General features: G+C 41.2%; 4 protein-coding genes and 1 long non-coding RNA gene across 50 annotated transcripts in view; 4 read left to right on the plus strand and 1 right to left on the minus strand.

Moving 5' to 3' along the window:
* LOC149127793 (uncharacterized) overlaps nt 1–1,422 on the plus strand; it is a 2,359-nt gene extending 937 nt beyond the window's left edge. Inside the window, exon 2 of the long non-coding RNA XR_016229596.1 lies at nt 1,095–1,422. This is a non-coding gene — a long non-coding RNA (uncharacterized LOC149127793). The remainder of the gene's footprint in view (nt 1–1,094) is intronic.
* Nucleotides 1,423–63,776: 62,354 nt separating this feature from the next.
* On the plus strand, nt 63,777–91,641 carry LOC149127794 (DNA-directed primase/polymerase protein-like). The gene is made up of 5 exons (XM_089327006.1): nt 63,777–63,791; nt 64,509–64,656; nt 76,222–76,509; nt 86,944–87,032; nt 91,554–91,641. Exons 1-4 carry the CDS (start codon nt 63,777–63,779, stop codon nt 86,967–86,969), a joined length of 477 nt encoding a protein of 158 aa, XP_089183132.1. The 3' UTR covers nt 86,970–87,032; nt 91,554–91,641.
* LOC149127795 (DNA-directed primase/polymerase protein-like) lies at nt 87,002–95,835 on the plus strand. Its single transcript, XM_089327007.1, has 5 exons — nt 87,002–87,032; nt 87,368–87,495; nt 91,716–91,824; nt 93,802–93,848; nt 95,564–95,835. The coding sequence occupies exons 1-5, from the start codon at nt 87,002–87,004 to the stop codon at nt 95,795–95,797; spliced, it is 549 nt and encodes a 182-aa protein (XP_089183133.1). The 3' UTR covers nt 95,798–95,835.
* On the minus strand, nt 94,930–228,122 carry LOC149127796 (centromere protein U-like). Of its 13 annotated transcripts, none has more exons than XR_016228980.1 (13): nt 227,910–228,122; nt 225,348–225,391; nt 224,100–224,211; nt 126,435–126,540; nt 124,278–124,338; nt 123,649–123,869; nt 113,853–113,922; nt 108,164–108,272; nt 100,672–100,750; nt 100,411–100,458; nt 99,151–99,212; nt 97,565–97,721; nt 94,930–96,257 (listed from the first exon to the last, which is right to left on the minus strand). XR_016228980.1 is itself a non-coding variant. In XM_089325599.1 (13 exons), the coding sequence occupies exons 1-13, from the start codon at nt 227,948–227,950 to the stop codon at nt 96,144–96,146; spliced, it is 1,233 nt and encodes a 410-aa protein (XP_089181725.1). In that variant the 5' UTR covers nt 227,951–228,067; the 3' UTR covers nt 94,930–96,143. The 13 variants fall into 13 exon arrangements, 10 of the variants coding, with proteins under 10 accessions (XP_089181725.1, XP_089181720.1, XP_089181721.1 ...); XM_089325599.1 differs by having other exon boundaries at nt 123,649–123,873; nt 225,348–225,396; nt 227,910–228,067; XM_089325594.1 differs by having other exon boundaries at nt 123,622–123,873; nt 227,910–228,047.
* On the plus strand, nt 155,034–240,680 carry LOC149127797 (anoctamin-5-like). 34 transcript variants are annotated; one of them, XR_016228987.1, is made up of 8 exons: nt 155,034–155,460; nt 175,014–175,060; nt 181,071–181,119; nt 187,825–187,939; nt 196,467–196,535; nt 204,660–204,944; nt 236,280–236,457; nt 240,455–240,680. XR_016228987.1 is itself a non-coding variant. In XM_089325614.1 (8 exons), exons 5-7 carry the CDS (start codon nt 203,039–203,041, stop codon nt 236,436–236,438), a joined length of 507 nt encoding a protein of 168 aa, XP_089181740.1. In that variant the 5' UTR covers nt 158,449–159,818; nt 175,014–175,060; nt 181,071–181,119; nt 196,467–196,535; nt 202,971–203,038; the 3' UTR covers nt 236,439–236,457; nt 240,455–240,680. The 34 variants fall into 34 exon arrangements, 14 of the variants coding, with proteins under 14 accessions (XP_089181731.1, XP_089181732.1, XP_089181735.1 ...); XR_016228990.1 differs by lacking the exons at nt 236,280–236,457; nt 240,455–240,680 and adding exons at nt 202,971–203,101; nt 222,394–222,968; XM_089325614.1 differs by lacking the exons at nt 155,034–155,460; nt 187,825–187,939 and adding exons at nt 158,449–159,818; nt 202,971–203,101.
* Nucleotides 240,681–257,988: the final 17,308 nt, after the last annotated feature.

Genomic DNA, 257,988 nt, shown 5'->3' on the forward strand with positions numbered 1-257,988 from the left:
AGGCAGTATCAGAGTGAAGTTATGTGAAAAAAATTCAGCTTGACACAGTTAGCTTTGAAGATGAAGGGGCTGCAGACCAAGGAATGTGGGCAGGCTTTATGAACTAGAAAGAGCAAGGAAATAATCCCCTCCTGCATCTCCAGAAAAGAGTGCTGCCACGCTGAGAATTTATTTTAGTCATATGAGATTCATGTCAGCCTCTTGACATATAGGATGTAAAGAGAATAAATTTTTATTGTTTATGTTCCTAAGTTTGTAGTAACATTTTACAGCTGAAATAGGAAAACAGTACATATCCACATGCTTTCTCTGTTCAGAGCTGGAACAGCATGGAATTGATGCATTTTATCCTTTCTACTTGTATTTCATACATTAAAGGAAATTGAGATGAAAAACCTTGATTTTCATGTCCTGGACATCTATGTTTAAAGTATCTACTCAAGAACTTTTATTTTGCACTTCTGAAATTTCCACTTCACTCTAGAACCTAATTGTCCGTGTTATTTGTATATGATCAACAAAAACAGTCCTGTTTGCTTTTGTCCAGTAAAATGTAAACAACTCAATTTTCTGGATGATAACACCTTTCCTCCACCCCTCAGTGATAGCTGCTCCTGGTGTTATTACCAGAGGAATAGCTTTACACCATTCTAAGTGTGGGCACCATGTCTTCCCAACAAGACAAAGAGAATTTGACATAAGATTAAAGAAACATATCCAGGTACCAGAGTGCTTTGTAAGATTTACAGTACTTCTGTGACTTCCTGATGTTTATTGCTTGCTTGTCACTTGTTTTTTACTTGTTTCTCTCACAGGGATTAGCAAGAAAGTATTTGTAATGAAAAGCAACTTTAGGATTATTTTAAGTTCAGTCAGTAGATTGACAAGTTTTTTCCTGGCTTAAAATCCTTTTCCATAAACTCCTTATATCAGTGCACAATGTCCTGCTGGATCTGGATGGATCCTGCCTACTTCTTAATCCTCATCTCTATCCTATTTGTCCATGCTGCTATTTGACATTTTGACAAATGGAATGTAGTTGTCATTTCTAGAATGCCTCATGTTGTTCAACATCTTCATATTTTTTTTGACAGGTAGTTATAGACAGTGAGAGAGACAGAGGGAAAGATCTTCCTTCCATTGGTTCACCCCTCAAATGGCCACTACAGCCGGAGCTACACCAATCTGAAGCCAGGAGACAGGTGTTTCTTCCTGGTCTCCCGTGTGGGTGCAGGGGTCCAAGCACCTGGGCCATCCTCCACTGCCTTCCTGAGCCACAGCAGAGAGCTGGACTGGAAGAGGAGCAACTGGGACTAGAATCCTGCACCCATATGGTATGCCGGCACTGCAGGCAGAGGATTAACCAAGTAGCCACGGTGCCGGCCCCCTCAACATCTTCATATTAAAATGATTTTTCTCCTATTCTTTGCCTTTTTATTCACTTAGCTCTCATGAATCTTTCAAAATCCACCTCCCGTGTGTCTCCTTTGAGCTTTCTTCTGATCAGCTTGTCTAAAATTGGTTTCTCTTGGCTCTCCAGTTTCCATCCTAGATCTTTCTGTACCATAGCACTTAGTATAATGCACTGGGGTCTGCCATCTATTCATGGGCCTTTTTCTGTAAAGTATGACTCCTTTTGGGCAAGATAGGACTAAAATTTTTAACCATCTACCCTAGATTCTAATACCATGCCAGTCACATATACAGTAAGTGCTTGCTGAATGGGTGAATGGATGACATGGTAGGGGAACAGACTATATGGCATTGCTGACAATTGTGTCTACTTTGCTGATGGCTAAAGGTAAACTATTATCAAGACATATGTCAATCATAAGTGCAATGTCATCATCCAAGCTGCAAAAGTGAAGAGGCATTTGCTTTTTCATTTGGTACGTGCTTATCTGAATGAAGTTTTCCACCACATTATGTTCACCACATCCTTAGTCCTATAATCACTATAGCTGAGACTTGCTTTCTAATAGAATGAGATAAGTGATTGGAAGGAGTAAGACAGGGATGTATTTTACAGTACAAAATACAATTGCCATATGTAGTCTAGGCGGTAGGTTTGTCAGTGGAAGCAGTAGGGGCATTCTAAGCAAAAGTTCATTGGGGAGGGTTAGGCATTTTTTGGCCTACAGTTAAGATGTGAATTAAGACACCAGCATCCCACATCAAGGCTCCTGAGTTCAATGCCCAGCCTCAGATCCTGACTTCAGTTTCTTTCTAATGCACACCATGGAATGGGAATTTCCCATCTGCAATTTACTCCCCCAAATCCCACTACAACTGAGGCTGGACCAGTCTGAAGCCAGGAGCTAGAAACTCACTCTCTTCTACCCTTTGGGTGGCAGCGACTTGGCTTCTTAGGCCATTACCTGCCACATCCCAAGATGCACCATTAGCAGAAAGCTGAATAGGGAGCAGAGCCAAGATTCAAACTTCTCCTAGACTGACATATTTTAAATGAAAGAGATCATGTGCAATTTAGGGCAGTGATTTTCAAACTGAGCATCATGATCTGTGAATTAATGGTTGCATTCATTTAAGGAGTTTTATGTGAAGTTCCCATTGTTTTGTGAAGATTTTATACCTTTTTACGGATGTCTACCTCTTATATGTATGTAGTTGATTCCTATCTACAAAGAATTTCTTACCATATGTTACACTGAAAAGACTTGAACACTTCTGTAGTTTAAAACATCATGTGAAAAATCTGTATATCCTAGGCAATTTATGAGTAACCTATTTATTGTTATATGATATTTGGTACAGTTTAATGTAATTTTAATATGCATACAAAGTCATATGAATTGTAAATTGCATTTTTGTTGTCATTTAAAATTTTACTTCAGAGCCTGAAGTTTCATCATAATTGAAAAAGAAATCAGATAACTCAAGGAATAAGAGTTACTCACATTCTCAATAACCACTTCAGGAAGTCTACTGTAAATACAGTTTCTCATCTTGAGATATTCTGAATTTACAATTAATTCTCTAGATTTCAATTTTCTAGAATTAGGTGCAATTGTGATGAGGATTCTCGTGCTTCACTTAAATCCTCTGATAGACTTTGATTTATTTCAATCAGAGAAATGGCAACAGACCTTTTCTTGGAGAACTTAATGTGACTTCTTAAAGTCATATAGACATTAAGATGTAGGACACATTTAAGCTGTCTAATTGTAGTGCCGGTCTAATGCCTAAGTATTATACTGCCACAATGTCAAATTACATACATTTGGGCTTTTTCTTTAGTAAAATGTGTCTTGCTTAACAAACTCATAGTGTAAAAAATTCAGGAGTGCAATTAGACTGTCATCTCTCCCACAGATGATTTAAGAAAAGCATGAATCAGAGCTTAACAGTCAACATAATTTCACAGATAATCATGGAGAAATTATGGTACTGCAACAATTCGAAGTCAGTACAGTCAGACTAGCAGACAGTGACGATCAACTATTCATCTCCACCATCTGCCATACATGCTCTTTATTTAAGTCTTTGTGTGTGTGTTTTTGTTTTTGCCAATGTTTTCAGTTTTGACTGTGCCATCATCGGGCATCACATAGGAAAACAGGTTTCATGGTGTAAACAGATTTTCCCTTGTGTGCAATGAATTAGCTTCATTGGCTATTCTGCAGCTCTTAGGCAAAGAAGACTGGTTGGAAAGGATTTTTACAAGTCTTTGTGTATTGGTCAGTTTTTTATAATTCAAATGAATAAATTTTATCACAAGCAAAAAAAGAGATAAAACTGCAAATATTGTAACAATGGGAATCATCTCCAAACATATATTCTGGGAGTTTTCCTATAAATGACACACTTAAAATGTATGTGAACTGCAATAACCATCATATTGTACTGAATACCTCAGCAACTCTTCAGGTGGAAAAAGCTGGCAATTTCTGCTTTATACTTTGTCAGCCTTCTCTATTTTGCAAATAAGTAAAAAACTAGTGGCATTGGGATTTGTTGTGGCAGGACATAGGAAACTCAGTAAAATTTAAATGCGGAGAGAAAAATGAGAGATTTGCTGCATAAAACAGGCATGAAGTTTCCAAAATCTCTAAAATCATGTTCCTTCGTTCAATAGATTTTGAATTCAAGATGCATTCAGGAATATTTCAGGTACTAGTGTAAGATATTTATATATAAATTCTATAAAAGTATGTTCCTTTGTACTTTCAAGAACTGTTGAATTCAAGACTATCTCAGGTACTAGTCTTAGGTCTTTATATATACCTCCAATTTATATTGTCCCCATTTTCCATATGAGGAAACTAAGACACAAAGAAGTTAACTGAGTTCCCCAAGAGTCTACGTCTACTGTGCTCTTGATGACTATAATGTACATCTTCTCAAACAGTAGCACATCCATGTATTATGAACTCATGTTGTAAGTTTGAAGAAAATCATCTTTAAGCTGAATTGAAGCAGCAAAACATGCGTGTATACATTGACGACAGTTGGAAAGATGTCAGATATAGTGGGAACTGCTGAAGTCTTAGCCTGACATAAGGGAAATGATTTTAGCTTGGACAGATTAAAAAGGTGAAAACTTAAAAAGCATGTTGAGGGCACCAGGGGAGAGGTCCTAGAGCCAGAACAACACTGAGATGTGACTTGGTACTCAGACTGCTTTTCCTTGGTGTTTTCTCTTACAGCTGTACCTCAGTTGGTCCTTGATTTTTTTGTGGCCAAGTCAAAACAGACTAAATTACTGTGTTCTTAAAAAGCCTCAAACTTCTACCATTACTAAAGCCAAATACAGCTACAGAAAAGTTTTGTCTTCATGGTGATAGGTTTATTTTATTTTATTTTATTTTAACTTTTATTTAATGAATATAAATTTCCAAAGTACAGCTTATGGATTACAATGGCTTCCCCCCCGATAACGTCCCTCCCACCCACAACCCTCCCCTCTCCCACTCCCTCTCCCCTTCCATTCACATCAAGATTCATTTTCGATTCTCTTTATATCCAGAAGATCAGTTTAGCATACATTAAGTAAAGATTTCAACAGTTTGCTCCCACACAGAAACATAAAGTGAAAAATAATAGATGATTTTTTAAATGATGATGAAATCAGATCAGACCTATTGTCATGTTTAATCCCAGTGAGAGTCAAGTTGGAAATTGATAATTTCTTCTTCTTCTTTATTTATTTATTTTTTTTTACAGAAGATCAGTTTAGTATACATTAAGTAAAGCTTTCAACAGTTTGCACCCCCTTAGAAACACAGAGTGAAATATACTGTTTGAGTACTCGTTATAGCATTAAGTCTCAATGTACAGCACGCTAAGGACAGAGATCCTACATGAGGAGAAAATGCACAGTGACTCCTGTTGTTGACTTAACAAGTTGACACTCTTGTTTATGGCCTCAGTAATCTCCCCATGCTCCAGTCATGAGTTTCCAAGGCTATGGAAGCCCCTTGAGTTCTCCGACTCTTATCTTGTTTAGATAAGGTCATAGTCAAAGTGGAGGTTCTCTCCTCCCTTCAGAGAAAGGTACCTCCTTGTTTGAAGACCTGTTCTTTCCACTGGGATCTCACTCACAGAGATCTTTCATTTAGGGTTGTTTTTTTTTTTTTTTTTTTTTTTTGCCTGAGTGTTTTGGCTTTCCATGCCTGAAATACTCTCATGGGCTTTTCAGCCAGATCCGAGTGCCTTTAGGGCTGATTCTGAGGCCAGAGTGCTGTTTAGGACATCCGCTGAGTATCTCACTTCCCATGTTGGATCACTCTCCCCTTTATTTATTCTATCGGTTAGTATTAGCAGGTACTAGACTTGTTTATGTGCTCCCTTTGACTCTTAGTCCTTTCATTATGATCAATTGTGAACTGAAATTGATCACTTGGAATAGTGAGATGGCATTGGTACATGCCACCTTGATGGGATTGAATTGGAATCCCCTGGTATGTTTCTAACTCTACCATTTGGGGCAAGTCAGCCTGAGCATGTCCCAAATTGTACATCTCTTCCCTCTCTTATTCCCACTCTTATGTTTAACAGGGATCACATTTCAGTTAAATTTCAACACTTAAGAATAACTGTGTATTAATTACAGAATTAAACCAGTCATATTAAGTAGAGCAGACAAAAAAAACTACTAAGAGGGATAATGTATTAAGTTGTTCATTAACAGTCAGGGCTATGCTGATCAAGTCACCGTTTCTCATAGTGTCCATTTCACTTCAACAGGTTTCCTTTTTGGTGTTCAGTCAGTTGTCACCGATCAGGGAGAACATATGGTATTTGTCCCTTTGGGACTGGCTTACTTCACTCAGCATGATGTGTTCCAGATTCCTCCATTTTGTTGCAAATGACTGGATTTCGTTGTTTCTTACTGCGGTATAGTATTCTAAAGAGTACATATCCCATAATTTCTTTATCCAGTCTACCGTTGATGGGCATTTAGGTTGGTTCCAGGTCTTGGCTATTGTGAATTGTGCTGCACTAAACATTAGGGTGCAGACTGCTTTTTTGTTTGCCAAATTAAATTCCTTTGGGTAAATCCCAAGGAGTGGGATGGCTGGGTCGAACGGTAGGGTTATCTTCAGGTTTCTGAGGAATCTCCAGACTGACTTCCATAGTGGCTTGACCAGTTTGCATTCCCACCAACAGTGGGTTAGTGTCCCTTTTTCCCCACATCCTCGCCAGCATCTGTTGTTGGTAGATTTCTGCATGTGAGCCATTCTAACCGGGGTGAGGTGAAACCTCATTGTGGTTTTGATTTGCATTTCTCTGATTGCTAGCGACCTTGAACATTTTTTCATGTGCCTGTTGGCCATTTGGATTTCCTCTTTTGAAAAATGTCTATTGAGGTCCTTGGCCCATCTCTTAAGTGGGTTGTTTGTTTTGTTTTTGTGGAGTTTCTTGATCTCTTTGTAGATTCTGGTTATTAACCCTTTATCTGTTGCACAGTTTGCAAATATTTTTTCCCATTCTCTCGGTTGTCTCTTCACTCTCCTGACTGTTTCTTTTGCAGTACAGAAACTTCTCAATTTGATGCAATCCCAATAGTTGATTTTGGCTTTGACTGCCTGTGCCTCCCGGGTCTTTTCAGGAAATTCTTTGCCTGTGCCAATATCTTGAAGGGTTTCTCCAATGTTCTCTAATAACTTCATGGTGTCAGGACGTAGAGTTAGGTCTTTAATCCACGTTGAGTGGATTTTTGTGTAAGGTGTAAGGTAGGGGTCTTGCTTCATGCTTCTGCACGTGGAAATCCAGTTTTCCCAGCACCATTTATTGAATAGACTGTCCTTGCTCCAGGAATTGGTTTTGATCCTTGATCAAATATAAGTTGGCTGTAGATGTTTGGGTTGATTTCTGGTGTTTCAATTCTGTTCCATTGGTCTATCCATCTGTTTCTGTACCAGTACCATGCTGTTTTGATTACAACTGCCCTGTAGTATGTCCTGAAATCTGGTATTGTGATGCCTCCAGCTTTGTTTTTGTTGTACAAGATTGCTTTAGCTATTCGAGGTCTCTTGTGCCTCCATACGAATTTCAGCATCATTTTTTCTAGATCTGAGAAGAATGTCTTTGGTATCTTGATTGGGATTGCATTGAATCTATAAATTGCTTTTGGGAGAATGGACATTTTGATGATGTTGATTCTTCCAATCCATGAGCATGGAAGATTTTTCCATTTCTTGGTATCCTCTTCTATTTCTTTCTTTAAGATTTTGTAATTCTCATCGTAGAGATCTTTAACGTCCTTGGTTAAGTTTATTCCAAGGTATTTGATTGTTTTTGTAGCTATTGTGAATGGGATTGATCTTAGCAGTTCTTTCTCAGCCATGGCATTGCTTGTGTATACAAAAGCTGTTGATTTTTGTGCATTGATTTTATATCGTGCTACTTTGCCAAAATCTTCTATGAGTTTCAATAGTCTCTTAGTAGAGTTCTTTGGATCCCCTAAGTAAAGAATCATATTGTCTGCAAAGAGGGATAGTTTGACTTCTTCCTTCTCAATTTGTATTCCTTTAATTTCTTTTTCTTGTCTGATGGCTCTGGCTAAAACTTCCAGAACTATGTTAAATAGAAGTGGTGAGAGTGGGCATCCCTGTCTGGTACCAGATCTCAGTGGAAATGCTTCCAACTTTTCCCCATTCAATAGGATGCTGGCTGTGGGCTTTTCATAAATTGCTTTGATTATATTGAGGAATGTTCCTTCTATACCCAATTTGCTTAGAGTTTTCATCATGAAAGGGTGTTGAATCTTATCGAATGCTTTCTCTGCATCTATTGAGATAATCATATGGTTTTTCTTCTGCAGTCTGTTAATGTGGTGAATCACATTGATTGATTTGTGAATGTTGAACCATCCCTGCATACCAGGGATAAATCCCACTTGGTCTGGGTGGATGATTTTCCTGATGTGTTGTTGTATTCTATTGGCGAGAATTTTATTGAGGATTTTTGTGTCTATGTTCATCAGGGTTATTGGTCTATAATTTTCATTCAGTGCTGCATCTTTCTCTGGCTTAGGGATTAAAGTGATGCTGGCTTCATAGAAAGAATTTGGGAGGATTCCATCTTTTTCGATTGTTCTGAATAGTTTGAGAAGAAATGGAATTAGTTTTTCTTTAAATGTCTGGTAGAATTCAGCAGTGAATCCATCTGGTCCTGGGCTTTTGTTTGTTGGGAGGGCCTTTATTACTGTTTCAATTTCTGTTTCAGTTATGGGTCTATATAGGTTTTCTATGTCTTCATGGTTTAATTTAGATAGATTGCATGGGTCCAGGAATCTATCCATTTCTGATAGATTTTCTTGTTTGTTGGCATACAAGTCCTTGTAGTAATTTCTGATGATTCTTTTTATTTCTGTGGTGTCTGTTGTTATGTTTCCTTTTTCATCTCTGATTTTATTGATTTGGGTCTTTTCTCTTCTTTTTTTAGTTAGTTGGGCCAATGGGGTGTCAATTTTGTTTATTTTTTCAAAAAACCAGCTCTTTGCTTGGCTGATTTTTTGTAATGTTTTTTTGGATTCAATCCTGTTAATTTCTTCTCTGATTTTAATTATTTCTCTTCTCCTACTAGATTTGGGTCTGGTTTGCTGCAAATTTTCTAGGTCCTTGAGATGCGCTGAAAGCTCATTTATTTGGTACCTTTCCAATTTCTTGATATAGGCACCTATTGCTATAAACTTGCCTCTCAATACTGCTTTTGCCGTATCCCATAAGTTTTGATATGTTGTGTTGTTATCCTCATTTACTTCCAGAAAGTTTCTGATTTCTCTTTTGATTTCTTGAATGACCCAGTGTTCATTCAGGAGCATGTTGTTCAGTCTCCATGTGTTTGCATACTTTCTGAGGTTTCCTGAGTTGCTAATTTCCAGCATCATTCCACTGTGGTCTGAGAAGCTGCATGGTATGATTCGAATTCTTTTAAATTTGCTGAGACTTGCTTTATGACCTAGTATATGATCAATCCTAGAGAAGGTTCCATGCACTGCTGAGAAGAATGTAAAGTCTTTAGATGTAGGATTGAAAGTTCTGTAGATATCTGTTAGATCCATTTGGGCAATAGTGTCGATTAAATCTGCTGTTTCCTTGTTGATCTTCTGTCTGGATGATCTATCTATTTCTGAGAGTGGAGTATTGAAGTCCCCCAGTACTATTGTATTGGAACCTAAGTCTCCCTTTAAGTCCCTTAACATATCTTTTAAATAGACCGGTGCCCTGTAATTAGGTGCATATACATTGATAATTGTTATATCTTCCTGTTGAATTGAACCCTTAATCATTATATAGTGCCCCTCTTTGTCTCTCTTAACAGTTTTTGTATTAAAGTTTATTTTGTCTGATATTAATATGGCTACACCTGCTTTTTTTTTTGGTTTTTGTTGGCATGGAATATCTTTTTCCAACCTTTCACTTTCAGACTGCATGCATCTTTGTTAGAGAGATGTGTTTCTTGTAGGCAACAAATAGTTGGGTGTTGTTCCTTAATCCATTCAGCCAGTCTGTGCCTTTTAACTGGACAGTTCAGGCCATTCACGTTCAATGTTACTATTGATAAGTAGTGACTTTGCCCTGCCATTTTCCAGGAGATATTTTCTAGTATATGCTTTGAGCTTCCCATGCTCTTTTACTGGTAGGTGTTCTTCCTTTCCCTTCTTTCATATTGATGGTCGTGTTTCTGTGTTTCTGAGTGTAGCACATCTTTAAGTATCTTTTGCAGGGCGGGACGAGTGGCCACAAAGTCTTTCAATTTCTGTTTGCTATGAAAGGTCTTTATTTCACCTTCATTCACAAATGAGAGCTTGGCAGGATATAATATTCTGGCTGGCAATTTTTCTCTCTTAGCACCTGTGCTATGTCTCGCCATTCCCTCCTAGCCTGTAGTGTTTCTGATGAGAAGTCAGCTGTGAGTCTGATTGGAGATCCTCTGAGAGTAATCTGACGTTTCTCTCTTGCACATTTTAGGATCTTTTCTTTATGTTTCACTGTGGTGAGTTTAATTACAACGTATCGTGGTGAGGATCTCTTTTGGTCATGTTTATTGGGGGTTCTATGAGCTTCCTGTACTAGGATGTCTCTGTCCTTCTCTAAACCTGGAAAGTTCTCTGCTAGTATCTCACTAAAAAGGCCTTCTAATCCTTTCTCTCTCTCCATGCCTTCAGGAACTCCTAGAACCCGAATGTTGGTTTTTTTAATAGTATCCTGTAGATTCCCAACAATATTTCTTAGATTTCTAATTTCCTCTTCTTTTCTTTGGTTTGACTGTATCCTTTCCTGTTCTCTGTCTTCTAAGTCTGATATTCTCTCTTCTGCTTCACCCATTCTGTTTTTAAGGCTCTCTAATGTGTTTGTCATTTGATCTATTGAGCTCTTCATTTCATTTTGATTTCTCTTCACTATCACACTTTCCTGCTCTACTAGTTTCTGCGTTTCATTTTGATTCTTCCTTAAAATTTCATTTTCATGAGAGAGATTCTCAATCCTGTCCAATAAGGATTTCTGTAGTTCAAGGATTTGCTTTTGAAAACTTCTAAATGTTCTTATCATAAATTTTTTGAAATCCGTATCTTGCATTTCTTCTATCTCATCACCTTCATAATCTTGGCTTGGGTGTTTTGTTTATTTGGAGGCATCATAATGTCATCGTTGATCTTGTTCCCTCGATTTCTGTGTTTATTGCTTGGCATGGTTAATTCTGTTTCCCTCACTGTGAGTTTTTTTTTTTTTTTATACTATGTCCGTGTTATGTGTACTGCCTGCTGATGGAGGAGCCTTGGAGGCTTGAGATGGGTGTGGCCTGAGAGCTCTGCTTGGTTCTTCAGGGTTACAGGTGTGCAAAGGTGACACCCTCAGGTTATGCGTGGTAAATCTCTATTTATTTATTTATTCATTTATTTATTTTATTTTATTTTATTTTTTGTTCAGGAGGTAAGTAATACTGCAATGCTGAGCAGAATGGATGGTATTTAGCTTCACTGGCTTCTACCCAAAGAGTCCTGCGGACTCCCACTGGGTTGCCTAGGCTACTGAATTGTAGTCTTAACTCTCCCCTTTTATTATGTATATCCCAGCTCTTTGTCTCTTGCTAGCCTTTGCAAGGTTGGCAGAGAGTGGAACGTGTCTGTACCAGTATGCCCCCACCTTTTTATTTATTTATTTATTTATTTATTTATTTATTTTTCCTTCTCTCCTGTAGTCTGTTGGACTTTCCTGCTTCAAAACCCGCATCCCTCTAAAATTCTGTACGCCGTTTCCCCACCAATGTCTCCGGTTACTAAGCTCACCTCTGCTTCCAGTGCTGATGTGTGGACTCGGAGCCCTGGGCATCTCTCCTCTCCCCGCTGGTTTCTTTGTCACATAGACTCCCCTTCCCACACTGGCGCTCAGACTCTGCGGCTCCCGCGGTTCGGCTTCCGCGTGGTGGGCAACCCTGCTCTCCCAGTAGGTCCTTTGAGTCACAGCAAATAGCTCCAGAAGAGTTTCCTCTGCAATTTTTTGCTGATCCTTTTTCTGAGGCTGCCGTAACTCCGCTTTTATTAAACTAAATTTTCCCGGACTATTGGTGCGCGCCCTCACTATTCCGCCATCTTGGCTCCGCCCAATAGGTTTATTTTAAATTCCACATGGTAGGAAGAGTGCTCAATTATCAGGCTTTGGATCATTGTCATTCCACAGAAAGAAAAGCCATCTTTGGAAACCACACAGGGCTGGGTTGAAGCGAGAACAGGAGATGCTAAAACACTCCTTAGTGAATTGGATACGAGAAGTGGAAATAAACATTCTAAGAACAACAAAATGGAGTAGGATTTGGATATTTTTTCTGGTAAACGGCGCATCCAAAAGATTACATAAGCCATATTAATCACAATTTGGAAGGAAAGCAGACTACATATTTCTTAAAAGAAAATCAACACAAATGAAATTTAGACTATACTTCCAATTTAACTCCCTAAGTTAAACAAGTAATTGAATAATATGTAGATTTTTAGTTTATTTGAGGATATATGGTTGCAACCAATGAAACTGAGGTATAACCAGTGGGAATGGGGAAAAGCTATGTATATTAAATGACAGTAAAGTAAAGGTAGTGCTGCCTTTCAGTACGTTTATATTCTTTTCATACTTGTATCTTGGAACACAAAAATCAAGTAACCATGTACTGTACACATCTTTACATTCACCTTGTGGTTGTTCAAAAGAATTGATGAATCAAGAGTGGTAAACACACTGGGATCTGAGCAACAGAAGTCTGATGTAAGTTTATGCTATGTTATTTGCCAACTGGCTGTATAACAGTGGATTGTTCTGAGGATTAATTAAGAAAATGCAAGTAAGTGCTTTAGCATAACATTATCTACACAGAAATCTTTTATATTTGAGCAGACTTTTAAAAGTTCAGTGATAATGGAAATAAAATGTTTGTTTTGGAGTAAAATATATTTGAATCTATGCATACAGGGTGCTTACAAAAATTCATGAATATGAAAAAACAATGGGCAGATTAGGCAGAGGTACAGAGAGACAGAGAAAGAGAGAGATAGAGAGAGAGAGTGAGAGAGAGAGAGAGAGAGAGAATCTTCTATTCACTGGTTCACTCCCAAAATGCCCTCAATGGCTGGAGCTGTACCAGGCCAAAACTGGGAGCCAGGAGATTTTTCCTGGTCTCTCATGTGGGTACAGTGGCCTGAAGATTTGGGTCATTTTCAGCTGCTTTTCCAGGTACATTAGCAGGGAGCTGGATTTGAAGATGGAAACTGGTGCCCATATGGGATGCCAGCATTGCAGGCAGTGGCTTAACCCAGTGTGCCACAACACTGGCCCCATACTTATCTTTTAATTCCATTTTTCCATGGACTTTTGGAATACCCTCACATTTTTCTGCTGTTATCACTATTATTGCTCTACTATCCTGTGTATTCTTTCCCTACATATATTTGAATGATAGAATACTGATTCTAAACCATCAAAAATCACACTTTTTTTTGCTCAATGTCTGCTTTTTCTTGGCATTGATTAAAAGTGTAAAAATCTTTAATTTTTAGCATGTTTACCAATAAGTTACAGTTAAATAGCACTGGTACCGTAAAAGAGATTATAGTTATATATTTGTATTATAAACTCCAAGTCATTTGTTTTAAATAAACACTTAGAAAAGAAGATGAAAAAGGAAACTTTCAATGGTTAGTATTTTATTTAATACTTTTAAAATGCATATAGCAAGAAGCATAGAAGAATTGTAATACTGTAATTCAATTTCAAAGATTAGGTGTATGTAAGTTAATGGTTTTTCTGACAGTTGGCATTATATTTTATAATTACTAGCTGTTCAAAGTTAAATGAAACTTAATCTTTTGTCACTTGCAGGCATATAACAATAAAGGCTATAAATAATAATTAGTACTCTGTATCTACTTAACTAGGTATAATTTCTCCCCAAAAAACTGTTGTTACATAATTACTATATTGTACATATTTAAATCACCTTTTTTTTACTAGTTAATTTCCAATTCACTTTGCTTAATCTAGGGAAATAAAAAGAAGGGAAAATTGAGAAAATGAAAAAGGATGTATATCCTCATCACTATGTAATCTCTTCCATATTAGTATGATGGACTTTACAAGAATATCAGCTTTAAAAACATTTAAAGAATTTTTAAACAGATCAGAAAGAGTAACAAGTGCAGAATCCCAGTTAATATATATCAAATTACCTTCGAAAAAGAGGGACAAAAGTTAAGAAACAGCTTCCTGCTCTACATGTTAACTAAGCTGAATAATGCAGAGCTTAAGTGCAAAAGCAAGAAAAGTTAAGAGGGAAGCAAATATCTAGAGATGATTTGCCTGGTAAAGTGACTGTGGAGGGGAACTCGTTTCTCTGAGCAGAACTATCAACACTTAAAGCATTTATTTATTCTTTAAGAAGTGTCATTTAGCTGTTAAAAAGGTTGTTTGGTCAAAATGAGGACTAATTATTTGCACGTATCTACACAGCTTCCAGGAGCACATGGGCATTCCTCTCTGCAATAAAATGCTAAAAAAGGAAAAGAGAAAATACTTTTCAAATGGTAGTCAGGTTCCAAATTCAGAATGGGAATGATGTAGGAAGTGCAACTAATACTACATTATTCATGGATTTGGGAATAGAGTAAAATAAAATATCTTGCCTGTGGTGTGTCCAGGTAGTCACAGCTAAATTCTCTAATCAGCATCTAATTGCTTTTCTTCTTTGAGATATAAAACTTCTGGCTAAATAATGATTCAGATTTGATAATGATTCTATTGAGTATTTAACCCCAGAGCTATAAGCCAAGAAGAAGTACCATGAACTTTTCCCTGCTGGGCAATGGTATAATTAAATGTGCTATCTTGTAGATAACTAAAGAGATCCACAGATTCTTTTTTTTCTGCTCCAAAATGGTAGTCCATACAGATGAATCACCAAGCTACTATGTTAAGTTAGGATATGTTAAACAAATTTGGAGTAACTCAAAATCAATGAATTTTTATGAGAAATATGTCTTTTCATACCTGACAGTTATTTTTTTTTCTTAATGTCCAATGTTGTTCTCATTTGGAATTTGGGAGTATTTATTTATATACATGTATAGCTAACAATAACTAGAAATTTTGAATTGATTATCACATTTTCTTGACTGTACTTAAAACAGATGCAGGGGCACAAAAGATCCATAAGAATAAAATATCAAGGGATGGCACTGTGGTATAGCAGATTGAGCCGCTATCTGCAGTGCTGGCATCCCATCAGTTTGAGTCCTGGATGCTCCATTTCCAATCTAGCTCCTTGCTAATGAATCTGGGAAGGCAGCAGGGAATGGCCCAAGTGCTTGGACCCCTGAACCCATGTGGGAGACCCAGAAGCAGCTCTTTGCTCTTGGCTTCAGAGGCCCAGTGCAGGCCACTGTGGCCATTTGGGGAGTGAATTAGCAAATGAAAGATCTCTCTCTCTCTCTCTCTCTCTCTCTCTCTCAGTCTCTCCTGTCTCTATAACTTTGCCTTTCGAATATATAAATAAATTTTAAAAAATAACATGAAAAAACAAAATATCAAACGGCCAATCATCCAAAAATTATCACACTGCTATGTGAAGCAAAGTATATGATACTAATCTTTAAGAAATAAATTATTCTTAAATGGCCTTGAATTTTTAACAAATCATGTACAGATGATAACCCTTCTAATTTGGTCATTTAAAAAGAAAGCAAGGCATAGGCATATATTTGTTTCACTTTTCCTTCCTTCCTAAAGCTATTCTGTTATTCAAAAAATAACATATTAGCTGGTTAGTTTATATATTCTGCATTATCACCTCAAAATATGTCTTACTTGAAGATTTTATTCAATTTCACTTGAATTGGTTGAAAATGTGTAGCACCTGGTCATGAAAATGAAGGCCATTTGCAAAGACATTCCAGCTTCAAAACATCTTTGTCTTAACAGGAACCTGTGACTAGTGGCCATGTGCTGATTATGCTCAGCACTCCACCTTTAATTAAGATAAACAGCTAAGCTCTCATTATGAATGGTATACATTTATCCATGTAAAATGGTGAAGATAGCTTTGGGCCCACAGATGGCAACAGAAGTGTATGCTACCATCATTATCATAATCATCATCATGGAAACTGACTATTCAGTGCCTGGCACAAGTTAGTGCATTTTTTTATTGAGTGAAGAAGAAAAAGTGCCAAGTGTCGTTTGTGTATGTTTTCCACAGAGTCAAAAAGAAGAAACAGGTGGCAAGTGATTGGCTGACAAATAAAATCTAGGCAGCAAAAGAGTTATAAAGTGTCGACGTCACTAGGGGCCCTGGAATAGACATACCTGGTTTCTAATCCTACCACTCTGTGAGTTTATGAAAGTTAATTAACCTTGCTTAGTCACCATGTCCCTACTCACTTACAAAAATATTGTGAAGAATGAGATTGTGTGATTGTGCACCTTAAAGTCTTAGATATATGCACATAAAAACTTCTCAATATTTATATGTTTTTGAAGATTATTTATTTGAAATGCAGAGTTACAGAGAGGCAGAAAGAGAGAGAGAGTAAGAGAGAGAGAGAGAGGTCTTCCATCTGCTAGTTCATTCCCCAGATAGTTGCAATGGCCAGAGCCTCCCGCAGATACCCCACATGGATACAGGTGCCCAATGACCTGGGCCATCCTCCACTGCCCTCTCAGGCCACAGTAGAGAGCTGGTTTGGAAGTGGAGCAGCCAGGACTCAAACTGGCGCCCACACAGGATGCCAGCAGTGCAGGCGGCAGCTATATTTTCTCTTACACCTACCTAATTTTCAGTGAACAAGTGACAACAAATAGACTGAAAAATAAATATAATGAAAGACCAAATAGGATGAAAAAGATGGAAAAAAAAAGAAAATGGCAGGGATGTTATTGAAGGAAATTAGGAAAAGAAAATAATTGAAAGCAAGATAAGAAAGGAATTTAAAAAAGAATGAAAACATAAGGAAGGAATGCAGGAGAGAAAGAAAAACAGGACGAAGGAAGAGGGAAATGGAAAAAAAAAAGATAAGAAAAAAAAAAAAGAATGAATCTCAACTTGTGTGGCCTGTAGAAGATTTTAGATTTGCTGTTGACTTTATACAGATCTTTAGCTCTGCTTTAAGGTATGTGTGTGGACTGTTTATGAGCCTGGACTCAATGGTTATACACTTATGACAGATTAATATAGATTAATCCATCAGAAGTTGTGTTAGAGCTAGTAGTCTCCCCCTTTTCCACATATATGGGTTGGCTGTAACATAAGGCAAACATAATTTTATAGATAACTCTATAGGATATTACCGCATTGACATAAAAATAACAGAATGAGTAAGCTGATCAAACACTTCCTAATGGAAAAAAGGACCAACATATAAAATCTTAGAAAATTAATCTGAAACTGGAACATGGCATACAGCCTAAATGTACTCTATAGGTTCAGCAGGATGTGAAAACCACATTAAGGAAAGAAAATGTAGATCAGTGAAACACAACACTTGAGCAATTTCTGTTATCTACCCTTAATCGCAAATGGTTTTCAAAAGCACTGTAGCAAAAGTAAGACAACAGGTCTATTAAATATATATCAAGATTTCTAGCTTTTATTTTTGCTTTTATCTTTTTTAAAATTTTGCTTCTAAATCTAGCCATAAAATTTTCTAAATGTTTTAATTGGTTACTACTATGTTAAAAACATACACTTTAAGCTCTTTCTAATTTTAGTATTTTAAGCATTATCCCTATTGGTTAAAAAGGTCCTGATTTGGGCCCTGTGACTTTATCTTTAGTTCTTGTTGTCATTTGTTCCATCAGTACCCAAGTTGTGGCTTTAAATTGAGGACAGCACATCCAAAACCAGATTTTAAATTAGATAGTACTCGGGTTGACATCTGTCCTTTTTTATGCTTTTTTTTCTCTTAATGGTTACCAGCAACCAAACATGTTTCCAACTGAAACTCTTTTTAAATTAGAAAGATGATGGATTAGCTTCCCAGGAAGAAAAAGACTTCCAAATGACTTCGCTAGGCAGAGGTATATATTTTAGAACATTAATAAAATGTTATTTGAGATGGTTAATGCTCCAAAAGAAGAACATCTAATGATCAAAAATTAGTAGATGTTGAGTGTTCCCAGGGATTGATTTTGGTTCTCTCTTAAAGTAAATCTGAGAGCAGAGCTGAACATTTTACACATGTTCAGCTACTTTCTTGCAATGTTGGACATAGGTTTACAAAAGAATGATTAGAACTTATTTTTTTTTAATTATTTATTTGAAAGGCAGAGTGACAGAAAAGGGGAGAGAGAGAGAGAGAGAGAGAGAAAGTGCTGGTTCATTCCCAAAATAAGCACAATAGCTAGGTCTGGGCCAGCCCTAAGCCAGTAGCTAGGAACTGCATTCTGGTCTCTCATAGGCATGGCCTGGGCCTAAGCACTTGAGCCATCTCTTGCTGCCTTCCCCAGTGCAGTAGCAGGAAGTTGGATCCAAAGTGAAGTAACTGGGACTCAAACCCTCACCCCAATGTAGACTGCAAGTGCAAGTGATGGCTTAACTCACTGTGCCACAATAAACAGAATATTTACTCAAGAATTTCACACCTAGTGATTTATTCAACAAATAGGAGCAACTTCAATAAGTTCATGGAAAATTGAATTAAAAGGAAAAATTGATTATGAATTAGAAGTTCATTTTGGTGCAAAGAAGTTTTGAAATCTACACTTAAGATATTCAAAAAGAACATATACATTTCAAAAAAAGTGCATGGATTTCATAATCCATCTCCCCACCTTGTCTACTAGCACTGATCTCTACCACAATCAAGCCAAATATCATTACTCAGTATTTCATGAAAGACAAAACTGTTTTCTGGGAGAGGACGTTTGCCCTATCTGTTGTATGGACAAGCAGTTAAGATATCTGTTTGGATGTCAGCATCTTACATGAGTGCCTGGGTTCAAAGCCCAGCTCTGGCTCTGTATTCCAGCTTTCTGCCAGTGTAGAACCTGGGGAACAGTGGTAATGGCACAAATAATTGAGTCGTTGCCATCCACGTCGGATCCCTGGATTGTATTTTCAGCTCTGGCCCTGGCCCCCGTCCAACCCTGGCTTTTGTGGGCATTTGGGGAGTGAACCAATAGATGGGAGCTGTCTGTTTCTTTCTCTGTCTACCTTTCAAATAAATAAAATTAAAATTGTTTTTCACCCTTGAACATTGTGAAGGGATTTTTTTTCTTTCTAAATTTCAAGAATTACTTTTGTCAGTCTATTCTATTGAGAAACAAATATAGCTCAATTCAAACTGGGAAGTTCATGTTTTTAGCAATATTCCAACAATTTGCAATATACTTAAAGACAAAAAAAAACAAAAACAAAAACAAACATATTAGCTTGGTAAACATCCTGCCAAGAAAATTGCTAGGCACATTTTAGGTACATAAGGAATAATTATGAAATAAATGAAGTAATGAATATTAACTGTGTCTCAACATTGTAATACTTCTTATTATCCTGCCAAATCTTTAAATATATATGAAGCTACATGATACTCTGTGAAAGGCTCAGTGACTTAGTGGAAATAGAGGAAATAAACTACTCTAATGTATGCGCCAGTTGTTGAATTGAATTCAAACTTTTAGCAGCATGTGAGAATTCAAACCCCAAATTAGGTCATTAACATTTTATTCAAGAAAGGTTGCACAACATTTTTAACTTTTCCCTAGTTTTTTTTTTTTTTTTTTTTTTTTTTACAATTTTAAAGCACAGTCTGGCAAATAATGTATAGAAGTCACAGATTTTTCCGTCAAGATGCTATATATATGTATAATATACTATGTGAAAATATATAATACGTAATATAGTGCTTCATGTATACACTTACTACTGCATTCATATTCACTTTGGCTCACGTGTTTTGCAATTGAAATTGCAAAAGAATCAAGGGTAAGACTTTTCCAGGGATAATAATCAAGTCATCATGACCTGAGTGGAGTGCCTCAAGCAGCCCGATCAACTACTGTGGAAATGCCACTGAAAAAAATCACACAAGTGATCGACACAAACTTTGCTTCCTCAGTTCTCTCACAGGTAAAGGGATGACATCAAGGTAGCACACTTAAAGCTTTCGATGTGGAGATAGGCTTTCATTTTATGTTACAAGTTTCTATGAACACAGTGCTCATAAAACCAGCATTTTAGTTACTGCCAGTAACAACAGAAAAGTTTTTGAACAGTGTTTACAGACTTTTTTATGACTAAATATATAAGATGCCTCATCCTTTTCCAGTGTTTTCACTGTAAGGAAGTCAGATACCATGATGCCTGCGGGGACTCAACAAAGATCGAGAGATGCTTCGAGATATTTTGAGCACAACACAGACTTTTCTGGTGTCAGAGGCACTTCTTTAGAGGGCTTCTATCTCTGGTTCTTTTCTCCCCCTTCCATTGATCAGTCTTGGTTCTTGTTGAAATCTCATTAAACTGCAGCTAGAGGAGATTTTATGCATTCTGTAGCTTCCAGGAAAACAGAATGAATTATCACATTTTTTTTCTGGATTCTTTATAAGTGATAATATTCAGAAGAGGATGGGAGAGCATTAAGCCACACCCAAGGCATTTGGATACAATGGAGGTTTTCCTTATCTATTTTGTCAGAAAAAGAATAAATGTGAATTCAATAGTGATTATGGAAGTGAATTCTCTAAGCTGGAAAAGTGTATATTTTAAACTGGTTTTCTGCTGTTTGAGAACTAATTACTTTTCTTAAATTCCTTTAAAATTCAACATCACTTTTCCATCCATGATTATTATTAGGAAAGTGTAGATTTTCAAGAATTCTTTTCCAAGTTATATAAGTCATAGTAAAGAATTAACTATATTAATACTATTACATATTGTAAAATTTAAGAAAAAAAAGGAGTCCAGCAATTTCCCATGCTACTGAAGAATATAGCTTACCTAATACACATGAAAGTATATGAGAAACTTTACAAATAAAACAAGTAAGATGATTAAGGAAGCTATGCAAAATTAAGGAGCGAGCTGAAAATAGAGTTCACACTAACTAACTGCACAGATTTTACAATAAAATTCTGAAATTATCACATCAATCATGTAACCAAGCTACTTTTTCTTCCTTAGTTGAATATCTTACAGGGAATAAAACTTATCCATTATAATAATATAATATACATTCAGAGGACTGATATAACAGTACATTTTTAAAAAGCATTACATACAGAATATCAACAAAATATAGTACTTGTTTATAAGGCTCTTTCTGTTATTCATTCAATACATGCAATTCTATTAAATTCAAACTAAACATGACAATTTAATTTGTGATGTGCTGCTTATTTTGTACTGCATTGTACGGTGTATGTTGTTCCTCCAATCTGTAGATTTTCAGTAAGTGTAAGTGAAGAGAAATGGAAAAGGGTCAGAAGTGACAGCAAAACTGAATCAGTGCGTCCCATGCCAATGAAGTAATGAAAAACCGCACTGTTCTTACTGCGCAATAATGAATATAAATAGACGAAGAAGGTTGAACAGCTTTCAAGAAAGAACCCTTTTCTGCCATCACAGATAGCTTTGTGGACTGGCTAAATTAGGATGCCATATAACAATTTCATGCTCTAAGAGAAGTCTTTGAAAGAGCTCTGAAATATTTGTATTTAGGGGGTCTGACTTAATAATAGGTATTTTGCTTATTGTGTAAGTTGTACAAACTCACCTCTTTCTTTTTTTCTCTCTCTCTCTTTCTCTCTCAATAACTTTCCCTCTCACTTTCTAGTGTGTGTGTGTATTGGAGGTGGTAGATTTTGAGGCATTATGAAAATAGGTCCAATGAACTTTATGCTTTAATGATATAAATTTCATCAAATACTTAAAAAACAAGCTCAATTTTGTGCTACCAGTATTTTGAATACATATTTGTGGTGATTTCTAGGTTAATATGTGGATTATGATCAATTAGCACAAGAAACAGCATTTATAACTGGTAACCATATATCAGTTTATTCTAAAATATATACTGGATTCATACTTTGCCAAAATAGTTGCAGAATAATGGATTCAGGATATCTTAAATGATACACATATAACTATTTATTATTTATCTCCAAATGCCACGCAGATTTGTAATAACTCATCAATTAAGTGTCAGAAGTATTATACTCATATATAATTATGCTAGGTATTTTCTATTATTTAGAAAAATCATTACAAATAATATAAAAGTGATTTTATGAATGGTTTAAGACAAAAAGACTAACATAAACCACATAGGAAGCTTAGTTTTTGGTTTTCTCATAAGAAGTAAAAAATGGTAATATATTTATATAGAAGAATATGAGACAATACCCATCATGTTCTAAATGAAGACCTATAGTATTCTACTTAAGTAAAACTTTTAAGATGTAATATGTAGCTATAACCATAGTTAAAATACAACCACATATGTTTGATTTTAATCATTCAATTATTCTATGGTTTTCTGTTAAAAACAAAGTCAAATAGAGGAATCTCAACTTGCCATTTGACTTTGCTCTTTAGTATGTTATTCACTCTGAAGAGAGAATTAGTAAAGGTATTAGTGGGTACCAAAGAGTCTACATGAAAAAAGTAAAATTTATGGAGCTCATTTATTTTATAAATAGTATAAACAACAGATATACTAAAGAAACATTGCCCACAAAGGGCAGTCATAATTCCAGCAAAATTTTGATCAATAGCAACTCAAGTTTTCCAGCAAACACTTTTAAATGCAGATGAAATGTTAATTTCATATTAAATAGCATTTTTGCTTCCAATGCTAGACTGGCTTGCTTAAGGAAATAACAATAAAAATAAAAGAGAGTGTAAAGAAAGACCTGAAAAAAAATGAATCAGCTTTCATCTAAACAGGATCTGAGCAATTATACTGAAATGCATGTAGTGTTTAGAGAATAGCAGTCCTAGACAGTAAATCTGACTATTATCCCAAATAACATAATTGCCTCCTCTCTACTAAATACTCTATGCTCTTTTCAAAATGATGGGCAGAAGGACTAATTCTCTGTAGTTATGCAAATCCCGCCTAGAAAGAACACTATTGGTAATAACCACAGGTCAGTTTATTTCAAGATAATATACCAGGTGCCCACATTGTCAAAATACCTGCATTATAATTCTATTCCAGTTGCTGTTTTTAATTATGAGGTTCTTCTCAACAGGAAACAATCCCATGGAGAACTGAAACAATTTATTTTAAATTCTGTAAACAACAGAGACTCTGCTTTATGTAGTTGAGAGTCCTGTTTGTCCTGAGAGCTCACAGCATGTTATGTCAATTGAACACAGAGTATTGATAAAGATAGATTCTCATTTCAAAATGTTTTGCCTCATAAAAGACTCTGAGTAGTCATTAAAATGACTGATTCTTAGGGCTAAGTGCTAGATACTACATTTTGGCTGTCCTAATAATAGCATTTATGGAAATAAAAATAATTTGTATGAATCAAATATCCCAGTCCCATCTCTACTGAACATGAAATCCAAGGAAAGAATTTAGATAAGACAGCTCTGAACATATGCCTTCAAATCTATGAATAAGTAATTTTTAGAATAAGGGCATATTTACAAGATCTGTATTAACACCTGAAGTTTACCTACTTAAGAAAAGACACAGAAAATCACCAAACCTAATCAGTTTAGTCAAGTAAGGGAAGGTGTGTATTGCTGCTGGCAGATAAGTATACAGAAAAGCACCCAAACACAGATGACAGAAAGTTGAAGAACAATAACCATCTCAGTTAACTAGCATCTGTCTCCATTTTGCACTTCCAGAATATACAATAACAGCCTTTCTAGAAGGCTTATGTGCCAGTCCTGATTTCAATGCCTAATTATTAACTCAATTAACTTTGGATTCTCATTAAAAATGGGTCACAAACATTAAGCAATTAATCCAAATAACAGTGCTAGCAAGTGCTGTAAACTGGACTTAAGTTTGGTGTATTCTATATTTGGAATCTATGACACACTAGTGGAATGGTAAAAATGACGCCAGTAGCTAGAGCATTACAGAAAGCCACAAAGAAACTATAATTCTATTTAGCAATGATTTGGGATAAGAGAGATCGTGAGTAAATTATAACAAGGCGTGTCTTCTTCCACGTCTTGCTCTTAGTATGTCAATAATAGGAACTCACTTATTATACTAAGATACATCCTGTCTCACACTTCAGTACCTCTGAGTATTACTGTTGTTATTCTTGTTTGCTTTATCATGGTGGAGACTGCAAGTGAACTTCAAAAAAGTTTGTGAAAAAGATGAAATTAAAAGGCAAGTTTATTTTAGTTCAACAAATTGTGGAAATAAGTACAGTTTTGTTTCATAATGTATATTTCTCCATGAAGGTTTTGAAGGCCCCTCATATGTCCACATACAAAAATTAAGAATATCCATATTGTTTATGATAATAGATAAAAATATTGAGCTTCTGCTTAAATCTATTTTAAATTTCCAACTATAAAATATGCATTAGGTCATCAAGAATACTTGTAACTTAGAAGTTAATTTTCTAGAAAAAGATGAACAATATATTTAGGACTGAAACTTTATGAAATCACAAGTATGATAAAATCTAACCTCAAACACAGAATACCCCATGGAGTTTCTAGATATTTAAAATTTGAGTCCCTCAACAAAATAATAAAATTATTTTGAGAAATAGACTTAAATTTTTCTTGCTATACTTAGCTCTGTGTTCTTTTCTTTTCTTTTCTTTTCTTTTTGAATTGTGTATTTCAAAATAACCTTAAGTAGGATTTTGAACATTCCCAACACAAAGTAACAATAAATACTTAAGGCACTGGATATATCAATTACCCTTATCTGATCATTACATGTTGTATACAGTTACTGAAATGTCACACTGTATACAGGTACTGAAATGTTACTATGTGTCAATTAAGATAAAAATAAGTGTATTTTATATGAGTTAATTATTTTATTTATTTATTTTAAATTTTTTTTAAGTTGTACAAGTTTCATGTATTTTATATGTACAGATTTAGGAACATAGTGATACTTCCCACACTACTTTCCTCCTACCCATGCTCCAATCCTTCTTTTACTTCCCTCTCCTACTCACATTTTTTATTTTTACAAAGATCTATTATCACTTTACTTAATGATCGAAAGCATAACTACACTAAGTAAAGAGTTTAGCAAATAGTATGAAGGAAAAAACACTGTTCCTGAACAGAAGAGATAAGGGATGTAAACAATTCAGCAAATCTCAAAATGTCTGAGAAATAAGATTTAAATTCAAAAATGAATTTCAATGTATAATAGCAACATTTTCTATATTAATGTAAATTTGATTTTTAGATGATGTAAATAATCTTTTGGTTGTTCTATATTTTAAGTTTTATTTTCTGATATCCAAAGTCATGTACTATTCAATCAGAATGACTGATTTCCTTCTTCAAAATCCTTTGTGGTATATGTGAGATGACAAACTATCCTAAATCTCTCAGCTTAATTACCAGAACTCATTTGATATCTAATAGGACATCTCTTAGTTCCCGTTGTTGAGCAAATAAAACCTTTGCATATGTTTTTCAGGAAAAGATGACTAAATATTCAGGTTGCCAGCAAGTCATGAACAAATTCCAAAGCTAGTAAGAAGGTATTGGATATGTGATTAACTGTTTCTTCTCTTTCCACTAAGAAGCTTTGTTGAATAAACATATGCTAAATTCCACATTTCTTGTTAATTTCCAAGGCATGGTAAACTTCAGTGACAGTACATACCTGCTAATTGAACTTAATCTTGGCCAGTTGTGAATATGTGGCATTAGTTTTGCTCACAGTGAAACACTAAATAATCAATAATATAAATCAGGTTTATATAAATGGGTGCTTTCATGGGAAAGTAGTATATGTTAGATGTTAAGGGTCTTTATCTCTGTGGAATCATACTGTTTTTATTTTGTCATATATTCTCCATAAGATATGTGGCCTTGGAGATTTTTTATACTTTTTATCTCAATTTCTTCATCTGCAACCTGGGCTAAAAATAATACCCAGCTCCATGGTTGTTGTGAGTATTAATTGAAATAAGTACTATGTAGAATGTACTTGGAATTGGCCTATGTACTCACACATGCTGTGAGTTTTGAAAAAATGTTATTCTTAAATGTTGAAATTTAAGAATATAAATATAAGAGTGGGAATAAGAGAGGCAAGAGATGTGCAATTTGGGAAATGCTCAAGCTGACTTGCCCCAAACGGTAGAGTTAGAAACACACCAGGGGATTCCAATTCAATCCCATCAAGGTGGCATGTACCAATGCCATCTCACTATTCCAAGTGATCAATTTCAGTTCACAGTTGATCATAATGATAGGACTAAGAGCCAAAGGGATCACATAAACAAGACTAGTGTCTGCAAATACTAACTGATAGAATAAAAAAGGGAGAGAACAATCCAACATGGGAAGCGAGATACACAGCAGACTCATAGAATGGCAGATGTCCTACAGATGTCCTAAACAGCACTCTGGCCTCAGAATCAGCCCTTAAGGCATGTGGATCCAGCTGAAAAGCCCATGAGAGTATTTCAGGCATGGAAAGCCAAGACACTCTGGCAAAAAAAAAAAAAAAAAAATGACCTAAATGAAAGATCTCCGCGAGTGAGATCCCAATGGAAAGAACAGGTCATCAAAGAAGGAGGTACCTTTCTCTGAAGGGAGGAGAGAACTTCCACTCTGACTATGACCTTGTCTAAATAGGATCAGAGTCGGTGACCTCAAAAGGCTTCCATAGCCTTGGCAACTCATGACAAGAGCCTATGGTAATTACTGATGCCATAAACAAGAGTGTCAATTTGTTAAGTCAACAACAGGAGTCACTGTGCACTTACTCCTCATGTAGGATCTCTGTCCTTAATGTGCTGTACATTGTGATTTAACGGTATAACTAGTACTCAAACAGTATTTTACACTTTGTGTTTCTATGTGGGTGCAAACTGTTGAAACCTTTACTTAATAAATGCTAAACTGATCTTCTGTATATAAAGAGAATTGAAAATGAATCTTGATGTGAATGGAAGGGGAGAGGGAGAGGGAAAGGGGAGGGTTGCGGGTGGGAGGGAAGTTATGGGGGGAAGCCATTGTAATCCATAAGCTGTACTTTGGAAATTTATATTCATTAAATAAAAGTTAAAAAAAAAAGAAAAAATGTTATTCTGTTAATGCCCTATGATACAAGTACTTTGAATTTCTGATGAAATCATCCTTCAGATGAACCACACAGCTTCTTTGGCACCAGCTAGTTGGTATTGAGCTAAAAATTTAAGGATGGACCTTCACTGAGTCCAAGGTGAGACTATAATGGAATCTCTCTGGTTATAGAGATATAGAATACAATTTATGAATCCATCATACCAGCTGAAGCACTGAACATATCAATAAGAACATTCATAGGATATGGCAGAGTTTAATATTTGGTATTAAGAACAAGTATTTGGGAAAGCAAACCATGTCTTTCACTATTTCAACTAGAGAACAATTGATTTGGTTGGACTGCCAGAAACAGGCCCTTGAAATTTTTATGATTGTGGAAAACACATGACAATAAAAACAGTACTGTCTTCCAATGTATTTAAAAGTAGTTTTAAATCAAGAAGTAGGACTCATGAACACATAGCTAAACTCATATTTGTAACAGTAATTTTACCATTGAATAAATAAATTTCATTATGTAATATTCAATCAAAAATTAACCCTATCTTATTATATGTCTGGATAATTGATGATTTCATGACTTCATTCTTTTGTACTATTTTGGTCTGTGTAAGAAAGGTTGAGGCTGACAATCTAAACACACCTGAACAAATGTAGTTAAAGATATTTTGAAAACTAGATAAGAATTATTCTTTCAGCATGATCATCATGGTAGAATTGCTAAAATGCCTGTAATTCTCCATCCTTTCCTGTATCAGTGCATATTTTGCAATGTGATTTGCAGCTTCTCTCATTGAATGCTGGCATCTATTTCCCCACATTTTAAACCAAAACCTTTGAAATTTGCTTTGACCAATGGAACAGGATGCAAACAATACAGCAACTCTCCTAACTTGTTTCCTTTTTGTCATGCAATGAGAACAAGCCTGAGTAAACCTGTTGGAACAAAGTCACCCTGTTGTCCCAGAAGAAGATTCCAAATTCAGCAAAGCAACACCCAGACAATTGCCAACACACCACACAAGCAGGGTGTGTACCACCAAGAACAGCTCAACATAGCCCAGGTGGGAAGAATCACCCGCCTGCTAATTTGCTAGTTTGAATAAATGCTTATTGTTTAAGCCACGGAGTCTTTTGGGTGGCTTGTTGCACAGCAAGGGCTGACAGATGTCTCTCTCGGTACAAGGCATCTTTTCTCTTTATATGACTAAGGATCTTCAACATGGGATTGAGAGAAAAACATATGACTCAACAGGTATTTACTAGTAGATTAAACCTACAACCTATTGCTTTGTGCCAGGCATATTCTATACATTTTACATAAATTATCTCAGGTAATAGTTTCCTCAAAAATAGCAGCTGTGAATCTTAACATTTTCCAGCTGTGAGACAGGTGCCCACGGAAACAGAAAACAGGATTTGTCTCTTATGGAATTTTCAGAGGGTGGTAGAAATCCACAAGGCACCGAATTAGCAGGTAACTTAGTTAGGAAGATTATTCAGTAACTTGACACTCTGCAATATAATTAGAAAGTGTATTTTTTGCTATATGTTTTATGTTACAGTCTACGATAGTTGTAGCTCTATTTTTAGTCTGTCAGTACATTCAGCTGAATTCTACATTTTTCTCATTAGTGACTTTCAGAAATTTTTACTACTCTAAATTTAAAAAGAAAAAAAAACACCTAAATTTTAAGTCATGTAAGACGTGGGGATTAGTGATCTCACACCACAACCATTACCATGATTTATTTTAGGCTTGAAGATCAAAATAATTTTAAAATAAGCTTTTATTTTGGATGAAATCAATGGCATACATATTTCTTTTCTGTGGTTTTCACTGGAAATATAGAGAAACATAAAATGGTACTATGTAAGCTAAGAGTTTAACACATGTTAGCCTTTTTTTGTTAGCATCAAAAGTATTGATATTTTTGACTGTTCCTTAAGTAAACTTAATAACACTAGCAAAAATCCTTTGTTAGCTCAACCCCTCTTTGTCAAGATATTTTTATATATATTTAATTAAAAATATCTACAAAATTCCTATGAGAAAGGTAATTCCATACCCATTTTAAGGACTATAAATTATTCACAGTACTACAGGAAAAAAAAATGAAAGTCTTTAGTTTAACTGACTTCAAAGACTGAATTCTTCCCAGTAGATTATAAACTACTCTTATTTCTCCCAACTAAGAACTGTTAACTTTTTCTAGAAATATATTGATATGGAATCTATTATCCCAAAGACCAATGTAACACTGATGTAAAGAAAAAGATTGGGAACCCTCATCCCTGAAGCCTCACTCAGTGGTACCTGACTCAGAGGATTCTTATGCTGGCATCTCTTATCATTTTGACTGATGTCCTGTTTCTGTCTCAGAAGGAAAGAACATTTTCCTTCTCCTGTCATCTGTGCAAGCTAAAGCAGGCAAGAGATTGCTTTTGACTCATTCTAATCATCAAAACTGCTTTCTCACTCGCATTACACATCTTTGGTCTCTCTGCTGAACCACACTGCTTCAACGATTTTGTATGCCAGATAATGGGCCTTCTATCATATATATTTGTATCATCCTTTCTTGCTTCATTGTGAAAAAGAAAAAGATGCAAATGTAAAATGCATTTCTGTCACCATTTAGCCTTCAATTCACATTCTATTCCCCACGTATTCATGTCATTACTTGTGTATTTTAGTGCTTGGTTATTTTTTTTAAAAAAGCTCCTGAGTCATTTTATCAGATATGCACTGCTTTGAGTGAAGATGAAGACTGTAGATAGGTTACACTTTCAAACAGGAAATTATAGAAAAACACTTTGAACATGGAAATAAAAGGAAATATCAAAAATAGCTAAAGCATATTAGCTTCCTATACAATGAATAGCTATCTTCAGCACATAAGATCAAGTGGTAGTCAGTGTTGCAAATAAAACTACAATGAAAGAGTTAAAACAGTAATAGTTAGAAAATCATAATGTATTACTGGGAAAGGCTGAGATGATCATCCCTAATTAAACATCTTAATGTATTGACTAATATCAAGGATGAAATCCATGTTATTTCATCAATCACACTGGGTGCCACTTCCAGAATTAGAATACTACAATAAGTGGACTGAATTTCTGAACCAGTAGGACACATCTAAATGAGATCACTTTAACATAAATATAGCCATTTTATCCACTTGTTTCATTTTGTTCCAAATAACACTGAGATAATGAATATGAAATAGTTAAAATCTGTCCTCATGGATTCAGGAAGTATGGCTAATAATGTTAAGTAGGAAGTATCCTGACATTTATATTTCTGCCCAAAGACAGTTCTACTCTTAGCCCTGAACCTCATCAGGATGTGGCTCTTCCGGATAAAGGAAAAACTGCCTTTTCATCACAAGAAGACAGAGGGAAATCTCATTTCATCATACTCAGAAAGAGTCATGCATACCAAAGAGTAGCTGTATTCTATAGGTGAGTTGTAGCTGAAAGCAGATGCTCCATGGTAGCACATATCAAGATTCTGTATTTTTTGTGGAATTTTTGCATAGTTGCTGATATAAAATTTGTACAGCTTGTGAAAATTTTTTTAAGTGTTTAACTCTAGAAATCCACTTCTAACCAGGAAGATCAACAGGAAGATTAGACAAAAAGGGCAATGGCAAGAAGGACTTGGCATGGATTTTGGCTCAGGGGTCAAGATATTTGCATCCTGTATTAGAGTCTCTAAGTTCAAGTCCCTGCTTTGCTTCCAACACAACTTCTTGCTCATGCACACACTTGGAGGCAAAAGGTAATGGCTCAAGTACGTAGGTCCCTACCACACACATGATAGACACATTGAGTTCTGGGCTGCTGGTTCCAGTATGGACCAGTTCTGACTGTTTCAGGCATTTGGGAGTGAACCAGTCGATGGAAGGTCTAAAAGAAAACCTCTCTCTCTTTCTCTCTCAGAGTCACTCTGCCTTTCAAATAAAATAATGCACTGAGACATAGACAACTGTCATACACATACTTCAAGTTTTTTTTTGTTTTGGTACTCTGTTTTAAAGAATATAAAATTAATAAACTTGTAATATAGCAACTTTAAAAATACACGTTCTATACTTGTATGTAAATCCAGAGTGAGTTCTGAAACAGCCAATATTCACAACTCTAAGTTTCACACACACACAGTCGCATCCATGCTAGTGTTAACAAAAAGAATTCTGGATTGGTGAGCCTCAATGCTTTACTTGTTGCTGCAGGGATGTTTCTGCTCCCCAGGGCCAGCACAGCGAGCCTCCAGAGCAAGCATGTGGACAGAATGCAGTCTTCACCGGGCTACGCCAAGCAGGGAGCTCTCACTTCTCTCCCCAACTGCTTTGAAACATACTGCTTTCTAGATGGTTCTCCGGGTATTTCCCCGCCTTTTATACAGGCAGAATTTAACACAAACCACCTTGATTTTGTGACTCATCTGCATGCATTATTTGAAATGTAATACTGTCGTTACAATCATTCATATGAGTTAGATTTAAGAAATAGTCATGAGTCTCTCAAGTGGGTACATGTTCTGAGATGTGAATCCTTAGGCAATATGTGGCTGTGAAAACAACACAGAATGTACTAACAAACTAAATTAGCTACGACATCACAAAGCACTATAAATCTTATTTTGATCCCTGGTTCTATGAGTGGCCTATCATTGAGTAAAACCTCATTATTGACATGTGACTGTATAAACTTAGTGTTACAATGATCATAAAGTTACTTTACATAACTGGATAACAATATATATTTAAAAGGTCCTTATACACAAACAAGTAAATGAAGCATGACAATTGTTAAGTGAGAGCAAATTCTTCAGTTCAAAGCTAGATTTTGCATTGGATATTTTCAACAAGTAATTTCATTCCCCATCCTATTTCATATATAAGGTAGGCACCATTCTTTAAGCCAAAATGAAACCCTTTTTTGTTTTATTAAGTTCAAATACTAATTGCTATGTGTTTCTTAAGGTATAACTGGTGCCTTCATGTTAGCCACCCTTTCATCATGTATCTCAGCCAGTTTCCCTATCCAGCTTCACATATAAGTCTGACTTTCTTTTAGGGTTGGCATATTCCTTGTTTGAACTGGCACTAATCAATCAATACGCTCATACTTCAGCTGTTCAAGCAGTATCTAACCAGGCAGCCATAACAAACACAATCCTGGCAGCTCCTAATGTGTGTCCCTGCCTGTAATTCAGATGCTGTTTGCAATGCGTTTACATGTAGACCACGTCACTCTTAGAAAGCTCAGCGTCAGGGTTTTAAACAGAAAGCTTATTAGGCACGCAGTCCTGCAAGTTAAATCATTGTAAGTCATTGCTAAAAAAAAGTTTGGGAAGACAGAGGGCATCATAATAGATTTTTTTTTTTTTTGACAGGCAGAGTGGACAGTGAGAGAAAGAGACAGAGAGAAAGGTCTTCCTTTGCCATTGGTTCATCCTCCAATGGCCACCGTGGCATGCATGCTGTGGCCGGCGCACCACGCTGATCTGATGGCAGGAGCCAGGTGCTTATCCTGGTCTCCCATGGGATGTAGGGTCCAAGCACTTGGGCCATCCTCCACTGCACTCCCTGGCCACAGCAGAGAGCTGGCCTGGAAGAGGGGCAACCAGGACAGAATCCGGCGCCCCGACCGGGACTAGAACCCGGTGTGCCGGCACTGCAAGGCGGAGGATTAGGCTAGTGAGCCGCGGCGCCGGCCCCTAATAGATTTTTTATACAAAAAAACTAATATTAGACAAAAATGCTGCTACAGAAAATGATAGCATTATGTCAAAAAGTAGTAAGCCTTAGTGCTAGATCATTTACCTATAAGAATAAACTAATTTCTTCCCAACATAAATCCAGAGGTTGGGGAAAGAAGGGATGTGTATGATATAACCAGATACTTTTTTTTCACTTGCTTTAAAGTATATTTGACAGAAAATATAATTTAGTGTGATTAGGGTAGAACACATCTATTCAAAATCTCACACACAGTTCATTTCATTGTTTACTCTGAGTAGATTTGACATTGTACTCACCATTCTAGGTGCTTTGGTAGAATAAAAATAAGCAGAACTTTGTGCTTGTACTGCAGGAGCTCACGGTATACAAGAAAACACAAATGTTTGGAAACTTAATGCACAAAGAGCTGTGTTATAGAATCCTATGTGTGAGGCGCTGACATACAGTCAAGATTTGGAAAGGAGTGGAAGTTGTCTACCAGAGAAATGGAGAATGAGAGGCTACAGTATACCAGTGAAAGAAGTAGTACAAATAAGTACATGGAAGCATGAAACAATATCATGTATTTAGAATCCTTAAACTGGTCCAGAATGCATACTCCAAATTATACAGGGGGAATGAGGTTACAGAAGAAAAGAAAATAGTTAATGGCCTTGGGTGCTATGATTAGAAATTTGAAATCCTTTGAGTGAAACGCTAAAACATCAATGCATGTAAACAGGCATGTGGTATGATGAAATTTATTTTGGGAGGACCACTCTTAATGCATAGAGAAGAATGGACTGGAGCAGACAAGAGGCAACTCCAGGAACTGAGGTGAGAGAACTGGCAGCTCGGCTAGAGAGAAGCAGGGGAATCAGAGAGACATTTTTAAAGACAGAAATTGGGAATACAGAGTATGAAATAGAATGAAGAGCCAAAGAAGATTCTAAACAGTTTTTAATTGAGATATGAAACTTCATTTGTAATTGATATTTACTTCATATAGAATCAAAAAGAACTATATAACGTTTTCCAAATGCTGTGTGCATTGCAAATACATATCCTACATTATCTAAACTTTCTAACTATAGAAAGATTGTAAGGAAATATAAGAAAATATTATAAAGTTATTTAATATCTTTCAAGCAATATAATCATCAAAATATAGAGGACACTGATATAGCAGTTAGATAGTTTTGTAAGGAAACTTACATTATACTTATTGTTGAATATTTGACTAGAATATAGTATTATGGCAATTTTGCTTCTCCTCCTCCTGCCACAGGAGGATACTGATGTAAATATCAAATTGAACATTGAGCCCAGCACATGGTGGCTCATATTCTTGAGGCCAGCATTGTGGCGCAGCAGGTTAAAGTCCCGGTCTGCAGCACTGGCATCCCATATGGATCCAGTTTGAGTCCCAGCTGCTCCACTTCCAATTCAGCTCCCTGTTAATGGCCGGGAAGGCAGTAGAGGATGGCCCAAGTCCTTGGATCCATGTGCACACGTGAGAGACCTGGAGAAAGTTCCTGGCTCCTGGCTTTGAATCAGCTCAGCTTTGGCTAGTGCAGCCATTTGGGGAGTGAACCAGCAGATGGAAGACCTCTTTCTCTCTCTGTCTCTACCTCTCTCTGCAACTGTGTTTCAAATAAATGAAATAAATCTTTAAAAAACTGAAATAAAGCTTGTCACCAAATATTAACAGTCACATTAACAATTATGCATGATTATGCATTATGCAAACTAAGTTTTATTTTTACCAGATAGTTCAATGTAACATATAATGGACAAAAGTTATGTACTACTGAATGTGAATAATTTATATGTCACAACGAAACTATTTTATATCTCTAAAAGGTAGATAATTGTTGTTACTTCTAATATATAAATTTCAAAGGTGGCCCAGAAATTGAAAATTACATGTACTGTTTATGTATGCAGATTCACATCCATGCATCTTGTCCTGTGGTACTAGACTATCATCCCAATTGGCTTTGGTTTTGATTACAAGTGCTTTTCCTTATTGTTTCACTTTCACAGTGAATCTGTAGCATTATAAATGCTTATGTTCCTAAGAATTCTACCTCTTAGTGTTAATCTCAATAGCATCACAAAGTTTACACAAAATAAATCATTTCATTTCTCAATTTTATACTAGACTTGGTTTATCCTGAGCTAATATTACTTTGGGTTTAGGATACTGTTTGGGGTAGAAAAAGGAAAATATTATTTCAACAGTGTCTACATATTTGGGCTACCAGACATACCAGTTTTCATTTAAAATGATAATTCTAAGAATGGTGCCTATTGCTGGAATTCTCAGTATCTTATTCCATTTTAAATAATTCTCTGTTACTAACAGATATGAAAACATTAAAAAGGTTTGAGAAATGCTACACATGGGTAATATTTAAGTCATTAGGGCTGGAGCCATGTGAAGTTTTTCATGCATAAAGAGATGAGTTTGTTAAGGCAAAATATTCCTAACATGTCCTGTGATTTGTAATATAGAATTTTGCTTAGTTCATCCATATTTGACCATGAGAGTGTACAAATGCAACATACACACATGGGGACCATCTCCTATATCTTTGAATTGCTCAATATGCTTTGCAGTGCTTTGCATTTAAAAAAAATATGCTCAATGCATTTCTGTAATATGCTCGGTTTTGAAAGATTTCAGTTGAAAGGGAGATTTAAAGGTCAATTCTTATTCTGCTAAGATATGACTTTTCATACTTAGAAATAACAGTCCAGTATGCAGGAAGTCAACATTCACATATTGTTAAAAATATAATTGATGATGAGTAGCTTTTCCAGAACACTGGACTATCTAATGTTTAAGACATTTACACTTAGGTAGACCTGACATTGTTACTTGTTTTCTTTACCAAAGATTGCTTATATCAAAGAGTAAAGAAAAATTCATTGTCTTTTCTGTTTTTCCCTTTCTCTGTTTCTCTCTCTCTCTCTCTCTCTCACACACACACACACACACACATCTCCTCCACATCTCAATAAAATATGTGATTATCTGAATTATACTTGCAGGTGTAATTGAAAGTGATATGTAGAAAAAAAATCACTAAAAATCTTTTTATAAAAATATCATTTTAGATACAGCAGTTCAAAACCCAGTACATAATTAAATACATATGATGGATTTTACTGAATGCTTAATGCGTGTAAAATTTCCTTTGACAATTCAAATTTAAACTCACTTTAGTTCTTATAAATCTTGCAAGAGTATAATTGACTTAACATTTTTTTCTAAAACAGCTAATACATTACTTTCATTTCTATCTCCAGATAGAATACAAATGACATAAAGCAATGAAACAAAAATGCTACCTGGTAAAAATCAATGGAGAAGCAGCTTAGGAGAACCAAACACATTTTTTTCTGTCCTGCACAGTCTTTTGTATAACTTTTTTGGTGATTTGAATATGATTCATTACAACCAACACAGCAAATAAGGTAAAATTAATTTTAGAGTTGCAAATATTCTGATAGGAATCAGCAGAGAATGCTTTAGGCAGAAATTAACAATATTTCTCTGGAGATTATGAAACCAATTTTCTACATGCCAAAGATGTAAGTAAGTGCATATGCAGAATGATTTAGATAAAATAGCATTTTTCTATAACTTCAAGTACAAATCATTCATATCACACCATAGTTTTATTTCCCTGACTCATCTATTTATGATTTGTCCAGAAAATTGGAATTGAGTAGAATGATCTCACATAGGGAGTCAGGAGATCTGGAATCCAATTTTGTCCTCACTCCATAAACTTGGATTAGTTCCTATTAATTTCTCTGCAACTTGGTTTTCTCCAAAATAAGAGGACAAAAGTACTTCATCCTTTTTTTTAAGGATTTATTTATTTATTTGAATGTCAGAGTTATACAAAGGACAAGAGAGAGAGAGAGGGAGGGAGGGAGGGAGAGAAAGAGAGGGGGAAAAGGAGGAAGGGAGGGAGGGAGGGAAAGGAAAAGAGAGAGGGAGAGAATGAATCTTCTATGTATTCACCCCACAAATGACTACAATTCCAAGGGCTGGGCACACTGAAGCCAAGAGTCAGAAACTTCTTCCAGATGTCCCATGTGGGTGTACGGGTCCAAGCACTTGGGCATTTTTCTGATGCTTTTCCAGGCACATTAGCAGGGAGCTGAATTGGAAGCCGAGCAGCTGGGTCCTGAACCATCACTCATACAGAATGCTGGCATTGCAGCCAGCAGCTTCACTCGCTATGCCAGTGTCGGCCATCAAGCTACTTTATCCTTAAGACACTGGGAGCCCTAAAATTTTGCTTCTGGCTTCAAATGCTAACTATGTGAGAAAGGATGAACGTCTCACTTAAAAGCTACCCCCATTCTATCTGGATTTCTCCCTTAATTAAATTTCGGAAACCATGAGAAACTTATAAACCCAAGTAATGTAAGTTTGTATAGAAGCACATTTCCATGAGAAGTGATTGTCTCATCTAGGTCTTACTGAAAAGCTTTGCCTACAGAAATACTTAGCCTTGCATTTACACTTTGATTTCACAGTGACTTGATCACCTTCCACTATTTTCCTCTGAACCTCTTTGAACCATGCTTCTGTCTTTACTGCACCCCTGTAACCCAGATAAATGGCTCTTGTTTAACACATGAATCTACTGAACCCCATTTTTTCAACCTTCAACTTTGTATCTTTTCCTTAGGGCCTTTCCTGAGCTAAAGAAATTAGAACTATTACTTAGGCTCAAGTTATATCCTGTGCACAATTGCATGCATTAGTGTGTGGTGCCCCTGGCAGTTTACAGGACACATCCACGGCAGAGAACTCAGAGTGAAAGCCAAAGCGCCCCCTCCCTCTCTTCCTCCTCTACCCAACCCAGCTTCCTGCTAATGTGCAATTTGGGAGGCAACAAGTGATGGCTCACGTAGTTGAGTCAATTAAGTTCTCACCTCCAGGTTTCACCCTGGCCTGGCCTCAGCTGTGGCAGGGATGTGGAGACTGACCCTACAGAGAGGAGATTTCTGTCTCTCTGCTTTTCAAATAAATAAAATCAGTCTCATTCTGTCTTCCTGCCTTTCAAATAAAATAAATAAATGACAAAAGTGAATCATCATATTACCTTCCTATGATAAATGATAAGTACGTGTAAATACATGCTATAATCCCAATGCATGCCTACAAACGCTAATGGCAAACTGTATGAAGTCACTGTCTTCACATTTCATGTTGTCACTTGGTATAGAGAAGAAGAGTAGGGCTTAGGAATGGAAGGATTTACCTGCTCCATTTTCAAGCTGTTTAGCTGTGAAGAAGGTTCATGGCTTCTCAGGGACTCAACTTCCCCACATGACAAATGGAGAAAATAGTGGTTTTTTCCCTCAACTATTAGTAAGAATTAAACAGATATTGTATCAGAGTGCCCAACACAGTAAGCAATAAATAAGTTGCATATGATACGTTTTATAGATGTCTGTAAGCGTGTAAAGACAGCTTTCCATTTTTCAGTCTCTTATTACTTTCCTGCCATGCATTTTACATGAAGTATATTTAATAAATATTTTCAAATTTACTACTATGATAAATACATGTCTACCTAGGTTTCCCTGACATTTTTCTGAGTGTATGATCTAACTAGCCAGAGCACACACATGTAGGTGGCTCTGTCTGTAGACACATGTTGCTTACGAAAAGGGAATCTACTTTACTCCACCAGCAGATTAAACCAAATTCAAACCCACAAAAGTAAACTAACAGTGCCTTAACCTTTGCCCCCTTTCAGGCTATTTAATCAAGGCAACATTTATGCCCTTTAGTTGAGTGCTTTGGTGTTTTCCAGATTATATCGACAGTGAATGAAATCATCTCTGCCTCTGTGTTATGGAATGAAATGTGTCACCTTAAAATTCATAGTTTGTAGCCTTAGCCTCCCTCCCCTTCTGATTATATTTGGAATCAGAGCCTCTAAAGAGGTATTTGAAGTGATATTAGTTCGTAATGATTTGCACCCTAATCCAGTAAGATTGGCGTCTTTAAGAGAAGAGGAAGACTCCCCAGGAGAACACAAGCCTAGGTAAAAGGTCATGTGAGAACAAAGCAAGAAAGTCACCATGTTCAAGCCAGAGAAAAGAGCCTCAGGAGAAATCAAACCTGCTGAAATCTTTTTAAGAATATTTTTTTATTTTTCATCCACCATCTCTCTATCATGTATCTATATCTTTCTATGATAGAAATAGGTCACTATGTCATGGTCTAAAAAAGAGGCAGACAGGCTCATATTTTGTACTTGCTATGGTTTAGTGGATGCTAGCATTAGACAAATTGGGGAAAATTTACTTTATCTAAAATAAAAGTTGTATAATAGTGATATAAAACTCCTCTCCCTCTTTCGCACGCACACACATACAGATCTGAACATGACTGAAAAGAATGTACACACATACACACATTGAAAGAGAAACTGTTGACAGACAAAGAAATTTGTCAATAGTCTCACAAAGATTAATTATGGATTTTACAGAAATTATACCTAAAATTGGCTTAGTTTTTACTTACTTTTCTTTCTAAGGGCACAATAAACAATATCAAATTTTAACAGAAAGACTCATAGAATCAACACACTTGGATTGCTCTTTTCTCACACTGACAAATGAGTAAGGTTTGAAGCAAGCAATGTGTTCCCAGTTACATGTCTCTCTGGGAAATGGCTTCCTCTGTCTATATTTCAATCTATGCCTGAAAGCATGAAATTTGATTACTCCTACACCATCTTCTAAAATTTTGCAGCCATAAATTATTTATTTGTTTCTAAACTCCAGACATAGATTTAACATAACCTTCTGAGACCATAAACCCCACAGGTTGATTATACGCTACGAAAAGAAATTCTAAATTTGCCACCCTTTAATTTAAATAAGAGTGTCTACTTTTACCTTGTATTTTGGGACAAGGTGAAAAGAAAGTTCTTTTTTAGTTTCTTTTTAAATCTCTCAATTGCTTGCTAATTTTTCTCCCTTCAGAGCCAGTGACCCAACTTTCTATTTTCATATAAACTTGATCGCAACCTTTGCTGTACTTAGAAAGGTGATTAAAAACCTGGAAAAAAGGTAAATATATGTATTCAACAGAATGCCTAAGCTAAATTCATTCTAAAAAAAATCATTCTGACTTCCCCAACCTTGTCATGACAGGAGAACAATTTTGTGTAATGAAAATAATTGAGAATACTTTGGGGCCTACAGGATACCTTTAAGACATGTGATTTGCTTGTGTTGCATGGTAGGGTCTACATTGTTAGTGAAATTATGTTACACAATATTTTAGCACTTTCTAGTGGATTTTTATGTTGGGCAGATTCTGTCCATATAGAAGTTTTCTTATTTTTTATTTAATATTTTTTTTGCATGGGAGTGAATGAGAGTGCATGAGACAGTGGGGGAAAGAAAGAAAGACACACACACACACACACACACACATACAAACACAGAAAAAATAAAGATGTTCCATTTCTGGTTGAATGCTCACATAAGCCATGGCTGTGCTAGGCCAAAGTCAGAAGCCAGGAACTCAATCCACTCACATCCCCCATATGAGTGGCAGGGACCTAACTACTGGAGTCATCACTTACTTGTTCCCTTCTAGTGTATGCATTAGCAGGACGCTAAAACTGGGATTAGAACTGGGATTGAACACAAGCATTCTGATACGCCCCCAAATTTAGATTAACTGCTATGCTAAATGCCTTCCAAGAGCTTTTTACTTACCTAGATAAATAAAATATAATAAAAAGCATTTGGGGATGGTGAGAAAATGGTAAGAGTACTTCATGCTTGTATAGGCAGGGATTTATATTATCTTTCTCAAACTTTCTGTAATTACTTATTGGTATAACAGAGCAACTATATATTGATAACAGACAAGTATGAATCAACCATTCTGTAATTACTACCAGCAGAAGAAACACTAAAACTAAGCAAAGTTACATATTACCAAAACATTTAGTAAACTTCATAGTAATCTGCAGGAATTCATTTGTTTTTCAATGTTTTTTCCACTTGGTTCTTCCATTCACAAGCCTAATCTTTTTTTTTTTTTTTTTTTTGACAGGCAGAGTTAGTGAGAGAGAGAGAGAGAGACAGAGAGAAGGGTCTTCCTTTTTCTGTTGGTTCAACCCCCAAATGGCCACTACAGCCAGCGCGCTGCACCTATCCAAAGCCAGGAGCCAGGTGCTTCCTCCTGGTCTCTCATGTGGGTGCAGGGCCCATGCACTTGGGCCATCTTCCACTGCCTTCCCGGGCCATAGCAGAGAGCTGGACTGGAAGAGGAGCAACCGGGACAGAATCCAGCGCCCCAACTGGGACTAGAACCTGAGGTGCTGGTGCCGCAAGTGAAGGATTAGCTTAGTGAGCCGTGGCGCCAACCCACAAGCCTAACCTTAAGAGTATTTGTTCCTCTACTAGGATTTGGCTTTTGTTCACACTCAGAGGCATCTGTTTTTTATTTTTTAATAAATACTACTAGGATTTGAATGTGTCTCCCAACGTTGATGTGTTGCAAATGTAATCCCTTGTGCAGTAGTGTGAACAAGTGGGACCTTTAAGAGACTGATTTTCTTTGAGGGCTCCATCCTGAATGAATCAATGACATTATCACAGGACTGGTTTCGTGTAAAAAGATGAGTTCAGCTCTCTCTCTCTCTCTCTCTCTGTCTGTCTCCTCTCTCTCTCCCTCCTTTCACCACGAGAAGACACCCCATGAGGACTTTTGACAGATGCCCTACCCTTAATCTCGGATCTCTCATCCTACAGAACCATGAAACAATAATTGTTTGTCCAGTGTCACTTACTCAGTCTCAGGTACTTTGTTATAACAACTACCGAAGCTAAAAATCATTTTAAAAAATCAAAATGAGTGACTTCTTAAAATGCTCCACCACAAGAAAAGAGACTTAGTCAGTAGACTGTAATAGAAGGTATTCTGGAAGGGAGAACAAGTGAGATATCCAATAAGAAACTGAAGGGCCTGTAGAGAATGTTCTGGGGGTGGTGAGCTGATTCTCAGAAAAAATAGAGAAGTGATAAAAAAAAAAAAAAAAACCTGCAGGTGCCTCTCTTGAGTGAGCTACCCCTACTACCCTAGGTTCCTGCCTTAATCATATTCTTGATTCAATACTCCATGGTAAAAGTGAGGGTAGCAGAGAGAGGAATCACTAAACTAAAATACATAATTTAAGCTAAGTATAGGACCTACCATGGGACCAATCTCTATAACCACAATTAATAGCCTAAAATAAAGGGAAAGAAAATGGCACCAGAGATATTTAAAGCTACAGCCTCAGCCATAAAAAACACCCTAATAGATCTATATTTCAATTCTCTATTATATATTCAACTTTCATAGAGGTTAAGGTCTTTTTGCTTCTGAAAATATAAACTCAACTACTGCATTTGAGTTTGTACCTTACGGCTACACCTTTACTAAAAAGATTATTAGTTTGATTATCAATATTTAAACCCAAGTATCTTTTCAAAAAACAGAGCTGTATAGCAAATTGACATTTGATACTAACTCCAAATTTCTAAATGATATATCCCTAAAGCATAATGTTTTTGGTAATGTAGAGCATAAAACTTATCCCGAATGTTCTTAAGGATTTAAAAGAAATGTGGACTAGCTGCAGGCAACGCTTTGGAGGAGCAGCCTTCAGCTGAACTATCTTTTTGTTTATGTGTTCCCTATCAGCGGTATCTGGACGAAGGGCAGGATTTTTGCTAAAGCTCTCCCCAGTTCCATTTGCTTCTAACAGATGCTGTGAAACTGCTCCCAGTCCCACAGCTGGATGTGCCTTGCTGATTTGATTCTGTTTATCAGAAATGCTTTCTGTTATCTCACTATGACTTGTCTGTGATTCTGCAGTATAAACTAAAACATTTCTTACCAAGAAAAATACACAATTCTCACAATGCACTGTGAAAACTCTTCAGTGTTCAGGTCATGCGTTGTCCATTGTGTAGCCTTCCAATGATACATTTTAACATGTCCTAATTGCCTGTCAAGTGATGGTCATACAGCTATCTGTCTTTTTAACACAGTTTAAATAGATTGGTTCAGCCTTATATCATCAGGATGCCTGGAATGATTTTTTTTCTAGAAATTGCTGTGGATATCTGCACAAATTCTAATATCAGCTTCTGCAGATTGAATTGTTTTTGATGACTTTTTATTGAGAGGTTTTTGAGAGAGTGGAGCTATCACCTCACTTTCATCTTAGTAATGGTAATTTACAAATATTTTTCACATACATTATTTTACTCTCCCCTTAGGACATGGAAGAGATGGGTACTATGATAACCCTTTTGAGAATGTGGAAATTGAACGGATGAGAAAGTTACAGGACAAATGAAAGCCTTGAATTAATATCTTTCAACAACATAAGTACCATAAACTGGAACAGAGAATACAGATGAGAACATTCAAGCTTTCTGGTTATGGGGTGATGACAGACTCAAATGACATTAATAAAGATTTATAAACTGCATTATTTGATCTTGGTCTATTTTCATTTGTTTACAAAAGGCTTTCTCATGTATTATTCCATTTTATCCTCACAATACCCATAGAAAGAAATGACTCTCTGTTGTTGCCTTTCAAAGTCTCAAAAGTGTAACTTCCCTAAGAGCACAGAGTCTTAAATTGGTTACAGAGGAACCAAAGATGACATAAAACACACAATATATTTGCAGTAATGATTTCAACAAAAGCTTATGTCTGAGTTTTAAGTTGGAAGATTTCTCTTCCAACTAATTTATATATAAAATGGGAGAGAGAGATGGAGAGAGAGAGAGGGAACTTTTATCATACCTTGAAATTTCATTTCTACATCTTCCCAAGAAACCTAGAGAAGGTAAATATGTCCCTTGTGTTGCTTCAGGAAAATTGTAGCTCTATACAGTAGTCCACCACTTGAGAAATGCACTCAGTGATGTCTAGTTTTAAGAAGTACAAAGAAGCGGAAAGATGCCTCTAAGTTTTTTCCCTATCAAATTTCACTGTACATCTTTTTTAAACTATGTGATTTAAAAAATAGAATTTAACTATTACTCAGGGCAAGAGGGAAGCAAGCACTGTCTGTAATACTCCCCTTAAATTAGAATGCAATGAATGTAGTAAAAATGAAAGCTGCTGCCCTCTGTTTGTCAGAAAGCTTTAATTATTGTAATTCAACATAATTTCTGTACTTTACCACAAAGACTATCTTATCCTGTTTGAAAACAGGGTGAGATCTGTAGGAAATAAGAATATAGGTTCCAAGTGCCTGTCACTGGGACAACAGATGTGCTATGGGACAGACTGATTCAGAAGCAGCTTTATCACAGTCAGTGTCTCTCTCTCTCTCTCTCTCTCTCTCTCTCACACACACACACACACACACACACACAAACTCAGAAAGAGAGAGATTCCCCCATATGACAACATTGGTTAATGGAACTGGACTAGTCTCTGGTAGAGAGTGCAAGTTTCTCCTATGTTTTCTCCTTCACTCCCAGAAAAAAAAAAAAATCAAGTGATCAAGTGGAGACCTACTTGATGTATTATCAGTACAAATCACCAGATAACTGGGAAACGTAGAAAAGGTCAATGGAATTGGAATTGAGTAGTCTTGTTCCTTTCTGGGTCACCAGTCTATCCAATCCATTTATAAAATGAACATTCAGTTATTACAGGATCTTTAATGCATGTAGTGCATTGCCTGAATTAAAATTTAATTCTAGGAAAAATATGCAGAATTGTGTGCAAAATTGTGATTCTGGGAAAATGGATAATTTTCCAATGAGAGTGTCTTTAACATGTATTATATTAATCAAATATCTCACAGCCTTAAATCAGTTAAGAACCACTAGACTAGATGGTTGCTAAAGGCCCTTTCAGTGGTAATGTTCTATAGCTTTACTACAACAAATACTTTCAGGAAAATATGACTGATTTTTTTCTGGAGAATAGAATGGGAATAGGACAGGGAAAAGGAAGAAGGGGGGAGTGTGAGTGGGAGGGTAAGTAGAGTAGGAAGAATCACTGTTCCTAAATTTGTATTTATGAAGTGATTGAAGTTTGTATACCTTAAATAAAAGGTTAAAAAGTAAAAAAAAAAAAAGAAATGCTATCATTGTTGATAGATTGTAACCTGATCTAATTATTCATTTTCCTTTCCCAATGTTTACCTCTACCTGAGTGTTCATATTTATTATTTCATTTTATAAGCTAACAATAAAAAATTTCATATTTATCCATCATAATTTATACAGAAAAGGCTAATCTCACTTCTTAGATACACAGAAATGTATTTAAGGATATGTATATATAGATTAATTTCTTTATTCGCAAGGAAACCTTATTGCACATCAACATTGTACCAGGCACTTCTCAGAACATGGAATTAGGCAATTTCTTATAATGTAAAGTATGCAGAAAATGTGAACATGTGCATGGGAAAGAATAGTAACTCTATCAGGCAAGAGATCACTAAACAACCACAGGGATGGAAATCACAGCATTTCAGATTGGGCCTGATTATAATTTCACAATACACCTATTATAAATACTTCTAACTTTTCATTTCCTTTAATCATGCATGCATTTATCTCCACTCTTTAATTATATACACCTAGAATCTTGTTCAAATGTGTTTCTGAGTTCTGAAATTCTTAAGTGGAAACTTTATTCACAAATTTGTAAGTGGGATAAGAATTATATATTATAGTGCAGTTGAGTAAATCTTCCTCACAGTAACTAAAAGATTAAATGGGAGTTAAACTGGGATATAGATTATCTTTTCATCCAACTCATTTTTACTCGATCTTTTGCATTGCAGTATTATATAATTGTGTGCTTCAGTCAAAATTCAGACCATAAACCAAATACTGACTAATAAGCATTTGAAAAATCACTGTGAAGCCAAATGCTAAGTAGGATAATATAAATAATTAACTTTTCCTCCCTCCTCTGTTTTCATTTTCTAAATATCATAAGGAGTTCAAGCTTCTTTTTGAATTAAAAATGTTGACTTAATTTTTTATATTTTAATGTTTGTGTGTAAATATTCACAAATAACTGAAATCCAGAGGCATTTAAAAAAGCTCTGTAGAAATTAAAAAAAATTTTTTTCAGGTAAGAAATATATGAGTCCTAAAAAATGTGCACTTTAAATCTAGTTCAAGTTAGGCATTTGATAGTCTCCATTGATATTCCTAATATGTTTGGATGCCTCCAGCAGCCAGTGAAGACATTTTATTATTTCCCACAGTGGGTCACACCCCAACTGCAGGCTCAAGAAGTTTCCCTCAGGCTTTGAAAACAGGATTTGATATGGAATGTCCAGAATATTTTTCCAGAGAATGGAAATCTAAAAAGTGAACATAGCTAGAAATGAACTTTAAAAAATGCTAATAATTATCCCATTCCAAATATTCATTATATTAAAATATAAACTGCAGTAATGGAATGTATCAAGAGCATTCTATAGAAATATTTAACTACAAAATTTTGTTATCTTTAAACATTTGAAATATCATGAGTTTTGGGGAAGCATAAAAATAGACCTAGCTAATGCTTGTAATAAATATTCTAGAAGACAAAGAGTTAAAATAAGCAACAGTTCTTGAAGAAAGAACAGGAGAAAATGCTTAAAAATGAATACCATAACAGTATGCTTCTCATCAATTTGCAAGCTTGGAAGAATGAAAACAATAATCATTTTCCAAAGCTGGTGTTGAGTTCTACAGGAAGAAAAATGTTTTCAACACCCTTAGATTATATGTCCGCTGTACATACTCATACTGCTTGAATTACCTTTTTAAAGTATTTGGTACCATTTATAAAAGTGCTTCAAAAGGTTCACGGAAAGTGGAATTAAATAACATGTTTATTTTAGTACAAAAGAAATTGCAATCCATGAATAGTTTTTCTATAACATGTTATCTTCTATGAACTTTTTGAAGACACTCATATATTAAAGACAGCTCTAAGGATGTTGGTAGGAAAATAACTTATTTTTTTTCCAAAGTCTTGTAAGAGCAGTGTATACATTTCATGCTGGCACACATCAAGGACTCCTTCTTGTTAGGCCTATTCGGCACAAGTGCGATGACCTGAATAAACGGTAAACTGGCAAGTGACTCCTGAAGGCTGATTCTCACAGCCTGCTGACTTGGCACTCAGCCACTGAAGTCAAAGGAGAGGAAGGGGTGACGGCTTTGCTTTGCATATGTACACGACATGAGTCAGGTGTTTCTTAATCACATCCTTAGGGGTAATTATTAGGTCATATTACATTTGACAAGCAGCTCTAAAATCTTACTAAGTTCTCTGGGGCCTGCAAAAGAAAATTAGCTCACTTTACTCGACAGAAATGGATGAAAGCTAAAATGCTGAGCTCATTAACATAACCGTGTCAGGATCTTTCCTTATTGTAAGACTAAGACATGATGGTTCTCTGAATATAATGTTACTTCTCCATTAGGTAAAATTACTATTCAAAGAGGATCATTAAGTAGAATTATGGAGGAAAATGAAAATTGTTATAGGGAGTTCTTATAAATGACTTTAGAAATTCTAAGCAAGAAAACATATCTAAATGTCACTATTCTAAATTTAGCTTTAATATTTCCATACCAAGAAGTCAATAATGTAAAAACAAAATTATAATTGAAGTCATTTTTGATACTTTATACACAGTATTCAATATAGTACCTATAGTACAGAGATTACTTTATGATCATACTTTATATGCAAGGATGCCAAGAATATTAAAGAGAAAAAATATTCTTGGCATTGTATGTTTTGCTAAGGTATAAAAAAAAATCCTTATACTGTTAAAAAATACGAGTGGTGGTCTTTAAAAGACATATATGTTTTCTCTGCATTTATTGCAAATTATTTTTATGCTCCTAAAATACATTATATTATGTTCCCTATAAACCATGGTATTTTTATGGCTTATAATATAAAAATATGCTTTGAACGTATAGTCCAAGTATAACTACTGGTATAATTTTGCCAACAACACAATGTTCCCGAGCTGTGGTCACTTTCAGCATGAGAGGTGACGAATGAGTAGGATATCCTTTATCTAAAGCAAACAAGTTGCTCATAGCTGTTTTCTGACTGAGTCATAATTACAAGATAACATGTTCAAAATAGTTCAAAAATGTAGTGTAAACAAACTGTATAAGGAAGTAATATAGAATACTTAAAGTGTAAGATATTTTGGTATGTGACACATTATAAACTGTATCTCATAACTAAAATAAATAGTGGGGCATAAACCCATATTTTAATATTGTCATTGAAAACATTTAAGCTTATGAAACTCATTATCCTCTACTAGGTAAGTGAAAAAAATTATAATTATTTATTTTAAAAGTCTGACTTGCAATAAGTTGAGTATATAAAAAAGATGGCAGGTATGTGTACAGAAAATCTAAGAAGTAAATACACCATTTTATATTTTTATTTCAAATATGTATTTTAAAGTTTCCAGAAACAATGTTTTAAGTCAAATCATTTGTGAGATGTTCCTTTCATTGCTAATCTTGGTAGTTATTACCAATACCTATGACTTTTTTTTTCATTAGTAGTGGTTGAAATTAAAAATACCCTTAGATAATGACTGTTGCCTTCATGAAACCCATGAAGAGAGAGGCATATACAAATATAACACACAAAGAAAAATTTATGGTATGTATGATAGATAATAAACGGCTCAGAGAAAATTAAGTAACTAAGCTCTAATTAAGTGATTGTTTTATAAATCTGATTTCATCCAAGTAACTATGCTACTATTAATATTGCTTGTAATCTGTTGAGAGAAGTATCAACAAGAACTCTTAAAGTCCTTCACATCTCTCAAAATTCCCAGAAGCAAATGGCTTCCTGGGTCCCTCCAAATGAACAATAACAGGGAACTATCATCCCCAGTGGATGCTCTGTCCCATCATGAGAGACAAATAGTGCCCACTAGGGCTCTGAAAACGTATGTTACAAGTTCACCGTGACCTTTTTCGTATATAACAGAGTAGTAGCTAGAAGCACAGAATCTGGAGAAAGAGAATTGTTTTCCAACCAATTTAAAGAGTGACCTCTGGCATTTCCCTAAAATTTCTACCTTAGTTTTCTCACAAAAGCAATTATAGACTTTAATAGCATCTACTCCTCATGATCTTTATAAGAATTAAATGAGGGGTCGGCACTGTGGCACAGTAGGTTAATCATCTGCCTGCGGCACCAGCATCCCATGTGGGCACCAGTTCTAGTCCCATCTGCTCATCTTCTGATCCCATTCTGCTATGGCCTGGGAAAGCAGTAGAAGATAGCCCAACATTTGGGTCCCTACACAAGGTGGAAGACCCGGAAGAAACTACTGGTTCCTGGCTTCAGATCGGGTCAGCTCCAGCTGTTGTGGCTATTTGGGGAGTGAACCACTGGATGGAAGACCTTTCTGTCTGTCTCTCCCTCTCACTGTCTGTAACTCTACCTCTCAAATAATTAAATAAAATCTTAAAAAAAAATTAAATGAGTTAATACAAGTCAAGTACGTAAGAGCATTTTTATCGTATGATCCTCTTGGATCTTCCATTAATAAATTATTCAGCAATTCCTATGTGTTAACAAATACTGACTGTGTGATGCTCTCGGAAAGTAACAGGAAGTACAGAAATTTCCAAGGTAAAAGTTTAAAAAATTATTTTTATTTAAGAAAGAAAAATGTGACAATTAAGATGCGATCCTGAAATAAACAATGTTTTAGTCCCTTTCATATTGGTTTCTAACTTTCCACAATATGTGCCATAAGGGAATCAGGGTGCTTTCCCTAACATCTGTATATCCACTGATATTTCTCTTGTTGTGTGTGTCACTATTCCTACCTGCCGTTCTCTGACATTCCCCATTAGCACAGGTCATTTCCATGTCAAGAACTGTCTATCCCTAGATATCAACTGCCACTCCCAAGAAGATGCAGGTTCATTGTACTAAGAGCATATACTGAAAATATTGCTTTTCTAAGAATGCCAGGACCAATTGCAAACATGAAGAATTGCACTTGAGTTTTACCTTAGGGACAAGTGTTATGTATCAGCCTCTTTATATAAACCTTCCCACAGAGGATCACACAGCTACCATTCTATTATCTTTATAAAACATAATGAGCGACGTGGAGCACAACGTATTCTGAGGGAGACTAAGGTGTGGATACCATCCAGGGTAAAAAGATTTTGAACTACTCATGGCTACTCATGACATACTGATTTTGACATTATTCGAACATGGTTACTACCTGCTGTACGTTTATTTACTATCACCATCACGAACCATGCCACATATTTAATCACACTCTGCACTAGCAGTAAGGAAGTCTGATCCCCACAATGCAGTGAACAGTTATTTGCTTCTTTCTCACTTGGCATTTCTGCAACCCTGTTGTGATTTTGTTTCCAGAACGACTTCTGTCCCTGCTGTTTGGGGAAATGTATCTATAATGTCTTGATCCAAGAATTTCATATTCAACAGATGGCATTCTTGGCTATGCACTCACTATGCTTTCTCTGAGCAGAGCTTAGTGCTTAATATTGCTTGTTCTCTGCCAATCATTTCTTAGCCTACAAGTAAATTTTGATCAAATATGTATTATTCCATGTGCTTTCACTCTGACCCTTTTGAAATTCTGATCTTTATCTAGCACAAGCTGCGAAGGCACCAGTATGCTATTGTTTGGTTCTGTCTTTAAGAGAGATGTCCAAGGTTACATATTTGTATGCACAGAAAAATATAAAATACATCTATACCTACAGAGTAAAAAATATACACATATATATTTAAGTGGAAATTAAGTAACAGTACATATGAAATACCATAATCCTTTATTAAATATAATGTGTTCTGGGCCAATAATTTTCTTATTTAGCTTATTTGTTATAGTTAATATATTTGAAGAATATATATATACATATACATGTATATATACTCACAGAAACATTGTTTCTGAAGGCGGAAGGAAGTTTCTCTGTGTACACCATATAATATACATCTGTCCCTCAATCCTATATCACCAAAATGAAATATGTATGATGCATCATAACGTATTTACAGTTAAAAACCTTTCCATACTTCTATGTCTATAGATAACCTGTCAGCATGTAATAGGATAAGGTGATGCTGTGCATGTGTGCAGAGAGACACACATACACACTGCATGCAAAACCAACTCTTAAAAATACCTGTGGGATCTTTACTTAATATATACTAAATGGATATGTATATAAAGATAATTGAAAATGAATATTGATGTGAATGGGAGAGGGAGCGGGAGATGGGAGGGTTGCAGGTGGGAGGGAAGTTATGGGGGGGGGAAGCCATTGCAATCCAAAAGCTGTACTTTGGAAATTTATATTTATTAAATAAAAGTTTAAAAAATGCCAAAAAAATACCTGTGAGAGATCATCTGAAAAGGCCTTCAAAACACTACAGGTCAAAAATTAGGCTTTTTGCAAAAACTTTAATACTCAAAAGCAATAAAAGCAACTTTTCCCCAGCTTGCTAGCCACACAAGTCTGGACATCAAAAAGACAAATGGTGGAGAAAAATGGTAGGGACAGTGTAGGCTTCTCATAAAGCAGGAACTCAAATCTCATTCATTTTTCTGCCTCACCTAACAAGCTTCTACAAAGCCACAATGGAAAGATTCGATTTTTCGCAAACAAAGCCAAGCCAAGAGTGAACTGGATTAACTGATTCAATGCTTTCAGTTTCCTAATGCTTTGCTAGCTGGCAAAATACTCTATTTTTCTTTTTCAACTTACTTCATTACTTCCTGGCTTTCTTTAAAGAGTGTCTTCCTGTTAGCCACTAAATCTGCCATCAACAGATTTGACATGGTCATTTGTAGAGAAAGCTCAAGATTTCTTTTGGTTAAAAGGAAAAGGAGAAAAAAAAAAAGCATTTGATGCATAGTTGTCACAATATAGCTTTGACTTTATGATGAATTTCAGCAGTTGTGAAGTCAAAGGAAAGTTTAACACTTGTTAATCAATAGTTGAATTAGATAGCTGATGAAAATCCCCTACATTAGTATTTCAACTACAATTTTAACTTCTCTATAATAAAACACAAAAGTCATAATATTAAGTAATTTCACATCTCGGCCCATCAATGCAGGGAAATTAAATTCCTGTCCCTGTAAAGGAACCTATCATATATTTTTCCAACCTTAAATATTTCCCTTCAATCTGTCTATATATTCATTTTTGGAATTCCAATTAGCATTTCATATCCTATAATTTGGTCAGCTCAGCCTCATCCTAATATAGTCAAGTCAGAAAGTATAATAGGATTTCTTACTAACCTACATTAAAAGTGTACATATAATCTCTATGTGTAATTCCTAGATAATATATATTCTTTGAATATATTAAGTATAACAAATAGGCTAAATAGCAAAAGTATTAGAATACATGATAAGTGATCATGGTTTTTTTACATGTACTGTTACTTAATTTCTACTTACAATTTGTAAAGAAAAATATTTATGACTTTATACATTTCATATTTCCATTTCAGCATCACTGAGAGTTCTGGGGAAGAATGTGTTACAAGCAAAAAAGAAAAATGCAGCAATTGTTCCCTGTTACTTAATAAATTAAATGTAAGCACACTTTGGCATATCTGATTTCTTTGGTGAGGTCAAGGGCTTGGAGACTATAGCCCGCCCTGCCCCACCACTGAGAAATGAGCATATTGAAGACAGGTTGGGGAGCTCTTAGAGACACTGCAGTCTCCCTCCTTAATCCTGCTGGAACATTTACAACATAGCAGGATGTTTCCTTTGAATGTCAAGATTAAGAACATAATCCTTTAAAGTTTGGCTCAGACACAAATAAAAGTAAAGTTAGATTATTCACTTTTTGAAAGTATAGCAAAAGACATGCTCTGAATTACTCGTAAGTTCCAAGGAAGAGATAATTTTCAAACTCATTTGGGTGGTATGTAATAATGTAAAGAGAGAGTGATATAAAAAGTCTCTTCATCAAATTGGTAATACTCAAACTACATAGTTTTCATTTTCATAATATGAAAAACAGATTAAAATAATTTGTCAATATCAAAATCACTTGTTATTTGTTTTATTGAAAACTAAAATAACATAAAGTCAAATTCTGATGTCATGATTCACTGACTTTCTTGTTTTAAAATTTTTAATTGAAACATAATAATTAACTATATTTACAGAGTACATTGCCATAATTTGATAGATACAAATATATAATGGTTAAATCGGGGTAAATAATATTTCTGGATCATCAAACTTTTATCACTTCTATGCTTTAGGAAACTCAAGGCTTTTCTAGTTAATTTGAAAGTGTATGAATAAATATTTAATACTATAATATTCCTTTTAGGTTTTTCTACTTTATTCCAAAATACTGCCTGTTAAATATGCCTTGTAATATTCAGCTTTGTACTACTACTTGAGACTAGTGGTAAGTTTATTCTTTCTCTTACAATCATCTGTAGTTGAGCTTCTGCAAACAAACTTTGCTACAGGTGTGTATTAAAAGGATCAATGTAATGGAAAAGAATTTTCCTTTTCTCTAAGGAACAACCTTGTTCTGTTTTCTATAGCTAGTCATTCATTTACCTTTTCATTGCTTTCTAATAAATAGAAGGATTAAATATTATAGGTTTTAACAGTACCTTGTCAACTCACTAATAACTTCTTACCTTGATTTATTTCTACTTAATCATTTAATTAATTTATAATACTGGGAGACAGAGAAAGAACTCCATTCTTCCAGTTCATTCCTCAAATGTGCAGTACTTCTGAGGTTGTGCCAAGGCTGAAGCTTGGAGCCAAGAACTCAATCCAGGTCTCCTTTATGGGGATGGAAACCAAATACTTGACCCATCACCACTACATGTTAAGGTCTACATTAGCAGGAAGCTAGATTCAGGAACCAAAGCCTGGTAGAGGACCCAGGAATTCTCATATGGGATTCAGGTATCTTAATCCATATCTTAAATGTAGGCCACTCCTGATTTTGTTTTTATATTGCAGACAAAAATATAATTAGTTCAGTCTGTTTTCAGGTAATCAAGAAACTATCATTTTCTATCCTATTAGTTGGATATAGTATTGTTTAAAAACAATTAACCATGACTGATTAATAATAACTGAACCAAAGAATTAATACCCTAATTGAACCCAATTTTCTTAAAAAAATAAAAGAATATGTACAGACTTGTGGAACAGAAAAGTAAAATCAGGTGACATCTTATAACTCCAGCATTTCTTAAAATAGTAAAGAAGTCTTGACCTAGACTTATTTAAATATTTCAGACTAACTTTGGGATTATGTAAGATATTCTGAAAGACCTAGGAGCTAAATTAAATACATTTAAGAGCTATGCTTTTATGATGTTACAAAGAAGACTTAGGTGGGAATGGGCAGTCAGAGAATTGATTATGTAATGCACAAGTGAGAACATAGTACTTTTTATTGTGTTTACTCTTATTGCTAATATTTTCAATATTGTTCTATATTGTTTTCCTTGATTATTCTGCATTCCTTTTAAAATAATTCCACTTTCTTCCATTCTGCATCATACTGTCTTCTATTTCCAGGTTCATTCATTTTGTTTAACTTAGTAGAATAATATATTTATGAATCCAACCAAATGTGTTGATCTAGACGTCTGACAGCTGTTTCTAAAGCCACAATTAACATTCTTACGCATGTCTTATTGTGTTCATGTATTAGTTTTTCTAGGACCTATTAAGGAGAATAGTTGTGTTGTAGAGTATAACATCTTGAACTTTACCAGTTGTTGAGAAGTTTCTCCAAATATTTTCTGATTCTACAAACTTGTACTTCCAACCAATAGTATATAAGATTTTCTATGTCTCCACATCCTTACCCACATTGATATTACTAGATGTTAGCATTCCTTGGGATCCAGCAGTTGTCAAATAGTATTTAAATGTAGCTCCAGTCAACACATTTTTTTCATGTGTTTGCTGGCCATTCAGCTATCTTCTCACATCAACTGCTATTTTTTCTAGTTTAAAAGCTGGTCTATAGATCCCAGTATTGTACATATCTTTTCATACTCTACAGCATTTCCCCCCTCTTTGTTTATGCAGTCATCTGTTGTGTTGGGATTTGTAATGTTAACAAAATCAAAATTTACTCAATATTTTCTTTTTAGTGCATTCTTCTGTTATCTTTTTCAAGAGAAAAAATTGTCTTCACTCTTAGTTAATAATATTTTCCTATTCGATTTTCAATAAGTTTTATATTTCTATCCTGAAATCACTGTTTTTAATTCACCAGGAATTTATTTTATGCATTATGTGAGGTGAATGAGGCTCTACATCCCCTATTCCCAGTTATTCTAGGATAATTTATTAACTGGAGTCAATAGACCATTGTTTTCCTTTGATTTCTAACATAGCTTTTGTAAATGTATTATCCATGGACTTCAAAAAGGTCATAGATATTGAACATAAAACATGTTTCTTCTGTTGCAAAATAAAATTTAAAATCAATACACACGAGGGGCTCACAAAAAAAATTAATGAAAAATGTGTGTCTTGAAAAGCTATGCATGGATTTCAAAATATTTTTGTACAAAATAAATTTATCTTTAACTCCAATTTCATCTTAAGTTTTTGAAGGATCCTCATACATGGATGAATTATGTGACCTCTTTCTTATACTTATTTATTTGATCTTACTTGCAGGGCAGAAAGACAGGGCAAGAGAAAGGGAGAAAGAGTGTGCCAGATAGAGTTCTCTGATCTGCAGGTCCACACCCCAAATGCCCATAACATGTGAAGCTGCAGCCAGCCCAAACTGGGAACCTGGAACTCAACCCAGGTATCCCATGTAGGTCGAAGGGAACCAAGGCTTGGGTCATTATCCACTGTCTCTCAGGGAATCTGCAGTGGAGCAGCCAGAACTCAAAGAGCACTCTTACATGGAACAGAAACAACCCATGACATCTTAATCACTGTGCCAAATGCCCATCCCTGCTATGTCTTTAAAATAAGTTTTGACATCAGGTGTGGAAATTTCCTATCACGAAATCTGTTCTTAAAATTTATCTTGCCAATTTTTTAAATTAAAAAAAAAACGATTATTTGTTCAATTACTTGAAAGAAAATTTAAGGTGTCTGAGTGCTTTAACTTAAAACAAATTTTATGTTTGGCTTTATTCAGCTTGAGCCTGGCAGATGTTTAAAGTCACTGTAATGTGCTTTCACAAGTTCCACAGAAGCCCCTTCTGGTTCCCCTCTTACTAAAATTATCAGAAACTTCTATTTCTGTACTAGGCTTTAGTCTCTAAGTATTCAGAGTGGCATAGCCTTACTTAAACATCACCACTTGATCATTTTAGACAGGGGTCAAAACAGCTGTAAGCCAGATCTTTCTTCTCCAAGGCTCATATCTCATTCTTGGAAAGCACTAATCCCCCTGAAAACGGAGCAAACTCTGGGACACAGGCTGACTTTAAATAAGTCACCTAATTTTCATTCCTCACTCAAGCAGCTTGTCACCTCTCCTCTTATGTTTTCTAGATTTCTATCCAGTAGACAGCCAGTGGACCATGTGTGTTCTAAATTTCAGGGTCATATATCAAATTCTTCAAGTAGTGACATTGAGGGCCTTCTTCTTTTGGCATCTTGGCATATAGGATGCACTCTCCTTATCAATTTCATTGTAGAGCTTGGGTGAAATGCACATATATTATCCACTCTCATCAAAGCAAGCTATTAACCAGTCTCTACAATCTCATAATTCTTTGTCATTTCCTTTTTATAATCATAAGTTGTGGAGGGATAGTATGAGAAAACAGATAAATCAATTTCAATTTTTTTTTAAATTTCAATTTATTTCTTTGGTTTTTGAAATTAATTCTGAATTTCTCATTTAGCATGCTTTTGCAGAAAGCTTGCATATATTTGAACATATCATGAGATTTGTGTATGTATAGATATGTATAAGATAGCATTTCAAATCAATAGGTTTTCTTTTTTGTATTTTTTGCATTGAAGACCTCAAATAAGATAATTCACATTTTTACCTAGTTTCAAAATTTAAAGGAATTTTTCAGTGTTTCATCATGAAATGTATGTTTTCGTAAGTATCAAGGAAATTCCCATTTATTCTAAATGTGTTAAGATTTTGTTTGACTTGAAAAGAGCTGTTTTATCTGTTAATATGGTCACTCTTTTCTCTTTCCTTAATCTCTTAAAGTGGTGCATTACATTAAAAGATAATCTGTGTTACAATATTGCATGCAAAATCTGTATGGTTTAGAGTTTCATAAAATAATAGCTAAAATAATACTAATTGTGTTGAAACTCTGAAAAATGCAATACTGACATAGGAAGTGTATAAGTAAGAATAAAATCTACCTTAATCAGTTGGTTTGTTTGAGTAAACTATTTGGAAACCCTTGTAAGTATAAAGATATATACAACAATTTGATGATTAAATGTGAAAACCAATGATGTATTTTAGACAGCACCATGGTTTAACATTGGCACATAGGGCAGCGCCGTGGCTCAATAGGCTAATCCTCCGCCTTGCGGCGCCGGCACACCGGGTTCTTGTCCCGGTCGGGGTGCCGGATTCTGTCCTGGTTAGCCCCTCTTCCAGGCCATCTCTCTGCTGTGGCCTGGGAGTGCAGTGGAGGATGGCCCAATTCCTTGGGCCCTGCACCCGCATGGGAGACCAGGAGAAGCACCTGGCTCCTGGCTTCAGATCAGCTCGGCACGCCGGCCGCAGTGCACCAGAGGCGGCAGCCATTGGAGGGTGAACCAACGGCAAAAGGAAGACCTTTCTCTCTGTCTCTCTCTCACTGTCCACTCTGCCTGTCAAAAAACAAACAAACAAACAAACAAACCTCCATCCAAAGAATAAAATATAAAGCCCACAAGAAAATAAGTGCCAGGAAATGAGTTTTGAAATCTAATCAAACAAAAATTCTAAATAAAGAAACTAATAGTCTTTTTGCTTTTAGCAGTAATCGATAGAAAGATCACATGGCGTAGGAATTGTTCTTGCCTTCTGAACCAATGAACAGAAAGTGGGAAGAAAAACTGAAGCAGATTGAGGAGCGAGCATCTCATTACAAGAGGAAACCACTGTGCTCAGTGTATAGACCAAGCCTGTCCAGGCCAGAGCAACCACCCTCCATTTGGAAGCTATTTCGTCGTCAAACTGAAGCTTTTAATTTCATTAAAAGCTGTAAACAGGTAATTGCCTCATGTTAAATTTTTTATAGATCTTTAAGATTTCTTAAACTTGAGTTTGCAGGCATTTGGGGAATGAACCAGTGGATGGAAGATCTCGGTCTATAACTCTGCCTTTCAAATAAATCAATTTTGAACTTCTGTTTCAGAACCTGGTATTTTAAAAAATCTGAAAATTGAATAAAATTCTTTATGAACATTAAGTAGCTACAGTTGAATTTAGATTTTTTTTTTACTTTTTTGAATATTTTTTATTTTATATAGGATGTTCATGTATTTGCTTTGGAATACAAAATGGGAGATGGACAACGTATTTATCTTGTAACAACCTATGCTCAGCTTTGGTTTTACTATAAATCCCGGTAAGTTGTTTGTAACAGAACAACACATTAGTTATATTTACTAAATCTAGAAATTTTTGTGAAATTGAGTCTGGATTAGCTTTCACAGTTCTTGACTACATGGTTAGTTATTTCTTTCCAGATTAATTCTCTGCAGTTCTCCTCATGGCATCACGCAGTTGTCTCACCAAGTGTTGAAGAAAATCGTACAAACACCTGTTCATGTATAAAGGAAATCCTTTTTCAGATACATATTAAATTGTACTATTAATCATAAATGAATACTCACATTATGTAATATCTGCTTTATATGAGTGGCCTATTCAACTATGCTTCAGACTTGTGTATGGAAAAGAGTCAATATGGATGCCTTGTATTGACTTAAAAGTACTTTTATTACAAACTTGCTTGAGTAGTTTTGTGTTTGTAAACATGCAACACCATGTAGATTTACTTACGTCTACATACATGCAGTGCCAGGTGGAGTTGAATTAAAGTCATTAAGATAACATGAAAGATATTTTGCTGAAACTAAATCTCTTCGTGCAACATAAAGATGATGCTGACTGCTTCAGAGTATGTGTTGAGATCCAATCCTACCCATGCCATGTGATGATACAATTCTTTCACTTTTCTTCAAATTACTGCAAACCTTTTATTTGTAAAGGAGGCCAGCTGAACTTGACTTAGCCCACATATCATTTATTTACTAGGCTAGTGTCTATTCTTAATAAGCCATGTGAAAGTCATCCTCTGTACACCAACAAGAATATAACTAGAAATATGAGCACTGGAAGTTTATTGAAATCAGCTAATTTAGAATTTTTTACCACTTTAAAAATATTATCTTCCTAACATAAAATTTTACAGTTCTTATGGAGAATTCGTGGAATCCCAAGAGTATGTCTTTCTGGGATCCCAGCTTGAGAAAGAACATTGTTTTCTCAATTTATTTCATAGTGACACCAAAACAAAATACAGAAATATTATACATGATCAAAATCATCTGTGTAATGAATAACACTATAGGATTGACTGTTTTCCAGTTAAGTAATGTTAACTGAGTATGACTGTTAAATCTTATTTAATAGAAATTGTTGACGCTATGAGCCGGAAACCTGTTGTGAACAGGTTCATGTTATCTTGTCATTATTTCCTAGTTACCTGTACTTAAGCATAGTTAACACAGTACTTGATCAGATCAACTTCCATCATTTAAAAGGTACAAATATAAATAATACTTTTGAATTATTCAATTTAGAAAAAATCTCTTGCACTGCTATGAAGTTATTCCTGAAAGTGCTGTGTGCAAGCTTTATTTTGATTTGGAATTTAACAAACCTGCCAATCCAGGAGCTGACGGGAAAAAGATGGTTGCATTACTCATTGTGGTAAATGGGAGACTCAAATTTTTTTTCTTTGTAGCTGTCCATTCATCTCTTCATTCAGTTACTCAGTCCTATCTACGTAACGTTTCTCCTCCTTTTCTTGTGACTTTTCCTTGTGACTTTGATTTTTAAATATCACTTCTGTGGTAAACTGTGAAAAGTCCAACTTATGTCCACATATTTTGTACTATTACTATACCTGGATTTAAAAAAAAAAAAAAAAGCCTTGAGGGGCTGGCGCTGTGGTGTAGTAGTTTAAGCATCTGCCTGTGGCACCAGCATCTCATATGGTCGCTGGTTCAAGTCCCGGCTGCTCTGCTTCTGATCCAGCTCCCTGCTGATAGCCTGGGAAAGCAGTAAAAGATGGCCCAAGTGTGTGGGCCCTGCACTGTGTGAGAGACACGGAAGAAGCTCCTGGCTTCAGATCAGCCCAGCTCCAGCCATTTCGGCCATTTGGGGAGTGAACCAGTAGATGAAAGACCTCTCTCTGTCCCTCTCTCTTTAACTCTGCCTCTCAAGTGAATTTTTTTCTTTTAGCCTTCATAAAGATAGAAATGTTGGGATTATCTGCGGTTTGCAGTAACATGTTAATTCTCTAAACTCCATCACATATAGCCAATGCTGGTAAAGACCAGGCAAAGTAATTGTACTATAAAAATTGATACAGAAATGAACTTAAAGGAAGCTTGGACTAAAAGTAGTATCAGAATGTTTGAACTGGCAGGAATTCTGGAAAGCATTTTTTTCTTGTAGCTTCATGAAAGAGGAAAGACCTAGAAGAGACTCCTACCCAGTGCTCTGCAGCTAGTTGTTTACAAAACCTTGTCTAGAAATACCATTGTCACTGTTAGCAACTTTCAGAAAAAGAATGTAGTTCTAGTATTTTTAGTTTAGCTGCGTCAAACAGGAAGTTACTAAAAAGGATAATGTGGGTTTGAACAGCTAAGTTCTATTAGGATTATTTTTTAAAAATTTAAAGATTATATTCTATGAAGTTTATTAAAAATGTGTAGATGGGGCAGGCGCTGTGGCGTAGCAGGTAAAGCTGCCACCTGCAGTGTTGGCATCCCATGTGGGTGCTGGTTCGGGTCCCGGCTGCTCCACTTTTATAAAGCTTTTCAACAGGTAGCATTCCTCAACAATCACACATTTTTAACTTCTGGATTCTATAAATTATTTAAATAAAATTTTCTTTATAAAGTTTTTTTAAAAAGAACTTAAAGGCATAGACATGTGTACATGTTTATGGGGTACCGTGTGTGTTCCGTGATGTATATGGTGTATAATGTCCAGTCAGGGGAGTTATCTTTTCCAGCATTAACATTTCTTTCCCATGAAAACATGGAAAAATCCCATCTTCTGCTTTTTAAATAGAGAAGTATACAGTCAAATAATGTTATCTTCAGCCCACTGTGTAATAGAACCCCAGAATTTCTTATTCCTATCTAGCTATAGCCTGGTACCCATCAATCAACCTTTGGCCATCCCTCCCTTGTCACTTCCTACTCTAGCCTCTGTAACCACAATTATATTTTTAACTTCTGTGAGATCACCTAATTTTTTTAGAGTCCACATATGATCTCATTCATATGATACTTGTTTTTCTGTGCTTGGCTTATTTCACTTACCATACTGACCTCCACTTGCGTCCACATTGTTGGAAATGACAAGACTTTTTTTTTTTTTATAGCTGAGTAATAGTGATATATACCCCACATCTTTATCCATGCATTCGCTGATGGACACCTGGCTATTGTGAGTAGTGCTGCAATAAACACGGGCATGCAGTTAGCTCTTTGGCAGATCGATTTCATTTCTCTTAGATATATGCCCAGAAGAGGGATGCCTGGGTCATATGGTAGTTCTATTTTTAGTTTTTTTGAGGAACCTCCATACTATTTTCCACAATGATTTTATGTTTACATTTAAAGAACTTAAATGTTTATTTAGGGGTCAGCACTGTGACACAACAGGTTAAAGCCCTGGCCCAAAGTGCCAGCATCCCATGTGGGTGCTGGTTCGAGTCCAGGCTGCTGCAAGTCCAATCCGGCTCTCTGCTATGGCCTGGAAAAGCAGTAGAGATGGCCCAAGTCCTTGCCCCTTGCATCCGCATCGGAGACCCAGAAGCAGCTCCTGGCTCTCTGGATTCAGATCAGTTCAGCTCTGGCTGCTGTGGTCGTCTGGGGAGTGAACCAGCAGATGGAAGTCTTCTCTCAATCTGGCTCTACCTCTCTGTAACTCTGAAAAAATGTTTACTTAAAGTTTCACTTGGGAAAGAGAATCTAATAGAGTGATTATTTATATTACCTTGGGTACCTAAATTTATTCTCTGTAGTTTCAAAGCTAACAACTCAGCTTTATTCATTTAGTAAAATATTTTCAAGTTTTGCTAAGCATCAGACACAGTGCCTTGCCTTGGGAATAAAATAGTGAGCTCAAAGTTTGAGTTCAAGGAATTTATAATCTAATCTAGGGTAGATGTAATTTAAACAAGATACAACCTTATTTCTGTCTCATGTAACATCCAGTGTGGCTCCACTGTTAGGGACTAGTCTTTTGCTTTGCTGTTCCTAAGATGTTGCCTTATTGATACCGTCCAAGGTGGCTCACCCCAAGTTGTCTGCCTTCTAGTCAGTTGAATGGAGAAGAGCCGCGCCTACTTCTCCCCTTTAAGAATGAAGCCTAAAGTGGCAAACCACCTTCTTCTGACCCCCTACTGGCAAGACTTGGACACATGCCTGTGCCCTATTATAACAGAGTGGGGGAAGTATCTTTGTTCTAGCTGGCCTCCATTTAGCTAAAAATTGTGGTTCTGTTTCTAGGGAAGAGGGAGAAATTAGATGTTGGGGGATAACCTCTGTGATACAGAGGAAACATCAAGACAATCAAGTAAATGAACAAGTAAAATTGTAACTAAGTACTAGAAAGTGAGTTGGACTACATGGGGGAATTTGATGCAGACTGGGACACTGAGGCCACCTTTTGAGAAAATGAGAATTGAAAAGTGTGAAGGGGAGTGTGGTGCTAGAATAATGCCAAAGTGATGCTAATTTTTTTTAAAAAGATTTGTTTATTTGAAAGAGTTACACAGAGGAGAGGCAGAGAGAGGTCTTCTACCCGTTGGTTCACTCCCCATTGGGCCACAATGGCCGGAGCTGTGCCAGTCAGGAGCCAGGAGCTTCTTCCAGGTCTCCCACGTGGGTGCAGGGGCCCAAGGTCTTGGGCCATCTTCTACTGCTTTCCCAGGTCATAATAGACAGAGAGCTGGATTGGAAGTGGAGCAGCTGAGTCTCAAACCTCTGCCCCGTATGGGATGCCGGCGCTTCAGGCCAGGGCGTTAACCTGCTCTGCCACAGTGCCGGCCCCAGCTAATAATTCTAGTTTATTGCATAACTGTTGGGTATCTAAGTATTTGGTGGTACTAAACCTTTTGGCTAATCTCCAAATAACCCTATCTGGAGGTTCTTAGTGGTTTCATTTTGCAAATGAGAAGACTGAAGCCTAGGGAGAAGTGCCTTGTCTTAAGGTTGCATAGCCAATACTTCTAGGCACTTACATGTGCCAGGCACTGTGCTAACTCTTTAATCTCGTTTTCTTATTTTACTCCTTTCATGATTCCAAAGTTAGCTGCTATTTTTCCTGCTTAGCAGTTGATGAATGTATGTAGGTTTGATTAAAGTTAGAGGTGGTAAACGTCAAAACCAGAACTCAAACTTAGACCTCTGACTTCAAATCTTTTGTTCCAAGTATGTGCTTGCTGCCTTTCCACAATGCATGACTGCTTTCCGTGTCAGTGTCTTCTAGCACCAAAGGTGGTTTCTTGGAAGTGGTTTTGGGTTCAGTATGAATGAGAAATTTTCTGAGAATTGGAACTATAAAAATAACTTTTAAACTCAGAGGTGACATTTAAAGAGATGCTTAAAATATTTTTAATGTGATTGTAGAGGTTAATGTACAAATTGTTTGGCTGCTAAGAGGCCTCTTCAATCCTGAGAGCCTGATTTTTTAAAAAATATAAACATATAATTTAAAAATTACAGGTCTTCAGTTTATAAATAAATTAGTAAAGTTATATTGTACACAACCTGATAGTAAAGCTAATTATTTTTTTGACAGGCAGAGTTAGAAAGGTCTTCCTTCCGTTGGTTCACCCCCAAAATGGCCGCTACGGCTGGCGTGCTGTGCTGATCAGGAGCCAGGTGCTTCCTCTTGGTCTCCCATGCAGATGCGGGACCCAAGCACTTGGGCCATCCTCCACTGCATTCCCTGGCCACAGCAGAGAGCTGGCCTGGAAGAGGGGCAACCGGGACAGAATCTGGTGCCCCGACCGGGACTAGAACCCCATGTGCCGGCGCCACAAGGTGGAGGATTAGCCTAGTGAGCCGCGGCACTGGCCAGTAAAGCTAATTTTTAATGATTTTGTATTAGTTAAACTTACTGGTACCAAGATACTTGAATTTTGTTCATAGAAAATTAAAAAAAAAAATTTACGCTTTGTGTTTTTAGCCTGTCTGTAGAGCGCTTCAGGACTTATATAGTGTAAGGTGCTCAGCTGAAGATGTTTTCAACTTGGATTCTAGCACTGATGAAAAATTTAGCCGCCATCTGATATTTCAGCTCCATGACGTGGCATTTAAAGATAACATCCATGTTGGTAAGTGCACTGGTTTTTAAAAATTCATGGAGTTATATTAAAAACTCTTAGTTTTCCTATTCCTCTTGAAATTTTTAACAATACTTGCTAGATTTTATGGTAATTAACCTAAAATGAAATGTGATGTTTCGTGTTTTCAGGATTTACTGATACAGACCTGTCATCCAGGCACATCAGCCTACTCAAGATATAGTTGGCATTAGTGGTTCTCATCATAGGTATTTAGGTGGCCATGTATGTCCTGACATGGTCTCTACTGCAGTAGGGTTCATTTTTTGTTTTCTAGGTAATTCTGAGAGGCTTTTCCATTTCAAGCCTTACCTATGATGCTTCGTACCTGGATTTGTGACCTTTGTTTTAGCTATGGGGCTTGGGTCCCAGGTCATGTCAAGGAAGGCTTATTTATTATTCCAGGCAGAATTTAAGGATTCAGATGAAGTCTAGATATATAATCCTGAAAGTATAACCAGAGTATTTTCCCAGGGCTGGGCATTTATATATAACAGGTTCAGGTATAAAACCAAGTCAGTCCCACAGAGAAACAAGTAGGCACAATGAAAACGCCAAAAATCAAGGTCTCAATAAAAGCCAAAATCCTGAGTATTTATCAAAGCAGTGATAGGGCAAGTTTTGGGGTTCAAACCGGTGATTGACTGAAGTTCAGGTAACAGATAATGTATCTCGGAGCTACAAGTGTTTTACAGTTTCATAGCCACATGGGGTAAAGGCATGAACATAGTAGCTAGAGGACTGACATAAACATCAGGAACCTGAAAACTAGTTTAGGATAATGCCAGGTCACAGTGACCTAGTATGCTGTGTACACCGGTTTCCTCATTATCTCTGTTATCTGCCCCCTTGATTGTTCTCTCTCTTTCTCACCCTTAGATCCTAGTAATTGTGGGATCTGTCCTTGTCCCTCTTCCTACTGTTCTCACTTGGATGGTGACCACAATCATTACTTAAATCATCACCTATGTCCTGACTCTCACATCTTTATCTTCAGCCCAAATTGTTCTCCCAGACCCATATAGCCAGCTGACTACTAAATGTCCTTACACACACTTCAAATCAACATGTCCTAGAACAATCTTGGCTCCTCCTTCTGTGTCACTTCTGTGTCCCTGTCCATCTACTTACCCAAGTAGGAATGTTGGTGTCCTCTTATGTGTACCTGCTTCTTGAGTCAGCCAGTGTGAGCTGATGAAGCTCTCAAACCTCTCAAGGGTTATTCGTTACCTTCACAAAGACGTACTGATGTCTTAGTTTGCAAAACGAGGCCTACTGTGCCCTAGCTGGTCTGTCCCTATCTGCCCTTCTTGCTCAGCTCCCACTGTGGCCTGCATTTTCTCTAATCCTTGGGCCTTTGCACTGTTCAATTCTGTCCGAAGAGCCATACCTCCTGTTCTCCCGGTCTGTTAAGACTCAGCATAGATATCAATTCATCGGTTTTTGTCACATCCAAACCCTATGATACAGGTTACTGTTCCGTAGGGTTGTAGAAAGCACCCAGTGCTTATTGTCAGAGCATTTGCTGCTGCTTGTTTTCTTTATCTTTATTCCACTTAATGTTTCTTTAGGGACGTAACTATTGATTTTTCTTTTCCCTTTGTAATTTTTTAGAGCTACATTATATATTATATGTCCTAATATATATTTTATTAAAAATTATTTTAAATGTTTTGATTAACAAGTAATACTAGCACATTTTTATGGGATACAGTGCAAAATTTCAAAAGATATGAAGGTATAAGCTGATCAAAGCAGGCAGCCAACATACCCACCTCCCTACCTTTCCTCCACATTTACAGCCTACTAGTTCCTCTCCTCCAGTTCTTTATGGTACACAACATGTTACTGTGATCTGTAGTTGTCCATCTGTGCTATGAAGCACCTTGTACCCCATATCCAGACTCCTCTATCTCCCACACTTCCCAGTCTCTAGTAATCACTGCTCTAAGTTCTTATTGACTGTCATTTTTAACTTTCATGTAACAAAGAGAACACGTGTTAATTTTCTGTGTGTCACTTCTTTCACTTAATGTAATGACTACCAATTTCAGTTATTTTAACTCTAATGTCAGGATTTCATTCCTTCTGATGGCTGACTAATGTTCCATTGTGTATGTATACCATATTTTCCTTATCCATTATTTATCCATGGACACTTAGGTTTTCTATAGCTTGGCAATTATGAATGGTGTTGCAAAGCACATGAGAATGAAGGTATCTCTTTGATATGCTGATGTCATTTCCATTGGATACTTACCCAGAAGCAGGATAGCTGGGTCATATGCTTGATCTATTTATTGTATTTCCAGATATATTGTATATTACTACATTATAATAATATTGTCCATAATACCATTAGTACAGCAGCAGCAATAATAAATACAAGTAGGCATTTAATATTTGCTGAGTTAGTGCCTACTTAGCATGCCTGCATTATCAGGGTATAGAGGGCAGAGTCCTAGCCAGGATATTTCTTTGATCCCTATGTATACTTCCTCATAGGCTGCTCTTTAAATACTAACCAGGAGGCTAAAAACTGAGAATCTGTTGCTAGGGAAGAAGGGCAGAGAGAAGTATGCCAGGTCCTTCACAGTCTGCTACAGTGTCTCCTGAAAGCAGATGACATTCATTCTAGACTGTGAATGAATTTCCTTCATATAGTCAAAGGTAAGACAGGCTTTATTAGAATAGCACAAGCAAAGGAATAGAGTTTGGAGTTTGTGGTTAACTTGGGGATCAGTCGACAATCTAGTGTAACTAAAGCTAAAGCCATAATCAGACCTGATAAATGGAATGTCTTCTGAGGCTCTTTCCTCTTAAATCGTGTACTTCCAGAATCAGAGAGGCGGAGAATATGAAGCAGTCAAAAATTTCCCTTCAGTTCCCCTCCCTCTTGATAATATTTCTAGTTGTTATTGTTGGCCTTTTGGGAAAGGGAACAAAGTTAAATGTGAGTGATCAGACTTTGATCTTTGCAAACAAGCTCTTATGCCAATTTACTGTAGTACTGCAGATATCTGTGATTGGTTAGTTCTTTTGAGATAGTCCCTGCCACTGAGATAGACCAAAGAGGGGATGGGGTAATAAGACTGAAGCCTGGAAACAGAAGGCAGAGCTATTGGGTGGGGGGACAGTATGTTGGTGTTCACGTCACTGGCTGTCATTGTGCCGTGGACACATTAGCTCCTTGCCAAGGTTCAGAGGCTTAGCCGGCCTCTTCAGTGCTACTGTCAAACATCTGCAACTGTAGACTCACTTCGCTTATTGTCTAGAGTCAAGCAGATAGAATTTTAAATTTCCAGGAAAACTAACTTCGTCAATTTATGTTTATATTGCTTTGTTGTCCTTTGATGTGTCATTGTTTCCTCTCGGTGTTTACCTTCTCTCTAATTCCAGAAGTAATCATGTCTGTGTATCATTGGATCAAATGCTTTTGCTTTCATTTTGATGTTTTACAAGAAATTGTACTTATTTCTTTAAGTAGGAAAGTAATTAATCCTGTGATTTTAAGTACTAAAGCCTTCCTGGTAAATGAAGTGACAAATCCAGACTGTGACACTTCCAGAGATTAAAATTAAGTAATTTCTTATAGTATTGCATTTCACCAGTATTGCTACACACAACAGCAGTGTAAAAGCCAATTGTCACTTGATCTTGTGATATAGGATATATATATATATATATATATTTATATATTTATATTTATATAGAGAGAGAGTTTAAAGAATTCCATGTTGCCCTGCCAACTTCTCATGGTAGTGTGGATCACTGTTTTTTTGTTTGTTTGTTTGTTTGTTTGTTTTAAGTAAGCAAGGCAGGCCATTTAATAATATCTGAATAATCATTTTTTGAGGTTTAAATCTTTAGTCTCCTTTTCCCCTGAGAAACCTTTTATTTAATGAATACAAACGTCATACATTTCATAACTACAACTGTAGGAACATAGTGATTCTTCTCATTGTACCTGCTCTCCCACCCTCTACCCCACCCTCTACCTCTTCCCTCTACAATTCCCACTATTATCCTCCCCCCACCAAAGAAACCTTTTAAGGAATACAGACTTCATGCATTTTATAAGTACAACTTTAGAAATATAGTGATTCTTCTCACCATACCTGCTCTCTCACCCACTCTCCCACCCCTCCTCCTGCTCCCTCTCCCATTCCCAGTCCCATCCTCCACTAAGATCGATTTGCAGTTAACTTTATACACAGAAGACCAACTCTATAAAAGAGTTCAACAATTTGGCCGGCGCTGCAGCTCAATAGGCTAATCCTCTGCCTGCGGCGCCAGCACACCAGGTTCTAGTCCTGGTCGGGGTGCCAGATTCTGTCCCGGTTGCCCCTCTTCCAGTCCAGCTCTCTGCTGTGGCCCGGGAGGGCAGTGGAGGATGGCCCAAGTGCTTGGGCCCTGCACCCCATAGGAGACCAGGAGAAGCACCTGGCTCCTGCCTTTGGATCAGCGCGGTGCGCGCGGCAGCCATAGGAGGGTGAACCAATGGCAAAGGAAGATTTTTCTCTCTGTCTTTCTCACTGTCCACTCTGCCTGTCAAAAAGAAAAAAAATTAAAAGAGTTCAACAATTTGCATGGAAAAAAAAACAAAACTGCTCCTCAACAACTGAGAAAAGGGCTGTTCAAAATCATTGCTTCTTGAAATGTTTCTAAAAAGTGAAATTAAACTTTAAAGAAGCATCTAAAAATGATACATCTTTTGCAAGCACTTAGACATAATTATAATACAACTCTTTGAGGATAGAGATCCTGCATGGAAAGTTAGTACACAGTGATTCCTGTTATTAACTTAACAATTAACGCTCTTAGGTGTGATGTCAGCGACCACCCAAGGCTCTTGACATGAGCTGCCTAGGCTGTGGAAGCCTTTTGAACCCACAGTCTCTGTCAATCTGTAGCCAAGGCCATAAACAAAGTTCAAGTTCTCTCCTCGCTTCAGAGAAAAATTCCTCCTTCTTTGATGACCACTTCTTTCCACTAGGGTCTCACCTGCCAAGGTCCTTCATATAGGACATTTTTTTGTCACAGTGTCTTGGCTTTCCATGCCTAAAATGCTCTCATGGGCTTTTCAACCAGCCCAGAATGCCTTAAGGGTTGATTCTGAGATCAGAATGCTATTTAAAGGGGTTGTCACTCTGAGTCTTCTGTGTGGGCTGAATCCCATGTTGGAGCCTTCCCTCCTTTTTAATTCTATCTGTAGTTACCAGACCATTAATCCTATCCATACAATCACTTTAACACTTAAGATAGTATTTTTACCACCCAGCTTAAGGGGATTTGGGGTCCCCTGGCAAATTTTTAAACTATATCCTTAAAAATAAGTCCATAGGAATGTATGCAGAACTATACAGCTTTACAATTACAAACCTCATTCACTTCATAATTACAACTTTAGAAACATGGTGATTCTTCCCACTAATTCCACCTTCACACCCCTTTTTCCTCCTCCCTCTTTTATTCCCACTCTTTTTACTGAGATCTATTTTAAGTTGATTTGATACACATGTTTAACTCTATTTTAAGCAAAGAGTTTAACAAATAGTACAAAAAAACCTTTTTCTCAACAGTCATGACAAGGGCTGTTCAAGTTACTGCTTCTCAAATTGTCAATTTAACTTGTATAGATTGCTTTTTTGGTGCTCTATTATCACAGATCAGGGAGAATATATGGTATTTGTCCTTTTGGGACTGGCTTATTTCACTAAGTATGATGTGTTCTGGACTCATCCATTTTGTTGTAAATGACCAGATCTCATTTTTTTTATTCCTGCTGTGTAGTATTTCATAGTGTACATGTCCCATGGTTTCTTTATCTGGTCTTCAGTTGATGGACATTTGGGTTTATTCCATGTCTTAGCTATTGTGAATTGAGCTACAGTAAACATGGAGGTGCAGATAGCGCTCTCATGTACTGATTGCATTTCCCTTAGGTAAGTTCCCAGGAGTCCCACTCTTATTTTTCACTAAGATCTATTTTCAGTTAACTTTACACGCATATAACTAACTCTGTTAAGAGTTCAACAAATAGTGTGAAAAAAACCTGTTCCTCAGCAGTCGAGACAAGGGCTGTTAAAAGTCATTGCTTCCTTTTTTTTTATTTTTTTTATTTTTATTTTTTTGACAGGCAGAGTGGACAGTGAGAGAGAGAGACAGAGAGAAAGGTCTTCCTTTGCCGTTGGTTCACCCTCCAATGGCCACTGCGGCCAGCACGCTGCGGCCAGCGCATCACGCTGATCCGATGGCAGGAGCCAGGTGCTTCTTCTGGTCTCCCATGGGGTGCAGGGCCCAAGGACTTGGACCATCCTCCACTGCAACTCCCTGGCCACAGCAGAGAGCTGGCCTGGAAGAGGGCAACCGGGACAGAATCCGGCGCCCCAACCGGGACTAGAACCCGGTGTGCCGGCACTGCAAGGCGGAGGATTAGCCTAGTGAGCCGCGGCGCCGGCCAAAGTCATTGCTTCTTAAAATGTCCATTTTACTTCTACAGATTGCCTTATAGGTGCTCTATTAGTTATCACAGGTCAGGGAGAACATATAGTATTTGTCCCTTTGAGATTGGCTTATTTCACTAACAATGATGTTTTGCGGTTTCATCCATTTTGTGGAAAATGGCTAGGTCTTTCTTTTGTGTGTTTTTTGGTTGTTTTTAGCTTTGTGTAGTACTCCATGGTGTACATATCCCAGTCTTCAGTTGATGGAAACTTGGGTTGATTCCATGACTTAGCCATTGTGACTTGAGCTGCAATAAACAAGGGGGTGCAGATAACTTTAACATGCTGATTTAATTTCTTTGGGTAAATGCCCAGGAGTGGGATGGCTGGGTCATATGGCAGGTCTATATTCAGATTTCTGAGGTATCTCCATATGTCTTCCACAGTGGCTGTACCAGTTTACATTCCCACCAGCAGTGGATTAGGGTACCTTTTTCCCTACATCCTTGCCTGCATTTGTTTGCTGATTTCTGTATGAAAGCCATACTAACGGGAGTGGTTTAGATTTGCGTTTCCCTGATGGCTGGTGGTCCTGAGCATTTTTTTCATGTATCTGTTGGTCATTTGGATTTCCTCTTTTGAAAAATGCCTGTTTGAGTCCTTTGTCCATTTCTTAACTGGGTTGTTTGTTTTGTTGTGGAGTTTCTTGATCTCTTCATATATTCTGGTTATTAATCCTTTATCAGTTGTACAGTTTGCAAATAATTCCTCCCATTCTGTCAGTAGCCTCTTCAGTTTGTTGACTGTTTCTTTTGCAGTACAGAAGCTTCTCAATTTGATGTAATCCCATTTGTCAGTTTTGGTTTTGATTGTCTGTGCCTCTGGGGTCTTTTCCAAGAACTCTTTGCCCATGCCAATGTCTTTCCCTAAGGTTCTCTAATTTGATGGTATCAGATCATAGATTTATGTCTTTAATCCATTTTGAGTGGATCTTTGTGTAAGGTGTAAGGTAGGGGCCTTCGTTCATACTTCTGCGTGTGGAGATCTGGTTTTCCCAGCACCATTTGTTGAAGAGACTGTCCTTGCTCCAGGGGTTGATTATAGCTCCCTTGTCAAAGATAAGTTGGTTGTAGATGTGTGGATTGATTTCTGGCATTTCTATTTTGTTCCATTGGTCTATCCATCTGTTTTTGTATCAGTACCAGGCTGTTTTTATTATAACTGTCCTGTATATCTTGAAATATGGTATTGTGATGTCTCTGGCTTTGTTTTTGTTGTATAAGATTGATTTAGCTGTTTGGGGCCTCCTGTGTTTCCATATGAATTTCAGCATTTGTTAATGTATCTGAGAAGAATGTCCTTGGTATTTTGATTGGTATTGCATTGAATCTGTAAATTGCTTTCAGTAATATGGACATTTTAATTATTCTTCTAATCCATGAACATGGAAGATTTTTTCAGTTTTTGGTGGCTTCTATTTCTTTAATGTTTTGTAATTCTCATTGAAATTTCTCATAGAAATCTTTGACATCTTTGTTTAAATTTATTACAAGGTATTTGATTTTTTTGTGTGTGTGTGTATGGCTATTGTGAATGGGATTCATCTTAGAAGTTCTTTCTTGGAGCTGGTGCTTTGGCATAGCAGGTAAAGCCGCTGCCTGCAGTGCTGGCATCCCATATGGGCACTGGTTTGAGTCCTGGCTGCTTCACTTCCCATCTAGCTCTCTGCTGTGGCCTGGGAATGCAGCAGAAAATGCCCCAAGTCCTTGGACCCCTGCATTTGTGTGGGAGACCCAGAAAAAGCTCCTGGCTTTGGATCGGCGCAGATCCTACCATTGCAGCCAATTGGAGAGTGAACCAGCAGATGGAAGACCGATCTCTCTCTCTCTCTCTCTGCCTCTCCTCTCACTGTGTAACTCTGACTTTCAAATAATGTTTTGCATGTGGAGATCTGGTTTTCCCAGCACCATTTGTTGGAGATGTTCTTTCTCAGCCATGGCATTGTCTGTGTATATAAAAGCTGTTGATTTTTTCGTGTTGATTTTATATCCTGACGCTTTACCAAACTCTTCTATGAGCTCCAATAGTCTCTTAGTGGCATCTTTTGGATCCCATATATATAGAATCATGCCATCTGCAAATAGGGATAGTTTGACTTCCTCTTTCCCAATTTGTATCCTTTTGATTTCTTTTTCTTGCCTAATGGCTCTGGCTATAATGTCCAGGACTATATTGAATAGTAATGGTGAGAGTGGACATCCCTGTCTGGTTCCGGATCTCTGTGGGATACTTCCAGTTTTTCCCCATTCAATGGGATGCTGGCCATGGGTTTGTCATAAATTGCCTTGATTGTGTTGAAGAATGCTTAGAGTTTTCATCATGAAAGGGTGTTGTATTTTACCAAATGCTTTCTCTGCATCTATTGAGATAATCATATGGGTTTTGTTTTTCAGTTTGTTAATGTGGTATATCACATTGATTAGCAAATGTTGAACCATCCTTGCCTACCAGGGAGGGATAAATCCCACTTGGTATAGGTGAATGATCTTTCTGATGTGTTTTTGGATTCAGTTGGCTAGAATTTTGTTGAAGATTTTTGCATCTGTGTTCATCAGGGAAATTGGTCTGTAGTTCTCTTTGTTGTATCTGTGTAGTTCTTTTGTACAGGTTTAGGAATTAAGGTGATGCTGTCTTCATAGAAGGAATTTGGGAGGATTCCCTCCCTTTCAGTTCTTTTGAATAGCTTGAGAAGAATTGGAGTTAGTTCTTTAATGTCTGGTAGAATTCAGCAGTGAAGGTGTCTGGTCCTGGGCTTTTCTTTTTTGGGAGGGTCTTTATTACTGATTCAATTTCTGTCTGGACTGTTGATCTGTTTGGGTTTTCTGTGTCTTCATGGCTCAATTTAGGTAGGTTGTATGTGTCCAGGAATCTATCCATATCTTCTATGTTTCCCAGTTTGTTGGCATACAGCTTTTTGTAGTAATTCCTGATGATTCTTTTTATTTCTGTGGTGTCTGTTGTTAAATTTTCTCTTTCATCTCTAATTTTATTGATTTTGGTCTTCTCCCCTTTTTTTTTAATTGGGCCAATGGTGTATCAATTTTGTTTGTTTGGGGTCGTTCGATAGTATCCCATAGATGTCCAACAGTGTTTTTTAGTTTTCTAATTTTTCTTTTTTTGGTCTGACTATAAAATTTCCAGCAATCTGTCTTTAACTTGGATATTCTTTCTTCTGCTTCACCGAGTCTGTTGCTAAGGATTTCCATTGCATTTTCTACTTGTTCTATTGAATTCTTCATTTCCAAGATTTCATTTTGATTTGGTAAATCTTCTATCTATTTACCTACTTACTTAGCAGAGAGCAGGTTTGTTCTGCTCTATTGGCTTATTCTCTTGCTCACCTCCTCTCCTCAAAGGAGACCAGTGCCTGGGTGCTAGCCCTAGTGGGTACAATATGCATCTGCACTGCCACAAGAAGCACACAGCGAATCTGGGCAGTCCTTGATGTGACCATGGATGCCATAGCAATGACCCTCACCAGGGAATCCAGGAGCATGGGGAGCCTCCCACAGTGACTGTGCAAAGTCCCATGCACACCCTGAGCCCTCCCACACAGCCACAGCATTTCTCACAGTCCGGGCTCACAAGCCTCCCACGGTCACAAGCACTCAGCCCCTTCGGTTCTCCCAGCCAGTCTCGGGTGTCTCAGCTTGGCTAGTCGCTGGGCGCATGGACATGAACTGGGGTAGCTCTTACATAAGTCCAAATAGTGCCCACCCTCCCTCGGCTTGTTACAGGATGCTGGTACAGGGTGGGCGGGGAGAGAGGAACATGCCACCTTATTTTCTCTTCTAGTTTGGCAGGTACGCTGTCCCCAACAGGGCTCCAAGCTGGATTCCTGCTAGGCTCTTACCACAGCTTTATCACCAGTGGCTTGGGCTGCTACAGTCTGGTCTCACTGCACTCTCCACAGCTGGTGCTGAAGTTCTCAGCTGCTGGTCCTGAGTTGGGTGTGTCCACATCCTCCATGTAGGTCCAAATGTCCCTCTAATTTGCATGTCATTTCTTCTGTGGCTTTCTTCCTAATTCTTCGCTAAGATCACACTCTCTCCACTTTTTTTCTGAACCACTGTTATTCAGAACTTTCAGGATAAATGTAGTTGGGAAAAGTATATTTTTATACTTTTATATATACCATACTTTTATACTTTTATATATACCATAGGCCATCCCACAACAAATGTGGGGGAGGGATAGCAGGAGCCACAGCCTTTCAGCTGTGGGAGGCACGGTTCTCCTGGCATGCCGTGGCAGGCAAAGGAGAGAGAATGAGTTCCTAAGAAGTTTGCCACCATCTGGATACCACGAGGGTAAGGCAGAGGTTCTCGCAGTGTTTCTCACCATCGTCTTGGAGCCATTTCCTCATATAAACTGTGTTCTTTATTCATTAATAGCAAAAACAATTCAACTCTGTTCTCATTAATCAAAGTGATGAGGACAGGCGTTTAGCCTAGTGGTTAAGACCCTGCTTGGGAAACACACATCCCATATCAGAGTGCCTCAGCTTGAGTCTGGCTCCACTTTTGATCACAGTTTTCTGCTATTAGCCTGGGAGGCAGCAGGTGATGGTTCAAATAGTGGTCCCTGCCATGCTCCTGTGAGATATACGTTGAGTTCCTAGATCCTGACTTTGATTTGGCCCAGCCGGTCTGTTGTGGGCATTTGGGGAGTGAACCAGTGGAAGGGAATTCTGTTTGTCTCTATGGCTCTCTGCCTCTCAAAATAGAAACTCTAAAAAGAAGTTCTTTAAAAAATGGTGCTTTTTTGATGACATGTTAGGGTTAGATCTATGCTAGCAACATTGACACACCGCAAATTAACTTTCTCTTCTAAAATGGTTTGTTTCCAAATTGCAACAAGCTTCCTGCCAATGGAAATTTAAAAAGTAAAAGATTGCATAGCTTGAAGGAAGAGAGATGTGTTATAGTTTCTACCAAAACAATTTTAAAAGCAGAAATCAAAGGAAATGCCTTTCATGTGCAGATTTGAATCTGAATCTTGAATTCCAGTTCACATGAAAGAATTAATCATAACACCTTTTTTTCCTTAGGTAATTTTGTGAGAACAATTTTGCAGCCTGCTCTTCAGTTGATTGCCAGTGAAGATGATGATAGCATTTCAGAGACAGTGGACCAGGGATTCTCCCACTTTTCTGAAGCACCAACAAAACAAGGGGCTTCGTGTAACAAAATGTCCCCAGATATGGACACAGGAGAGAGCTGGACACTGAATTCAGAGAAGCTGAGGCAGCTGAGATCAGCGAAGCAAAGCGATCCTGATCTTTCATTTTTAGTTGTGAAGAATAATGTGGGAGAAAAGCATCTTTTTGTAGATCTAGGTAAGTAACATTGACAGTTGTTTCTTTCTGACTGTCCTGATGTCCTCTTGTGAGACACCTGTCCATGCTCACTGTCACTGTGCACAGGGTTCTCATTACCATCTCATTATCATCGCGCTCCCCAGCGACAGTGCAGGTCAGGAACAGAATGTGATCAGCCCGCTTAGGCTTGGGGAATCCACAAGGCTTCAGTTCAGAGATCTTGGGGCGATCCCTGTGGAACAGAAGCCCCAGCCTGGCCTGGGCTCTGAACGAGAGTGCCTGTGGCATGCTCTGCTCCAAGTGTCCAGGGAGTTCTGTGAGGGAATGGGGAGACCTGCACCCTCCAGCATGCCAAGAGTTTAAAGCAGATTCAGTCAACTTGAGAAACAATATAAAAATGGTACTCACATCACAAAGCAAGGCTGAGCTTGCTCTTCCCTGAAGAGCTTTGTGGTGGAGGCAGGGCAGGCTTTTGATCCTGGCCGGGACCCTTGAGTTAGCCTTCTTTCACAGACTGGTGACTTCTGCACCCAACCGTGCTCTGTTTGGGTCTCTGAACCTGAGTGTGTAGAAGGCTCTAGTGTGGCAAGACTTAAGCCTGATGTAATATACAACCTAACGAAGTTCTAACTTGTGATTTGGAAAGCTGTAAGAGCATTTTTGCCATTGAGCACTTCAGAGAGCTGCAGTGCACACAGGTTGAGGGCAAGTGGGCTTTAATTTGGGGCAATGCTTTCGGGCTGACGGTGGTACCAAGGTTAGAGAATTGTTCCTGATTATCTTTCCAGTGCCCCTGAATCAAGTGCCAGAATTTGGAAATCTAAGTCGGGTAAGTGCAGTGTGTCAGTTTTGGTAGGCCTAGGATCAAGCAAAGATAATGCATAACAGTAAGAGCAACATTATCCAATAAATATGCTGTGCCTCTAACCCAGTGTTGAAGTCCCTAAACAGAATACCCCCGTTCATGACCGTTCTATCCTTGAAGTCACATTACTGGGAAATAATAGGAATTAGGAAGAAATAACAGGAAAACAGTCAGGAAATTTCTCTGGTATTCTTGAATGACACATTTTAACAATATATATTTACATATTAAAAGAGGATGAGGAAGTATTTTACTTGAACTATCCTTTGAAAGTTTCAGAGATTTAATAGTACATGCAGATTTTTGTTGTTTAAATTTTATCTTATTGTAGTTCTATAGTATGTCTTGAAATCAGGAATTGTGATACCTCCAGCTTTGTTCTTTTTAAAAAAGATTTATTTATTTGAGAGGCAGAGTTATAGACAGAGAGGTCTTCCATCCACTAATTCACTCCTCAGATGGTTGCAACGGTCAGAGGAGAGCCAATCTGAAGCCAGGAGCCAGGAGCTTCCTCTGGGTCTTGTTCTTTAAGACTTCCTATTACTAATTGAATTTCATTGCTGCTGTTGGTCTGTTCAGGTTTTCTATGTCTGCATGGCGCAATTTGAGTAGTTGTGTTGTCCAGAAATTTATTCATTTATTCTAGATTTTCTAATTTTTTTTATTGTATAGTTTCAAATAGTTCCTACTCTGGTATGAGTTATAATGTGTCTTTTACCTCTAGATTTATTTTAGTCTTCTCTCATTTTCTGGTTACTCTTGTTAAATGTTTTTGGATTTTTGTTCATCTCTTCAAAAATCCAAATTATCATTGATCTTTTGTATTTTTATTTTCTCGGATTTACTTCTTTGACTTTTGTAATTTTGTCCTATTGAAGAGTTAAAATTGTATATGTATGGGTGTCAAAAGTTAAGCTTAAGCTTACAGGTTTAAAAACCTTCCTGGTGCAGCTGTGAAAATAAGACGGAGTAAAGTAGCACCTTGACAGTAGGGACTCCATTTTGGAGCACTTGAGACTGCATTCTGGGAAAGCAACCCCCCCACCGTGAGACTCTGGTCTGAAACTATGATCTCAAATAGTCGGACAATAGCAGTGCACTACACCACCCTTGGCAACGCACAAAAACCCCCTAGCATGATTGCTCAAGCTTAAAAGTAGAAAGGTTGCACCTGGGTTACCTGGGCTAATAATGAAGATGTGATTTGTCTATGTCTTAAAATCATAATTGCTGATTGTAAGATTTTAGCAACCGCTTAGCAACCGTGTATTCTCTCCCTCCTCCCGATTTTGCGGTTTTTGCCTTTATAAACCCTATGCTGTAGTTCCTCACTGCTCCTCTGTCCTTGTCAGAGGGCCCCAACATGTTGGATCAATAAATTTAACCCTTTGCTGGTTGCATGAGAGAAAAAGTCTCTTGGAGTCGTTCCTTGGGCGGTGGGCTTTTTTTTAGACCCTAACACTATTAACTTTGGAATTGCTTTTTTTTTCAGTTACCTATGATACATCATTAGGGGTGTTTTGATTTTTTTTTTATGTAACTGCTTATTGCTGTACACTTCTTAGTACTGCTTTTGCTTCATGCCATACATTTTGTTTGTTTGTTTGTTTGTTTGTTTGTTTTGACAGGCAGAGTGGACAGAGAGAGAGGCAGAGAGAAAGGTCTTCCTTTTGCCGTTGGTTCACCCTCTAATGGCCGCCGCGGCTGGGGCGCTGCGGCCGGCGCACCACGCTGATCCGATGGCAGGAGCCAGGAGCCAGGTGCTTTTCCTGGTCTCCCATGGGGTGCAGGGCCCAAGCACCTGGGCCATCCTCCACTGCACTCCCTGGCCACAGCAGAGGGCTGGCCTGGAAGAGGGGCCACCGGGACAGAATCCGGCGCCCCGACCGGGACTAGAACCCGGTGTGCTGGCGCTGCTAGGCGGAGGATTAGCCTAGTGAGCCGCGGCGCCGGCCAACATTTTGTTTTATCCTATAGATTTGTTGTGTTTCTATTTTTGTTTCAAGGAATTTTAATATTTCCCTTTTGATTTCTTTGATTCACTCCCCAAATGACTGCAATGGGCAGAGCTGAGCCTATCTGAAGTCAGGAGCCAGGAGCTTCCTCTGGGTCTCACACGTGGATGCAGGGGCCCAAGGACTTGATTCATCCTCTGCTGCTTTCCCAGGTGCATTAGCAGGGAGCTAGATAGGAAGTGGAGCAGCTGGGACTCGAACTGGCGTCCATATGGGATGCCAATGCTGCAGGACAGGGCTTTAACCCATTGCACCTCAGCACTGGCTTGCCCCATATATTTTTATAATTCCTAAAGTTAATTTTGCTGTTCATTTCTAGTTTTTATTCCATTGTGGTCAGAAAAGACAAATGTTATGATTTTGATTATTTTTTTTCTTGAGACTTGTTTTGTGGCATAGTGTATGGTTTATTCTTGAGATCTTAATATGTTGATGAAAGGAATGTGTACTCTACAGCTGTTGGATGAAATGTTTTATAAATGTCATTAGGTTCACTTAGTTTATTGTACAGTTTAATTATTCTGAAAGGCAGGAAGAGACAAAGAGAGCGCTCTCCTATCTTCTAATTCATTTCCTAAGTGCCCACAGTAGCTGAGCTGGGCCAGGTCCAAGCTGGGATCCAGGAAGCTAATCTGGTCTCTTATTTGGGTACAGGGATCCAACTACTTGAGCCATCACCTGTTGCCTCCCAAGGTACTCAATATCAGGAAGCTGGAGTCAGGGGTGTATGTAGTACTCAGCCCCAGGCACTCTGCTATAGGATGCTGGTGTCCCAAGAGTGTCTTAACTATTGCACCAAATGCTTGCCCCTGTGATATAGTTTAACTATGATATTTCTTTGCTGATTTTTCTTTTGGTCTGGATGATCTTTCTACTGATGGAAACGGTGTTTATGTCCCTCACTATTGTTGTGTTTGGGCTTATCTCTCCCTTTATATCTGATGTTTGCTTTATGAAATTTGGCACTGTAGCCTTGCAAAAACACTTAAAGTCATCTTTTTGATGAATTGATCCTTTGATCATTACATAATGAATTTCTTTGTCTCTTTACAGTTTTTGTCTTAAAGTCATATTGTCTGATGAGTACAGTTATTCCTGCTCATTTCTGGTTCCATTTGCAGGGGATATCTTTTTCCATCCTTTCACTTTCAGCCGGTGTCTTTCTTTATTGGGGATTTAAGTTTCTTGTAGGCAGTATATCACTGAACTTTTTTTGTATTTTTTTTTTTAAGATTTTATCTATTTATTTGAGAGACAGTTACAGTCAGAGAGAGGGAGAGACAAAGAGAAAGATCTTCCATCTGTTGGTTCACTCTCCAAATGGCTGCAATGACCAGAGCTCGGCCGATATGAAGCCAGATGCCTGGAGCTTCTTTCGGGTCCAAGTGCTTGGGCCATCTTCTAATTTTCCAGGCCCTACCAGAGAGCTGGATCGGAAGAGAAGCAGTTGGGACACAAACTAGTGCCCCTGTGGGATGCTGGTGCTGAAGGCAGAGGCGTAGCCTACTGTGCCACAGTACTGGCCCTTGGACTTTTTTTTTTTTTTAACCCATTCAGCCATGTGTATCTTTTATTTAGAGAAGTTAGTTCATTTAAATTTAAAGTTATTTTTTGGTAAGTTATGAATTAGTCCTTTTTTTAAAATTTCTTTTTATTTTGAATGTTCTTTGTTTTTTTTTCCTAGTATTTTTAAACTTTTATACAGTTTTTATGGTGATAATTATCATTTTTTTGCTTTTCTCTGTAGCACTTCCTTAAGCATTTTTTGTAAGGCAATCTGGTGGTGATGAAGTCTGTTTTTCTCATCTTAGTAAATATTTCTTGTTCATTTGTGAAAGAGCTTTTCCAAGTATAGTGTTCTTAATTGACAGTTTTATTTTTTTTTTCAGAACTTGTAATATATCACTTTCCCTCTTGGCTTGTAAGGTTTCTTTTGAGGAATCTGCTGTTGGTCTCGTGGGAACTCCCTTAAGTGTGAGTGTGACTTGAAGCTGTTCTCTTGCAGATTGTAGAATTCTCTCTCCATAGTATATATATTTTTTCTTTTCTTTTCTTTTTTCTTTCTTTCTTTTCTTTTTTTTTTTTTTTTTTTTTTGACAGGCAGAGTAGACAGTGAGAGAGACAGAGAGAAAGGTCTTCCTTTGCCGTTGGTTCACCCTCCAATGGCCACCGTGGCCGGCGCACCATGCTGATCCAATGGCAGGAGCCAGGTACTTCTCCTGGTCTCCCATGGGGTGCAGGGCCCAAGGACTTGGGCCATCCTCCACTGCACTCCCTGGCCACAGCAGAGAGCTGGCCTGGAAGAGGGGCAACTGGGACAGAATCCGGCGCCCCGACCAGGACTAGAACCCGGTGTGCTGGCGCCGCTAGGTGGAGGATTAGCCTATTGAGCCGTGGTGTCTTTGCTGAATCAAAGTTACTACCTTTAAATAATAGTAATAGTCTGATTTATTAGTGTTTTCCTCTGTGGTTATTTATTGGAATTCTGTAAAATATCTTTGCATATCCCAGGGTCTTGAAGATATTCTACTTATCTGTATTAACTTTTTTAAAAAATTAATATTAAAAAATTTTTTTGAAATTTATTTTTTAAGGAATACAAATTTCATAGGTACAACTTTAGGAATATAGTTATTCTTCTCACCATATCAGCCCTTCCACCCACACTCCCAACCCTTCTCTTCCTTCTTCTCTCCTTGCCAGTACCATTCTCCATTAAGATTGATTTTCAATTAACTTTGTACACAGAAGACCAACTCTGTGTTAAGTAGATTTCAACAATTTGTGTGTGCACTTGTGCGTGCACACACACACACACAAACCTGGGAAACTGGTTTTACAATTAATTCTCAATACAACTCATTGAGGACAAAGGTCCTGCATGGGGAGTTAGTGCACAGTGACTCCTGTTGTTAATTTAACAATTAACACTCTTATGTATGACGTTAGTGACCACCCGAGGCTCTTGAAATGAGCTGTCTGGGCTATGGAAGCCTTTTGAGTCCACAAACTCCGTCAGTATTTGGACAAGGCCATAAGCAAAGTAGAAGTTCTGTCCTTCCTTTAGATAAAAGTACATCCTTCTTTGATGGCGACTTCTTTTCACTGGGATCTCTCTCACAGAGATCCTTCATGTAGAACATTTTTTGCCACAGTGTCTTGGCTTTCCATGCTTGAAATGCTCTCATGGGCTTTTCAGCCAGACCAGGAAGCCTTAAGGGCTGATTCTGAGGTCAGAGTGTTATTTAAAGCGATTGTCATTCTATGAGTCTGTTGTGTGGACTGCTTCCCATGTTGGACATCCTCTCCTTTTTAATTCTATTACCAGGCACTTGATCCTGCCTATATGTTCACTTTAACAGTTAATATGATCACTTCAACAATTAAGATGGCATTTTTACCACCAAGTTTAATGGGATTTGGAGTCCCTTGACAAATTTGTAACTGTATCCTTAGAAGTAAGTCTGTAGGAATGTATGCAGAACTATATATATTAATAGTTAAAAACATCCTCCTCCCTCCCTTATTCCCACTCTTATGTTTTACTGATATCTATTTTCAATTGACTTTATATACGTAAGATTAACTCTATGTTAAATAAAGAGTTCAAATAGGATGCAGAAAAAAAACCCAAAGCCAGGAACCAGGTGCTTCCTCCTGGTCTCCCATGCGGGTGCAGGGGCCAAGCACTTGGGCCATCCTCCGCTGCCTTCTGGGCCACAGCAGAGAGCTGGACTGGAAGAGGAGTAACTGGGACTAGAACCTGGCGCCCATATGGATGGTGGCACCGCAGGCGGAAGATTAACCAAGTGAGCCACGGTGCTGCCCCCCCCCCAGGGTTTTTATAGTCCCCAGGCAAACAAGTATTACGTCGTCTGCATTCCTTCTTTCCCCTGGCCCTGCTGGACCAAGGATGGCCCACCTTATTGATTGCCCCCACCTGGTCCTGGCAGACCAAGGACTGCCCAGTGTCAGGTTTCAGCACAGAGAAGCATCCTGGGCCTAGCCACTTCCTTTGTCTTGTGAGAAGCCTGTCGTGGTGTGGCTCTGGCCTCTCACAATATGGGATGCAGACGCCGCAAGCAGACAACTAACTTAGTGTGCCACAGCACGTGCCCCCATTTATTTTCAATTGAAAAGTTGATACAAAACTGTCTAGCTTTTACTTTCTGGAAATAGCATTCTTCCATGTCAATTCTAAATTATCTTCTTTTATATACTGATGTAATTTTGTTACTAGCTATACCAGAGTACCTCAAAAGGCTCATGGAAAATCAGACTAAAAAATAAATTTATTTTGGTGCAAACAATTCTTGAAATCTGTGCTTGCAAGGGTTTTTCAGAATCTTCATGGAAATTGCACAGATTTCATACATACTACTTTACTAATTTTTGATGTAGGAGTTTATACAGAAATAGAAACTTCCGGCTGTATAAGTCATCAAAACCAGGAAAGCATGTGGCTTTGGAGATTGCTGAAGATAACAAATTCTTTCCTAAACAATCAAAAATGATTCCTGAAGAAAACCAGTATTTCCTCTCTTCTTTGGTATGCAATGTCAGGTATGTAGGCAAAAATTAAACTGTTGTATACTCCTGATTGATTATTCAGTCATGAATGCTATTGCATATTGCTAAAAAGTGAATTGTGTAAATTCATCCTATCTCAAGAAAATGACTCTCCATTCTTAAAATACTCTTTTCTGAGATTTTTAACCACTTAGTTTCCTCTCTGTATCTTTTTTTTTTTTTTTTTGACAGGCAGAGTGGACAGTGAGAGAGAGAGAGAGAGAGAAAGGTCTTCCTTTGCCGTTGGCTCACCCTCCAATGGCCGCCGTGGCCGATGCATTACGACCGGCGCACCGTGCTGATCGATGGCAGAAGCCAGGTGCTTCTCCTGGTCTCCTATGGGGTGCAGGGTCCCAGTACTTCGGCCATCCTCCACTGCACTCCCGGGCCACCGCAGAGAGCTGGCCTGGAAGAGGGGCAACCGGGACAGAATCTGGCACCCCGACCGGGACTAGCACCCGGTGTGCCGGCGACGCAAGGCAGAGGATTAGCCTAGTGAGCCGCGGCGCCGGCTCCTCTTTGCATCTTTTAAATGATTATATCACGTATTTTTCAGTTTTTCTAAAATGAATATCACTTTTATAAAGAATGAAAACAACTACCTGAGCTAGACCAGAAGAGAATCAGCTGAGACATGAACCTGGCCCATGTGGGATGCTGGTGCTGCAGGTGGAGGCTTAGTCTGCCACGCCACAGTGCTGGCCCCACTTCCTTTATTTATTTATTTTTTTTACTATTATTATTTTTTTTATTTTTTGACAGGCAGAGTGGACAGTGAGAGAGAGAGACAGAGAGAGAAAAGTCTTCCTTTCCGTTGGTTCACCCTCCAATGGCCGCCGCTGCAGCCGGCGCACCGCGCTGATCCGATGGCAGGAGCCAGGATCCAGGTGCTTTTCCTGGTCTCCCATGGGGTGCAGGGCCCAAGCACCTGGGCCATCCTCCACTGCACTCCCTGGCCATAGCAGAGAGCTGGCCTGGAAGAGGGGCAACCGGGACAGAATCCGGCGCCCCAACCAGGACTAGAACCCGGTGTGCCGGCGCCGCAAGGTGGAGCATTAGCCTATTGAGCCACGGCGCCGGCTTATTTTTTAAAGTGGACATAATACCACCTATTTTCAGAATTTTTAGTAGAATTAAATATGTTAAAACCGTTCACACAAAATACTTAAAACAGTGCCCAGCACATGTTAGCATCTCGGGAGGTGTCAGTTGGCACTAGTGGTGGATCTGAGAGTCTAGGAGTTGTATCAAAATTGTGTATCTCCTGCTGTGTTCCAATATCGATCCTACAGACAATGGAGGGCTCTTCCATCGAATAGGATTACCTCAGGGCCCACGCTGTGGTACAGCTGGTAAAGTTGCTGACTACAGTGCTGGCATCCCAAATGGGTGCCAGTTCAAGTCCCAGCTGCTCCACTTCAGATCCAGCTCCCTGTTCATGTGCCTGGGAAAGCAGGGAATGATGGCCCAAGTCCTTGGGCCCTGCACCCACATGGAAAACCTGGATGAAGCTCCTGTCTCCTGGCTTCAGCCGGGTCCACCCCTGGCTGTTGTGGCTCCTTGGGGAATATACCAACAGATGGAAGACCACTCTCTGTATCTCTCCCTTTCTCTATAATTCTCACTTTCAAAGAAATAGATTTTTTTTCTGGTGCTGTGGTACAGCGGGTTAAAGCCCTGGCCTGAAGCGCCGGCATCCCATATGGACGCCGGTTCTAGTCCCTGCTGCTCCTCTTCTGATCCAGCTCTCTGCTGTGGCCCACAATAGCCGTGAAGATGGCCCAAGTCCTTGGGCCCCTGCACCCACGTGGGAGACCCAGAAGAAGCTCCTGGCTCCTGGCTTTGGATCAGCACAGCTCCAGCCATTGCGGCCACCTGAGGAGTGAACCAGTAGATGGAAGACCTCTCTCTCTCTGTCTCTACCTCTCTGTCTTTCAAATAAATAAAAATAAATCTTTAAAAAAATGTAGGATTACAGGAGCCGGAGCTGTGGCATAGCGGGTAAAGCTGCCACCTGCAGTGCTGGCATCCCATATGGGCACCGGTTCAAATCTCGGCTGCTCCACTTCCAATCCAGCTGTCTGCCATGGCCTGGGAAAGCAGCAGAAGATGGCCCAAGTGCTTGGGCACCTGCACCCGTTGGTAGACCTGCAAGAAACTTCTGGCTCCTGGCTTCAGATCGGCTCAGCTCCAGCTGTTGCAGCCAATTGGGAAGTGAACCAGCAGATGGAAGACCTCTTTCTCTCTCTCTCTGCCTCTCTTCCTCTCCCTGTGTAATTGACTTTCAAATAAATAAATCTTTTTTAAGAAAAATAAAAATTATCTTTTCTTTTGTGTGTCTAAGTATATACCAAATATTTTTATTTCAAGGAGCCAAGGCTAAATTTTTTGATTACAAATGTGCCTTTTCTTTGAGTAAATTTTAATCAGTTTTTCCCTTTAATCTTTTTTTCTTCATATTTTGCTCTTATTCACGGTTTTTTCTTTTTTATTCACGGGTTTATAACAAATTTCAAAGGCTCCATGTGTTTGGGGAATAGTACGGTAGTTCATTCCCCAAATGCCCACAACATCCAGGGTTGGGCCAGGCTGAAGTTGGGAGCCAGGAACTCAGTCTGGGTTTTTCATGTGGGTGGCAGGGACCTAAATAGTTGAACCATCACTGTTGCCTCCCAGGTGCAGGTTAGCAGGAAGCTGGAATCAGAAGCAGGGCTGAGATTCAACCCAGGCTCCTGGATTTGTGATGCAAATGTCGTAAGTGGCATCTTAACTCTCAGGCCAGACTTCCCCCTGAGAAAACTACTGAACAGTGATCATCCTACTCTTTTAAACTGACAAATTTCTTATTGTTTTAACTGACAAATCATACTTTTTTTTAGATGAATAGAATTGGTGTTTTTGTGGAGAAATGTGGCTTAGTTACAGATCTATTTGGAATTTAGTTTTCTTTCTATATATTCCTGCTTGTTTAATTCTAATATAATTTTTAATTATTTTCTTCAGATTCTCAGATACTTTACGAATTCTAACATGTGACACACCTCAGAATAAAAGAAAGCGAATGAAGCACTTTAATAGTACCAGCCCTTCAGGTAATTTTAAAAGTAATTTTCTATCAGAATTTAATGATTAAAAACTCACTTTGCCTTAAAAGGTCATACAACTTAAGTATTCATCTCTGCTGATTACTGGAGATTACTTTGAGGTTGCTATTCAAAGTGAAAAATGGTTTTAAAGATTATTATTAAAGTATTTACTAGTTTTCATTGTATGGAATTTTTCAAAACAGTATAAGGTGATTAGATTTTTTGATAAACACATATGAAAATAAAGTAAAAATTCTCTTTACGCTTTTGTCCGCAGTCCAAGAGGGGGACCCTGCAGTAGTTTGCTACTTGGTCCTGCAGAGCTCCCCCTGTATTTTCAGTACAGGGAGAGCTTCCTCATGCTTGTAGTGACTGCACAGTTTTTGTAGAACGGCCCTATCAGGATTTACCCATGCTCGTCCTGAAGAAGTGCGGATTTTCTCTTAAGATTCCTTACATAAACCCTCCAGTAAATATTTTTATTAATATGTTTCAGTATATTGCTTTATTGTAAGTAGGGAAAAACAAAAATAATTAAAGGTACAACAAAATTGGATTGGTGACATACCAATATTCTGTAGCCATTAAATTTAAATTTATAAAGCCTATATAATATGTAAAATACCCATTTATGATAAGATACAAAAGGCACTAAAATTTCATATGGTATGACCACAAGTTAGTGTAACTTTTTTGGTAGATTTAACAGTTTATTTTGGTTTTGGTCATTGAAAACAACCCATTCAACCATGTGCCACCTGCTTGGTGCAGTAGGAGTCAGATCGTTGCTTGAAACTCTGATAGCCCACGTTGGAATGCCGGGTTTGGGTTCCTGCTACTCCACTCCCGATCCTGCTTCCTGCCAGTAAGCGTCCTCAGAGGCAGCCAGTAACGGCTCCAGTACTTGAGTCCCAGCTGGGAAACCCAGGTGGAGTTCTGGGCTCCTGCCTTCAGCCGGGCTTAGACCTGAGGCATCCGGGGAGTGAACCAGGGAATAGAGGATCTCTCTGTCTGTCTCAGTGCCTTTCAAATAAAGTGGAAATAAATAAAAATCCTTAAGAGTGGTATGCAAAAAGTCTGCAAAATAATCTGTACTTTAAACATGTTTAAATGGTTATCTGAAATTCTGGCTTGTTCAGTAGCTTTGTTATTACGTCACAGCAGCCAATGATCGTTTGCTTCAGTTGGAATATGCCTCCTAAATCCAGCTTCATTGCAGATTCCAGCTTCCCTGTAACTTATGTCATTTGCCCTAGAAAACTTTTCTTTAGGGTTAAAATGGCTGTGTGAAGGGCATCTTCAAGTTTTCTTGAAAAGATATAATGGCAGAGCCGGCGCTGTGGCTCAGCTGGTAAATGCCCTGGCCAGGAGCACAGGCATCCCATATGGGTGCCGGTTCGAGTCCCGGCTGCTCCTTTTCTGATCAGGCTCTCTGCTATGGCCTGGGAAAGCAGTAGAAGATGGCCCAGGTCCTTGGGTCCCTGCACCCTTGTGGGAGACTCGAAGGAGGCTCCTGGCTCCTGGCTCCTGGCTTCGGATCGGCCCAGCTCCAGCCGTTGTGGCCAACTGGGGGAGTGAACCAGTGGATGGAAGACCTCTCTCTCTCTGCCTCTCCTCTCTGTGTAATTCTGACTTTCAAATAAACAAACAAATCTTAAAAAAAAAAAAAAAAAGGCCGGTGCCACGGCTCACTAAGTTAATCCTCCGCCTGCGGCGCCAGTACCCCAGGTTCTAGTCCCGGTTGGGGCACCAGGTTCTGTCCGGGTTGCTCCTCTTCCAATCCAGCTCTCTGCTGTGGCCCGGGAGTACAGTGGAGGATGGCCAAGGTGCTTGGGCCCTGCACCCACAAGGGAGACCAGGAGGAAGCACCCCGCTCCGGCTTCAGATCAGCGCAGCACGCTGGCTGTAGCAGCCATTAGGGGGTGAACCAACGGAAGAAAGACCTTTCTCTCTGTTTCTCTGTCTCTCACTAACTCTGCCTGTCTCAAAAAAAAAAAAAAAAAAAAAGATATAATGGAAATCTGAAAGTTTTCCCATGTGCTTGGTTCTTTCCCATTGTTGTGGCTTTCCAGGCAAAGTAAGCTCCAGATGGTTCTGACTAAAATAAATATGGCTGCCTTTCATCCCAACCAAAATTAAGAAACTCCAGATAGACAGTACCCGGCTGTGACTAAGTCTTGCATCCCAGAGCTCCTGTACCATTTGAGCTGTGGGAGTGGTTTCTTGGAAGACAAGAACATCTCCTCTTGCTAATGCCACAGCATTCACAGCTTTTTAGAATTTTATCAATTTTTATTTATTTGAAAGATTTTCCATCCATTGGTTCACTCCCCAAATGCTTGCGGCAGTTTGGGGTGGGCAGGCTGAAGTGAGAAGCCTGGAACTCCATCTGGGTCTCCCACGTGGTTGGTAGGGACTCTGATTCCTTGACCATCATCTGCTGCTCTCTGGTCTGAGCATTAGCAGGACGCAGGAATCAGGAGTGTGGCGAGGACTTGAATGCAAGCGTTGTATGGGAGGTGAGCATCCCAGGCAGCACTTAACTGGTGCACCAAATGCCCATATGGTTTGCACCTCTAGTTCGCACTGAAGGAGCTCCTGCACCTACTGCAGCCAGAGCACATTCAGTGTGGACAAGTTGACCTGCCAGGCCGAAGGTGGCCAGTGAAGAGCTGCAGCCTGCTCCTCACATCCCTACACGTGGGAACTGCCTGGGTGACATTTTCTTACACATTTGTTTCCCCTGGTTGTTTAACATGTATTTCTTGACATTGATCTGGAACTCACTTCTCTCATTTTTACATTAATATATTTTCTTTATTTTTTTAAAGATTTATTTGAAAGGCAGAGTTAGAGAGGCAAAAACAGGGAGAGGGCCTTCAATTAGAGAGAGAGAGAGAGAGAGAGAGAGAGAGAGAATGAGAGAGAATGAGTCTTTAATCTGCTGGTTCATTGCCCAGATGTCGCAATGGCTGGAGCTGTGCCGATCGAAGCCAGGAGCTTCTTCCAGTCTCTCACAAGGGTATAAGGGCCCAATGATTTGGACCATCCTTCTACTGCTTTTCTAAGCCATAGCAGAGAGCTGGATCAGAAGTGGAGCAGCCAGGACTTGAACCAGTGCCCATATAGGAAGCTGGCACTGCAGGCTGCGGCTTTACCACTATGCCACAGTGCCAGCCCCCACATTAATATATTTTCTAAAATCTCTCCACTTATTTTCATAAGGGAAATATAGACTTCATTTTAAGAAAACTATTTGTCTTCAAAACTTAAATAGGGGGGCCAGTGCTGTGGCATAGTGGGTAAAGCTGCCACCTATAGAGCTGGCATCCCTTATGGGTGCCGGCTCGAGTCTTGGCTGCTCCACTTCCGATCCAGCTCTCTGCTATGGCCTAGGAAAGCAGTGGAAGATGGCTCCAGTCCTTGGACCTCTGAACCCACGTGGGAGATCAAGAAGCTCCTGGCTCCTGGCTTTAGATCGGCCCAGCTCGTCATTGTGGCCACTTGGGGAGTGAACAAGTGGACGGAAGACCCCTCTGTGTCTCTGCCTCTCTGTAACTCTGCCTTTCAAGTAAAATACATCTTACAAAAAAAATAAAAAACCTTAAATAGAATTTTATTTAATTTTGTTTATTTAAAAGGCAGAGCAACAGAGAGGTGGGTGGTGGGTGGGATGAGGGAGAGACAAAATGATCTTGTTTTCATTGGTTCACCCGCACAAATGTCAAGTCTGGGGCAGGCTAAAGCCAGAGGCTAGGACATCCTGGTGTCCCAAATAGGTGCTTAGGCCATATTCTGCATAGGCACGTTAGCAGGAAGCTGGATTGGAGGCAAAGCAGCCCGGACTCACATCAGCACTCTGATACAGGATTCCAGTGTTGACAGTAGCAGCATAGCCCACTGCACTACAACATTAACCCCTCCATGAAGTTTTAAATGCATCATTCTACATTACAATAGAGTTTTAGGTACAAATATAATTGAACTGTTAGTGCCCCCTAAAGACCACAGGGAACACACCCATAGCAAGGAAGTTGAGTCAGTTAGTCCTGGAAACAGTGGGAGGCTGCTTTGTAGGAAGGCTGGGCTTGTTCTGAGTTGGGTGTTGTCAGGGGCAGTTCTGGGTAGCTCTGTAGCCGTTATCTAGAATGCAGGCGGGCTAGAGGGAAACTGAAGCTATGGTGGTACAGCCACAGCAGTTGGCCAGAGTAGGGGGGCAGTTGGTGATTTTTGTGGTTTGCAAAATGCTCATGTTCTGACTGTTCAGACATGATTACAGAGTGCTCTCGTTTTAGTCGTGAGTCCTCATGACCACAGAGTGGCCTTATCAATGTTATCTACTTCCCTGTAGGATAAAAGAACCTGTGAGCTAACTGCAAATTGCCAAACCACCCCCCCGCCCAAAAAAACACCCACCCAAACTGGAAGGGTTGCAAAACCCGTAACTGTTCTAAACAGCAACTTAAAATTTAAGTTCTCAACTTTCAGATGTTACAATTTTTAAATAATTCTTCTCTGTTGCAGTAGGAACCATCGAAGGTTTTCAGTGTTCACCCTACCCTGAAGTCGATCAGTTTGTTCTTTCCTTGGTGACTAAAAATGACATTAAAGGAGGTACAACTCATCTTATTTTTTATTAACTGTTATATGATAGAGTCATGATATCTTTAGAAACATTCTTTATTTTAGGAATTAGGTGTTGGAGCTACTTTTTCCCAGAACAGTTGTTGGTTTATGATATTTTCAAATATCGCTGGTGTGAGAACATTGGAAGAGCCCACAAGAGTAATAACATCATGTAAGTAATCTTGTTTATTAATGCTGAGATGTATTCTGAATGTTTATAACTTTTTTTTTTAAAGATTGTTTTTAAATTTATTTGAGAGGCAGAGTTAGAGAGATGGAGAGACAGAGGTCTTCCATCCACTGGTTCACTCCCCAAAAGGCTGTAATGGCAGGAACAGAGGTGATGAGGAGCCTGGAGCCAGAAGCTTCTTCTGAGTCTCGTACGTAGAAGCAGGGGTCCACCGCTTTCCCAGGCCATAAGCAGGGAGCTGGATCGGAAGAGAAGTAGCCAGGACACAACTGGTGCCCATTTGGGATGCTGATGCTGCAGGTGGAAGCTTAGCCTACTAAGCCACAGCACTGGCCCCATGTTTACAACTTTGAAATAAAGCTGACAATATAAAAATGTAACAAGTTAAACTAATTAGATTATTACATTTGTTGGGGTTTATAATATTCAGAGATCTTATTACATTGCTTCTAACATACGGCAGCTTTATTTGTCCTTTGATAAAATGACATAGTCTATAATCTTGAAGACTGAAGTAGATTAAGGACTAAAAAGCAAGCAGCAGGCAGGGAGTGGATGTGATGAAAAGGGTGTTCTAGATACCTGTGGAAGTGATTGAAACTGGGCCGATTACGGCAAGACGACAACTCCTCAGTGCTACAGAGCTGGAGGTTAAGGCTGTGTTAACTGAATATAGATAAATCACACATTACTGAGCTATTGGATGCTTGTTAGAAATGCCAGGCCCTGTTTTAGGTAATTTTTTAAAATGCTCCTGGCAAAACAAGAGGAAGTAAAAAGATGAAGTAAAACTAGAAATATAATTTAAAATAATAAAGGGATATAGACAGAAGGGGAATAAAACAGAAATCTAGTTACAACATGGGAAATGTTATTTCATATTTAATGTCAAAGCTGATACTCTTACATAGCACATGTGCTAGAAGGGGGAGATGATCCAAGTGTGTGTTGGAAAATGTGTGGCATGATTCAGTGCTATGGTTGATATTCTTAAATTAAAAACAATCTTGAAAAGCTCTATTCTTGGGCCACTGTTGTGGCCTAGCACAGTAAGCTGCAGCTTGCAGTGCTGCTGTTCCATGCCAGAGCACCAGTTCATGTCCTGGCTGCTCTCCTGTCCGTCTAAAGCGCCTGGGAAAGCAGCAGATGCCCCAAGAGCTTGGGTCTGTCACCCGTGAGGGAGATCTGGGTGGAGTTCCAGGCTCCTGGCTTTGGCAGTTTGTAGCCACATTGGGAAAGAGCCAGTGTGGAGAGAAACCTCTGTTGCTTCCATGTGTGTTTCCCTCCCTCCCTCCCTCCCCTTAAAAATAAATAAATCTTAAAAGAGAATTATATGCTCAATACACCAAGCTGTCACCAAAAAAGATCCCCACAGTCCTATAACCCAGTGAAAACTACAGTTAGCACTGATGCATCTTTCTAGTCTTCTGTGCGTGGACATTTACAAAAAAAAATATTATATCCAATTATTTTTAGCTGTGAAATATTACATGTAATAGTATATATATGTGTAAGTAATATGCGCCTCTTAAAGACCAATGCTCAAATTCCATTTTGTGTAATGTGATGGACACAGGGAGAGAGCTGTTCTATCTTTCGGGGAGATCTTCTGTCAGCGTGTGCGTTTTTCTTCTGAAGTCCATTTTGTGTGATATTTTAGGCAACTGGTTTTGTTTGTTGTGTATCTTCTTTCGTTTTTACGTTTTAGTTGAAGATTTAGTCATGTTTCTTTTAGACAGCATTGAGTTGGATTTAATTTTCTATACAGCTTAGGTATTAATACTTTTCTTTTTTTAAACAAAGGATTCTGGTTGATCTGAAAAATGAAGTTTGGTATCAAAAATGTCATGATCCTATATGTAAAGCAGAAAACTTCAAAACTGTTATTAATTTTTACATTTACCATAAAGTAAAAGTTAATGTTTACATAAAAGTAGTTTTACTATCTTTCTGATTCAGGTTTGCCATTACCTGCTGAAGTGTGTCTTTTGTTTCTTTTCAAAGAGGTAAGTGCAGTTTTGTATCATTGTCAGTACTAAGTCTTGGTATTATAGTATAAATGAACCAGGAGCAGTGTCCACTAAGCTTTTTTTTTTTTTGACAGGCAGAGTTAGGGAGAGAGAGAGAAAGGTCTTTCTTCTGTTGGTTCACCCCCCAAATGGCTGCCATGGCCAGAACGCTGTGCCGTGCCAAAGCCAGGTGCTTCTTCCCAGTCTCCCATTGCAGGTGCAGGGGCTCAAGCACCTGGGCCATCCTCCACTGCCTTCCCAGGCCACAGCAGAGAGCTGGAAGAGGAGCAGCCAGGACTAGAACCCAGGGTGCCGGCGCCACAGGCGGAGGATTAGCCTAGTGAGCTGTGGCACCCGCCTCCACTAAGCTTTTTAAGCACAATGTTTGTAACACATTGTTTTCACTTGAAGATCCATCTTGATGATTTTCCTACCTCAGTATATATTTAATAACACATACTTCATTCTTTACTGCATAAGATTTAGTACACTTTAACCAGTCCTAGACATTAAAGAGGTTTCTGGTTGTATAAACCAAAATACCCTTCTTTATTTCTGGCACAGTGCTTGCAGCAGACATATCAGAGTGCCCAGTTCTTGTCTGCCTCCTCTGCTTCCTGCAGCCCACATGGGAGACCTGGATTGCATTCCAGGTTCTTGGCCTAGCCCTGGCTGTTACGGTTATTTGGGGGGAGTGAACTAGTGGATGTGGGATCTTTGTGACTCTGCCTTTCAAATAAAAAAATTGCATATACCCTTTGCTGCCATTTTTTTCCCCTAAAGATTTATTTGAAAGTCAGAGTTACACAGAGAGAGGTCTTCCATCTGCTGGTTCACTCCCCAACTGGCTACAACAGCCAGAACTGCGCCAATACGAAGCCAGGAGCTTCTTCTGGGTCTCCCACGAGGGTGCAGGGGCCCAAGCACTTGGGCCATCTTCCAATGCTTTCCCGGGCCACAGCAGAGAGCTGGATCTCAAACCGGTGTCCGTAGGGGATACTGGCACTGCAGGTAGCAGCTTCACCCACTATGCCAGCAGTTTTAATCGTGGTTTGACAATCTAGTAATACCACCAAAATTTCTTTCAAAGATCTTTATTTGCCCAAATAATTTAAAATCTTCCTCATAATATTACAACATTTTTATCTGGGCTCATATTTTTAAAACCAGTAAGTATACATAATACTCTGTGGGGCCTTTCCTTTTTAAGGTTTATTCTTCCATCCACTCCCCAAATGGCTGCAACAGCTGCTTCTGGGTCTCCCACGTGGTGCAGGGCCCAGCTGGGACTTGAACCAGTGCCCCTACAGGATGCTGGTGCCCCAGGCGGAGGCTCCACACCTAATTTAAGCATGTAGCTGAGGAATAAGGACATTGTTACTTGGCTATGGGACATGAAGTTAAGGAAATTTAACATCAATATTATCTCATGTAAGCCTTAGTGATTAGTCCTTGGCAGTTTGTCTTTAACAGGTACACAGGCCACTTGAACAGTTAAGTCTGTCCTTGCTGTAGCACCTGCTGGGCATGTTGAAACATCTGTGCCACAGAACTGCAGGCAGTTTCAAATGGGGAGTCTAAAGAGTATCTGAGCCAACTCCAGAAACAGTTAATATTCTCATTCCTATCGAACTGGTCTTAAGGTCTTAATATGTGGTGATTTCATTATATATTCAGTCTATGTAGAATTACAACTAGATTTTTTTTTAAAGGAAGAAGAATTTACAACAGACGAAACTAGGAACAATGAAACCACGAGCCCTCATAAACCGTCCCCTGGTGCATCCTCTGACCCTGGCTGGGACAATGGCTTGGATGATGCTTGCTTTTTAGAAGCCACTGAAGATGCTGAATTAGCAGAGGCTGCAGAGAGCAGTCTTCTGCGTCACAGTAGTGGAGTGGATGAGATTCCTGATGACCTCATTATGGAAGTATTACAAGAGTAGCCAACTGTGGACATCACATAAGCAGCTGTAATCTGCGAGATTTGTAACAAAATTATATTCAGTCTGTCAAATGTTACTTGGAAAATAATGTAAGTAAATCAATTTTATTGGAAATTAACTGTAGTATTTAGTCTATGTTCACATTGTCTTAATTTTACAGGTTAAAACATACATGTTTGGGGCTGATTCAGATAGGGTTTCAACATTTTTAAATTACTCAAGACATTATCTTAAAAGGATCATGGCCTCTAAAACTATTAATCAGTACTAAATCCTGGGGACTGGACCCTACTTGTTTTCAGAGGCCGCAGGGGACTAAGTTGGCACATTCAGTACGGCTGTCTTCTCAGTCCTGGTCAAGGAGATTCTCTAATTGGTGGTTGATATTTTGCAAATGATTTTCAGCTCCCAAAAAGGTTCTTGCTTTAAATAACAGAGCTGGAAGGCTGGACGAATCATACTGTTGAAAGAAAATAATTCAGATTAGCTAATATCAAAAACACTTACAATCCTATCTTTACATAGTTCAATCTGAAACAAATGGAAAAGATCTAACTTGTCAACTCCTCTTCCTTTCATTTTTATGATAGAATTCGTAGAACGTTGCAAAGGAGTGGCTCTGTACATCTGAGTGCCTGGGGCAGGTCAAGACTTGGTTTGAGCAAGTCTGTCTGATCTCATGTCTATTTTAAAACACACAACAAAAAACATTAGGCAGGTTTACTTTTACTGGAAGAACCAAAGGATGAGAACACCCAGCTTATAATAGCTCATAAGGGGAAAAAAAACTCTAAATCCACTCTAAGAAAACTTTAATCATGGAACTGATCCTTCCAATAAGACAAAATTACTATGCAAGTCGAACAAAATCAACTCATGAGTTTAAACTAGTAAGCCAACCCAAAATTGATTAAATTCCTCTTTAGTTTTCTGACTACCTAGAAAACAGTGGATTTTTTTCCTGGCATACAATTTACCATATGTTGAGAGAATTCAAGAGCCTAATTAAGACACTAAGCACCTGCTCTCAGGGAGTGGAGGGAGGAGAACTTGCTTGGTGCTACAGGTTTAGTTTAGGAAAAGAGGTGAGGCCGAGAACACAGCTGGGAGTGGTATGGTCTAAAGGCACAGTCGCTGAATTTGTTTTAATGAAAGTGGTTGCTATTTTTCTAAATTTAATAACCAAGTCCACTTAAGCTTTAGACTAGTTAGGTACTTTGGGCTCAGGAAAACTGCATCAGTGTCAAAATTTAAAGCTGAATTTAGAAAACAAATCTGGTAACATTTTATGTAAAATTATACTAGGTGGACAACTTAAAGTGTATATTAAAAAGTCCAGAAATGGGGGCCACTGCTGTGGCCTAACAGCATCCCATATGAGCACCAGTTCATGTCCCGGCTGCTCCCTGCTGATGGCCTGGGAAAAGCAGTGGGAGACCCACGTGAAGGTCCTGGCCCAGCACTGGCTGTTGCAGCCGTCTGGGGGCGTGAACCACTAGAGGGAAGATCTGTCTCTCCTCTACCTGTGACTTTCAAATAAAAAATTTTGTAGTTACTTTTTTTATTAATCCAATAATATTGCTTTTTCTTGCCATTTATAGATAATGGCTTTTTAGATACATGTACCAAGAACATGAGCTAGACATAAAAAATGTGGTTGTGCAAAGCCTACTCTTCCCTTATTGAACTCAGTGAGCCCGGGTTTTCCTGTACTGCTGCAGCTCCCCTCCTGAGGCAGAGTCGAAAGTAAAAAAAACTCCAAGTTACCGTTTCCTTTGTGTCTGGTTCTTTCTCTTGAAGATCTGAGTACTCGTGATAGAGCTGTTTTAAATTAGATAGGAAATCTGCTGCCGTCCTCAGGGATGACTTTCTCTCCTTAAGTTCGTCGTATTTTGTTTGTAGCTGTATCAGCTGGGGCTCTAACCTGGAGCGAAAAGAAGTACACCGGGTGAAGGATGGAACACCAGGGTGGTGGCTGCTCCGTCTACCTTCAGCTCTGACAGCAGGAATGCATGAAAGGCTCCGGGTTTCAATTTGAAATGTAGGAGAAAGGCAGCTTTCAGCCTCGCAGATGAGCCGCTGGGGCCAGCTGCGTCAGCTCTCAGAGAGAACTTGGATCTTATAGACAAAGGGAATAGAAAAGGAGTTTTATTTTGTTAAATAAAAAAATGCTAACTAAACTCTTGTCTACTATGATGTCATAACATAAGTCCTATAAGCTGTCCTTTACAGTGGACAAGTGCAGCGTTTTGTTAGACTCACTACTGAGCTGGCAGAATTGGGGTCTGACAGCGAATCCTAGCTCCCCCACTTCTGTGGGGTTTGACTGTTGGTATGTTACCTCTCCGTGCCTAGTTTTCCCAACGTAAAGTTAAAACAATAATCTACCTCTCCAGTAGAAAAGGAACTAAAGAAGTGTGTTTTTAAAATACGTAATGAAGCCATATCACCAGAGATAATAACCTCCCTCAGTGATGACAGGGACGATCAATGGGTGAAATCAGGAAAGCGCCCCGCACCCAGGGGACTGCTAGATGTAGGCTGTCGTATTACCTTGGCTGTTCTTAGCTGTAGCCTGGGCCAGCACCTGTCTGTAGTCTAAATTTGGAAACCAAAGGACTAGACAACCAATTCTCCCTCTTCAACTCCTGCGACAGTACTTTGTGCTTCACTGTCTTTTCTACCGGCCTTTCTCAGCTGTCGTACACCTTCAGAGCAGACAGCCTCCCTGGTACTGCTTTACTATCACACTCCCAGCTCACGCAACACGTACAGAAGAGCAGGAAGAAACACTTGCAGGCTGCTGTGGGCTCCAGTCTTTGCAACCAGACCCCGGCTGGCCAGTTCTGGGACCGTCTGGTCCAGCCTCTGGGAATGTGGATTCACATGAGTGCCACCCACGGTGTTTGTGTTTCACCAACACAAACTGCCAACATTTATACAGCACTTAACCATGTGCCATCCCCATGAAGCACTTCTCACAACACCCGATGGTCTGTTAGATAGCATTACGCCTTTATACTAAAGAGGGAACGGAGTTATTAACAGGTTAAGTGACTTGGTTAAAGTTGCAGGGGCAGTGAGGGGCCGAGTCTGGATTCAAAGCCAGGCAGTCTAACTGCATTAATTTATGCATGAATTTAATTGGGGTGCCTCTCAGGCCACAGCTGAGAGAAGTCGGGACATCAGCGGCAAATCCTCCCTTGCTAATGGGGGCTACAGCGACGTAGCATAACCTGCCCTCACTGAGCATCCAAATTCAAAGATAACCTGGAGTTTTCGTATGGCACAGCAGCAAGTATTAACTTGGGTTCCTTGAGGTATGTTCTGTCACAGGACTGTTGCTATCTTACCGAAGCAGTTCATCCTGGACTTCAACCAAACGCTGCCTTTTCTTCTTGATATCTGCAATCACCTAAGTAAGAGTAATTTCTTTGTTAATTTTGTGATGTGTACTGCCAGGAAAAGAGGGAACCTTGGAATAGTGTGGGTGGGGGATCTACTTCAGGATGATCTGGAGAAGGTGAGGGGCTAGATCCTCAGTAGATCCCATGAGCTAGACAGATGTGATCTTGCAGGACAGTGTCGTGATCTGTTTTGTATTTTTTCTTCTTTTTTTGACAGGCAGAGTGGACAGTGAGAAAGAGAGACAGAGAGAAAGGTCTTCCTTTGCCACTGGTTCACCCTCCAATGGCCGCTGCGGCTGGCGTACCACGCTGATCCGATGGCAGGAGCCAGGTACTTATCCTGGTCTCCCATGGGGTGCAGGGCCCAAGGGCTTGGGCCATCCTCCACTGCACTCCCGGGCCACAGCAGAGAGCTGGCCTGGAAGAGGGGCAACCGGGACAGAATCCAGCATGCCGGCGCCGCAAGGCGGAGGACTAGCCTAGTGAGCCGCGGTGCCGGCCTCTGTTTTGTATTTTTAAAACTATTTCAATAAGTTTTCTTATCTCAGATGTCTCATTAGTCACTACCTAATACTCTGCTGTTGGACATCCATAAACAATGTAGAAATGACCAAAATGAGATTACAGTTGAAAGAAAAAAAGATGTGTAATTGCCAGAAGACAAATGTATATTTCTCAAGGTCATTTCTGTTACCAATGCAGAGGAACAGTGACTTTGCACTCCTGGATTCGTGGAAGTTTGGTGGTGCAACCTCTGAGGTCATTCGGTCCATTCATTCACAAACAAGCAAAGGGGAATCCCGTGTTCACTGGCTTGTTTCCCACTGCTGCCTACTGAGGGGGCAGAGCCAGGACTACAGGTGAGCTCTTAGGACTCCTAACCTGGTGTTCTTCCCGGCTGCCCTTTTGCCTTAGACAGTGCTCTAAAAAGTTTTGCTTTTTGACACTCACAAAAGCAATAAATGTACATTACTCAACACGTACCCATATAAGCGACCATTTTGGACGTTGATAGCCATTTTTAGACCAACTGAGACATCTTTCAAAAAGATTTAATAGCACTTCCTTGAACATCAACCAAATAAGAGTCTAAAAAGATAAAAATTCTTACACAAAGTTCTAAAGGCAGCAAACCCCAAAGTCAGGTCCTAACCACCTGTGTTAGTATCGTGTAGTCACATCACCCTAATTGCTGACGTCACTTACCTTAGCGTTCTTCCTTTTCAGATTTTTCAACATCTGGGCTTCTTTAAGCTGTATGAAACGAAAGATAATTCCTGTGTATTTCCCAAGATTAATCATTTTGACATAGGTTACATTTAATTTAAAAATAGCATGTAAAATATGAGTAGTGCTAATGACTTTATTACCATATTGCCAGAAAATGCAAGCTTTTCTATGCTAACAGCATACTGCCTCAGGATAAGCTGAAAAACCTTAGGCCAAGAAATTTGTCAGTGAGCTTACCATTTTGATGAGTTCTTCTTTAATATTACAATGAAATTTATTGATGGCTTCTTTACAAATTTTAGATTCTATTCTTTCTCTGTAGAGGAGTTAAAAAAAGGGATCAAATTAGGTATCATGAAGGATTTTGAAATGTGTTTCTCCGGCTTAGCATATGTAATATACATGCACAACTTGGCATGTACCATTTAAAAAAATTTAAGATGTAATATTCAGCCTGTGGTACTTTCTCAGACAATCTAGGAAACATGTCTCAGCAAAGAAAATGACCAGAAGTGCCCTTCACCAACGATGGGCAAGCCAGAGAGTGGTTGTGCCCACGCTCACACTGTTAAGCAACCCTGCGGTGAGAACCACATCTGACGGCTCACCCCAGTGACCCTCTTCAAATCACCTTAGCTGAACTACCTCCTTCCTCTTAGAACCATTAACGTACAACTTTGGGGTTTAACATGCTGCATGAGTTTAGAGGCAAATCATACTCAAACCAGAACACGTGAGCTCCTATATTCAATTTATTTAATTTCTTCTCCAATTTTTACTATTAGTCTCCTGCTTACTTTGGGTTTCCTTTGCTTCTGTACCTGGATTGCTAAGATGAGTTAGATGACTGATGCACTGCTTTCCTGGCATCCCATATTTTTCACTTTAGTTCAAACACATTTAGTTTTCTGTTAAGATTTCTTCTTTGACATACATGTTCTTTATAAGTATGTTGTGGCCGGCGCCGCGGCTCACTAGGCTAATCCTCAGCCTGCGGCGCCGGCACACCGGGTTCTAGTCCCGGTCAGGGCGCCGGATTCTGTCCCAGTTGCCCCTCTTCCAGGCCAGCTCTCTGCTGTGGCCCGGGAGTGCAGTGGAGGATGGCCCAAGTGCTTGGGCCCTGCACCCCATGGGAGACCAGGAGAAGCACCTGGCTCCTGCCACCGGATCAGCACGCTGCGCCGGCCGCAGTGGCCATTGGAGGGTGAACCAACGGCAAAGGAAGACCTTTCTGTCTACTCTGTCAAAAAAAAAAAAAAAAAGGTATGTTGTTTAATTGCCAAGTATTTAAAAATTTTTTTCCAGCTATCTGTCTGCAACCAGACACTGTAAGATTTCTATTATTTTACATTTCTTAGGGTTGTGTTTTTTATGGCCTAGATTGTGATCTGTCTTGACAAATATTCCTTGTGATCTTGAGAAGAATGTGTATTCTGTGTTGCTGAAGTAGCCTGCAGTCTATAGCTATCCATAATAGGTTGAACACCCCTCATCTAAAAACCCAGCATCCAAAACGCTCTGAAATCCAAAATGCTGAGTGCCAACATTACACTCAGTTTTGGATTCTTGGATTAAAGACACTCAACCAATTAAGTGTGCAGGTATTCCAAAATCTGAAAAGCTCAGAAATCAAACATTTTCAGTCCCAAACACTTCAGATAAAGGACACTCAGCTTGTACAGTGTTTCTTATCTCTGGCATTTGTTTTACTGTTTGAATTTAGAACTCTTGGGAGCAGGGGTTTGATGCAGTGGTGAAGCCATTGCTTGGGCGGCCCATAGCCCACATCAGAGTGCCTGGTTTGAGTTCCAGCTCTGCTTCAATTCTAGCTCCCTGCTGACGTGCACCCCTGGAGGCGGCAGGTGGTGGCTCAGTGTTGGGTCCCTGCCAGCCATGTGGGGGACCCAAACTGACTTCCTGGCTCCTGGATTTGGCCTGGCCCAGCCTCAGCTATTGTAGGCATTTGGGGAGTGAACCACAGTAGATGGAAGAAATCAGTATCTCTCTTCCACCCCTTCCCTCTCCCTTTCAAATAAAATGAAAAAAAAAATTAAACAATAATTTGTATCTCTCGGCTGTATCACTCATTTTCTCCAAAGAAGATACAAATGGTCATGAAGCACCTGAAAAGACACGCAACACTAACAAGAGGGGAATGCAGACAGGTCTACATGGCACTCTACTCACTGGGATGACTACTGTAAACACCACCAGAACATGGGTGTTGGCAGGAATGCGGAGAAAGAGACACAAATAACTGGAAGGACATTCCATGCTTATTGACTAGAAAACTTAATACACAGATTCGCTGCACCTCCTATCAAAAGTCCAGTGACATTTTCTGCAGCACTAGAAAAAATCCTAAAATTCATGTGACTATCAAAAGACTCCAGAAAGCCAAAACAATCTTAAGAAAGCTGCAGGCCTCATACTTTCTGATTTAGAAACATATTACAAAGCTACAGTAGTCAAAACAGGATGGCACTGGAATACAGACAGAAACACAGACCAATAAGACTGCATAGCAAATCCAGAAACAAACTTTCACATACACTGGGGGCTTCTGATCGTCAGTGTGGTGCCAGCACTACATAATGGGGAAGGCAGGCTCTTCAGCAAGGGGTGTTAGAAAATCTGCAGGTCCACCTGTAAAATAAGTGAAGCTGGCCCTTACCTTACACCACACATACTTCAAAATGCACTCAGAATGCATTAAAGACTAAAACAGTAACGTCCCAAGTGGAAAAAATAGGGATTGCATGTCACATCAACACACAGATAACAAAAGCAAGAACAGACAAATGGAGCTGCATCCATTTAAAGCTTCTATTTGCCTTAAAAAGGAAATTCTGACAACATGGCCACCACGTGGATTACCCTGAGGACAGACGCGTGAAATAAGCTAATTACAAAGGGACGCATATGAGGGGTCTTCAGAAGGTTTGTGGAAAATGGATTTTAGGGCAAAACTATGCATGGGTTTCAAAATTTTGTGCACCAAATAACTATCTTTTAATTCCATTTTGTTTTTAAGTACCCTCAAATGTATGATCCCACTTATGAGTTACACAGAATAGTCAAGTCTGCAGAACAAAGTAGAAGAGTGCTTGCTAGGGGCTGGTGAGAAGGGGATAGTTTAATGGACACAGGTTTGGGCTTGACCAGATGAACGGTGTCTAGAGCGGGGTCCACAACAGTGAGAATCTACTTCACACTGCCGACCTGTGTACTTACAAATGCTTAAGATGGCAAGTTTTATGACGTCCTGTTATCACAGGTACAAATTATATGTCCTATCTTGTGAAGAAGAATTTCTAATTTAATATAGATACCAAATTTTCAGATGTGAAAAAAAATTTTTTGGCCAGCACTATGACTCAATAGGCTAATGCTCCACCTGTGGCGCTGGCACACCGGGTTCTAGTCCCGGTCGGGGCACCGGATTCTGTCCTGGTTGCCCCTCTTCCAGGCCAGCTCTGTGCTGTGGCCAGGGATTGCAGTGGAGGATGGCCCAAGTCCTTGGGCCCTGCACCCCATGGGAGACCAGGAGAAGCACCTGGCTCCTGCCATCGGATCAGCGTGGTGCGCCGGCCGCAGCGGCCATTGGGGGATGAACCAACAGAAAAGGAAGACCTTTCTCTCTCTATCTCTGTCCACTCTGCCTGTCAAAAAAAAAAAAAAAAATTTTTTTTTTTAATAAGAAAAACAGGCCAGGCCTCTCTGCTGCGGCTCATTCTAATGATGATAAACTGATGGATTCTATCAGCCACAAGGTGACAGTCTACACAGGATGCTCAGACACAGCTATTTCAAGTTTTAGTGCTTAAAAAACCTGGCCACTTCATCCAGACCTAGTTATGGAGTATCCTAAGAATTTGTGACGTTTGCATTTCATGACATACTTCCTTGCTTATACACACTGACATACTGCTTACAACGAGCGAGTCTGTTGACAAGCAAAAAAAAATTGTTCAGGCTTGTCACGTGTATTACAAATAGCAGACCCCCAAACAGGTGTTTATTTGGAAAGTGGGAAGTGTTCCACGTGGCTGAGAACCTAGAGGTTGCAAAAACACAATGGATCAGTGATTTCACAGGAATTGTTTGATGCAACAAAAAACAACGTTGTTTTGTAATTTTAAAAGTCTGTGAAAAATGCAAGTGAAGTATTCTTTATCCAAACTGCCGGGGACCAGAAGCATTTTGTATTGCAATTGTTTTGGATTTTGGAGTATGTGCATATACATAATGAGACTTCTAGGGGCTGGGACTCAAGTCTAAACATGAAAATTCATTTATATTTCATATACACCTGAAACACATGGCTTAAAGATAATTTTATGCGACATTTTAAGTATGTGTTCTGACTGCAGTCTGTCACATGAGGTCAGGTGTGGAATGTTCCACTGTGGCTTCATGTTGGTGCTCAGTTTCAGATTTTCAAGCATTTTAGGTCCTGGATTTTCCAATCTGTCCCTTTCCTAAGTCACTTCCCAAGAACTTAATATGCTAAGGGTAGGCATTTATTATTTTCAAGACTGTTTTTATTTATTTGAGAGGTAGAGTTACAGGCAGTGAGAAGGAGAAAGAAACAGGTCTTCCTTCCCGTTGGTTCACTCCCCAATGGCCACAATGGCTGGAACTGCACTGATCTGAAGCCAGGAACCAGGAGCTTCTTCTGGGTCTCCCATGTGGGTGCAGGGACCCAAGGACTTGGGCCATCCTCCACTGCTTTCCCAGGCCACAGCAGAGAGCTGGACTGGAAGAGGGGCAACCAGGACTCGAACCAGTGCCCAAATGGGATGCCGGTGCCGCAGGCGGAAAATTAACCTACTGTGCCATGGCGCTGGCCCCAAGGGTAGGCATTTCTTTAGCCCAGTGATTGAGACACCCACATCCCATATCAGAGCTCCTAGGTTGGATAACTGGCCCTCATTCCCGATTCTAGCTTCCTGCTAATTCAGACCGTGGGAAGCAGTGCTGGTGGCTCAGGTAACTTGGCTCCTGCCATCAGGTGGGAGACCTGGATTGAGTTCCTTCCTCCTGGCTTCGGCCCGGCCCAGGCCCAGCCCCAGCCATTGTAGGCATTTGCGGAGTGAACCAGCAGATAGATGCTCCCTCTATCCCTCAAACAAATAAATAAAAATTTAAAATATACTAAAAGGTAAATTAACAAGGCCAGTTTCCCTAAAATATCCCAAGTCTATAGTAAGTCTTTAGGTGATTTATGAATGAGAAAAGGATAACAAAAGCCAGTGTTGGTGCGTTAAGAGAACCAGTTTTAACAGCAAACTGGCTCTGGATTATAGAGCAGAGAAGAAAAAACCAGGCTCTCCTCACAGTGACACTGCTGAGTTCTAGTGTGACAGACCCACCCCACGCCACATCAATGCGGGTGAACCCCAGAGGGGAACCGCCACAGAACCAGACGAGGCTGTGAACCCCAAGGGGAGGGATTCTGAAAGGGGAAAGGTGAGAGCCGAGGCTGTGGCTGGCTGTTGAGGGCCGGCTCCTGTGTCTTCCCCACCGTCCCCGCACACACGGCCTCCCAGACACCTGTCACTGGCAGTGATTCGACCCTGTCTCCTGGTCCTCAGGACTAAAGGCAGCCCTGGGCCTGTGAGGCCTGGGGAATAGTGGGGAGACTGACCTTGGGCAGCTGTTTCCTCACCTTTCCCAGGGAGTGACCTACCCTCCTGGCACTGCTCTCTGCGGGGCCTGGGGTGACGGCCAAGCGACTGGGCTTCCCGCTCCCCGGCCCTGCCGCCTCCATCCCTGGCACTCCTGTCTCCTGACAAGCACCCAGGCCAGAGAAGCAATGCCAGAGCAGCACAACTGCTCCCAGAGGAAAACCCCTAGGAGAGCTGATTCCATCAAATGGATTTTAGACAGTATTCCCAGGATGCTAACCAGGAACGACGCGAACTGAAGGCACAAAAAAGAACCAAGCAGAAATAGTAGATATAAAAACCAAAACAGTGCAACAAACAACAAATGGGATAAATGGCTGCATGCATGCATGCAGCTAAGAAATACATTAGCAGACCTTCCCACTTCTAAGTCAGGAAAAACAAAGGATAGTCAGAAGCTGTCAGGCCACCGAGGCCACCCCGATGAAACGGCACAGAGCGTTCACCTGGAGCCTCGTGGGCTGCTTGCTGCGGGGAAAGCCCCCGCACCTGCTGAGACAATATGCTGAGCCACGTGCCTTTCTGCACGCCCCCCAGACACCCTACCATGGTCCGTGTGGTGCCTGCACCTCTCCAACAAGCCACTTGGAAAGGGACTGCCTGTTGCCCAAACGATGAAGCCTGGCTTCAGGCCCCCACCCTCCGGCCTGGGAAGGATTCACAGTTCTAGATGCCACCAAGAACTTTCGCGATCCCTGCAAGGAGGTCAGAACTATCAACAACAACAGGACCTGAAAGATGTGGCTTCCCTCCTTCCGGACTTCCGGACGAGTGACGGGGGTCAGGACTGGTGGAGAAAGTAACCGCGGATGTGAGGGAAGCAGCAAGAGCACAGACTTGCCAGCGGAGCCTGAAGACGCGACCCAACGGCTGCGCTCTCATGGCCAAACCTGGCAGACAGGAGCTGCCGCTCGGGGTGAACAGAGTAGGGGCTTCTCTCAATGGAGCCCGCACCTGCTGAAGGGGCTGTGACGCGGCTGACGTGACAACAGCAGACTGAGACCGTGCATGGACATCGCTGGGAAAGCAGAGAGAATGTCAGGACCGATCAAAGTGCTGCCCACCAGCATCTCATGCCCCAGAGAGCGCTTTCAGGGAAAGAAGAGTCGACCAGTGCAGCAAACTCCGTTTTTGCCTTATTTGAAGAAATTGTCAAAGCCACTCAGCATCTACCACCCTGATCAGTCAGCAGCTGTCAACCTCGGGGCCAGATCCCTCCACCAGCAAAAACAGCATGACTCACGGAGAGAGCTCATTACCGGTTTTCAGCAATACAATATTTTTAATTAAGTTATACATATATATTTTAGACACAAAGCTATTATATGCCTAAAAGCCTACAGTATGGTATAAATGTAACTTCCAAATGTGCTGGGAAACCAAAAATTCATGACTCTATTGTGGCATTTGCTTTACTGCAGTGGTCTGGAAGCAAACCTGCGATCTGTCTTAGGTACGCCTGTGATACGAATGTCACGTCTGGCAAATGCTACCAAAAGAAAGCTAGTGATGCATATCAGATGAGCTAAAATAGATAGTAAGACAAAAAAGCATTTCTAGCAATGGAGGTCACCATTACTTGATGATAAATGTCTCATTTATAAGACAGAGCAATTTAAAGCATGATGTTCCTAATAAAATGGTCACTAAATATATACAGCACAAATACCAGGAAAAACTGAGTAATTACTGGTTCCATCCAGATGCAATAATTAAACTCCCCAGATCTAGTATTTAGAGATTCCGCACGGATTACGTGCTAGGCCATAAAGAACGCCTCAACATTTCAAGTCAGTATCACCAGACCATCAGGATCTTTGACGACGACAGTTAAGGTAGAGTTCATACAAAAATACAAATTAAAAAGCCACATATTTGGACATATAAAAACATACTGCTAGTGACTCACAGGATTAAGGGAAATCATAACAAAAATATCTAAGCTGTAAGAATAATGAGAAGACATACAAAAGCCCACTAAGCAACAGTCGTACCTGAAGGGGAATCAGTCGTGTATGCACTAGAACATCAAGACTTACTTATGCTCCCGGATTGCTTTCTCACATGCAGACAAAACAATATCCAACTCCATGAGGTCACTCTTCTTTTTTCCTTCTAGACACCAAATATGCACGCTGTCAGAAATACCTAGAATATCAAGACAAGTCAACTTGAACATGCTGATTGTTCGTATTTGGCTCTAGAGACAGAGTTCTGACAGCTTGAAACAAAAACAGTGCCTCCCATTGGGTAAAGGCAGCTCCGGCTGAAGAATCCTATGGGAGGCGCCATCCTCACTGCTTCCTGCCCACTGCTTCCCTCACAAACCCCGTCTGTATGCTCACTCTCTTCCTGCCATCTCTTTGGTTCTCCCATTTCTGCTGAAGCAACCAAAAGCTTTGCTGCCCTTTATCTTGTGTGTAGCTGTCCAACACCACTCCCGATAAAGTCCTTGTCGGCAAGGACAGTATTTTGTGAACTTTAATACCTCCGTTAACTGGCCACGTGCAGAATACATGATTACTCGGTGCACTGTTTTAAAATGCTACAGTAATATTCTGTATTAGGATTCTGAAGACCTACAGTTCTAGTTTGAGCTTTTATTTATTTATTTATTTAATGAATATAATTTCCAAAGTACAGCTTATGGATTACAATGGCTTCCCCCCCCATAACTTCCCTCCCACCTGCAACCCTCCCCTTTCCCGCTCATCTCCCCTTCCATTTACATCAAGATTCATTTTCAATTCTCTTTATATACAGAGTATCAGTTTAGCATATATTAAGTAAAGATTTCGACAGTTTGCACCCACATAGAAACACAAAGTGAAAAATACTGTTTGAGTACTGGGGCCCTGAGTTGTCACCTCCACACCTCCATGTAGGACAACTGTGTCCCTCTAATTTGCATGGAGTTTCCTCTGCTGTTTTCTCCCTAACTCTTCCCTGAGATTGTCGTCTCTCACCTTTTTTTATTTTAAACTATCTTTCCCTAGACTAGACCAGGAAGCTCCCTCCCAATTCTGCCATCTTGAAACCTCCAAAAGGTACTATATATTCTTTTAAACAAAACACAGTATCTCAAGATCTTATTACTCCAAATAAAATCTTTCTTAAGCTCTAAGGAACAGATTAACAAAAATTATGAAGAACCATTATATCCAATCTGTCTTTACTTATTTAACATTTTTATCTTGGCACCAGAATTATGAATTATATTCTATACACAAGAACACTTGCCTGTGAAATATGGAGGTGCACAACCTTGAGATCACTGAGCAGCTAGAGAAAGAGAACATTAACATGGGAAGCAGCCAGTGGGCCCCCACCTGCACGCATCTCCCTGCCAACCTGCAGGTTACCACCATTCAGAAGTCTGTTTATCACTGTATCAGTCCTCACGATTTTATGCTACATGCACATACATATTCCTAAACAAGAGTTCAGTTTACATTTTTGACTTTTTTATATTTATGCCAGCAAAAGTTTTAATTTTCTATTTCATTGAAAAAGTATATCACAATTTACCTATCAATTCTACCATGTCTGACTGCTTTCAGGATTTTTTTTTTTTTTTAAACAGGCAGAGTGGACGGTGAGAAAGAGAGACAGAGAGAAAGCTCTTCCTTTGCCGTTGGTTTGCGCTGCAGCCGGAAACCGTGCCTATCTGAAGGCAGGAGCCAGGTGCTTCTCCTGGTCTCCCATGGGGTGCAGGGCCCAAGCACTTGGGCCATCCTCCACTGCCTTCCCGGGCCACAGCAGAGAGCTGGCCTGGAAGAGGGGCAACCGGGACAGAATCCGGTGCCCCGACCGGGACTAGAACCTGGTGTGCCAGTGCCGCTAGGTGAAGGATTAGCCTACTGAGCCATGGCGCCAGCACTGCTATCAGGATTTTAACAGCACAAAAAATAATGCTACGAACACTCATAAATACGTTTCACAAGGAATTTCTTTAGGAAATATATCACAGGCACCAGCCAGGTTTCTGACTTTGTGTATTTTCAACATTACCGAAGTTGCCAAAATGGTTTTCAAAATTGTTACCATAGCTTTCTACCTGCAGTGGGTAAGGATTCTCACCGCCCATAACCTCATTCCCTGAAGAATTAACTATCTGCCAATGCAGCCGTGTGGCAGAGGACTTTGTCTTTTAATTACACTTGTTGCTGAAATGACTAAAGTTGTGGCAGAGCCTTCCCAAGGTCAGAAAAAGGAAAAGGGAGGCATCTGTCCTGGGAATGAAGTGTGGCTGCTACCTGCCTGCCTGTGAATGCTTCCGCTGCAGTCCCGACCTGCTTCTATGGACCACTTCAGGTCCTGCTTGCTAGTACACAGCAATACTGTTGACCCTTGCAGACAGCTACAGCTCAGTATGTGCGTGGGAGGAAAAATGTATACACGCCCAGTACTGCATCAATTCCTGTGGCTGCCATGTAACATCACAATATCCAATCCAATGTAGGCATGGAACCAAGTAAGGGAGACAAAGAGGCTAAAGCCGTATCTAAGGAAACAGCCCTCTTTGTTCTGGGCTTAGGCTTTTAGATAAGAAATTCCACCTGGGCCTTATGCTGGCATAAATAATAAAAAGACTACTTCCTACTAAAAGCCTTGGTGTCTTGTCTCTGTGCACGAATCCTGCTACTGTAGGTGCAGAAGGGTCTCATCGTAACTGAAGCTGACATTTCTGTCACTCATAATGGACTGTCTTTGAACCTTTCTTTCACTGTTTCTTCTCCGGTAAAAATCCATAATGCCACCTGCCCATTCCTTCTACCGGGCTGGCAGTGTGTGCATCCCCCCATGTGCTACTGCTGTTTGAGTCTCACCCTGTGCCTTTCTTCATGGTCTCTGGATGAGCACAAGCCCTTGATTTTATCAGTTAAACTTATTCATTTCCTTTACAGTTAACCTTTTTGTGTCTTCTGTAAGAATTCAGAGTCATACACTCCTGTACTTTCTCTAAAAGTTGTCAGATCATACCTCCCACAAATGAAGTCTTCTCTCCACTTGAAACGACTGTCATGTGGGTGGGAGACAGAGGGCATCAGCTGGGCTTCCCGCGCGGGGACATGGCCACAGCCCTTCCCCATCTCGTCCTGCATTCAGCAGGTTTGCAGAGACGCACGGGGCACCTTCCCTTCTCTCCTTCCACGTCACTGTCGCAGGCTTAGAGTGGAGGGTTCCTTAAGTGGCTGTTAGGCTCACCCGGAAAATCGCCTGGAACTAGGCCTTAACTGCTTCTTGCTTGTCTCCACAGGAATGTTTTTCTCTAGTGACTGTATTTCCCTGGTGGTTGTAGGATTATCCTGGTTGTGATCTTGAAGAGCTAGTTTTGTCAGCCTTCTTTTCTACAGGTTTATATGCTACAGTCAGGGATAGAGTGGAGACGTATCTCCTTTGCATCTATTTTAAATTTATTTCCCGTGAAGTTGCTCATTCTATTCTTAGTCAATTCTACACTGCAGGCCGGCGCCTCAGCTCACTAGGCTAATCCTCCGCCTGCGGCACTGGTACTCTGGGTTCTAGTTCTGGTCAGGGCGCCAGATTCTGTTCCATTTGCTCCTCTTCCAGGCCAGCTCTCTGCTGTGGCCCGGGAGTGCAGTGGAGGATGGCCCAAGTGCTTGGGCCCTGCACCTGCATGGGAGACCAGGAGGAAGCACTGGCTCCTGGCTTCAGATTGGCGCAGTGCGCCGGTCATAGGGGCCATTTCGGGGTGACCAATGGAAGGAAGACCTTTCTCTAACTCTGCCTGTCCAAAAAAAAAAAAAAAATCTACACCTTAGCTTCTAGTGGGTGTGTAAAATCACACAATCACTTTGGGCATATGGTTTTTAACATTTGGTCATTTCTTGTAAAATTAAACATATACTACCCTAGGACTCAGCAGCTCTACTCTTTATATTTTCCCAAGAGAAACCAAAACACGTGTTAACAAGGAAATGTGTGAGAGAAGGTTCACGGCAGCTTTATTCATGAGGGCCAAAACCTGGAATCCAGTCAGCATCCATCCGTGAGCACCGGCGGGGCTGTGGTGCAGCGGTGCAGCAGAATGCCACACACGACAGACATCACACACAACACCAAGGCGGACCCACAGCAGAGCACATGCTGTGGGAGTCCATCCATGCGAAATCCCACACCAAGCAAGGCTAATCTATGGTAGAAAACAAGAGCGCCAAAGTCCCTGTCTCTGGGAATGTGAAGAGGGGACAGGCATCAAAGGGAACAGGGAAATTTCGGGAGGAATGGGAAGCATCTTTATGTTAATAGTGGTTTGAGTTACACAAGTGTTTGCATTTCCCAAAATTCAGCTATTATATACCCAAGATCTAGGCATTTCACTGTATGCACATTTTACATTAACAGAAAAGAACTAGGGGGGCAGTGTTGTGGTACAGCAGGTTAAGTCTGCTGCATATAAGCACCAGTTAGAGTCCCTGATGGTCCAACTTCCTACCCAGCTCCCTGCTAATGTGATAGGAAAGCCATGGAGGGTGGCCAAGTGCTTGGGCCCCTGCCACCCATGTGGGACACCAGGATGAATCTCCTAGCTCCTGGCTTCAGCCTGTCCCAGCACTGACCATTGTAGCCATTTGGACACTGAACTAACAGAGGATGTCTTTTTCTCTCTCAATCTGTAACTCTGCCTCTCAAAATCTTTTAAGATTTACTTATTTGAGAGGCAGAGTTACAGAGAGGGAGAAACAGAGAGAGAGAGAGAGAGAGAGAGAGAGAGACAGAGAGAGACAGAGACACACACACACACACAGAGAGATCCAGAGAGAGAGAATCTTTTATCAGCTGGTTCACTCCCTGAATGGCTGCAATGGCTGAAGCTTGGCTGATCCAAAGCCAGGAGATTCATCCTGGTGTCTACATGGGTGGCAGGGGCCCAAGCGCTTGGCCCATCTTCTACTGCTTCCCCAGGCCATAGCAGAGAGCTGGACCGGAAGAGCAGCAGCCAGGACACGAACCAGTGCCCATATGGGATGCCGGTGCCATAGGTGGAGGCTTAATTTACTACACCAAAGTGCTGGCCCCAAATAAATCTTTAAAAAAAAAAAAAAGAAAAAGAAAAAATGGTAAACAAGCATAGAACTCTGGCTAATGATGTATACATTGAAATAATTCAAAAGAAATGTACTAATGTCAAATTTATTTTGAAATGCATTAAAGAATTAAATGGATTAATGGACAAAGTAACAACTCAAGTGTTAACTGTGAGATCCAGATAGTAGGTGAATATACACAGTAAAATTCAGTTTGTTGTATGTTGAAAATTTTCACAACAAAACATTAAAAATAGTTACCTCAAAGTCACACATGCCTCATTTTTCAAAGTAGCAGTAACAATTTACTGTTTTCACCAATCAGCACTTTTTTCCATTACATCTTTGACTAAGTGACAAAGTATCATGCATATTCTGGGGCAGACATTTGGCAGTTGGTTTATTTGCTGAGAGACCCACACCCCATACTCAAGGGCCTGCGTTCCAGTCCCAAGTCGTAGTTCCGCCTTCCCACTGATGTGCACCCTGGGAGGCAGCAGGTCATGGCTCCGCTAGCTGGGTCCCTGGCACACACGTGGGAGACCTGGAACGAGTTCCTGACTTCAGTCTTGCCCAGCCCTAGCTGTTGTAAGCATTTGGGGCAAGGGAATCAGCAGAAGGGAGGTGGCTCTGCATAAGTAAATAAACTACAAAGAAATAAAACACCATCCTGTACCTGAATCTCCAGCTTCATTGCTTGTTTTTTTCCTTTTGCCACGAGACATAGTCTCCTTTTTCTGAGTTTCCTATAAAAATTATAAAGCACATGTTTTTATTGAAGAGGTATTCATTCTTAAAACATAAGCCTTAAGATGACTTAGCAAACACAATCAGTATTTTAACTATAATTCCTTAGTTCTAAATTACTTATATCAATTATCTAAATTCGTTTAAGAAAACATTACCAAAAAATTAAATTTTCACAAGACTTTGAGTGGACTTTTAACAATCATTGCGAGGGAGAAAGTGGAGCTTCCACTGTGTAAGATTACAACGTGCAGAATCAGGTCACATTTCTGTTTCCAGCTATAAGGAAGTAACGTTCTTAAAGCTCTTACAGGGGAAAAACCTCCGTTCCACCCCTCTAGGTTCTCTGGTTGAACTACAAGTTAAGTTGACATGTAAGACAGAAGAACAAGAGAGAAACCTCACTGAACTGTTGCCATAACACAGTGGGCATTCCCACACAGGATTCCCACAAGAAACGAAGGGCCAGCTAACTGAAGCTGGTGCAGCGTCCTGAGCGCAGAAGGGGGTAGGGGCTGCTGTGGGTGGTCGCCAAGTAAGTTGTGGTAAGGGGAGGGGAGGAACTGTATGGTCAGTCCTGTAGATGAAAACCCCTCAGGTGGGGCCGGCACCTGCAGTTCCAGCATCCCATATGGGCGCTAGTTCGAGTCCTGGCTGCCCCCTTCTGATCCAGCTCTCTGCTATGGCCTGAGATAGCAGCAGCAGATGGCCCAAGTCTTTGGGCCCCTGCACCCGCGTGGGAGACCCAGAGGAGGCTCCTGGCTCCTGGCTTTGGATCGGCCCAGCTCCAGCCACTGTGGGCATCTGGGGAGTGAACCAGCAGATGGAAGACTCTCTCTCCCTCTCTACCTCTCTGTAACTCTTTCAAATAAATAAAATAAATGTTTAAAAAACAACAACAAAAAAATCCTCAGGTAATAAAGGCACTTGAGTGCACCGGGGCACACTGGAGAGGTGACTGGCTTGGTTTGAAGATGGATCCTGTGAGCCAGCTGCCTGACTAGGACCTGTGGGCTGATGCTGGGAGTGGAGAGCAAGCCCCTAGCTTACAACTACACAGGGAACAGGTGCCTCAGTGCTGCAAGTGCAAGCACTGAATTCTACCAACAACTGAGTACCCTCGCTCTGAGTCTCTGATGAGATTTCAGCCTTCTGAGATCCTGAGCAGAGAATCCAGCTAAGGCGAGCTCGGACTCCTGACCTACAGAAATTGAGAGACCATAAATGTATGTTTGAAGCCACTAACGTTCACGGTAATCTGGTAGGCAGCTGTTGAAAACAAATAGAGAGGTTGAGTTCCACTGAGGTAGAGAAGCTGGGAAAACACCTTAGGCTTTCCACAAATTGAACCTCACAAAAGTTAAAAAAAAAAAAAAGCTGATAAAATTCATGATGATCAGCCAATAATCAAGCTACCTGCCAGAATAAAAGTCAACACTATTCACAAGCCGATACAGAAATTGGAATCTCACAACCTACCATGTCCATTACACAACTGAAAACTACTAGACTGAAAATGTCACACGGTGGAGACCAGAGTTGTGACAAGTGGGGTAAGCCACTGCCTGAACTCCAGCATCCCACATCAGAGTGCTGGTTCCAGTCCCAGCTGCTCCACTTCTGATCCATCCGTGCTATTGTGCCTGGGAAAGCAGTGGAAGTTGGCTCAAGTACTTGGCGTTCCTGATCCTTGTGGGAGACCAGGGTGGAGTTCTTGGCTGTGACCAGGCCCAGCCCCAGTCACTGTGGCCATCTGAGGAGTGAACCAGCAGATGGAAGAATCCTGTCACTCTGCCTTTCATGGGAATAAATCTTAAAAAAAAAAAAAAATCACACAGCAAAACATGACTCATAAAGACAGAAAAAGTATGTATTAGAAACCAGCCTGGGGGCTGGCACTGTGGCACAGTGGGTTGACACCCTGGCCTGAAGCACCAGCATCCCATATGTATGCTGCTTCTAGTCCCGGCTGCTCCTCTTCTGATCTACTCTGCTGTGGCCTGGTAAGTCAGTAGAAGATGGCCCAAGTGCTTGGGCCCTGCACCCGCGTGGGAGACCTGGAAGAGGCTCCTGGCTTTGGATCAGTGCAGCTCCGGCCGTTGCGGCCGACTGGAGAGTGAACCATCAGATGGAGGACCTCTCTCTCTCTCTCTCTCTCTCTCTCTCTGTGTGTGTAACTCTGACTTTCAAATAAATAAATAAATCTTTAAAAGAAACCAGCCTGAAGAAGGCCACGGTGGATTTAGTAAACAAACACTTTAAAGGAGTTATCATGTTACTTCACAAGTAAAAAAAAAAAAAATAGTCTTAACTAAATAGGAATCGCATAGAAATATAAACTATATAAAAAAAGCAAATTCCAGAACCAAACATCTTACATCTAAAGAGAAAAAGAATCTTATTGGATGGTACATTTTCTTCTAGTGGTTGCTGTAACATATTACTACAAACTTAGCGGCTTAAAAACTGAAATGTATCCTCTGACAGTTTTGAAGGCCAAGTGTGAATCCCTTCAGTGCCCCAAAGTCAGGGTCTGGGCAGGACAGCACGCCCTCTGGAGACGTATGGGAATACTCACTCCTCACCTCTTCCAGCTTCACCCATGGCCACTCCAATCCCTGCCCCCTTCACATCCACTGTTCTGTCTGATCTCCTCTGCCTCTCTTATAAGGATACCTCTGATGACATTTATGGCCACTCACAACAGAGGAGAACCTGGAGTTAAGATGTGGATAGATCCAGAAGTGCCAATATCTGTTTGATAGGTATTCCAGAAAAAGAAAATAAAGAGAACAGTGCAGAGGACCTAATAAGAGAAATAGTTGAAGAAAACTTTCCAGAGCTGAAGAAAGATTCAAGTCTTGAGATGGTCAGTGCACACCGAATACCCAGTAAGATTGATGAAAACAGAATCACTCCTGACACATCTTGGTGAAAATTTGCAATTCCAGTGATAAAGAGAAAATCATAAAGGTTTCCAGAGAAAGGAAAGAAATAACCTACAGAGGAACTAGAATCAGGTTGACTGCAGACTTATCATTGGGCACCCTGGATGCTAGGAGTAAGTGGGCCAATATCATCAAAGTTCTGCAGGAAAAAGGCATTAAGCCGAGAATCTTGTATCCAGCCAAATTAGCATCTGATTTTGAGGGTAAAACAAAGGTGTTTTTCGATATTGAAGAATTCAGGACATTTGTTTCTTGTGTATCCCCTTTGAAAGAATTACTGGAGAATGTGCTTAGTAATCTAGAATGACTCCCAAGACACACATGCCGTGTGCTTTCCTCCTGCCCACACACACCACATCATGTAAAGCACCAGTCTGTACTCAGAAGGATGGACAGCCAGTGGCCTACTGGACCTGGGCGGGAAAGAAAGGTCAGGCGTTGTCTTTGTGTTGCTGTAGCCAAAGGATCCATTGAGTGGGTTTCATGACAGCCATCTGCCTGTACAGGGGGAGACTGCTGCTGGTGGGAGGGGAATCATCAATGGATGGGAGGGGGAGGGCAGGCTTGGGAAATGGTGACAGGAGACTCCTGTCACAGAGGGGTTTGAATAGATTTTTAATTTTCATAATGTGAATCTTCAACCTTTACATTAAAACTTAAAATATGCTTCATTTGCTGATTTTTGTAAGAGCGCCTTTTATCTTACTGTCTACAGTCTAATCACATTTACATTTTATTGTATAAGCCCATCCATGGCGAGATCAAATCTTTGCCAAGTGCTTTCTCTTTTTATGACCTACACTTAAAAAATGTTTTAAAATTTGAGGGGCTGGCACTGTGGTATAGTATGTTAAGCCTCTGCCTGTGGTGCTGGCATCCCACATGGGTGTCTGTTCAAGCCCTGGCTGCTCCACTTCTGATCCAGCTCCCTGCTAATGGCCTGGGAAAGCAGCAGAAGATGGTCTAAGTGCTTGGGCCCCTGCCACCCACATGGGAGATCCAGATAAAGCTGGCTCCTTGCCTAGCCGTAAGTGCCGAACGACTGGATAGAAGATCTGACTCTCCTCCTCTCTTTGTAACTCTTTCCAATAAATAAATAAATTTTAAGGAAAACAGAAAAAAAAAAGATGTGGATATATATTTTGGGGGAAGGAGCACAATTCTGCCCATGACATATGGGCTTATTTGCAGATTATAAAGGGCAAAATAATGGCCAGTAAACTTGAAAATACCAAAAAGTTTATCTAATTTGCAGATCAGAGAGAAAAGAGATTCCAAAAAATATGATCAGAGTCTCAGAGACCTGAATACAAATACTCAATGACCTAAAATACATTGAAGTTCAAAAAGAAGACAGCGAGAATGGGGTAGAAAAACTACATTTGAAGAAATAATGGCTGATAATTTCCTGACTTACAGATCTGAGCATCTCAGCAAACCTCAAGCAAGATAAATAATATGATGATCTATCCAGGTATACCATGATTGAAATGTTCAAAACCGCCGGCGCCACGGCTCACTAGGCTAATCCTCTGCCTCCGGCGCCGGCACTCCGGGTTCTAGTCCCGGTTGGGGCACCAGTTCTGTCCTGGTTGCTCCTTTTCCAGTCTAGCTCTCTGCTGTGGCCCAGGAAGGCAGTGGAGGATGGCCCAAGTGCTTGGGCCCTGCACCTGCATGGGAGACCAGGAGGAAGCACCTGGCTCCTGGCTTCGGATTGGCACAGCGCGCCGGCCGTAGTGACCATTTTGGGGGTGAACCAACAGCAAAGGAAGACCTTTCTGTCTCTTTCTCTCTCACTGTCTAACTCTGCCTGTCAAAAAAATTAAAAATTAAAAAAAAAAAAAAAGAAATGTTGACAGCAGCCAGAGGATTCAGACATTGTAAATACACATGAGAACCACCAACAAACTCCTTGACTTCTCATCAAATTCAGCTGAGAACCAGCCGGAATCAGGAGACAACAGAATGACATCTTCAAAAAGCTGGAGGAAAACTGTCAACTCCTAATTCTACATCAAGTGACATATTCTTTAAAAATAGAGGTGAAATAAAGATACTTTCAGATAAAATCTAACAGGCTGTCACCACCAGACCAGAAATAAGAGGAATGCTAGGAATGCTCCATAGGCTGAAGGGAAAAGATGAAACTCAGATCTGTAGGAAGGTGATAAGAGAACTGGAAAGGAGAAGTGAGAGGGCAAAAGTAAAAAGATGACACATTTTTTCTTCTTATCATTTCCTTAAAAACACTGCCTCAATCAAGAATGACAGTATTTGGGCTGGCGCTGTGGCATAGGGGACTAAGCCCCCGCCTGTGTCACTGCATCCCACATGGGCACCAGTTCAAGTCCTGGCGGCTCCTCTTCTGATCTGGGAAAGCCGTGGAAGATGGCCCAAGTGCTTGGGCGCCTACACCCACATGGGAGACCCAGAGCTCCTAGCTCCTCATCAGCTCAACTCTGGCTGTTGTGGCCATTTGGAGAGTGAACAAGTAGATGGAAGATTTTTCTGTCTCTGTAAATCTGAAACTCTGCTTCTCACTCAAATAAATAAATCTTTAAAAAAATGAATATTGTGAGGTCAGATTTACCATCTATAAGTAAAATATGACAAAAATAGTACAGAGGATGGGGGATGAATAAATGAAATTATACTGTTATGTAATTACATTATATAGTGGGAAGAAATTGTCAGCTATGAAGTAGGATATACAAGGATGACAAAGTAACACACTGATTCCAAATAGATTGCTAATTTAAGGATGTGTGTGTATGGGTACACACACACACACACACGTAATATTTTTTTAAGAACCTGCAAGAGAACCCCCATCTGCTGGTTCGCTTTCCAAAGGCCTGCAACAGCTGGGGCCTTTGGAAAGGACGGATCACTGGAGCCATCACCTGCTGCCTTCCAGGTACTGCACTGGCAGTAAGCTGGAGTCAGGAGATGGCAATCAAGCCCAGGTACTCCCAGGTGGCACATGGGCATCATAACTGCTAACCCAAGTGCCTACTTCCGAGGATGCATTTTTTTTTTTTTAAGATTTACTTATTGGGGCTGGTGCCGTGGCTCACTTGGTTAATCCTCCGCCTGCGGCACTGGCATCCCATATGGGCGCCAGGTTCTAGTCCCAGTTACTCCTCTTCCAGTCCAGCTCTCTGCTGTGGCCCGGGAAGGCAGTGGAGGATGGCCCAAGTGCTTGGGCCCCTGCACCCACATGGGAGACCAGGAGGAAGCACCTGGCTCCCGGCTTTGGATCGGCATCGCTCCGGCCACAGGGGCCATTTGGGGAGTGAACCAACGGAAGGAAGACCTTTCTGTCTCTCTCTCACTGTCTAACTCTGTCAAATAAAGAAATTTTAAAAAAGATTTATGTATTTATTTATTTGAAAGGCAGAGTTACAGAAGTGCAGAGGGAGGGAGGGAAGGAAGGAATAGGGGAGAGGCAGGGAGAGAGGGAGAGGCAGGGAGAGAGGGAGAGAGGGAGAGAGGGAGAGAGGGAGAGAGGGAGAGAGGGAGAGAGGGAGAGAGGGAGAGAGGGAGAGAGGGAGAGAGGGAGAGGGAGAGAGGGAGAGGGAGAGGGAGAGGGAGAGGGAGAGAGGGAGAGAGGGAGAGAGGGAGAGAGGGAGAGAGGGAGAGAGAGAGAAAGAAGAGAGAGTCTTCCATCTGCTGGTTCACTTCTTAGATGGCCGCAATGAACAGAACTGCACCGATCTGGAGCCAGGAGCTTCTTCCAGATCTCCCATGTGGATGCAGCGGCCCAAGGACTTAAGCCTCCTTTACTGCTTTTCCAGGCCATAGCAGAGAGCCAGATGGGAAGTGGAGCAGCCCAGATTCAAACTGGCAGCTATATGGGATGCTGGCATGCAGGTGGCAGCTTTACCTGCTACACCACAGCGCCGGTCCTAAGGATGCACATTTTTAATCTAGAAGTGACTGCTAACAAAAAAAAAAAAAAAAAAAAAAAGCATGGCTCATAAGCTAATAGAGAAAATAAAGCAGAATATTGAAGAATATTCAATTAATCAAAAATTAGCAATAGAAGGACAGAAAAACAAGAAATGGAAAATACTAAGATTGAGTTGAATATCTAAAATTATATAAAAATGGATTTTTAGAGAATTGGTGGGACAGGAGATACAAATGGAAAATAAACAGCAAAATAGTTGACTTAAACCAAACCATTTCAATAATTACATTACAAGCAAATGAACAAACAATCCAATCCAAAGGCAGAGGCCATCAAACCAGGATAAGGACTTGCTGCCTGAAGTCCTTTTTAAATTTAAAGACAAAAACAAATTGAAAATTAATGAATTAAAAAGTTTACCATGCAAAGTAAGCTTAAGAAGGCTCTTGTAGCTATATTAAGATCTCACAACATAGATTTTCAAGATTTCATAATAATACTAGAAGCCGTTCATCAGAAAGACACATACTTAAATAAACACACAATTAGAAACAGCTTTATATGGAGTGGAATGGTGGTTCCCAGAGGCTGGGGAGAGGCGGGAGTAGGGAAGTACTCATTCAAGGGTACAAAGCAGGGCCCGTATAATGCATCCCACAAGGGTACCAGTTCGAGTCCTGGCTGCTCCACTTCTGATCCAGCTCCCTGCTGATGTGCCTGGGAAAGCAGCAGAAGATATCCTTACTACTTGGACCCCTGCACCCATGTGGGTGACCTGGATGAAGCTCCTGGCTCCAGGCTTTGGCCTGATCCAACCCTAGCTGTTGTGGCCATTTGAGGAGTGAATCAGTAGATGGAAGATCCCCCTGTCTCCCTATTTCTCCCTTTCTCTAACTCTGCCTTTCAAATAAATAAATAAATAAATAAATATTTTTTAAAAAAAGGTACAAAGCTTCAGAAAGACAAGAGAAATAAGTGTTTGAGATCTATCACACAGCCTAATGACTGCAGCAAATAACAATGTATATCTCAAAAATAGCTATGAGAAATTTCAAATGTTTCAGTACAAGAAAGGGTAAGTGTACAGGTGGATGGATATATTACCTTGAGCTAATCATTCACAATATATATATATCAAAACATCACATGTATCCCATAAATAATTTAAAATAATATATAATGATAAAAAGCTTTAGGGGAAAACAAAGCTTCAAGTTCATAACACAAAACTTCAAAGAACTAAAGAAAATTCATCACGTTATGGTGTTAAAAAAAATCTATGTATCTGTCAGATCAAGTAGACTATGACGCCCCTCATCAAAAAACAAAATGAAAAAACCCTCCAAACAACCAAAGCAGGAAGGACCCACAGCATCTTAACTTCACCATCAGCCAACTCGACGTCAGCTGACTTTCAGAACACCATGCCTGACAACTGCAAATTCAAGTCACAGGGATGTTCACCGAGACAGACCTAGTAAGTAAGAGGCAGAACATGCATAGCGCAGGGGCCTATGTCGTGACACAGCAGGCAAAGCTGCCACCTACAATGCTGGCATCCCACATGGGTGCCAGTTCCTGTCCCAGCTGTTCTACTTCCGATCCAACTCCCTGTTGATGGCCTGGGAAAAGCAGTGGAAGATGGCCCAAGTTCTTGGGCCCCTGCCACCCACATGGGAGACCTGGATGAAACTGCTAACCCCAGTTTCAGCCTGGCCTAGCCATGGCAGTTGCAGCCAATCTGGGGAGTGAACCAGTGGATGGAAGGATGGAAGACCTCTCTCTCTCTCTCTTTCTGGGGAGTGACCCAGTGGATGGAAGATCACCCCCGCCCCCATTCTGCTTGTCTCTCTGTAACTCTCTGAAATAAATGAAAAAGAAATAAGAAAATATATTGATATTTCCTCGTACATGCAGAAGGAAATTCTGGAAGAATATGTAAGAAACTAATTACCTATGTGTACATTTAGTGAGTGGGAAGGTGGAGAGTGGAAAATGGGGTAGCAGGAACATTTTACTATTCTGTAACATTTTTCCAAACATGACATGAATTATTTATTCAAAATGTTAAACCAAGTGAGTACAGTGACATATTAACAACTTGACCAAAATATGTCAAGGATCTTAGAACAAATTCTGAGGAATTTTATCAGAATTTTTTTTAAGGAAATGATCAGGGGTGCACACCAAGATTTAGCTACAAAAGGCTTCATGAAGGCACTTAAAAACTGTCTAAGTACAGTTATTCATTAATAAGAGTAATTAAACTGCGGCATATCCGTGGACAGAATGTTTTGCATGTTTTAAAAAATATTTCTTTATTTGAAAGAGTTACAGACAGAGGTAGGGAGAGAGAGAGGTCTTCCACCCACCAGTTCACTCCCCAGATGGCTGCAAGGGCCAGAGCTGAGCCAGGAGCTTCCTCCCATATCAGTGCAGGGGCCAACAGCTGGGCCATCTTCTGCTGCTTTCCCAGGCACAACAGCAGGGAGCTGGCTCGGAAGTGGCGCAGCCGGGACCTGAGCTGGCGTCCGTATGGGATGCCCGGGCTGCAGACTGGGGCTTTGACCTGCTGTGCCACATTGGCGGCCCCTGTTTGTGTCTGTTAGAAAGGCACTGTGGGGTACTTCATGACCAGTGCGGGAGCCCACCGAGGGTGAGAAATGCCCAGCCGTAGGGCTGAGGATCCCCGAGGCTAGTTTGGGGCTGCAGAAGCGGAGGGGAGTTTGATGTTCTCTTCTAGATTTCCTAAAACATGTTTATCAACAGAAGAATGTAACATTCATCGTTTGAAAGAACAGAAGGAAGTAAAGAAAATACACCATTTTCCAGTAAACCTTTTCTATCCCACGGGGCGGCCTCACCACGGCCGGGGTCCCTCCGTCCGCAGGTGCACCGCTGCCACGGCCGCCTCCCGCCTCGGGCCTCTCTGACCGCGGCCGTCTCTCGGGAAGCCCCGACGGCGCCCCGGCCGGAACAGTGTCACACCGTCGCGCACCGATTCTCTCTGGTGACTGAACTTTTCTTCGTATCTCACTTTCTCCCGAGCTGTCAGAGCCATCGCTAAGGGGCTTACATCTTCTTCCTGGCTGCGAGAAGCAAACAGCGTCACGGGTCTGGAAAACACGACCGCTCACCCTCCTGGCGGCAATGGCGCCACGCTGCGGAGCGAGCTTCTATAGCCCAGGGAGATGGCAGCTGAGCAGTGGACAGAACAGGAAATCTACAAGCCAGAGCTCCACGTCAACACTCCCCACCATCCCCTCTGCCGCTGAGGCCCCAGCCCCAACACGGCGCGCCACCGCTCTGAAAACTGGCAGAGGCGTCTGCACCGTGCCTTAACGAAAAGCACTTCAGGTTTTAAAAACTCACTTTTAGCCCAAAAACATCCTCTGGAACATAGCGCTTTATGAAAACTGCCGCCACAGAACACTCTCCACAGTCAACTGGAGTGTGAAATGCCTGTCGGAGTCTGAAGAACAGGCGCACGTACCTTTGTGGCTCTCAGTTTTACAGACGCGCTTTCACTTGCTTCACTTGCAGAAGTGCTCAAGCTGTAGGAAAGAACAAGCCATCAGTATCTTGCACACATTCGCACACGGTTCTACGAGCTGCTCCCCCGACACGAGCACCGCTCAGTTTACTCTGGGGCTAGCCAGTTTGTCACGGGCAGGCCGGTCGCCTTCCTAGTTTCATTGGCCGCCTCCCAGACCCAGCCACATTGGTTTGTCCCAGGCGGGCAGACGGCAGCGCTCCAGGGCTGCTGCAGTTTGGTCATGTCCGAGAACTGCGCCTTCCTCCAGGTTACCAGGGCCGTCCTCTGTACCAAAAGCTAATCCACTAGACTCAACTCTGGTGATCCAACAGGGAATCTCCTCTTTCGCCCTAAAAGTAACCCTGACTTCTGATGGAAGGTGAGAATTTTCATCTTTTCATTCAATACAATCCATCAAACACGTAACATCAACCACAAATGCACTCACTTTAAAACTGAGGCCTCAGGTGGGCGTTTAGGCTAATGATGACTATGCCCAAATTCCACACCTGAGGACCTGGGTTTCATACCTGGTTTCTGAGAAATGCTGTTGGCCTCTCTGTAGTGGGTGCGTCCCTGCTGCCCCAACTTCCTTTTCTGTTTACCTGCATTACTTACCCAAATGATGTCTCTTGTTGGGACTTGACATGACACCAAAACCAAGGTTACCGAGAACAGTCTCTGGTTAAATGCAAAGAACGCTCGTGCTCAGGCCTCGCCTCACGTGCTTCTCAGCTGCATTTGACCCTCCTTACTTAATTTCTCTCCCTCCCTCCTCTCTCCCATTTCCCTCCCCCCACCTCACTCACACACACACAATTCTGTGAATAAACACTGCCCTGGTTCTCCTCTCTCTTTTCCAGCCACTTTCCCCCTCTCTCCTCTACAACTTCCTTCTCTACTCAGGCAGTAGATGCCATGGCCTCTTATGGGTTAGTCCCAGGCCCTTGCCTCCTCTCAGGTTAGCTTCATACCATCCGCGTGCAAAGAACGTCTAACTTAAGCTCAGCCCTGTGCTCTGAGTTCCAGACTCAAATACACAGGGTCTCTGACATCTCCATGTCAAACTGATGATCTGCCCACACAACTCCATGTCCCAGCAGCCCGTATCTTAGTCAATGGCACCATCATCAATCCATTCAAGCAGGCAAGGAATTCAGGAGTTACCACCGGTAGCAACTCGTCCCGTGCTGCGAAGTCAGCACATCACTAAGTCTTGCTCATTTGCCTCCTACTTCTCAAGTCCATCCACTTCTCTCCACCTCTGCCGTGATGACCTGAGTCTACAGCATCCAAACTGGGCTCCCTATGCCATTCTTGTCTCTCTCAAATCCACTTGCCAGACAGCAGCGAGGCTGGTAATTTTTAAATGTAGATCCTACCATGTCATCCCCTACTTAAAACCCTCCAACTGCTCTTAGGATAAGGATAAAACTCTCTTTACCAAGTTTACGAGAGAGAATTAGGATGGCTGCACATTGTAAAAAATATATTCCCAAAATGGCTCGGATAAGACACTTGTCTTTCCTTCTTGGCCAAACTCCAGAATAATTTAGGGCTGGTGTAGTAGTCCCGTTATCAGGAGACCCAGGTGCCTTGTATCCATTGCTCTCTCAGTACACCGCCTCACGGCCCAACATGGTTGCTCGGTCTTCACCACCACATCCCATTCTAACCAGGAGGAAGAAGGATGGAAAACAGAAGAGCACAATCCTCCCCACAAAGATACTTTCAGAAGTGAGACTCCATTTTAGCTAGAATCTAATCACACACACACACATCTCAGCTGCAACAGCACGGAGACAGTATGTTTAGAATTCTGACAGCCATGTGTCCAGCTAAAACCATTCTATTACTAGAAGGGGGAAAAATATTCCTATTACTACAGCAGAAGAAAACAAACGAGACCACTACAGGCAGGTATTCTGGGTCATTCAGGTGTCAATTATGTTAATTACAAAAATTATTATAGGTAATGCCAATTATAGAGAAATTAGTTTTTAATGTTCACATTCTCAAAATAAATGTCAAAACTTGGGTTTTATTAGCTTCTAACTTGAAGAACTTCCCAGAAATCTCAGAGCGTGAACCAACAATAGCTTGACGTAACCCTACCTTTCTTTCGTTGCTTTTCCTGGAGGAGTTGAAGGGACAGATGACCCACAGTGTTGGGAGAGTTCTTCTTCATCAGCATATATAGCAGTGCTGTGTAGGGGAGGATCTATACAAGACCAAAAATGTACAACTTCAGTGGTCTATGTGGGCAGTGTCCATTCCCTGATACTGGAGTACTACACCGTCTGTGTTTAAATGGTTAACAAAACCAAAATCAGTCCTACAGGCCACTCCCAAATGCTTTTCCATATCACTCCCCTTCCTCTCTTTCACTCTGGGTTGCTAGAGCCTTTGAATGGCATAAAAAGTCACCTCGATTGAAGAAGATGACCAAAGAACTTGTCCTGGTAGAAAGGCATAGAAAGGAGATGCTTGGAGGAGGGAGGATGCTCTGGCTGCCCAGGAAAGGGGAGTACAGGAGACCTCGGTGCACTAGGCTGGGCTTATGGTGGTAATGAACTTGGCAGGGCAGTGAGGTGGCCAGAAGTGCTGCAGGGGGAGGGGGTCCTGGTAAGACTCAAACTACTATTTCTTCAGGCTCAAATTTTAGCACACCAGTGCAAATGCAAGCAAAATTTTCCAGACATACAGGTGCTTAAATAATGAACTGTCAATTGCATAAGTTATTTTTTGGGGGGGAGGATTAAAATGTTTATTTTGGAGCAATGAAAAATCTATGCATAAGCAGAATATTCAGAAAGCTCACAGGAAACATTTTATAAAATATGTCCAGGGGCAGCACTGTTGCGCAGCGGGTTAATGTCCTGGCCTGACATGCCGGCATCCCTTATGGGCGCCGGTTCAAGACCCGGCTGCTCCACTTTCGACCAGCTCTCTGCTATGGCCTGGGAAAGCACTGGAAGATGGCCCAAGTCCTTGGGCCCCTGCACCTGTGTGAGAGACCCAGAAGAAGCTCCTGGCTCCTGGCTTCAGATCGGTGCAGCTCTGTCCGTCACAGCCATCTGAGGAGTGAACCACCAGATGGAAGACCTCTCGGTGCCTCTCCTCTGTGTAACCCTGACTTTCAAATAAATAAAATCTTTTAAAAAATTATGTACATATTTCAATTTTTTGTGCCAAGTTAATCTTTTGTTTCCCACTACCTTCTGAAGATATGTGTGTATGTGTACAAATATGTAGACAGACAGACATAGCATGGGGCAAGACAAACTGACCATCTTCCCCACCCCTCCCCCAATCCCTTGAGATAGTCTCCCTTCTACAATACATGTTTATTCTGGTCTGTGCTGGGCCACACATGGAAAGGGAACCTCGTCCAACTTGCGTCCTCACTGAGGAGGGCAACATTCCTCCATGCCCCCATCTCACGCCCACTCCAGGGTCTGCCTCGGGAAGTGCTGCAAGGCTGGGGTGCAGTCAGGCTCCAAGGTCCTGCCTGTGGTCCTCAAACACGGGGTGTGACTACCTGAGCTGGAAGCCCAGGTAGCAAGGCTCTGCCGGCCAGGGGAGAGTGGTAGGTGAGGGGAAGGACAGAGCCTAATACAGCACTTGCCTTCCCCCGCCCCCTCCAGTTTTGCTGCTTCCAGCAGGCATGCAAAGCCCAGGCGGAAAACCAGGAACCCGAGGAGGGGAAAGAGGAGAGATGGAGGCAGGAGAGAACGAGGCTGGGGGCTCAGGTCAGGCAGGTCAGGCCAGCGCTGGGGCCCCAGGAGCGGGACGGGAATCGTGACTGGCACCTCTCTGCTACCTGACAGATGAGGGTGAGAAGGGCAGCGGCAGTGAAGACGCATGCTCAGGCAGCGAGAGTGAACAGGAGAGGGGTGACAGGGACGAGGCGAGTGACAAGAGTGGCAGTGGCGAGCAGGAGAGCCCAGGCCTCCTGGGACAAGCAGATGATCTCTGGCTGCGATGCCGATCTAGAGGACGATGCCAACTCTGACGAGCACGATGAGCCTGTGGTGCAGTGACAGTGACTCGGACAGCAGCAGAGACGCAGGTGCTTAGCGGAGTCACAGGCAGAGCGCCAGTCCCCGCCCCCGTGGCAGGGAGCACTTGGCCCAGGGGGACAGCAGTGAGCCTGCAGCCTCTGACTCCAAGGAAGCTGACAGTGCCTGAGCCCCAGGGCTGGCACAGGCACCGTTACTGATCAGCTGCACAAGAGTGAAACTAGCAATGGACTCTCTACTCTCTTCACCAGGAAAGGAGTTATTTACCCTGCTGCTGTGAATAACAACAAAACAACAGACAGATCCCAAATCTCCAAGTGGAACCATTCCAACTGAATGTTTACAACGTAATAAAACCCAATTGAAAAACAGGCAGAGTTTGAATAGACAGTTCTTCAAAAAGGATGTTCAACTGACCAATAGGAACATTAAGAAGATGCCTAATAACTACTAGTCATTTAGGAAATGCAAATCAAAACCACATTAAGCTATTATGTTGTATCTCTTAGTATAAAAAACAAAGTAAGTGTAGGTGAGGATGAGCAGCAGTTGGGACCCTGTGCACTGCTGGTGGGAATTTGAAATGCTGCAGTCACTGCACAAGACAGCACAGCATGTTCTGAATACAAACACAGCACTCCTGTATGAACCAGCCACTCCACTTCTGGCTATGTTCCTAAAGAAGTGAAAGCAGGTTCCAGAAGAGAGAAATTGCGCAACCTTGTAAATTACAGCATTATTCACAACAGTCAACAGGTGGAAGCAAACCAACATCCATCAACAGACGAATGGATAAATGTGGTACATACATAGGATGGAATATTATTCAGCTATAAAAAGGAAATGCTGACATATGTTACAGGAGGGATAAACCGTAAAGACATTACATTAAATAAACTGGCTACAAAAGGGCAAATATTCTATGATACCTCTTATAACAGGTGTTAAAGCAGTCCAATTCATAGAGAAAGAAAGTAGAATGGGAGTTACCAAGGGCTGGGACAAAGGGAGAAGGGGGAATTGTGGTACAGGGTTTCAGTTAGGATAGATGAGAAAATTCTGGAGATGGATTGTCATACAGTTATACAACATAAATGCTGATAGTGTTTTCAAGAGGGCAGAATAGGAAGGCAGCTTACTGCTCTAGTCTAGATGAAGATGGTTAAGAAAAATAAAGGTGAGAGGCTGCAACCTCAGGGCACAGTTAGGGAGAAAAAGGCAGAAGAAACCATTAGAGGGACACTGTGCATCTACGTGGAGGGTGTGGATGCACACAACTCAGGACCCCAGCGACCAAGAGCCTCAGCACCAGCTTTGGAGTGAGGAGACACCAGACTGCTGCAGGCCAAGCCACTGGCAAGAAGGCTGTGGGAAGAGTCTGGTATGAGTCTGGATTGGAGCCTGGAGGGGGGACAGTGAACAGGGTTTCTGTTTCTCCCTGACCTGCCGGCACCAGTGTCCTGTCCTATAACGAGCTGAGAGGGCAGGCAGCATTTTGGACACACATAACAGCTGTGCCCACTGGGGTCCATGTGCCCAGCAACCTGCCGAGAGGAAATTCCCGAGTCTGGGTGGGATAACTGACAGGGGGCTGGGTGCCCGTGACTGTGGGAGCCTCATGTGCTATGACTGTGAAAACACTGGCTGCATCGGAGGGCGCAGGGTGTGGCTGGGTCTCTGGGCAGTCACTGTGGTGGCTCCACATGCTGGAGGTCCCTGATTCCCTGGTGAGGGTCACTGCTACAGGATCCATGTCCACCCCGAGGACTGCAGGGATACTTTGAGTTGTTCTCATGGCAGCATGGATGAGAGTTGTACCCACTGGGGCTATTGCCCAGGCGCTGGTCTCCTTAGAGAGGAAGGGAGCATGAGAATATACCAACATAGCTGAACAAGCTTCCCCTCTGATAAAAAAAAAAATTTACCAAACCTAACTTGGGTGTCACCTTGGACACATCCCTCACCCGGAGCACTGAACAGAGCTCCCTGATCACTAATAGCACACACTCGGGTTATTACTGAAACAGCAGAGGCATAGTTCAAAGATAAAAGCCATCACAGGGCCAAAACAAACAAAAAAACCCAACAACTATCACCACAAATACCTAATAATAAATGCAGAAATTCAAGAAACAAGGATAAGGACAATGTGACACCCCCAAAAGAACACAACATTTCAATACCAGAATGTGAAGATGAAGAGACTGACAAAACACCAGAAATGGAATTAAAAAACTAATCACAGGATTACCTAGAAGTAATCAGAAGCAAATTCATTAACTAAAGAAACCTGTACATGGCATGAAAGAGACTTTTTCCCATGAAACTGAAATTTTACAGAGAAGTGAAAAGGAATTATTGGAAATGAAGGATTCAGTAGAACCAATAAAAGTACTATGGATAGCCATAAGAACAGACTTGGTAAGGCAGAAGAGAGAATATCCAAGTTAGAAAACAAACCTTTGAAAATTTTATGGACAAAAAAAAAGGGGGGGGGGGAGAAATTGGAAAACTGAAAAACACCATTGGAATTTATGGGATACTAACAAATGACCCAACATACAGGTCTTAGGAGTTCTTGAAAGGGTGGAAAGATGGAATGGATTTGCAGGCCATTTTAGTGAAATAATTACATAAAGAAAGGGATGTCCAAAAAGGAAGCACTTAGAACTCCTAATAGACACAATCAGAAAAGATCTTCGCCACAAAACGTTGTAGTCAAACTCTCCACAGTAAAGCATAAAAGATTCTAAAATGTGCATGAGAGAAATGCCAGGTTACTTTCAGAGGCTCTCCAATTAGACTCACAGCTGAATTCTCATCAGAAATGAGATACATTCCAAGTCCTAAGAGAAAAAAACTGTCAACCTGGAATACTGGACTCTGCAAAGCTCTCATTTACAAATGAAGGTGAAATAAAGACCTTCCACAACAGAGATTGAGTTTGTCAGTACTCGTCCAGCATTACAAAAGGTACTTAAGGATGCACTACACACAGAAACATGGTCATCACTATGAAAGAAGATGAGGGCGGACAATCTCCCAGTAAAAGTACAAAGGAAATCCAAAGTAAACAATAGGAATGTTTATGGGGGAATGGCAGGGCCAAGTCCTTACTTATCAATAGTCAACTTGAATGTAAATGGCCTCAACTCTCTAGTAAAAAGGCACAGACTGGCTGAATGGATTAAAAAACAAAACCCATCTATCTGCTGCCTACAAGAAACACATCTCACCAACAAAGACACATGCAGACTGAAAGTCAAAGGATGAAAAAAAGATATTCCATGATATCAGAAACCAAAGAAAGAGCTGGTGTAGCCCAATATCAGACAAAATAGATGTTCACACAAAAACTGTTAAAAGAGACAAAGAAGGCACTATGTAATGATTAAGGGTTCAACTCAACAGGAAGATGAGGCTATTATAAATGTTTATGCACCTAATTGCAGGTCACCCACTATTTCAAAGAAATGTTAATGAATCTAGAGAGAGACATAGACTCAAACACTGTAGTAGCGGGGACTTGAATATCCCACTTTAAGGGCAGCCCTGTGGCGCAATGGGTTAACACCCTGGTCTGAAGCGCTGGCACCCATATGGGTGCCAGTTCAAGACCTGGCTGCACCACTTCCAATCCAGCTCTCTGTTATGGCCTGGGAAAGCAGGAGAAGATTGTCCAAGTCTTTGGGCCCCTACTCCCGCATGGGAGACCTGGAGTTAGCTCCTGGCTCCGGATCAATGCACCTCTGGCCATTGTGGCCAATTGGGGAGTGGACTATCAGATGGAAGACCCCTCTCTCACTTTCTCTCTCTCTCTCTGCCTCTACTCTCTCTGTGTAACTCTTTCGAATAAATAAATAAATAAATCTTTTTTAAAAAAATCCTACTTTCAGCAATGGACAGATCAAGCAAACAGAATATCTGCAAGCAAACAGTAGAGTTAACACTATAGACCAAATGGACCAAACAGATAACTACAGAACTTTTCATCCTACAAATGCAGAATGCACATTCTTCTCACCAGTGCATGGAACCTTCTCTAGGGTAGACCACATGCTAGGCCATAAAGCAAGTCAAAGCAAATAAAAAAATCAAAATCATATCATGCATCTTCTCTGACTACAATGGAATGAAGCTGGAAATCAGCAACTCAGGAATCTCTAGAACATATGCAACACATGGAGACTGAACAATATGCTCCTGAATGAACAGTGGGTCACTGAAGAAATCAGAAAAGAAATTTAAAAATTTCTGGAAACAAATAAAGATGAAAATACAACATAGCAAAACTTATGGGATAGGGCAAAAGCAGTGTTAAGAGGAATGTATATAGCAATTGGTGCCTATATCAAGAATTGGAAAGATACCAAATAAGTGAGCTATCAATGTATTTCAATGAGGTAGAAAAACAATAACAAACCAAACTCAAAAACAGTACAAGAAAAGAAATAATTAAAATTAGAGAACAAAAAAATTGAAACCAAAAAATTCAAAAGATCAGAGAAAAGAGAAGCTGGCTTTTTGAAAAAATAAAACTCACATTGGCCCAACTAACCAACAACAACAACAAAAAAAAGGAAACCTAAATCAATGAAATTGATATGAAAAAGGATATGGAATAGATACCACAGAAATAAAAACAATCATCAGAAACTACTACAAATAGCTGTATGCCAACAAAATGGGAAACCTACAGGAATGGATAGATTCTTGGACACATACAACTTACCTATATTGAGCCATGAAGACATAGAAAACCTAAACAAAACAATAACCAAGACAGAAATTGAATTAATAATAAGTCTCCCAGCAAAGAAAAGCCCAGAACCCAATGGCATCACTGCTGAATTCTACCAGACATTTAAAGAAGTACTAACTCCAATTCTTCTGAAGCTATTCAAAAACAATTAAAAGGGACAGAATCCTCCTAAATCCTTTCTATGAAGCCAGCATCACCTTAAATCCTAAACCTGGAAAAGATACAACAGAGAAAGAGAACTACAGACCCGTTTCTCTGATGAATATAGATGCAAAAATCCTCAATAAAATATTATCCAATCAAATCCAACATCAGAAAGATCATTCACTTAGACCAAGTGGGATGGTTCAACATTCACAAATCAATGTGATACAGCACATTAACAAATTGAAGAACCAAAACCATATGATTATCTCCATAGATACATAGAGAGCATCTGATAAAGTTTAACACCCTTTCATGATGAAAACTCTAAGCAAATTGTATATAGAAGAAATATTCCTCAAGGCAATGTATGAAAAACCCAAGACCAGCTTCATAGTGAATGGGGGAAAGTTGGAAGCATTCCCACAGAGATCCAGAACCAGACAAGGATACCCACCCTCATTATTGCTATTCAATATCACCCTGGAAGTTTCAGCCACAGTCATTAGGTAAAAAAAAGAAATCAAAGGGATACAAATTGAAAAGGGGGAAGTCAAACTATCCCTGTTTACAGATGACATGATTCTATATATAGGGGATCTGGAAGACTCCACTAAGAAACTACTGGAAATGATAGAAGAGTTTGGTAAAGTGGCAGGATATAAAATCAACACACAAAAATCAATAGCCTTTGTCTACATAGACAATGCCATAGCTAAGAAAGAACTTCTAAGTTCAATCAAAAAAAATCAAATACCTTGGAATAAATTTAACAAAGAATGGCAAAGATCTCTACAATGAAAATTACAAAACATTAAAGAAACAGAAGCCACAAAAAAGAAAAAAAATTAAGGAAAAATCTTCCATGTTCATGGTTGGAAGAATCAGTGTCATCAAATTGTCCACACTAGCAAAAGCAGTTTATAGATTCAATGCAATACCAACCAAAATGCCAAGGACATTCTTCTCAGATACAAAAAAAAAATGCTAAAATTCATATAGAAACACAGGAGACCTCAAATAGCTAACGGAATCCTATAAAATCCTATACAGGGCCGGCTTCCAACACAACTCTACTCAGAGATGCAGACCTCTGCATTTCACATCATCTTCATGGCACACAACATATCCTTTTTTGTTTATTTTGGCTATTAAAAATCATCCTTGTTCCCAGGCTTGTGTACAAAGAGGTAGTAGGCTGGTTTAGGCCCCCAGGCCATAGCTTGCCTAGATCCCTAAAGAGAACGGTGGGCTGTCTCCCCAGAAATATGCCTGCCACCTGGATGTGCACAGCTCTGGGAGCACAGGGGCTGACAGTCCTGGCTGAAGGAGAGCCTGTGTACAGTTCAATATACGGGTAAGGCTCTGGAGGCTGGGGTTCCGGAGGATGCCAGAGGCAGAACAGAGAACAAACGCACTCGCAACTGCCCGACCACCTGGACTTCATGTGAAATTCCAATGCCACGCGACAGGCCGTTGGAAAATAATTTGGAATTAGCTATCAAGAGCATTAAAGAAATGTACCTGCCATTACATACAGGTATTCTAAGACTCTCCTGAAGAAAAATAAAACTGTAACGTAGACAACATGGAACCTCATGAAATCACAAGCCATTGAGAGTAACACGGAGAAATGGCTGGGAGGAGTGGCAAAATTCAGAAAGCTGTACAATTTTTACACAGTGCTAATTATCTAAATGAAACAAATCTAGGCTTGGAAAAAAAGAAATGTTTCTAAAATGTTAACAAAGGTTCTTTTCTAACAGTGGAAAAAGTGAGAAGAAAAGGAATAAACTTTTTTTTTTTACTACCCTAAAACAGAGCTTATCACGTGAAATACAGAAAACTCTAAGGTCCTCACCAAAGGTTACTTTTATAGTCAACTGTGAGAAAAACCACATTAAAGGCTAAAGTGAGAACTTACTTCTTTCATGGGATGTGTTCTTCTTAAAGTGTTCTTTGAATATACTGCACTGAAACAGGAAAAAATAAAAGTTAGGAAATATTTAAAGCAACCAGAGAAAATACCATAACCTGACTCTTTCCAAGTATTGTCTTCCCAAATTACACTGCTCAGTAGCTGTACTAATAGTGTGCATGTAATGGAACTGAAGTTATGACGAAGAAGCAGAACCCAGACCCTGTAAACATACCAGTCAAATTATATCACCAATACATATAAAGTGACCACCTCGGTCCCTCAAGATCATGGAAAACTTCTAATCCTGCTGTCACGCTGGCCCCTGCGCCCGGATCTGTCAGGAAAGACTGACTCTCCACAGAGCTGAGCCAAGGGGACGGATACCAACATGGATGAGACTCCTCACACCCATTCCATCTGCGCCTGGCCCAGGATCACACAGCTTAACAATCCTATGAAGTAGAGGGGAGCCATGTGACAGCTCTGCACGGGCACAGAGCAACAGGCAGCCAGGCAGGAGAGGAGCCTGCAGGAAAACCCCATCGGTTCAAATCCACAGCCTACCTTCTTCCCACCCCATAACACTCTCCAGTGACCTTGGGCACACCGTAAAACAGATTAAGGTGCGGATCTTCTAGAAGTGAAAAGGAAGCAAATGCAACAACAGTGACTAGACTAACAACTGAAAACAACAGTGGCAAGAAAAACCTATATTAACATCAGCAGTCAGTGAACAAGCACTGAGCACCCTCCACAGCTGAGGCACTGCATGGGGTATTAGAGATACTTTAGTAGAATCCAGTACTAGTTCCTGACTTTAAAATACGCCTTGCAGTTTTCAAAGACTCCTTTGTGGAGGCCAGTATCAGATTAGTGTGTCTGAACCAATATTCTTCAGGTACTTTATTTGACATGATTTCAAACTGTCTCCCCTGTACCCAGGTTCATCAGTTGCCTTCACCGTCTCTTTTGCTTCCTCTGCCTGTGCAAGGTAAGCACTCCTAACTGAAGTACTTCATATGGCTTCCCTGAGAGGGCATGCACGTGCACAGTCATAGCAGATTTCCAAAATCTAGATATTTCACATTTGCAATGTGATCATCCAACCTACAGTCCATGTCCAAATCTCATCGGCTCTCCAACACCCTTTAGGATTTTCACCCTAGCATTTTCTTCAAAGGGAAATTCAAGGGAACAGAAAATATAAGATTGCACTGGATAGGATATTTTCATAAACTTTCCGATTTGTTTCATGTGCACCTGCGTACTAACTGCGATGCAAAACATCATTGTGTGAATCACAGTTAAAAAAAAAAAGAAAGAAAGCTGGAACACTGTTTAGAGCAGTGGTCTCACGCCTGGCGCCACCCCCAGTTTCTGGCTCAGTAAGTCAAGGGTAGGGTGTAGAGTTGGAGAGTTCATACTTCTAAAGTTTCCATGCTGAAATTCCATCTTTGTCCATCTTTGTCTGGTCAGCTCATTTTTCTATTTTTTTAAAAATTATTTTGACTTACTACTATAAATGCAAGTCTTAATTTTTTATTTCTTCTTTTTTTTAAAAAAAAAAGTGGCTTAGCGTTTTATTTTATTTCTTACAAATTTCATTTATTTATTTGAGAGGTAGAGTGACAGACAGAGGGAAAGACAGAGAGAAAGGGCTTCCATCTGCTGGTTCACTCCCCAAATAGCCAAAATGATGGGGGCTGGGCCAATCCAAAACCAGAAGCCAAGAGCTTCTTCCAGGTCTCCCACATGGGTGCAGGGCCCCCAATACTTGGGCTATCTTCCAACTGCTTTCTCAGGCCATAAGCAGAGAGCTGGATCAGAAGAGGATCAGCTAGAATACAAACTGGCACCCATATGAGATGCAGGGACCGCAGGTGGAGGCTTAGCCTTCTATACCACAATGTCAGCTCCTCTATTTCCTCTTTAAAATTAAGTAGATGAGGGGTCAGCAGTGGGTTAAGACTCAGGCTGCAAAACCAGCATCCCATAGCAGAGAACTGGTTCAAGTCCAGGCTCCTCCACTTCTGATCCAGCTCCCTGTTAACACACCTAGAAAAGCAGTTGGAAGATGGCTCAGGTCCTTGGGCCCCTGCACCTACATGTAGTTCCAGACTCCTGACCCAGCCCCCACCAATGCAGTCACATGGGGAGTGAACCAGAGGATGGAAGATTCTCTCTCTCTCTCTCTCCCTTTCAAATAAATAAAATAAATCTTTAAACAAATTATGTAGATAATATAACCATTTACAGAGAAAATACATGGATTGCATATACCTGTATACATACATACGAATACCACTTTTTGTGTCAACAAACATTCAAATTTACCATATGTATACAACTAATCCAACAATGTTTCTACCTGTTGAAAGTAAAAGTACAGTCCCTTCCTCCTATCTCAGGGCAGTGTTTCCTTATATGCTTCCGTCTTTACTCTTCTCTGGAAGAGCACGTTGTTGATTACTCCTCTTTCTCTTTACCTCATCTTTATGGATTCTTCCACCGCTTTTTGAACATACCCAAAAAATAAGAACCCTTTCCTCAATACTACACCATGAACCAGTTAGCAGACTCTCTCCCCTCTCATTTAAGGCCAAACTCCAAAGAAATATTCCAATCAACTGTAACTCACTCCTCAAATCACTCTAGTCTGGAGTTTTGCCACTATCATTGTACTGAACCAGTTCTCATGAAGATCACCCATGTGGCATAGCAGGTAAAGCTGAAGCCTGCTGTGCCAGTATCCCATGTGGGCACAAGTTCTAGTCCTGGCTGCTCCACTCAGATCCAGCTCTCTGCTATGACCTGGGAAAGCAGTAGAAGATGGCCCAAGTCCTTGGACCCCTGCACCCATGTGGGAGACCTGGAAGAAGCTCCTGGATTGGCCCAGCTCTGGCCATTGTGGACGTCTGCGAAGTGAACCTGCAGATGGAAGACATCCTTCTCTCTCTGCCTCTGCCTCTTGGTAACTCTGCCTTTCAAACAAATAAATAAATCTTTACAAACAAAAACAAACAGAAAACTTCCTGTTGCTAAATCCAAGTGATAATTTTATTCCTTATTTTACTTCAGTTCTCAGCACTGTTTAACTCCTTCTTAAAACACTTTCTTCCCCAGCTAGTAAGATATAATACTGTTTTCCATTCATTCATTCTGGCTGCATACTTTGAACCCTTTTCTTTCTTTACTTGCTATTTAATGTTGAAGCCCCTAAAATGTTCAAGATTCTATTATACTGTCACTTCCCATTTTGTAAAAGATTTATTTTTTTATTTTATTTTATTTATTTATTTATTTTTGACAGGCAGTGTGGACAGTGAGAGAGAGAGACAGAGAGAAAGGTCTTCCTTTGCCGTTGGTTCACCCTCCAATGGCCACCGCGGCCGGCGCACTGCGGCCGGCGCACCGCGCTGATCCGATGGCAGGAGCCAGGAGCCAGGTGCTTTTTCCTGGTCTCCCATGGGGTGCAGGGCCCAAGCACCTGGGCCATCCTCCACTGCACTCCCAGGCCACAGCAGAGGGCTGGCCTGGAAGAGGGGCAACCGGGACAGAATCCGGCGCCCCGACCAGGACTAGAACCCGGTGTGCCGGCGCCGCTAGGCGGAGGATTAGCCTAGTGAGCCGCGGCGCCGGCCCTATTTTTTTATTTGAAAGGCAGAACAACAGAGAGATTTGGAGAGAGAAAGTGATCTTCTATCTGCTGGTTCACTGTTCAAATGGTTAGGCCAGGGCTGGGCCAGGTTGAAGCCAGGAGTCTGAAACACCATTTGGCTCTCCCAAATGGGTGGTAGGGCCTCAAGTACTTGGGCCATTTTTTACTGCTTTGCCTGGCACATTAGCAGGCAGCTGAAGCAGAAGTACAGCAGCTGGAACTTATACTGGCACTCTGATATGAGATGCCATTGTCTCAAGCACTGTGCCATAATGTGCCATTGTCTCAAGCTCAAACCACTGTGCCATAATGCCAGCTCCTATCACTTTACACTTTGTATGTAGAACCATCATCTATACCCGTGCCTTCACTGTTACCTAAACATAGCTGAAATATATTGTCTCTATTTCAAGTATGATTCTGAAATAGGTGACTTAACAACTTGTTGCAAAAACTATTCAAATATGATATAGCTCAATCACGCTGGTGATTCCTCTTCTTCCATCAAAGTTTAGCACTTCTTGTGCTGTCCCGTGTCTCATCCATTAGTTGAGTAAGGAAGAAATTTAGAATTACCCTTGATATTTCCTTTTCCCATGCACCCTATTTCTAATCCATCACCTAATTAACCAATTTTACCCCTTATACATTTCTTAAATCTATGTTATCTCCATTGACATACGCCAGTCTATGACGCCATGGTCTCTCCATAAGATAACAGCTATATTATTTTATTTTATTTATTTATTTATTTTTTTGACAGGCAGAGTGGACAGTGAGAGAGAGAGACAGAGAGAAAGGTCTTCCTTTGCCATTGGTTCACCCTCCAATGGCCGCCGCGGCCGGCACACTGTGGCCGGTGCACCGCGCTGATCCGATGGCAGGAGCCAGGAGCCAGGTGCTTTTCCTGGTCTCCCATGGGGTGCAGGGCCCAAGCACCTGGGCCATCCTCCACTGCACTCCCTGGCCACAGCAGAGGGCTGGCCTGGAAGAGGGGCAACCGGGACAGAATCCGGCGCCCCGACCAGGACTGGAACCCGGTGTGCCGGCGCCGCTAGGCGGAGGATTAGCCTAGTGAGCCGCGGCGCCGGCCTACAGCTATATTATTTTTACACATCATTGTATCTGAATCTGTATCTCTTCTCATCCATCCCAAACTAATTCAAAGTGTCTTCAAAAAGTTCATGGAAAATGTGTAGTATGAAAAAACTGGGCATAGGTTTCAATTTTTGGCACCAAAATAAATTTATCTCTACTCCATTTTCTTTTCTTTTTTAAAAAAGATTTATTTTATTGAAAGACAGAGTTACAGAGAAGCGGAGGCAGAGAGAGAGTGAGGTCTTCCATCCACTGGTTCACTCCCTAGATGGCCGAAATGGCCAGAGCTGCGCCCATCTGAATCTAAGAGCTGGGAGCTTCCTCCAGGCCTCCCATGCGAGTGCGAGGGCCCAAGGACTTGGGCCATTCTCTACTGCCTTCCCAGGCCATAGCCAAGAGTTTATAGGAAGTGGAGCAGTCAGGACACAAACCGGCACCCATATGGGATGCCAGCACTGCAGGCAGCGGCTTTACCAGCTGCACCACAGCACCGGCCCCTCTCAACTCCATTTTCTATAAACTTTTAAAGTACTTTAATACATCCACCATCCTCTAGACAGTCATCTGATCATGAAGAGCCTGCTCAAAACACTTTAGTAATTTTCCATTTCTCTGAGGACATAGATCAAAATCCCTGGGTAAAAACTCTGTTGTCTTGGTTCCCACTTTTCCCAATTCTCTTCACCCCTTGTTTAAATTTTTAGACATATTAATTAAGATACCATGCTGCTTCTTTCCCTGTGCTTTGTATAAAATTCTTCTATTTCTTTTCTCTATAGGACTAATTCCTAACTTACCTTTAGGTCCTACTTCACTTACTACCTTCCTTAGGAGGCTGTCCTGATATTTCTGCCTAGCACAGATCTTCCTATCTCATACATTCATGGTCACATTTACCTCTTCTCCACTAAGTGTATCACTTCAATGAGGTTATACTAATTTGGATAATCATTTAATTAATAATGTATTGTACATGTGCGAATGAAAATGTCTATTTTTGTACTCTTAGGACTAACATAATATCCAGTTAGCATTAAGAATTTGTTAAGTACAAGTAAAATTTTGGTAGCTTTTGAAATTCAAAATAACTTATAAAGAATTTATGCATTTGAGGGTATTTAACAAGGAAGGGGACTTTGTGTGAATTTGCCTTTTGCTGCCATTATTGGTCAAAATGTGATCCTCATGAAATTGGGAAGACTCAGGGGTGCCCTACAGGTTAACTAGGGGCAGACAAGGTGGGTGGTTAAAAGACAGGAACAATACCCACCCCAACCCCTGAATCTGTGCTACACTCTCACCAGAACAGTTTTGATTTTTCCTGTGTTATAATTAGAAGTCCATGGAATGTTTTGCTTGAATAAGTGTGCCCTCCTCCTTCTCCCCTTCAGAAAGATTTGAAAGCTACTGAATGAGCTAAATATCAGTGTATGGATTAGAAAACTGAAGCTGATTTTAGAGAAGCAGAATGACCCAAAGCTGCAGAGGACTAACATAAATCTGTGTCAGATGGGAAAATGAAAAACCCTCAAACACAGCAACATCCCCTGCCTTCTTCTCCTGTCTCATTCTTGCTGTTTCCTTTTGCCTGCTATAACTCTCACAATATTTGCTACATTTTCAAGAAATGGACTTCCCAGGATAACTATGAATATTTCATTGTCTGACTTTGGAAAAGACTCACCTGGCAAGTATGTTTTCTAGGCAATTTTCATTCTTCATTTGCCGGATGGAAATTGAAAAGATTTTTCAATGGTGGAACTCTCCCAAAATAACTGATGGGCTGTAATTCATTTTTTTATTTCTGAAATGATTGGAAAATATTTAACATATATTTAATATTTAATATAATATTAAATTATAATATTAAATATTAATATGTAATATATAAAACAGTTCAATTTTATATAAGCAATTTATCTATGCCAAGAAATCCTATAAGCTGAAAATGAAGTGGAAGCAAAATATATTATTATCCTTACTTTGCAAACACCAGAGGGCAGTAAATACTGTAGAAAAAGTCACAAATGTTTCAAATATTATGTAAATAGATTATACTACAAGTAGTAAAGAAAAGTTAAAATAGGGCCAGCACCTGCAGTGCTGGCATCCCATATGGGGGCCAGTTCGTGTCCCACCTGCTCCTATTCAATCCAGCTCTCTGCTATAGTCTGGGAAAGCAGTAGAAGATGGCACAAGTCCTTGGGCCCCTGCAGCCATGAGGAGACCCTAAAGAAGCTCCTGGCTCCTGGCTTAAGATTGGCCCAGCTCTGGTTTGCCATTTGGGGAGTGAACCAGTGGATGGAAGACCTCTCTCCCTCCCTCTCTCTCTGCCTCTGCCTCTCTGTAACTCTGAAGTTCAAATAAATAAATAAATCTTTAAAAAAAAGAAAGAAAAGTTAAAATAATAAAGTATGTATGAACTTGAAAGAGTCTCTGTCTAAATAGAATATATAAGGTTCTTCAGGATAAGAGAATACATATTCATTGTAATCTACAGTAACATGTTGCCATGAAGGGAATGTGACGGAAATCAGCCAAAAAAAATTCTTTGCTCAGGAATCTTAAAATGATCTGATATCTGTACTATACTAAATCATATGGGTATGTACCATCACCTCACACTCCCCCACTTCCCTCCTTTCATGTCTAGTTCCTCTATCCTTATCTCTTTATTCTGCTTCCATCTTTAGTTTTAGATCTATATCTCTGGACATATATATAATATATATCATTCAAAACAGTGAGGAAAAATTCTTTTTAAAAGATTTTTTAAAAATTATTTGACAGGTAAATTACAAACAGTGAGAGGGAGAGACAGAGAGAAAGGTCTTCCTTCCATTGGTTCATTCCCCAAATGGCCACAATGGCCGGAGCTGTACCAATCCGAAGCCAGAAGCCAGGAGCCAGGAGCCAGGAGCTTCTTCCTGGTCTCCCACGCAGGTGCAGGGGCCCCAGCACCTGGGCCATCCTCCACTGCCTTCCCAGGCCACAGCAGAGAGCTGGATTGAAAGAGGAACAACTGGGACTAGAACCGGCGCCTATATGGGACGCCGGTGCCGCAGTTGGAGGATTAACCTAGTGCGCCACGGCTCTGGCCACAAGGAAAAATTCCTAATATTGCAATAGAAATTGAGAACACCACCAAAACATACTTTCACAGAAGTAACATAATTATCAATGACAAAAATTACACAGACACATGCATACATAATATTTAAACTTTCACGAAAAATGTGCAATGAAAAAATTATGTATAGAGATTTAAAAAATGTATGCATCAAAATAAACTTACTTATCTATTCCACTTTTCTGTGAACTTTTTGAAGTATCCTGTATATTTGGATAAAAAATGTTCAGTTTATAATAGTAATCAAACAATGCACTAAAGGACAAAAACAAAATTATAGTATTCACCATTGTCAAATATATAGCAAAACAGGCACTCTAACCTATTACAAGCAGTAGTATTAAACTGTTACAAGATCCTTCAGGGGCTGGCACTGTCGTGTATCGGGAAAAGCCATCCACACGGATGCTGGTTCAAGACCTGGCTGCTCCACTTCCAATCCAGCTCTCTACTATGGCCTGGGAAGCAGAAAGACCTCTCTCTCTGCCTCTCCTTCTCTCTCTGTGTAACTCTGACTTTCAAGTAAATAAATAAATCTCTTAAAAATAAAAGATCCTTCAGAAAATAATGTGAATTTTCTATTCTGCCCAATTTATTCATTCATTTGTTTATTAGTAGTATAGGCACAAGGTTTCTTCTTATAGGCAATGGCTTGTGATCCATTGGTAGCATTATTTATTTTGATATTTTACTTCCTGAGTTGGACATGAGGAGTCCCTTCAGGCTAGCCTGAATGTACTTTTGAATATTACTATTATTATCATTATTCTACTATAAGTATTTCTTTACTTTGTAGAACCATAAAATGTCCCTGGATCATTTAATACTTTTTCTTTTACTGGAAAACCTTGGAGAATTCCAATCCAATTCTACCAGTTCTTTTATTTCTAACCTTGCTATATTTAATGTTTCATCTTCCTTCTCCAAAAGTGAAAATCCTGGCTTCAGGCATATTCACTGTCTTTCCTCATTTACTCAATCAGGCAATCCACAGGAATTATTTTCAGAATTGCTACATACCTACTACTGAGAGATGTACTCCTACCAAGCAGAGTAAAGTTCAGTTTATAGATCTCCTTGTCTTTAGAATAAAGATGTATGTCCAAGTACAATGCTTAAAAGTTCATTGGTTTAAAAATAATTTTAAAAAGTTGCTTGGTTAGTGCTTTTATCTCCTTATGTATCGTTATGTTACTTGAAAAGGTTTTTTGTGTGTGTGCTTGTGAACATAATATTTTTTTTGAATTTAACTACTGGAAAAACTTGATTTTTAGGTCTTTATGTACTGATACTTATTAATGCATTATAATTTAATTACAAATTAGAAAAACTTCCATTTAGAATCAGTATCATTAAAATGTCTATACTACCTAAAGCAATCTAGATATATTCGATGCAATCCCCATCAACAATACTAATGACATTTTTACAGAATTAGAAAAAACAACCCAAAATTCATATGGAATCACAAACAACCCAGAGTAACCAAGATGATCATGAGCAAGAAAAATCAAACTTGGAGTTATCAAAATACCTGACTTCAAAGCTTACTACCAAGCTCTAATAATTAAAATGGCATGGTACTAGCATAAAAACTGACATAGATCCATGGAACAGAACACAGAGCCCAGAAATTAATCCACATACATGCAGCCAACTGAATTTGGACAAAAGTGCTCAGACCATAAAATGGAGTAAGGATAATCTCTTCAACAAATGGTGCTGGGAAAACCAGGTGTTTGTACACATACACACATATGTATAGAAGAATGGAAGTAGATACTACCTGTCACCGTATACAAAAATTAACTCAACATGGATCAAAGACTTAAATTTAAGACCTAAGACTATGATGCTGCTGGAAGAAACTGTAGGGGAAACACTCCACGACATTGGTGTAGGGGATGACTTCTTGGACAAGACTCCCGATGAGCAGGTGACAAATGCAAAACGGAACAAATGGAGTTTTATCAAACTCACAAGCTTCTGTACAGCAAAGGAAATGATCAATACCATGAAGAAATATGCAACAGAATAGGAAAAATATTTGCAAGCTACCTATCCAACGAAGAATTACTATCCAGAATATATCAGTAACTTAAAAAACTCAATAAAAACCAACAAATCCAGGTAAGAAATGAACAAAGGACCTCAATAGACAGTTCTCAAAAGAAGAAATACAAATGGCCAACAAATATATGAGTAAATGCTCAACATCACTAGCCGTCAGGAAAATGCAAATCAAAACCACAATGAGATATCACTTCACCATCTCAGAATGGCTAAAATCCAAAAGACAGAGAGTAACAAATACTGAAAAGAATGTGGAGAAAGGGAAATATTTATACACTGTTCATGGGAATGGAATTAGTAAGCCATTATGAAAACAGTATGGGGATTTCTTAAAAAACTAGAAATTGACTTGCCATATGATCCAGCAATCCCACTACTGGATATATACTCAAAAGACATGAAAATGTTGTATCAAAGTGAAATCTATACCACCATGTTCATAGCAGCACTGTTTAAATAGCCCAAATTTTGGCCAGCGCCGCGGCTCAATAGGCTAATCCTCTGTCTGTGGCACCAGCACCCAGGGATCTAGTCCCGGTTGGGGCGAAGGATTCTGTCCCGGTTGCCCCTCTTCCAGGCCAGCTCTCTGCTGTGGCCAGGGAGTGCAGTGGAGGATGGCCCAAGTGCTTGATCCCTGCACCTGCATGGGAGACCAGGAGGAAGCACCTGGCTCCTGGCTTCAGATCGGTGCAGCACGCCAGCCACAGCAGCCATTTTTGGGGTGAACCAACGGAAAAGGATGACCTTTCTCTCTGTCTCTCTGTCTCTGTCTAACTCTGCCTATCAAAAAAAAAATAGCCCAAATTTAGAGTAAACCAAGATGTCCACAATCAGATAAAAAAAATAAAGATATGGGGCCAACACTGTGGCTCAGGTGGTTAATGCCCTGGCCTGAAGCGCCGGCATCCCATATGGGCACTGGTTTGAGTCCCGGCTGCTCCACTTCCAATCCAGCTTTCTGCTATGGCCTGGAAAACAGTAGAAGATTGCCCAAGTCCTTGAGCCCCTGCCCCGGCATGGGAGACCTGAAAGAAGCTCCTGGTTCCTGGCTTTAGATTGGTGCACTTCTAGCTGTTGCAGCCAATTGGGGAGTCAACCATCGGATGGAAGACCTCTTTCTCTCTCTCTCACTGCCTCTCCTCTCTCTGTGTAACTCTGTCTTTCAAATAAATACATAAGTCTTAAAAAAAAAAAATGAAAGAAAGAAAGAAAAAGAAAGGCCAGCTGGCACCCCGGGTTCTAGTCCCAGTTGGGGCGAAGGATTCTGTCCCAGTTGCCACTCTCCAGCCCAGCTCTCTGCTGTGGCCCGGGAGTGCAGTGGAGGATGGCCCAAGTGCTTGGGCTCTGCATCCACATGGGAGACCAGGAGGAAGCACCTGGCTCCTGGCTTCGGATCGGCGCAGCGGCCATTTGGTGGGTGAACCAACAGAAGGAAGATCTTTCTCTCTGTCTCTCTGTTTAACTCTGCCTGTCAAAAAAAAAAAAAAAGAATGCCATACTATTATAGTTTAATGATATGTGATTACTTTTAAATTTACTATATAAGGGTGATATATTCATGTTTCCATTAAAATTTGTATTTATAGCTGTTGGCTAAATTCCCACTAAACTATGGTTGTTTTCCTTTTTACTTGTTAAATTTCTTATCTAGTGAAACCTTTTTGCTGTAATATAATTTTAACATGTGCTATATCAAAAACTATAAAAAGATAGAAAGAAGGAAAGGAAAGAAAGAAAAAAGGAAAGAGAGAGAGAAAAGAAAGGGAGAGAGAGGGGAAATGGAAGAGATGGTGGGAGGGAAACAAGGGGAGGGAGGGAGGAAAGGAAAATGGGAATACCATTATATTCTTAGAATTGTAGCTACGAACTCTATTGAATCTGTTAAAAACTAAAACCTCCATTTATTTAGTTTCATAATGTTTACTTTTTTTCTAGAAAGAAGAGTACCAGGTAGCCCTAAGTGGAAAATAAATATCCATGAGTTTACACGATATAAATGATTGCATAAATGAACTGAGGATAAGAGGCAAATTTTCCATGTAAAAAAAGTCCAAATAATTTATGTAGTTACTTTGTCTTTGATGAGTTGCAGCATAAACCTCCAATTCCTTAAGTGTGCACTACGTCTTGTGTCTTCCTTCCAAAAATACAGAATGAAGAGGAGGTTAAAAGAGTGTACAGTTAAGAAATCTACAAAATACTACCTTAGCTCAGTGATCAAAGTCAACAGCAATGGTAATTTCTCCTGTCGAGGGTAATGACTCTAAATAAACCGCCCTAGTCTGCTTAAATAAATCACCCTAATCTAACCATGACAGAGCCATCAATCATACCTCGATTGAATGACACTGCACAAAATACATGAAAAGTATTCCTCACAATGGCGGAAGTCATTAAAAACTAGAGAAAGTCTGAGGAACTGTCACAGTGTACAAAACAATTGCAGGTAATATGGTATCCTGGATGGGATATTAGAACACAATAAGATATTGGGTGAAAAGTAAGGAATTCCAAATAAGTATAAACTTTACTTAAGGATAACATACCAATTTTGGTTCATTCATTGTTTAATTAGTTTAAGATATGTTAATAAGAGGGGAAACTGGCTGTGGGATATCAGAGGAACTCTCCTTGCTATCCCTGACATTTTCATTAATAAAGCTGAAACTGTTATAAAGCAAAAATTTTATTTTAGAATTCAATGTAAAGTAATTCGAAGATGTAAGACATATGATGAGAAAAACTTGGATCATATGTTCCACCTCTTTTACATAAATACCTATTTTTTAAATGTTTTAGCAACTTCTTATGCTTTTCTCTCTCTATTTCTCCCTCTTTTCCCTCCCTTTTCCTTTTTTTTTAAACTTTTATTTAATGAATATAAATTTCCAAAGTACAGCTTATGGATTACAATGGCTTGCCCCCCATAACGTCCTTCCCACCCGCAACCCTCCCCTTTCCCACTCCCTCTCCCCTTCCATTCACATCAAGATTCATTTTCGTTTATCTTTATATACAGAAGATAAGTTTAGCATACATTAAGTAAAGATTTCAACAGTTTGCTCCCACACAGAAACATAAAGTGAAAAATACTGTTTGAGTACTAGTTATAGCATTAAATCTCAATGTACAGCACACTAAGGACAGAGATCCTACATGAGGAGTAAGTGCACCGTGACTCCTGTTGTTGACTTAACAAATTGACACTCTTGTTTATGGCCTCAGTAATCACCCTAGGCTCTTGTCATGAGCTGCCAAGGCTATGGAAGCCCCCTGAGTTCACTGACTATGATAATTTTTGACAAAACCATGGTCAAAGTGGAAGTTCTCTCCTCCCTTCAGAGAAAGGTACATCCTTCTTTGATGACCTGTTCTTTCCACTGGGATCTCACTCGCGGAGATCTTTCATTTAGTTTTTTTTTTCTTTTTTTTTTCCCCCAGAGTGTCTTGGCTTTCCATGCCTGAAATACTCTCATGGGCTTTTCAGCCAGATCCGTATGCCTTAAGGGCGGAAGCCAGACAGCTACTTTTTTTTTTTTTTTGACAGGCAGAGTGGACAGTGAGAGAGAGAGAGACAGAGAGAAAGGTCTTCCTTTGCCATTGGTTCACCCTCCAATGGCCGCCGGGGCCAGCGCGCTGCCGTCGGCACACCGCGCTGATCCAATGGCAGGAGCCAGGTACTTATCCTGGTCTCCCATGGGGTGCAGGGCCCAAGGACTTGGGCCATCCTCCACTGTACTCCCTGGCCACAGCAGAGAGCTGGCCTGGAAGAGAGGCAACCAGGACAGAATCCGGTGCCCCAACCGGGACTAGAACCCGGTGTGCTGGCACCACAAGGTGGAGGATTAGCCTAGTGAGCCACAGCGCTGGCCAAGACAGCTACATCTTATAAACTTCTCATCAACTAAAATCCTACCAAGACTTGCAGAAGTGAAATAGGCACTGGAAATAGTAACAAATCATACCAAAGTTGGAGTACCAGTTTGAACTCTGATGATTCATCAGCTCAGTAGGATTGACCTTGGGAGAGGAGCTGTCTCTGAAAACCTTACACTTGCTCTATATCACAATCCTTTACTTTTTTTCTACTTTTGCCTATGCAATTAGTCTGTTACCCATGTCACTGTATGTACATAATATTCACCCCTCTTGACAAGAGCTCTCTGTATCTAAATTGTTATACATGGATCTTCTGCTTTTCCTTGGTCTTTTGCTTCTCTGATTGTCATTACTAAGAGATGCTGAGACAGTGGAAGAGATGGAGAGAGTAGATGCAATGTAGTTGTGTTTACTGCCCACAACCTCCTTGGACTGTGTGAGAGATGCTGGAGAAGGGAGTCATTAGAACCACAGCATGCGGGCCAGCACTGTGGTATATATGGTAAAGCCACCACCTGTGGTGCCAACATATCATATGGGTGTGTAGACCTAACTGTTCAAATTCCCATCCAGCTCTCTGCTATGGCCTGGGAAAGCAGTGGAAGATGATCCATGATCCAAGTGCTTGGGCCCCAGCACCCATGTGGGAGACTGGTAAGAAGCTCTTGGCTCCTGCATTGCAGCCATTTTGGGAGTGAACCAGAGGATGAAAGACTTTTCTTTCTTGGCGATGGCACAGTGGTGTAGCAAGCAAAGCTGCCACCTGCAGTATCAGCATCCCTTATGGGCACCGGTTTGAGTCCCAGCTGTTCCACTTCCATTCCAGCTCTCTGCTATGGCCTGGGGAAGCAGTAGAAGGTGGCTCAAGTCTTTGAGCCCTTGCACTCCCGTGGGAGACCTGGAAGAAGCTGCTGGCTCCTGGCTTCTAGGTTTGGAGACTGAACATCAAGACTGGGTTGCTCCATTAGCTTAACTTCTAGTGAGGGCTTCATTGTAATGGCATCATGGTGAGAACATGGATGAGCGGGATCAAAGCCAGAGAATGAAGAGTAGGTCAAGCTCTCTTATAACTCCCTCTTAAGGGGGCTGAGATAACTACATGAATCCCTTCTGAAGGAAACACCCCAGTGATCTAATCACCTTCCACTAGGCCCCATCTTGAAAGGTTCCACCACCTCCGCATCACCACACTGAGGACCAAGCCTCTAGGAGAACAAACCATATTCAAACCACAGAATTTTCTTTTACTCAATAATAAGTCACTGAGATTCTGACTGTTATTTGTCAGAGAAGTAAATATTCCATGATTAAGGTCATGACTAATCTGTGTATGTCTTTTTCTTTTCTTCTTCTTCTTCTTCTTTTTTTTTTTTTTTGTTGTGCTTGCTTACAAATACCTAGCATAAGGGAGAAAGGGAACTAAAAAAAGATGTGATTAACAAGCTCCTCCTTAAAATATCAGATTACAAACCACATCTGGCTCAGTTATAAACAGGGGAGTCAAAGGTGGTCTGGATGCTTTATATCTTTGGTGAAAACCATGTAGTCCCTGAGTGGAACTCCCAAAAGAAGATGTAATTAGAAGGATTAAACCAGAGATATAACCATGGAGGCAATAATTTCACTCTTTGTACTACAGGTTGAAATTACATAGAAATTAGGCACTTTGAAAATAGACTATATTCTTAAACATATTTTATAAAAGGTCTGACAAATTTTTGTGGACTTACATTTTATACTTGCACTAACTTAAAGCTATGTTGTTTCAATTAGGTTGGTTTTCTATTTAACCCAAGTTTCAAGGACTTTCATGGAATTTTAGAAAAGTTTTATGGTTTAAGGAAATATGAATTGTCCAACTGCATATTTGAACCCAAGCATTGAATTATCTTGCAATTGCAGCCTATCATTACTTAGAAGCTTTTATTTCATTGTTACAGCACTGAAAGTCACCTGAATATAGCTTCATGGAGAATGTTAACTAATGTGTGAGTCCATTTGGTCTTAAAAGCTACTTCCATTGCTCAGTCAAAATTTGTGTTGATTTTTAAAAAATCTTTATTTATTTGAAAGGCAATGCTACCTAGACAGGGTTAGAGAGAGAGACAGAGAGAGAGACAGAGAGAGAGAGGGAGATATCTTGCATCTGCTGATTCACTCCCCAAATGCCTGCAATGGCCAGGGCAGGACCAGGCTAAAGCCAAGAGACAGGAGCTTCATCTGGATTTCCCACATTGGTAGAAGGGCCCCAAGGATTTGGGCCATCTTCCACTGATTTTCCAGGTGCATTAGCAGGGAGTTGGATGGGAAGTGGAACAGTCAGGACTTGAACTGGTGCTCTTATGGGATGCTAGAATTGCAGGAGTTGGCTTAGCCCACTCTGCCACAATGCCAGTCCCTGTATAGACATATTTATTCATCAGGTAGTTGCTTTTAAAGTTCAGAAATCTTTGGGTCTGCCCCATAAATTACTAGAAGTATTATAGCCTAATAAAAATAAATCCTTTCATAAAAATTACAGGAATTAATATACACTTAACAATAAAGAGCTCCATTTTCTCTAAAACTCTACCACTTTAACTATAGAAAGCTTCAACAAAAAATAAATACAATGAAAACAGCATCCTGTGGTTTAATATTTGGACAAATAAAAACATGTCACTACATTTAATCCACCAAAAACTCGAGGTAGGAATTATATCCTCTATTATATATATAAGGAAACCGAGACTGAGAGAAGTTCATAGACTCAGAAAATATCACACAGTTAAAATGTGAGAGAGCTATGGTATGAACTATGGTCTATCAGGGTCAGAACTGTGTTGCAGAGGGTTAAGCTGCTGTCTATAGTGCTGGCATCTCATATGGGCTGCTCTACTTCTGATCCAGCTCCCTGCAAATGTGCTTGGGAGGGCAGGGGAGGATGGCCCAAAGGTTTGGGCCCCTGCACCCAAGTAGGAGACCCGGAAGAAGTGCCTGGCTCCTGGCTTTGGATTGGCCCAGCTCTGGCTGTTGCTGCCACTTGGCAGCAGATGGAGGACCTCTCTCTCTCTCTGCCTCTGCTTTTGCCTCTCTGTAACTCTGCCTTTCAAATAAATAAATTTAAATTGCATTTAAAAGATATATTTGAGAGTTACAGAGAGAGACAGACAGACAGAGAGAGATCTTCCATCTGCTGATTCCTTCCACAAATGGCTTCAATGGCCATGGCTAAGGCAGGCCGAAGCTTGGGGCCTGGAACTCCCTCTGAGTCTTCCACATGGATGACAGGGACCCAATTTCTCAGACCATCTTATGATGCTTTCTCAGGCACATTAACTGGGAGTTAGATTGGAAGTGGAGCAGCCAGAATTCGAATTAGTGTTCATATGGGATACCAGGGTTGCAGGTGATGCCTTAACTCACTGTGCCATGATGCTGGTCCCCAATGCACATGCTTATTTGAATTTTACAACAACTTGAGGAGATGGCTGGAACAAGTCAGATATGTAATATTCACAGAGAAGGGATCTGGGGTCAAAGAAGCCAAGTTACCTATCTATGGTTATTGTGCTGCCTACCTTATTAGGCAACAGACACAAGAATAGAATGCAGGTTTTCTGACTCCTAGTACAAAGCCCATACATTAGCATATACTGTTTCAGAACGTGGGCTACAGTGATGTTGAAAATATCTGGGATAAGTGACAAGTTTACAGGTAAAACAGATGAATGAAAATGACAAGTAGTCACAAAGAAAGAATCTTATCCTAGTGGTTAAAGTTTTGATGATATGTAGAGAAACTGAGAAAGGAAACTGATCCAGACCACAGACAGGAGGTGCCATATTTTTTAAATTCCAGGAGAGAAAGTATTAACTAGAAAGATGCCTTTTCTGGCTTCCAGAATTTAGCTCATAAACTAAAGCTCTTCACAGTGAGTTAAGTATACTGATTATATCAGGCTGCTATAATTAAAAAAAAAACACATGCAGATGTTGTTCAGTGCATATATTTCACTACCATACAGCTCAGACTTTTCCCCACATGTTATATTGTGACAGCCCTAAATGGTCTTTCCTATAACAAATTCATATCTTTACATAGAGAGTCAGCAAGCAAGTATTTGAAGCTGCAGTCCACAGTTTATTTTCTAAAATATTGCCATTTTTATCTTTATGACTGTGTGTAATCACTGAAGTATTTTTGCATGCTATGCTTAGTATAAGACACAAAGATAAGTCTTTGTCTTTGACAAAAGGTAAGTCAAAAAAGTGCTATCAGGGGCCTGCATCATGGCACAGCGGCTTAACATCCTGGCCTGAAGTGCTGGCATCCCACATGGGCACCGGTTCTAGTCCTGGCTGCTCCACTTCTGATCCAGCTCTCTGTTGTGGCCTGGGAAAGCAGTAGAAGACGGCCCAAGTCCTAGGGCCCCTGCACCCACGTGGGAGACCCAGAAGAAGCTCCTGGCTCTGGATCGGCACAGTTCCGGCCATTGCAGCCATCTGTGGCGTGAACCAGCAGATGGAAGACCTCTCTCTCTGTCTCTACCTCTTTCTGTAACTCTGTCTTTCAAATAAATAAAACAAATCTTTAAAAAAGAAAGTCCTATCAGGTGCTTGTAATAATTCAAATGAAGGCTAAATAGTTTGGAAGGCTAAAAATAAAAAATGACTTTGGGGCCCCAAAATAGTATTTGACTCTGTTCAATTTAATGAAACGACAGGATTTCGTTATTCAGAACACAATTCTGGATATGTATGGTTGACGATTCTGTGCAAAGAGGCAGGGAGTAACAATGAAGGAAATGGACAGATCCTAAAATTATGAACGGAACGCAGCATGAACTACTTCATGATACAAACACAGAAAATATTCCTCAAGAAGCAAAAAGTGGTGGAAAAGATACAGACTTCTATCCAAAGAACACAACTGGTTTTCCACTTTGTTAAAGTGTAGAAGAAGCAGATAAAATATAAGCCCCTCAGCGTCAAAATATTCCATTGAATTTTGAACAAAATCAACACGTAATGTCTTCCTTTTAAGGTAGCTAGGTAGACATTTGCTTTTGTGTGTAAGAAGGGTTGAAAAAAATGAGAATTTTTTTAAAAAAATAATTTTTGTTTGATGGATTGAGGAACCAGCCTTGAATCCACTTATAGTAATTATATGGACTCTATTGTGCATTAACTTAAATATAGTTACACCTGTAAAAAACAATTCCAAACTACATCGAGTAAGAAACTGCTTATAGTCTCCAACCTCTTGGCCAGAATTGATATATTCCTGATATTTAAGTTAGAGATATCACGGTATAGAAACAAAAAAAGTGATTTCCAGTTCCTCAGTTAACCATGACCATACAGAAGACACTTCTCCCTAAACCTGTCTCCTCATCTATAAAAGCTGATTCAGTATACCAAGTAAATAGAATAGAAAAGAAACAAGTAGGAGCAGGGCGATGAGGAAAGGTGATGGTCTCTGGGCACCTCACTTCAGCCACTCCCTGCTCAGCACTCTCAAGGCTGTGGGCTCAGACCGCTACCTCACCTACTTCAGGAGTCGGACCGCGCACCCTGTCCAGGTTGGAGTTGTGGAGACCCAAAGCAGCACGGGCTCCTTTAGGAGCGGAGGAAAGCATTAACACTCCATATGCCAAGCCTTTGTAGCGTGCTCCTCACACCATCCTCCAGGAGGTGAGTGCTGCTGTCACTGGACGACCTGGAAACTGCAGCTGATGGGAACTTGCCCAACACGCTCCAACTTTAAAGCTGGCAGAGGCTGACTTGGAAATCGGGGCACAGGTGTGACCTTTCCTCACCTGTAGAAGAGAGCTTGTCCTTTGTCAAGGAAGCCGGTAGCGCCCAGGGGCCCGAGGGCGGGGAGGGGTTGTCGGAACCTCGGAGACCCCGGCGGCCACGAGCCCGCCTCAAAGGGGGAGGGGGCGCTTTAAGGGCGGGGAACTTTTTCCTCCCCCGACAAAAAGTAACTCCCGAAGCGGGAGGGGTTCTCTCCGAGGGGCACTCGCGGTGAGCTGGAGCCTAGCGATGGGAAAGGACCCAGCCAGCCGGGTTTCTGAGGAGGAGGAAGAGGAGGGTTCAGAGGGTAGGGGGGCGGAAGCCCCAGTGAACACCGAGTCCTGGCCCAGGGTCGACCTGGAGGAATGGGAGTGGCGGAGCCTGTTGAGAACTGAGGTGGCCGGTCAGGGGAGCCGGAGGCGGTGGGTCCCGCGGGGGCCGCCCCGGAGGAGCGACGGGAGGCGGGCCTCGGGGTGGCTCCGGAGGCGGCGGACCGGAGTCGGCGAGCTCCGACGGCCCCAGCGGAGAGGAGGCGGCGGGCGTAGAGCCCGGGTCGCCGAGGGGCGGGGAGACGGCGGTCCGCGAGGGTGGGGCGCCGGCGGCCCAGGAGGACTGGAGGCGGGCAGAGGGGCGGAGAGAGAGGGAAGGAGCGCTCGGGAAAGGCCCGCAACGGGAGGTCAGTAGTGGAAAGAGCCCGGGCCGGCGCAGCCAGGGGGAGAAGCAGGGCAAGCTCCGGGACGGGTACTGGGAGGCCTACTGGGAAAGGGGCAGGGAGCGCTACCGGCAGAAGAAATCGAAGCGCAGGCCCAAGGGCGCGGGGCAGGTGCAGGGGGGCAAGGTCGAGTGGAAGTACCAGCTGGAGACGAAGTCCAACTGGCTGCAGAGCACGGGATTCGTGGAGTCTGTGGAGGAGGACAAGTCCTCGCCCTGCAGGGAGAGTCCCGACATCTTCAAGGTCCGGGTGTCAGACGCGCAGTTCCGGCAGCCGGCAATCAGATTCAGTACCTGCGCCACGCCTTCTCGTCGCCTGTCGCAGCGGCCGGTTGGGAGCTGCCTCTCCGGCCTCAGCGTCATGAACGAGCTAGCGAAGATGGGTGACCCGAACCTCCTGGGGATGGTGCAGGAGGAAGGTAAGGAGCCCGCCGGCGGGAGGGCGGGGCTGCGCGCGTGGACTCCGCCGTCCCCAGCGCTGAGCCCCGGGGGACGTTGGTGGACCTGCGGCCAGCGCCGGGGACGTTCGCGGCGTGGCGTCCCCGCGCGAGACGGGGAACCGCAGCGTAGACCGCCTCTGACTTGAATGTGCCTGGGATGGGTTTAGCTCCCACGATTTGCTTTGCCGCTCCCACGCGCCTAGTACCTGCGTTCTGTGACTCCCTCGAGTCGGGGACACCCTCCTTGCTCCCTTGTGTGCTGCAGGACAGCTGAGTACTTAGGAGAGGCCAGGCTAGCGCGCTGGGCACGTGTGCTGTGGTGCTCGGCCCCTGAACCACCCCAAAGCAGAAAGGGTCTCCCAAAGGGAGCCGCGCGGTAAAGATCAGGACCGCGATCCCACGTGCCACGGAACTGGCCCTCACTCCTTTAGCCTCTCTGCGGATTACTGATAGTGCTTTCAGATGCTTGTTAATCATGCGAGGGCTGACTTTAAGATCTATCAGTTTAAGATGCTCATGCACTTGGAAACGGTGCTGCTTTTACAGGTCAGCTTTAACTGGACCTGTAGTGGCGTTGAAAGACATTTGTCTGTTGCTTGCTGAAGACTTTGCTCAGATCTGTGTTCTGTGGTATCTCGTTTCGTAGACACATTTTCCTAAAAATGCACATTTTTCAGTGGCCTTCTGTTGGAACTCAGTTGTTTCAATGACTGTTTTCATGTCTTTAGTTTTAGTTTGAAGTCCAGAAACGATTTGTTAAAGGGATAAACAGTCTGAGCATGCTCTTACTATTCAGTCTTCAGTGGCACCAAGAAATAGTTGTGTTATTGCATACTTTTCCTCTTTTTAAGCAGCTTCACTGAGACAAAATCTTCACATCATAAAATCCACATTTAAATTGTAGCTTCCTGTTTCAGTATATTTGCAGTTTTGCAACCATCACCATAAAGTAATTTTAGAAAATTTTGTCACCCCAAATAGAAGACTCTTAAGGCAGCCACTCCCCATCCTTCCCACCCTTAGCTCCAGGCACTCCCTAATCTATTACTGTTTCTGTAGATTTGCCTATTCTAGACACTTCAAGTAAATTGAATCATGCAACATGTGGTTTGTAGTAACTGCTTTTTTCTCTTAGCCTGTAGATTTTTGAAGTTCATTCATTGGAGTTTGTAATAGTGTCTTTCAATTGCCAAGTAACTTTCCCACTGTAGAGATATACCACAGCTTATCCATTCATCAGTTGCTGGACATTTAGGTTATTTCCACATTTTAGATAACTATGAGTAATGCTGCTGTGAACATTCATATCAAATTCTTGTGTCAACATATGTTTTCTTTTTTAAGATCGATTTATTTATTTGAAAGTCAGAGTTACATACATAGAGAGAGACAGAGAGGCAGAGAGAGGGAGGCCTTCCATCTGCTGGTTAGTTGACCTCAATGTCCAGAGCTGCACTGATCCAAAGTCAGGAGCCAGGAGTTTCCTCCAGGTCTCCCACGTGGGTGCAGGGGCCCAAGGACTTGGACCATCTGCTTTCCCAGGCCAACACAGAGAGCTGGATCAGAAATGGAGCAGGCAGGTCCTAGAACCAGTGCCCATATGGGATGCTGGCACTGCAGGCTGTGGCTTTATCTGCTGCACCACAGCGCCATCCCCATCAACATATGTTTTCATTTTTCTTAGGTTATACTTAAGAACGAAATTGGTAGATTGTGTGGTAGCCCTGTATTGCACATTTTGTGAAAGTGCCAACCTACTTTCCAAGTGTCGGTATTTACATTTCCACCAATAATGGAAAAGAGTTCCCATCTCTCTACATCCTCACTAACAGTTGTTTTGTCTGCCTTTTTTTTTTAGTATAGCCATCCTAGTAGTTGTGAAAGCGTGTCTCTAAGTGACTTTGGTTTGCATTTCCTTGGTGACTAATATGTCAAATATTTTCGTGTATTATTGGGTGTTTATTTATCCACTTTGGAGAAATGTCTATTCAAGTGCTCTGTTTTAATTTTTCTACAATTGATTTATAATAACTCTCTCTGTTCCATATTCTGATCCACTATAGACATATAGTTTGCAGATATTTTCACCTTTTCTGTGGGTTTTCTTCCCTTGTTCTTCATGGCATGACTCTATGCACATTCCCCCTTTTGAAATAAAAAAAAAATTTGAAGAGAGAAGGAAATAACTTTGACTAATGCCTGCTGAATGATGTAGTAAATGTGCATTAATGCCTTTGTATTCACCAGATATGCATTCCAAGCTGTCTAGTGGATTCCTGAAGCCACGGATAATACCGAACCTCATATACACTATGTTTTTTCCTATACATTCATACCCATGCTACAGATTAATTTATAAATTAGACAATCAGGGGACAGCATTGTGGCATAGCAGCTAAGCTGCCACCTGCAATGTTGGCATCTCAAATTGGAGTGCTCCTCCTCCTTCTCCTTCTCCTCCTCCTCCCCCTCCTCCTCCCCCTCCTCCTTCCCCTCCTCCTCCTCCTCCCTCTTCTTCTTTTCCTGATGACTTTTTTTTTGTAATTTCAATAACCTGAAAATCTAAATTTGTATATTTAAAGCACTCAGTAATTCCTTATAATCACTTCTGAGGTAAAACTATGAAAGATAGAGATACATATTTTTCATTGAAGGAAGAGTAGAAATGAAGATGTATACTAAATAATGTTCTCTGCATGGATTTCAAGTGTTTTTCTGCACCAAAATAAACATATTTTAATTCATGCTTTCATGAACTTTGGAGTACCCTCTTGTGTTACCAAAGTCACATTTGAAGATTAAATGACAGAGTTAAACAGTTGATTCACTTGTAATAAGATTTCTTTTCATAGATATCTTAACTTGTAGACAAATTAATGAACGGTTTCTAGGTTTTATTACATTGTTTTTAAGTCTGTTTTCTTCACAATGGAACACATAAGCAATACATGACCTCAATTGTTTATTTTCTTTCTTTTTTTTTTTTGACAGGCAGAGTGGACAGTGAGAGAGACAATTGTTTATTATTCTCTACTAATTTTAAAATTGAAATTTTAAGGGTTAAATGTAATAGAACACTTAAAAGGCTACAAAAACAAACATTACTAGTAAAATAGTTTTGCTGAAATTGAACTATTGACTGGTTAACATTTAAGGAAATTCATATTTGAAATATTCATTCTTTAGCTGATTTATGATACAGTCACCATTGGAAAAGAAAGTCTAGGAGTTTAGCTTTGGAAAAGGCAGTTTAAATATTGAATGTTTAAGTTGCCTACATCTTAACAATTACATTAAGCACTGTGTTTGACGAAAAATCACCTGCTTTTTAGAAATGTGGATCTTTATTTTCATATAAAATCACAGGCCATGTAATGACAGAGACCTGAGAAACACATTGCTAGGTGTTTTTGTCGTGCTAACATAAGAGTGTCCTTAAAAAAACAAGTGGTATAGCCTTCTACACACCTAGACTACATTATGATCTTAGGGGACCACAATTATATATGTGGTCTCTCATCGACTGAAATATCAATATATGTCATGTGACTGTACTTAAATTTAATTTTATGCTGCTGGTAGAAGTTGTAAGCTGAGAAGACCATCTGGTAAATACAAGGGCTATTTTTGGGTTCTGGGTTTGCTTGAGTGTGTATTCTTAGTAATGTGCTCTCTGAGTTGTTCGGTTGGCTTTTGTTTTAGCAAATATTTGATGATTCTCACAGTGGATTGGTATGAAACCCTTCATATCTCTGGTTTCCAGCTTACAGGCAGAATGTAGTTATTTCCATTCATGTTAAAGGAAGCTGGAGGAATCATAAGACGTTGATTTAGAGTTGTTGGCTTCAAATCCTGCCTCTTCAGAGGTTTTGACAGAGGTTTGGTAATTATATACAATTATTGCATTTTTATACTCTGAATGAGTGTGAAAGTGTACCTCAGTCTATGGAATGTGACACCAATTGCTTACGTGTGTGGCTGTGTCTGTAAGAGTGAGCTAATGAACCATATGCATGTGTGAGAGTGAGCGTAGTGTGTAAGGAAATAAATCTGTTCTCCTGAATCTTTCTGCTTTTCAGAAAAGGATACAATTTACAAAGTTTGCTATTGGTGGCTCTCCAGGTTTGTGGTAGACAGAGGTGTAACTGGGCCAGGTGCCCAGAGAGGGCTATAGTCAAAGTGGTTTGGGAGCTGGTACCAGGGTAAACCAGAAGGATGAGGTTTCAGGCAAGGTCTGAAAGGAGGATATCTAAACTGATATATAAAAAATAAGCAAGGGTTAGTATGGGAAGAAAGCACTTGTTCGTGGTAGGGAAAGGATTCAGTAAAGTTAAAGTGTAAGAGGAGAAACAGTGATGAAAATAATTGGAAGGATATATGTTGTCTGCTTTCCACATTCTTTTATTTATTTATTTATTTGACAGGTAGAGTTATAGACAGTGAGAGAGAGAAACAGAGAGAAAGGCCTTCCTTCCATTGGTTCACTCCCCAATGGCTGCTACGGCCAGTGCTGCGCCAGTCCGAAGCCAGGAGCCAGGTGCTTCTTCCTGGTCTCCCATGTGGGTGCAGGAGCCCAAGCACTTGGGCCATCCTACACTGCCCTCCCGGACCACAGCAGAGAGCTGGACTGGAAGAGGAGCAGCTGGGACTAGAACCCAGTGCTCATATGGGATGCCAGCACCACAGGCAGAGGATTAACCAAGTGAGCCATAGTGCTGGCCCCTCCACATTTTTAAGTAATCACATTGCATCAGATTCTGATAGCAATTTGAAAATATTTTTTCACTTAGTTTTATGTTAAGTGGAGCAAAGTTAGAGTCAATGCTTGCATTTTTTCTTCTTTCTCTTTGCAAAAATAAAATTGTAAAACACTCTATTGACCTAGTAGTAGTTGTTTGATGGTTGTGTGCTTGAACTCTATTTTGTTTAGTGTATTGTTCTTCCACATAAGAGTGATCTTTTTTGTCCTCAAAACAATAAAAGATCCATAAGTTAATGCTCAAGTGTTAACACCTTTAGTGACAAAGCATTCATTCTTTAGAATACTATTCTTTTACTGTTCTTTATAAGAGTGTGTTAAATTGGTTTCCTTTTCATTCATCAATCCAATGAGAGAGAACCAGGACACTGTGGAGTTTTGAGTGGCACATCCAGGAAGTATTAATGGAGAAAATGCTTTCATGAAAGCTATATGTGATGTCTTATGCTTTTTTATTTTTTGTTTGTTTGAAAGGCATAGTTAGAGAGAGAGACAGACAGATCCATCATGCATCACTGTTTCACTCCCCAAATGGCTGCAACAGCCAGAGCTGGCCTGGACCTAGCTGAAGAGAGGAGCCAGGAGCTTCTTCCTGGTTTCCGATGTAGGTACAGGAGCCAAAGGACTTGGGCCATCCTCTGCTGCCCTCCCAGGTGCATTAGTAGGGAGCTGGATCAGAAGTGGAGCGGCTGGGACTCAAACCGGCGCTCATATGAGATTCCATAGCACCAGCCTCAAAGGAACGCGTTATCTTATTTGATACTCATGCAAACCTTTGTGAGATGGACATTATACCATTTATATGATAATCAAGCTTTGAATTGTCCTCATATTCTTGGCCACAGTAAGCTAGGGAATGTTTCATTTTGTTTTGTTTGGGCATAATCCTGAACCATGTATTATAAGGGTCTTGTTAATACAGGAGATAGGATATTTGTGGGCAGCTGGAAGCCTCTGCTGTCTTAATCACCCACCATTAAGGACCCTCACCATTTTATCAAATGCCATCTTCTTAAGTGAATCAAGCCTGTGAGTATTCAGTCTTTTTTGTTCCTCAGCTTCTACATCTGAAATTTGATGAGAATTTGTTGGAAACTTTTATCCAAATATTCTCAGTGCTTGTATGTATCCGTCACTGCACTGCCTCAGCTCCTGTCTAGTTCACTGTCATCTCTCTTGTAGTTCACTTCAGTAGTTTCCTAGTTTGTCTTCTTCCTCCATTCTTATTTCCTCTTAACCCATTCACTATTCAGCAGCTAATACTTTTGGTGAAGGGTAAATGTAATAGAGTTGAAAACCTGTTTTTCGGTTTGTTATTTCACTCAGCAAAAAATTTAGACTCATTTACAAGGCACTCAAGGCTGTCTACAAAGTATCTACTCACAACTTCTCTGGCATCTTCTCACTACCCCCAGATTATCTTCATTTCTTTGAACATCTCAAATTGTTGTGATTTGAGCCTTTATTTGTATTCACATGATTTGCTTCTTTCAACATTTAGGTCTTAGTGTAAATTTTCTTCTTGGGGCTGGCACTGTGGCGTAGCAGGAAAAACCACTGTCTGCAGTACTGGCATCCCATGTGGGTGCAGGTTTGAGTCCCGTCTGCTCTGCTTCTGATCCAGCTCTCTGTTATGGCCTGGGAAAGCAGTAGAGGATGGCCCAAGGGCCCTTGCACCCATGTGGGAGACCCAGAAGAAGCTCCAGGCTCCTGGTTTCGGATTGGCGCAGTTGAGGCCATTGCTGCCAATTGGGGAATGAAGCAGTGGATGGAAGACCTCTCTCTCTTTCTCTCTCTGTCTCTCTCTCTCTCTCTGCCTCTGTTCTCTCTCTGTGTAACTCTGACTTTCATATAAATAAATAAATCTTAAAAAAATTCTTTTTCAGAGAGATTCTCATCCGTAAACACATTCCTTTTTTTTTGTCTTTCTCTTTCTTCATCTCTTGAACTTTTTTTTAAAAAAAGATTTATTTATTTGAACGTCAGAGTTACAGAGAAGGAGAGGCAGAGGTAGAGAGGGAGAGACAGATTTTCCATCTGCAGATTCACTCCCCAAATGGCTGCAATGGCCAGGGGTGGGTCAGGCTGAAGCCTCCAGGAGCTTCCTCCAGGTCTCCCACATAGGAACAGGGGCCCAAGCACTTGGGCCATCTTCCTCTGCTTTCCCAGGCACATTAGCAGGGAGCTGGATCAGAAGTGGAGCATCCAGGATTTGAACCAGTGCCCATATGGGATGCCTGCACTTTAGGTGGTGGCTTTACCCATTATCCTAAAACGCCGGCTCCCATCACTTGCACCTTGAAGCTTTCTGAACAGTTTGTCTCTTTATAACATCATAATTTTTGGGGTGTCTCCTATATAGATTTGTCAATTTCTTGATATTAAAGAATCAACAAATGTAAGTCGTTATCATCACCATCAAATATATTGTTTTATTGATGACTGAATGTCCGACCTGTGAAAGGTCTGAAAATTTACTGTACTTGAAAGTTAACAAAGTTACTCATCGGTACTGGTAGAGACATGAGAAACCTGCATAAGAAACAAAGCACAGTTTACTACAGCATTAACTGTAGCCAGATTAGCAGCATTCTTGTACCTATGTGGCTATAGATGATCAATATTCAATGAGTGGCTGGCGCCGCGGCTCAATAGGCTAATCCTCTGCCTGCGGCGCCGGCACACCAGGTTCTAGTCCCAGTCGGGGTGGATTCTGTCCCAGTTGCCTCTCTTCTAGGCCAGCTCTCTGCTGTGGCCCGGGAGTGCAGTGGAGGATGGCCTAAGTGCTTGGGCCCTGCACCCCATGGGAGACCAGGAGGAGCACCTGGCTCCTGACTTCAGATCAGCGAGGTGCGCCAGCCAGTGGCCATTGGAGGGTGAACCAACAGCAAAAAGGAAGACCTTTCTCTCTGTCTCTCTCTCTCTCTCTCTCATTGTCCACTCTGCCTATCAAAAAAAAAAAAGTCTATAAAAATTTAAAAAAAATATTCAATGAGTAATGTAATGCCTGCACAGGCAACAGCTTGCAACAAAGAGAGAAACTCTGAGCTTTTAGTGAATTTGGTCAGTAATTTGCTTTAGAGGGAGCTACTACCCCCGTGTTTCTAGACTGTAAGCACATGAGCCCTTTGCTCAAGAACAGTCTACCTTCTCTGTCTTCAAAGGCTGCGCACTCTCCAAAATCCTTGAAAATTATAGTCTAGATATTCCAGTACAAGGATGTGCACAACTGTGAGAAACCCAAGAATTGTCTCCTAACAACATCTACCCGTAAATAATTAGCTGTAATTTACTTTGGTTTTGGACAGTTAATTTTAATATTGTATTCCTTGGAGATTTAACCTTGTTTTTTCATATAATTATTACTTATTCAGTCTTTTCGTGAAACATGTGACATGATTACACCACAATGTATTTATCCATTCTTCTACTGCTGCATTTTTGAGAGAATTTTGGTATTACAAATATTCCTAACAATGCTATTATGAATATTTTTATGCTTTTCTATAGTGTTCTGATACACATTATTTCTGTTGAGTTTTCACTAAGACAGCACTTTTGAACTTTGTGGTCTCAAAGAAGTTCAAAAGCTTTTATTTATTTTTATTGAAAATTAAAATAGGCACATTTAAAATTTATTAAAAGTAATAATTCCATGTTAGCATAAATAATTTCTAAGATAACAGTTATATTCTCAAAAATGAAACAAATATAATATTGACATTGTTCACTTCTTTGAAAATCTATAATCCCTGGCCTAATGGAAGGGTAGATTCTCATATCTTCCTTTATATTGTCTGTTGTGATATGTTGTTTTGGTCCAACTAGTTAAAGAAAATTGCCTACTTACAGATATATAATTGAAAAAGGAAGAATAATTTTAAAAGCTTTCAAATAATTACAGATATTCTTCTTTGATACAATTGCACCAAAACTCAAACTAATAATAGGTTCTTAAAAGACAGATGTAATGAGAAATTTGAAGCCATCTAAATAAACTTTTCATTTTCTGCTACATTAAAATCCACTGGTCTCTTACTTTAAGGACATTTTTCACCAGTGTATGATTTTGTAACATCATATGCTAATTACTTAGAAAATGTTAGTTCACTAAGTTAAATAGATCTGCCAAATGTTGACATATTTCATTATAAAATATCAAAAAGCCACATGACATCATTGCTGTCATCTGGAAAGTCTTGGGAAAATTTCATGGTGACAGATAAAGTTTTTTAAATTTAGAGCTTTCATTTAAAATTCAAATTTTATCACTGACAATAAACACTCTTTGCTATTTTCTATGAAGAATCATGCTGTTAATTTTTGAGAAAATAGCTCCCAAATAATGAAGATTGCATAATAAAATATGTCTACTGGTCATATTTTCTTTTTCTCTTTTTATAAATTTTGAATTTGTTTATTCATACTTTGAGTTAAAATTGTGTGACATGAACTCTGATATTTCACTTTACAACACAAAGCACTTTTTCTTTCCTTCCCTTCCTTCCTTCCTTGGCTTTGTGTCGCTCCCCGTCTTCGTGGAGGAACGACACAGGATCCTGCGCTGTTCTTTCGTCTGCTCGGCCCTCCCCGGGTTTGCTGCTGGTTCTTCCCGGGTTGGCTACTGTCCCTTCCACCTCCGTGGAAGGGCGGTTCCCCCTGGCCACATTCCCCACTTCCGCAGGGGAGCAGCACACCGCCGGCCGGCTCTCTCGGGGGCTACACAGGCGTTCCCCTTAGATGTTCCCCTTAGATGTTCCCGGTGCATGCCGTCTCCCTCCCCCTTTATAGTCCTCCTCCGCCAATCCTAACTCGGCTGCCCACATGCCGAGTACGCTGCTCTCCTCCAATCAGGAGCAAGTCCTACAGTTTATTGGCTGAACTGGAGGCAGCTGTGCAGAAGCTGTTTTCTTCTCTCCCAGCGCCATATTGTGGGAGAGCAGATGCATAGAATAAGTCCTAATTCCAGTAACTTAGTCCCGTCCGGATTGCTCCCCACAGATCCCCCTTTCTTTTTATTTTTGGCGTTGATACGCGCCTGTCTTCGGTGTCCCGCGGCACACACTCTGCTCTACTTGCTAGAGTTGCCACAGGTTCTTACAAGTCCTATCAATCAGGCAAACTGAATCCGGGTCCTCTCTTCGCCATGTTGTGAGGAGGTTTTTAGGCGCTGATGCGTGCCTGTGTTCGGTGACCTGCGGCTCACACTCTGGTCGAGCCGCCTGCTGGTGCTTACCGCCTTAATCAGGCAGACCGAATCCAAGCCTCCTAATTGCTGTATTGTGGGGAGGCCTTACTGATGTTAATTCGTGCCTGTCTTCGGTGACCTGCGGCGCATAAGCTGCTAGCCGCCCGCAGGTGCTCATCGCCTCACTTAATCAGGCAGACCGAATCCAAGCTCTCTCATTGCTGTGTTGTGGGGAGGCCTTATTGATGTTAATTCGTGCCGGTCTTCGGTGACCTGCGGCGCATAAGCTGCTAGCCGCCCGCAGGTGCTCATCGCCTCACTAATCGGGCAGACCGAATCCAAGCCTTCTAATTGCGGTATTGTGGGGAGGCCTTACTGATGTTAATTCGTGCCTGACTTCGGTGACCTGCGGCGCATAAGCTGCTAGCCGCCCGCAGGTGCTCACCGCCTCCCTAATCAGGCAGACCGAATCCAAGCTTTCTCATTGCCATGTTGAGGGGAGGCCTTTCTATTTCTCTATTTCTCTATCTCCGGGCATTCCTATTTCTCCCATTTTACTTCTATCTTCCAGCATTCCTATTTCTCTCATTTTACTTCTAAACTTCTGTTTCTCTTATCCCTGCGGCTTTCCGGTGCCCGCCCCGAGGCTGCTTCTCCGCGGCTTTCCGGCTCTGAGCCGCTTCAGCCCGCGGCTCTGCGCGGCTCAGCTTCGCGCGCACACTCTGCGGTGTCTCACTAGCCCCGCGTTCCCTATCTACTTGAGCCCCGCACGCTCTGTCTGCGCGCGGCAGCCTCCGCGAGTCACACAGCGTAGCTTGCGTCTCCGCCACTAGTATTCAATCCAAGTTCCCCGGGCTAGCCTGGCGAATTCAACCCAGCTCACGTCTCCGCCCCACGATTTGGCTTCCCGTCCTTTGCTCCCCGGGCTAATCAGACAGATCCCAATCTGGCTTACGTTTCTGCTTCTGGTTTCAACTTTTCGCCCCCTATTCCCGGGCTAACTTGAGAATCCCAAAGTGGCTTTCGTCTCCGCCTCGGCCTGCCCCCCGCGGCTTCAATTTCCCTAACATTTTTCTCTACCCGGTATGTTTCCCCAAGCTTTCTTCCAACAATATTCCTCCCTCATTTCTCCTGGCCTCTCCCCACAGTCCGCATCCGAGTCTGTTTGTTCTAGCTTTCACTTTCGCTTTCAACCTTAGAGATTTCTCCCAGCTTCCCCCTGTAGTCCGTATCTGAGTCTATGCCTAGGCTTTCAATAGCTTCTTCCGGCACCTTTTTCGTCCGGCTTTTCCCTAGGCTGTTTGCTAGTCTCTCTCTCCGGTATTTTCCCAGTTCTTCCCGTTTCTTCCCTCCTAAGTTTCCTATCCATCCTAGGTTTCCTATCCGAGTCACGGCACCATTATGTCGCTCCCCGTCTTCGTGGAGGAACGACACAGGATCCTGCGCTGTTCTTTCGTCTGCTCGGCCCTCCCCGGGTTTGCTGCTGGTTCTTCCCGGGTTGGCTACTGTCCCTTCCACCTCCGTGGAAGGGCGGTTCCCCCTGGCCACATTCCCCACTTCCGCAGGGGAGCAGCACACCGCCGGCCGGCTCTCTCGGGGGCTGCACAGGCGTTCCCCTTAGATGTTCCCCTTAGATGTTCCCGGTGCATGCCGTCTCCCTCCCCCTTTATAGTCCTCCTCCGCCAATCCTAACTCGGCTGCCCACATGCCGAGTACGCTGCTCTCCTCCAATCAGGAGCAAGTCCTACAGTTTATTGGCTGAACTGGAGGCAGCTGTGCAGAAGCTGTTTTCTTCTCTCCCAGCGCCATATTGTGGGAGAGCAGATGCATAGAATAAGTCCTAATTCCAGTAACTTAGTCCAGTCCGGATTGCTCCCCACAGCTTTGTTTTTCTTCCTCCTCACCTCTTTCTAGATATTGGAGTACCCATGGTACAATCCTTAAGGCTTTTCTCTGTCTTCATTTTCTCTGTCTTCCTTCAAGCTTCAGAGTTTCATGGCTTTTATAAAAAAAAAAAGGTTTATTTGAAAGGCAGAGTTACAGAGAGGAAGAAACAGAGAGAAATATTCCATTCACTCACTGCCAGGTGCCCCAGCAATCATATTAGATGCTTGTGTCACAGCTGATGACTTAACCCACTATGCCATAAGGCCAACCCCCACAAAGTACTTTTTTTTTTTTCAGGTAACAGTAGTTTGGAATGCAACAGGAGTACTTCGAGCATACTTCCTATTTCTTTATAGATTGTTAAGAAGATGTATATTCAAGGTGAAGGTTTAGGAAATTAAGCAGTTTTTAAATAAATCATCTGCTTTTTCTTTTAAGATTTTTATTTATTTGAGTTATAGACAGTGAGAGGGAGAGACAGAGAGAAAGGTCTTCCACTAACTGGTTCTCTTCTCAAATGATTGCTGCAACGTCTAGAGCTGGGCTGATTCAAAGCCAGGAATCAGGAGCTTCCTCTAAGTCTCCCATGTGCATGCAGGAGCCTAAGCACTTGGACCATCTTCCACTGCTTCCCAGACGATAGCAGAGAGCAGGATCAGAAGAGGAACATCCAGGACTAGAATCTGTGGCCATATGGGATGCCGGTGCTGCAGGCAGAGGATTAACCTACTGCTCTAGCCCCTGAAAATTAAGCATTTTTACTGTTTCCTCAAGGATGGTTTTAAGATATACTAGACATTTAGCTCTTCTTTCTACTGAGGATGCATGATGATGAATATAGTGACTTGTTTCAGTTGGCACCACTGCCATCACATAATGTATCTCTTTTGGGGTCTCTGTTCCTCTAATATTATTATTTATTATGAATACAAAGGCTATTCTCAACTGCTTGTATTTCCTTAACATTTTAGAATTGTTTTCTCACACTCTTTCTTGAAAACTTGTTGCCATTTGACTTGGATTAAGTTAAGCCAATAGATAATTTAGCATACATTTATTCCCTAACCGTATTATATTTTGTAATCATGAACCGATTATTTCTTCTATACCCTTTTTTGTTAAGATTTATTTTATTTACTTGAAAGGCAGAGGTACAGAGAGGGGAGAGACAAAGAGAGATCTTCCATCCACTGGTTCCCTCCCCAAATGGCCATAATGGCCAGGGCTGGACCAGACCAAAGCCAGTAGGCAGAAGCTTCTTCTAGGTCTCCCATGTGAGTGCAGGGGCCCAAGGATTTGGGCTATCTTTTTCTGCTTTCTCAGGCACATTAGCAGGGAGTTGGATGTGAAGTGGAGCAGTCAGGACTCAAACTGGCACCTACATGGGATGCCACAATGCCACTCCCTCTTCCATACCATTTTCCAGAGTTGAATTTCATTCACTGTGATGATATTTGGCTAAAAGTATACATTGTGATTTAAGAAAAGTTGATTATTTTTGTCACATTTCTCATTTATAATATATATAATGTGTATATACAATTCAATGCGTAGAATGTGAAAGAAAAAATTGAGAGAATATGGGATTGGATACGCCAGAGATTATTTTGATAAGAGCACACCTATTTTTTATTTATTTATTTATTTATTTGAAAGGCAGTTACAGAGACAGAGGCAGCGAGAGAGGGAGGTCTTCCATCCACTGCTTCACCCCTCAAATGGATGCAACAGCCAGAGCTGGGCCGACCCGAAGCCAGGAACCAGAGCTTCTTCTGGGTCTCCTTGAACCAGTGCCCATATAGGATGCTGGCACTGCAGGTGGCAGCTTTACCTGCTATGCCACAGCGCTGGCCCCTGGCACACCTATTTCTAATCCAAGAAGAAATGTGTTTGAAATTTTTAAAATGGCAGTGTCTTCAACAATGACTTCAGTTACCCATGTGACATCATATTCATTCTTCATTCCCTAAGCACATAATGCATCTCCACAGATAACTCTATCACCTTTCTAACAGCAATACTATATATTTATTGTAATCCTTTGTTTTCTTTATTTACATCATAATTTTACAAATTTTTATGATCACCAAATCTAATGGTTTGAGTTGAACTTTGTTTATAACTCTTAGAGATGATATAGTTAAATACATTTTGGACTTTTGAAAGTCACATTTGAAGAGAAAAGACAATGAGGCATTGCCTTCAAATTTATGAATGAAAATGGAGATGTCCATCTCTATCCCATTTCAATGACTAGAAAATCAGCTTTTTTATCATAATGAAAATTAATGAAATGTCAAATAAGCTACTTGCAAAGAAAAAGAAGAACTTAGCTCCCAGTTTTGAAGGTTCAAGGGCATTGTTTGGTGCCTCTTTTGGTGTAATTCTGGTGTATATTACTTCTGGTGGTACATGACCGTGATGGAAACTTGCATGGGGGAACCAGAAATTTAGAGAGGGGAGGGTCATCTTGGTCCTTTCTATCTTAAATTTTAACAACCTTCTCAATTAGAACTGAAGGGTTTTACCAAGGGGCCACCAAAAAATTGCCTCACATCCTCAGTGACCTAAGGACCTCCCACTAGACCTCACCTCTCATAGCTTTCCTCAGCTTCCAACACCACCATCCTAGGGATCAAACCTCCAATTGCAGTAGAATCCTAGGTGACAGCTACACCAAAACCATAGGAAGTCCCAACTTAATGTGATACTGGGAGAAAAAAGAGAAAGTTTTTAAAAAGCATCGCTTAATATGGAAGTTTCACAAAACAGTACCTGCATCTTAGCTTTATGTTGATGTGGTGGTGTTCTTGGCATCCAGAGTAATGGAATGACGATGTTAGTTAATGGTATTCTATCAAAGACAAACATAAAAAGAGCTATCAGTCAGTGTATTTTTCTCTAGTAAATATAATGTTGCAGTGCTTGCTAATTAAAGACAATCAACCCGGAAGGTGTTATACTAACTGGAAAATATTCATCTTGCTGCTTGTTGCCTTATTTCATGCAGTTCTGTGTATCATCATTATGACTTCCTCTCCCTTTCTCTAGGGAAATTTACAGCCATCACTTAGAGCTTTAATGAGCTTATATAGCTTTGCCATGGAATCAGTGACAGGGAGTATCAAAAAATCTGCATGTATTATTTTGGTAACTTGTAGCAAGAAGAAAAAAATGTCTTTTTTGGGGACCCAGTTAGGCTAATTCAACTTACCTCAACCAAGAACTGTTTTTTTTTTTCATTAAGGAGGGCATGAGCAGTTTTGTCCTATGTAAAATAGAGGGTACACCTTTTTTTATTTATTTATTTTTATTTTTTGACAGGCAGAATGGACAATGAGAGAGAGACAGAGAGAAAGGTCTTCCTTTACCATTGGTTCACCCTCTAATGGCCGCCGCAGCCGGTGTGCTGCGGCCAGCGCACTGCCGCTGATCTGAAGCCAGGAGCCAGGTGCTCCTCCTGGTCTCCCATGTGGGTGCAGGGCCCAAGGACTTGGGCCATCCTCCACTGCACTCCCGGGCCACAGCAAAAAGCTTGACTGGAAGAGGGGCAGCCGGGATAGAATCCGGCGCCCCGACTGGGACTAGAACCTGGTGTGCCGGCGCCGCAGGTGTAGGATTAGCCTATTGAGCCACCGCGCCAGCCAGGGTGCACCTTCAAGCAGCTTTTGTAAGAACTGAAATGCGCTTGACACAAATCATTGGTATTATATCGGGGGACTCAAAAGAAGTCACAAGAGAAGCTGCCTTTGGCTTGAGCCTTTTAGAGAAATTGTGCTATCAAAATTCCCACATGAAATGCAGAATAGCAAACTCTTTTAAGGAATAAATCTCATAGAGTCAGAGCTGGTTGAAACTTTATGTATTAGTCAAGGTTCTCAAGAAAACACAGAATTGATAAGATATGAATAGAGATATATGAAGGGAGATTTATTTATGGCAAAAGAGAAGTCCCAGGGCAGCTTAACTGCAGGCTGGAGACCCTGGAATGTCAGTAGCATGGCTCAGTTCCAGTCCCAAAGCAGTGGGTGTAGTTCTCTCAGTTTGAGGCCCAAGCCCGAGTGCCAGCAAGGGGACTGCTGGCATAAGGTCCTGGACTACAAGGATCAGAATCTGATGTCCAAGGCAGGAGTCAGGCAAGTCATAGCTCTCAGAGAAGGTAACAGTGCATCTTCTGCACCTGGTTCCTCCAGAGCCCTAGCCAGTTGTTGGTGCTTGCTTTCCCCAAAGCCAAATCTGCCCACCTAGTCCGCTCAGATTCACACGCTCATCCCATTTGTATACATCCTCATAGACACATTCAAAATAAGGGTCTCCCTTTTTCTGAACTGAGTATTCCTTAATCCATTCAAGTTGATGCTATAAAATCAACTATCACACTTTACGAGACTTTGTATTCAGATTTCATTGGAGTTTCCTGACATCTGAGTCTGATAGAAATGAATTTATTTTGGGATTCATAAATATTTTCAAAAACATTCTCGTATTTAAAGATTGGATTACATTAAATTACATTACATATTTAAAGATTGGATTACATTAAAAACCAAACAGAAAGTTATCTTGAAAAATCTTGAGCTCTGTAGAGTCTGGGGCCCTGTTGCATGGTGGTTATCATCTAGAGCTGTCATGTCTTCACTGTGTTCTTAACGTTCGCTAAATGTATGCAGTTCACTTGAGTAGTCTTCTAGCCCGCTGTGGACATTCAAATTTGAGACATCTGTTCTAGTTTAATTTCATCACTGTACATATTGAAATACTGACTCCTGAAAAAGATTGTCATTTGCCAATGTAACTTTCATTACATGTACATAACAGATTCTGTAAGAAACTGACTACAGTGCCTGGCACATGTGTAGTTCTCAACATGTTTTGTCTCATCATTGGCAACAAAGGCAATAGAAGAAACACTTCTCTTACTGGCCTGCTTGTTCCTTTTTTTTTTTTTCTATGAACATTTATCAGGCAACATTCATTTGCCAATCACTGTGCTATAGAGAACAAAATCAGATATTATGCCCACCTTTCAAGAACTTTCACTCTTTGGGGCAGTAAAAAATATAAATAAAAAAGCACACAAAATCATTTAAAATTGAAACTGTGAGAAATGCCATCGAGTAGACATATATTAGGTGATTTGAAAAAGATAGGTGAGAGAAGGCTTTTCTGATGAGAATGTGACTTTCAAACTTATAGCTGAAGGATGTGGTGAAGAATTACCCTGGGGTAGGTTGGGGGAGGGGAGTGGCAGGGAATAAGTTATACATTCCTTGCAGAGGAATGATTAGGAGCTAAGGCACTTCAGAGAGGAATCTGAAGGAAAGCATACGGGATTAAAAGAAGACTGGTGGGCTGGATTTAAGAGGGCAAGAGAGTGAAGCTGGAGAGGTAGGCTGGTTTTAATTAATTTGAAAGAATTAACATAGTCTGTCAAAGACAAAGATTTTACATCATGAATGATCCCTGTCTTTTGTTATCAAAGATATGAACCATGCATCTACTTTTTTTTTATTTGACAGGTAGAGTTGCAGACAGTGAGAGAGAGAGACAGAGAGAAAAGTCTTCCTTCCATTGGTTAACTCCCCAAATAGCCACTACGGCCAGCACTGCGCCAATCCGAAACCAGGAGCCAGGTGCTTGCTTCTTCCTGGTCTTCCTTGTGGGTGCAGGGGCCTAAGCACTTGGGCCATCCTACACTGCCTTCCTGGGCCACAGAGGAGAGCTGGAGTGGAAGAGGAGCACCGGGGCTAGAACTGGTGCCCATATGGGATGCCGGCGCCACAGGCGGAGGATTAACCAAGTGAGCCACGGTGCTGGCCCCTGCCTCTACTTTTAAAAGTAAAATACAGTTTACGTGAAGTAACTGTTTCTTACAAATCAATGATTATTTTCACATAGCCTTATTTTAACAAATGAGTAGTTAATAACTATGCTGCTTGGTAGGAAGCTTTGGAGTTTATCCACATATAATAGTTTCATTTATGTGATGGACTTAATGACTAGGAAGAATAGCTGAGTGATTAGCATCATCTGTGAAAAAGAATTGTACTATTGTGAACTAGGTACAATTAATTTCATTTAACATATATTAAATATTGTTTTGTGGAATGAATTGTGTTTCTTGGATTATGAAAAAGATGTACAAATGACTGATTTATAAATTTCTGTGTTTTCGGAATATATCCCAACTCTTACAGAATTACTGTTACTTTGGAATGATTTTTAAGTGGTAGTAATATTTTATTTGATTTCCCTTGTGATATTTTCTTCAAAAGCATTTTATGGAAATATTGACAAATATTTCTCAGTATTTTTCCAAGTTGGAATTACTTGGGAATAAGTATTTAAATTCTCTGTTACCTTTTTTACAGTCAGAAACTTATTTGAGTCCTAATGGTTCACCTAACCATGGTGACTCTATCTGGGGGGTGAGTAGTAATTTGGCCTATTTCGAAAATGGTCGTGTTCTGGTACTGTTTTACTTGCAACCAGTCTGGTTCAATTCCAGGAAAACAAGTCAAAGAGAATATGAAAACTCATATAGTGATAACTAAGAGATATCATTGAACAGCACTGTTGGATGTCTTTGTCTCGGCAGTTTGGTAGGTATGGATTGAGAACTGTACTGATGAGAGTTGAGTTTATTTCTTACTGGGTGATATTTTTCCTACATATCCTTATCTTACTATTCTTCTAAACAGTTTTTAATGAGACTTCTGTTGGAGGCTGTTTGGAACAGTTTAGTTCCAGAAAAATCTACATTTTCTTCCAGTATTTTCCTTTGAGCTTTCTTTTTTCTCATTGCTCAATTTTTGTTTTCACCTTTGGCAAACTTTTTTTTGTTAAGATTTATTTATTTATTTGAAAGTCAGAGTTACAGAGATGCAGAGTCAGAGGGAGAGAAAGAGAGAAAGTCTTTCATCAACTGGTTCAATCTCCAAATGGCCCACAACAGTCAGAACTGTGCCAATCCGAAGCCAGGAGCCAGGAGCTTCTTCCATGTCTCCCATGTGGGCAAGGGGCCTAAAGGCTTGTGCCATCTTTTACTGCTTTCCCAGAACATAGCTGAGAGCTTGATCAGAAGTGGAGCAGCCGAAACTCAAACTGGTGCCCATATGAGATGCTAGCACTGCAGGTGGTGACTTTACCCACTATGCCACAGCACCAGTCCCTCTGCATACTTTTGAACATATTCAGATCAGTTGACCAGTGTAACATGTTTTTCTCTTTCTTATTTCTTCTAGGGAGAGTAGTTACTAGAGAAATAGATCCCAGTCTACAAACAACAGAGGTAAGTTAAATATATGTGTATTAATTTCTCTATAAATGAGAATAAACAAGATATGGTTAGAAGTATAATCATATGAATAATTAAATCTTTATACTTCAAATATTTATTCACATTACTTATATTTTTTATCTGTAACATTTTTAGTAAGGAAAACAATTTTCTATTTAATGCATATTTAATGTAGTATCTTTCTAGATGTTGTAAAGGCAAAAAACATAAGTTTGAATTTGTTTTGAGACTTCCTGTGAAATAAACCCAGATGCAGGGCTTTGATATACAAGCTAATAGTATTGGGCTTAAAGAATTTGCTATAGTTTAAATAGTTTTTTATATTACAGCATTACTCAGTGATAGTGCTTATTGATGACTCTGCTGGGGGTCAAGTAATTCAAATTGAATGTAGTTACATTAAATAAAACAATAAATCATTACATTAAGTACAGGCAGTGCTTTGTCTGTGCAGGTTGTGTATCTGTAGATTGAATAAAATGAGGGTCAAAAATAGTTTTTAAAAATTACAGAGGTGAGGCCAGTGCTGCGGCTCAGTAGGCTAATCCTCTGCCTTGTGGAGCCGGCACACCGGGTTCTAGTCCCGGTCGGGGCGCCGGATTCTGTCCCGGTTGCCCCTCTTCCAGGCCAGCTCTCTGCTGTGGCCAGGGAGTGCAGTGGAGGATGACCCAAGTGCTTGGGCCCTGCCCCCGTATGGGAGACCAGGATAAGCACCAGGCTCCTGCCTACGGATCAGCGCAGTGCGCTGGCCGCGGCGGCCATTGAAGAGTGAACCAACCAACGGCAAAAGGAAGAACTTTTCTCTGTCTCTCTCTCTCACTGTCCACTCAGCCTGTCCAAAAAAAAAAAAAAAAAAAAATTACAGAGGTGAAGCCGGTGCTGTAGCACAGTAGGTTAAGCTGCCACCTGTAGTTCCAGTATCCCATATGTGCACCAGTTCAAGGACTGGCTACCCTACTTCCTATCCAACTCCCTGTTAATGTACCTGGGAAAGCAGCTGAAGATGACCCTAGTCCTTGGGCCCCTGCCACCCAAGTAGGAGACCCAGAAGAAACTCCTGCACTCCTGGCTTCAGCATGGCCCACCCCTGGTAGTTGGAGCCATTTGGGGAGTGAACCAATGGATAGATTTCTCTTTCTCTGTCTGTCCTTTTCTCTCTCTCTCATTTTCAAATGAATAAATAAATCTTTTTTTTTAATTTTTTTTTATTTTTTTATTTTTTTGACAGGCAGAGTGGACAGTGAGAGAGAGAGACAGAGAGAAAGGTCTTCCTTTGCCGTTGGTTCACCCTCCAATGGCCACCGCGGCCGGCGCGCTGCGGCCGGCGCACCACGCTGATCCGATGGCAGGAGCCAGGAGCCAGGTGCTTTTCCTGGTCTCCCATGGGGTGCAGGGCCCAAGCACCTGGGCCATCCTCCACTGCACTCCCTGGCCACAGCAGAGGGCTGGCCTGGAAGAGGGGCAACCGGGACAGAATCTGGCGCCCCGACCGGGACTAGAACCCGGTGTGCCGGCGCCGCTAGGCAGAGGATTAGCCTAGTGAGCCGCGGCACCGGCTAAATGAATAAATAAATCTTTAAAAAAACTACAGCTATACTAAACATGTAGATGTTTTTCTTGATATTATTCCCTAAATAATGCAGTATAATGACTATTTATATTGTATTAGATATTATAAGTAATCTAGAGATGATCTAAAGTACATGAGAAGATATAAGTTATATGCAAAAATAACAATTTTATATAAGGATATCCATATGTTTGGGTATCCTTGCCTGGTTATGGAACCAATCCCCAGAGATAACAAGTGGTAACATTATAACTTGTAAAAATATAGAATATTTTTAACCAAAGGCTTTGTTTAATTTATATGAACTTTTAAAATATACTACAAGTTATATTGCTTTTATACAGAGCATAACTTTTCTAATGATATTTCTTTTTTTTAAAAGGTTTATTTTTATTTATTTGAAAGACAGAGTTACAAATAGAGATAGAGCCATACAGAGAGAGAGAGAGAGAGAGAGAGGTCTTCCGTCTGATGGTTCACTCCCCAAATGGCCCCAATAGCCAGAGCTGAGCTAATCCAAAGCCAGTAGCCAGGAGCTTCTTCTGGGTCTCCCACACAGGTACAGGGACCCAAGGACGTGGGCCATCTTCTGCTTTTCCAGGCCATAGCACAGAGCTGGATCAGAAGTGGAGCAGCCAAGACTCGAATGGGCACCCATGTGGGATGCCTGCCCTGCATGCCAGGGCTTTAACCCACTGCAACGCAGTGCCAACCCCTCTAATGATATTTCAATAAAATTATTTTTCTAGAAGGCTCTAGTGTGGGGTTTCATAAATGAGTGAGACAGATCATGGACATCTTCACCTGAAGAGTGTGCCCTGGATTGCTTTGGCCAGCACTTTCTATTAGAGGGTATCAGCAAGTCTACAAGCTAGCTGGCACATAGGCACAGTTGATGTACAACTTTAGGTGGGAAAGGAATCCAGTCTGGTGATCCATGACTGGGAACAGAACTGTGGTGTAAATCTTCAAAGACAGGTCCATTCAAATGCTCCTGCAATTAACATCCATTCAGCCCCCTGCTGTCTAGGCTGCCACATTCCTTTAGGGGCAGCTTATGCCCCCCCATTGCCTATTTTGATGAAGATCAGAAACTGTAGCCTTTCCTCTAATTTCATGGCAGTTTCCTGCCTTGAGACACACTCAAGCAGCAGCATCTACTATAGGTCCAAAATTATGCAAGTGGCTGTTACAGATGTAAAATCCTTATGTTGAGTTGAGAGTGTCCAATTAGATATAAACAGTGCCCCAGGTTGGCAGTGTGCTAGTTGGCTGGATAAGCTGGCTCCATAAACTGGTTTACATAAGATTCCTACAAGTTCTAGGATACCTTTAAATGTATAGTGACCAGAATATTGAGAAAAATAGAATATAAGAATCAGAAGATGAAGATCATATGGTGTACTAACTTTTTTAAAAAGATATACTCATTTTATTTGTATGTTAGAATTGTAGAGAGAGAGATCTTCTATCTGCTGGTTCACTCTCCATATGGCTGCAACAGCCAGGGCTGGCCAGGCCAAACCAGGAGCCTGGGGCTTCATCTGGGCCCCCCACATTGGTGCAGGGGCCTAAGCATTTGAGCATCTTCTGCTGCTTTCCCAGGCACACCAGCAGGGAGACGGATTGAAAGTGGAGCAGCCATGACTTGAACCAGCACCCATATGGGATGCCAGAGCCTCAGGTGGCAGCCTTACCCTCTGTGCCATAGCGTTGGCTCATGGTATAGTGGTTTTTACAGTGTAGTATAGAGAATAATAATTATATGAAGACTTTCTTAAAAATGCGGACCCTTGGGCCTTAGCTCAAATACTAATCGATATCTTTGGGGATAAAGGTGAGGAAGTAATGAAGGATGCAAGAGCTTCATGACTAAATTTTATGTAAGGCTTTGTGTGCCTTTGTAGTACTAGTTAAATACAAACTTGAGCAAGTTAACTTCTCTGTACCACAGCTTCCATGAAATAAGATTAAACAATACATAAGAAATTCTCAAATTCTCAACTGTGTTGGCTTTATAAAATTAGTTTTGAGGGCTGAGACTGTGTTATAGTAGGTTGAGCCTCCACCTGCGGTGCTAGCATACCATATGGGTGATCCTTCGAGTCCCGACTGGTCCACTTCCAAGCCAGCTCCCTGCTAAGGTACCTGGGAAATCAGTGGAAAATGGCCCAAGTGCTTGACTCCTGCACCCACAAGGGAGAACTGGGGGAAGTTCCTGGCTTCTGGCTTCAGCCTGGCCCAGCCCTTGCCATTGTGGCCATTTGGGGAGTGAGCCAGCAGATGGAAGACATCTCTGTTTCTCCCTTTCTGTTTTCACTCTGGCTCTCAAATAAATAAATAATTTTTTTAAAAATTAATTCTTGCTTATTTTCTAGTGATCGTTACCATAAATTTACTAAATTTATTGTGTCATATATGTATATTAAAGATTTATTTATTTATTTGAAGGTCAAAGTTACACAGAGAGGGAAGGGGAGGCAGAGAGAGAGAGAGTTCTTCCATCCACCTGTTTATTCCCTAGTTGGCTGCTACAGCTGGAGCTGTGCGGATGTGAAACTAGGAGCCAGGAGCTTCTTCCAGGTCTCCCACGCAGGTGCAGAGACCCAAGGACTTGGGCCATCTTCCACTGTCTTAGCAGAGAGCTGGATTGGAAGTGGAGCATCCAGAACTTGACCCAGGGCACAAATGGGATGCTGGCACTGTAGGCGGTGGCCTTACCCGCTATGCCACAGCAGCCCCCCACCACTGTGTCATATAGTTTTAATTCACATGTATTTTCTAGATTTCCACAAAAGACTGTACAATGTTCAATGATGACTTACATTCATTGTAAATAAGAGGCTACTACTCTGGAATTTAGCCCTTTTTAGCATTCATGAAACCACAGAAGATCCTTTGAAAAAATAATATATATATATTTCAATTAGTTTTATATAGTTGAATAAAAAGGTTATGTGAAGTTTATAAAGTAGAACTATATAAACTGGCTTATTATTCTGCCGATTAGACTTTGGCATTGGGATTCTGAATACAGATAGTCTAATTATAAAGCTTACTCTTTAGTCACTCTACAATATTACTTTTTTAAGTATACTATTTTAGGGTCTGATATTGTGGCATAGTGTAAAGCCTGTTCCACTTTTGATCCAGCTCTCTGCTAATGGCCTTGGAAAAGCAGTGGAAGAAGGCTCAGGTGCTACCTGTGTGGGAGAGTGGGATGAAACTGGCCCAGCCCTGGTCATTGCAGCCATTCAGAGAGTGAATCAGTGGATAGAAGATCTCTCTCTTTGTGTCTCCCTCTCTTTCTCTCTGACCTTAAAAAAAAAAAAAGTACTATTTTAAGAACCTTATGCGCCGGTGCTGTAGCTCACTAGGCTAATCCTCTGCCTTGCGGCGCTGGCACACCGGGTTCTAGTCCCGGTCGGGGCGCCAGATTCTTTCCCGGTTGCCCCTCTTCCAGGCCAGCTCTGTGCTGTGGCCAGGGAGTGCAGTGGGGGATGACCCAAGTGCTTGGGCCCTGCACCCCATGGGAGACCAGGATGAGCACCTGGCTCCTGCCATTGGATCAGCGCGGTGTGCCGGCCGCAGCGCGCTGGCCGTGGCGGCCATTGGAGGGTGAACCAACGGCAAAGGAAGACCTTTCCCTCTGTTTCTCTCTCTCTCTGTCCACTCTGCCTGTCCAAAAAAAAAAAAAAAAAAAAAAAAAAAAAAAAAAAACAACTTATGCAAGATTCAGTTGTGAAGCCATCTAGTTCTGGACATTTCTTTTTTGGAAGTTTTAAATTATTTCTTCTTCAATCTCTTTGTTAATGATCTGTTAGAGCTTTCTATTTCATGATTCAATTTTATTAGATTATATAGGAACTTATCCTTTTCCTCTACCAAGCATAGGAAACCTTTTCCCTGCCAAGGGCCATTTGGATATATATGATGTCATTCACAGACCATACAAAATTTTCAACTTAAAAATTAGGCACCTGTAGATTTTTTGAATTTTGAGTTCCACCTGAGGCTGCCTTGGCAGGGCCAGACCAAATGATTTTACGTCTCTCATTAGGCCCATGGGCAGGATGTTTACCACTCCTGCTAGGCTATCCAATGTGTTGGCTTAAACTTGTTCATAATAGCCCCTTATGATTTTTATTTCTAAGGCATCTGTTGTAAAGTTTTTACTTTCAATTCTGATTTGATTGGATTCTTCTCTCTTTTTCTTAATCTATTAAGGGCTATGTTGGGTTACTTTTTCAGAGCAGTAACTCTTGATTTTATTTACTTCATGTGTTTTTTCTGTTCTCAATTTCATTTATTTTTTTTTCTGATCTATATTTTTCCATCCTTTTGCTAATCTTTGGTTAATTTTGGATGTGTTTGCTTCTTGAAGCATGTGTTAGACTATTAATTGAGGATCTTTTTTCCTTTTTAATGTAGGTATATATTGTTATGAATTTTCCTCATGGACCTACATTGGCTGTATCCCGTGAGTTTTGATATGTTGTCTTTACATTGTCATTTATTCAAGACATTTTATTTTTTAAATTACCATTTTATTTTTTGACCCATTGATTACTCAGGAGCATCTTGTTTAATTTCTAGTTATTAGTGAATTTCTCAAAATTCCTTTTGCTATTGACTTCTAGTTTCATACTGTTGTGGTAAAAATACAACATGAGATATGATTTTGATCTTTTTGAATTTGTTAAATTTTGTGTGTGTGTGTGGAGGCCTGTGTGATGGCACAGAGGGTAAAGTCACTGCCTGTGATGTCAGCATATTATACATAACACAGTCCTGGTTTAAGCTCAGTCTGTTCCACTTTCTGTTCAGCTGCCTGCTAATGTGCCTGTTAGGGCAGCTGGGAATGAATCAAGTGCTTGGGCCCCTGCAATCCATGTGGAAGAACCAAATGGAATTCCAGGCTTCTGGCTTTGTCTTGGCCCAGTCCCAGCTGTTGCAGACATTTGGGAAATGAACCAGAAGATGGAATATTTTTTTTTCTCTCTGTCTCTCCCTCTTTCTGATTACTTTTGATATATTTAATGTCTGGCTTCCTTGTACCCATCAATAAACAAACCAACTGAACTTTTCTAGGCTAATTGAAGACAATGTTTAGTAAAACTGTACTGAATTCATTTGTTTTCTTATTGGTGAGTGTAGCAGTATGGTAAATTTTTAGAGGTCTCTACTTCAGAACTGAGTGAGCAAGATATTTATTAACTTCATTTGCTTGCTGATATATTTAGGTGAGCTAGTGGAGTTCATTCAGGGGGCCACAGTAGATAGCATCACATACATATGAAATGGGATTTGGAGCATGTATTTAGAGACTGCAGTTTCCCACGATTCTAACCAACAGTTTTGGTATCAATTTAATACCATAGAAGATATTCATCTTTTTGTATTTCTGCATAGAGAACCTAAAGTTTTTATTTTTGAAATTTCAATGCTCCCCATAGTAGAGCTTCACCTGCCCTATTTAATACAGTAGTACAAAAATTGGCATGTGTTCAAAATTATGTCTTCATCCTCCTTAAGAACACAAAGAAATAGTTTCTTTAACCAGTCTACTGTTGATGGTCATTTGGGTTGATTCCAGGTCTTAGCTATTGTGAATTGAGCTGCAATAAACATTTAGGTGCATACAGCTTTTTTGTTTGCCGATTTGATTTCCTTTGGGTAAATTCCAAGGAGTGGGATGGCTGGGTTGTATGGTAGGGTTATATTCAGGTTTCTGAAGAATCTCCAGACTGACTTCACTAGTGGCTTTACCAGTTTGCATTCCCACCAACAGAGGGTTAGTGTCCCTTTTTCCCCACATCTTGCCAGCATCATTTGTTGGTAGATTTCTGTATGTGAGCCATTCTAACCCAGGTGAGGTGAAACCTCATTGTGGTTTTGATTTGCATTTCCCTGATGACTAGTGATCTTGAACATTTTTTCATGTGTCTGTTGGCCATTTGGATTTCCTCTTTTGAAAAATGTCTACTGAGGTCCTTGACCCATCCCTTAAGTGGGTTGTTCATTTTGTTTTTGTGGAGCTTCTTGATCTCTTTGTAGATTGGTTATTAAGGCTTTATCTGTTGCATAGTTTGCAAATATTTTTTCCCATTCTGTCGGTTGCCTCTTCACTTTCCTGACTGAAATTATGGGACATGTACTCTATAGAATACTATATAGCAGTAAAAAAAAAAAAAAAAACAAAGAAATCCTGTCATTTACAACAAAATGGAGGAATCTGGAAAACATCATGCTGAGTGAAATAAGCCAGCCACAAAGGGAAAAATACCATATGTTCTCCCTGATTAATAACAACCTACCAAGCACCAAAAAGGAAACCTGTTGAACTGAAATGGACACTATGAGAAACAGTGACTTGAACAGCCCTTGTCCTGAATGTTGATGAACAACTTAATACTTTATCCCTTTTAGTATTTTTTGTTCTACTTAATACCATTGGTTGAACTCTTTAATTAACACACAGTTATTCTTAGGTCTTTAAATTTAACTGAAAAGTGATCCTTGTTAAATATAAGTTTGGGAATAAGAAAGGGAGAAGATGTACAATTTGGGACATGCTCAAGCTGACTTGCCCCAAACAGTAGAGTTAGAAATGTGCCAGGGGACTCCAATTCAATCCCATCAAGGTGGCATGTACCAATGCCATCTCACTAGTCAGATCTGGCTGATCTGAGATGGCATTGGTACATGCCACCTTGATGGGATTGAATTGGAATCCCCTGGTACCTTTCTAACTCTACTGTTTGGGGCAAGTTAGATTGAGCATGTCCCAAATTATACATCTTCTCCCTCTCTTATTCCCACTCTTATATTTAACAGGGATCACTTTTCAGTTTAGTCTCAACACTTAAGAATAACTGTGTATTGATTACAGAATTCAACCAAAAGTATTAAGTAGAACAAACAAACAAGCAAATACTAAGAGGGATAATGTATTAAGTTGTTCATCAACAGTCAGGGCAAGGGCTGATCAAGTCACCGTTTCTCATAGTGTTCATTTCACTTTAACAGGTTTCCTTTTTGGTGCTTGGTTAGTTGTCACCGATCAGGGAGAACATATGATATTTGTCCCTTTGGGACTGGCTTATTTCACTCAGCATAATGTTTTCCAGATTCCTAACAGGTTTTTCATATGGATTGAAGGCACCCGGGTACTTGAGCCATAACCATCTACCTCCTAGAGTGCACATTAGAAGGAAGCTAGAATGAAAGCAGGGCCAGGACCTGAATCCAGACTCTTCAAAATGAGATGCTGGTGTCCAAACAACATCTTAACTTCCACAACAAACGCATGCCTCCCAAATATCATTGATTACCCAAGATATTTTTTTGGTAATTGCCTTGGTATTTTAAATAATGATTATGGTAATCGAAGATTGGAGACAATTCATGATTTAAAAAATTAAATGATATTTTCTCTTCTAGTATATTAGGAAGTCATGAGATATTTTTAAAATAAACTCTGTGTAAGCTTTCTATACATATATACATAAACTTTTGCATATGTAATATCTGCATCATCTCAGTATAATTATAGTAATTCTGTTTTCTTTGCCTGATCAATCAACTATCAAGGTATACATAACAGCGTATCCATTTTACTCTGTATTTTTATTATTCCAATGTTTTTCTTCATTATCATTTTTTCTCTTTCCTTCTTAATTAAGTTCCACAAATATTTATTATTTAAAGCTATCCTTTAAAGGATTTAGGGAGGAGAGGGCATATGACACAGCAGTTAGGATGCTGCTTGGGTTGCTCACATCTTATGATGGAGTGCTTGGTTCAAGTCACAGCTCCTCTAGCTTCCTGGTAATGTGCAACCTAGGAGGCAGCAGATGATGACTCAAGTACTTGGGTCCCTGCTACTCATGTGGGAGACCTTGATTGAGTTCCAGGCTTATAGCTTTTGTCTGGCCCATCCCTGGCTGTTGCAAGCATATGGGGAGTGAACTAGCAGATGGAAGATTCATATTCTCCCTCTCCTTCTCCCTCCTCCTCCCCCCCCTCCCCATCTCTCTCCCTCCCTTTTAAATAAAGTTAAAATAAATAAAATGTTCAAAAAGGAGTTCTGGGAATTTGAAGTCTCTTGCCCATTGGCTATTGGTTTCTTTCAATTTTTTCCCCCTCTTTCCTCCTTGCTACCTCTCTCCCCTCCAGGATTGAATATCACACACACAGATAAACAATTATAGAGTGATCATACTAAAGTTTGTGTATATGTTTCTTGGAATCTTTAATTCTGGGTAGGAAATCCTAACTCTCTATCGGTTGCTTCACAGCCTGCAAAATGGTACAATTTGTTCCTGTGGCAGCATCTTATGGTAAAAACCAGCGCTGAATGATGCTGCTTTTGCTCTGGATGGCTGCAGCAATAGCATGGGTCATTTTTCTTCCAAGGAGTACTGTTGATTTGTTGGGACTTTCTCACTGATACCTAGTTCCCAGGGAATTGAAGTTTCAGAATAATGATTCTTAATCTTTTTTAGATCTGATGGAATCTATACCGTCTTTCTAAAAATGTACATACACACACACACACACACACGCACACATGCACAATCTATATAGCTTCAGAGGTTTATCAAGCCACCAGGAATATAGATTTATGTATCTAAGAATAACTACATCATTCAGAGAAGCCACTCAGATGTTTGTTCCTTTATAAATAGGCATTTCTAAGCACAAGTTAAATATGAGCACAAATACTCATACTATAAAATATGATCTAAAGATATAAATGGCATGTTTGGAGCCCAAAAAAAGCACAATGTGTTTTAATAACATTCAGTTATATATAACAGAATTAAGATCTTTCTGCCCCAGTTAACTGGTTTTTAACTGTCTTAAGACATGTACCTCATGGTGATTTACAAGGTTACTGATGTTTCTTTTTCTTTATATTAAGAAAAAAATTCACAGCTTAAACTTAAAATACCACATAATGATAGAAGTTTGGGTCATCCTAAGTCATCCTGGTTCTAAGGAACAAAATAAATATACTCATTATTATTGTACACTCAGGAAAAGAATTAGAATCCCTATTCTCTTAGGTATTTTGTTGAGTCTTTGTCAAAAATGGAGTGTAAATTTTGTCCCCTTTGCACATCTTCAATCAATAGTACCACCCTTCTGGATCACAGTTGAGCTTGTTTGTATAATATGATCACTTATAAATATGGTAGATGTCAAAATTCTTACATACATGCACACAAATATGGCTGCTACAGACATAGGGCAAGAGAACTATTGCTTTTTCCTTCTGATTTTGTATTTTGAGTAAATATAGTCAAATTAGAACCATTTGTTCTAATTGGCTTCCACAAATTGATGAATTTCATAAGATAAGCTAATACTATGATGACTTACAAGAATGAATGGTTTTGTTGGTTTTGCTTTGTTTCCTTTTCTTTTCCAAAGTGATTTTCAATCAAACTTATATGTAATAATAGCTGTTACATAGATATAAAATACCACAAATTGAACATGACCACAAATTGAACATGAGCTTCCTAACTTATTCATACCTGACTGACTTACATCCGCTGTCTTTTATGGGAGATCCATCTGGCCTGACTTAGGTGAAAAATGGTATAGAATACTATAAAACAATACTTACAGACATAAACTATTAGAAATACCAGTTGTGCCTGGTTGCTCCTCTTCCAGTCCAGCTCTCTGCTGTGGCCCAGGAGTGCATTAGAGGATGGCCTAAGTCCTTGGGCCCTGCACCCACATAGGAGACCAGGAGGAGCACCTGGCTCCTGGCTTTGGATCAGTGCGGTGTGCCCGCTGCAGCATGCCAGCCGCAGTGGCCGTTGGGGAGTGAACCAACGGAAAAGGAAGACCTTTCTCTCTGTCTCTCTCACTGTCCACTCTGCCTGTCAAAAAAAAAAAAAAAAGAAGAAGAAGAAGAAGAAGAAAAGAAATACCAGTTGTGAAGATTAAAATCATCGAACTTCCTATTCATGGGTTAGCTAAAGCAATTGGAAAGGTGCCTCATTGACATCCAATAAATCATCTATTTCTGTAATTCTATGTGCCACACTTAGGCTATTATATATAATATATATAATATATTATATTATAATATAATATATATTATACAATATATAATATAATAAAATATTATTATATTATTATATTATTATATAATATTTTATTATATCATATAATTTTTATAAATATATTTTATTATATAATATAATTATATTATATAATAATTATATATCTTATTATAATATATTATTAATTATATAATTAATATTAATCAATTAATTAATATAATTAATATATAATTAATATTATATAATTATATAACATATAATTATATTATAATATATTATAATATATTATATATATTATATTATATAATATATATAATATAATATAATATAATAATATTAAGTATTACATATTTTATATTAACTGTGAAAAGCCAAATCAGCCACACATAAAATTCTTTTAGGAGTTCTCTAGTGTTTTTGCTATTTTGAAAGAGAAATAATTAACAGGCAACACAGCATATGAAATTTAAAGTTTTAAGTTTAGTTATTAAAGCAAGCGAATTTGTATAGATTTAAACACAGGATTGATTTTGTTTCACATGAGAAATCAGTGTTAAAGATTAATTTGCATGAGTATTTACTTGCTATAAGACCAACTAGCAGGCTCCCAGCTTTCTAATCTTTAACTGCATGTTTATTTTGTTTTATTGGTGACCAAATTTTAGATAATCGAGCCTGCATTGTGGAACAGCAGTTTAAGCCACTGTTCACAATGCTGTAATTCCCTATTGGAGCAATGAATCCTGGCTGTTTCACTTCTGATCCAGCTTCTTGCTAAAGATCCTGGAAAGGCAGCAAGAAGGTGGTCCAAATACTTGGATCTCTACCACCCACGTGGAAAATCTAAATGGAGTTCCAGGCTCTTGGATTTGACCTGACCCAGCCTGGGCTGTTGCAACCATTTAGGGAGTAAAGCAGTAGAGAGAAGATCTTTTTCTCTCTGTGTCTCTCTCCCTCTTGCTCACTCTCTCTGTCAGTCTGCTTTTTAAAGAAATGAAATAAATCTTTAAGAAAACAAATATTAGGTAATCATTTCCATGTTTTTTGCCACTTGAGAATAAAAATAGAATTTAAAATTGTGCCATTTATGTCTCCTACAGTTTCAAAAAAAATGAGCAAAGCAAAGATTCTATCTTCTTCCGAGATGGGATTAGGCAAATTGATTTTGTACTTTCCTATGCTGATGACTTAAGGGAAGATGCAGAAATAAAAGCGGTAAGTGCCTATGTGAGAAACACAAGAATAACAAAAAGAAGTATATTCTATATTTTGATGTGGATATTCACATTGAATTACGTTGTAAAAAGTCAGAGACTTCCGAAGTGTTATTGAAAGCTGAAACTGAGTGAAAAGACTACAAAATAGGCAGCCGAGTAATGAATGTGTGATGCCAATTAAATTTACTGGATGTTTTAGAGACAAAGTCCTTTTACTTCTCCTCCAAGAAGCTGAGGTATTTTAGACAGCTCACATTAGATATTAAGTGTGGCCACCAAATTGCGGGAGTTTTTGAAAATAATAAAAATCTTTTCAGTGAAAATACTATTTTGAAATTGTAGGATGAATTTATCCAATCTGCAGTGGACTTTGTATTATATTGTAATTATGATCCTATTTTATTTTCATTATGGCAATTGACACTTTCAAAGCTGATATTCTTTGTTCACTTTTATTTATTTTTTAGAAAGCTTTTATTTAATAAATATTAATTTCATAGGTACAGCTTTAGGAATTCTTCCCCATACCCACCCTCACACTTCCACTCCCATCCCACCTTCTGCTCCATCTCCCATTCCATTCTTCATTAAGATTCATGTTTAATTATCTTTTTATACAGAAGACCAACTCTTTACTAAGTAAAGATTTCAACAGACACAGACACACAAAGTATAAATACTGTTTGAAGACAAGTTTTACTGTTAATTATCATAGAACAGCTCATTAAGGACAGAGGTCCTACATGGGGAGCAAGTGCACGGTGACTCTTGTTGATTTAACAATTGAAACTCTTATTCATGATGTCAGTGATCACCTGATGCTCTTATGAGCCGCCAAGGCTATGGAAGCCTCTTGAGTCCACAAACTCCATCAGTATTTAGACAGGGCCATAATCAAATGGAAGTTCTATCCTCCCTTTGGAGAAAGGTACCTCTTCTTTGATGGACCCTTCTTTCCACTGGGATCTCACTCATAGAGATCCTTCATGTAGATCATTCTTTGCCAGAGTGTATTGGCTTTCCATGCCTGAAATGCTTTCATGGGCTTTTTAGCCAGATCTGAATGCCTTAAGGGCTGATTCTGAGGCCAGAGTGATGTTTAGGGTGTTTGTCATTCTCTGAGTCTGCTGTGTGGCCTGCTTCCCATGTTGCATCGTTCTCTCCTTTTTAATTCCACCTGTTGTTATTAGCAGACACTTGGTCTTATTTATGTGATTTTTTTGACACTTATTCCTATATATATGTTACACGCTTAAAATGATCGCTTTAACTAGTAAGATGGCATTAGCACCCACTTTAATGGAATTAGGAGTCCCATGGCAAAATTTTTAGCTTTACCCTTAGGGGTAAGTCCGAGGGAACGTCTGCCGAACTGTACATCTCCTCCCTCTCTTATTTGGGCTCTTATTTTTTACTGTGATCAATTTTCAATTGGATTTAAAGACTTATGAGTAATTCTGTGTTAAGTAAAGTGTTCAACCAATGATATTAAGTAGAAAAAGAAAAGAGTAAAAAAACTAAAATAATAAACTGATCCTCTAAACTCAAGACAAGGGCTATTCAAATATTTGTTCCTCATAGTGTAAATTTCACTCCTAGATGTTTCCTTTTAGGTGCTCTACTAGTTGTCACAGATCAGGGGGAACATATGATATTTGTCTGTTTGGGACTGGTTTATTTCACTAAGTATGATTTTTTCAGATTCATCAATTTTGTTGCCAATGTCCGGATTTCATTTTTTTTTTTTTACCACTATGTAGTATTCCATTAGTACATATCCCATAATTTCTTTATCCAGTCTTCTGTTGACTGGCATTTAGGTTGATTCCATGTTTTAGCTATCGTGAATTGAGCTGCAATAAACATGGAGCTGCAGATAGCTCTTTTATTTGCCGATTTTATTTCCTTTGGGAAAATTACAAAGGGTGGGATGGCTGGGTCCTATGGTAGGACTATATTCAGATTTCTGACATACCTCCAAATTGTCTTCCATGCTAGCTTTACCAGTTTTCATTCCCACCAACAGTGGATTAGGGTACCTTTTTCCCTACATCCTCACCAGCATTTGTTGTTTGTTGATTTCTGTGTGAAAGCCATTCTAGCTGGGGTGAGGTGAAAACTCATTGTGGTTTTGATTTGCATTTCCCTGATGGTTAGTGATCCTGAACATTTTTGCATGTGTCTGTTGGCCATTTGGATTTCCTCTTTGAAAAATGTCTGTTTAATGGGGCCGGCACTGTGGCAGAGCAGGTAAACACCCCGGCCTGAAGTGCTGGCATCCCATATGGGTGCGTGTTCTAGTCCCGGCTGCTCCTCTTCCAATGCAGCTCTCTGCTGTGGCCTAGGATAGCAGTAGAAGATGGCCCAAGTCCTTGGGCCCCTGCACCCATGTGGGAGACCCGAAAGAAGCTGCTGGCTCCTGGCTTCAGATCAGTGCCGCTCTGGGCATTGCGGCCATCTGGAGAGTAAACCATTGGATGGAAGATCACTCTCTATCTGCCTCTCTGCCTCTCTTCTCTCTGTATATCCCTGACTTTTGAATAAATAAATAATTCTTAAAAAAAAAAGAAAAATGTCTGTCTAAGTCCTTGGCCCTTCTCTTAAGTGGGTTGTTTGTTTTGTTGTTGTGGAGTTTTTGATCTCTTTTTAGATTCTGAATATTAATCCTTTATCAGTTGCATAGTTTGTGAATAATTTCTCCCATTCTGTCGTTTGCCTCTTCACTTTCCTGACTGTTCCTTTTGCCTTTCAGAAACTTCTCAATTTGATGTAATCCTAGTTGTTAATTTTGGCTTTGGCTGCCTGTGCCTCTCGGGTCTTTTCCAAGAAGTCTTTGTGCCAATATCTTGCAGGAATTCTCCAATGTTCTCTAATAATTTGATGGTGTTAGGACGTAGGCTTAGATCTTTAATCCATGTTGAGTGAATATTTGTGTAAGGTGTAAGGTAGGGGTCTTGCTTCATTCTTCTGCATGTGGGAATCTAGTTTTCCCAGCACCATTTGTAGAATAGACTGTCCTTATTCCAGGAATTGGTTTTAGCTCCTTGATCAAATATTATAAGTTGGCTGTAGATGTTTGGATTGATTTCTGCTCTGTTCCATTGGTTTATCCATCTGTTTTTGTACAAGTCCCAGGCTGTTTTGATTATAACTGCCCTGTAGTATGTCTTAAAATCTGGTATTGTGATGCTTCCGGCTTTGATTTGTTGTGTAAAATTGCTTTAGCTATTCGAGGTCTCCTGTGTCTCCATATGAATTTCAGCACCATTTTTTCTAAATCTGAGAAGAATGTCTTTGGTGTTTTGATTGATATCACATTGAATCTGTACCTTGCTTTTGGGAGATTGGACATTTTGATGATATTCATTCCTCCAATCCATGAACATGGAAGAATTTTCCATTTTTCTTTTTGTGTCTTCTTCTATTTCTTTAAGGTTTTGTAATTCTCATTGTAGAGATCTTTAACTTCATTGGGTAAGTTTATTCCAAAGTATTTGATGGTTTTTGTAACTATTGTGAATGTGATTAATCTTGAAGTTCATTCTCAGCTGTGGCATTGTCTGTGTATACAAAGGCTGTTGATTTTTGTATACTGATTTTATATCTTGCTACTTTACTAAACTCTTCTATGAGTTCCAATAGCCTCTTAGTGGAGTTTTTGTATCCTCTATATAAAGAATCATGTCTTATGCAAAGAGGGATAGTTTGACTTCCTTCTTCCCAATTTGCATCCCTTTGATTTCATTTTCTTGCCTAATGGATCTGGCAAAAAACTTCTAGTACTATATTGAATAGCAGTAGTGAGAGTTGCCATCCCTGTCTGGTACCAGATCTCACTGGGAATGCTTCCAACGTTTCCCCATTTAATAGAATGTTGGCTGTGGGTTTTGTCACTCCCCCTCTTCATGGAGGAACGACACAGGACCCTGCGCTGTTCTTTCGTCTGCTCGGCCCTCCCCGGGTTTGCTGCTGGTTCTTCCCGGGTTGGCTACTATCCCTTCCACCTCCGTGGAAGGGCAGTTCCCCCTGGCCACATTCCCCACTTCCGCAGGGGAGCGGCACACCGCCGGCCGGCTTTCTCGGGGGGCTGCACAGGTGTTCCCTCAGATGTTCCCCTTAGATGTTCCTCATAGATGTTCCTGGTGCATGCCGTCTCTCTCCTCCTTTATAGTCCTCCTCCGCCAATCCTAACTCGGCTGCCCACACGCCGAGTACGCTGCTCTCCAATCAGGAGCAAGTCCTACAGTTTATTGATTGAACTGGAGGCAGCTGTGCAGAAGCTGTTTACTTCTCTCCCAGCGCCATATTGTGGGAGAGCAGATGCATAGAATAAGTCTTAATTCCAGTAACTTAGTCCAGTCCGGATTGCTCCCCACAGGTTTTTCATAAATTGCTTTGATTGTATTGAGGAATGTTATTTCTATACCCAATTTGCTTAGAGTTTTCATCATGAAAGGAAATTGTATTTTGTCAAATGCTTACTCTGCATCTGTTGAGATAATCATGTGGGGTTTTTCTTTTTCAGCAGTTTGTTAATGTGGTGTATCACATTGATTGATTTGCGAATGTTGAATCATCCCCGCATACCAGGGATAAATCCCATTTGGTCTGGGTGGGTGATCTTTTCATGTGTTGTTGGATTTGATTGGCTAGAATTTTGTTGAGGATTTTTGTGTCTACGTTTATCAGGGAAATTGGTTTGTAATTCTCTTTCTCGGTTGCGTCTTTTTCAGGTTTATGAATGAAGGTGATGTTGGCTTTGTAGAAAGAATTTGGGAGGATTCCCTCTCTTTCAGTTGTTCTGAATAACTTGAGAGGAATTGGAATTTGTTCTTCTTAAATGTCTGGTAGAATTCAGCATTGAAGCCATCCAGTCCTGGGCTTTTCTTTGTTTGCCTGTGTTATGGGTCTATTTAGGTTTTCTATGTCTTTATGGCTCAATTTAGGTAGATTGTATGTGTCCATGAATCTATTTCTTCTTGGCATATAGCTCTTTGTAATAATTTTTGATGATTCTTTTTATTTCTTTGGTGTCTATTGTTACATTTCCTTTTTAATCTCTAATTTTACTGATTTTGTTCTTCTCTGTCGTCTTTTTGGTTAATTAGGCCACTGGTGTGTCACTTTTGTTTATTTTTCAAAAAACCAGCTCTTCCTTTTGCTGATCTTTTGTTATGTTTTTTTTTTGGATTCAATTTTGTTGATTTCTTCTCTAATTTTAATTATTTCTTTTCTCCTAGTAGTTTTGGCCTTGGTTTATTCTTGTTTTTCTAGATCCTTGAGATGCATCAATAGCTCATTTATTTGGTGCTTTTGCAATTTTTTTAAAGATTTATATTATTTAATTGAAAAGTTTCAGAGAGGTAGAGACAGGAGAGAGGTCTTCTATCCGCTGGTTCAATCCTCAGATGGCAGCAACTGCCAGAGCTGCACTGATCCAAAACCAGGAGCCAGGAGCTTCTTCCAGGTCTCCCATGTGGGTACAGGGGCCCAAGTATTTGGGCCATCCTCCACTGCTTTTCCAGGCCATAGCAGAGAGTTGTATCAGAAGATGAGCAGTTGGGTCTTGAACTGGCATCCATATGGGATGTTGGCGCTTCAGGCCATGACTTTAACTGACTGAGCAACAGCACTGACCTCCAATTTCTTGCTGTTGACACCTATTGCTATAAACATTCTTCTTTTCACTGCTTTTGCTGTATCATGGAAGTTTTGATATGTTTTGTTGTCATCTGCATTCGTTTCCAGAAATTTTTTTATTTTTTTTTATGTCTTCTATGACCCACTTCTCATTCAGGAGCATGTTTTTCAGTCTCCATGCATTTGCATATGCTCTAGAAATTCCTGACTTCCTGATTTCCAACCTCATTCCATTGTGGTCCAATAAGATTCATGGTATGATTCAGTTTTTGAATTTGCTGAAACTTGCTTATGGCCTAGTATATGGTCAATCCTAGAGAAAGATCCATGCACTGCTGAGAAGAATGTGTATTCTGGAATTGTAGGGTGAAAAGTTCTGTAGTTATCTGTTAGTTCCATTTGGTCTATAGTTAGATTAATTCTGCTGTGTTCTTGTTGATTTTCCATCTGGTTGATCTGTCCATTGCTGAAAGTGGAGCTTTGCAGTCCTCCAATACTATTGTATTTGAGTATAAGTCTCCCTTTAAATCTCTTAATATTTCTTTTAATTGGCCAGGTTCCCTGTAATTAGGTGCATACACGTTTATAATAGTTACATCTCCCTGTTGATTTGATCCCTTAAACATTATATAGTACCCTTCTTTGACTCTTTTAGCAGTTTTTCTGTTAAAGTTAATATTTTTCTGATATTAAGATGGCTATACCAGCTCTTTTTTGGTTTCTTTTGGCAAGGAATATCTTCTTTCATCCTTTCACTTTCAGTCTGCATATATCTTTGTTGGTGAGATATGTTTCTTATAGGCAGAACATACATGGGTTTTATTTTTTAATCCAGTCAGCCAGTCTGGTCTTTTTTAAAATTTTATTATTATTATTATTATTTGAAAGACAGAGTTAGACAGTGAGAGAGAGAGACAGAGAGAAAGGTCTTCCTTTTCCTTTGGTTCACCCCCAAATGGCCGCTATGGCTGCACGTTGTGCCGATTTGAAGCCAGGAGCCAGGTGCTCCTCCTGGTCTTCCATGTGGGTGCAGGGACCCAAGCCCTTGGGCCATCCTCCACTGTACTCCCGGGCCACAGCAGAGAGCTGAACTGGAAGAGGAGCAACAGGGACAGATCCAGCACCCCGACTGGGACTAGAACCCGGTGTGCTGGCGCCGCAGGCGGAGGATTAGCCTAGTGAATTGCGGTGCTGGCAAGTCTAGTCTTTTGACTATGGAGTTGAGGCCGTTTACAATCAAGGGGAGTATTGATAAGTAATGACTTTGCCCTGCTATTTTTCCAAAAATATTCCTAATTTTTACTTTGAACTTCCTTTGATCTTTTACTGAGAGATTTTATTCCTTTACCTTCTTTTGTAGTGATGACCATGTTTCTGTGTGCAGCACATCAGTAAGCATCTTTTGTAGGGCTAGATGGGTGATGACAAATTCTTTCCATTTCATTTTTTGTTTTAAAAGATTTATTGATTTATTTGAAAACCAGAGTAACACAGAGATAGGAGAGACAGAGAGAGGTCTACCATCAGCTTGTTCATTTCCAATTGGCCACAACAGGCGGAACTGTGATGATCCGAGGCCAGGAGCCAGGAGCTTCTTCCAGGTCTCCCATGTGGGTGCAGGGGCCCAAGCACTTGGGCCATCTTCTGCTGCTTTCCCAGGCATAGCAGAGAGCTGGATCAGAAGTGGAGCAACTGGGTCTCGAACCAATGTCCGGGATGCCAGCACTGCAGGCGGCTGCTACACCACAGAGCTGTCCCCTCAATTTCTATTTGTTATGGAAATTCTTTATTTCACATTCATTCATAAATGAGAGCTTTGCAGGGTATAATATTCTGGGATGACAGTTTTTTTTTTCTGTTAATCTTGGACTATATCTTACCACTCTCTCCTAGCCTGTAGGGTTTCTGATGAGAAGTCTGCTGTGAGTCTAATTGGAGATCCCCTGAAAGTAATCTGGCATTTCTCTCATGCACATTTTAGAATCTTCTCTTTATGTCATTTGGACTTGGGTAGCTTCTATTTCTTTCCCAGGCCATAGCAGAGAGCTGGATCAGAAGAGGAGCAGCTGGGACAAGAACCGGCACCCACATGGGATGCCATTGCTGCAGGCCAGGGCTTTAACCTGCTGTGTCACAGCGCAGGCCCTGATACAGGCCTATATTGTACAGTGTTCAATATCTACCCTCATTTTGGTGAAAACATTCAAAATCCTCTCTCCTAGCTTTTTAAAAAACATATTATACATACTCAAGACATGCCTATTTGAAGATTAGTGTTTGAAGATACTGTAATTAAGTATTTTAAAATTTTAGTGTGTATTTTGTTATACTTTACTCACAGTTCAAGCAAAAATATTGATGATCAGTGAATTGTTTTTAAGTCTACATAATTTGATTATGTGAACTAATGACCTATAGTTTAATTTGATTTTTCTCTGTGTGAAGCCATTCTATCCTTCAAGATTAAAAAGTCATATTGACATTTTGGCTTAAAGTTGAATTAAATATATAATTTATTTGCAGAGTATTGAACTTTGTAATACTGAGTCATCCCAAATAACAGCATGATATATTTGTCTTATTGTAAAGCTTTTATTTAAAAAGCAGTATTTTATTCAGTAAAGTTTTTATATGTCTTCCATTAAAAGTTCTGCTGCATATTTCCCAGAGATTATAGGATATATTGGATTTTTATGATTATTGGGAATTATTGTACAGATGGAAAACAGTACATGACATTAAGTTTGACGTAATACACGGAGGCCTTTTTAAAATAACTGGGGTGGGACACAGAACACTTAGAAGTTTGGCCATCGTGTACCAAGTCTCTCATTGAACAAATAAGAATAAAAGTATTCTGCATAATTCTGTTTGTTTTGCTAAAGGAAAGAAGAAAAGAATTTGAGCAAAATCTCCGAAAATCAGGTCTTGAATTGGAAATTGAAGACAAGAGGGTAAGTTTCAATATATATTTATACCTGAATCTTATTTTGTAAAATTTTTATTTATTTAAATATTGTTTGAGATAGAGCACTCTTATCCGCAATGAAGCCAGATAATCCAGACCACAATCCAGGCCAGACTCACACCATGGTCTTCCTCTGGCTATATCAACACAGTCCAAGTCTTCCACATAAGTGGCAAGTGGGATCTCACTCACAGAGATCTTTCATTTAGGGTGGTTGTTGTTGTTTTTTTTTTTTTTTTTTTTTTTTTTTTTTTTTTTTTTGCCAGAGTGTCTTGCCTTTCCATGCCTGAGAAACTCTGATGGGTTTCTTAGCCAGATCCAAATGCCTTAAGGGCTGATTCTGAGGCCAGAATGCTGTTTAGGACACCTTTCATTCTATGATTCTGCTGTGTAGCCTGCTTCCCACGTTAAATCGTTTTCTCCTTTTTCATTCTATCAGTATTCGCAGACACTGGTCTTGTTTATGTGATCCTTTGACACTTAATCCTATCATTATGATCAATTATGAACTTAAACTGATTACTTTGACTAGTGAGATGGCATTGGTACATGCCAGCTTGATGGGATTGAGTTGGAATCCCCTGGCATGTTTCTAGCTCTACCATTAGGAGTAAGTCTGAGAGAGCATGTGCCGAACTGTACTGGTCGTCCCTCTCTCAGTCCCACTCTTATATTTAACAGGGGCCACTTTTCAGTTAAATTTAAACACCTAAGAATAATTATGTGTTAATCAAAGAGTTCAACCAATAATATTAATTAGAAAAACATACTAAAAGGGATAGAGTATTAAGTTGTTCCTCGACAGTTAGGACAAGGGCTGATCAAGTCATTGTTTCTCATAGTGTCCATTTCCCTTCTACAGGTTTCCTTTTAGGTGCTCAGTTAGTTGTCACAGATCAGGGAGAACCTATGATATATGTCCCTTTGGGACTGGCTTAATTCACTCAGCATGATGTTTTCCAAATTCCACCATCTTGTTGCAAATGACTGGATTTCATTTTTTTAGTGCTCTTTAGTATTCTGTAGAGCACATATCCCATAATTTCTTTATCTAGTCTTCTGTTGATGGGCATTTAGGTTGATTCCAGGTCTTAGCTATTGTGAATTGAGTTACAATAAACATTGAGGTGAAGACAGCTCTTTTATTTGCCAATTTAATTTCCTTTGGGTAAATTCCAAGGAGTGGGATGGCTGGATCATGTGGAAGGGCTATATTCAGGTTTCTGAGAAATCTCCAAACTGACTCACATAGTGGCTTTACCAGTTTGCATTCCCACCAACAGTGGGTTAGTGTCCCTTTTTCCCCACATCCTCGCCAGCACCTGTTGTTTCTTGATTTCTATATTTAAGCCATTCTAACTGGGGTGAGGTGAACTTGTGGTTTTGATTTGCATTTCCCTGATTGCTAGTGATCCTGAATATTTTTTATGTGTCTGTTGGACATTTGGATTTCCTCTTTTGAAAAATGTCTAGCGCAGTTCTGGCTGTTGCCTCTTCCAGCCAATTTGGGAGTAAACAATCGGAAGGAATTCCTCTCTCTCTCTCTGCCTCTCCTCTCTCTGTGTAACTCTCACTCTCAAATAAAAAATAAATAAATTTATATAAAAAAAGAAATGTCTATTTAGGTCCTGGTCCAATCTCTTAAGTGGATTGTTAGTTTTTTTTTGTTGTGGAGTTTCTTGATCTCTTTTTAGATTCTGTTATTAATCCTTTATCAGTTGCATAGTTTGCACATATTTTTTCCCACTCTGTCCATTGCCTTTTCACATTGCTGACTATTTCTTTTGCGGTACAGAAACTTCTCAATTTGATGTAATCCCAGTTGTTAATTCTGGCTTTGACAGCCTGTGCCTCTGGGGTCTTTTCCAAGAAGTCTTTTCCTGTGCCTTTATCTTGTAGGGTTTCTCAATGTTCTCTAATAATTTGATGGTATCGGATCGTAGAATTAGCTCTTTAATCCATGTTGAGTGTATTTTTGTGTAAGGTGTAAGGTAGGGGTCTTGCTTCAGCGTACTTTGGATCCCCTAAAGGATCATATCATCGGTAAAGAAGCATAGTTTGAATTCTTCCTTTCCAACTTGTATCCCTTTAATTTCTTTTTCTTGCCTAATGGCGCTGGCTAAAACTTCCAGAACTATATTGAATAGCAGTGGTGAGAGTGGGCATCCCTGTCTGGTACCAGATCTCAGTGGAAAGCTTCCAACTTTTCCCCATTCAGTAGTATGCTGGCCATGATTTTTTCATAAATTGCATTGATTGCATTGAGGATTGTTCCTTCTATACCCAGTTTGCTTAGAGTTTTCATCATGAAAGGGTGTTGAATTTTCTCAGATGCTTTCTCTGCATCTATTGAAATAATCATATTGTTTTTCTTCTGCAGTCTGTTAATGTGGTGTATCACATTGATTGATTTGCAAACATTGAACCATCCCTGCATACCAGGGATAAATCCCACTTGGTCTGGGTGGATGATCTTTCTGATGTGTTGTTGCATTGTATTGGTCAGAATTTTATTGAGGATTTTGCGTCTATGTTCATCAGGGAAATTGGTCTGTAATTATCCTTCTCTGCTGCATCCTTTTCAAGTTTAGGTTAAGGTGATGCTCATAAAAAGCATTTTGGAGGATTCCCTCTCTTTCAGTTGTTCTGAATAGTTAGAGAAGAATTGGAATTAGTTCTCCTTTAAATGTCTGGCAGAATTCAGCATTGAAGCCTCTGGTCCTGGGCTTTTCTTTGTTGAGAGGTACCTTTAAAATTATTTTTTTTTAAGCAGGCAGAGTTAGACAGTGAGAGAGAGAGAGACAGAAAGAAAGGTCTTCTTTCCATTGGTTCACCCCTGAAATGGCAGCTACGGCTGGTCACTGCGGCTGGCTCACTGCTTGATCGAAGACAGGAGCCTGGTGCTTCCTCTTCATCTCCCATATGGGTACATGGCCCATGCACTTGGGCTGTGCTCCACTGCCTTCCAGGGCTAGAGGAGAGCTGGACTGGAAGAGAAGCAACTGGGACAGAATCCGGTGCCCCAACCTGGACTAGAACCTGGGGTGCAGGCGCTGCAGGCAGAGGACTAGCCAAATGAGCTGCGGCGCAGGCCAGGATGGCCTTTATTACTGATTCAATTTCTGTCTCAATTGTGGGTCTGTTTAGGTTGTCTTCATAGTTCAATTTAGGTATGTTGTATTTGTCCAGTAATCTAACATATCTGATAGATTTCCCTGTTTGCTGGCATACAACTCTTTGTAGTAATTTCTGGTGTTTGTTGTTACAGTCCCTTTTTCATATTTGATTTTATTTATTTGGTACTTCTCTCTCCTTTTTTTTAATTAGTTGTGTCCATGGAGTGTCAACTGTTTATTTTTTAAAAAAACTCACTCTTCATTTGGCTGATCTTTTGTAATTTTTTTTCATACTCAATTCTGTTGATTTCTTCTGTAATTGTAATTATTTCTCTTCTCCCACTAGTTTTGCGTCTGGTTTGCTGCAGCTTTTCTAGATCCTTGAGATGCATTGATAGCTCATTTATTTGGTGCCTTTCCAGTTTTTTGATATAGGCACCTATTGCTATAAACTTTCCTCTTAACACTGCTTTTGCTGTATCCCGTAAGTTTTGATATGTTGTGTTGTTATCTTCATTTGCTTCCAGAAAGTTTTTGATTTCTCTTTTGATTTCTTCTGTGACCTGTTCTTCATTCAGGAGCATATTGTTCGGTCTCCATGTGTTTGCATATGCTCTAAGGATTCCTGAGTTGCTAAGTTCCAGCTTCATTCCATTGTCCTCTAAGAAAACTGCATGGTATGATTTCGATTCTTTGGAATTAGCTGAGACTTGCTTTATGGCCTAGTCAATCCTAGAGTAGGTTCCATGTACTGCTGAGAAGAATGTGTATTCTTCAAGTGTAGATATCTGTTAGATCCATTTAGGCTATAGTGTCAATTAAATCTGCTGTTTCCTTGCTGATTTTCTGTTTAGTTGATCTGTCCTTAGCTGAAAGTGGAGTATTGAAGTCCCCCAATGATATTGTATTGGAGTCTAAGTCTCCCTTTAAGGTCCTTAGCATATCTTTTAAATAACCGGTGCCCTATTATTATGTCCATACAGGTTTATAATAGTTACATCTTCCTGTTGAATTGATCCTTTAATCATTATATAGTGCCCTTCTTTGTCTCTCTTAACAGTGTTAGTGTTACAATTTATTTTTTCTGATATTAATATGGCCATACCAGCTCTTTTTTGGTTTCTGTTGGCGTGGAATATCTTTTTCCACCCTTTGACTTTCAGTCTGCATGCACTTTTCTAGGAAAGATGTATTTCTTGTAGGCAAATAGATGGGTTTTGTTCCTTAATCCATTCATCCAGTCTGTGTCTTTTAACTGGAGAGTTGAGGCCATTTATATCCAATGCGACTATTGATAAGTAGTGACTTTTCCCTGCCACTTTTCCAAATGTATTTCTAATATATGCTTTGAACTTGTGATCTTTTACTGAGAGATTTTCTTCCTTTACCTTCTTTCATGTGATGACCATGTTTCTGTGTGTAACACATCTTTAAGCATCTTTTGCAGGGCTGGATGAGTGGTGACAAATTCTTTCAATTTCTGTTTGCTATGAAAGGTCTTTATTTCACCTTCATTCACAAATGAGAGCTTTGCAGGATATAATATTCTGGCAGTTTTTTTCTCTTAGTACTTGGGCTATGTCTCACCATTCCCTCCTGTCCTGTAGGGATTGATGAGAAGTCTGCTGTGAGTCTCATTGGAGATCCTCTGAGAGTAATTTCTCTCTTGTACATTTTAGAATCTTTTCTTTATGTTTCATTGTGGTGAGTTTGATTACAATGTGTCATGGCGAGGATCTCTTCTGGTCATGTTTAATGGGAGTTCTGTGTGCTCCCTGTACTTGGATGTCTTTTTATTTCTCCAAAGACGGGAATTTTTCTGCTTGTATCTCTCTAAAAAGGCCTTCTACTCCTTTCTCTCTCTCCATGCCTTCAGAACGTCTAAAACCTGAATGTTGGGTTTTTTAATAGTATCCTGTAGATTCCCAACCATATTTTTTAGATTTCTAATTTCCTCTTCTTTTCTTTGGTTTGACTGTATGCTTTCCTGTGCTCTGTCTTCTAAGTCCGATATTCTCTCTTCTGCCACACTGATTCTGTTTTTAAGGTTCTCAACTGTGTTTTTTATTTGTTCTATTGAATTCCTCATTCCATTTTGATTCCTCCTTAAGATTTCATTTTCATAAGAGAGATTTTCTTTCATGTCCCGCATGGATTTCAGTATTTCATGCATTTGTGTTTTTTTAATGATTCTTTTTATTTATTTATTTATTTGACAGATAGAATGAGACAGTGAGAGATACAGAGAGAAAGGTCTTCCTTCCATTGGTTCACCCCCCAAATGTCTGCCGTGAACAGAGCTACACAGATCTGAAGTCAGGAGCCAGGTACTTCTTCCTGGTCTCCGACACAGGTGCAGGCACCTAAGCACTTGGGCCATCCTCCACTGCTTTCCAGGGCCACAGCAGAGAGTTGGCATGGAAGAGGAGCAACAGAGACTAGAAGCCAGCACCCTTATGTGATGCTGGCACCACAGGCAGAGGATTAACCAAGTGAGCCACGGTGCAGGCCCTCATGCATTTGTTTTTGATTACTTCTATATATTTTTTTTTTATTTTTTTGACAGGCAGAGTGGACAGTGAGAGAGAGAGACAGAGAGAAAGGTCTTCCTTTGCCGTTGGTTCACCCTCCAATGGCCGCCGCGGCCGGCGCGCTGCGGCCGGCGCACCGCGCTGATCCGATGGCAGGAGCCAGGAGCCAGGTGCTTTTCCTGGTCTCCCATGGGGTGCAGGGCCCAGGCACCTGGGCCATCCTCCACTGCACTCCCTGGCCACAGCAGAGGGCTGGCCTGGAAGAGGGGCAACCGGGACAGAATCCGGCGCCCCGACCGGGACTAGAACCCGGTGTGCCGGCGCCGCTAGGCGGAGGATTAGCCTAGTGAGCCGCGGCGCCGGCCCACTTCTATATATTCTTATCATAAATTTTTTTGAGTTCTATTTCTTTCATTTCTTCTATCTCATTGTCTTCATAATCTTGTATTAATTATCATGTTCTTTTGGGAGCGTCATGTTGTCTTCCTTGTTCTTGTCCCCTCAGTTGTTGCATTTGTTGTTTGCCATTTGTGGAGATACTTGTTATTTTCTTTTTTTTTTTCCACTGTGGCTACTTTTTTCATTTTATTATGACTCTTAAGATAAAAAGGGGACTGTCTGCTTTCAGTGACTCTCTAGAGTCTTGTGGTGGGTTTGGCCAGAGAGCTCTGTTCAGTTCTTCAGGGTTAAGGGTGTGCTTAAGGTGACAAACCCAGGTTGGGTGTGATAAATCTCTCCCTCTCTCTCTCTCTCTCTCTCTCTGTTTTTAATCAGAAGGGAAGTAATTCCACTCAGCTGAGCTCTTCTTCTCGATGGCGATCAGTGCCTGAGCACTAGCCCCGATGGGAATAATATTCGTCTGCTCTGTACCAAGGATCACACAAAGGATCTCTGCAGTCCTCAGTGTAAGCTCAGATCCTCCTGCAGTGTCTCTCACTGAGTAGCCAAGGCCGCTCGAGTTTGTGGCGTCTCCCACTGAGAGTACTCACATCTCAGCCACACTGTGAGTTCTCTCACACACTCTCATTTTTTTTTTCCTTTTTTCACAGTCCCAGTTCATGAGCTCCACTCATTCACTAGGTCTTGGTCTCCAGATTTCTGAGGTATCTCCATGCTGTCTTTCACAGTGGTTACAACCAGTTTACATTCCCACCAATGGTGGACCAAGATATCTTTTTCCCCACATCCTCACCAGCTTTTTTCATTTGTTAATTTCTGTTTCATGGCCATTCTAACTGGAGTGAGGCTAAACCTTATTGTGGTTTTGATTTGCATTTCCTCGATGGCTAGTGATCCTGAGCATTTTCTCAAGTGTTTATTGGCCATGTGAATTTCCTCTGTTGAAAAATGCCTATCAAAGTCTTTGGCCCATTTCTTAAATGGATTGTTTGTTTTATTTTGTTTTAAATTTCTTGAGCTCTTTATAGATTCTGGATATTAACCCTTTATTAGTTGTGTAGTTTGCAAATATCTTCTCACATTCTGTTGGTTGCCTCTTCACTTTGCCGAGTGTTTCTTTTGCATTGTATAAGCTTCTTGATGGAATCCCATTTGTCAATTTTGGCTTTGATTGGCTGTGCTGTGAGGTCTTTTCCAAGAAGTCTTGCATATCCCAATGTCTTGCAGAGTTTCTCTAATGTTCATTAATGAGTTGATTGTATTGAGTTGTAGATTTAGTTCTTTGATCAATTTTAAGTGGTATCCTGTCACAGCCAGTTGATATACATACACACAAAGGCTTCCATGGCTTCGGCTGGAGCCCAAAATGTCACTTCCCTTTTCCAGCTGGGTGCTGACCACTTTTGTAGAGAAGATGGGATAAGATAAATGTGCCCCTTTTACTTCTGCTGGGTCTGCAAGTACCTTAGGTCTCCAGGCCAGACTCACACCATGCTCGTCTTCTGGCTATATCAATACAGGTTATCGCAGTTTGGTCTCACCTCCATCTCTAAGCTGCTACCCCACTCTGACTCGGCTGCTTAGTGTGTTGTGTCCATTTTCATGCTGTGTGCCTGCAGCTTCCACATAGGCCCATGGCATTCCTCTTCCCTCTGTAGAAACTCCATTTTTGTGTTCTCTGATTCTCCCATTACAGCACACTTCCTACGCTATTTTTTGTTTGTTTGTTTTGCTATTGATCCCTATCCTAGCACAGCACATTGTTCCCTTCTGCCACCTTGGAGTCTCATGAATTTCTCTTTCTCTCTCTTTCTGTTTCTCCTTCATACATACACACACACATGCACACATATACATATATATTATATGTACCTATGCCCTTGTTTATGTAAGCATACGTTTTGAGAATTTGGTTTCCTAAAAGTTTTGCTGAAAAAATTTCAATTAACTGAAAATACTTGTACATGTTTGAGATTTTGTAAAATTTTATTTCTTTTCCTCAATCATCTCAATAACAAATATTTCAGGAAGCTTTGTGTTCTTTTTCCTCTTTTTACAATGCAGGACTCTGAAGATGGAAGGACTTACTTTGTCAAGATCCATGCTCCTTGGGAGGTATTAGTTACTTATGCTGAAGTATTGGGAATCAAAATGCCTATTCAGGAGAGTGATGTTCCCCAAAATGAGGACACTCCATTGACCTATATGCTTTCGGCTGTGAAACTTCCAGCGAGTGTGAAGTATCCTCATCCTGAATATTTCGCTGCCCAGTTCAGCAGACATCGTCAAGAGCTCTTCCTCATTGATGATCCATCAACTTTCTTTCCATCCTCGGCAAGAAACAGAATTGTAGGTAGAGAAACCTTCGGGCACATTCCTTCAAATGTTGTGTGTGTGCCTTTGTGTCCTTGTGTACAGGTGTGTGTATAATACAATGTCTGCAAGGTGTTCCTTTGTAGAATATGAGCACTTCATGGTGTTGGGTGAGTTTGAAAGTTTGTTTGGACCCTAAAACCCATTATCATCCCTACCTCTCAAATTGTTTTTTTTTAAAAAATGAGTGGTTGACAGTGTGGATATAGTAAAGATACAGGGTTCATGCAATACTCAGAAAAGCACCTAATTTTGAGAAGCAGAAGACATTTATTTTGTACATTTTTAATGAAATAGTTCTATAATCATAGAGGTTACTTGTAAAATTCAGTATACAGTAAGGACGGTTTCAATCATTCCCAATAAAATGGGAATAACTAAATTTTTATATGTGGATAGAATTTGTGAAACCTGAGAAATCTTTTCCCCTCTTTTAAAACCATTTTCAGTCTTTGAATCATTATTTCCTCTACATTTGTAGTCCTAGAATGTTTAACTTTCCCATTAGAACCTTGCCTCCTAAAGAATCATGGTTTCTGTGTGGCCATTTCTTTGTGTTTTGTGTTTAGACAGGAATAATATCTATTTCATTGATTACCCTGAAAATTAAATAATTCAAAAAATTGAAGGAGTTAAATTGTGCCAGGCATATAATAAGTGTTCAGTAAGTGTGAGATACTATCATTCTAATTGCTCTGACTTTAGATGAAAACTTTAGATTCTGTATTGCTTTTACACTTTCTATCTACTGCTTATTAATATAGTCACTATGGGTCAGCGGTCATAGACCCCTTTCTCTTCCTGAGCAAGTTAAGAGGCAAGATTATATTTTTCCCACATCTAAAATAAATATTTTTAAAATTCACTGGCAGGAGTACTAAAAATATAATTCCTAGAACATAGGCTTTTATTATAATATAAATGCACAAATGAAAAATACTGTCCCATTGCTTTCTAGGATTAAAAAGCAAAAGAAAAAAAACCTACAAGACAACCTTTAGGAAATAAAGAGCATATGACAGGGAACCAGAGAAGTTGTTTTGAGTCACAATCCTGCTACTTTCTAAATAAGATAATTTCTCTTGAAATAAACAAAATAATGTGGGTATTACTATGGAATCCAAATGAAAGCATGTATGTGAAGCACTCTGCAAATTTTAAGGTATTTTGGAGATACTTGGTACATTAAAAAGTTGCTAATACAAAGCAAGAAATTAGGAATTTGCTCAGTATTAGAAATGTCAGTATTTGTTTACTTTTACTTACTCTTTGTAAACAGTCAAATACCTTAGGGTAATTAGCAGCAAAGCACAATAATTTCTCCTCCTTCATGGTGGAGTGATAAAAATCTTGCTCTGTTGAGGAAGTTATTTTACAGATTTGCATATTAAAACCCCCCTTCTTTCCTACCCTCCTCCCAAACACTGTACTATATGTATGTACAAATCAAATAGTATTACAAGAACATCTCACATCAGGATAGAATTTCATACTTTTCAGAGCATCTTCAGAGCCATCATGACACTGGAAGCTCACAGTATATACTATATATTTTACTTTTACATATGTGAGCATGTATGTCTGCATATCAAACATATAGATGCATATATGAAAGATATTTTGTGTCACATCTTTTGTTGTGGACAAAGTCCAGACTTTCAAATATGAACCAAGCTCTAGATTTATCCAGCTGTAAAGAGGGAAAAAGCTCATGCTTTCAGTAGGAGACTAAAATTTAACATATGGCCAAGAAATTTGTATATAAAAGAGGAACAGTAAAACACATCTGATCACTTGAATAACAAGACTCTGGACAGAGAACTGGTTCTTAGTTCACACTGAAGCTGAAGTTTCAGTCCACCTATAATGAAATATTTTCCATTGCACTAATAATGCCTTACATGTATTCATGTCATTATCTTTTCAGTCTAAATAGTATTTCACAGTTTGACATTTTATGAGTGCACTCCTTCCAATATAGATTCTTTTTGATAGTTTTTTAAATTATTTTCAATTTGGGGCTTTTAACATATTCTAATTCATACATCCAAATATCTACAAATCATCTTATATGTTCTTATGACAAGCACTGTATTTGCACTGCCTAAAGCCAAACTTTTTAGCTCTTCTCTCTTGACTGTAACCATCAAAAAATAGACAAAAACCATCTCTCTCTTTTTCCCTCTCTCCCATCCTCTTTCAATCTGTGTCCATGCCTGTGTCTGTATCTGTATCTGTGTCTCTGTCTTTATCTCTGTCTCTGTCTCTCTTCATTCAGCACTTCCATTAAAGCATCAGAAAGAAACCTAAGATTTCTTTACACTACCAATTTGTCTCAGCCATGTTCAATCCATCAGTAGCTTCTATTAATGTAAATATCTAAATCCTAAATATCTCTTGAATCCATATTCTTTCAGTTCCATCCCCACTATTAGCAAATTTTCCAAAAACTTATAGCCATCATTAAAGAGATCTACCACAATGTTTTTTTAATGAGTCTCCATACCGATTTTTTGCTACCTCTAATATATGTGAATAACATATGCAAAACCTTCAAACCTCTTCTTTTTTTTTCCTTTCTTCTTTTCTTCTTCCTTCCTTTTTCTCTTTCCCTCCCCTCCTTCCTCCTTTCCTTCCATCTCTCTTTCTCTCTCTCCTTCTTTATTTCTTTTGTAAGATTTATCTATTTGAAAGGTATATTTTCAAAGACAGTGAAGAGAGAAGAGAAGAGAGATCTGTCCACTGGTTTACTCCCCAGATGCCACAATACCTGGGATTGGGCCATGTTAAAGTCAGGAGAAAAGGAACTCCATCCATGTTTCCTACATGGGTGCAGGGACCCAAGAATTTGGACCGTATTCCACTGCTTTCCCAGACACATTAGCAAGGAGCTGGACTGGAAGTGGAGTAAGCCAGGAGTCAAACCCATGCTCTTAGGAGAAGCTGACATTGTTAACCAGTGGCCTAACATGCTGTGCTGCAACACTGGCCCCAGCATCAATACTTCTTTTACAGTATAGATCAGTGTTTTTAATGTGGCTGAGAACTACATGATTTCCTTCAGAGGAATTACAATATACATAGGTATATAATTTGTATGCATATGCTGATTTTATTTCCTTATGGTAAATTCCCAGGAATGGGATGGCGGTGTCATGGTAAGGCTATATTCAATTTTTTTAAAAGATTATTTATTTGAGAGGTAGAGTTATAGACAGTGAGAGGGAGAGACAGAGAGAAAGGTCTTCCATCTGCTGGTTCACTCCACAGATGGCCGCAACTCCTGGACGTAGGCCCATCAGGAGCCAGGAGCTTCCACATCTCCCATGTGGGTGCAGGGACCCAAGCCCTTGGGCCATCTTCTGCTGCTTTCCCAGGCCATAGCAGAGAGCTGGATGGGAAGAGGAGCAGCTGGGACTAGAATCAATGCCCACGTGGGATGCTGGCACTGCAGACAGAGGATTAACCTACCTTGCCACAGTGCCAGCCCCAATATATTCAGATTTCTGAGGTATCTCCATACTGTCTTCCACAGTGGATGTACCAGCTTACATTCCCACTGACAGTGGATTAGGATATCTTTTCCCCTACATCCTCACCATTATTTATTCTTTGTTGATTTCTGTATGAAATCCATTCTAACTGGGGTGAGGTGAAACCTCATTGTGCTTTTGATTGCATTTCCCTGATGGTTAGTGATCCTGAGAATTTTTTCAAGTGATAGTTGGCCATTTGAATTGCCTCTTCTGAAAAATGCCTGATAAAATCATTTGCCCATTTTTAAATTGGATGGTTTGTTTTATTGCTCTTGAGTTTCTTGGGCTCTTTTTAGATTCTGTGTATTAATCATATATCAGTTGCCTAGTTTGTAAATATTTTCTTCCATTCTGTTGGTTGCCTCTTTGCTTTGCTGCGTGTGTGTTTTACAGTCCAGAAAATTTTCAATTTGATATAATCCCATTTGTCAATTTTGGCATTGATGCCTGTGCTTCTGGGGCCTTTTCCAAGAAGTCTTTGCCTATGCCAGTGTCTTGCACAGTTTACCCAATGGTCTCTAATAATTTGATGGTATTGGGTCATAAATTTAGCCTTTGAGCCATTTTGAGTGGATTTTTGTATAAGGTGTAACGTAGGGGTCTTGTTTCATACTTCTGGATTTGGAGATCCACTTTTCCCAGCACCATTTGTTAGAGAGACTGTTCTTGTTCCAGGGATTGATTTTAGCTCTTTTGTCAAAGGTAAGTTGGTAGTAGATGCATGGATTGATTGCTGGAGTTTCTATTCTGTTCCACTGGTCTACATGTCTATTTTTTTTGCCAGTAACAGACTATTTTGATTATAACTGCCCTGTAGTATGTCTTGAAATCTGGTATTCAGATGCCTCAGCTTTGTTTTTGTTGTATAAGATTGCTTTAGTTATTCAAGGTCTCCTCTGTTTCCATATGAATTTCAGGATTGTTTTTTCTAGATCTGAAAAGAATGTCCTTGGTATTTTGATCGAGATCACATTGAATCTGTAAATTGCTTTCAGTAGTATGGAATTCTTTTAAAAAATATTTTTTCATTTTATTTGAAATGCAGAGTTACAGAGAGACAGAGGCAGAGGGGGGAGGGAGAGGGGGGTCCTCCATCCACCAGTTCTCTCCTCAGACAACCCCAGTAGTATGTATATTTTAATGATATTGATTCTTCCAGCCCATGAACATGGAAGATTTTTCCACTTTTTGGTGTCTTCTATTTCTTTCTTTAATGCATTATAATTTTCATCATAGAAAGCTTTGATGCCCTTGGTTAAATTTATTCTAAGGTTTTCATTTTTTTTTTTGTAGCTATTGTGACTGGAATTATTTTAGAGGTTCTTTCTCAGCTATGGCATTGTCTGTATAGAAAAACTATTGATTTTTGTGTGTTAATTTTATATCCTGCCACTTTACCAAATTCTTATGAGTTCCAATAGTCTCTTAGTTGTTTCTTTTGGATCCCATATATATGGAATCATGTCATCTGTAAATAGCGATCATTTGACTTCCTCCTTCCCAATTTATTTCCCTTTGCTTTCTTTTTCTTGTCTAATGGCTCTGGCTAAAACTTCCAGGACTATATCGAATAGCAGTGGTGAGAGTGGGCATCCTTATCTGGTTCCAGATCTTAGTTGATATGCTTCCAACATTTTCCCACTCAGTTAGATGCTGGCCATAGGTTTGACATAAATTGCCATGATTGTGTTGAGGAATGATCATTCTATCCCCAATTTGCTTATGGTTTTCATCATGAAAGGATGTTGTATTTTATCAGATGTTTCTCTGCATCTGTTGAGATAATCATATGGTTTTTGTTCTTCAGTTTGTTAAGGTGATGTATCACATTGATTGATTTGTGAAGACTGAATCATCCCTGTGTACCAGAGATAAATATCATTTGATCCAGTGAGTGATATTTTTGATGTGCTATTGGATTCGATTGGCTAAGATTTTGTTGAGGATTTTTGCATCTATGTTCATTAGGGAAATTCATCTATAGTTTTCTTTTTCTGTTGTATCTTTTTCAGGTTTAGAAATTAAGGTGATGCTGGCTTCATAGAAGGAGTTTGGGAGGTTCCCCCCTTCAATTGTTTTGAATGACTTAAGAACTGAAATTAGTTCTTTTTTTAAATATCTGGTAGAATTCAGCAGTGAATCCATCCAGTTCTTAACCTCTCTTTGTTGGGAGTGTCTTTATCACTGATTCATTTTCCATCTTGGTTATTGGGCTTTTTATGTCTTATGTGTCTTCATGACTCAATTTTGGTAGCATCTATGTATCCATTGTTTTTCTCCTAATTTTCCTAATTTGTTAGCATGAAGCTCTTTGTAGTAATTCCTGATGATTCTTTTTATTTCTGTGGTACCTGTTGTTACATTTTTTTATCTCTGCTTTTATTGATTTGGATCTTCTCCCTCTTTTTTTTGTTATTTGGGCAAATGGTTTATCCATCTTGTTTATATTTTCAAAAAACAGGTCTTTGTTTTGCTGATCTTTTGTATTTTTTTTTAATTTTTTCCCTAATTTTAATCATTTCTTAAGTCCTACTAGTGTTGGGTTTGATTTTCTGTTGTTTTTCTACTTACTTGAGATGCATTGATAGCTCATTTATTTGATGCCTTTCCAATTTCTTGATGTAGGTACCAACTGGTATAAACTTTCCTCTTAAGACTACTTTTGCTGTATCCCATAAGTCTTGATATGTTTCCAAAATTTTTTAATTCTCTTTTTATTTCTTCTATGACCCACTGTTCATTCAGGAGTATCTTGTTCAGTTTCCATGTGTTTGCATATGTTCCACAGATTCTTGAGTTGCTGATCTCCATCTTCATTCCATTGTGGTCAGAGAAGATACATGATATGATTTTGAATTTTTTGAATTTGCTGAGACTTGCTTTATGGCCTAGAATGTGATAAATGGTAGAGAAAGTGTTTCATGCACTGGTGAAAAGAATGTGCATTCTGCAGCTATAGGATGCAAAGTTCTGTAGGTATCTATGAGGTCCATTTGGACTATAGTATCAATAACTCTGTTGTTTCCTTGCTGAAAATTTGTCTGATTTGTCACTGCTGAAAGTAGGATATTCAAATCCCCCAATACTGTTATATTGAAGGCTATGTCTCCCTTTAAATACCTTAACATTTTTTTATAGCCAGGTGCACTGTAATTAGGTGCATATAAATTTATTATAGTCACATCTTCCTATTAAATTGGCAATTAATCATTACCTAGTACCCTTCTTAGTCTCTTTGAACAGTTTTTGTGTTAAAGTCTATTTTGTATTATGTTAGGATGGCTAAACCAGGTCTTCTTTAGTTTCAGTTAGCATGGAATATCTTTTTCCATCCTTCAACTTTCAGTCTGTGTGTATCTTTGTTGGTGAGATGTGTTTCTTGTAGGCAACAAATAGATAGATCTTGTTTATTCATTCTTTCAGCCAGTCTGTATCATTTACTGGAAAGTTGAGGCCATTTACATGAAAGATGACTATTTTTTTAAAGATTTATTTATTTATTTGAAAGGCAGAGTTACACAGAAAGAGAAGGAGAGGTAGAGAGAGTCTTCCATCCACTGTTTCACTCCCCAGTTGGCTGCCTTGGCCAGAGCTGCAGTGATCTAAAGCCAGGAGCTAGGAGCTTCTTCCAGGTCTCCCATGCAGGTACAGGGGCCCAAGGACTTTGTATCTTCTACTGCTTTCCCAGGCCACAGCAGAGCACTGGATTGAAAGTTGAGCTGCTGAGACTTAAACTGGCACTCATATGGGATGCCGGCACTGCAGGAGGCAGCTTTACCTGCTACGCCACAGCTCCAGCCCCGATCAAGGTGACTATTGATAATTAACAATTTGTCCCTGCCATTTGTGCATTAATATTCCTATTGTTTACTTTGGATTTCCTTTGTACCTTTACTTGGAGATTTTCTGCCTTCACATTCTTTAATATTGATGATCATATTTCTGTGTTTGCGTATAGCACATCCTTAAACATCTTTTGTAAGGCTGGAAGAATGGTGACAAATTCTTTTTTTTAAGATTTACTTATTTGAAAGTCAGAGGAACACTGAGAGAAAAGGAGAGACAGAGACAGAGGTCTTCCAAACCGCTGGTTCTCTTCCCAATTGGCCACAACAACCGGAGCTGCGCTAATCTGAAGCCAGGAGCCAGGATTTTCTTCCGGGTCTCCCACGTGGGTGCAGGGGCCCAAGGACTTGAGCCAGTTTGTACTGCTTTCCTGGGCCATAACAGAGAGCTGGATAGGAAGTGGAGCATCCTGTACTCAAACTGGCACCCATGTTGAATGCTGACACTGTGGGTGGCGGTTTTGTCTACTATGCCGCAGTGCCAACCCCAACAAATTCTTTCAATTTCTGTTTGTGGTAAAGAGTCTTTATTTACCCTTTATTCAAAAATCAGAACTTTGCTGGCTATAGTATTCTGGGTTGGCAGGTTTTTTTTTTTCCCTGTTAAACTTGCAAACTTGCACTATATCTCACCATTATCTCCTAGCCTATAGGGTTTCTGATAAGAAGTCCGGAGCCAGGAGCTTCTTTCCAGGTCTCCCACATGGGGAACAAGTTCCCCAGGAGTTTGGGCCATCTTCCACTACTTTACCTGGTGCATTAGCAGGGGAGTGGAATGGAAGTGAAGCAGCCAGGACTTGAACCAGAGCTCACTTGGGATGCTGGCACCACCAGCTGCGGCTTAACCTGCTATGCTACAGCACTGGCCCTGATCATTTCCTTTGGTACAGATGTTTCTAATTTTAATGTAATTCATGTAAATAAGTCTTTGTTTTATGAGTAATATTCTTGATCTTTACCTGCCACCAAGGTCCTGCAGTTTATTTCCTGTGTTATCTTCCAGACGTTGCACTATTTTATTTTTCACATAGATTATTATCTTCCTGGATTTAATTTTGGTGCAAGGTACAATATAGAAGTCAGTTGTTTTCCCATATATATAGTCAGTGACCTTCACCAATTATTGAAAACATTCAATTATTAAATAAACTTTTTTTTAAAAAAAGGAAAATATTATTTGAAAAGCAGAGTTATAGAGAGGCAGAGAGAGAGAGATCTTCCATCTGCTGGTTCTCTCCCCAAATGGCTGCAATTGCCAGAGCTGAGCTGATCTGAAGCCAGGAGCCAGGAGCTTCCTCCAGGTCTCCCACATGGGTGCAGGGGCCCACAGACTTGGGCCATCTTCCACTGCTTTCCCAGGTGCATTAGCAGGAAGGTGGATCAGAAATGGAGTAGTCAAGACTTGAAACAATGCCCATATGAGATGCTGGCACTGCAAGCTGGGTCTTTAACTCGCTGCCCCACAGTGCTGTCCCCTGTTAATATTTTCTTTCAGTGGCACCCTTGTCACAACTTAATTATGTATATATATATATGTATATATATATATGTATTTTTACTTCTAGACTCAACCCTGATGCTTTGATTTCTTTGTCTAATTTTGTGTCACTTCTGACAATATTGAACTTTACCTGAGCTCTGTAGCCCAGAAACACAGGGACAGAGGAATCCTGCATGCTTCTCTTTCTCAGAAATAGTTTATTGCAAAGAACAATTCTTCCCCAGATGACTTAGATAATACTCACCTTGCCAGTTTGACTTGAGAGCACTAATTGCCACATATTCATCCTAAATGCACCTGCTAATTGAAGTGTCTATCTGTTATTTAAATACCTTTATAAAAAATTAGACTTCTTATACTTCTGTGCTAAGAGCCAGGTACCCAGGCAAAACTTCTGCAGAGCCTGGGAGATTGGGCTGCTTTCTTCATTGCTTAACTTCCAATGAAATGGCTCCAAAAGAACTTAAGGAAAAACTTTGATTTTTAAAGCAGGTGAGAATCCTATTTACTTTTTAAATAGTATTTTATATAGGTACATATATTACACGTACACACATTTGTATGAATCTGAAAAGGATAGAAAAGAGTTTGTCACTACAATTTCTCTAATGGAAATGCTTCAAGGAAAGTGAGGTAGGGGAAATATCTTTCCCACACTTACCCTTACAATCTCACCTTTTTGTTATTTCAGACACACTCCCTCCAAATTTCCATTTGTGTTACAGAGGTGTTTAGCTGAAATATTTATCTGAATCGAACCATCAAAAGCAAGTATTTATTAACTGACTTGATCAATTTAATTAAGCTTGTCTCCTCCCACAAGAACCTGAACTTTGAACCTTCAGCCACCCAAAGTGGCATGCAGAATAGCTGCTCCTTAGCTTTCCTTACTTTGCCCTATAAAATAAATAATACTCCAAAGAAAGATAGTCCCTGAAGCTTATTTTCTTTTTCCTATAAAAGAAGAGCTATTGATCTGGCACTGTGGTATAGTGAGTTAAGCAACCACTTCGAATACCTGGCATCTCATATCTGGGTACTAGTTGGAGTCCCAGCTGCTCCTCTCCTGAACCTGGTTCCTGTTAATGTGCCTGGGAAGGTAGCAGATGGTGGTACAAGTACTTAGGCCCCTGCCACCCCTGCGAGGAGACCAGGATGGAGTTGCTGGCTCTTCTCTTTGGCCTGGTCCAATCCAGTGGCTGCTACAGCCATTTAGGAAGTGAACCTGAAGAAAGAAGATCTTTGTCCTTTTCTCTGTTGCTGTGCCTTTCTAATAAATAAATCTTTGAAAAAGGAAAGAAGGGAGGAAGGAAGGAAGCCTGTTTCCACCTGACCCCTCAAATGTTTGCATCTGATCAGAACATTCTTATTCCAATAGTCTGCTGCCCCTTGTTGCAGTTTCCTTTTGAATAATTTCTATCTTTGGTAAGTCCAGTTTTGTTTTCATTTAACAATACCCATGCCTTACTTGCTATCATGGCTTTAAAATACATGTTAATATCTGGTTCAGTAAATTTTTCCAGTTTGTCAATGCAGAGTTTTTATTTTGGTGAACTTTTCCCAAGGAAATTATTCAAAGTAAATCAAATAGTTCATATTTATCACATTATCTATCAAAACTGAAATGCATAAATTGTGATTGATTTAAAAAGTAGACTAAGTTTCCCTTAAAACAAATGACCAGATAATGATTCAAGGACAACCACCATACCACTCAACAGGCCTTAAATGATAAAATTTAAGAGAGAGAAATAAATGCTAAAAAGACTAGATTCAAGCCGGTGCTGCGGCCGGCGCACCACACTGATCCGATGGCAGGAGCCAGGTACTTCTCCTGGTCTCCCATGCAGGTGCAGGGCCCAAGTACTTGGACCATCCTCCACTGCATTCCTGGGCCATAGCAGAGAGCTGGCCTGGAAGAGGGGCAACCGGGACAGAATCCGGCACCCTGACTGGGACTAGAACCCGGTGTGCCGGCTCCGCTAGGTGGAGGATTAGCCTGTTGAGCTGAGGCGCCAGCTTCCCACTACCTTTTGAAGATATGTGTGTATGTGTGCATATATGTAGACAGACAGACATAGCATGGGGCAAGACAAACTGACCATCTTCCCCCACCCCTCCCCCAATCCCTTGAGATAATCTCCCTCCTCCAATACGTGTTTATTCTGGTCTGCGCTGGGCCACACATGGAAAGGGAACCTCGTCTGACTTGCGTCCTCACTGAGGAGGCCAACATTCCTCCACGTCCCCATCTCACGCCCACTCCAGGGTCTGCCTCGGGAAGTGCTGCAAGGCTGGGGTGCAGTCAGGCACCAAGGCCCTGCCTGTGGTCCTCAAACACGGGGTGTGACTAAGAAGGAGCTGGAAGCCCAGGTAGCAAGACTCTGCCGGCCAGAGGAGAGTGGCAGGTGAGGGGAGGGACAGAGCCCAATACAGCACTTGCCTTCCCCCGCCCCCTCCAGTTCTGCTGCTTCCAGCAGGCATGCAAAGCCCAGGCGGAAAACCAGGAACCCGAGGAGGGGAAAGAGGAGAGATGGAGGCAGAAGAGAACAAGGCTGGGGGCTCAGGTCACGCAGGTCAGGCCAGCGCTGGGGCCCCAGGAGTGGGACGGGAACTGTGACTCACACCTCTCTGCTCCCTGACAGATGAGGGTGAGAAGGGCAGCGGCAGTGAAGACGCATGCTCAGGCAGCGAGAGTGAACAGGAGAGGGGTGACAGGGATGAGGCGAGTGACAAGAATGGCAGTGGCGAGCAGGAGAGCCCAGGCCTCCTGGGACAAGCAGATGATCTGGCTGCGATGCCGATCTAGAGGACGATGCCGACTCTGACGAGCACGATGAGCCTGTGGTGCAGTGACAGTGACTCGGACAGCAGCGGAGACGCAGGTGCTTAGCGGAATCACAGGCAGAGCGCCAGTCCCCGCCCCTGTGGCAGGGAGCACTTGGCCCAGGGGGACAGCAGTGAGCCTGCAGCCTCTGACTCCCAGGAAGCCGACAGTGCCTGAGCCCCAGGGCTGGCACAGGCACCGTTACTGATCAGCTGCACAAGATTAAAACTAGCGATGGACTCTCTACTGCTCTTCACCCGGAAAGAAGTTATTTACCCTGCTGCTGTGAATAACAACAACACAACAGACAAATCCCAAATCTCCAAGTGGAACCATTCAACTGAATGTTTACAACTTAATAAAACCCAATTGAAAAACAGGCAGAGTTTGAATAGACAGTTCTTCAAAAAGCATGTTCAACTGACCAATAGGAACATTAAGAAGATGCTTAATAACTACTAGTCATGTAGGAAATGCAAATCAAAACCACATTAAGCTATTATGTTGTATCTCTTAGTATAAAAAAACCAAAATAAGTGTAGGTGAGGATGAGCAGCAGTTGGGACCCTGTGCACTGCTGGTGGGAATTTGAAATGCTGCAGTCACTGCACAAGACAGCACAGCATGTTCTGAATACAAACACAGCACTCCTGTATGAACCAGCCACTCCACTTCTAGCTATGTTCCTAAAGAAGTGAAAGCAGGTTCCAGAAGCGAGAAATTGTGCAACCATGTAAATTACAGCATTATTCACAACAGTCAACAGGTGGAAGCAAACCAACATCCATCAACAGACAAATGGATAAATGTGGTAAATACATAGGATGATGGAATATTATTCAGCTATAAAAAGGAAATGCTGACATATGTTACAGGAGGGATGAACCCTAAAGACATTACATTAAATAAACTGGCTACAAAAGGGCAAATATTCTATGATACCTCTTGTAAGAGGTGTTAAAGTAGTCCAATTCATAGAGAAAGAAAGTAGAATGGGAGTTACCAAGGGCTGGGACAAAGGGAGAAGGGGGAATTGTTCAGTTGGTACAGGGTTTCAGTTAGGATAGATGAGAAAATTCTGGAGATGGATTGTCATGCAGTTATACAACATAAATGCTGATAGTGTTTCAAGATGGCAGAATAGGAAGGGAGCTTACTACTCTAGTCTAGATGAAGATGGTTAAGAAAAATAAAGGTGAGAGGCTGCAACCTCAGGGAACAGTTAGGGAGAAAAAGGCAGAAGAAACCATTAGAGGGACACTGTGCATCTACGTGGAGGGTGTGGATGCACACAACTCAGGACCCCAGCGACCAAAAGCCTCAGCACCAGCTTTGGAGTGAGGAGACACCAGACTGCTGCAGGCCAAGCCACTGGCAAGAAGGCTGTGGGAAGAGTCTGGTTTGAGTCTGGCTTGGAGCCTTGAGGGGGGACAGTGAACCTGCCAACCTAGAGGGAAAAAAAAAAAAGAGGGTTTCTGTTTCTCCCTGACCCGCCGGCACCAGTGGCCTGTCCTGTGACGAGCTGAGAGGGCAGGCAGCATTTTGGACACACATCACAGCCGCGCTCGCTGGTGTCTATGTGCCCAGCAACCAGCCGAGAGGAAACGCCCAAGTCTGGGTGGGATAACTGACAGGGGGCTGGGTGCCCGTAACTGTGGGAGCCTCGTGTGCTATGACTGTGAAAACACGGGCTGCATCGGAGGGCGCAGGGTGTGGCTGGGTCTCGGGGCAGTCACTGTGGTGGCTCATCATGCTGGAGGTCCCTGATTCCCTGGTGAGGGTCACTGCTACAGGATCCATGTCCACCCGAGGACTGCAGGGATACTTTGACACGATCAGAAAAGATCTTCACCACAAAACGTTGTAGTCAAACTCTCCACAGTAAAGCATAAAAGATTCTAAAATGTGCATGAGAGAAATGCCAGGTTACTTTCAGAGGCTCTCCAATTAGACTCACAGCTGAATTCTCATCAGAAATGAGATATATTCCAAGTCTTAAGAGAAAAAAACTGTCAACCTGGAATACTGTACTCTGCAAAGCTCTCATTTACAAATGAAGGTGAAATAAAGACCTTCCACAACAGAGATTGAGTTTGTCAGTACTCGTCCAGCATTACAAAAGGTACTTAAGGATGCACTACACACAGAAACATGGTCATCACTATGAAAGAAGATGAGGGCGGACAATCTCCCAGTAAAAGTACAAAGGAAATCCAAAGTAAACAATAGGAATGTTTATGGGGGAATGGCAGGGCCAAGTCCTTACTTATCAATAGTCAACTTGAATGTAAATGGCCTCAACTCTCTAGTAAAAAGGCACAGACTGGCTGAATGGATTAAAAAACAAAACCCATCTATCTGCTGCCTACAAGAAACACATCTCACCAACAAAGACACATGCAGACTGAAAGTCAAAGGATGAAAAAAGATATTCCATGATATCAGAAAGCTCTCTGCTATGGCCTGGGAAAGCAGGAGAGGATGGTCCAAGTCTTTGGGCCCCTACTCCCACGTGGGAGACCTGGAGTTAGCTCCTGGCCCGGATCAATGCAGCTCCGGCCATTGCGGCCAATTGGGGAGTGGACTATCAGATGGAAGACCCCCCTCTCTCTCTTTCTCTCTCTCTCTCTGCCTCTCCTCTCTCTGTGTAACTCTTTTGAATAAATAAATAATAAATAAATCTTTTAAAAAAAACCTACTTTCAGCAATGGACAGATCAAGCAAACAGAATATCTGCAAGCAAACAGTAGAGTTAACACTATAGACCAAATGGACCAAACAGATAACTACAGAACTTTTCATCCTACAAATGCAGAATGCACATTCTTCTCACCAGTGCATGGAACCTTCTCTAGGGTAGACCACATGCTAGGCCATAAAGCAAGTCAAAGCAAATAAAAAAATCAAAATCATATCATGCATCTTCTCTGACTACAATGGAATGAAGCTGGAAATCAGCAACTCAGTAATCTCTAGAACATATGCAACACATGGAGACTGAACAATATGCTCCTGAATGAACAGTGGGTCACTGAAGAAATCAGAAAAGAAATTTAAAAATTTATGGAAATGAATAAAGATGAAAATACAACATAGCAAAACTTATGGGATATGGCAAAAGCAGTGTTAAGAGGAAAGTATATAGCAATTGGTGCCTATATCAAGAATTAGAAAGATACCAAATAAATGAGCTATCAATGCATCTCAATGATGTAGAAAAACAATAACCAAACTCAAAAACAGTACAAGAAAAGAAATAATGAAAATTAGAGAACAAAAAAATTGAAACCCAAAAATTCAAAAGATCAGAGAAAAGTGAAGCTGGCTTTTTGAAAAAATAAAACTGACATTGGCCCAACTAACCAAAAAAAAAAAAAATAAATAAAAGAGGAGACCTAAATCAATGAAATTGATATGAAAAAGGATATGGAATAGATACCACAGAAATAAAAACAATCATCAGAAACTACTATAAATAGCTGTATGCCAACAAAATGGGAAACCTACAGGAAAGAATAGACTCTTGGACACATACAACTTAACTATATTGCGCCATGAAGACATAGAAAACCTAAACAAAACAATAAGCAAAACAGAAATTGAATTAAGAATAACTACTCTCCCAGCAAAGAAAAGCCCAGAACCCAGTGGCATCACTGCTGAATTCTACCAGACATTTAAAGAAGTACTAACTCCAATTCTTCTAAAGCTATTCAAAAACAATTAAAAGGGACGGAATCCTCCTAAATTCTTTCTATGAAGCCAGCATCACCTTAAATCCTAAACCTGGAAAAGATACAACAGAGAAAGAGAACTACAGACCCGTTTCTCTGATGAATATAGATGCAAATTCCAATCAAATCCAACATCAGAATGATCATTCACTTAGACCAAGAGGGATGGTTCAACATTCACAAATCAATGTGATACAGCACATTAACAAATTGAAGAACCAAAACCATATGATTATCTCCATAGATACATAGAGAGCATCTGATAAAGTTTAACACCCTTTCATGATGAAAACTCTAAGCAAATTGTATATAGAAGAAATATTCCTCAAGGCAATGTATGAAAAACCCAAGACCAGCTTCATAGTGAATGGGGGAAAGTTGGAAGCATTCCCACAGAGATCCAGAACCAGACAAGGATACCCACCCTCATTATTGCTATTCAATGTCACCCTGGAAGTTTCAGCCACAGTCATTAGGGAAGAAAAAGAAATCAAAGGGATACAAATTAAAAAGGGGGACGTCAAACTATCCCTGTTTAGAGATGACATGATTCTATATATAGGGGATCCAGAAGACTCCACTAAGAAACTACTGGAAATCATAGAAGAGTTTGGTAAAGTGGCAGGATATAAAATCAACACACAAAAATCAACAGCCTTTGTATACATAGACAATGCCATGGCTAAGAAAGAACTTCTAAGATCAATGAAAAAAAAAATCAAATGCCTTGGAATAAATTTAACAAAGGATGGCAAAGATCTCTACAATGAAAATTACAAAACATTAAAGAAACAGAAGCCACAAAAAAGAAAAAAAAAAAAAAGGAAAAATCTTCCATGTTCATGGGTTGGAAGAATCAGTGTCATCACATTGTCCACACTAGCAAAAGCAGTTTACAGATTCAATGCAACCAACCAACATGCCAAGGACATTCTTCTCAGATACAAAAAAAAAATGCTAAAATTCATATAGAAACACAGGAAACCTCGAATAGCTAACGGAATCCTATACAACTAAAATAAAGCTGGAGGCATCACAATACCAGATTTCAAGACATACTACAGGGCAGTTAGAATCAAAACAAACTGGTACTGGCCAAAAACAGATGGATAGACTAATGGAACTGAATAGAAATGCCAGAAATCAACCCACGCATCCATAACCAACTTATCTTTGACAAAGGAGCTAAAATCAATCCCTGGAGCAAGGACAGTCTCTTCAACAAGTGGTGCTGGGACAACTGGATCTCCACAGGCAGAAGTATGAAGAAGGACTCTTACCTTCACCTTATACAAAGATCTGCTCAAAATGGATTAAAGATCTAAATCTACGATGCAATACCATCAAATTATTAGAGAACATTGGGGAAACCTTGAAAGACACTGGCATAGGCAAAGAGTTCTTAGAAAAAAACCCCAGAGGCACAGGTAAGCAAAGTCAAATTGACAGTGAAATCACATGAAATTAAGAAGCTTCTGTATTGCAAAAGACACACTCAAAGTGAAGATGAACCAACAGAATGGGAGAAATTACTTGCAAACTATGCAATTGATAAAGGATTAATAACAGAATATATAAAGAGATCAAGAAACTCAACAACAATACAAACAACCCAGTTAAGAAACAGGCAAAGGACTCAAACGGGACTTTTTCAAAAAGAGGAAATCCAAACGGCCCACAGACACATGAAAAAAATGCTCAGGATCACTAGCCATAAGGGAAATGCAAATCTAAACCACCCCTGTTAGAAGAGCTTTCATACAGAAATCAACAAATGCTGGCAAGAATGTGGGGAAAAAGGTACCCTAATCCACTATTGGTGGGAACGTAAACTTGTACAGTCACTGTGGAAGACAGTATGGAGATACCTCAGAAATCTGAATACAGACCTACCATATGACCCAGCCATCACACTCCTTAGAATTTACCCAAAACCAAATTAGCATATGAGAGAGTTATCTGTACCCTCATGTTTATTGCAGGTCCATTCACAATAGCTAAGATGTGGAATCAACTGAAGACTGGATCAAGAAATTATGGGATATGTACACTATGGAATACTACACAGCAGTAAAAAAAAATGAAATCCAGTCATTTGCCACAAAATGGATGAAACTGGAAAACGCATCACTTAGTGAAATACTCCGGTCCCAAATGCACATACCATGTTGTCTCTGATCTGTGATAATTAACAGAGCATCTAAAAGGTAATCTGAAATAGTGAAATTAATACTTTGAGATGAAATAACTTTGAACAGCCCATGTTGACATTTGAGGAACATTTTTCTTCTTCATACAATTTGTTGAACTCTTTACATAGTATAGAGTTCACCGTATGTGTTATAAAGTTAACTGCAAATAGATCTTAGTAAAAAAATAAGAATGGGACTAGGAGAGGGAGGAGGAAAAGAGCTGGAAGTATGGGTGGGAGGGCAGGTACAATGGGAAGAATCACTACATTCCTAAAATTGTATTTATGAAATGCGTAAGTTTGTATTCCTTAAGTGAAAGTTTTATGGGGAAAAAAACTCTAAATAAAAAACAGCAACTAAAAAAACAACGTGAATGTTACAAAATTACACTTAAAATAGTTAAAATTATAAATTTTATGCTGCATTTTTCCATATATACACATAAAACCACCACATAATTACTAGAATAACTAGAAAAAAATTATATAACAACAACTTTTGAAGAAGATGTGAAGAAATTAGGACCCTCAGAGCTTGCTGTGGAAAAATAAAGTGGTACAGATGCTTTATAAAACAGTGCTTAAGGCCGGTGCTGCAGCTCACTAGGCTAATCCTCCGCCTGCGGTGCTGGCACCCCGGGTTCTAGTCCCGGTTGGGGTACCGGATTCTGTCCCAGCTGCTCCTCTTCCAGTGCAGCTCTCTGCTGTGGCCCGGGAGTGCAGTGGAGGATGGCCCAAGTCCTTGGGCCCTGCACCCGCATGGGAGACCAGGAGGAAACCCTGGCTCCTTGCTTCAGATCGGCGTAGCACACCAGCCATAGCGGCCATTTGAGGGTTAAACCAAAGGAAAGGAAGACCTTTCTCTCTGTCTCAAATAACAAAGTACTCAGCAATTCCACTCTGAGGTACATGCCCAAGAGAACTGAAAACAGATGTCAACACAAAAACTTGCTCATGAATGTTCATACAACAATCACGCATTATGGTCCCTAAGTGAAGACCATGTAAATTTATGCCAACTTATGAATGGATTACAACATGTGGTACACCCACACAATGGAATACCGAGGAATAAAAATGTTTAGGAACAGCCAGATGCATGCTACCATACGGATGAACCTTGGAAACACCATGCTAAGTGAAAATCAATCACAGGGGCCAGGTGCTATGGTGTAGCGGGTAAAGCCACTGCCTGCAGCACTGGCATCCCATATGGGCGCCGGTTCTAGTCCTGGCTGCTCCACTTCTGATCGAGCTCTCTGCTGTGGCCTGGGGAAGCAGAAGACAGCCAAACTCCTCTGGTCCCTGCACCTGTGTGGGAGACCCAGAAGAAGCTCCTGGCTTCAGATTGGCACAGCTCTAACCATTGCAGACAAATAGGGAGTGAACCAGCGGGCGGAAGACCTCCCTCTCTCTCTCTCTGCCTCTCCTCCTTTCTGTGTAACTCTTTCAAGTAAATAACTAAAAAAAAAGAAAAAAAAAGATTTAAATACTAACCAAAAGTCTCGTAAGGCTCATCGTCTTTCTTACTTTCACTGCCACTGCTTGAGATTTCGGAATTATCAGGAAACTCAAACACATCAGCAGGCTTGTGCTTCTGACCAGCTTTCTGGAAGTGAAGAAAACCAAAGTCACTGAACTGGTGCTAACGCACACCAGCAGCAAGCTGCTGGACTTAACAAGGACACTCTTGCTCCTGCTGCCGCCTAGAGAAGCTAGCCACTCTGCTGTTCTCCAGGAGACAGAGGCCTCTGGAATTCTAAGGCCGGCCTGGCAAACCTTTTCTACAAAGCACCAGAGAGCATTTCAGGCTTTGCAGGTCACAAGGTTTCCACTGCAGAGGGAAAGCCCGCAGGGACAGCGCAGCCAGGAATGCGCAGGGCCGGCTTCCCACACAATCTACTCAGAGATGCAGACCTCTGCATTTCACATCATCTTCATGGCACACAACATATCCTTTTTAGTTTATTTTGGCTATTTAAAAATCATCCTTCGTTCCCAGGCTTGTGTATAAAGAGGTAGTAGGCTGGTTTTGCCCCCCAGGCCATAGCTTGCCTAGATCCCTAAAGAGAACGGTGGGCTGTCTCCCCAGAAACATGCCTGCCACCTGGACGTGCACAGCTCTGGGAGCACAGGGGCTGACAGTCCTGGCTGAAGGAGAGCCTGTGTACAGTTCAATATACGGGTAAGGCTCCGGAGGCTGGGGTTCCGGAGGATGCCAGAGGCAGAACAGAGAACAAACGCACTCGCAACTGCCCGACCTCCTGGACTTCATGTGAAATTCCAATGCCACGCGACAGGCCGTTGGAAAATAATTTGGAATTAGCTATCAAGAGCATTAAAGAAATGTACCTGCCATTACATACAGGTATTCTAAAACTCTCCTGAAGAAAAATAAAACTGTAACGTAGACAACATGGAACCTCATGAAATCACAAGCCATTGTCAGTAACACGGAGAAATGGCTGGGAGGAGTGGCAAAATTCAGAAAGCTGTACAATTTTTACACAGTGCTAATTATCTAGATGAAACAAATCTAGGCTTGGAAAAAAATGTTTCTAAAATGTTAACAAAGGTTCTTTTCTAACAGTGGAAAAAGTAAGAAAAGGAATAAACTTTTTTTTTTTACTACCCTAAAACAGAGCTTATCACGTGAAATACAGAAAACTCTAAGGTCCTCACCAAAGCTTACTTTTATAGTCAACTGTGAGAAAAATCACATTAAAAGCTAAAAAGAGAACTTACTTCTTTCATAGGATGTGTTCTTCTTAAAGTGTTCTTTGAACATACTGCACTGAAACAGGAAAAAATAAAAGTTAGGAAATATTTAAAGCAACCAGGGAAAATACCATAACCTGACTCTCTCCAAGTATTGTCTTCCCAAATTACACTGCTCAGTAGCTGTACTAATAGCGCGCATGCAATGGAACTAAAGTTATGACGAAGAAGCAGAACCCAGACCCTGTAAACATACGAGTCAAATTATATCACCAATACATATAAAGTGACCACCTCGGTCCCTCAAGATCATGGAAAACTTCTAATCCTGCTGTCACGCTGGCCCCTGCACCCGGATCTGTCAGGGAAGACTGACTCTCCGCAGAGCTGAGCCAAGGGGATGGATACCAACATGGATGAGACTCCTCACACCCATTCCATCTGCGCCTGGCCCGGGATCACACAGCTTAACAATCCTATGAAGTAGAGGGGGGCCGTGTGACAGCTCTGCACGGGCACAGAGCAACAGGCAGCCAGGCAGGAGAGGAGCCTGCAGGAAAACCCCATCGGTTCAAATCCACAGCCTACCTTCTTCCCACCCCATAACACTCTCCAGTGACCTTGGGCACACCGTAAAACAGATTAAGGTGCGGATCTTCTAGAAGTGAAAAGGAAGCAAATGCAACAACAGTGACTAGACTAACAACTGAAAACACCAGTGGCAAGAAAAACCTATATTAACATCAGCAGTCAGTGAACAAGCACTGAGCACCCTCCACAGCTGAGGCACTGCATGGGGTATTAGAGATACTTTAGTAGAATCCAGTACTAGTTCCTGGCTTTAAAATACACCTTGCAGTTTTCAAAGACTCCTTTGTGGAGGGCAGTATCAGATTAGTGTGTCTGAACCAATATTCTTCAGGTACTTTATTTGACATGATTTCAAACTGTCTCCCCTGTACCCAGGTTCATCAGTTGCCTTCACCGTCTCTTTTGCTTCCTCTGCCTGTGCAAGGTAAGCACTCCTAACTGAAGTACTTCATATGGCTTCCCTGAGAGGGCATGCACGTGCACAGTCATAGCGGATTTCCAAAATCTAGATATTTCACATTTGCAAAGTGATTATCCAACCTACAGTCCATGTCCAAATCTCATCAGCTCTCCAACACCCTTTAGGATTTTCACCCTAGCATTTTCTTAAAAGGGAAAATCAAGGGAACATAAAATGTAAGATTGCACTGGATAGGATATTTTCATAAACTTTCTGATTTGTTTCATGCGCACCTGCGTACTAACTGCGATGCAAAACATCATTGTGTGAATCACAGTTAAAAAAAAAAAAAGAAAGAAAGCTGGAACACTGTTTAGAGCAGTGGTCTCACACCTGGCGCCACCCCCAGTTTCTGGCTCAGTAAGTCAAGGGTTGGGTGGAGAGTTCACAGTTCTCAAGTTCCCACGCTTTTTCTGAGTCTCCAAACCTAAAATGGTACAACAAGTATTTGCTCAATGGCAATTTTATGATTCTGGTTATAATTCAGAGGTTCAGGAAAGCTAAATGACTTAGCAATGATGGTAACAGGGAAGTTTTAGTTCAATTAAATTTAGACGAGTTTATTTGGGCAAAGCAAAACCAGAAAGAATTAGGGAATGGAGCAGCCCCAGAAATATAAGCAAGTTCTGAGAACCACCAGCAACCTGAGCGATCACACATCATTAACTTAATTGGCTGCAGCCTACCCAATCAACCAATTGGTAACACCTTATCCAGTTCATTGCATACAGCCCAGTTAGTTAACTGCTACAGAGCTTTCCCCCAGCCACCTAAGCCCAGTGACCGGCTTGACGTTCAGTTCAAATCCATGGCCTCCCACAAAAATCCAGCAATGGCCACACAGTCAAGTAACGTTAGCAGGAAGCAGAAACCACATCAGTACGCGTCTTAACCTAAATTACTTCCAGCTGTCTCTTGCGTGTGCTCAAATCAAAAAATACGCCTTAAGCTGGAGTCCAGGTGAGGCTTCGTTCAAGAAGGACGCTTGAGACAACCGTGTTTTCCTGTGCATTTTTGAGGGAAGGGCTCAACACATGCCCTAAGTCTCCATCTCCAACAGGTTTTTAAAAACCTTTCGGCGCCTGGATGCCCTGTAGACAACGCTAGAGAGCCCGGGCGTCCACTCACCAATCTGTGAACGACGAATACGACGTACTTTCCAATGCATGCCCCTTTTGAGAAAAGTTGCTCCCCGCCCTGGAACACTCCCGAAGCGGCAGCTCGGTCCCCGGGCAGGGGTGAGGGCCAGCGTTACAGTCTGCGCTTTGGGGTACGAAGGCAGACACGACCCGCAGGGCTGCAGCCCGTCACGTCTGGGGAACAGCAGGCACCAAGCGCCCGCGACCCTCAGCCACAGGAACCCCAAAGTCTCTCCCACCCGCCAGGCCAGGCGTCACGCCCTGACTCCTCCTAGGAAATCCGCACTGAGAGATGCAAACCGAGGCCCTGGGCGAGCTGTCACTTCGACAAGGAAGCTCCACCAGCGCAGCCCCAAAGGCTCAAACCGCGTCAGTCGGAGCGGGACCCGCAGCTCTCACCCTGCAGGCCTCCGGGACCGCACCCGGCCCGGCGGAGCCATCTGGCTGCTCTCTGCTCCCGCGGCGCCCACGAAACTCCCGCCAAGCCCCGCGCCATTTAGAATGGCCAATCCGGGCCGAGCACGCGCCCCGCCTCCCCTCGGCCTGGGTCCCCCGCCCAGGGCCCGCGGCTCCCTTCCGGCCTTGGGCGTAAGTGAAAACGTGGTCCGGATCAACAACTGCAACGGAGCTGGAGGCCAGGCCTTCAAGCTGCCGCTGACGGGCCACCAGAAGGAATCCCACTTTTCCGGGTTTTCCCTCCCACCCTAGACCGGGGCCTGTTTCTCAAGGCTCCGACGGGGGCGGGGCTAGTGCTGAGACGTGGGCGGGCGCGCAGCAGGAAGGGGCGGATCCCAACCCGAGGCCCCAACTGTAGCTTCAGTTGAGCTGTGAAAGCGGATTGAGCCACGAGGCCCCGGGGGCGTTAGAAGCAGCTGCCTGAGCCCTGTGTGCTCCTGCTTCCCTCCCCAGATCTCTGTAATGGGGCGGGTTCCTACCGGAGCCAATAGTCTGCGATTCTTTTCTTTCTGTTTAAAAAGGCGTTATACAAAAAGATGAATTCGCATATAAATAAGATGAATGTAAAAATATAAATCTATGAGAATGTAAATATAAAATGAACTCAAAATGGATCAAAGATCTAAGTGGAAGAGCTCAAACCACAAAACTCTCAGAAAGGAGGACCCTGCTGTGGCATAGCAGGTAAGGTCATCATCTGCAGTGCTGGCATCCCATATGGACACTGGTTCCTGTCCCGGCTGCTCCAACTCCGATCCAGCCCTCTGCTCTGGCCTGGGAAAGCAGTAGGAGATGGTCTAAGTCCTTGTGCCCCTGCACCCGTGTGGGAGACCCGGAAGAAGTGCCTGACTTGAGATCAGCGCACCTCGGGCCCTTGCAGCCAATTGGGGAGTAAACCAGCAGGTGGAGGATCTCACTTTCTCTCTCTCTCCCTCTCTCTCTCTCTCTCTCTCTCTCTGCCTCTCCTCTCTGTAACTCTTTCAAATAAATAAATAAATCTTAAAAAAAAAAAAAAAACTCCTTAGAAGAAAAATAATGCAAAAGCTTCACAAAATTGGTAATGAAAAGATCCTGGAGATGAAAACTGGATGGCTGAGCAGCCACATGACTCTGCTTAGTGCCATAGAACTGTTCAATTAAAAAACATTTAGCCATGAGCTTTTGGCAAAGAGGTTTAAGATGCCCGCTTAGGAGGCCTGGATCTCATTTTGGTGTGCTTGGGTTCTGTTCCCACCTGGCTGATTCCAGCTTCCTGGTAATGCAGCTCCTAACACGAGCTTCCTTGTTCAAAGAAAACTCATTTATTTGAGAGAGTGAGAGGGACACACACACACACACACACACAGGTCTTCCATCTGCTGGCTCACTCTCCAAATGGCTGCAAAGGCCGGGGCTGTCCCAGGAGAAGCTGGGAGCCCAGAACTCCTTCTGGGTCTCCCATGGGGACTCAAAACAGCACCCATATGGGATACCAGTGTTGCGAGCAGCGGGTAACTGACAGCACAGTGCCTGCCGTTCCCCAGCTGCCTTGTACTGTGCACTCTGGGAGGCAGTGGTGATGGTTTCAGTACTTTGGTCTCTGCCACCCACAGGGAGACCCAGATTGAATTCCCTGCTCTAGCTTCTTTGCCTGGCTCAGCCCTGGCTGTTGTGGGCATTTGGGGGTGAGCAAGTGAATGAGAGAGCTATCTCTGTCTTTCTCTCCCTCCCTTTCAAATGAACGAAATAAGTAATTTTAAATGGTTAAAATGCTACATTTTGTATGAATATTTTCACTACAAAATGCAACATGTGACATGCATACACAAGTGTAAAACATATATAATGTAAAGAGTAGGGTGAGCGTGCCTACAACCACCACCGAGTTAGCGTACATAACTGGGATGCTGGTCTATTAGTCCTCTGAAGAACAGACACTCTTAGGAGTTTATGTTGATCACTCCTATGCTGTTCTACCGATACAACCCTGGATAATGTACCAATTATCGTATGTATCTAAATGACTTTTGTAGGTATTGGGAGTTCTATTTCTTACGTGGAGCTATGCTTTTTATATTTTTTATTTCATTTTATTGACAGGCAATTAGACAGTGAGAGAGAGAGAGACAAAGGTTTTCCTTCCGTTGGTTCACCCCCAAAATGGCCGCTATGGCCGGCGCACTGAGCCGATCCAAAGCCAGGAGCCAGGTGCTTCCTCCTGGTCTCCCACACTGGTGCAGGGGCCCAAGCACTTGGGCCATCCTCCACTGCACTCCCGGGCCACAGCAGAGTGCTGGACTGGAAGAGGAGCAACCAGCACTAGAACCTGGTGCCCATATGGGATGCTGGTACTGCAAGGCAGAGGATTAACCAAGTGAGCCATGGTGCCAGCCCCCAGAGCTATGATTTTTAGATTTACTCACATTGTATCCACATCCATATGTAGCTGAAGTTCATTAATTTTCATTGCCTTCTAAAATGCATTTAGTAACTATACCACAGTTAATCTTTACTTCTTGTGTACACATACATCAGTTGTTTTCAGTCTTGGTATCATCAACAAGGTAGTCCTGAACATTCTTGTGCATGTGTGCATGCATGTCTCTTTGAAGAAGCCTGGATCTTCTTCTGGGTCTCCCCAGTGGGTGCACTTGAGCCGTCGTCCACTGCATTCTCAGGAACATTAGCAGAGAGCTGGGTAGGAAGTGGAGCAGCCGGGTCTGGAACTGGCACCCAAATGAGATGTTAACATCACAGGTGGGGGCTTTACCAGCTACACCATACTGCTGCCCCTCCCCCCCATTGCATTTTGATTTTCCTGTCCCTTAAGGTGTCATCTCTTCATTTACAGCTCATTCCCATTTCCTCTTCCATGATGCGCTTGTGCAGGCTCCTGGGCAGCAGCCATGAAAGGGTAATGACCCTTAGGGACTGCAGGTAATTTCCCCACCAACAGGAAGAAACAGGGTTCTTGGAGGGGACTGGGTTGGAAGCTCCAAATTCCAGGCAAGGGGGGATAATGAAACTTCTGTGCTTGCAGGCCTGAGAAATGAAACTTCCCAGCTATGAAGACAGGAAGAGTTTCAGCATGCTGGATGGAAATAAGACAAGCTCCCCCCAAGCAGGTTTCAGAATGAAAAGGAGTTCATAGGCTTGTCACCGGAAAGCCCTGGGCAGGCTAGGGCATCAAGCTCAGCTTCCCCCCAGGGTCCGGGAGGCATCAGCGCTTTGGATCCGTTTTCTTCTTCTCCTGGTTCATCAACTCTTCATCAGACCCCAACCCCCGTGTGCCTGTGCCACTATGGAAGCTGTGACTCTCCCTCCCTCCTCCCCTGGCCCAGGCTCAGGGATCCGTCACTCTATGCTCTACTTCTATGATGTCAGCCCTTCTGTGATCCCCACACAGGGGAGATGGCCCAGCGTTTGTCTTTCTGTGAGAGCCACCCACCCGTCACCTCCATCACCTGCCCAGGGTGCACACAGGGACCAAACATCACACGGGACCAAAGCCATGCACACATGGTGAATTTTATTCATGAGAAGCATGTGCAAATGCTCAAGAAAAGTTCAGTCAGCTCAGCGGATAGCTCCTGGAGACGGGGGCGGGGCGAGGCTACTTGGGGACCACTCTGCAGCAGCTGCCAGGGCTGCTCACTTGGGATGGCAGGATGCAGCACGCCCTCAGCAGGAACCGGAGGATCCTCCTGCCGACCCCGCGACGGCCCTGCCTCTTGCCCTGGGCGCTGGCCTTGGTGTCTGTGGTGTCAGCATCCTTGGGCTCACGGGCTGTGGCGGCGGCGGCTTCTGGCTCTGCAAGGTCCACGTGGCTCCCGGCACTGGGGCTGGAGGGCGACGCTTCGGAGGCTGGCTCAGGGGCGGCGCTGGGAACAGGGCTCCACTCTTGCTGTGGCTGGCCTGGTAGGAGAGAGTCAAGTGTGGGGTCACCTTGGGGGCCTTGGGCTCAGCTCCTGGAGGCCCCGAGGCAGGGGGGAGGGTAAGACTCACTGGAGGCCTGGGAGGAGTTGGGGGCGGCGCTGGGAGCAGGGCTCCTCTCCTGCTGTGGCTGGCCTGGTAGGAGAGAGTCAAGTGTGGGGTCACCTTGGGGGCCTTGGGCTCAGCTCCTGGAGGCCCCGAAGTGGCAGGGGATGTGGGGAGAGGGCAAGACTCACTGGAGGCCTGGGAGGAGTTGGGGGCGGCGCTGGGAGCAGGGCTCCTCTCCTGCTGTGGCTGGCCTGGTGGAGAGAGTCAAGAGTGGGGTCACCTCGGGGGCCTTGGGCTCAGCTCCTGGAGGCCCCGAGGCAGGGGGGAGGGCCAGACTCACTGGAGGCCTGGGAGGAGTTGGGGGTGGTGCTGGGAGCAGGGCTCCTCTCCTGCTGTGGCTGGCCTGGTAGGAGATAGTCAAGAGTGGGGTCACCTCAGGGGCCTTGGGCTCAGCTCCTGGAGGCCCCGAGGCAGGGGAGAGGGCAAGACTCTCTGGAGGCCTCGGAGGAGTCGCTTTGTGCGGAGGAAATATTGACAGACATGCTTTCAGAGGACACTGATACCACAGACAAGCGGTCCTTCTCTGTGGGGTGGCGCTCCCCGCCCTGTGAGGACTCGGGCAGGGATGCAGGGCCCTGGGGCTAAGGGCCTGGCGTCCCCTCAGTCCCCGTGCCTGGCAGCAGGCCGAGGCCCGCCAGGTACTCCTTGGCCTCTGAGTCGCGGGGAATGCCCAGGGGCTGCAGCAGGGTGACAGCGGCCTCCTTCTCCTCCTGGGTGGCTTCTCGGCTGGAATCGAACCACCAGTGTGCCCTGGCATCCTCTGCACTGGGCCTCCCCGAGGCGTGGACAGTGAGCAGCCAAGCCAGTAGCTCCCGAAGGGCCGGGCTGACGGCACGCGGCAGCACATAGCAGGCACACAGCACCGTGTCCTGCAGCTCCTCCGTGTCCTTGCCGCGGAAGGGCAGCGTGGCCGCCAGCATGGCAAACAGCACCACTCCCAGGCTCCACACATCAGCCTTAAAAGCGTCATAGGCCTCCCCGAGGAAAACCTCTGGTGCGCAGTACTCGGGGGTCCCCCAGAAGCCCCTTACCAGTGTGCCCTGCTCCAGCCGCAGGCTCAGGCCGAAGTCCGCCAGCTTGATGGTCATGTGCTCGTCCAGCAGCAGGTTGCCCAGCTTGAGGTCCCGGTGCACCACGCGCTGGGCATGGCAGTAGCTCACGGCGGCCAGCGCCTGGCCGAACAGGGTCCTGGCCTCGGCCTCGGCCAGGCCGCCCTGCTCAAACACGTAGCTCTGGAGCGAGCCCTTGGTCGCCAGCTCCATGACCAGGAACCGGTGCGTCCTCGTGTGCCGCTCCTCCAGCAGCCGCACGATGTTGTCGTGCCGCAGGCTCCTCAGGATGGCTGCCTCCCCCTGCGCGGACAGCGGGCTGCTGGGAGAGCAGTCTCGCAGGAGGATCTTCACTGCCACGTACTTGCCCGACGCCAGGTGCCGGGCCAGCTTCACCAGGCCAAAGCCGCCCCGGCCGATCACGTCCACAAAACGGATCCCATCCAGAGCAGGATGGAAGTCCAAGGGGTCTTCCATGATGCCGGTCACCTAACTACGCTCTCTCGACTCCCTAAATCACTCGACGCACACTAGCTAATCACCGATCCTCACTGCACTGCCTACAACACAAAGGGACCACGGGGGACTGACTACCCAGCTGACTAAGACACAGCACCAGCTACTCTCACTACTCTAGTGGCGAAGCCGCAAGCCTATCTCAATAATGCAGAAAAAACAAAGAGGAAAAGCCACTAAATCCTCGAACGCTGATACTTCTGAGCGTGCTAGCTGACTAGAGTGGGGGAAGCAAAAATAAAGAAAACTGCAAAAAAAGACCAAATGGGCAAAACAACAACGAGGAGGAAAACAACAAACTAAACAAAATGGAAAAAAGCAAAAACCAAATAGACCCAGAAACAAACAACCAAGAAAAAGCACAAGCAACACCAATGAGCGCAAAGGCTGGTTAGATGGGTCCTAGTTACACAGATCACAAAAGAGTGCTCTCTGGGTAAGGCGGACAAAAATCTAGGCCCCCGTAGCAGCTATATATACTTTTTGGGGGTTCACCTCACATAATGGCGCCTTGTGAGAGCAGAGCAAGAAATGGACCAGTCACAGCCCAGCCAGGGACTGTGTAATATGACTTTCATAACAGTGGTGACTTATGAAGTCAGAGCAAGAAATTGACCAATGGGAGCTGTAGTTCATCCACAGTGGTTTTTCTCGATAATCTTCCAATAAAATTAAAACGATACCCAAAGAGTTTTTGGCCTAGGTTGGTGATAGGGCTTGATACTTAATTTTTGAGAAACTCCAACCTATAGATTGCTTGGGTGGCCTTCTCATTACTAGTTTAAATATGATGATACGTTGCATCTTTTGAAGACCTCCTAGTGTCTCCACTTAGTATAGCCCCTCCTTTGTCTTTACTCTCTGAGTGATGGGTCTCAGAATGATGGAACAACATCTCTGGCTTTGGTAAACTCAACAAGTGTTCTGCTGCCCAAGACACCGCCAGGTACACTGTTCGCACCTCCAGAGCTGAGAGGAAGGTGGCTCTGTCACCCTTTCCCCCTAAGTCATCGTCAGATTTCTTGGCAGAAACCCTGGAAGCCCAGAAGGTAGTGGGGTCTGTGCAGTCCAAACATGGAAGGCCCAATCAGAGGCAGCCGAGAAAGCTACATCCTCTGAGACTGTCCTCCACCCGGTAGGGAGGAATCGAGGCACTGCCAGGCACTTGGGGTTTTTGGGCTCCTGTAACAACAACCACCAAAACTCCTGGCTCCTGGCTTCAGCCTGGCCAAGGCCTGGAGGTCATTTATGGGCTGTATCAGAGGATGGAGGAGCTCCCTAGCTCCCTCTCCCTAGCTCCCTCCATCCCTCCCTCTCTCTCTCTCTCTCTCTCTCTCACTAGCACTCTCTCTTTCCCCTCTTCACTCTCACACACATAGAATGCAACTTAGGAAAAAAGGAGAAACTCCCTGCTTCAACTCCTCAGGTCCTGCACTGCCCAGAACTAGGACGGGACGATGGCCGCATCACAGCCTCACATCTGTCTCCTTGGGACAGCTTCGTGCTGAGCCCTCAGGAGCAGTGTTTCTCCCAAGGAAGCGACAAACTCATCTGTCGCTCCCCGTCTTCATGGGGGAACGACACTAAACCCTGCCTAGGCTTCATATCCGAGTCACGGCACCATTATGTCGCTCCCCGTCTTCGTGGAGGAACGACACAGGACCCTGCGCTGTTCTTTCGTCTGCTCGGCCCTCCCCGGGTTTGCTGCTGGTTCTTCCCGGGGTGGCTACCGTCCCTTCCACCTCCGTGGAAGGGCGGTTCCCCCTGCCACATTCCCCACTTCCGCGGGGGAGCGGCACACCGCCGGCCGGCTCTCTCGGGGGCTGCACAGGTGTTCCCCTTAGATGTTCCCCTTAGATGTTCCTGGTGCATGCCGTCTCTCTCCTCCTTTATAGTCCTCTTCCACCAATCCCAACTCTGCTACCCACACGCCGAGTACGCTGCTCTCCTCCAATCAGGAGCAAGTCCTACAGTTTATTGGCTGAACTGGAGGCAGCTGTGTAGAAGCTGTTTTCTTCTCTCCCAGCGCCATATTGTGGGAGAGCAGATGCATAGAATAAGTCTTAATTCCAGTAACTTAGTCTAGTCCGAGTTGCTCCCCACACTCATCTCAGGTAGGAAGTGAGCCCGGTAACCCTTGCCCCCACATAGCAAGTGGATCTGTGTCTCCTGCAGTTCTTGAGGAGCCCCCAGGGCCCAGCACAGCCATGGGCCCCAGGAACACATGATGGTCCCTCTGCACCGACTGCCCACACCCTCTTGGGAGAGGAACCCCTCCCTGGGGAGATGACCCCCTCCTCCAGGATGTCCAGGGACACTGCACAATGCGATTTCTCCATGATTTCCTGCAGTGCTGGTCACCTCCTCAGGGCTGAGAGGAAAGAACCAGCACCCCAGGAATTCTCACTACAGTTTTGCTACAAAAGTCAAAAAAATTAAATTATGAAGACGTTGGGGACTGTTTTCCATTAAGCACAGGTAAAAACTCATCTTTGTAATAAGGTTGGAGTTTTTGAAGGCAGATCAAATAAAGATGAAACTCAGGATACTACCAAAACATCACCAGATATAGAATTCAAAATTTATTTAGGTGCAAAAACTTTTGAAAACCTGTGCATAGTTTGTCCTTAACATACTTTGCCCGTGAATGTTTTGTATCCCCTCTCCTATGCGTGAATTTCAAAAACTGCAACAAATAAGCTCATCCTTTATTTCCATTTTCCATGAGGTTTTCCAAGTCCCTTCAAGTAACCCAGTTCGAGGAAAAACAGAGTTCCCATCCGGACTGCAAAACAGCGTCGGCAAGGACGAGAGACACACCACAGCTCTCCTTCTCATCACTCCTCCCCAGTGCTGGTGGGAGCCTTGCAGACCCATGTGGTTTTAGAAAATTCATCTCCCCCAAGGTAAGTGATGGCCCTGAGGACTCTGTGTCCCCCAGCTCTGCTCAGCAGTAGCCTGAACATGCTGCGGAAAGTCCTATCTTGTCCACGCTGGACTAAAATGAGGAGGCGGAATCTCTGTGGGCACTGCCCCAAGAATTCAATTCAGTGTAAATCCCAAAGGAAACTGCTAAGAAAATGTCTTATTAGACTGTTTTTATTTTTAAAACTATTTATTTGAAAGGTGGAGTTACAGATACAGGGAGACAATAAACACACACGGGTGGAGACAGAGAGAGAGAGGAAAGAGGGGGAGAGAGAGAACTTTCATTCACTGGTTCACCTGCCCTGCCCCCCCCCCCCACAAATGGCTACCATGGCTTAGACTAGGCCAGTCTGAAGACAGGCACCCAAACTCCATCCAGGTCTCCCCTCAGTTGGCAATGCCCCAAGTAGTTGGCCATCTTCCTCTGCCTTCCCAGGCACATTAGCGGGGAGCTGGATCAGAATCAGAGCAGCCGGGACTCAAACCAGCCTCCTGATATGGGTTGCCAGTGTCACAGGTGGCAGCTTTACCTGCTATGCCACAGCACTGGCGCCTAAATTCTGAAGAGCCAAGGCGCCTCCATTTTAAAAAGCAGCCTCCATTTTCTGGAGCAGGCCCAAGTTCCTGTAAAAGCAAACATTCAACAGTTACCAAATAAGGAAATGCCCTGGGCCCAAGCCAATCAGGATCAGCCTCGTCCAACCAAGAGCTACCAGGAATGGCACCGTTCAATCTACTGTAGCCCTGTACCCCAAACCCTTGCTGATGTAACACTGCAGCTTTGTCCTTTAAAAACGCTCCTGAACAAAGCTCAGGGCCTTCCTCTGACCTCCACTGCGTCGGTTGGTTAGATGAGGTCCCTGCCGCAGCTTCTACTTCCAGAGTAAACCTTGCTTTTGCATTTCGGTGAGATCAAGTCTCTGGTGATTTTTGGGGATTCAGTGATCTGGGCATAACAGTTTCTTCTAAGATTTATTTATTTGAGAGATCCGTGTACAGAGAGGGATTGATCTTCCATCCTCTGGTTCACTTCGTACATGGCCGCAATAGCTAGGGAGGGTCAGTTTAAAGCCAGGAGCCTACGGGGCTGGCACTGTGGTGTAATGGGTTCAGCCAGCGGTGCAGTACTGGCATCCCATATGGGTGCTGGCTTGAGTCTCAGCTGCTCCACTTCCAATCCAGCTCCCTGCTAATGTGCCTGGGAAAGCTGCGAAAGATGACCCAGATGCTTAGGCTGCTTCTCCCACAGTGTAGACCCAGAAAGCTCCTGGTTCCTGCTTCCACCTGGCACTTCCCTTGCCATTGTGGCTATTTGAGAAGTGAACCAGCAGATGTAAGACCTCTCTCTTTGTATGTCTGTCTCTCTCTCTCTCCCTCTCCCCTTCTACTCTGTGTGTCTGTGTGTGTGTGTGCATGTCTTGTCTGTTTGTCTGTCTGTATTCCTCCCTCTCTCTCTGTAACTCTACCTTTCAAAAAAATAAATCTTTTTTGCCAGCGCCGCGGCTCACTAGGCTAATCCTCTGCCTTCGGCACTGGCACACCAGGTTCTAGTCCCGGTAGGGGCGCCAGATTCTGTCCCAGTTGCCCCACTTCCAGGCCAGCTCTCTGCTGTGGCCAGGGAGTGCAGTGGAGGATGGCCCAAATCCTTGGGCCCTGCACCCTGGGAGACCAGGATAAGTACCTAGCTCCTGCCATCTGATCAACGCAGGGTGCCAGCCGCAGCACGCCGGCCACGGCGGCCATTGGAGGGTGAACCAATGGCAAAGGAAGACCTTTCTCTCTGTCTCTCTCACTGTCCACTCTGCCTGTCAAAAAATAAAATAAAATAATCAAAAAATAAACCTTTTTAAAAAGCCTAGAACTCCACCCAGGTCTACCACAGGGGTTGCAGGTGCCCAGGTACTTGGATCATATGCCGCTGGTTTCTCAGGTGTGTTAGTAGGGAGCTGGCTTGGAGCCAGGGCTTGAACAGGCACTTCAAGTATGGGATGCTGGCATCATAAGCAGTGTCTTAGCCCGCTGTGCCATACACCAGTCCCCAGAACCAAGCTTTCTTTCTCCCTCCAAATCTGATATCAGTGAAGTAAAGGAGTTTTGCTTGTCCTCAGAGAGGTGTCACAGACTTTTGTCAAACTTGGTTCACTGGGTGTGGTGATAAATAATCTGCACGTGTGTTGATGTGTTTTATCAAGCTGATGAGAGCCCTTGTACTCAGCTAAAGGCTGCTGGGGACCATGTGCTAATGGGGTGGACATGCAGAACCAGTGACAGCCAGGTTACTCATCAACAGAGAAAGTGTCTACACAATGCCTCTTTAGTGGGGCAACGAGACCCAAAACATCACCCTCACCCGTGGCCAGGAAGGGCAGGGGACACAGGCACAGCCCCCTGGGTGGCCACCCCTGGTCACAGTGCCTGAGCTGGATGAGCTCATAATGCAGGTAGCGTCCATGCCAGGGCTCTGCCGGGCCGGAGACAGAGGTACCAGGAAGAGTTCTCCATCCGGAGGGCTTCCAGTGGGGGCTGTGAATGCCAGGATGGTGGGAGCCCTCTCTCCTGGGAAGGGAGCCTGTGTCTGAGTTGGAGTCCAAGGGACAGAGATGTGAGAGAAGGGGCTGGGGGCGGGCAGAGAGAGAGAAGGAATGAATGAATGGGGCTGGTCCTGTCCTGGAGATCTGGACCCCAGTTCTAATGCAGGTTGACCATGGCACCCTCAGATCCCGTGAGATCCTCAGTGTCTGGATCTTTTTCAGCCCACAAGTAATTAAGTTGTCTTTCTTTTGTTCTCATTCTCTCTGTTGTCTTACTGTTCCTTACACTGGCTGATTGAGAGCATTCTGGGTAATGTAAGTTAGCTGTTGTGTGTGCACTCTGTGAGCTGACATAAAATGTGCCTCTGGAACTGACCTAAAGCTGCCTCTGCAGACTGCTCCCTGGACCCCCTGGCCTGTGGGCAGGCTGCCCCACCCCTCAGACACCTGGGGCTGCCTCTAACCTTGGGCTGTGTGGGTTCTGTTCCCAGCCCTTGGGACGCAGCCCCGCATGCTCATGTGCCATCATGTGTCCCCGCAGCACGCACCTGCACGCCTGGAACTATTTACCTGCTTCTCCGCTAGGACTGTGTGAGTGCATGGGGACACGGGGGTTCCCCAAAAGTCTGTGCATGGTGGAGTTAAGCTTGGGTGGATCACTCTCCAAGTATCTGCAATAGCCAGGGCAGGCCCAGGCTCAGGAGCTCAGAACTCCATCCAAATCTCCCATGTGGGTTCTGGGACACGGTCACTTGAGCCATTACCTGCTGCCTCCCAAGCTGCGCATTCCAGGAAGCTAGAATCAGGAGCAGAGCTACAATGTGAATCCCAACACCCAGATGTGGGTTCAGGGTATCCTAAGTGGCTTCTTAACCACCACACCAGATGCTTACCCCCTCAAGTGATTTTTAATCAGTAAAGAAAATGGAATCACGGAGGCCAGCACTGTGGTGTAGCAGGTAAATTTGCCGTCTGCAGCCCCGGCATCCTATATGGATTCTGGTTCAAGTCCCAGCTGTTCTACTTCCAATCCAATTCCCTGCTAATGAGCCTGAAGACAGACCAAGTGCTTGGGCCCCTGCACCCTCATGGGAGACCCAGAAAAAGCTCCTGATTCTTGGCTTCAGGACAGCCCAGCTCTGCCCATTGCAGCCATCTGGGGAGTAAACCCACAGATGGAAGGTCTCTCTCTCTCTCTCTCTATGTCTGTCTCTCTCTCTTTCTCCCCCCCCAACTCTGCCTTTCAAATAAATAAATAAACATTTTAAAAATAAGTAAATTCTAAAAGAGAGACACTCAGGCACAGAGTGCAGGTTTCTGTGAAAACATGAATGGGAGTAAAATTATAAAATCTTAATCAGAAAAACATTGGGAGAAGCAGAAAGAGCATGTATGTTCTGCTTTAAAGCCTGTTACAGTCCTAAAGTCATGCATTGTTTTGCAGATGCAAATATCGCGGTTTTCCAGTCCTGAAACATTGATAAGGTCTGATAGAGTCAGAGGCACGGCGCTTGGCGGGTAGCGAGGAAGACTTTGGTGACGTAAGCAGAACGTGGTCCACGCCTCCGTCTCCGAGGGGAAAGGCAGGCGCAGCATCAGACACGGGTGGCAGTGAGTCCCAGCGGGACAGACAGTCTTGGGTGGAAATAAAGAGTTACTAGATACTGTAACACGCTGTGTTGAACTTCTCTCTCTTGCTATTGTACTATCTCTGTACCTAGGCATTGGACTTTATACTTTTTTCCTAAAAACGCAGCCAGCTCTAGCTGAGAGCCGTGTCCCTGTATCTGTGCCCCAGTTTGCTAGTCAGCACCCATCGAAACACCAGACTCAGGCACACAAACTGTGTCCCTGCACTTTATTATTTTGAAACAACTCTAGAGCAGACAACAGTGTCCAGCTAATACAGGTGAGAGGAAAGTCAGCTGCCTTAGGCTCCCTTATGCATGGCTGTGTTAAAAACAGCATCGGCATTTAATGGAAGGGAATGGCTGTGGCCTAAGGTGTAGGCCAGAGACTTAATTACGGGAGACATAGGCTCTCCATGACTGACTTCCTGTCTCTCCTTGGAGCTCCTGTCTCACTGAAAGCTCTGCGCTTTGCTTATCCCGTTCCCTAAACGCATGAGGCTCATTTCTACCTCTCAGAAGTTAAACACAGCACTTCCTTTCCTTTTCTGGGTCATGTCTAGGTAGCCTGCAAAACTCAGCCAGCACTCACAACCTGTGGGAGGCCTCCCATGAACCAGCATTTCCCTCCACTGCAAGGTCACACAGTGCTGCCCAGGGCACACACAGTGGTACCCAGGTCACAAAGAGTGCTTCCCAGGTCAGACACAGTGCTGCCCATGTCACACACAGTGCTGCCCAAGTCACACAGAGTGCTGCCAGGTCAACACAGTGCTGCCCAGGTCATGAGAGTGCCCTGGGAGGAGGGGATCTGCAAAGCTCATCCTAGGACAACAGAAAAGTGGGGGCAGGAAGCTGGCCACGGAGAAGAGCAGACAGGGGAAGCCACAGCCAGGGCAGGATCCAGCTCATGGGGAACTCCCCAGGGGGAATGCCAAGTCATAGTCTACGGAAGCCATGGCCAATCTTTCCATCCCAAGGCGGTGCCTGTGATGCACCAGTAGATAGGAGCTCTCTCTGCCTCTCAAATAATTAAGAAAAAAAAATGAAAGAATTGTTCCAGTGCTGGGAACCTTAGGAAACCTCCCCAGCCACACTTCAGCCACATTGCACTCCTGCAGCCACTTCCCAGGATAAATGAATAGGGCTCCCGAGGCTGGTGAATGGGAGGGAGACCCTGGGCCTGACACAGCCCTCACCGGCGAAGATGCCGCTAGAACCTTCCACCCTCCATCCACCTGCTCTGCCCCAGCAACTGCGGAGAGCATAGCAGGTTTCTCTTCAGATTATGGTGCCGTGAAAGGAAACAGCAGCTGGGGTTATGGATGGAAACAGAGAAAGAACATTTCAGGGCCTGTGGCGTTCACTGCCGTCTGTGGCAGCACCAACAAGTGCAAACAGTGAAGCCCACAGCGGAGAGGTTCATCGCACTCGGGTTGCACAGATTATTATTCACGGGCACCACACTGCGGAGGGGAAGGAACAGCAGAGAAGGTGACCCAGGTGAGGAAAGGCCTGGAATCAGAAGATCCAGCTCAGCCCCTTCCAGTGCACGTGACCTCAGGCAAGTTAACGGATCTCTGAGCCTTCACGTTTCTCATCTAATACAGAACAGAACAAACTAGAACTATTCAGACAGAACTGCCCTGATCTTTCCACCCTGGCTACCTCAGATCCACCCACATCTAATCTGCATTTTCCATCTCTCCCTTGTGCAACAAGGAGCATCTTACGGACTACCAGTTTCTGCTTAGCCACGGGGGGAGCCTGGCACCCTCTCCAGAGTGCAGCCTTCGTTTTTTTCCTAAAACCGTCACTTTCTCTCTCTGCTGGGTCATTGTCAGTAACACTATGCTCCAGTATCGCCCCACTTAAAAGCCTCCACCATGTGCAAGACAAACCTCGGAGTCTGACGCCTTTCTCCAGTTACCGTGCACTGGTCCGGTTCTGGCACGGCAGAGAAGAGCTCTCTCCTTCTTCCCGAGGACTCTGGCCTCCGTCCTCCCTCCTGCGTGTGCCCAGTGATGTGAGTGGCCACTGCTTCCCTCTGTCCCCAGCCTTCCCTACCTCTCAGTGCTTGCCTCTCTCAGCTCCAGGTGCACCACCCCCATCGACTTGCAAACAGCTTTCAAATCCTCTCCACCTGTATCTCCAGCCACCAGCCCAGTTCAAGCTGTCATCATGCACTAGGCTGTCCTTACCTGGTCTCCACGCTTTGACTCTTTGCAGAGCAGCCAGGAGGTGTCTTCAAAAAGGGAAACTCAGGGAAAGCTGTTCCTTGACTCAAAATCCTTCAATGGGAGCCGAGGTTGTAGCACGGTGGGTTAAGCCACTGCCTGCAATGCTAGCATCCTATAGCTGCTCCACTTCTGATGCAGCTCCCTGTTAGTGGCTTGGCAAAGCAGCGGACGATGGCCCAAGTGTTTGGGTCCCTGAAACCTATGTGGAAGACCCAGATAAAGCTCCCAGCTGCTGGTTTTGGCTTGGCTCAAGCCTGACCATTGCGGCCATCTGGAGAGGGATCTAGAGGGTGGATGATCTCTCTAGGGTTCTTTCAAATAAGTAATTTTTTTTTAAAGAGATAGGGATCAAAGCCTTTTGAACTACAACTTAGAACTGCCAGCCCCAAGCAATGCATTTGTCGGGAATTCACTGCCCTGGGGAGAGCGGAAGGAGCCACGCTCCACAGCACCAGGCTGAGTCCAGTCTCTGGGGGCAGACTGCTAAGCTCAAATTCATCTGGGCCCAGATGAGGATCGAAGTAATTGTGTGCTTTGATTTCCTCATCTAGAAACTGGGGGTAAGTGCAGCACATGGCCCCAAAGTGTGTAAATATAAACTATTAACCCATATAAATGTGTCTGGCAAGGGGTGGGCATTTGGTGAAAAAGTAGTTTAGGGTGCTGCTCGGAACACCCACATCCCACTTGGGTTCGGGTCCCAGCTCTGCTTCCTGCTATTTTGCACCCTGGGAGGCTGCAGGAGGTGGTTCAAGTATTTGGGAACTGCCAGCTGCATGGGAGACCCAGGTAAAGTTCCAGGCTCCCGGCTGCAGTCTGGCTGTGCAGGCATTGGGGGGTGAATCGGTGGACAGACGATCTCATCTGTCTCATTCAAATACAAATTAAAATAAATTTAAAAATCTTAAAAACATGTCTGGCATGTGACAACTTTATACATGTTAGTTATTATCCCAAGTAATCTAAAATAGAGAATGGGAGAAATATTTTGTTGAAAATAAATTTTTTTAAATAATTATTTATTTGAAAGACAGAGTTAGAGAGAGAGGTAGGTCCAGAGAGAGAGTTCTTCCATGGGCTGGCTCACTCCGCAAATGACCTCAACAGCCAGAGCTGAGCTGATCTGAAGCCAGGAGCCAGGAGCCAGGAGCTTCTTCCGGGTCTTCCGTGTGGGTGCAGGGGCCCAAGGACTTGGGCCATCTTCCACTGCTTTCCCAGGCCATAGCAGAGAGCTGGATCGGAAGAGGAGCAGCCAGGACTTGAACTGGTGACCGCATGGCATGCTGGCAGTGCAGGCCGGGGCCTTAACTCACTGCGCCACAGCGCTGGCCCCTAAATTGCTTTTCTGAGATGAGGTAAACGAGGGTGTGTCCCAGCTGGGCCTGGGGTGGGCACAAGCTGAGCTCTGGGGGCAGTAGGGGGGTCACTGCTGGACCTGCCTTCCCTACCTGGGACTCCCAGCCCAGACTCCACCAGGAAACCAGCTCTCCTGGGTGTTGGGGATAGAAGCTTAATTCCCTGGGAACTGGGTAGAAGAGGGTGCTGCTTCACAGTCAGGCATACAGACATCTTGTAGTCAGTTCTATCTATTTTCTGCTCTGGTTGGAGAACAGGTTTGAGACAGTCATTGACTGGCATTTGAGGTGCGGGTGGGCAGTGCTGGTGAGAGCAGCACTGACCCCAGACAGTGTACCAGTAGAGTTCAGAATCATGAGCTTTGCTTTGTGTAGCAGGGTAAGCGGCCACTTGCCATGCCAGCATCTCATCTGAGAATGGATTTGAGTCCCAGCTGCTCAGCTTCTGATCCAGTTCCCTGCTCTAACGCACCTGGGAAGGCAGCAGCAGATGGCTTGAGTGCTTGGGCCACTGCCACCTATATGGGAAACCTGGATGCAGTTCCTGGTTCCTGGCCCAGTCCAGGCTGGTGCAGCCATTTGGTAAGCGAACCAGCGGATAGAAGGTCTCTCTGTATTTATATATATCACTCTGCCTTTCAAATAAATAAATACATTTTAAAAAATTAAAAGCAGTTTTTAGGGATTCAAATCCAAGACTATGAAAGAACTTCCATAGCTCAAGAACACAAAAACCCAAAGAACCCAATTTTTACAATGGGCAAAAGATTTGGATAGGCATTTCTCCAAAGAAATACAAGTGGCCAACAAGCACATGAGAAAATGCTCAACATCACTAATTATGAGAAAGTGGAAAGAAAGCAAAACCACAATGAGATAGTGCCTCACATTGGGTGGCTATTACCAATACACCACCACCTAAAAACACCCCAGAGAGCAAGAAGTGCTAGTGTGGACGTGGAGAGGTGGGAAGCCTCGCACACTGCTGGTGGAAATGTAAAATGGCATAGTCACTATGGAAAACTGTATGGCAGTTCCTCAACAAAATTACACCTAGGATTCCCACGTGAGACAGCAACTCCGCTTCTAGGTCTATGCAGAAAAGAAAGCAAGGACTCAGAGACGTGCACAGTGTGCACACGCAACATTATTCACAGTAGCCGGAAGGCAGGAACAACTCGGGTGTCTCCCAGGGAGGGAATGGCTAAACAACGTGTGGCTATAAACACAGTGCAATATCACTTGGTGTTAAGAAGGAAGGAAATTCTAGCACGTGCTACGACACGGATGAACCTTGAGGAGACTGTGCTAACTGAAATAAGCCAGTCACAAAACGACAGATAAGGTCCCACTTATGCGAGGTACCTAGAGCAGTCAAATTCAGGGCTCCAGAAAGCAGGCGGTGGTCACCAGGGGCCAAGGCAAGGGGAGAATGCGGAGTTGCTGGTTAGGAGCACAGACTTTCTGTTTTGCAAGACGAAGAGAGTTTTGTGAATGCAGGGCACTGATGATAGTACAGAAAGTAAATGCACTTAATTCTACCAGACTGTCCTCTTAAAAACGTGGCTAGGATGGTAACTGCACGCGTGTCCTTTCACCATAAACTCCCCGAACCCCAGCTCATTATCAGCCTCCTTGCAAGAGGAGTTTTGTTTAACATTTCAAGTATTTGTTCAAAGAGTTTACTTAATGGAGATCTTCTACTTTCTAATGGTGCTAAGGGAGGCAAGAGAAAGTTACGCCTGCTCTCAACACCTCACACTTCCATCAGAGCAAGAGAGGAAGGGGAGGGTGAAAAAGGGCTTCCTAACAAGAGAGGCAGAGGGACTGAGAGCCTTACTGTGGCTTCAGCACTAGTCCCCGCGGAATCTGGAGGAGGGACTTTGGGAGGTGACCTGTCATGGGGGCTCTGCCTTCTTAGCCTGGTTAACCCACTCATGGGCTAATGGATCAATGGGTTGTCCAGGGAGGGAGGTGGTACAAAAGCCAGGCTGGCCATCTGTCTCCATGTGAATTGCTGCAGCAAATGTCTGCTTTTGCCCTTTTTGGGTAGGACTACAGAGGCAGATCTTCCACAACTAGTACTCTCCCAGCCTTTCACTGAATGATGTTTTCTAACATCTGTGAACATTATTTTGTGCTTCGGTTTAGTACTGCTTTATTTTGACCTCAATGAAAGTAGAAAACAGCTAATCACAAGTCTTGTTGGTATTGTGTAAACAATACAATCATTAAATGTGCTATATGGAATTGTACTTGTATTCTCTATAAACATTTTCTACAATAAAGCCTGTTCTTTAGAGGCTTTTCATTTTGTGTTTTCTGCCCCACTCAATAGTATCAAACTTTGAGAAGTCTGACAGAAGACATGGTATTCGCTGGATGCTCTTCCTTAACATTATTTGCAGGATTTTTCTGTTATGTTCTGTTTTCTTTCTTTTTTTATCCAGAGAGAGACATACACAGAGAGAGAGAGAGCTCCCATCTGCTGGTTTATTCTGAAATATCTACAATGGCCCCAGCAAGGGCCAAAGCAAGAGCTGAAAATGCCATTCAGATCTCTGATGTGGGTAGAAGCAACCAGTTCCTTGGCCAAGAAGCTGAAATGAGTAGGCGGAGCTTGAAATCAAACCCAAGCATTCTGATGTGGGATAAGGGCATCTTAACTGCTCAACTGAACATCCACCCCAGAGTTCCCGTTAGTATCTAGTTATGCTATTTAATAAAATCATTGTGCCATTTTAGAAGATCAGTCTTTTCTTAGATATAAACTTAATTTCCTCTCAAAAGTACCCAATTTTAAGCATCATAAGAGCAAACAATCTCAGAACAATTTATAACATGGAGAGTATGTCACCATAGCTCATTCCTTTCACTCATTGCCACAACTGAGCAGCAAGGAGAATGGAAGCAGTGAGTGGGTCCAATCTGTAGGAGAGTGGAGGTCAAAGACTAAGTGTTTTGCTTCTCACTTTAGATGTTTCTATTACATAAATTGCCTCTTAAACAGCTGTGTTATTCACAGGTCAATTACTGCTATGCATAGCCATAAGAAAAAGCTATAGTTCCCAGAGAAAGAGGGAAAAAAATAACTGAACAATACAAAAAGTAGATACTATGCTTTTACTCTTAATAGAGAGTGGTAAAACCACCTTAAAACAATGCATTTCCAAAAGTAGTGAAAATCATTAATTTAAGAAATCAGGATCTCTCTCTAAACAAAAATCTTTTTGTAGAAGGTTGGATGGTGGGCAGATGCTGCTTGATGTTGTCTCAATGACCTCAACAAGAAGTGACAGATAATATAAGGAATCATCAGAAATAACAAATCCAGATTTTCAGAGGCATTCAAGTTTTCAGAGGTCTTCTTACAGAATTCAGAAACCATTAGAGGCATCATTATGACAGGTCTCATTAAGACTTACAAACAGCCCTACACCTGCACAGATTGAAGGCTTGCTGGGTGTGCATTCTGCTGGAATCCTTCACATTTACCCCATTCCAAGGCCATGGCTTGAGCTGAAGATAAATGGATCTCACCAATTACCAAAGGAAGGTAGGAAAATGTGGCAGTTAGTTTATTTTGTTTTAAAGATTTATTTATTTATTTTAAAGTCAGAGTTAAACAGAGAGAGAAGGAGAAGTAGAGAGAAATCTTCCATGCACTGGTTTACTCTCCAATTGGCTGGAGCTGCACCGATCCAAAACCAGGAGCCAGGGGCCTCTTCCAGGTCTCCCAAATGGGTGCAAGGGCCCAAGGACTTGGGCCTTCTTTTACTGATTTCCCAGAACACAGCAGAGAGCTGGATAAGAAGTGAAGCAGCCAGGGCTCTAACCAGTGCCCATATGGGATGCCGGCACTGCAGACGGCGGCCCTACCTGCTATGCCACAACCCCAGGCCCAGCATTTAGTTTTTAAACATTACAAATGAGTTTTCCTTACTGCTGTTAAAGCTCAGATACCTAATGCTGTATGTGTCATCTTATTTGTTTAATTGACAATTTATATACTTAATTTCCTGATCATAGGAGAGAAAGGGATTGTTAGTGAATGGATAGACTTCTCAGATATTCACACCATTCCTCCAATTTGTCCTTCAAAATCAAGCACTAGTATATTCTTAACATTTGGCAAAATTCTGCACATGAAAAATTGTGATATTTCTTCTTTTTTCAAGGAAAATAAAAGCAGAAGCATTTTCCTTTTATTTTTAAAAAGAATTTGTTTTCCTTTTTATACTTCTCAGTTTCCTGATGTACTCAGACTTTTTTTTTTCCTAGATGAACATTTAAATTCTGGTGGAATTTGGTTTTACAAAAAGAATGAACAAGAACAATGAAAGATAGACATTTGGCCTACTGGTTAAGATTTCAGTCAGGATGCCTAAATACAACTCATTGCTCCACTCTCTTCTGTCTTTGTTCTAATGTACACCTAAGTAGCAGGTAATGACTTGAGTACTTCTGTCCATGCCACCCAGTGGGAGATCAGGATTAAATTCCTGGATCCTGGTTTCAGGGTGGCTCAACTGTGAACACTGTGGGCATTTAGGGACTGAAACAACAGATGGACAATCTCTGCCTGCCTGTCCCTCTTTATCACTCAAAAATTTTTTAAAAATTAAAATGTTTATGTAGACATCAATATAATAAAATGAATAACTGGAAACTACTTTTCAACAATTATTTTTACATTGCCTTTACTATTTTTAATTGCCATTACTAGTCTGAATGAAAATATCTTCTGTTAAGTCAAATGATTAAGTGGTTTATTATTATTTTCCTTATAAAATAGATCTGAGAAGAAATCATAAAATAAATATTAGTTCAAATTATTTACACAGAAAATTATTACCATAGCAAATAAAACTTAGGGGTGAGGGGACAGAAACCTAAAAATGCACTCTGAGTTGGACTTGGATTTTTTTATATAAATGACTGAAAAATCCCTGCCTTTTGCCTGTTTGGGGAATTTAGGAAGGCTTCTCAGAGTTGCAAGTTCCTTGGTACAATCTAAGTACAATATCCCCTCAATTTGTGAAATGATAAGCTCCAAAGTCATTAGTCAATGGTATGATGAGAATGGAAACTTAATCTGATGATAGTGTGTAGCTGTGGGCCTTTGGGAAGCAAGTGGGTTAGATTAGATTACTAAGAGTACAGCCCCATGTATCCTCTGTGTCTTCCACCATGAAGGGATGCAGCCAAAACGTGCCCTCACCACAATCTGCCTCATGCTACTTAGACTTCCTGCCTGCAGAGTCGTGAGTTAAATAAACCACTTTCCTTATAAAGCAGCGCCTCAGGTACTTTGACATAAACATGAAAAACTGACCAATACCAATGTGAGATTTATAAAAAATACCTACTCCTCATTCTTTGTAAGATGAGTCAGTGCATATACAGGCCTTAATAAGGTCCCTGATGCACTCAAAGTTTTCAGTGACTTGTAGGTTATAGTCACTGTTATATCCAGTGGCTATAATCTATCAATATATATCTGCTTTTATATTTTATTTTTCTAGTAATGCTATTGGATTTATGTTAATAGATTCTGCAGTACACCAGAGCTACCATCTATTTAGGAAAATACACTGGCCACAAAATTCTGTATACCAGCCCCTTCCCCACACTTCTTTAAGAGTTTGCCCAGAACATTTATTCAGTATGTGTCACTGTTGTTCAAACTTCAAAGACAGAGGAACTATTATTTGGACTTATTTCTATAACCTAAACAGATCATTCTAATGGTTAATCATTGCACCTGAAATTTTCCCCTAAAACATTGGGTCACTGGCATGGTATCTTGCTTTGTCTGCATGGGCAACATAAACAGGAACACTGTTTTGATGATGCATCTAGTATTAAAAAGAGATGAACGCAAGGCTGCAAAGTTGTAAATCCTGGTAAGACAACAAAAGCAGAGCAAATACCTAAAATCCAGTGCACCGTTCATTCATCAAAAATAATAAGACAAAAAAGTCATTCAGCATGAGTCTGGCAAGTTTCACGATGTGGCCACACTGTTTTAAAATGCAAAAGAACACCAGAAACTCCACTAATCTCCCTTTACATAGGACTCTGGAAGGAGATATTACTGCTCCTACTGTCAAGAGGTGGATTCTGTTTTCTAGCCCTTGAAGCTGGGATAGCACTGACAACTAGAATGTGGCGCAAGTGATAACTGTGCTATTTGCAGCAGAGCTCTCTAGAGGCCAACAGCTTTTGCTTCTGCCCTGGGAACTGAGATGGCCATCCTGAGAGAAAGGCTGATCTAGCTTGTTTGAAGATGAAACATCACTTGAGAAGTAGACCAGCATTCGCAGCAATGCCCACACCCATCCAACTGTCCTGGTGTGTGCTCCCCAATGAGTGAGACCGGTAAAAATAGCAGAAGAACCATGTAGCTAATCTGCAGAAATGTGAGACGTGCTAAATCTTGTTGTTTGAAACTACTGAATTATGTTTGTTTATTGATGCAGTAAGATCACAAAAATGATCAATGATATTGTATTATTTGCAATAAACAAATTATTCTAAATATTTTGAGATCTGGGAATAATACATTCTACTTCTTTTCTGTATGCTCATCATGGATAACAAAATGACCACTATTACTTGCAAGTACAACCCTTCAAAAGAATAGTTTCAGTGTTGTAAGCACATTTCATTGAGAAGTTCAAGGAGAGAGCTACCATTTAAAACTGGAAGTCCTGGCCCTTTAATTACAGAATTTCATTGTCTTATTCCTAGGAGTGCTTTAGTTTGGGCTGACATGTCAAGACAATATTAAAATGTTTAAACATGTTTGAAAGCATCAGCAACTTTCCCCTACACCTTAGGCAAAACTCAGTTAAAAAGCACTTGAATGTATCTCAAGAAGCATTTACTGCCCTAAGGCTTAGACCACTGTCATTCTGAATGCAGCATTATCACATACAGTGGAAACTGTGCATGCCACATCTCAAACAGTCTTGCTGATTCAACTCAAACATGAATCTGCTGGTTGGCACATGAAAACTGCACTGCAGCAGAAAAATGGATGGTGACTGCTTGAGAGTGATCAATTTATGCACATCTGAGATGTGGTTTCTCTTTGATTCCCCTCTTCACCCTTGCACAATTAGAGGCAGCAGAGCCTCTCCTCTGATGGAGCAGAGTGGAAGGAAAGGAAGTGCTGGAAATGAGAGGAGGCTCTGATAACAATCAAGGGCATTTACAAAACTCAGAGAGGGGCTGATGACGTTTGCTTCACATGTTAGTCATGATTACGTCACTAAGAACAGACACCATTCTTGACCATTCGTATTTATTTGTCCATTGTAAATAATGATAGATTTCATGATTTTCCTTCTAGTCTTTTGGGATTTCTAATATTAGAAATTATTTGCTTCAGGATTCAGAGGCTTTAATAATCTTTTGAAAACTAGAAGTATTTCCTCCCCACCATTATATGTATCCGCAAAATTTTATGCAGATATGTATCCACAAATTCAGCATAAATTTCAGTTGGGGGTGGGGGTATTTAGCCTATTGGTCAAGCCTCTGCTGAAGACGTCCCCATTCCACAATGCAGTACTTGGATTTGATACCTGGTTCAGGCTTCTGTCTCCAGCTTCCTTGGAAGGCAGCAGCGATGGTGCAAGTATTTGGGTTTCTGGCATCTATGTATTTGTATTCCTGACTCTTGGGTTAACTTAAGTTCAGCCTCAGTCATTGTGGGCACCTAGCAGTGAACCAGTAAATCAATCTCTCTCTCTCTCTCTCCCCCCCCCCCCATTCTAAAACTTATAAAAAGTCTTCAGTAGGGTTTAAGATCCCTGAATTAGACACTGAGTGTGTTTCCAGCATTCTTGTTTATGGGAGAAGGAAGGTGCTTTTTTACACTTAGACATTTTTTTCCTTTGCATAAGAATCAAAGGTTAAGAAATATTTAATAGCTCAACAGCAATCCTCAAAAAGCAAAAATTACACAAGTATGTTGTAAATAAATTATTCACTGACAGCTTTGAACAAATAATGAAACATATATTTAGAAGTAGAAAAAATAATTTAGGTTCAACTGCATTAACATTTGAGGTTAAATTATTTAAGTGTCTGAAGTTAAACACCCCAAGAATTTATAAATTTTGTTGACTGTGACCTTTGAGGACAGCTGCAAGCAGACATTGAGCTCTGAAGTGCTGCTTGAGAGGTGGAATGCTGACTCTTTACTCTGGTCAATGAGTTATCAGTGGAAACTACACTGGCAATCATGATTAAAACCAAAAGAGTGTTGAAGAACTCAGGAATGCAAAGCAGTTAAATAAAGGGAAAAGGAAAGAAATGATCAATGGTGACCAGCAAACAAAACTGAATGAGCAGCTAAAAGGGAAGGAATCAATGTAGCATCACTGGATCAGTTTGCTTCATTGATTTTTGCTGCTCATTGAAATGTTTTCCTTTATTTACTTCCTGTTGCTTTGGAGAGTGGCAAAATCTCACTGCTGAATCTCACTGGAGCCTATGATGGATGGAGAAACAAGCTCTGGATCTCCTCGAGTTTGCATGACACCTTCCCAACTGTATTCAGAAGTAATTCCAGTGCTGGCTGGTATGTTACAGAAGCCACTTGGTCTGTGCCTTTGTTCTCATAGCCTCTCTGTGGTAGAGATCAAACAGGCCCTTTCCAAATACACATCCTAATATCTGGAAACTGAGAACATGTTAGGTAACATGGCAATGGGGAATTAGGGTTCCAGATGGCATTAATGCTGTTAATTCATTGAACTTAAAACAGGGAGATTATTCTGCATTGCCAAAATTTGCCAATTTGTAATCACCAGAGCTTTGAAAGCAGGAGGCAGAAGAAAAGGCAGTATCAGAGTGAAGTTATGTGAAAAAAATTCAGCTTGACACAGTTAGCTTTGAAGATGAAGGGGCTGCAGACCAAGGAATGTGGGCAGGCTTTATGAACTAGAAAGAGCAAGGAAATAATCCCCTCCTGCATCTCCAGAAAAGAATGCTGCCACGCTGAGAATTTATTTTAGTCATATGAGATTCATGTCAGCCTCTTGACATATAGGATGTAAAGAGAATAAATTTTTATTGTTTATGTTCCTAAGTTTGTAGTAACATTTTACAGCTGAAATAGGAAAACAGTACATATCCACATGCTTTCTCTGTTCAGAGCTGGAACAGCATGGAATTGATGCATTTTATCCTTTCTACTTGTATTTCATACATTAAAGGAAATTGAGATGAAAAACCTTGATTTTCATGTCCTGGACATCTATGTTTAAAGTATCTACTCAAGAACTTTTATTTTGCACTTCTGAAATTTCCACTTCACTCTAGAACCTAATTGTCCGTGTTATTTGTATATGATCAACAAAAACAGTCCTGTTTGCTTTTGTCCAGTAAAATGTAAACAACTCAATTTTCTGGATGATAACACCTTTCCTCCACCCCTCAGTGATAGCTGCTCCTGGTGTTATTACCAGAGGAATAGCTTTACACCATTCTAAGTGTGGGCACCATGTCTTCCCAACAAGACAAAGAGAATTTGACATAAGATTAAAGAAACATATCCAGGTACCAGAGTGCTTTGTAAGATTTACAGTACTTCTGTGACTTCCTGATGTTTATTGCTTGCTTGTCACTTGTTTTTTACTTGTTTCTCTCACAGGGATTAGCAAGAAAGTATTTGTAATGAAAAGCAACTTTAGGATTATTTTAAGTTCAGTCAGTAGATTGACAAGTTTTTTCCTAGCTTTATATCCTAGGCAATTTATGAGTAACCTATTTATTGTTATATGATATTTGGTACAGTTTAATGTAATTTTAATATGCATACAAAGTCATATGAATTGTAAATTGCATTTTTGTTGTCATTTAAAATTTTACTTCAGAGCCTGAAGTTTCATCATAATTGAAAAAGAAATCAGATAACTCAAGGAATAAGAGTTACATTCTCAATAACCACTTCAGGAAGTCTACTGTAAATACAGTTTCTCATCCTGAGATATTCTGAATTTACAATTAATTCTCTAGATTTCAATTTTCTAGAATTAGGTGCAATTGTGATGAGGATTCTCGTGCTTCACTTAAATCCTCTGATAGACTTTGATTTATTTCAATCAGAGAAATGGCAACAGACCTTTTCTTGGAGAACTTAATGTGACTTCTTAAAGTCATATAGACATTAAGATGTAGGACACATTTAAGCTGTCTAATTGTAGTGCCGGTCTAATGCCTAAGTATTAATCTGCCACAATGTCAAATTACATACATTTGGGCTTTTTCTTTAGTAAAATATGTCTTGCTTAACAAACTCATAGTGTAAAAAATTCAGGAGTGCAATTAGACTGTCATCTCTCCCACAGATGATTTAAGAAAAGCATGAATCAGAGCTTAACAGTCAACATAATTTCACAGATAATCATGGAGAAATTATGGTACTGCAACAATTCGAAGTCAGTACAGTCAGACTAGCAGACAGTGACGATCAACTATTCATCTCCACCATCTGCCATACATGCTCTTTATTTAAGTCTTTGTGTGTGTGTTTTTGTTTTTGCCAATGTTTTCAGTTTTGACTGTGCCAGCATCGGGCATCACATAGGAAAACAGGTTTCATGGTGTAAACAGATTTTCCCTTGTGTGCAATGAATTAGCTTCATTGGCTATTCTGCAGCTCTTAGGCAAAGAAGACTGGTTGGAAAGGATTTTTACAAGTCTTTGTGTATTGGTCAGTTTTTTATAATTCAAATGAATAAATTTTATCACAAGCAAAAAAAGAGATAAAACTGCAAATATTGTAACAATGGGAATCATCTCCAAACATATATTCTGGGAGTTTTCCTATAAATGACACACTTAAAATGTATGTGAACTGCAATAACCATCATATTGTACTGAATACCTCAGCAACTCTTCAGGTGGTGAAGAGTTAAAATTGTATATGTGCGGGTGTAAAAAGTTAAGCTTAAGCTTACAGTTTTAAACCTTCCTGGTGCAGCTGTGAAAATAAAACAGAGTGAAGTAGCACCTTGACAGTAGGGACTCCAATTTGGAGCACTTGAGACTGCATTCTAGGAAAGCAACCCCCCACCGTGAGACTCTGGTCCGAAACTATAATCTCAAATAGTCGGACAATAGCAGTGCACTACATCACCCTTGGCAACGCACAAAAACCCCCTAGCATGATTGCTCAAGCTTAAAAGTAGAAAGGTTGCACCTGGGTTACCTGGGCTAATAATGAAGATGTGATTTGTCTATGTCTTAAGATCATAATTGCTGATTGTAAGACTTTAGCAACCGCTTAGCAACCGTGTATTCTCTTCCCCTTCCCGGTTTTGCGGTTTTTGCCTTTATAAACCCTAACCTTTGGTTATTCGGGGATGCTCTGTTCATGTATGGTCAGACAGCCCCAGCATGCTGGATAATCAATAAAACTTCCCTGTGCTGTTTGCATAAGAGACGTGTCTCTTGGTGACGTTTTTCGGGTGGTCGACTCTAACAGTGGAAAAAGCTGGCAATTTCTGCTTTATACTTTGTCAGCCTTCTCTATTTTGCAAATAAGTAAAAAATTAGTGGCATTGGGATTTGTTGTGGCAGGACATAGGAAACTCAGTAAAATTTAAATGCGGAGAGAAAAATGAGAGATTTGCTGCATAAAACAGGCATGAAGTTTCCAAAATCTCTAAAATCATGTTCCTTCGTTCAATAGATTTTGAATTCAAGATGCATTCAGGAATATTTCAGGTACTAGTGTAAGATATTTATATATAAATTCTATAAAAGTATGTTCCTTTGTACTTTCAAGAACTGCTGAATTCAAGACTATCTCAGGTACTAGTCTTAGGTCTTTATATATACCTCCAATTTATATTGTCCCCCTTTTCCATATGAGGAAACTAACACACAAAGAAGTTAACTGAGTTCCCCAAGAGTCTACGTCTACTGTGCTCTTGATGACTATAATGTACATCTTCTCAAACAGTAGCACATCCATGTATTATGAACTCATGTTGTAAGTTTGAAGAAAATCATCTTTAAGCTGAATTGAAGCAGCAAAACATGCGTGTATACATTGACGACAGTTGGAAAGATGTCAGATATAGTGGGAACTGCTGAAGTCTTAGCCTGACATAAGGGAAATGATTTTAGCTTGGACAGATTAAAAAGGTGAAAACTTAAAAAGCATGTTGAGGGCACCAGGGGAGAGGTCCTAGAGCCAGAACAACACTGAGATGTGACTTGGTACTCAGACTGCTTTTCCTTGGTGTTTTCTCTTACAGCTGTACCTCAGTTGGTCCTTGATTTTTTTGTGGCCAAGTCAAAATTACTGTGTTCTTAAAAAGCCTCAAACTTCTACCATTACTAAAGCCAAATACAGCTACAGAAAAGTTTTGTCTTCATGGTGATAGGTTTATTTTAAATTCCACATGGTAGGAAGAGTGCTCAATTATCAGGCTTTGGATCATTGTCATTCCACAGAAAGAAAAGCCATCTTTGGAAACCACACAGGGCTGGGTTGAAGCGAGAACAGGAGATGCTAAAACACTCCTTAGTGAATTGGATACGAGAAGTGGAAATAAACATTCTAAGAACAACAAAATGGAATAGGATTTGGATATTTTTTCTGGTAAACGAAGCATCAAAAAGATTACATAAGCCATATTAATCACAATTTGGAAGGAAAGCAGACTGCATATTTCTTAAAAGAAAATCAACACAAATGAAATTTAGACTATACTTCCAATTTAACTCCCTAAGTTAAACAAGTAATTGAATAATATGTAGATTTTTAGTTTATTTGAGGATATATGGTTGCAACCAATGAAACTGAGGTATAACCAGTGGGAATGGGGAAAAGCTATGTATATTAAGTGATAGTAAAGTAAAGGTAGTGCTGCCTTTCAGTACGTTTATATTCTTTTCATACTTGTATCTTGGAACACAAAAATCAAGTAACCATGTACTGTACACATCTTTACATTCACCTTGTGGTTGTTTAAAGGAATTGATGAATCAAGAGTGGTAAACACACTGGGATCTGAGCAACAGAAGTCTGATGTAAGTTTATGCTATGTTATTTGCCAACTGGCTGTATAACAGTGGATTGTTCTGAGGATTAATTAAGAAAATCAAGTAAGTGCTTTAGCATAACATTATCTACACAGAAATCTTTTATATTTGAGCAGACTTTTAAAAGTTCAGTGATAATGGAAATAAAATGTTTGTGTTGGAGTAAAATATATTTGAATCTATGCTTACAGGGTGCTTACAAAAAATTCATGAATATGAAAAAGCAATGGGCAGATTAGGCAGAGGTACAGAGAGACAGAGAAAGAGAGAGATAGAGATAGAGAGAGAGAGAGAGAGAGAGAGAGAGAGAGAATCTTCTATTCACTGGTTCACTCCCAAAATGCCCTCAATGGCTGGAGCTGTACCAGGCCAAAACTGGGAGCCAGGAGATTTTTCCTGGTCTCTCATGTGGGTACAGTGGCCTGAAGATTTGGGCCATTTTCAGCTGCTTTTCCAGGTACATTAGCAGGGAGCTGGATTTGAAGATGGAAACTGGTGCCCATATGGGATGCCAGCATTGCAGGCAGTGGCTTAACCCAGTGTGCCACAACACTGGCCCCATACTTATCTTTTAATTCCATTTTTCCATGGACTTTTGGAATACCCTCACATTTTTCTGCTGTTATCACTATTATTGCTCTACTATCCTGTGTATTCTTTCCCTACATATATTTGAATGATAGA

The sequence above is a fragment of the Oryctolagus cuniculus genome, chromosome 2 (assembly GCF_051225735.1).
Source record: "Oryctolagus cuniculus isolate XC-2025 breed Fujian yellow rabbit chromosome 2, ASM5122573v1, whole genome shotgun sequence".
In the NCBI taxonomy this organism is placed as follows: Eukaryota; Metazoa; Chordata; class Mammalia; order Lagomorpha; family Leporidae; genus Oryctolagus; species Oryctolagus cuniculus.

Coding starts and splice junctions, on each gene's coding strand:
- LOC149127794 (XM_089327006.1), top strand. Junction 64,657..76,221: donor TAAAGATAACATCCATGTTG/GTAAGTGCACTG, acceptor TTTTTTCCTTAG/GTAATTTTGTGAGAACAATT. Junction 76,510..86,943: donor GCATCTTTTTGTAGATCTAG/GTAAGTAACATT, acceptor TATTTTCTTCAG/ATTCTCAGATACTTTACGAA.
- LOC149127795 (XM_089327007.1), top strand. CDS start 87,002: ATGAAGCACTTTAATAGTACCAGCCCTTCAG. Junction 87,033..87,367: donor TAATAGTACCAGCCCTTCAG/GTAATTTTAAAA, acceptor CTGTATTTTCAG/TACAGGGAGAGCTTCCTCAT. Junction 91,825..93,801: donor CACAAGAGTAATAACATCAT/GTAAGTAATCTT, acceptor TTTCTGATTCAG/GTTTGCCATTACCTGCTGAA.
- LOC149127797 (XM_089325605.1), top strand. CDS start 155,034: ATGGGAAAGGACCCAGCCAGCCGGGTTTCTGAGGAGGAGGAAGAGGAG. Junction 175,061..196,466: donor CCAGTCTACAAACAACAGAG/GTAAGTTAAATA, acceptor GTTTTGCTAAAG/GAAAGAAGAAAAGAATTTGA. Junction 196,536..204,659: donor TGGAAATTGAAGACAAGAGG/GTAAGTTTCAAT, acceptor TTTACAATGCAG/GACTCTGAAGATGGAAGGAC.
- LOC149127796 (XM_089325594.1), bottom strand. CDS start 228,006: ATGGCGCGGGGCTTGGCGGGAGTTTCGTGGGCGCCGCGGGAGCAGAGA. Junction 99,213..100,410: donor TGAAAAGGAAGAACGCTAAG/GTAAGTGACGTC, acceptor ACTCTTACTTAG/GTGATTGCAGATATCAAGAA. Junction 96,258..97,564: donor AACCAGACACAAAGGAAACG/GTAACTTGGAGT, acceptor TTCTTTCAACAG/TATGATTCGTCCAGCCTTCC.